At 38.6% G+C, this 256208-nt stretch overlaps 4 protein-coding genes and 1 pseudogene across 21 annotated transcripts; 4 read left to right on the top strand and 1 right to left on the bottom strand.

Annotated features, from left to right (window-relative positions):
- The first annotated feature begins 4558 nt into the window (after positions 1-4558).
- POLR2K (RNA polymerase II, I and III subunit K) lies at positions 4559-12218 on the top strand. The gene is made up of 4 exons (XM_072603404.1): positions 4559-4662; positions 5035-5104; positions 11143-11235; positions 12018-12218. The coding sequence occupies exons 2-4, from the start codon at positions 5044-5046 to the stop codon at positions 12038-12040; spliced, it is 177 nt and encodes a 58-aa protein (XP_072459505.1). The 5' UTR covers positions 4559-4662; positions 5035-5043; the 3' UTR covers positions 12041-12218.
- An 8377-nt stretch (positions 12219-20595) lies between these two features.
- SPAG1 (sperm associated antigen 1) lies at positions 20596-99402 on the top strand. 2 transcript variants are annotated; one of them, XM_072603396.1, is made up of 19 exons: positions 20596-20694; positions 28328-28466; positions 31803-31962; positions 39299-39424; positions 44904-44971; positions 47465-47574; positions 48159-48264; positions 54480-54610; positions 55858-55964; positions 68148-68304; positions 73337-73678; positions 74117-74216; positions 81637-81789; positions 86374-86549; positions 91063-91204; positions 92083-92209; positions 96253-96417; positions 98313-98690; positions 98834-99402. In XM_072603396.1, the coding sequence occupies exons 2-19, from the start codon at positions 28330-28332 to the stop codon at positions 98963-98965; spliced, it is 2817 nt and encodes a 938-aa protein (XP_072459497.1). In that variant the 5' UTR covers positions 20596-20694; positions 28328-28329; the 3' UTR covers positions 98966-99402. The 2 variants fall into 2 exon arrangements, with proteins under 2 accessions (XP_072459497.1, XP_072459496.1); XM_072603395.1 differs by lacking the exon at positions 20596-20694 and adding an exon at positions 20940-21166.
- On the bottom strand, positions 99028-202358 carry RNF19A (ring finger protein 19A, RBR E3 ubiquitin protein ligase). 17 transcript variants are annotated; one of them, XR_011965826.1, is made up of 19 exons: positions 197394-197504; positions 193902-194055; positions 166170-166317; positions 149856-150621; positions 145519-145727; positions 141887-142031; positions 141007-141169; positions 133945-134059; positions 133436-133597; positions 130521-130734; positions 128536-128679; positions 126955-127708; positions 124795-124935; positions 116184-116237; positions 115894-116041; positions 115124-115258; positions 114776-115030; positions 102746-113810; positions 99028-100839 (listed from the first exon to the last, which is right to left on the bottom strand). XR_011965826.1 is itself a non-coding variant. In XM_072603398.1 (11 exons), the coding sequence occupies exons 3-11, from the start codon at positions 150446-150448 to the stop codon at positions 127027-127029; spliced, it is 2427 nt and encodes an 808-aa protein (XP_072459499.1). In that variant the 5' UTR covers positions 150449-150621; positions 193902-194055; positions 197394-197504; the 3' UTR covers positions 125475-127026. The 17 variants fall into 17 exon arrangements, 1 of the variants encoding a protein (XP_072459499.1); XR_011965832.1 differs by having other exon boundaries at positions 115894-116036; XR_011965823.1 differs by lacking the exon at positions 124795-124935 and having other exon boundaries at positions 99028-99861; positions 100549-100839.
- LOC140500663 (thymidine kinase, cytosolic pseudogene) lies at positions 139451-140352 on the top strand (annotated as a pseudogene).
- On the top strand, positions 196993-198774 carry LOC140500662 (uncharacterized). The gene is made up of 2 exons (XM_072603403.1): positions 196993-197503; positions 198069-198774. Exons 1-2 carry the CDS (start codon positions 196993-196995, stop codon positions 198392-198394), a joined length of 837 nt encoding a protein of 278 aa, XP_072459504.1. The 3' UTR covers positions 198395-198774.
- Positions 202359-256208: the final 53850 nt, after the last annotated feature.

The raw sequence follows: 256208 nt of genomic DNA, 5'->3' as shown, positions 1-256208 counted from the left end.
GTTCCTCACCCCCATCGTTATGCCTTCACCCCACACAGTACCTTCCTTTTCTACTCTTTCCCACATGGGATCTCCCATAGCATGTTTTGTCTATTCATTCGTTTGGTACTCACTGTATGATACCTTACTTATCTTTTTGTGTGTATGTGTTTTGTCTCCCCAACAGGAATTTAATGCCTCATATACCCAATACCTAACACAGTTTCTTGTACACCAGAGGTTCTCAATAAGTTTTTGCAGTATGGTATAGATGAGACAGCAATAGATCATGAAAAGGACCCTAATTTGGAGTCACAAGTTCTGGATTCAAGTCCTAATTCTGCCAATTATTAGAACCCATAAGACTTAGAGCAAACCACTACTCTAAGACTCAGGGTTCAGTGGAAAGAGTGCTGGATTTTGAGTTAGTCTGGCTTCAAAATCTGGCTTTGCTACTATCTCCTATTCACCCTTGACTGAATTCATATTTCTGAGCCACAGCTTCCTCAACTACAAAATGAGGGATTTGTACTACATGACCTTAAAGATCCCTCTACATCCTACTTTTTCATCCTCTGGTCCTAAAGGGTGGGGTTGGAACAAATGCTTTCTTAGGTTATTTCCAGATCTAAAACTAAAATCCCCTTTAATCTCAGGATCCTGGGGTGTTTTTTCTCCTTCCTATTAGGGCTATGTGAGGCATCTCCTACCCTTTTGCTATATATAGCCTCTTTCATTTTTCATTCTGGACCTATATTCTCTGGGTTTTCATGCTGCTGTCTCTTCTTGTTTTCATTCTAACTGATGGACCTCTTTTCAGTCTCATTTGTTGGATCTTCATCCAGGTTATGACCACTAACTGTAGGATCTCCCCCAAGGCTCTGTCCTAAGCCCTCTTTTCCCTCTGAACTATTTCACTTGATAATTTCATCAGCTCCCTTAGATTCAATTATCATCTCTACGCAGATGATTCTCAGATTTATCTGTTCAGCCCTATCCTGTCTCCTGGTCTCTTCTCCAATGTCTATTTGATGTCTTAAATTGAATATTCCATAGACTTCTTAAACTTAACATGTCTAAAGCAAACTCATTATCTCTGCTCCTCCCCCAACCAAAAAAAACCCCCCAAACCAAAACAAAAATAAAAACTAACCTATTCCCTCTTCCTAATTTCTCTATTGTTATTGTTTGGTCTATGTCTTCAAAGAGAACCAATGACATCATGGGTGATGTCTTGACTTGAGCTTGAATTGGATTTAAGTGAGGCATTTGGCCTCACTCTCTCTCTCAGATTCATCAAAATCCAGCAGCAAGACGAAAGTCAGGATGACAAGATTGTTTTCCCCAGGTGTGATCAGTGGGCATGCTTCAGCTTCTTGGAGCCACAGGTGTAAGTTGAGTGCCAGATAGACACCAAAGGTGGATAAGCAGCCCTGAAAAAGGTTTTATTATTATTGAAGGCACTAACATCCTCCCAGTCACCCAAGTCTCCTAACCCATGTCTCTTCTTCATTCTCTCCCATAGCCAATCGGTTGTTAAGTTCTATTATGTTGACCTTTGCAACATCTCTCATACATACCCCCTTTTCTCCTGACAGTCCCACCACCCAGAAGCAGGTTTTCATCAACTCATGCCCGAACTATTGCAATAATCTGCTGGTTGGTCTCCTTGCATCAAGTCTTTCTGCACTTCAGTCTATCCTCCACTCAGATGTCAAATTCATCTTTCTGAAGCACAGGTCACCCCTTTATTCATCAACTCTACTGATTTGCTAGTATCTTCAGGATCAAATACCAAAATCTGTTTGGCTTTTAAAGCACTTCTTAATCTGGTCCCTTCCTACCTTTCCAGTCTTTTTACACCTTATTCCGCTCTGAGTACTCTGAGATCTAGTGACAATGGCCTCCTGGCAGTTCTAGGCACATGACACCCCATCCCCTGACTGGGAATATTCATATGGCTCTCCCAAGCCTGGCACTTTCTCTCTCATCTCCACCTCTGAGCTTCAAGTCTCAGCTGAAGCCCCATCTTCTGTCAAAAACAGCTTTTCCCAGTTCTTTTTAATCCTAGCACCTTGCCTCTGAAATAATCTCTAAGATATCCTCTCTATAACTTATTTGTATACAGTTGTGTTCATGGTATCTCCTTCATTAGATTTAGCTCCTGATTTGTTTGTTTGTTTTGGCTTTTCTTTGTAACCCTAGAGCTTAACATAGCACTTGGCACATGGCAGGTGCTTAAAAAACTGGCTCTATCACAGTCCTCAATAATACCTGTCTATGGGGAAACTATTTTATGAATCTGTCTGAAATAAAAACAGATGCTTCAGAGCACCAGAACGTGTGTGAAAGTTCAGGGCTGTTCTTTTTTCAAATTTATCAAGTTCTAAATTAAAACCTTATCAGCAAGACAGAGAAGTTTAATAAGAGCAGTATTGATTTAGATTGAGGGCATAGCAGGAGTAGCCTGCTTGAGTTCTCCTCCCTATCTCCCACCTCCCCAAACTAGAAAAACCAAGCTACTAAGAGTCTTCTTTTTCCTCTTCCCACTCCTATACCTCAAAGTGGAGCCTAGGTAGAGAATGACATCACCTACCTCAAATGCTGAGTTTTCAGAGTGTTGCTAGTACCCTCTACCCAGAATGAATCCTTTTTACTAACAAACACCCTACCTTTTCTTGGCTGCCTAAGTGTAAGCCACAGCCTTCCCTATCTCCCCTTCATATGCTCTCATCCTCATGTACTTCTAACCTACCCCACCTTTTTCAGGGCTGTTCATTTGGTGTCTGCTTGGTACTCAATTCACACCTGTGGCTCCAAGAAGCTGAAGCATGCCCACTGACCACACCTCAGTAAAATCATCTTGGTTGAGGAAAACCAACAGGCCTCAAACCCATTGGGGGGAGGGAGTCAATCCCAAGCATGTGAAGACTTCCCCTGGCAAAATAGGTGGATGACAACAATTTGTTCCAACAGCCATGAAGGTGGCTGAAGCAGGCACTGTGGAGCGCTTCAAGCTTGATGAGGCATTGAAGATGCCAAGGTCATCCACTGCATCCCAGGCCATCACCAATCATCCTGACTTTTGTCTTACCACTGGATTTTGATGAATCCAGGAGAGTGAGGCTGACTGCCTCACTTAAATCCAATTCAAGCTCAAGTCAAGACATTACCCCATGATGTATTTAGAAAAAAACCACAAAGGACAAATAACCTGTCTTTGTTCTTTCTCTCATTCATCAGATATGTTAGCCCTAGAAGGGGAGTCAGACTATTCCTATTTCCTCATTGCTACTTCCACCCATTGCCTTTGTCTCCTTTCAGCAACCTCTCCTCCTCTTAGGTTCACTCCATTCAAATTTATCACCCAATCTGGACTGGTTCCCAAAACATCTTCTTCCTTTCTCAAAGGATACAGTAGTTGGGTCATAGTATGTTTATCTTTCTCAACTCCTGCCCTTATACTAAGGCACTTCAACATACACATACTATCCTCTCAAACATCTTAAACTCCCAATTCCTCAATCCCTTCAGTTTCCATGACCTACTCCTCCCCTCTACCCCAGCTGCACAGAGAGATGATCACATCCTTGGTCTTGCCCTCCCCTTCAAGTGCTCTACTTCCAAAATCGTAAACTCCTCTCATTCCATCTCTCTTTATACCTTCCTTTCATCTCTCTGTATGTTCCAAAGCTATCTCCTCTGCTCTAAACTTATTTTCCTCCCTTCCCAATCTGAACCCTAGAATTAACCACGTTTACTCTATTCCATCGGCCCCTTCTGTTTCCACTCATGCCCTACTAACAAAGCTAAAAGAGGTCAGCGATTGGGTCTACTACAAATTATTACATGATCTCATTTCAAAAAAGCATGACAATCCTTTTAGTCCTGCCTAATTGTCGCTCTATCCATTGCCCACAGAAGCTATTCCAAGCCTTCTCTCCTCTCAGTGTATAGGGGCTTCAATAAATGTCTGCTGATGAGGTGAATCAGCCAAGTGGTCTGCTGTTACTACGATGACTTGTGTCCCTTGTCCTAGCACGGAGCACTGGACCTGGAGTTACTGTGACTTGAGTTCAAACACTGTCTCACACACTTGCTCTTCCTTCGCGGTTTCCGAGAGGACCCAAGACATCAAGAGACTTGGGGTGAACTGGATCGAAGTGAGGCAGAGTCGCACGAAGTTGTCAGCCTCACTTTATCTTCCTGAGTCAGAGAAAAGTCAAGAAGACGGCCATTGTCCCCGGATGCAGCGGGTGACTGTGGCTTTCTCCCTGCCGACCAAGCTCTAGGCGCTCCGCCCGCTTCCGCCGCCTTCTCGGGCTTCCCAGCAGAGGGGAGGGTTCTCATCTGTCTTCACAAGCTTGGGGGAGACATCCCCCTAACTCATCAACGGGTTTGAGACCTGACCATCTGCAGGAAAGAACTTACGGGCTAAGAACAACCCAGAAGCCTCCAACTCCGCCCCTCAAGCGAAGGACCGCCGACAGTTTGAACTCAGTCCCGCCCATCCCCTTTCCAGCCCTCGCCCCGCCTTCTTCTGATACCAGCCAATCAGTTACCCCCGTCCACGCACGAGCCGGAAGGGGCGGGGTTGTTTGAGGGCGCCTCCACGCGTCATTAGGAAGCGCCGGAAGTAGGTCTCGGCGCTGTGATATCGGGGACCGGATTGCGGTGTGTGAGGTACGCAGGCCTGAGGGTTGAGAGCGTTTTAGATCGAGTTTAAGAACTCGAGATGGGGACCCCGGGGCCTGGAAGCGGGGCAGGTGGCGGGATACCGGGGTCGGTCAGGAGGGCGCCCTTTCTCCGGCGGACCCCGGGGTTGTCGCCCTTGTGTGCCCGAGATGGGTCGCTGCCCTGGGCAGTGTCCGCCCGGACGAGAAGGTAGGATTGGGGAAAACCGCCTTCTGCGGACCTGAGCCGGCCTCATGAATGTCGGATCGGGGCTGTCATTCCCGTGATGCTCGTGGTTTGGGGGTGAGGAGGAACGCGGGCCCTTGCGTCAGTTTGGGGGCCTCTTGGATTGGAGAAAACGTTCCCGTCTGTGGTTTTCAGGGACTGAAGATGGATACCCAGAAGGATGTGCAGCCGCCAAAGCAGCAGCCGATGATATATATCTGTGGAGGTGAGAGTCGCTGTTGAGAAAGAATACCCCGTTTAAGTGGTTCGAAAACACATTCACCTTCCTCGTTGTGTAAAGTCAGTTGTGAGGGACAGATTACCCTTCCAGAATATGGGGCTTCACAGATACATCGCCTGTAATCAAAACCAAACTTCTTACAGATCTGTCAACAACTAATGATAATAGGTGACATTTATATAGTGCTTACTGTGTGCCTGATACGTAGAATGCACATCGTAGTAACATTTATTTAGCACCTACTGTATGCCGGGCACTGTGCTAAATGCTTTACTTATATTATCACATTTGATACTCACCGCAGTCCCGACAGATGCAGTTATTATCTCTATTTTACAAATGAGGAAACTGAGGCAAACGAGTTAAGTCATTTGCCTAGAATTGCACCGCCAGTGAGTGTCTGAAGCTGGATCTGAACTCAGATCTTCCTGACTCCCGACCCAGTATTTTAACCACAACTAGCAAAAAAGGATTGTCTTGTGTTTATTTATTCTCTCAGTTCTCAGCCAGCTTTACTAAATTGTTTTAAAGGCAGAAAAATATGGCAGCAGGGAGGATCAAGGGAACAAAATAAATTGTAAATTGCATAGTTAACTTATGAATTTTAGAATTATAGTATCTTTGCACATAACTAGTATTTTAGCACATAACATAACTTTGCACATAAGAAGGCTTAAAAAAATACTATTAATAACAGCTTTAAGTTTTATGAAGTGCATTTCAACAAATACTATTTTATAAATGAGGAACCTGAGACTTCCAAGTGTGAAGTGAGACAAGAGTCCAGGGTCTCATAGTATGTAACAGTGCTGGGATTTGACTTCCAAATCTTCTGACTCCAAAACCTTGTTATTTCACCCACAACAAAGTAGGAGTGGTTAAAAGTACCTACCTTACTCTTACAGAAAATAGTATGTCCCCTCTCTGAGGCAGCTAGTTGTTGCAGCCCTCCCTCACTCAAAACAAAGTCCAGTGCAAGTCATGTCATCATTTCTCTGATGGCATGGTCTTCTTTGGCAGCAAAGGACTAACACACACACATGTCCCCTGTCTGTAATAGTACCTGAGGATACTGTGGCTTGTTGGGAACTTGGTAGAGGACAGAGTTGAAAAAGGAGAGACAAGGCTAAATATGAAGCTATTTCAGTAATCCAGGCAAGACCTGGTAAGGATTTGAACCAGAGTGGAGATCGTACGAGTAGAGAAAAGGGAACCAATATTAAACATGTGGAGGTAGAAACAAGATTTGGTAACTAATGGGATGTGTGGGGTAAGGGAAAGTAGGGGATTAAGGATAATGGAGAGTTTTTGAACTTGGCTGAGTGAAAGGGTAAAAATAGAGAAGTTAAGAAGAGAGATCTTTTGTTTTGTTTTTTATAGGGTTAGGGTTAGGAAAGGAGGAGATGCATTCGATTTTGGATGTTTTATTTTCCCTTGGAGTAACATTTTGGCATCTTGAACTGCCTGTGGGACAACCCATTTGGAAATGTCTAATGGGCACTTAATTGGTATTTGACTGGAGCTCAGAAGAAAGACTAGGACTGAATATAGCTCCGGCAGTCATCTGCATAGAAATGATAATTGAATCCATGGGAGCTGATCAGGTCACCAAGTGAGAGAATATAGACCGAAGAGAGGGCCCAGGAGAGAGCCTTGGGGTACACTTTTAGGGAGTAGGATGTGGACAGTGAAACAGCAAAGGAGACAGATGAACTGTCAGATAAGAGAAGCAAGTGAGAGCAGTGTCACAAAAACCCAAAGAAGACAGTTTATAGGAGGATCCAGCAGTTAATGTAGTAAGTGCCTGACATGTAGAACTTATTAAAAGCATGGTGATTGATGGAGGAAAGAGTATTCAGTGGTGTCAGATGTTGCAATAGAGGTCAAGAAGGATGAGGATGGTAAAAACCCATCAGGTTTATCAATTAAGAGATAATTGGTATCTTTGGAGAGAACAATTCCAGTTGTGAGGAAATCAGAAAGCCAGATTACAAAGGGGTTGAAAGGAGAGAAGAGAATAAGTTGAGACAATGGGATAGACAGTCTTGCCTAGGATTTTCCATCAGCAGGTATTCATTAAACATGTACAGCATTCCAGGTACTTGTCTAGGTGCTGGGCATACAGGTACAAAGAATGAAACAATCTCCACAGTAAGCTTGTATGCTAATGGAGAAGACAAGTGCATATATTAGTCAGGTAGGTACAGTGGATAAAGCACTGGGCCTCAGTCTGGAAGACCTGAATTCAGATCTTGCCTCAGACTCTTACTAGCTGTGTGATTCCAGGCAAGTCACTTGATCTGTCTTCCTCTGTTTCCTACTGTATGATGGGGATAATAATCATACCTACCTCACAGGATTGTTACAAGGATAAAATGAAGTATTTGTAAAATGCTTAGCACAGTTCCTATCACAGAGTTAGTACTTAATAAATGCTTGCTTCATCCTTTTCTTTCCATTAAAAATATATGCAGTACAAATAAGAAGTTCATAAATACATATACACAAAGTAATTAAATACAAGAAAGTTTGGGGGGGAGGATACTAGGAGTTGAGGGAGATCAGGAAAGACTTCACATGGAAGATGGTAAATCAACTGTATCTTAAAGAAACAAGTAAGATGGAAGTGAATTCCAGACATGGGGCCAGTGACCTGTCCAAACGCATAGAGATGGGAAATGAAGTATTGTATTTGAGAAACTGAAAAAAGGCCTCCTTTGGCTGGATTGCAGAATTTGAGATGAGGAATAAGGTCAAATTAGTCTGAAAAGCTATGTTGGAGTCAGGTTGTATAGGGTTTTAAAAGCTAAACAGTTTACATTTTATTCTAGAGCCAGTAGGAAGTCACTAGAGTTGGTTGAGTTGGGGAGTCACATAGATCTGTGTTTAAGGAAAATCACCTTGGTGTCAGCAGTGGGTAAAGTGGATTGGAGTATGTAGAAACTTGAATCATGAAACCCAGTTAGAAGGCCATTTCAGAAATCAGGGTGAGAAGTGGTGATTGTCTCAACTGCAGTAGGGAGAAGGGATTGCATGTGAGAGAGGTTGTGAAGGTGGAAACTGTAAGGTCTGGCAAATGATTGAATGTATGAGGTGAGAGAAAATCGAGGAGCAAAGGCAGTTGCCTACATTATGAATCTGAGACACTGGAAGAATAGTTGTGTCTTTGACAGAGTAGGTAAGTTTGGAAGAGGAGAAGGTTTTGGGGTGCGGTGGGGAAGGTAATGAGTTCAGTTTTAGACATGCTGAGTTTAACATATGTCTGAGAGAGCCATTTTCTTAAAGCTTAAGTCTGACTGTGTCACTGCCCAATTCAGTAAATTCCAAGGGTCAGTCAGTAAACATTTATTAAGTGCCTACTCTGTGTCAGAGGCTGTGCAATGCACTGGAGATACAAAGAAATGCAAAAAACAATTCCTGCTCTCATGGAGCTTACCTTCTAATGGTGGAAGCAACATGCAAACAACTGTATAAACATGATAAATTGGAGACAATCCATAGAGGAAGGCACTAGGATTAAGGGAATTTGGGAAAGGATTCCTGTAGGAAGTGAGATTGTAGTTGGGATTTGAAGGAAGCCAGTAAATGGAGAGGAAGAAGAGAATTACAGACATGGAGGACAGCCAGTAAAAATATTTGGAGTATCATATGATTGGAACAGTAAGAAGGTCAGTGTCATTGGATTGCAGAGTATTGGGGGAGGGGGAGGATTGGATAGTATAAAATATGAGAAGCTGGTGAGGTGAGGGGCAGGGTTATGAAGGTCTTTGAATACCAGACAGAGAATTTTATATTTGATCCTGGGAAGTGATGGGGAACCACTTGAATTTATTGAATGGGGAATGGCCTGGTCACACATTGGCTTAAGGAAGATCACTTTGAGGCATAAGTGGAGAATGGACTGGAGTGTGGAGACACTTGGGTTACCGAGACCAACCAGTAGGCTACTGCCATAGGCCAGATGTGAAGCCTTGAGGTTCTAAACCATAGTCATGACAGTGTTAGAAGACAGATGTCAACAGGCCTTGACCACGGATTGGACATGGGAAGTGAGAGAGTGAAGAAAGGATGATACTTAGATTGTGAGCCTGATTAGATGGTGGTACTCTCAACATTGTCATAGGGAAATTAGGAAGAGAAGAAAGTTTGATAGGAAAGAGAATGAAATAAGTTTTGTATATACTGAATTTAAAATGTCTACAGGACATTTTGTTCTGGATGTCCAATGAGCATTTGGAGATGGGAGTCAGGTTAGTGCCTGAGAAGTAGATTGAGAGGTGATAATTGAATTCATTGGAGCTGATGAGATCACCAAGTGAAATAGTATAGGAGGGAGGAAAGAGAGAAAAATAGATCCCCTCTAGGGCACCCGTGATTAGCAGGCATGACTTGGATAAAGATCCAGCAAAGGCAACCAAGAAGGAGCCAGTAATGTACTGAAAACCTAGAAGGAAGAGAATATTGAGGAGAAGAGGATGAGTGACAAAGGCAAACACTCAAAAGAGACTAAGGATGAAGATTGAGAAAAGGCCAGTAAATTTCGCAATTAAGAAGAGATCATTGGTAACTTTGCAAAGACCTTTTGTAGATGGATAATGAAGTCGCAAGCCAGGCAGTACAGAGCCCAGAAGAGAATGAGACCACTACAATCCAATATAAGCAACTCTGTTTAGCATTTAAAGCCCTTTGCAAGCTGGCCCCAATTTACCTTTCCATCCTTAGGTATTACTCCCCATCTTGTTCTCTAAGGTTCAGCCACACTGGCCTTTTCTTACTCAGGATACTCCTCTCTCATCTCTGTTCCATTGTACTTTTGTTCCTCATGCGTAGAGTGCATTATTGCCTCCTCACCTCCACCTCATAGCATCTCTTGTTCCCTTCAAAACTCAGCTCCTCAATCCTTTACTAATCCCACTCTTCACATTCTATAACTCACCTTTCCCTGTCTCCCATACCTTGAATTTGTACTGTATAAAATGTGAACATGTTATTTCTCTCAATAGAATGTTTGGTACCTTGAGGGCCAAAACTTTTTTTTTTTTAAATCTTTCAGGCCTAGTACATTGCCTGAGCACAGAAGGTCCTTAAGATTCATTGGCTGGAATTGAGTTCCAGCTCTTAAGACCACTGTTCTTTCCTTTAAACTAGTGAAGGAGGAGTTAAGTTTTCTCCCCTGCAAAAAGTACCTACCTGGCTCTAAGGAACAAAATCCTATCACTTGGCTATAACTACTTAGTAATAGACAATAGATGGTGCATAAGCTTAGCACTCAGCAGTATCTTTTGAGTTCATAAATTCATAGATTGAAGATGTACCTTGAAGGGACCTCAAAAGTCATCTTGCTCTCCTCTTTCTTTTTACAGCTAAGGAATCTAAGGCCCAAAGAGATTAAGCCCAAGTTCACCCAGTAAGTGGGAGAGGTATAATTTGAACCCAGAACCTCTCTTTGGATTCAAATTTACTAGTTGTATGACCCTGGGCAAAGGTCACAACTTCTTAGAACAGATCCTTTACCTTATTAAAATGATGTTAATACTAGAATTTTTAGGTTATTGTGAGGGGAAAAAAGCAATTTGTAAACCTTAAAACACTAAATATGAATTTATTATGGATTAGTATGGGTAAAGGGCTGCTCATGTCTATTTGGGCAGTGTGTGATAATGGAAAATACACAGTAGTTGATGTTAAATTTATCTTTTTAATAGTTTAGGCCAGAACTGTCAGACTGTCCATGGTTAGCAGCATTCCCATGTTGCCCTAACTAGATTAAAATGGAATTGGGATAAAAACTCAATAGATAATGTTAACATGTGGTTTTCTAAGTCAGCGATGTAGCCCACAGGGATCCTTATATGTGGTTTTATTGGGCCCCTTTTCTGTTTGAGTTTGACACCACTAGTTTAGGCAACTCACTTAACTTCTCTGGGCTTTTAGTATTTTCATCTGGAAGCAGTTACTGGAAATATTAATATTCCTGGTTGTCAGAGGACTTTAAGTAAAAAAAAAAATGTTTCCATTTTCAGAATGTCACACAGAAAATGAAATAAAATCCAGGGATCCAATCAGATGTAGAGAATGTGGATATAGAATAATGTACAAGAAAAGAACAAAAAGATGTATCCTTTTACCCTTGCTTTCTAAGAGTGATAATAAGAGGTGAGTAAAAAGAGTGTTTTAATTGATATTAAAGAGCATTTACCCACAGAAGGAATGATTTAACTTATGAAAAAATAATTTTCAGAAGGATTAGGATTTATATTGTTCCAATATGAATTATTCAGAATGTATGTCTTAGAATAATCCTAAAATCCATTATGTTAAACTTGTTGTATATTTTCAGTATTCTCAGTATTTTTGTAATTATCAGTTACTTTTGTAGTTATCATTTTGTAATTATCAAACTTGCTTAGTTATGGAAGTTGGAATTTAATTATTTTGTACAAACACAGACATGACATATTTTGCGTCACCCATCCAAATTGAACTGGCTCCTAAGCCTAAGACTTTTACTAAAAGGTCATATTGGTAACCAGGAATAAAGAAAAAAAATTATTACAAAGCTGTTACCTTCATTGTTAATTCATATGTGTGTGAGAGAAGGGTTTAATAATATCATATGCATGTCTTTGATTCTGTAAATGAAAATGGGGACTGAATAAAATTTTGAGTGATTTTTCTTTTAAACCATCTCCAAGATTGTCATAACAAGTGTATGGTATATTATCTCTCTGTGCATTTTAAATAAGCAGTTTTTGACTATCATTAAGTGTTTCGTAGCTGTCTATAACACTACCTATGTAATATTATATCTAGTTCTATCAGAACATAATCTGAGAGTGCAGTGACTGGAATAAATTTTCATCATTTTTCCTTTGTCCTTAACACAGTTTTAATACAGTGGTGGTTTTTGATGCCCGGTGAAATCCTAAGAATTCAGAATAAAAACTTCACTTTCTTCTGAATTTCCCACAACCATTTCAAATTGTATAGCTTTTGGGTTACATGTTTTTCTTTTACAGATAACACTGTAATAATACTCTTCCATTCTATAGTTATAAATTATTTTTAAAATAAAATTTTCAAATGTAGTGTCAAAATAGTTTGCTTGTGTTCTTGTATTATTGCTTTTAAGAAAGTTATAAATGGATAGCCATCACTGAAAAAAGTGTACAAAACAAGGAAGAAAATCTTACATAAAATCTATACCACAAGATAATAGAATAAATGAACAAAAACAAAAACTCCTTTTGTGGCCCCTTCTAAGATCTCTGTGAAATTTTACTGCCTCTTTCTTTCATATTTTCTTTCTCTTTAAAATATAATTTTAGGTATGACTACTTTTAAAACCTTATAATGTACACATGAGGGAGGAACAAACTTGCCTAGTTATTTTCTTTTTATAAAATCAACTACATGTAAAAGAGAAAGGAATTTTCTTCAACAGCTTTGTGCAGTCATAATTACGTATGTAATTTAAATGCATTGTTGACTTTGTGCAATGAACCATGGTAGGTGCTGAGATTACATAGATTAAAAAAATTCATAGTTCCCTGCCCTCAGTGAGTTTACAGTCCGATGTAAATTGACATATACACAAATGCTATAATATACATCAAAATGTGATAAATGCCCCACCGCGATTTCGTCATTGTGGACCCCTCCTTCCCCAGATGGAGATTGCAGTCTTTTTACACCTTAAGAAATTGCCTTATTGAGTTGCCACAACTGAAAAAGTAATGACTGAAAATTTAGCCAAGGCCTCTGACAGACTCAGTCCATTGCTTGGCCCCTGCTCAAAGTCATTTCAGATTGATGTAGGCACAGGTGCTGCTAACTCCTGTGTTCAACTGATGTGGCATAATCGTAGAGCCTGGGTTTCCAGCCACAGCCCAGTGAAGGTTGTAGGGCATAGGAGAGGTCAAACAGGGATGAGAGTAGAGAGGGAATAATCCTTTTGGAAAAAATTTTGAAAAAAATAAGTTTATTAAAAGCTTAATATAGGTTCAACTAAATTTGTTTAATAATTACATTTAAGTTAATTTCAGTGCATAAAGTATCATGACAATTTCAGTCTCTTAAGTCCTCATCAGAATTCTTTGTCCATTCTCATTGTTGTGTATTACTATTCTTCTGTTTTTGTTTTTTTCTCCTTTGCATTACTTCATAAAGGTCTGTTCAGATTTCTTTGTATTCTGCCTATTCATCTTAATTATCTTCACTCCTCTTTCCCCTCCTCCAAATCCACCCATTTCCTTAGCTTTCTTAGTTCTGTCAAACATAGTGTTGTACTTCCGATCACCCAGGTTTACAAACCATAAAGTGGTGCTTGACTATTCACCCTAGGTCTTACTCATTTTTCATATCTGTTCCTTATAACACCTAGCATTGTACCATGTACACAAAAGACCCTCCATAAATGCTTATTTAGCAATTATATAAAAGACACAAAGAATTTGCTATGGCAACAAAAACACCATCAGAAGACTTGCTGTTTTGTGTCTCTTCCCCAGTCAGTATTTTGAAACTTAGCAGTTTCAAGACAATGTGAAAGGCAGAACATTATAAGATTAGGTATAACCAATCAATGAAGAGAGAGGCACATGTGTTAAGCCCTTAGTAAGGTATAGATGGAATAGTAACGTAAGCCATCTACCCCTAGTTGCCAGGTGGGGAAGTGTTTTAAAATGTAAAACATAGATATTGAAGTTTGAGAATGTAAGCATAGAAAGCACAGTATGTTGTAACATCCTTGAAATATTTCCATTGTTTAATCCACTGCCATTTAAACCTTTAAAAATATAAAGCTATGGCATGTAGAACTGGAGTAGAATTCAAAGAGATCTGATAGTTCCCCTTTTTTAAACAAGTAAAATCTCCTGAGTTAATGTCTTTAACTTAGTCTGAGTTTTTGTTTTGTTTTTTACAATGTGGTTCAGTTAAATGCCATATTACTCTATTGCAGGCCCTTTCCTTGGGCTGTAAGTAGAATCTGCCCTGAATGATGATCTGAGTCTCCCCAAAAATGTATTCCCCTCCCTCACCATTTAAACAAAACAAAACATGAGAACCCCCATGGAAGAGGAACAGCCCTTTATGTTTTAATTTATCTAAGATATTTTTTTTAAAATACTTTAACAAAATTGTTCTTTTGTGTGTATGAAGTATCTTGTATGTGTGTCCCATGAAATTCTAGTTTTTAGGTACTGTTATAGAGTAATTCAAGAGAATTGCTTTTCATTGTTACACCCGTCAAGTGAAAACTGCACTTGTAAGCCAGATAACACAGATGAGTAAGATTAGGTGCAAGATCTAAAGAAGAGTGCCACTGGAGAGGGCAAGTCATCATATTCAAGAGGTTATGCAGCAATGAAACGTATGGCCTTGAATGCCTCACATATATAACCGTATGGGCAGTAAACAAGGTAAATTAGAGAGCTTTGCACAAGGAGGCAAATTTGACTTCATAAGTGTCACTGAAATTTAGTAGGATGTGACTAACCCTTGACTAGAATCTGGCTATTACAAGCATTTACTTTCTTCAAATTGTATAGAGAACTACGAGGTGAGGAAACTATTAATGCAGAGTAGAACCTTCTCTGCCATCTCCAGTCTTAAAAGAGTTGCCTAGAACACTGAGAGGGAAGGGAACAAGCATTTATTAAGCACCTACTATGTGCGTGGGACTGTGCTAAGCACTTTTCAGAGCTTATCTCATTTTATCCTCACAAACTGGGTAGAGTGGGGAGAGGGCAGAGGGTGGCTATTATGATCTCCATTTTACAGTTGAGGAAACTGAGGCAGACAGATTAAATGAGTTATGTATCTGAAGCTGGATTTGAATTCAGGTCTGACTCCACACCCAGTGTTCTATCCACTGTGCCACCTAGTTGCCTCAGGTTACCTAGTTGCCTCAGGTTAAGTGACTTGTGAGAGGCACTATTTGAACCCAGAGCTTCCTGACTTTAAGGCTAGTTTTCTATCTGTTACACCATGCTGCCTCTTTGTATTCAAGGAATGTGTATATAAAAAAGTAATAAATGCATACTGAATTTTAGGAATACACTAGAATGTATTAGTAAAGGAAACCATTAGAAAGGGAAGTTGTGATCATTAAGAGCTTCAAGAATAGTTAACCTCAATAATTAACCTCATTAACTCTTAACAGGGTTACCAGATAGGTAGCAGTGAAATACTATAGATGTTGTATATCTCGATTTCAGCAAAGAATTTGACAAAATTCCCATCACAAGAGGCATTGGACAGATTTATTGTTTAGTCATTTTTGAGTAGTGTCCAACTCTTCATGACCCCATTTAGGGTTTTTTTGTGGGGGTTTTTTGGCAAAGATGCTGGAGTAGTTTACTATTTCCTTCTTCAGCTTATTTTTATAGATGAGGAAACTGAGGCAGGGTGAAGTGACTTCTCCAGAGTCATACAGCTAGTAAGTGTCATAGGTCAGATTTGACTTCAGAAAGAGGAGACTTCCTGACTCCAGGTCTGGCTGTCTGTCTACTATACTACCTAGTTCCTCCATTCAAAAAATTGCTAATAGATTGTGTGTGTGTTCGTCCTTCATTGGAAAGAAGACCATGCCATCAGAGAAATAATGACATGACTTGCACTTGACTTTGTTTTGAGGGAGGGCTGTGCAGGTCACCAACCTTACTTCTCCTCCAGAGCCATCTGAATCCAATGACCAGATATTCATCAGGATGACTAGAAATGACCCAGGATGAGGCAGTTAGGATTAAATGACTTGCCTAAGGTCACACAACTAGTGAGTGTCAAGCGTCTGAGGTAAGATTTGAACTCGGGTCCTCCTGACTCCTGCACTGGTGCTCTATCCATTGCACCACCTAGCTGCCCCTTGATAATGGATAGAATTGACCTCAAAACCTAGAATTCCTCTCTCTGATACATACTCATGGTGTGCCCGTGCCCTTGGGCAAATTATTTAACCTTTCAGTGCTATAGACCAGTGGTGCCAAGCTTAAATAGAGGCAGAGACTACTAAAAGTGTCCAGAGAGCTGCATGTATAAAACCATATATTCATATTATGTTTTATTATAATTTTATTTTGTTTATTCTATATTTTATTAGTTATTTGTATTTTTGTTGTCATGTTTATTTGTTATTCATACAAATATAAATATTTACTTCAATATTCTCCAGTTATACTTTAATCTAGCTGGGGCTGCATTCAAGAGGCTGTCTAGAGTAGACTAAGTTACAAAGGAGGTGCCAATCTGTGTTAGAGGACGTTTCCACACTTAGGAGTTCCCTAATACCCATGGTGTAACAAGGTCAAGATAAAGAGAGTTGAGAGCTAGATAACAGTAGAGTTAGGCAGATTCAGGACTGGTTGAAAGACCAGTTTATAGAGAGTGGGGGAGAGTTACCGTAAAATTGGAGGATAACTGTCCCAATTTTTAAAAAGTAAAAGATTATTGTTTCTTCAAACTTTAGTCCCATGAACTTGATTTTAATTCCTGGAAAATTCTAAAATGTGGTCACTACAGAGGTGATATTAGCCTCACAATTTTTTTGGGGGGGGCCCTGACTATATCATTCGTTGGGTCAGTTACCACAGTTTTGTGTCATCTGCATATTAGATTGAAATCCCTTTATCCAGGTTATTAATAAGCATGACAAGAAGCACAGGAACAAGCACAGATCTCTAGGATATTCTTCTGGAAACCTCCTTAAGTTGACATCTACTCTTTGAGTTCAGTCATTCAACCTCGTTCAAATCTATCCAAACTGTACTCTTGTGTAGGCTGCATCTTTCCCTCTGTTCTGGAAGAATCGCATGAGAGGCTATCAAGTGCTTCACTAAAATCAAGGTCAACTATGTACAGCATTCCCTTGATCTTAATTGACTCAAATGAGTCAATTTTTCCCTGTTATGGGTCCCAGATGACTTCCATCCCTAGCCTTTATTTCTATTTCCTGAGGTTGATCTTTTGAAATTCAGCTTATCACTGTTTCGTGCCCTGCCTCCCGTTAAACCACTCCTATGTCCACTCAATCCAAAGTTATAACAAAAACTATATCTGTTATTCTTTTGTTTGCATTGGGATTGTGCCAACTGGAACGATTTGCTCTACTCTTGTATTGCTTATCAGAGTTGATATATTTATCCTTTTGACCCTACAATCTGAAGTGTACTCTTGATTTCTGTAGCACTCATGTGGACTGATGTTCTAAAACTGATATTGTTTGAGTTTTCAACATAATCGAAAAAATTATTTCTAATAATTTATCAAAAATCAGCATCTTTTTCTCTTAACCGAGACCAACATTAAAGAAACTTATTTACGTATTTATTAGAAATGTGGCATTCCCTCATGAAAGAGTGAGAATTAAGTGAGATGTATATAATGTAAGTATACTACCACACACAGGGCAGGCAAGTCAGCTTCGCTGACAAGCAGCAAGGGACCAAGAGGGAGAGACGGAGCAATATATGCCAGGCACATCAAATCAGCACTACCACCCTGAGCACCATTTCCTCTCAGATCTTGATGAAGACATCCCAGGACCCAAGAGCCTTGGGAACAGCATTGCTTCTACCCTAGTGCCCACAGCTATCATCTTGGGAATCAAACACTGTGGATATGCAGCCTAGCAATTGCATCTGCATGTGCTACAACACTAGCTACCGAAGACCCAGAAAAGTTCTTGTCACCAAAGTCCTTGCACTGTAAAGTGGGTCACTATCAGAAACTGATATATTGTTAGTGAGAATGACATCAAAGTAGAGGCATTGCCATTGGCATTGTTGTTGAACCCTGAAGAATATAGAACTTTTCCATTTGACTTGGCAGCTTAAACTTGCCATATGTTTGTCTCTCTGATTGGAATATGAACTCCTTGAGAGCAGGGACTGTCCTGTTTTTCTATTTGTTTCCCAAGTGTTTTGCACATAGTCAGTTCTTAATAAATGCATACTGAATTTTAAGAATAGGGTTGTATTTAATGATTGTCTGAATCTCTGTTTCCTCAGCTACAAAACGTAATTATACTTTGCTAATTAATAGTGGTGTTGAGAGGAAAACCCTTTGTAAAAATAAAACTCCTTGTACTTAAAGTACTACATGCCTGTAAGTTATTTTTTATTTTATTTATTTTATTCTGAACTTAATAAAACAAGCATTTCCATAACAGAAAAAAGGTGATGTAACATGGCACTACAAATCTATTATATACAACTTGTTATTCCTTTTAAATATATAATAAAGTTATCATGTAACTTTTTCCCCCTTTTTTTCTTCCTTCCCCTCAACCCCCCTGAGATGACTACCTTTAGGCACGAATGTGTCTGGGTGTGTGTGTACATATGTATATAAAACCATTGAAGACAGCTAGATGGTGCAGTGGATAGAGGACCAGTGCAGGAGTTAGGAGGACCTGAGTTCAAATCTCACCTCAGACACTTGACACTCAGTAGCTGTGTGACCTTAGGCAAGTCACTTAACCCCAGTTGCCTCATTTTGGGTCATCTCCAGTCATCCTGATGAATATCTGGTCACTGGATTCAGATGGCTCTGGAGGAGAAGTGAGGTTGGTGACCTGCACAGCCCTCCCTCACTCAAAACAATGTCAAATGCAAGTCATGTCATTATTTCTCTGATGGCATGGTCTTCTTTGGCAATGAAGGATGAACACACATATAAAACCATTCTATACATACTTTATCAGTTCTTTGAATGCAGATAGCACCTTCCTTCATATGACCTTTGTAGTTAATTTGTGTATAATAGTCAAAATGATTTATTCCCTCAAAGTTTTTCTTAAAACTATATTGTTACCGTATACAACATTCTCATGGTTCTGCTCATTTCACTCTTCATTATTTTGTGTAAGTCTATCCATGTTTTTCTAAGATCGTCAAGCTCATCATTTCTTATACTACAGTAGTATTCCATCACAGTCATATATCACCTATTATCAGCCACTCCAATTGTTGTTTTTTATTACAGAAAGATTTTCTGAATGCAAATTGTGATAGTTGAAGAGGGAAATGTGGGAACTGGAGAATTGCCGTCATGTTCCTAGTGTTTGGGGAAAGTTTCCTTCTTAAGGCAGGAAGAAAATATGGCAAATGCGAATAGGCAGGGTAACTTCAAGTAATTTGTTGATTGTTGGAGATGTTGTGCAATTTGGAAGGGAATGAACATAGTCCAGGTAAAAAGATGAAATTTGAAGTTGTACCTATAAATAGCCAAGTTTAATATTCTAAAGTGGAGGGGCAGTGGGAGGCAGAGATTTTAACCTAGTTACTTGATCAGGGACTTGAGAAAGAGCCTTGCAGTGGTTTTACACTTAGGGAATATCAAACCCAATTTGGGGCAATGGAATTTCTGCCATTTTTACCAGCAGTTGAAATAAAAATGTTTGCCCTTTTCAAAGTTCAACAGTAACAGTCCCTTCAGAGTTTGAAAGTATCGCCCCATAAAATAAAATTTACCAAATATTTAAGCACCTACTGTGTGCCAAGCAATGTACTAACCACTTGGGAGTAAATAGGAAATGGACATTGGACACTCTCAGTCCTCACGGAGCTTACTTGCATAGAGAAGGGGACATGGCATATAAGTGATAAGTATAACCCTAAAACAAAGTAGTATCCAAAAGTGAAAGGTTAATGGAGACTCAGGAAAAGATTGTAGATCTAGATCTGGCAGAAATCTCAGAGAACAATCCCATTCTTCTACAGAACTTAAGCAAACAAGAGCAGCCAGATGGAGGGCAAAGGTCATACGCCAGGGGACGGAGTCGTCCAATCTTTTAAGGGTAGAACACTGAAGTCTTTAATTAAAAAAAGAAATTGCAGAGTAGACATTGAAAAGTTAATTGCATTTCAAAACGAGAGTAAACATATTCCCTTTAATTAAAGACCAGCCTAACTTATTTGGTTCTTGTAATAAAAGGGTTTTAATTTTCTGGATTAAATCCCAATGAGTTTCATAAGATTTTGAGGTTAAGTAGCTCCTAGCTAAGTGTGGAGTTGCTCCTTGAACCACGGTCTTCCTAATGTCAGCCCAGCAGTCTTCACTACACCACGCTACCTTTTTGATCTCATACTCTGAAACGAAGAGCCGGTTATTAAATTTATAGTGTGAACATTGACACCTCGGGACTTAGCAAATTCTGATCTATTGTTTTGTTGATTGTTTAGCCCTAAGAAAGTGATGCAGAAAATATTAATACCGCAGATTAACCTTAAAAGCGTGTCGTGCACATTTTTTTCCTTTGGAGACCTGGTTGTTAAACATTTCCTAGGACGCCTAGTGCAGGCAGGCAGGCAGGCAGGCAGGCAGTATGTTTACCCACACCTGGTGTCCGGGGAGAGGAAGAACCTAAAGCCAAGGAGGTGGGGCCCCTCAGCGAAGGGAAAATGGGCCAATCAACGGAGACGAGCAGCGGACCAGCCAATCTGACCGCCACATAGGCCTTGCCCCGCCCCCTTGGAGGACCGGCTGGGCGGACTCCTCTATCCCAGCACGAGCAAAGCATCTTCCAGCTCCCTCGGTCTCGCGTCTTCCCCGCAGGGCGGGTGCCACGGAGCGAGGTTAGTGCTTGTGCCCATCCCTTCTGTCTGGCTGCCGGGGCCTCTCGGCGTCCTCCTCTCCGGTGTCCGCCGCGCGATGTCGGTCCCTCCGGCCGGCGTGGGGCGGGCCTGAGATCCGCCCCCTTCCCCAGGACACCCCGTAGGTGGGCCGTTAACCGAAGCCGGGCCGGGGGCAAAGGGAGGAGGGAGCAAGGCTTGAAGCGGGAGGGAAGGCCCAGAGGCCCGCCCCTCCCCCGCCCCCCGCTGGGCCCGAGCTGTACATAGCAACAGTTGCTAGGAGAAGGGGACGCGTCTCCTGCCCGTAGGCCGGCGCCGGCCGGCGGTGGGGAGCTGCGGGCAGGTAAGCGCACGCGTTCGTTCGGAGTGGATGACAGACACCGAGGGCTGCGGGGCACCTCCGGCTCAGCTCTGTAAGCATGAAAGGGAAGCAAGGGTTTCAGGCCAGGGAACTGGAGATCCTGCAAGACAGCAGGTAAGCGAAGGCAGAACCTTATCTCTGGAGCAAGGATAAACTTGATTTCCTTGTGCGCGTGTGCGGGCTCCACTAAGGAAGCATGAAAAAAAATTTTTTAATTCAAAATCACATCTTAAAGTCCTATTCAGAATGACATCCGTATAATTACCGAGAAATTTATCCATTCATTCAATGCTTTGCCGTGTAATTAGTTTTATGGAGAGCCTTAACTTATGCAAAGCACTTTTCATTTCTCCGGAAGGTAGAGATCTTTTTTTCCCCCATCATGAGTCCTTTGAAATTCCCTTGGGTCGTTGTATTGATCAGAGTAGCCAAGTCTCTCACAGTTGGTCATTATTACAACAGGGCTGTTACTGTGCACAACAGTCTCCGGATTTTTCTCACTTCACTTTGTTTCAGTTCATATGGGTCTTTCCATGTTTTCCTGAAACCACTCCCCTGGTCATTTCTTATAGCACAATAGTACTTCATCGCAATCATATGCCACAACTTGTTCATTCCCTGGGGCATCCCCTCAATGTCCAATTCTTTGCCACCTCAAAAAGAGCTTCTATAAATATTTTTGTACATATATAGGTACTCTTTGCCTTTGGAACTTTGACCAGGGCCTCTGCTCCCTTGGGACCCACCACAAGCACTCCCAGAATTGTGTGTGGGCAATAGATTTGCTAGTCAGTGCCAGCTGCATCCTGTGCCAGCAAAGGGTCCCCTGTAATCACTTTCTGATCAGTTGTCCAAACTCCTTACCATCTTTGGGCTGATTCTGTTGCTGTTGCTGAGGCCTCCAGTGCCTGCTGCTGGTGCTGGTTCCCACTCCAGGGTCACAGACCTCTCTTGTCTCCCTTTTAAGTTTTCTTAGGCTGGAAAAATGTCTAACCCTGACTTTTTATTGGCCTACTACTCCAAAATTTGATTCTAGGAATTATTTTAAAGTTGTTTGGAGTGGAATGTTGAGAGAGTTCAGCTGGGTTGCGGCATCCAGTCTGCCATCTTGGCTCCACCTCTCACCACTTTTCTTTTTTTTAAAGAAAGTACCTACTTTCAAGGAGCTCATGTGTTGGGAGGGGAGAATAAAAGAAAATAAAGAAGCAATGCAAAATTTATCTGTAGGTAAATATATCTTCACATTTGATGTTTCAAATTTTTTCATTTAAAACAATTATTGCTGTCAAGAGCCAGCCATTAATAATGTGCTGCTGCTGTATTCTCTCACCATTTAAAAATTTAAATTTGTACAAACTTCATTTTATTCTAGTAAGCCTTAAAGGATAATAACTAACATTAACATTATTATAACATTATATCCTAACATTTTTGTAACATTATATCCTAGAGAGCAATCCAGGCACACAATCTTGCTTGCAAATACTAACTTTAGAAAGTATATGTGTATTATATGTTAAAAATGGTTTTCTTGAAAGTTATACTTTCAGACTTTTCTTGATGAGTCAGGGGAAAATGAGGAATATAACATGAAAAACAATCGACCTTCTTTTCTTAAAAATAGAATGTGGATATTATTAGCAGAGATTCTTTGCTACCACAGTGATGCTACGTGGAGAGAGGCATTTATTTTTATTTGATCAATATGCATTTACTGTAAGCTGTATGCATGCTGTTTGATTGAGGGCCTTCACCACATAGACTCTCTACAGCCCATTGTGAGGGCTACAAAGAGGAACTCTCAATGGTCTATTTCCCCAAAGGAGTCAGTCAGTAAGCATTTATTAATTACCTAATATGTCCCAGGCATGGCGCTAAGCTCTGGGGATATGCAGAAGACAGTTACTGATCTCAAAAAACTCAGTCTAATGAAAGAGAAAAAAGGAAAACAGCTACGCATATACAAGATAGCATACGGGGCAAATTAGAGATCATCTCCGGGGAAAGGCACTAGAATTAAGGGTGATTAGGAAAAACTTCCTGTAGAAAGTGGAATTTTACCTGGAACTTGAAGGAAGCCAGAAGGCAGAGAGGAGGAGGAGGACGGAGAGCATACTAAGCATGGGGTCCGGCTAGAAAAAATGCCTAGAGTTGGGCAAAGAAGTGACAGCAAGGAGTACAGTGTCTCAAAGAGTACAGGAGAGGGGAGAGGGTAAGAGGACTGGGGGTTAGGTTCTGAATGGGTTTGAACTCCAAACAGAGAAGTTTGTATTTGATCCCAAAGGTGATAGGGAGCCTCTGGAGTGTGTTGAGTAGGGGAGTGACATGATTGGACCTGTACTTTAGGAAAATCATTTTAATGGCTGAATGGAGGATGGACTGGAGTGGGGAGAGACTTGAAGCAGGGATACCAACTAACAAGCTGTTAAAATAGTCCAGGTGTGAGATGATGAGGGCCTATACCTGATAATGGCAGTATCAAAGGAAGTAAACATTTATGTAGCATTTATAATATGTCAGGCCCTGTGCCAAGCATTTTATAAATATTGTCTCCTTTGATTCTCACAACCCTGTGAAGTAGATGTTGTTATCCTCATTTTATGGTTGAGAAAACTGAAGCAAACAGAGATTAAGAGACTAGTCCAAAGTTCTCTTACAGCTAGTAAATGTCTGAGGCTGGATATGAACTCAGGGCTTTCTGACTCCAGGCCCATCACTCTATCCACTGCAGCTGCCTCTCAGAAAAGAGAAGGGCCTACTTTGGAGAGATGTTACAAAGGTAAAATCAACAGAATTATCAATAGATTGGATATTGGGGCAGGGCAGAGTGAGACAGAGTGAGGAGTTAAAGATAACATTTTGGTTACGAGCCTAGGTGACTGGGAAGGTGATGGTATCTTGGACAGTAATAGGGAAGTTAGGAAGAGAGGAGGATTTAGAGGGAAAAGATTGTATTCAATTATGGACACAGTGAGTGTATGATGTCTAAGGAACATACAATTCAAAATGCCTCACAGGCTTTGGTAGTGGACTCAATCAGCACAGTTTCAGTTTTCTTCAGTTTTGTTCAGTTGCTTCCCTCCCTTCCCTTTCAATCTGTTGATAATTCTATTAATTTTACCTTTGTAACATCTCTCACATATAGACCCTTCTCTGAGAGGCAGCTAAGGTGGTACAGTGGATAAAGTGATGGACCTGGAATAGAAGTTCTTCACATTGGTCCCTTTACATTTTGAATGTTGAAATGATCAGGAAGGCAAATCAAGAGATTGTATACCATTTGGCTTCTTTATTTCTTCATAGTAACCTGGATAGGATATCTCCTATTATTGAGATAGATACTGGATAGATAGAACACTGGACCTGGAGTCAAAAAGACCCGAGTTCAAATCCAGCCACAGACACTAGCTGTGTGAGAACCCTGGGCAATAGAACCCTGCATAGAAGTGAAGGCAGTAGATAGTGGGAGTGATCCAAGACTGATGCTTAGCAGGGCAAGATCACAGATATGACAAAGGGTCAAAGAAAGGGCAAGAGAAAAGGACAGTAGAGAGTTTAATTGGTTCACCAAAGGATCAAGATGGGTAAGGGAGGAGAGTGTAACTAGTGTTAAAGTGATGGCCTGGGAAAGAACTGAGGGGTCAAGGGATTGGAGTTCATGGATGGATAAAGAACAGGGTTTGAAGGCAAGGAAAAAATGGAATGAAAATATATTGTGGTCAGGTAGGGTAATTTCAGAGTCCATGAACATGGAGGTAGTATATTTGTGGCAAGATCAAGGGTATGACCCTTTATGAGTGGTTGAGGTGGGGTAGAGGAGTAACTTATGAGAGATGAATGCATTGATGAACTGGGATTTTATGATGCTTGAGGAAATGTAAATATGGATGTTTAAGTCCCCTGATATGAGAGCAGGAGTTGAGTAAGAGAGAAAAACAAGTGGCCCAATCATATCCCCTTCTCAATCCCACTACCTTCCGCCTTATCACTTTGCCTTATCATCATGGCACCTCTGTCAAGGGGGGCTGGCAGCTTGCTTAGCCAATGAGACTGCTTGGATTTGTGCTGTCCTCTACACCAATGCCTGCCTTTCTGCTTTCCTCCTCAGTTACTCTCTCCATCTCCAACCATTTAAAGAAAATTACAGATGAAAGTACACTTACTTATGGTTCTGGCAGAACTATGCAAATTTTATTTTGCTTCCCTTCCTTACCCCCTCCCCCACTTCCTTCAACAAAGAAAATGAACTTCTGACTATGAATCATGGAAAACTAATGCTTAACAGGAACACAAAAGATGCAAAGATAGCACTTAGACACTTCCAACTGATCCAAGTGGCCAGGTCTAGATAAACTACAGATATACTGGAAGTATATATACTGATAGAATCTGTGGTTGTGATTGTTATTCAGTTATCAATGATCTTTGAAAAATCACGGATGGAAAATGGAAAACTTGCCACAGGACTGCAGATAGGCAATTTTTCCCCAATTTTCAAAGAAACAAAGAAAGTGAATTTTTGAATCTATAGATTAGTGAATTTAGCTCCAACTTCTGGAAAAATTCTAGAATATAACTATTAAAAGAATGGTTTGTGGGCACTTAGAAACTGAAACAAGGATTCCTATAAGCCAGCATTTTTTTAAAGAACAAATCATATCAGATTAACCTCTTTTCCTTTTCTGACAGGCTTATTAGCTAGGTAGATGCCAGGAATGCTAAAGACACATTCTACTCAAATTTCAACAAGGCATTTGGAAAAAGTCCTCATGATATATTGATATGCAAGGCAGAGTGATATGGGTAGAATCCTGTTACAGTTAGAGGGATTCATAAGTGGTTGAATGACCAGATCCAAGAAGTGATGCTTAATGGATTGATGTCAACTTGGAAGCAAGCCACTGCCGGAATGTTGTAGGTCTCTGTCCTTTGCTAATGTTTTTCAATCCTTTTTATTGATGACTTAAATGAAAGTATAGGTAGCATACTTATCAAAGAAACATGAAGTTAGAAGGGAGAGCTGACATATTGGATGACTAAATCAGAATACAAAAAGATCTCAACATAGTGGGCCAGCATATCTAATAAAATTAAAAAGTAGTTATGATAACTATAAAGTTCTATACTGGGGTTCAAAAAATCAAATTCCCGGGTACCAGATTGGAGAAGCATGGCTGGACCATAATTGGTCTAAAAACAACCTAGGCATTTTAGTGTATTGTAAGCTCAGTATGCCTCAATAGCATGCCAAAAATCTAATGTAATCCTGGATTGTCTAAAGAGGGAAGGGGAGAGAGGAAGGGAATAAGTATGTATATACTGCCTACTACTCTGTGCCAGGCACTGTGCTAAGTGCTTTTTTACAAATATTGCCTCATTCCTCACAACAACCCTGCAAGGTAGGTGCTATTTTGTCCTCATTTTGCAATTGAGGAAACTGAGGAACGCAGAAGTTAAGTGACTTGCCCCCGGGTCACATAGCTATTAAGTGTCTGAAAGCAGATTTGATCTCAGGGCTCCCTAACTTTGGGCCCAGTGTGCCAGCAGAAGGAGGAAGTCAGGTTTACTGATGACTCTTTTATCCTCTGTCCTAATCAGATTGCACCTTTAGTACTGTGTTTGATTATGGCAAGATATCAGCCAATCTGGAGAGGTGGGTAAGCTGAATGTTAGGGGGATAGAGGCCATGTCACATGATGATTGAAGGAATGGGAGTATATTTTAACTTAGAAAAGAGAACATGATAGCTATTTTGCAGTATTTTGTGGATTGTCATGTGGAAGAGGGTTTGAACTTGTTCTTAAAAGGCAAAAGTAGTAGCAGTGGATGAAATTTGCAGAGAAAATAAAAGGCTCCATTTTAGGTAAACCTCAACAGTTAGAGTAGTTTAAAAGTAAAATGGGGCATAGCAGGTGCTAGTCAGTTTCTGACCATGGTAGGACTGCAAAGCAGATGATGGCTGGTTTAACACTGCGCAGGTTTTGAATTGAGCTAGTTTTCTTCTGAGATTCTTCCAAGTCTAAGATTCTATGATTCAGCAGAAGGAAAAGTTATAGGATCTATCTTGTCACATCCCTTGCTTGAATAATATATCTGTGGCATTTTTCTGACATACCAAACAAAATCACCTTGTCCAAAACTAAAATGAAGTTAGCCTGGCATGATATATTTTTATTGAATTCCTGCTAGATCATAGTGATCCTTGCTTCCTTTAAGTCCTGACAAAATATTCGTTAAATAATCTCCTTTATAATTTTGCTGGAGATTAGACAGTCAGTAAGCCTGTTTGAAATGCCTACTATGTGCTAGGTTTTGTGCTGAGCCCTGGGGATATAAAGAAAGGCACAAGGCAGTCCTCTGCTCTCAAAGATTTACTATGTAATGGAGGAGACAGCATGAAAACAAAGTTAGAGTTAAGATCACTAAGAAATTCAACAAACATTTTAATAAAACTGTAGTATTTTAGAGCTACAAGGCACTTTGTGATCATTTACTTCCGTATCCACTTTTCTGATCATGAACCTGAAACACAGAGTGTCTATTTCTGGAAGATCGAGGCTATCTGAAACAAGTGACCTCAATTTGCTATTTCAGAATGTCCTTATCTTTGCCTATCCTACCTTCTTCTCTCTTATTTTAGAACCTCTTTCCCTAAGTTTTCATCCTAATACTTTTTTTTTTCTCTCAGTACTGTCTGCTTTGGCAATCATCCCCATGCCTGGCTTCTGCTATTATTTCAAAGCATGATACCGGAATCTATATCTTTAGCCTCAATTCTTTCCTAAGATCCAGACCTGCATTTCAAATTGTCTGCTGGATATCTCCACCTGGATGTTTATGTGGACCTATAAGCAAAGCATTTCACAGTGTCATAGGATATTATGTTGGGAGGATCATAGGATCATAGATTTAGAACTGGGAGGGAACTTAGAAGATCTAACCCAATTCCCTAATTTTACAGATGAAGAAACTGGGGCCTGGGAAGAGGAAGCATCTTACTTATGGTCACACAATTGTTAAGTATCAGAGCTGGATTTAAAACCAGATCCTTTTACTTCAAGCCAAGGCCACAAAGCTATGGAAGAAACCCAAGTCTTCTGACTTCTATCACTAATAAAGGATTTTTAGCTTGATTTGTTGTGTAAGATGTCAAGTCCAATCACTGACAAAGAATTTTTAGCTTAATTTGATGTGTAAAATGTTAAGTCCAATATGAATGCTAACCTATATTTTAAGAGAATCATGACAGTTTTTCTCTATTATTAAATATTACAGCTATGACTGATCAAACAGCTTCACTTTGGAGCTTTGGAACAACGAAAACATTTCAAATCCCCATTGAACATCTGGACTTCAAATTTGTTGAAAATTGTTCAGATGTTAAGCATTTGGAAAAGATTCTTGTCATCCTCAGGTAAATATTTAAAATTTTTTAATTCTTTAGAAACAATATGCTAATTAACTTAGTTAATTCTTTTTAAATTTACTTTGTGTAACATTTAAATGACATTGGTTTAAGTTGTAAAAATCTTAGCATGTTGGAAAACTTTCAGTTGTTTTGTTTAGGTTGTTTTCATACACATCTTAACTCTGAGCAGTGAGCTTATCGCTAGAAGTATGTATCCTTACAATTCTGTTGAAAGTTCTCATTACCTATTAACAACTTTAGTTAGACCAGCTTGAACTTGCTACATTTTTCTGAGCAAATGGGAAAATAGTGTATAGTCTTTCCCAGTAACTGGACATTATGAGAATTTAGCCAATCTACTCTGCAGAGATTCCCTTATAGACAAATGTCCTTTATATCACTCATTCCAAGGGAAAACAAAATAGCCAACTGATTATGATGGAGGCGAGTGGGACTGAATGGAGCAAGTTAGAAAATGACCTATATGCTATTTTGGAAGTGAGGGGACCAGGGCCAGAAGGAGAAGGCAAGACTCATATAGATCCAAGATAGTCATTCTCAAACTGGTAACAGATACTATCTGGGATTTCCTGGGGAGATTGAAGGGTGTCTAGAGACTAGAACTAAAGGCCTGTTTTCTTTCTTTACTAGGTCAACATTATGTTGACTGTTATGTTCCATCTACCATTATCACTTTGTCATTTGCCCATTCTTATCTTTTAGCTCCTCCTTGCCATCTCTTTCTCTCTACCATGGCGTCTACTTCCCCAAAGTTATAACCTTAAGTTTATCAGAGAGGTTGAATGATGGATCAGGGAGAGAGGAGAAACGAACTGTTCAGGTCATTTAGTGGCAGAACTACCCTCTCCCACATCTAGTCTCTCTAGACTTTCTAGGCTTATTGTAATGACCTTAGTTTACAAAGACCTTCTGGGGACCATTTTCAGTCCTGTTCTATATCTTGCCACTGGACCCGGAAGAGAGACTGAGGCTGCTGACTTTGCACAGCTCTGCCTCACTTCAATCCATTTTACTTGTGAGTCATGATATCACCTTCCTGATGTCACCAATCCTCTTTGAGAACAAAAGACAAATAAAAACCTTAAGTTTGGAAACCTGATTGTTTCCAAAATGAACAGCATGACACTTTATTGGTAGCACGAGACTATTTTAATTCTTTTAATTTATTTCTGTTGAAGAGGTGATACAAGTAATGAGAACACCGTGGAATAAAAACATTCAGAAATCATAGTTAACTAAAAATGACTAGTAGTGGTTAGGGGCAGGTGTTCATTATCTCTCTGACCTTTACCCTCATGTGGGCATCGCCACTTTGTTCCCAATTTCTCCTTTCAGGGACTTTCTAGTCATCCACTTCTGTGCATGGATAAATACAAGGTTCTTTAAATCTTCAGAGAAAGAAATAAGGAAGAGGATATTTGCCTGCAACCAGTGCCTCAGATAGTGCTGATTCTGACAAATTTACAAAACTTCCTCCTACCTAAAGTTACTGTCTCATCCTATGTTCCACAGGAAAACTGCTCTCTTCCTATATACTATGATCCTATTATGATATCCTATACTATTACAGTTCTGATTAATTTATTAACTAATTTATTCTTCTCTGCCTTTGTTGTTTGTTGTTCAGTCCTTTATCAGTCATGTCCAACTCTATGTAACCCCTTTGGGGTTTTCTTGACAAAGATACTGGAGTGGGTTTACTATTTCTTCTCTAGTTAATTTTACAGATGAGGAAACTGAGGCAAACAGGGTTAAGTGACTTGCACAGGGCCTCACAAGCTAGTAAGTGTCTGAGGACAAATTTGAACACATGAAAATGAGTCTTCCTGACACCAGGCCCAGTACATCATTTACTGTGCCACCTAGATGCCTTTCAAGAGCTATAATATATATCAATAAAATCTTTTTTGTTCAGCTTCCAGCTCGTATGCCCAGCAATTAGGCAGAGAGTCTATCTCTCTCTCGTGTATCTGGCCACGCATACATAGCCTTCCTGTCTTCTGCATTTAATCTCTGCAGGGAAAACATTAACATAATGAACAATATTTTCGAGAATCCATTTAAAAAAACCAACATATGCCAAATAAAGAAAGTGAATGCATTCTTGAAATGTACTAGAATTTAAGAATACATCAACTAACCTCTGTCAATTGACAGTGCAATTTTTAATCTAGAAGACAAAGAAATGAAAATTTTTATTTCAAAGTAAAATTATAGTATCCCTTAGTAATGCCTTTTATTTAAGGTTCTTTTGCACAGATAGGAGAAATTATAGTAAATTATAGTAAAATTATGTTTTAAAATTTGTGTGTCAATTGTTGTATCTGGTCCTTGGGGTGTTAAGTAAATGAAGATTGGGAATATAGACTTAGCATGAGAGCCATAGCAAGGTAAGGATAATGAGGAGCATCACCAGTTTCATTCTCAGCAAATAGAAACATTTCTACCAATCTTTCATCATACTCAGTGTGGCTTCCACTTAGTGTACACCTCCAGTCTTTTCCTCCTTCTTGGTAAGGGTAAGCCTTAGGGGCGGCAGCCTAGCTCAGCAGCTTTTCAGTGCAGATCTTCTACCATCTTCTCTCGCTTGCTTGGTTGTGTCTCGGAGGGCCTTAACCTTCTCCCTCTCAGCTCAACCTCCTCTTTCTGTGACATTTCAGCTCTTCTTTCTACTTTAGGGTAAGGGAAAAGAAAGTTAGCCCTTTCCAGGACAGGTACAGCCCCTATTTCCTTGGATCAGAATACACTTATTATTTCAATCTTTTCCTACAGTTTTTTTATTTTTCCCCTAATTTCTTGAATAAGAGGGTACTACATAAAAATTTTTGTAAATATTCTAAGATTATTGTATTAAGTTGTATCCTTGTTTTATATTTATTCTTTTTTCATAGTACCCAGAAAGATGAACTTTTAAAAAATGATCAGATGGCCTAGTTTTTCTGAGGAAGGAGTATGCTACTATTCCCCTATGTGTGAGCTTCTTTTTGTCCGCTCCTTCTTGGATTATACTGGATTATAGAATTTACATTTCTATGTCGGTATTCTAACTCTGCCCATGTCCAGTATTTGCAATCCCATCTATAAGCTGCAGATCTTGCTATTCATTAAATGAAGATTATGTATGTTATGATGATCATATTTTTCTAAACCAAATAAAGGAATACATGTTCTGATGAAGCCTCACTAAAGATGTCCTTCCCTTCCCTACCCCTTGAAATCATTACCGTTCCAGAAAATCCAGGTTTTATGCTCACTGTATACATGGTGTACATAGTCTTGTCTGTTCACTTTTTAATGCATGTAACTGCTATATCTTTTAAGGTCTGGTGAGGAAGGATTTTACCCTGAACTTATAGAATGTTGTGAAAAACGTATTCAAAGCCTATGTCCTGAAAGTAGAATCTTACGAAAAGAAAAACCTGCAGCAACAGCATCTAGTTTTACACGAGAAGAATGGGAAAAAATTGATGGCGATATAAAGGTATATATGTAACATCAGTTTTTGATAAATTGTATATAAAATGTTTGGCTAGATTGTGAGTCCACAAAGTTAACAGTATTCTTTCTTGTATTTATCAGTGTCCTGAAGGTGAGTGATATTTGATGCAACTGAATGTTAATGGCCTAAAATTCTAGGGATGTAAATTATCAGATGAATAACATAGGGGGACTGATGTTCCATCACTCATTCATACACATAATAAGATCACACTGGTAAGAGGATGTAAGGGAGGGTATGATCAAGTAGTTGAATGTTTACAGAAGAGGAAAAGTAGTCTTTGGAAAGGTTAGTTCCAGCCAACTCTGTGTAGCAAGAGCCCCTTCATCCGTCTCTCTGGCCTTACTGGAGAAGAGTTTGTGGTATACAATGTGGGTTGTCTATCACACCACACTGGGAGCAGAGTGCAGTCCAGGGTAGGCCACAAGTGCACAGAGGGTACCTGAGCAGGCCTTGGGGAGACTGAACCTCTCACACCTGTGATGGTTTCCAGACTTTATGACCACAAAACACTGAGGACAAATTGGAAGGTCAGTGGAAAAAGCCTGTGAGACAAGTGCAGTAGAGTTGAGTGTTCAGTCCCCAGCCCCAGGGCGGCAGAAGGGGGAGGGGGCAGAAGAACCTGAGGTAGCCACAGCAGCAGCAAGGGCAGCTACAGCCACTGTTTCTGGAGCTCTTGCCCCACAGATTGTGGGGGGGATTGAGTGACTGACAGTATACCCCTTACCCCCCACTGAAAGCAGAGAAATACCTTGACAAAGAGCTCAAAAGTGAAGTAAATGGCTGGGGAAGTGAGCAGAAACTGGGAAAAAGAATCAGACTGTAGAATCTTACTTTGGTGACAAGGAAGACCAAAGCATGCAAACAGAGGAAAACAAAGTCAAAGCTCCTCCATCCAAAGTCTCCAAGAAAAATATGAATTGGCCTCAAGTTATGGAAGAGCTCAAAAAGGATTTTGAAAATCAAGTAAGAGAAGTAGAGCAAAAATTGGGAAGAGGAATGAGAGTGATGCAAGAAAATCATGAAAAGCAAGTCAACTGCTTGCTAAAGGAGACCCCAAAAAAATGCTGAAGAAAATAACACTTTAAAAGAATGCCTTAAAAAGGAGAATTGGCCAGATGGAGGAGATCCAAAAGTTCACTGAAGAAAATAATTCCTTAAAGAGTAGAATGGAGCAGATGGAAGCTAATGACTTTATGAAAAATCAAGAAATTATAAAACAAAACCAAAGGAATGAAAAAAATAGCAGACAATGTGAAATATCTTGTTGGAAAAACAACTGAGCTGGAAAATAGATCCAAGAGAGACAATTTAAAAATTACGGGACTACCTGAAAGCCATGATCAAATGAAAGAGCCTAGACATCATCTTTCATGAAATTAGCAAGGAAAACTGCCCTGAGATTCTAGAACTAGCGGGTAAAATAAATATTGAAAGAATCCAACAATCGCTTCCTGAAAGAGATCCCAAAAGAAAAACCCCTAGGAATATTGTAGCCAAATTCCAGAGTTCCCAGGTCAAAAAGAAAATATTGCAAGCAGCCAGAAGGAAACAATTCGAGTGTTGTGGAAATACAATCAGTTTAACAGAAGATCTAGCTGCTTCCACATTAAGGAATCTAAGGGCTTGGAATATGATATTCCAGAAGTCAAAGGAGCTAGGATTAAAACCAAGAACCACCTACCCAGCAAAACTGAGTATGATACTTCAGGGGAAAAAATGGTCATTCAATGAAATAGAGGATTTTCAAGCATTCTTGATGAAAAGATCAGAGCTGAAGAGAAAAATTGATTTTCAAACACAAGGATCAAGAAAAGCATGAAAAGATAAACAGGAAAGAGAAGTCATAAGGGACTTACTAAAGTTGAACTGTTTACATTCCTACATGGAAAGAGAATATTTGTAACTCTTGAGACTTTTCTCAGTATTTGGGTAGTTGGAGGGATTATATACATATATATATAGACAGAGGGTATGGAGTGAGTTGAATAGGAAGGGATGATGTCTAAAAAAATAAAATTAAGGGGTGAGAGAGGAATATTGTGTGCATTTGTCCTCCATTGCTGAAGAAGACCATGCCATCAGAGAAATGATGACATGACTTGCACTTGACTTTGTTTTGAGTGAGGGAGGGCTTTGTAGGTCACCAGCCTCACTTCTCCTCCAGAGCCATCTGAATCCAGTAACCACATATTCATCAGGATGCCTGGAGATGACCCAAGATGAGGCAGTTGGGGTTAAGTGATTTGCCCAAGGTCACACAGCTAGTGAGTGTCAAGGGTCTGAGGTGAGATTTGAACTCAGATCCTTCTGACTCCTGCACTGGTGCTGTATCCACTGCACCACCTAGCTGCTCCTAGAGAGGAATATATTGGAAGGAGAAAGGGAGAAATGAAATGGGGCAAATTATCTCTCATAAAGGAGGCAAGAAAAACTTTTTCAGTGGGGGAGAAAACAGGGAAGGTGAGAGTTTCAGAAAAAGTGAAGCTTACTGTCATCACATTTGGCTTAAGGAGGGAATAACATGCACACTCAATTTGGAATGAAAATCTGTATTACACTACAGGAAAGTAGGGACTAAGGGGATAAACACAGGGGGATGATGGAAGGGAGGGAAAATGGGAGGAGGGAGTAATTAGAAGTAAATTCTTTTGGGGAGGGACAAGGTCAAAAGAGAGAATAGAATAAATGGGGGGGCAGGATAGGATGGAGGGTAATATAGTTACCCTCTTTTACAACATAACTTTTATGGAAGTCTTTTGCATAACTACACATGTATAACCTATATTGAATTGCTTGCCTTCTCAGTGGGGATGGGTGAGGAGGAAGGGAGGGAGAGAAATTGGAACTCAAAGTTTTATAAATGAATGTTAAAAATTGTTTTTACATGCAACTGGGAAATAAGAAATACAGATAATGGTGTATAGAAATCTATCTTGTCCTACAAGAAAATAGAGGAGATAGAGATAAGGGAAGGGAGGGCTGTAATAGAAGGGACGGCAGATTGGGGGAAGGGGTAGTGAGAATGCACAGTGTCTTGGGAGGGGGGAGAGTAGGGGGAGAAATTTGGAACTCAAAATCTTATGGTAATGAATGTTGAAAACTAAAAATAAATAAATTTTTTAAAAAAGAAATTGAGGGGAATCAGGGAGAATTCTTGTATTTGGATCATAGGTCCCTGGAGTTCTTCATTTGAAACTCTGGTACTCCCACTTCAAGTTTCCAGCTTCTGATTGGTCAGGTTTCAAGGTCAAGATCTAGACTTCTGCCAGATCCCTTTGCTGTATTTTTGTCGAGTTGTGTTCTTATAGTCATCCTGAAAAGGCATGGCGCTCTTGATCAGTCCTTTCAGATGGTGAGCTTTGCCTATTTGTTGACAGCTCATGCCTTACTTGTGTAATAAGTACCCTTTTGGGGCAACATCAGTCAGTCAGTTGAGCAAACTCCATGACAAAGTAAACCCTGACTAATCCAGAAGGGGAGGGAGGAGATGCCTCCATAGGACTGTGCCATTGGCTAAATTGAGCACTGAAATGTTACAAGCACAGCAGTAGCAGAATTAATGTAGTAGTGATTGAGTATATGGCAAATCCATTTATTTTCATCTGTTCAGTATTTTGATATGCTTTGGTATTCATGCAAATACAGTAACTTCTATAGTGAAAGCTGTTTGATTAGGGAGTGAAATGAAGAACTTGGACCAGGAGTTTTTTTCCATTAAATTTATTTTTCAGTCATCAAGCATTTACTTTTTTCTCCTTCCTATCACCTCTCTTTGAAGAAAAAAAGTCAAAACTTTTGTAATATATGTGCATAGTTAAGTAAAATAGTTCTCATATTGGCCATTTGGATCAAGGTTTGCATTCTGACTGTATGACCTTGACAATTCATTTTATCTCACTTGGTCTCAGTTTTCTCTTCACTAAAATGCTACAGGGCTGTGCTAATTAATATTTAGACCCGTTTCAGTCATATATCTATATGAGCCTACACCAGACTCAATCTTTAGTTGAAGGAAGTACCAAATGAACCTTGGATTTCTTGTCATTCTTCTTTTAAACAAGACATAATGAACCCTGGTATAAGGGTTCCACACTTAACCCAAATTTGGCTCATATGTTCAATAGATACATTGTATCACATTGTAGACAGAATAGAGCCTTTATGTTACTCTGCCCCCAATTTAATTTCCTTCTTTCATTTCTAATTATTGGTTCTCATTTGAAACTAGGGTTTGCAGGAAAGGATATTAAATTGCTCTTTGACAATTTGGGTACTATTAAAAATACAACCATTGCATCTTGCCTTATCTGAATCTATCCTTTTAAAAACTTCTAAAATGATGTGACTGTTAAGATAAGAATGGAATAGCAGGTGTAGGAAGCAAAAATGTAGCTTATTGTAAGAGCTTGTTGTGGATAAGGGAGGACAAAGTGTATCAAGTTGTTCTTTATAACTTGTTGCATTCTAGTTGGTCAGTATCTTCCCTCTTCCCTGTCTTTTTTTCTGAAAAAAGGTCTTTTACTAGTGGCAAAGATGAAAAAAGTAGAGTCTCACAGAACTTTCAGGTTTAATTTAATTTTCTCAACAAGTTGCAAGAGTTACTGGTCTCATCATTTACAATGTGGGTAAAGTATTTAATTTTCTTTAAGCTAGTAAGATATGCAGTGATATCTTGTTGATTCCTAACAGTAAAATCAACTAGGTGGCTGAAAAGAATTAATGGCTGTCCCAGAAGAACAGTGTTTCTACTCACCAGCAGACATGAACAGTCCCCCAAGATAGATGAGTAGGCTATCATTAGTTCTCCTACTTAATAGATTTAAAAGTAAGACAGAAATAATGTATAGAGAACTGAGTCAAATCTATAAGAATATGTCATTCCCCAATTGATAAATGGTTAAAGGATATGAACAGGCAGTTTTTAGAGTAAGAAATTAAAGCTATCTATAGTCGTATGAAAAAATCTTCTAAATCCTTATTAGAGAAATGCAAATTAAAATAACTTTGAGGTATCACATCATACCTGTCAGATGGACTAACATGACAAAACAGGAGAAGATCTGGGAAATTTGGAACACATTCACTGATGGTGGAGTTGTGAACTGATCCAACCATTCAGAAGAACAACTTGGAATTATACCCAAAGGGCTATAAAACTGTGATCCAAACCTTTGATCTAACAATACCGCAACTGGTCCGTATCCTAAAGAGTTCATTAAAAAAAGGGAAAAGCACCTAAATGTACAAAAATAGTTATAGCAGCTCTTTTTGTGGTGACAAAAAATTGGAAATGGAGGGGATGCCCATTAATTTGGGAATGGCTGAAGAAGTTGTGATATATGAATATAATGGAATACTATTGTTTCATAAAAAATGATGAATGAGCAGGCGGACTTCAGAAAAACCTGGAAAGACTTGCATGAGCTGGTGCTGAGTGAAGTGAGCAGAACCAGGAGAACACTGTACACAGTAACAGCAACATTGTGTGATGACTGACTGTTAGACTGAGCTAAGACAGTTCCAAAAGACTCACAATGGAAAATGCTATCCACCTCCAGAGAAAGAGCTATGGAGTCTGAATGCAGACGAAAGCTTGCTATTTGCTCTTTCTTTTGTTGTTTTTTATTTATTCTTTCTCATGGATTTTCCCTTTTTGTTCTGAGTCCTCTTTCACAACATGACTAATGTAGAAATGTGTTTAATAAGATCATACATGTATAGCCTACATCAGATGGCATGCCTCCTTGGGAAGGGGGGAGGGAGGAAATTTAGAACTCAAAATCTTATAATTGTTGAAAACTAAAAATAAATTAATTTTAAAAAGACAGAGATAATGATGTCATCTTTCTGTATCCCCTTAAGACTCACACATCATAATTTTATGAGGTAGGAAGTATATCATTATGCCTATTTTAGAGATGGGTAGTCTCAGAGAGGTAAATTATGTGATTTCACTCATGGTTATACAGCCAATAGGTATCAGAGACAAGGTCTGAACATGTGTCCTGACTCTGAGGACACCAGAAAGCTAGGAAAGTCCATTTTTGAAGATAAATTTGATTCAATTCAAATGATTGCTTTCATATTCTCATGTTCTCCTTTATTCAGTTTATTTTCCAACAGGTTATTTTTCTTGGATTAATTTTTGTTGTTGCTGTTTTGATAGTGGTACAAAGTTTTATTTTTGTGAAACTGAATCCATCTATCTTGTCTACAATACGTCCTATTTATTTAGTAGAATACAATTGAGCTAAAAATATTGTTCCAACTTTCTTCTAACTTTTTAGTAGTTTTTTATATTGAGTCTGTGATCCAACTGGAATTTATTATGATATATAATGTGAGGTGAGAATTGAGTTGTTTTGTTTTGTTTTTTACCATACTGTAATTCAGTTTCCCCAATGTTTGTTAATAAATCCCATCTCCAGTTTTATTTTCCATAGTTTATCAAGCACTACTATTTTGTATATATTTGTTTCTTTTTTGTGATAAATATATTTTATGAGAGGGAGTATCATATAATGTATAGAATTTTTGAACTCAGAGGCAGGAAGTTCAGTATTACATCCTGTGTTTGACATTTCCTAGCTATGACTGCCATGGCCAAGTCACTGATCCTCTCTGAAACTCAAGAAACACTCAATCACTCTGTAAACCCTAGATAGACTGGACTAAATTCCTACACCTACAAAATCATAGGTCAACAGATTAATATTCTTCTGTTTCCCCCCAGTAACAACTTTAATCATAACTGCTTTATAATTAATATATTTTAAAACCCATCAAAGCCCAACCACCTTCTTCAGCATCCTTCCCTTCATTAATTCTTGCCTCTTTGATTTTCCATCTATATTTTTGTTGTGCTTTTATCCAGTGTTATATCTCTAAAGGAGCATATTAATATCATAGGTATTTTGATTAATATTTTACATTACTTTAGAGATTATTGTCATTTCAAGTCAACAAGCATTTATTTAAGACCTCCAATGTGCCAAGTACTGTGCTAAGCACTGGATCATTAGTCTTTACTGAATAAATTCATGAACACTTAATTTGCCATCACTTATTTGTATCTGCCCATTTATTACAAAGGCACACTTTCATCTAGGTAAATTAAAGGCCACATATTTAATTTTTTTGGTATCTTTATAAATATAGTTTCTTTTTTAATAATATCTTCTTGGTTTTAATTTGATAGTAAAGAACAATGCGATGATTGTTAATCCCTGAATATTTGAGTTAATTATATGTTATTTTAGTCCAGTTGGTTCAATACTTTAAGCTCTATTGTCCTGTAATGTTTTTTCTTTCTTAGAGTTGGGTATCGGAAATAAAAAAGGAAGATTCTAAGATGCATTTTCATGAAATTGACACATTTCAGGAGTCGGAAGGCCACCTACCTCCAGTTCGTGGTACAAATGGCTCTCTTAATACTGGCAAGGTATTTGGATTTCTTTTGAAATAAGTTTTCAAATAGCTTTGGCCAGAGGTTCTTGGAGGAAGGGGGTCTTGGAGGTGGTTACCTATAGGTGACTTTTTTCAGTTTTCCATTTCCTATTACCTTCTTCCAGTTGACATCCTGTCACTGAGAAGTGAAAAGGACAAAGTTTCTCTTCTATAAATGAAATCCCTGAGATCACAGTTTTTTCTACTTTTTCTTTTCCAGCCTACTACTTCTTCTACCTTGATAACCATGATCTAGTGATGTGTGCAGATTTCCCTAGAGAGCGTGTAGGGGTGTCATCATACAACCATATACAGTTGGGGGAAATTACAGGGACAGTCTCCTGCTATTTGGTTTGGTTCAGACTTAAAACATTAAATAATTTCCTCTAAGGCATTTCTATTCCCCTTCAATTCAACAAACACTCATTAAAGTTCCTACTGTATGCAAAGCTCTTTGATCAATTCTAAGAATATGAAAATGAAACAGTCCTTGTCCTCAAGTTAGTTGTTTCATTTAATCAGTGAATATTCATTAGGCACCTGCTGTGTGCCAGCCTCTGTGCTAGGCTCTGGGAGACCAATACAAAGGATAAAATAATCCTTACTCTCAAGGAGCTTAATTTCTAGTGGGGGAGACAACAAATACATATGTCAGTATGTGCAGCACACATTTATATACACAAAGTAGCTGATAGCGTGGAGGGATGAAGGTCGCTGTTACTTGGGGGAGGGCCTCAGGAAAGAGGTCATGCACAAAATGGCGCCTGAGCTGCCTCTTTAAGGAAAGAAGGGTCCTTAGGTCAGGATAAGTTTGATTGATGTGCTTTTACAACACAGTCATTTCCTCTGTTTTCCTCTCCTTCCATCTAGTAAATTTTCTTCCCTTATAACAGAGGAAAAACGATTTAGCAAAGCCAACCAACATAGTGCTGGCAACTGACAGTTGTATGGCGCCAAATTCTTCATTTTTGTCTCATGGGGCAAGAACATTCCACTCAATTTGTAGCATTCCTTCAGATTGTCCCTTGCCTCCCCAACTTGTACTTGAAGGTTGTGAGTCAGTGAATAGACATTTATTTAGCACCTACTATGTGCCAGGCACTCTGCTGGTTGCTGGGGATATAACGAAAGTCTTGGTACAGGACTGAGTTCCCTAAGTCAGAGACCTCCCCCTGGTTTATAACAATTATCCATTATACTTCCAAAATTATATATTGAATTCATATTCACATTAAGGCTAGTCCTTAAGCTGGGCCATGGCCATTGGCCCAGTAATCCCAAACAATTCTGGAGTACAGGGTTCCCTATTTATAAAACAACAACAACATTCAAATTCTCTCTAGCTTATCCGTGGAAAGGACTTGGTGGGAAAAGCTACAGAAGTAATCAATGCCCAAAGGACCGGCTCCTTGTCTTGTCTAATTCTTCATCTGCTGCCTTGAACTTTTTGTATGTAAATTCAGTCACTCGAACCCATGGACCCTTACACATTCATATTTGTCTAGCCATTTCTCAATTAATGGTAATCTATTTTGTTTCTGGATTTTTGTTATCCAAAAAAGTTTTGCTATGAAAGTTTAGTATATATGGGGTTTTACTACCTTTGAACTCCTTGAGGTATATCAAATCAATTAATAAACATTAAGCACCTACTATGTGCCAGGGACTGTGTGTTTCAGAAGGGTTGAATAAATTCATAGATCCACTAACACGTTAGTGTGCCTGTCTTCTTTCAGTCATTGAGAGGTAATGACCTAGAGTCAGAAAGACCTGGGTTCAAATCCTGTCTCAGACAGGATTAGTTTTGTCACCCTGGGCAAATCATCTAATCTTTTAATGTCTCAATTTCCTCATCTGTAAAACTGGACAATTGACATTTTTGTCCTCTAAGGTCCCTTCTGATTCTAAATCTATCATCCTATGACTATTTCTATTTTTGCCAATTTGTTGGGTGTGAGATAAAACTTTGGAGTTGTTTGTCTTTCTCTTAGTTGTAATTACTCAAAGCATTTTGGCCTGATCATTCACACTGGAAAGACCAAGTGGATGATAAATGTCTGTTGCCTGGATTAAAACCTACATTTGAATGGGCAACACATAGAACTTTTCCATCAGAATGTATATCTAGGACAGACAGACAGGAGAAGTCAGGTCTAGAGATAAGTAGGAGGAAGAGAACATCCTGGATTAAACTGTGAAGTAATTTTGGGGATCCTTTATTGATTCCAAGCTTCCCATGAAAGCAAACACCCATCTTTTTTTCTCTATATATTCTAGAAATGAGGCCTTTATCCCCGAGCTTAGCTGTAAAAATTTTTTCCCAATTTACTACATCCCTCCGGATTTTGGTTGCATTGGGTTTGGTTGTGCAAAAACTTCTCAGTTTAATGTAATCAAAGTTATCCATTTTGCATTTCATAATGCATTCTATCTCTCCTTTAGTAAAGAATTCTTCCCTTCTCCATAGATCTGATAAATACACTATTCCTTGCTTCTCCAGTTTATTCATGGTATCAATCTTTATACCTAAATCATGTACCCATTTGGACTTTATTCTTGAAACACCCATCTTTTTAATGCCAGTTTTCTACCTGTGTTGCTGTATGTCAGTAAGATATGAAATACAGCAGTCTCTGAGTAATTAAAAATGAATAACATACACAGGATAATGCTGCAGGCTGCAAGATACAACTAATTAGGAACTCCAAAGAAGAGGAGTAAAGGATACCATCAAGGAATTATATGATAGGAAGATAAAAAATGAACCAGTTATGTGGTGAGGCCAAGGCATGACAAATGAATATCCAGAGCACTCCATTGGGGTCCTCTTCATGGCAGGAGAAAGGAAGGGCCCCAGCATGTAGACTAGGCTTCCTATGGCAAACATGGACCAGCATTGCTCAGGATGCGCCGCATGGATGGATTGCTATTTGAATCTTTGGAGGGAACTTCCAAATCAATAAAATCATGGATCCATTTGAGTATTTGAATTCTTTTATTAGACTACTCTTTCACATAGAGTTTCATAATGTGAAATTCTTTTAAAAATGTTTGTTCTTATCCTCTTACCATTTATTTATTGGGAAAGCTTGAGATTTTTCTAATAGATATAATCCTAACTTTGGGGCTGTCTGCCCAGACAGAGTTGTTATGGAGATAACCGGTAGTAGTAGACTCCGGCCCATAATTCACCTGTTTAGTGACATCTTTTTAAACTTGACTCTAGAGACTTCTGGAAACAAGGAAGCCAGAAGAGAAAAGACTGTCTATTTTTCACCATGTGGGAGGAAATTATGTTGGCATGGTCTATCTGCATGTGATTTCTGAAAGAATGGTGGCCCAATTTGTAGCATGATTGTGTGTGGTAAAGCACAGGGCACCCCACCTAGAAAGGGTGTGTTGAACAACCTCCAGCTCATAAAGCATGAATACCATACAGGAGGCTGGTCCTGCCTGGGTTTCATTTGCATTTGCCTCTAAGGTTTACCTCTGTGAGGTCTAGGCCAATATGTACAGGACAATATGTATATAAAATGAAATCTCTACTTCTAGACTTTCCTATTTATGAGAAAGCTTGAACTCTCTTCAGGGCATGATATTAACACCCCTCCTTTGCTCATAAACCTTTCATAAGGGGTCAGTGTCCACTCTTCCCTCTTGGGGTTCAGCTTGAACTGTAGCAAAGGTATATCTCCTTCCTCTCAAAAAATCTTTTCCCAAATCTTTGTTCTTAATGACTACTCTCATGTATCGCACCAGACAAGGATTTGCTGGCTTATTGGAACATAATTGCACAGAAGAACTCTGGTCTTTTTATTTGTATCCAGGAATCCGCAGTCTGGCTCTCTTCCATCTTTTTTTCCTTTATCCAAACAGGGAGCATGGTGGGGTTGAGAGTAAATGTTGCATCACTTCTTAGTGCCCCTGGCCTGCCTCAGCCTTCCAGTCATGGAGAAGGGGGGCAGGGGAGCCAACACATAGAAATCTGATGTGAATCAACCCTGCCTGTGGCACTTCTCCCATGGGCCTATGGCTCTTATGATGGTCAGCTTAGTTTTTCTGTTTTCTCCTTCCTCTCTTCCTCTCTCTGTATCCCTCTCTCTCTCCCTTTCTCCTCCCTCTCTTTGTACCTCTCCCCCTCCCTCTCTCTCTCTTCCTCTCCATGAGGCTGCAGTCCTCCAAGTTTACACCTCCTATTGATGCTCCATGGGGCTCCCCTGCTCTTCTGTACATGCCACCTTCCCCTTGTTCTTCTATAGCTGATATCCCTCTCCCTTTCCGGCCTCACCTCATACACAATTTACATTCAGAGTAGGGTATCTTAGGAGTCTCCAAGCTTTCTTTAATGAACGATTCTGCTGTGTTGCAGTTGTGGGCAAACTGAAGTTTTGCTAGAGCATGTCTATTAAAGGGCAGAGGAAACTCTACCCCTATTAAAGATAACAAAGTAAATATTGTCAACATTCTTAAATACCTACACAGAGTAAAGTTTTCCTTACCTTGAGAGTGGTTATTTATAAGGCTATCATATGGATTTATTTTTTCATGTAATGGGTACCACTGAACACTAGAGGGTACTGTGGGCCTCAGCCAATCAATGTGTCTTTTCATTCATCAGGCTCTTAAGGCAGTTGGTTGTCAGTCCCTCCTTGTGTGGGTGGTGCCAGGTTCTATGGTGTCTAGGGGTGTGGTTGCATCTACCAATCAAACCACTCAGTTTGGGCCCCTACCTGGCTACTCCTGTTTCATTGCTTTGAGCTTTGTCTCACTGACTAACTTTTACTAAGGTAATTATTTTACAAAAATGTTTGAACAGTTGGTAACAAATTAATATTAAATCCCAGTCTGCCATGCAAATCCCAGACTGCCACATACCCTGGGGGGGCAAAAATCTGGAAATTCAGTTCCTTGACCCAGCTTCCAACCAGAGCTGAACAAAAGGTTTTTTGTTTTTTAAAAACTGGTTGATTCCAGGGACTGCTCTGATGAATGCCAGAATGGAATAGCACCTGATCTTTCTCCCAGAGGCCACATGTACTGGTACAATGTGGGGAGGAAGTTGAATTGATTTTATATACCCCAAGATTTCCCACCAATTCCCCACCAGCCCAGCAGCAGTCTTTCAGTTGAGCATTAGTTACAAGAATCCAACCCTGTCCCTTTATTGCTGGAACAAAGTAAAGTTTGTTGGGCTTTACCTCAGCAAGATATCAGATTCCTACTGTAAGCAAATAACATGGAGGGAATGAGTTAGCAGATCTGTGGTCTATCCCCATCCGCCCGAGTCTGCTCTTAGAGACATGTGCCCTTATATCACTAGAACTCCCCAAGTCCATCGCCTGGAGAGAATGTAGCTCCCTTGCCTGAAAAAATAATCATGTTTACTCTAACCTAGGGTCTCACATCTTAATCAAAATAAGACCCTTAGAAAAAAAAGAAATATTTTGTAAAACTTGGCTTTATTCTTCCCTCAGGAGAAAGATGATAAATCTAAATCCTCTCAGAAGAAGAAAGTACCAAGAGATTATGCCGAGTGGGATAAGTAAGCCTTTATTTATATTGTAATATCTGTTTCCTTAGCTGTGTGTATTTGTTTCTGAAAAATAATGAATTGCTGTAAAAAATTCTTCAAATGATTTCTTAAATATCTAATCAAGTCCAAATTGATTTAGCCCTTAAGATGTCCCCAGCACTGTACTAAGTCTTGGTAATACCATTGATAAAAAAAAAAAAAAAAAGGCAGTACCTACCCTGTATGAGCTTATGATCACAAAAGGATACAGAACGGGGTGTGGGAGGGGAAGGGACACCAGGAGGTACCAGGCCAGGGGCATCTTGTTCCGTGGTGTGCAAACCAGACAGAGCAGCAGGTGCAAACTGGAGAGAACTGAGTCCAGTGTCTGCCTTCTATAAAGGAGAGCATAGGCAGGAGTTTGGCTCTTCGCCCTCTGTTTAGAGAGGAGGGACTGCAATAGCTTTAGTTTGTGTCCAAGGCTGTTTAATAATCCTAATAATGACAACTGAAGTTTGTATACCCCTGATGTTTTATAAAGGGACTGGCATCCATAATAACATTTGATCCTCATAACCATTTTGTGAGGCCAAACTACATTTGCAGTATCTTGTGAGGTAGTACCACATTTATCATCCCAACTGTACAGGTGAGGAAACTGAGGCTCATAGAAATCAGATGTCTAGGGTCACCCAGATAGTCTGTGTCAGAACCTTTAAACTTGGGTCTTTTCCTGCTTCTGGGTCCAGCACGGTTCTTGTTACATATGCCACACTGCCTTTAACACACAAAGCAAAGAACACTGGAAATTTGGAATCTGTATGGCTAATTCTTGGTGCAATTTATTCTGTGGATTTTTTACTAAATGTAAAGCTTCAATAAATTGCATTCCCCTCCTCAAGTCCTGCTTCTAATACATACCAGTTTTGTGACCCTAGGCGAATCACTTAGCCTCTCAGTGTTCTGGGCATCCCTCTAAGACTATAAAAGAGATTGTAGAGAAAGTCCCAGCCTGCACTGATAGAAGCAGTTCCTTGTCTGGAACTTGCCACACTAGGCAGCTGTGTGGTGCAGTAGACTGAGTGCTAGGCCTGGAACCAGGAATAGCTGAACCCAAATCCAGCCTCAGAAACTTACTAGCTGTGTGACCCTGGGCCAATCTCTTAATCTCTGCCTCAGTTTTCTCATTTCACCTACCTCCCAGGGTTGTTGTGAGAATCAAAGGATAACATTTTATAAAGTACGTAGTATACTGCCTGACACGTAGTAGGTACCTTATGTTGCTGTTATTATCACCATTATTATCATAACATTATATTATCATCATTATATTATTATATCAGTGAACTCATGGGTCCAATTCTTATCCACTACTACATTCTGTTACCATTTTGTTTAGTCATTCAGTTGTGTCTGATTCTTTATGACCCCATTTAGAGTTTTCTTGGCAGAGATACTGTAGTGGTTTGCCATTTCCTTCTCCAGCTCATTTTATGGATGAGGAAACTGAGGCAAACATGGCTAAGTGACTTGTTCAGGGTCACACAGCTATTAAGTGTTATTACCATTAGACCAAGCAATAATATCTTTCTTATCCAACAAGGCATAATGCCTGAGACTTGAAAGATGTTTCTTGATTTTAATCTATAATCTATATTATATATAATATATATGGTGTAGGATTTGATTATTTTAGGAGTTCCCATTAGATTGGAAATTTGTTAAGACTGTAGCAAGGATAATTTGTAACATAAGCCTATATTGAGAAACAGTGTGGTGTTGTGAAAAGAAGGTGGGAAAGACCTGGGTTCAGATTCTGGCTCTGAAACTTATTAGCTACGTGACCCTGGACAAAGTCACTTGTTTAACTCTTGTGGCCTCTCTAAAATAGGAATCTGAAGTAACTATCTGTAGGTACTAGCTATTCATAAAGCAGTGATAATGGTCCAACAAGATCATCAACCAGCAAGTATGCATTGAGTGCCTACTGTGTGCCAGACACTGTGCTAAGTGAGTGCCAGGTGTACGAAGGACAGCAGTGAAATAGGTCCTGATTTCAGAGAGCTTCCACTCTATACAACATGTACTAAGGTTAAGAACCTTGTGCTGATTTGCATATACCTCTGTACAGAAGACACACGTAGTGATGGCAGGAGGTGGAGAGGAGAAAGCTGGAGATGAGAAAGGGCCTCGTAGAGCAGGTGGCATTTGAGCCAGTCTTTGAGGAGAAGGGATGGTAAGGAGGGAGTACATTTCAAGCATGTGGACAACCTCTGGAAAGGCACAGGGAAGGAAAGTGGAGTGTCATTTGTATAAAGCATCGTGTAAACCCTAAACCAATATACAAAGACCACATTTATTTAGTTTAATGCCATATTTAAATATGTATTTGTTGTTTCAGTGGGTTCTCAGAGGCACACTGAAGGAAACATAAATAGAGCAATAATTAAACACTCCTTTGTTGTTTTGAAGTCTTCCACATGTTCCATTGTAAAAGTCATTTTGTTTTTTCTTTCATTTAAGATTTGATGTTGAAAAAGAATGTTCAAAGATTGATGAAGATTATAAAGAAAATACTACACCAAATATCCGCTCACATTCACTTAAAATTGAAAAGAAAATTGATACAATAGGTAATTGCAACCTGTTAATTTAGTAAGTTTTGAAATTTCTGTTGTATTATGTTGACCTTTGATAATAAAGTGGATGGCATCTTTAAGGGCTGAAAAATGCAATTTTAAAAATTGTTTGAAGGTTTGTAAATTTCCCCCTCTTCCCCCCCAGCTACTTTTCCCATCCCATTCAAACCTTATCTTGTCACTGACACCATTAAAAATGATTTATTATATTGGGGTTGTATGACTTCGAATAAGTCCAGTTTTTCTCACCATCTATCCAATTGTTTATCCTGCTTCTAAAATTCTTTCTTCTCCAAAGTTTATTCCTTTGTTTGCCATTCCAATACAAAACAAGTTTGAGGCATGATATAACAGTTCCTTAGTTCACCTTAGGAGTCAACTAAAATTAATGTTACTTAACAACAACCAGAAAAGCCCTCAGAATGAATTCAGCACAAGACACTCAGAATGATAGAACTATTTTTGAAAGAAAGCTGTGACTGTAAAAGTTTTAGTTCCTATTTTTAGAATTAAATTCTCTTAGTTTTGTTATTAAGTTTTTAGCCCTTTTTATATGCAGCCAAGATGTTCTTTTCTAGGTCTGAGTGACAAAGAAAAAGATTTCTTAGCTACTCGTGAAAAGGAAAAAGGTAATGAGGCTTTCAGTTCAGGTGACTATGAAGAGGCTGTGACATATTATACTAGGTAAGCTGGTTTTTGGTTTTTCTTTTTCGAAGTGGGATATATTTTTACATTCATACAGCTCACTGATAGTGAACATAAGATCCCATTCTTTGGGAGTGTGTTGACTTTAATAGAAAATTTGGTTTTGTTTACAATGTCTCTCACATATAATTCAAAATTATATGAGATGTCAGAATGGATGCAATTAAAGAGATCACTTTGGTGATTTTCTGCATAATGAAAGGCACCTAAATAGAATAATGGATATAATGTTGGATTTAGGAAGATCTGAAATAAAATCCTACCACAGAAACTTAGTAGCTGTGTGACCCTTGACAAGTTACTTAACCACTCGATGCCTTAGTTTTCTCACTGCAAAATGGGGATAATAATAGTTCCTACCTCATAGGGTTGTTGTGAGGATCTTGTGAGACAATGTAAGTAAGGCACTTTGCAAATCATCAGTTTAGTTATTTTTCAGTCATGTCCAACTCATCCTGTGACCCCATGTAGGATTTTCTTGGTAAAGATATTGGAGTGATTTGTCATTTTCTTCTCCAACTCACTTGACAGATGAGGAAACTGAGGCAAACAGGGAGTAGTAACTTGCCCAAGGTCACACAGCTGGTGTCTGAGGTCAGATTTGAACTCAGGATAATGTCTTCCTAACTCCAGGCCTGCACTCTACCCACTGTGCCCCTTAGCTGCCCACAAACCATCAGAGTGCTATATAAATGTTAATGACTTTTACAACTAGTAGTGACAATGGGTAAATTGGGTAAGAGGAGGATATGAAGGTATTTGCCAATGTCAAAGATGTCTTTCAAAATGTTCTAGCTTTGATAGTGAGATTCTGCATGTACACTTTTCTATATATGACATTAACCATAAGTCAAGAATTCCTTCCTACTATATCTACCTTGGAGAATGGTGGTACCACTAATGGAGTTAGGGAACCTGTTGTGTGTGTTGGTGACAGGATCCAGTGAAAGTGAGGATGCTTCAGATTTGGCATCTGTTGAATTTGAGCTGATGATCTGAAGCATCAAAGTGGAGACAGCTTTGTGGTAGTTGGAGATAAAGTTGGAAATAAAGATTTGAACGTCCTTGGCATAAAAGTGACTTTGAAGCTAAAAGGAAAGCTCACTGAAGAAAAGAATACTGTCTATGATAACATGGAAAGTAGAAACTATTCATTTTTCTGGAACACCCATAGTTACATTGTAGAGAGGAGAGATCAGAGGAAAACCAGAAGAATTCTAGTGTATGGAAGCCAAAATCAGAAATAGTGTCTCAGATTCAGATTTCTGGGTGGTAACTTAACATGTAGGAATTAAGTGAGGGATAGCATACTTTTAATCAATCAGTGGACAAGACTTTATTAAGCAGCTGCTACATGCCAGGCCCTGTGTTAGATATTAGTGGGGAAAGAGAGGTAAAAAGAAAAAAAATCAGCCTCTGACTCCCAAGGAGCTTATTAAAGGACACAACATACAGATACATATACATTTATATATACATATACATACGCACACATAAATTGTTCTCATCTGCCCATTCCACCAGGGGAAGTCTTCACATGCTTGGGATAGACACCCCCCTAACTCACCAATGGGTTTGAGACCTCTTGGTTATTCTCAACCTTGTTTGGCCCATCTGCCAAAACGGTTTTCCAGGGTGTGGCCATTGCACATGCTGCAGCTTCTTGGAGCCACAGGTGAGAGATGGGTGGAACAGGTGAACACCAAAGATGGAAAGAGCCCTGAAAAGGGCTTGGCAGCCATCACATCATAGGTACTGGGCCTCCCTGAACACACCCTACACTTGGATAAGTTCACTTACCTTGATAGTGTACTTTCCAGGAATATATACATTGACAATGAGGTTGATGCATGCATTGCCAGAGCTGGCTCAGTGTTTGGGAGGCTCCGAAGAAAAGTTTGGGAGAGAAGAGGTATTAGACAGACTACCAAATTGAGGTGTTCAGAGCCATTGTATTGACCTCATTGTTGTATGCCTGTGAAACATGGACAGTCCACCAGCACCATGGCAGGAGACTGAATCGCTTCCATTTGAACTGTCTTAGGAAGATTCTGAGGATCATCTGGCAGGATAAAGTACCAGACACTGAAGTCCTTGCTTGAGCTGAACTGCCAAGTATTCAAACTATGTTTCAGAGAGTGCAACTTCAATGGGCTGGCCACGTTGTTCAAATGCAAAATATATGCTTGCCAAAAAGACTATTTTATGGAGAACTCACACAGGGCAAGTATTCACATGGTGGTCAGAAGAAGCAATACAAGGACATTCTCAAGGTCTCTCTCAAGAACTTTGGATTTGATTACGGGACATGGGAGACACAGTCACAGGACCACTCAGCATGGCATACCCACATCAGAAAAGGTGCTGTGCTCTTTGAGCAAAAAAGAATTGAAACAGCACAAAGTAAATGCAGGATGTACAGATTTGGAGGAACCACCCCACATGTTCACATGGACTATTTATGCCCGACCTGTAGTAGAGCATTCCAAGCCCAGTCTGATCAGCCAGTCAGACACATTGAAACTTCACTTTATCAAGGTGATGTCACTTTGGTCCTCTTCAAAGATGAAGGACAACAAGTAATACACACATATAAATGTGTGCATATAAATATAAAATGCTATAAAGTAAATACTGGTAAAAATATAATCTCCTGGAGTTATATGTCTCTAATTAAGAAGGCTTAAAGTTTAAACTGAAAAGGAAAGGAGAAGGAGAAAGTTACTCACAAAATATGCCAAGCTAGATACCGTAGAGAGAAGCAAGTAGGAAGAGGAATGACAGTAATTTAATACTGGTCACTTACATGAGAAAATATGTAACAAGAGAGCCAGCCATGAGACCCAAGGCCTCAGATGACTACACACAAAAGTATGAATAAAGAGGGTAAACTAGAGATAATAAAAGTAGGCACATTTAGTCCTCTAGTTATCACTGAGACTTAGGAATTTAGGACTGGAAAGAGCAAACCATAGTCAGGAATAGTGTAGATACAAGGAGGTAATAGAGTGGTGTACCATATTAATAAGATGTATTCATGAAGAAATATGAAAACTAAAGGGTGATCCCATGGGTCATGGAGAAGAGGAGAGAGGCCTGGATTCTAACTGCCAGGGGTACAACAGGGAAATGTTCTTACTTTAATTCTTCTAAGCAGTGCTGATGCTGTGCCTCTCCCCAGTTTTCATTTAGCCATTACCGAACAACTCCTGAGTAAATGGATCTTTTTTTGGATAGGTTCACATAGAATTTGGGAGATCCTTTGCTCCAGCTCCATTAGACATACAAAGTAACAAACCTGAGAAGTTGAGACACTAAGGTTGTGGCAAAATTGAGAACAGAATCTAATTTAGTTTTTTTTACCTTTTTGGGACGGAGAAGAGGAAATATTTTATTTTTTCTGATATATAAGAAACAAACTATGTTTCTGATGAGTCTTTTCTAAACTATTTGAAGCTAACTCTTGAGTAGCCTAACTTTGCAGTGAACAAACATCGGTTTTCTAAGTGAACCTCATGATGTTACTGATCCATGAAAGTAAGAATATTATATCATTTGTAGAATTTTCATGTCTTGTTCTATCAGTTAATGTGATATTAATGCAGCAAAAATTTACTATGTTGGTGCATAGAATTATATGTGGGATTAGTTCTAGAATCATAGGTCTAGAGTTAGAAGGGACCTCAGAAACAATCTAGACCACCTCTCATTTTACAGATGAGAAAACTGAGACCCGGGGGTTAAGTAGTTTTCTTAAGATCACACAAGTAGTCAGCATAGCAAGCAGAATCAGAACCCAAGTCCTCTGCCTCAGGGGTCATCTTTGTCTGCTGACTTGGTTTAAGTCCTTTAAGTTCCAACTCAAATCCCATCTTCTACAGCAGATGTATCACTGCCCACATCATTTCTGAGTGTGGCCTGAACCAAATTAAAATGTAATTGGGAGACATTTTTCAAAATAAGTTAAAATGTAGAAGAAACATAGATGGTTTTCAGCATCGATATGTGGCTTCAGGGATCCTTAGTTATGGCATAGTGGCCTTCTTACTATTTGAGTTTAACTCCACTGTTCTAAGGATATCTTTCCCAAGTCTTCTTAATTCCATTGTCTTACCTCTCTTAATTATTCACTATTTATTCCATATGTAGCTTTCTTATTGTACATATTTATTTACTTGTGTTCACGCCCCCATTAGATTGTAAGCTTCTTGAGGACGGGTACTGTCTTCTGCCTCTTTTTGTAGCCCCAGCACTTAGCATGGTGCCGGTGCTTAATAAATGTTTATTGACTGACTAACATTATACCATACTGCCTCTAGTTTAGTTAATTAAAACCTTGGGCTGGTAGTAAAGATTAGGAGTGATCTTAGCATTCCCAACTCCCATTTGGCAGTGATTGTCTTTGGTAACATGGAAGAATGGACCATGATTTAAAAAAAAAATTTAAAGATGCGTATTCCAGTTGCCCTTTTTCAGTTCAGATATTTCACCACTAGTTTTGTCTTCTTATCTGTGTGCCTTCATTCTCATTAATGTAGGTAATCCCTCCTCCAATGCAGATTGCAACCCATCCATGCCTTTTCATCCTGTTAGATTCTTATTCATGATCTTCTATAAACTCTGTAGAAAATCTGCATAATAAACAAGACTCAGAATGAATGGATGGAAACACATTTATTGAGCACTTACTATATGCCAAGAAGAGTGCTAGGTAGTAGAGACACAACCAGGAAACTGAGGGAGTTCCTACCCTTAATAGAGGTGGAGAGTGTCACATTTTAATAAGCAGAAACAACACACATTGGAGAGTTCAGTTTACAAGGTGGATGGAAAAGCCTTAGGGTCCTTGGGGTTCAATAGCATAAGATATAATTGTTTTTGGAGATCATGAACCTTACAAAGCATATTGTATTGAACCAACCTTTGCAGATGGCTTCAGTTATCCAGCTCTGCTCCTGCAGATGGTGATTGTCACAGCTTCTGGTCAGGCAAGCAGGGTGTGGCTATATAACTACCACCGTGGACATAAAAATACCACTGTCTCGATGGTCATTATCTAGGTAGTCAGCAATGACCTGATCTCTTCAATGGTCCTACACATCTCTTCCAGCCAGTGCTTCTTGGCAGCTGCTACTCAGAGCCTCTCTGCTCTTAGCTAGGCTGGTCCTTAGTTACCAGATTGATTCTGTTGCTGGAGCCATTGTACTTCAAACCTTCCAGCTTGGTAGGACTTTGGCAGAGCTGATGGAAGATCAGGCAGGGTCTTTGTGGAGGTCCTTGACTATTGTAGCAATAACATTTCTGAATTCCTTCTCTTTTAAAAGATATATTTGAACAAAATGTGTCAGTGGCCACCACAAGCAGCATCTCTTTTCAGGTTTGGATCTTCTCATCTTGTTGTAGCTGTACAATGCTTTTATACTTACTTTAGTAATCTGAACTTATTTTCACCTTTTATTACTTTTCTATTTCTGCCTGTAATTCTCCTCCTCTGAGTTTATAGCTAACTTGAATCTCTTATTATCCTTATCCTTCCTATACACATGTATAATTTGTTCCAGAACATCATACAACTTTTCTTGAACAGCAGCCAGATTTGTGGGGCCCTTTTGTTTCTTAGTTGTTGTTTCTGCTGAATCTTTCCCACTCATACCCTGCAGTTCATAAAATTTTCATTCTTAGAATTCATTTTCTTAATCCTGTTGGCTTCTCTCCTCTGTCCCTATGGGTCTTAAATTCAGTTGATCTTGTGATCATTACTTCAAAGATTTACAGCCACTTCCAGATTATTTTCTATTAGCTAAAAAGTGAAAATAAGATTATTTGTTCTAGCTGATTCTTTTACCTTCTGTACTAGAAAATTGTTCTCATAGTAATCCAAAATCTGTTTGGCATTTGTGGTCTACTGAATAGATTTTCAGTTAGCCATCTTGGGTAGGTAAAGTAGTCGTCTTTCACCTCTATATTCTGGGCTAAGCTTTAGTGCTCAAATATATTTTAAAACTTTTATTGAAAATGTACTTGCACAAGAGTGTTTTTGCTTGTATTGATTTTTCATTTTATCAGTTTTTATCTATTTAGGCTGCTTTACAGTTTTATCTGAGTTAATATATACACATATATACATATACATGTACCTTTGATGTCTAACAATTTGAAGTTTTTTGGTAAATAGATTGTCTTTCCTATTCCAGGAGCATATCGGTATCTCCCACAGTGGCTGCATATAACAATAGAGCTCAAGCAGAAATCAAACTAAAGAACTGGAATAATGCTCTTCAGGATTGTGAAAAAGTGTTAGAATTGGAACCTGGAAACTTAAAGGGTAAAACAAGTCTTGAAAATTAATTTCAATAGAGTCTATTTGTTTGTAATGTCTAATTATGAGTTATCTCCTTCAGGTAAATATCTTTAATTAGAAAAAGAGTCAAATTTGACGTCAGAGAATGTTGATTCAAACCCTGGCCCAACTCTCTATGTGACCTGAGCTAAGTCATATACAGTCTTTTAGCCTGCGTTTCATTATGTATAAAATGAAGGAATTCATATGGTCATAGATTCAGAGTTACAAAAGACCTTAGAGGCCAGGGTCAAGTCTAGCTCCTTCCTCATTTTGTAGATGAAGGAACTAAGGCCCAGAGTATTTAAATGACTTGCCTAGTATTGCAGCTAGTATGTCTGAAGAAATTTTTGAACCCAGGTTCCTGACTCCAAGTCCCTTGCTGTACGCACGACTCCACACTGCTTCCTGGGGTTAGACTAAGTGACTTATAACAAAGACATTTACCAGTTCTGCTAAAGTCATGACACATTAAGTTATTGAGCTAATAATTCTTTATAGACCGTTTGGTACAATGGAAGATATGATGGACTTGGAATCAGGAGACCTATTTTCACATCTTGCTTTAGACACATGACTGTGGGCAAGTTATTTCATCTCAGAGTGTGTTACCTCATCTGTACAATGGAGAAAATGTTGCTTATACTGCTTATCTTCCAAAGCTGATGTGAAGAAAGCTCTTTTCCAGCCTTAGAGTGGTACGGAAATGTGAATGTTATTACTATGACATGAACTCTCTCTTGGGTCTACTAGAGTCAATAGTATATCATTAAATATGTGGAGTTTTAAACCAGTGATGCTAGCAATATCTCTAATATTAAGTACAGTTTATAAAAGTGCCCACCCCTCAATACAGCTGATTTTTGCACTCATATAATCTAAAGAATTCTTTCCTGCTGTTGTCTCAAAAATACCTTTCACCGATTACTTTGGAACATGCAGTGCATGGTACCATACACTGAGAGAGATACTAACAGGAAATAAGCTAAAATTGGAACTTGGATGTTCTAAAATGTTCCTGCCCTTGCTTTTTGTTACAATTGAAAGTTTAAAAAACAAATTTAAGACTGAAAAAATGGTTCTGGTTTAGTGTGTATACACACCTTAGTAATTATGTAATTAACAGTTTTGCACTACTTGCATTCTTCCTTCAATTGCAAAATGAGCCACGACCATTCTACAGTCTTAAGGAAACAATAAGTGTTGAAGAAAATATTTTTGCAAATTTGCAGCTTTTATGCGACGTGCTACTGCATATAAACATCAAAACAAGTACCATGAAGCAATAGAGGATTTGAAGAAAGTGCTAAATATTGAACCAGATAATGTTATAGCAAAGGTAAGGGAAATGATTTCCTACTTGCTTCTCCAATTTGTGTTCCTAAATTGCATTGAAATGTCACAAAACTAATGGATAACATCCTTAGCAAATAAACGTAGACTGAGGGCTAGATTCTCTATTTGAAAGGTATCACAGGTAGGGCAGAATATAAATATCTTTTCAGAAATAGAATAAAAATACATGCTTATGTTTTTTAAATGCTGCACATATATATGCATAATAAACGTATGCACGTACACATGAACTATTAATGTGTCAGCAAAGGACACATGGCTGGAGTTGCTTTTCAAGTGATGCTAATAGCTTCTTGCATGACATTTATGGAGGAAAGAATACTGTATTTGCAGTCAGAAGATTTGGCTTCAGATTCTCTCTCTCCCACACCTTGGATGACCTAAGGCAAATCACTTCACCTCTCTGGGCGTATTTCCTTCATCTGTAAAATGAGGTGGTGAGACTAATAATAGCTAATAATAACTAACATTTATCTAGCACTTACTGTGTGCTGGACACTATAAGTACTTTAGGATAGTTATCTTATTTGATCCTCACAACAGGGATGCAGGTGATATTATTATTATTATCACCTCCATTTTACAGATGAAGAAACTGAGGCAAACAAAGGTGAAGTGACTTGTCCAGAGTCACACAGTTAGGAAGTGTCTGAGGCCAAATTTGAACTCAGATATTTTGACTCCAGGTTCAGCACTATCCACTGAGCCCCCTAGTTTCCCTAGATCTATTATCCTGTGATCCTATGGTCTGTGTTCTTTTACATGACCTGTGAATTAACATTCAAGAGAGTTACTTAAGTCACCAAGTAGTTAAGTGACTTGCCAGGGTCTCACAGTTAGTCTGTGTCAGAGGTATGAGATAGACTTACATCTTCCTGACTTTAAATTCACCTGCCCCTCTCCACTGCATGTACTGTCTCCTTGCTGAGAGCTCCCTATGCCAACATAAACATAGATCCAGTCCAAAGTCAATATGTATGTGTGTCTTCTTTGCCTAAAACAATAGTCAATTCAGACCATTAGCAAGCAAGTGCACTCAGGTGGCATATTCTTTGAGACAACCTATCAGTTCAAGAGATACAACTAGATTCAGCCTTTGATGTGTTCCATGGGTGATCTAAGCACAGGAATTCCTCATTATTTGAAAGGATTTTTAGTTATTCCTAGAGGCCCCAGTTAGGATATGAGAGAAATATGCCTTTTCTGTCCTCAGTTTCCCAATTAGGCCTTATAGATTAGGACTAGAGGAGAGACAAATTAAATCTCCAGAGTTGCTTAAATTTCAGGGTGCTGGACCTGGAGTCAGGAAGACCTCAAATACAATCTCAGACTGTTACTAGCTGTTTGACCTTAAGAAAGTCACTTAACTTTTATCTACCTCAGTTTCCTCACCTGAAAATGGGGATAATAGTAACACCTATCTCTCAGGGTTGTTTTGAAGATTAAATGAGGTAATATTTTTAAGGTGCTTAGCAGCAGGTGATTAACAAATGCTTGTTCCCTTCCTTCCCTTCCAACAAAGTTTTGTGCAATGAAAACTAAGTGGACCAAAACCTTCCTGGCAGAAAGGGCTTGGCAGAAAGGGTATGGTTTATGATAACTCTGGGAAATGGGTACCTAGTTCAAAGTAGCACAAGCATGGCCAGATTAAGCGATGCCAGAGGATGATGCATTTCTACAGGAACTAGAGAAACTTAAAGAACCTGGTTGAAATGGGTTCATTTCATCAAACAGAAATTCATCAAGCAGATGTCCAGTGTTTTCTTGACAGTCATATGTGTGTGTATATATGTATGTGTATATAGCCATATATGTGCATATGTGTATACACACATATTTTAGGTGGGAATGAGGTGAGATAGGAAGAAAAAATAACCTTGCTTTCTGGGCTTAACTTTGTTTCTGAGCCTCTCCCCCTTCCCACTCAATTGAATGGGAAACTAAAAGAATCTCTGAGTCAAGAAAATTGGGGGCCTTGAGCCCAGAGAGCCTGTAGCAGCTTGTTAAAAAGGCAGCCTCTAGACTGATGGCTGCTGGGTTCAGTTGAACAGTCAGCAATTCATCAGGTGGTCACTAGGAACATCAGTCCTAAATCAGACTGAGGGTTCTGAGAGTGAACAGGAAGTCAAGGTTAAAGAGCAGAAGAATAGTGTTTGTAGCCCCTTCCGCTGCTCTCCAGTACAAAGGCTGCTATAAGGGACATGGCTTATACCAAGCCAACTGGTGGTGAATGCCCTGATGGTGGAGCACCCGGGAAGTAACTCCTTGTACTCGAGGCACCTAGAGGCCAGGGACTGGGGCTCTCTGGGAAATCTGATCTTCAGAAGTCCACTGACTTCTGATTGGGACACTTCCCCTCCGGTGTTGGGGTGTGCGAGATTGCTCCAGACTTCAGAACACATCTGCACATGCAGAGTGCAGCAACTGGGGCTTTGCAGGAGCCAAGGGAGGCCTGTTTGGTCGGTCTGTCTGAGGACACCAACCAATGTGCTGTCCATGCCAGACATGTCTCAGTCATGCCAAAAGACATTCAGCCAGCACACTACATATGTGGAGCGCGGATGCTTACAACTCCGCTATAGGGGGAAACATTCTTCATTCTCAAAACAGAAAAAAAATCTTACTGTTATTGGTAGTTTTGAGTATTAGATATTTTTTTCCAATGGAGTCAAAAGGCACATAAGTATATGATTTTGAATGGAAAAATAGGGGATAAAAATCAGGTATTCATAATTTTTTTCTGTTTTCATTTGTATATGAATTTTGAATATAAATGCAATGACATAAAACATTAATGCAGCCAAAAGTATTTCAATGAATAAGTTTCAACCATCCAACTTTATAATAATTATAGATAAATCTGTTATATTTTTGGATATACCAGCATTTGGACTTTTCAAAATAAGTAAATTTCTTATTTATGGCAACTAAATAATGTTTATAGTATCTTTAGTATGCAGTACATTCTGTCCATTCACTATACTTCTCTGAGTTGCCCTATGTGTACATATGTGTTTTTAATGTTTGTCTTCTGTGCTATTCCTATAAGTTTGCTATTAAAATACATTAAACTTAAAAGAATAAAAAATATAGATATGAGCCTTCTGGCAATACTTAGCTGGGGCTCTTCTCTGTTCCAAAGAGCTGAATGTCTGGAGTAAGGAATCACTATTTGAAGAGAAAATACCCATTAAAGCCAAGGCTAATAGAACTGACAGATTTTCCATATGGAAAGAAAAGCTGTTAAGGTTCCCCCCTCCTCCCTCTAGTCTGATAATTCACTCAGTAAACATTTAATAAGCACCTATTATGTGCCAGACACTGTACTCAGTGCTGGGGATTAAAAAAAAAAAAAAGGAGACAAAAGACAGTCCTGCCCTCAGGAGCTCACAGTCTAACATGCAAACAAATGAATGCAAAACAAGCTATATACAGAATAAATTGGACATAATTCAGAGAGCAAAGGCATTAGGATTAAGAGAGGTTGGAAAAGTCTTTCTTTAGAAGACAGAGTTTTAACTGGGACATAAAGGAAGCCAGTAAGCAGAGATGAGGAGAGAAGGCATTTCAGGCATGGGGAACAGCCAATGAAAATGCCTGGAGGTGGTCGATGAAATGTCTCATTCATGGAACAGCCAGGAGGTCGGTTTCACTGGATGGAAGAGAATATGTGGGAATAAGGAGTGAGAAGACTGAAAAGATAGGAGGGCACCAGATTATGAAGGGCTTCGAATCCCATACCAGAGCATTTTGTATTTGATCTTAGAGGGTGTAGGGAGCCCTGGAATTTATTGGGTGGTGGGGTTGGGGTGTGGGGGTGTTATATGGTCAGATTGATGAGTTAAGACAATCAATGGTGGCTGAATGGAGGATGGACTGGAGTGGAGAAAGACTTGAGGCAGGAAGACTGCCGATAGCTACTGTGGTAATAAAGGCATGAGGTGATGGTTTTGCACCAGGAGGGGGTATATTGGAGGGATGTTGCAAAGGTGGAATTGACACTTGGCAACAGATTGGAGATGGGGCCGGGTGAAAGAGAGTGAGAAATCTCATATGACTCCTAGGCTGTGAGACTGGGGGACTGAGAGAACAGGGTTGTCCTCTACAGGGTAAGAGAAGGTAGGAGCTGAGGGGGAAAGGTAATGAATTGTGCTTTGTACATGTTTTTTACTTAAATGTCTCCTGGACATCATTATGAAATGTCTGAAAGGCTGTTGGAGATGTGAGATTGAAGGTCAGTGGAAAGATTGGGGCAGTATAGGTAGATTTGAGAGCTGTCAGCATAGAGTCTGAGGCATGAAGGCTTTGCCTTTCAAAAAAATGCTTTCAAGCTAAAAGAAAGGACACTCCTGTCTAATGAGGAAGAAGTAGCACTTCAGCTGCAAGCAGTGGTATTAGAAGCAGAGCAGAAGAGAGGCCTTGCTGTATGCTACTTCCAGAGTAAGAGTTGTGCAACCAGGAGTTTACTAGAAAAGTCTTGTTTTGGGTAATTGCAAGTACCCTGAAAGAGGTTTCAGGGAAGGAAATGGAAAGCGGCTCATGACAATAGTGAGTGAACTCACTATATGTGTATGTGTGTGTGTGTGTGTGTGTATACATATATGAATATGTATACACATACACACACAGTATTGTGAGATTCTTGATAACTTAATTGAATTGTGCTGAAATAGCAGCAACAGTAACAATAACAATGAATATTTTGATGTTGCTTTAAGGTTTGTAAAGCACTTTACAAATATTATCTCATTTAATCCTCACAACAGCCCTGGGAGACAGTTGCTATGTTTACCCTTCTTTTACAGTTGAGAAAACTGAGCCAGACAGAAGTTAGGTGACTTGCCCAGGGTCATCCAGCTAAGTTTCTGAAGCTGAATTTGAATTCAGGTCTTTCTGACTCCAAGTCCAGTGCTCTATCCACTTTGCCACTTAACTTCCATATAAATCATATTATAACATCAGCTTTCTGAAAATGATGTCAGAGAAAACTGTTTTGGCAGAATTGGTAAAAGTGTCAGGTGAGTACAAGGAATGGCCTTGGTTTGACTTGGAACCAGGAGAGTTAGACCTGCTAAGCAGATATTAGCTGGGGATCCTCCCAGCATCATCAACGCAGTTAGAAGTCAGAATGTTCCAACACTGCAGTTTGTTTCTTTATAGTTTAATTCATCAGAAAACTCGGTTGAAAAACCCAGCCACACTCTGAAGGAATGAAGATGGCTCCTAGGAGCCACACACAGAGTTCTAAATGGAGCCCTAAGCCCATCAGCCTGGACTTCTGCATTGAGATCCCGATTCAATTTGTAGAAGAGCAACAAGACCTCTCTTATGTTCCTGCTTCTAGTACTATTGCCTGTGATTTGATGAGCACACTGGGGCAAATCTCTGCATTAAAGAGGGTCAAAAAAAGTGATGTTCCCTTGGAAAATGACCTTTGTAAAGTTGGGTTTGGCCTTCAGATGTACTTAGGCTAGTACAGAAGTTTTTCAGGAAAACTCACAGCATTTTACTGAAGGGACCTCTCATGTCTTAATGAAAATAGATATTGAGTTTGTGAACAGACACAGAAATGATTCCTGATTATTGCAGAAGGATAATATTGACTTTGTTTCCTGTGGTGGTTCAGTCTTTTAAAGAGAAGCTGATGTGACTTTGGAGTCATCGATGGAAGAAACCACATGGCCCAGATAGAGCAAAGGCAGGCCGATTCTGTGATGAAAACAAAAGGGCTTACTGCCTGCATTGTCTAATTATGTGGCATCACATTACAGCATTGCCTTGTCTCCTAACTGTCTGAATGAGGGTCTATTTGTTACCAGCATTATTATCCCCACCTTCATTACAGTGGGGCTGATGGGCTATACCTCTAGGCTGGAAAGTGAGCCACTTTGAGGAAGTGAGCTTCCTTTCAGTCCTGGTGGCATGTGGTATCACAATAATGAAAGGGGAAGGAGAAAGGAATAAGCAGTTATAAAATTTCTGCTTCATGTCAGGGACAGTGTTAAGTGCTTTAGAAATATTATCTTATCTAATCAAAACAACCCTGCAAGTTAGATGCTGTTCTTCTTATCCCCATTTTATAGTTGAGAAAACTGAGCCAACACAGGTTAAGTGACTTGCCCAGGATCAGACAACTAGTGAACATCCAAGGCCAGAACAGGTCTTCTGCTGCTTCTCATAGCTATCTCAATAACATGAGGTCCAGGTTACTATGAAGAAATAAATGAGCCCAATGTCACACAATTTCTTGAGTTGTCTTACTGATCATTTCAACCTTCAAAAGGTAAAGAGACCAACATGAGGAGCTTATATTTCAGATCTGATTCTCACCAACAAGGAGGGAGCTTCAGTAGAAATGATGGGAATCTTAGAATTCTTGATAGAAAAGGAAATGGAAAGATACGCATAGTCTGACATTCATCCTATATTTGAATAGAGTAGATTTCAGAGTATCCACAGAAACAGCAGGTAAAACCCCATGGACTGAAATTCTACAGGCATGTCAGCCTAGGAGGGAAAGAGAGGCAGAGACAGAAACAGAGACAGAGAGAAAGAGAGATATTTGGACACACCAGAAGCTCATTAGACCAACTTAGATTGTAAAAAAGACTTAGAGAATATGTCATTCCCTGACATATACCAGAGAATATGGAAGCAAGAGTAAATTTTAGATTTATCAATCTAAAAACATGTCTGTAAGAGTGGTCAATGAGTTGAGGTGGCAAGGAAAATTTAACAACCACACCTATAGGATTTTTGTTTATTCATCTTTTGCTATAATGGTAGAAAAGAGGAGGATCAAATGAAGGATGGGACTGCTACTTAGGGGTAGACAGGGTGATGGTCATTGTTAACAAGGGAGGCAGAACTGTTCACTTGTTACATCACTTCCCATTTTCTCCACAGATAGAATGGTCATTGGCCTGGAAAGGCTAGAGTAGAAATAATTTATGAGGAGTTGATGCTAAAGATAAATAGGGAGATGGTAAGAGAGCAGCTAACTGTCCTTGGGGAATTCCCATCAAGTGGCATGGGTGTGATTGCTGAGACACTGTGAGTGATTTGGGAAAGCTCATGCAGGATGGGATGGATAGCACATGATTAGAGAAGGGCAAATATTTTCCTAATTTTCACAAAAGGGAAGAGTGTGAAATCTGTACATGCCAGCAAGCTTGACTTTGATCCCTTGCAAAATTGTAGAACATATTATGAAGGAATAATTAGTGAAAAACTAGGAACTGAAGCCGTGGTTGAAAAAAGGAAGCATGATTCCACTGAAAAGAAGGTAGCTAGAGAGTGCAGTGGATAGAGCGCTGGACTTGAGTCAAGGAGGCCTGTTTCAGTTTTAACCTCAAACACTCACTGGCTGTGTGACCCCATGCAAGACACAACCTCTGTCTGCCTCAGTTTTCTCATCTTCAAAATGGAGATAACAATTGCACCTATTTCCCAGGATTGCTGTAAGGATAAAATGAGGTAGTATTTGTAAAGAGTTTTCCAAAAACTCTGAAACCCTAGATAAATGTCTGTTGTTATTATTATTGTTTTGTCAGAGTGATCTTACTTCATTTTTTGACCACATTGCTGGATTCTTAGATCAAGGAAATCCTATAGTTTACCTAAAGTTTAGTTAATTATTTCTCAAGAATAATAACAAAAGCTGGCATTTTTGTAGTTGAGTATCTGTGGTTTACAAAATATGCATAATACATTATCATTATGTAGTATACATTATCCTATTTGATTGCCACAGTAACCCTGTGAGGGAAGTACTACAGGTATAATTTTCATTTTACAAATGAGGAAGCTGAGGATCAGAGACTTTGGATGACTTGTCTAGGGTCACACAGCTGGTAAACAGCTGATGCAGAATTTGGATCCAGCTGTTCTTGACTCCAAGTACACCCTCCATCCACTATTCCATCTCTCCAGCTTTTCCATAAGAAAAGCATGTTAGACTTTACCAAATACATTACTAAAAAAAACCAACTAGTTTTCTTACAGGTACAGCATTTTCCCCATGTGTACTTAGTGGAATTGTATGGGTTCAGAACCTCTTAAATGACCAAATCCATTAATGGTCTGATGTCATCTTGAAATAAGACCTCCAGTGAAGTGACTCAGGGGTACAGCTATGAGGGGAGGAAGGACAGTACAACTAGTTCCAGCTCTGCTCTGTTCCGTCTTGGGCAACCACATGTGGAATATTGTCCTCAATACTAGATCTACGTTTTAGGGAGGACTTTGATCATCTGGGCAGCGTCTGCAAAACAGTCAGGATAATAAGGGGGACGTAGGAAGAATGGTTGAAGGAGCTGGAAGTGTTTAGCCTAGATACTACTTAGAAGGGACAGGATAGCTTTCTTTAAGTATTTGAATGACTTTCTGGAAGAAGGAAGACTTATTCTGCTTAGTCCCAGAGGACAAAATTAAAAGCAATAGGTGGAATTTGCAGAGACCAATTTTGGTTCAATGCAAAAGGAAAATTCGTGATGATTGTAGTGATCTCAAAGGAGAATGGACCATGATGGAGAGTGTGGATTTCCGCTCAGTGGACATCTTCAGAGCAAATGCTAAATGACAGCTTGTCAGGCTGAGAATAGGCTAGTTATCCCATATAAGACAGGCTAGTTTAAAAGGCAGTGAAATCATCCTCAAGACTGACTTAGCTCAAGGGACTAAAAGCCTAGGTAGGCTGTTGACATCACTTCCTATAATCACTTAAAGACAAAACAGCCACAAGGAACTCCAGGAACAAGCTGCTGCTTGGCTGGCAGGCCAATTCTGGGCAATTCTGAGGGAGGGGAGCTTGGTTCAGTTGACCAGGAGTGCCCTCAAAGCATATCCTTGTTGAATATCACTCTCCTGCTATGGAGAAGCAGATCTCCTTTCGCTAACTATTGAATGACTTCTGAATATATAATTTCATTCCTAAATTAGAAAGGTATTAGTCTTAATGAAGCCCAAGTCAGAACAGGTGTAGAGGGGTTTCTCATTCCATTAGACTGCAAACTCCTTTTGGGCAGGGGCTGTGTTTTTAAAAGCCTCTTTATGTATCTCCAGCCCTTAGCACAGTGCCTGAGGGCACATAGTAGTTGCTTAATAAATGTTCATTCATTGATTGATACAGAAGACCTATGAGATTCCTTCTCTGAGATTCTGTGATTCTGTGAAGTTAACTCTCATTCTCACAAAGTAAAAGGAACTTCATACATAAAGAATGTTACATTGAGAGAAACTTGGTAGTCACTGTAGTGGCAGAAAGAGTGGGGCTTTGTATTTTCTCTTTCTTGACATAGGTAATACCGTTTTAGAACAAACCTCCGTTTTAATGTAAATGGGTGAATCATGCCTAACCCCTATATTTTGCCTTTCTTTACCCAAGTTCTTATGCAAAAAAATCCTAAAGAAGAGGCCATCCTATCTCATACCCCCAAGACCAATGATAGACTGGCATAGTAGATGGAAGGGCACAAGTGTTTATTAAGTGCCTACTATGTGCTAGGCACTGTGCTAAGTGCTTCACAAGTATTATTTCATTGATCTTCACAACAACAATGGGAGGTAGGGGCTATTATTTTCCCCATTTGAGGAAACTGAGGCAGACAATTTAAGCACCCTGGGTTGCAGAGCTAAGAAGTATGAAAGAGATTAAATTTTTCTTAATAATTATTAAACTTCTTTTTTTGTGCTCTTCCCTCATATTCTGGTTACCCTCCACCCAAGTTTCCTAGATGCTCAGTTGCACTGTAGCCTACTTAATCTGCCAAAGAACCCAATGCCTGCAAATTACCCATTTTCTTAATCCCCAATCAAAACTCCTAGTGATATTCTGAATGGAGCACTGGACTTTGAGTTAAGAAAAGATGGGTTCCAATCCCATTCCAACCTGAGACACTTATTAGCTGTGTGATTCTGGGCAAGTCACTTACTTTCTCTGTACCTTAGTTTTCATCTGTAAAATGAGAAGATTGGACATGTGGCATCTGAAGTCTCTTGTAACTTCAAATATAGAATCCTATGATCCTTCAGTGTAGTTAATTATAAGGAAAACTAAATGGACCAAAGCTGAAGAGACCTAGTTTCTAGTCCTGGCTTTAACACTGGCTGTGGTTCCATGTACAAGTAAGCTGATCTCCCTGGGTCTGTTTCCTTGTTTGAGTGAGGTAGAACTAGATGATTATCTACTCAAGTTGCTATAATTCTGTACTCCTAGGATTTTTGGGGGGAAGACAGGAAGTCTGGTATCAGGAAACTGTCCCTTGTCCAGCTCTGTCCTTGGTCCTGCTCCCTGTCAGTACTTAGCATAGTAGTCCCTGGCCACAGAGTAAGCTCCTAATAAATGTCTGTTGACTGACTAATTGTCCCATTCAATATTTACTTCAGCTACTTAAAATAGAAGAAAATCACAAATTTTTAGATTATATAGAGGCTGGAAGGAAAGTAATAAATTGGATGTGGCAGAATCAGAAATTAAAATCTTAATGGGCTATAACAATGAATCCAAACTAATAATATGAAAAATGTAAAGTTTGACACTTAGGTTAAAAATTAAGCTATAATAGTACAAGATGATGAAAACCTATCAGAACAAGCAGTTGAAATAAAAATGCCTCCCAGTAGTTTTGAATAGTTTTAAGCTCCACATGAGTAAAAAAATGACGCAGTTGCTAAAAGGGCTAATAAAATATTATTGTTGTTCAGTCATGCCCAATTTTTCATGCCCCCATGGACCATAGCACACCAATACTGTCCATGGGGTTTCTTTGGCAAAGATACTGGAGTGGTTTGCCATTTACTTCTCCAGTAAATTAAGGCAAACAAAGGTTAAGTGACTTGCCCAGGATCACATAGCTAGTAAGTGTCTGAGGCTGGATATGAGTTCAGGTCTTCTTGACTCCAGGCCTAGCACTCTATATCCACTGAGCCATCTAGCTTAAAAGAGTAGACTATATTAAGAGAAGTAGAGGAATACCCCCACACAATATCATTAATTTGAGTTAGAAAAATTTTATATTAAGATGTTAGGTAAAACACCATTAAAGAGGATGGTAAGCAGATGATCCCCATAGGAGGTAACTCTATTTGGGTTTATTAATAGCAAACTCATTTTTACAGACCACTTGATTGGTTGAATAGCTAGAAATTTTACATCAAGATTCTGTGAAGTTATATTTATAACGTATTAATGATGTTCTTATAGTAAGAGAACATGGTGTGGTATGTAGCTAACCAGTCTTGGAATCAGAAAGACCTGGGTTCAGGTTCCGCCTCTTAGACATACTGACTACATGATCATCAACAAAGCACTTAATCTCTCAGTTCCCACCACCACCACCAGGTTATTCTCAGAGACTATGGGTTGCCAAAGGCAAAATTGGGGAGGAGGGGTATTTCCTCACTGGGAAATCCTTATGCCAATGAAATCAGACCCCCCCTAAACCATTAGCATTATTGTAAAGTTGGTTCCAGCCATACTATGCACATGTTCATGTACACTGTCCAGAGTACCTGTGCTTTGCACAGAGCATATAACATCTGGAACATGGGATTCAGTTCCAGGTGCCAATTCTAAACGAAACATTGATGGAGTGGATAGAGTCTAGAGGAGGGTTATGGGCATGGCTTAGCATCTGGTAATTATGTTGGACAAAGAGTGAGGAAGCTTAAGTATTTTTAACTTGTAAAAAAAGACTTAAAGGAATATGATGGCTGTTTTTCAATACTTGGAGGGCTGTCATGTGGAGCAGGAAGTAGCTTTGAATCTTTGTGCCCTTGTTCTCTTTTCTTTTTTTCACATTCATTCTTTGTTGCTCCATAGGTCATAATCAGGACCCAATGGGCAGAAGTTAAAGAGAGGCAAACTTTTGGCTCAAAATAACTTTCTTGCAGTTTAAACTGTACCTAAGTAGGATAGCCTTCTCTGTCAAGGAGTGAGCTCCTTGACATTAAAAGTATTTAAATAAAAACTGGCTGGCTGATCACTTGGCAAAGATGTCAAGGAAAGGATTGATGCTTCATGGAGGGCTTTGGAGTTGATGATACTGTAAGATTCTCTGATACTACTTCCTGGGCTTAATGGGATTCTCTTTATTGACATTTAAAACTTGAAAATGCTTTTTTTATCACTGTAAAACATTTTCCTAACATGAAGATCACATTACAGAAAATCTTGTCAGAAGTTGAAAAAGACCTGAACAAGTCTCAACTTGAATCTGCTCCCAAAACCAAAGGGAAGAGAATGGTTATAAAGGAAATAGAGGATTCAGAGGATGAAGACGGAAAAAGAAGTGGAGAACATGAAAATGGCAGTGGAGATAAGAGTAAAATATCATTTCTTCAATTGTTCTATGAGGAAAAATACCATTTAAAGAATTTAGGCTGGCTAGATTTTTCAGTGTGTAGGGAAAAAGGCACAGGTGTCCCCATGTTTTCAGCCATACTTTTTGTTCTGAAAATTACTTTTCAGGTCACTCTCCAAGTTATTACTTTTTTAAAACTTTTTTCCAATTCTTCCAAACCTCCCCACTTTTGTTCTTCTTTCAATTACTTGCTTTCATTCCTGAACATCAGATCTTTTAAATGAAACTGAGTGGACCATTTTAACATCATAATTTGCAAGTAAAACAAAAATTCCAGTTTTAAATGAGTGTTTTATGTACATTTGCTCAGTGGCAAATAGAGGAATTGACTAGAAAATGAAAAAAATTGTGTGGATAGCCTCATATATATTCTTAAACTGGGTGAATCAATGAAGATATAGTATTTTTTGCCTCTTTAAAAAGTTTTGCTTTCAAAAATAAAAGATCTCAAAGAGAAGCAATGTGGAGAAAGTTCTATTTCCAAAAACATAAATTAGGGATCCCAAAGAGAGGCAGTGAAAGAAAAATAACCTTGACTTGAATGTAGAGGAGCATAGAATCCCAGATACAGAGCTGTCAGGGAGAATTTAAATGACTTACCCAAGGTTATACAGCAAGTAAGAAGCAGTCCATCTCCCTGGACTCTGAAAGCTGTGCTGCTTCCACTGTACGCCAATGAACTGGGTTCAAAACCTGGATCTGACGCATATGTGACCCTGATCCAGTGGGCCTCAGGAACATGAGGGTAATACTACTAAACAAGGCTGTGATGGGGAAAGTCTTGGTAAATCTTAAATCACTATATAGGGATGAGATTGGAGGTTGCATAGAGTGAGGGGGCCAGTATCTTCTCACATTTGGGACCTCACTCTATGCAGCCTCCATTCTCATCCCTTATCCCTGCCCATGCTGAGTTTGGTCTTTCATTTCTCAGTTCCACTCATCTTTCATCTCCCAGCAGCTTAAACCCTCCTGGTACATACTGGAACAGTAGTTACACACACATCTCTTCCTCCTCAGTCAGCCTGGGCTGTCTGAAGATGAGAAAGAACTTCCCACCCTCCAGCTGGTGTCTTTTCTAATTCTGAGAGTGTCCCTTAAGCTCTGAGAATTCCCCTTGTTAGTGACATGGACTCTCATGGCATGTAGCAGTTTTTGGTCATTTCTGCATGAGTCAAAAGAAATGAAAAGATGTTGATTCTAGAGAACTTGATACACGCTGGATGAAATCAAGCTGAGGGGCAGATACATCTGAAAGACTAGAAGCTTTCCATTCCTGTAGCAGTGTTTAGGAGCACTAGGGTGCTGGGGGGAACCTGTGGGTCAGTCAAGCCCCTGCTGCGTGGTGAGCAGTGTGCTAGGGGCTGAGGGTATAAAACCAAAAAGGAAACAGCGCTTTCCTTCCCTTCAGCTGCTTAACAATTAAGTATGAAATTTGGTCCTTCTCGGATAAATGGGGGGAGGGGGAATCACCTTGGATTTTCTTTGACATCCACATTTGTTTTTGCACACCCAATTTTGAGATTGGTTGGTTGTGGAAGGTTGACCCTTTCAGTTAGTACTGCTCTGGGTGCTGGCATTCATCCCTCACTGTGTTTGTTGTTTGTTTACTTCCAGATCTCTTCCTAAGCCTGCTAGAGTCTTTCCACATCTTAGGTTTCTCTTTTGTGATGGCAGCTCATAAACTAGGTCATTTATGATCCCTCTTTAGGAAGAGAGGGTATTAAAACTTGCCTCCAGGGCTTTACACTGAATCTTAAGAAAGTGTAATTCTCTTGAGAAGGTTAAAACATTTTTCCTTTAGCTTCAACAGGGCCACATGAATGGAGCTTTACTCATAATTTCTAAATTTTTATAAGACCAAAATCAGAAACTTACAGACTTGTTAGAAATAGAACAATTAAGTAACAACACAGAACAGTATTTCATCAAATGCCGGGATGAGTAAATAGCATACAGGGAAGCGAAAAATCAGCATGGGCTTGGAGTGGTCAGGGGAGGTCTTCTTCAAGAGGGGCCTAGGATTTGGACAGGTGAAGGGGCAAGGGAAAGGCATTCTAGGTTAGGGGAGAAAGAAGAGCAAAGATCTAGAAAAGGGGCCAGTGAGAAGGCTGAGCAGGTGGGTGTGGAGGTTAGATAGGGAGGGAGGGAGGTTGCTTGGCAGATTAGTTTGAACTTTATCCTGAAACTGCTGGAGAGTCATCAGGTAGGGCCTTCCTAAACAAGAGGATGACATCAAGGAATTGGCATTTTATTTGGCTTGGGTGTGTAGCATATATCAGAGAGGGAAGGGACTGGAGGCCAAAAGACCAGTTGGGAGGCCATCACTGTACATGAAGAGACTAGGGTGGTAGAATAGAAAAGAAGACATGAAGGCTGGGTTTCCACTAGTACTAATTGTGCCTTCACCTACCCTGACTCTATTAGTTTTGGTGGATACATGGGTAGAAAAGGCCAGGTTAAATATACTAGAGCTGCCTTATATTTAAGGCCCCTTTTAAGAAGGGAGACCAAATCATACACTTCTTATATTTGATTGGACCTCAGTACCAGGTACATGGGAGGTGCTTAATAAGTGCTTCTTGATTGATTGACCATAAAGGAAACATTATTTGGTGATGTATTTTTAAATTGAGTGACTAAGTGACTTTTCACTGGTTTCTCAAGAGAATAAGTCCTAATCACAAAATAAAACCCAATTCAGGATGCTAAATGTTTCCTTATTACCCTTATTCTTTCGATCCTACCTTCTATATATTGGTTTCACTGCCCCAAAACCACAATGAATAATATTTCTAGTCAAAATTACAAATTATGTCTTTGCTTGGAAGCAAACCAATCATCACATAAGCCAGGTGTGACATTACCTTGAAGTTTTGAAGTTGGGTTGTTGTTCAGTCACTTTTCAGCTGTGGCCAACTCTTGATGGCCCCATTTGGGGTTTTATTTCTGTTTTTTGGCAAAGATACTAGAGTGGTTTTCCATTTCCTTCTCTATCTCATTTGACAGATGAGGAAACTGAGGCAAACTAGGTTAAGTGACTTCTGCAGGGTCACACAGCTAGCAAGGGTGTGAGGTCAGATTTGAACTCAGAAAGAGGAGTCTTCCTTCAGATCCATTGCTCTGTCTGCTCTATCTACTCTACTATGCCACCCACCTGATTTTAGTTAAGGCCTAATAATTAAATTTTAAATCTATTTAGAGATTTTTTTCATATAGTCATAGATTATGGTTACTATCACTAACTTATTTAGCATTTCTCAAATATTTCCTTCAAAACATTTCTTCAGCTAGGTTGATGGCAAGTTGAGAAATCTTTTCTAGACCTGAATACTTTTCTATGAGGAGAAGAATTGTCGATTTAGAGCTTACGTGACTGCTTAATCATTCCCTTTATTCTATAGAGGAGGAGACGAGGGAAAGTGAAGCGCCCAAGCAGTAACTGCAGAACTAGGACGGGAAAACAGCTTTTCTGATTCCCAATATGGCCTTCTGTTATACTCTCATGCCTCCAGGCAGGTCATGAAACAGGGGGATAGGATTTGGCCAAATGTGCAAGAGAAGGGCATTTTCTAACCTAAGGCGGAACAATAATATAACAACTATTGACTATAGATTGATCACATGTTTTAAAATTTGAAAACACATATTTGAAAAACTAGACCCTCTAATACTTTAAAAAATATATTTATTGATTGACCGGGAAATATGTTTGACATGATTACACATATGTGACCTATATCAGATTGCTTAGGGAAGTGTGCGGGGAGGGAGGGAAGGATGGAATTTGGAATTCAAACTTAAAAAAAAACCCCTGTTAGAAATTGTTTTTATATGTAATGGGGGGAGTTGTTAAAATATTATTTTTTTAAAAGAAAGAAAACATTTTTGATTTAAGGTGCTTACTGCTACAGTTTTTGTATCAGTATACACTGATGTAAAATATTGTATATACTCAATTTAAAAATAAGATGATGCTAAACTCACAAAAGATCAGCATGCTTAAAAAGTGATTAGTACATGTTATATCTTAATCACAATATGAGGAAAATGCAAATATGAAGAACGAATTGAAAAGAATATCCATAGAAGCACAAAGCCTAACCTAGAGCCATTTAAAGTGAAATCCAGTGTAGTTCAGTGGTTAGAGTGCTAGACTGCGACAGGATGATCCACATTCCCTGGGTCATCATGAGTCATTCCTTGAACCTCAGATGAGTCTGAGATTTATCAATTGAGGCTGGATTTAATCTGTATCAGTAGAGGGCATTCCCACTACTGACACATCAAAAAGCCTAGAAGTATTGGTACATGTTTTAAATATTTGACGCTTGAAAATTTCAGTGAGCTACTGTGTGCTTTTTTTCAACGAAATCATTTTAAAAAAACTCACTAACCAAAATTCACCCTCATTTTATTTTCATCTTTTACAAATGACCCTGGTCTATAATGGAGGAAACAAATAGAGAACATGTGTATAATTTTGATATTATCTAAAAGTTCTCCTTGTCATTAATAGCATTTTACTGTTAAAGCTGAGTCACATTAATTCATGAATTATTGAAAGGAAAAATAATATTATTGTTGCATATATTGTTTAAGCAGTAACTTGACAGGTAGTTAGTTGATAGTAAAGAACTGAACCCTCGTGACTGATTCCCGTCCTCATTCGTTCAGTTTTCCTGTGTTTAAAGAGTTAACGTCCCAGGACACAAACCTACAACCCTGGAGGCCCTGAGGAGAAACGGGGGTGGAGCGGGGTGCGGAGAGAAGGCGCCCCGGCGTGTGTGGCACCTCTTAGGCAGTGCAGGCTCGCGCTTCCTAGGCGTCTGTCTGGCATCTTCAGGCACATGGTTGCGGTCCCAGTTTCCCTCAAACACCGGCTGCCCCGTGGCCTGAGGGCCGGTCTCTGGCTGGGACACCCCCCTGTCGTGTTCGCAGTAGTTTCTTCTGCTGATGCAAACTCTAACCTCCTTCATCCACTTCCTTATAGAAACCGGGGTGTCTGTGGGAGGAGAGCAGAGAAGCGACCAGCCTGAGATGGGAAATGTGCAGAAGAAGTTCCCTGGCAAAGCCAATGGGAAGAAGCGCCGTGGGGGCGCCGCGGAGGGGCACCACTCGAAGGCTGCCCGCGAACCCGGAGGGGAAGTCAATGGCCATCTCGGGAGGGTCGAACCTGCGGGTGGCAGCGCTGCGGCCAGGGAGGTCTCCGGCCCCGGCTCGGCCCCCGCCGCCGCGGACCTGAGAAGCCAAGGAAATGAGCTGTTCCGGAGCGGGCAGTTCGGGGAGGCCGTGCTGAAATACTCCCAGGCGGTGGAAGGACTCCGGGCTTCAGGTGAGCGGGGCGGGGTCTGACTTGTTACGCGGGCTGCCCAACTTCGCGACCAGCAAACCTACAACTGCTGCTAAGTTGGTTTGCAGCCATCCCGGTGTGGAAAATCGAAGCCCAAGCCCTTGGGGTGACAGGAACTTGCCGCCTGTAAATTCCTTTGTAATGAAGAATGATGGCATGATCTGGTTTAAGAGTGATGACTGGCAAGGAATAGGAAGTTCTTTGAATCGCTGCTTTGAAGGAGTGCTGCGTGTGCTGGTTTACATTGTGTGACCACCGATTTTATGGTGGCTGTACAGGGAATAAAGGGTAGTCCCTGGAAACTTTGCGGCATCAGCAAGAAGTGGTGCTGCAGTGCAACCCACAAGCTACAGGAGCCTTTTAATTCTAAAGGAAAAGGTTTTGATCATTAATTTAAACTATATTTATGTGTGATTTTAGGAAGTGAAAATGCTGATGAACTAAGTGTCTTATACTCAAATAGAGCAGCATGTTACCTAAAGGAAGGCAACTGCAGTGGCTGCGTTGAAGATTGTAACAGGTAAATTACACACTTTGGGATTTGGAGGAGATTGTTTGATTTCTACAATTTGAATGCATAGTCATTGCTTTTTGTTTTGTGTTGTTCCATTTCTTGATAAGGATCTAATTTGGCTAGGCATGTAGCCTACTTGGTAAGTAACAAGGTAGCACCCAAAGTTTTTGAGCAGGTGGAACAGAAGGGTGGTTTAGTAAAAATTAATTTGCAGGCAATACAAAGGATGAATTGAATATGGAAGACTCTGGTGACCCAAATACCCAAAGAAGCGGTTATTACTTAGTTGAGATTTGATTTTTGTGAGGCGGTTGGGGTAAAGTGACTTGCCCAGGGTCACATAGCTAGTAAATGTCAAGTGTCTGAGGCTGAATTTGAATTCTTGACTCCAGTGCCGATACTCTATCAGGCACCATGCTAGGCTACACTACACTGGCTGCCCCTTATAGTCAAGCTTTGAAATCAGCGTAGGTGTATACAGCTAATCTTGTATCTACTGTTTTTTCCTAGATTGCTCACTATTAGAGACTCCTTCCTAGTCTCCCTGTCTTAAGACTGTTCCCCCTTCAGTCTGTCCTGAACACTTCCTGCACATTAACCTTCCCAAAGCATCATTTTGATCAGGTGCTGTAATGAAATGCTATTAAACCCTTAGGCCTGGTTTAGCCCTGGTTTAGCCCTGGTGCTACTGCTGCTTATCCCCCATGCTACCATTTATTCTGTCCGGCCGAAATTTTGTATCTGCAAAATTAGGAAGTTGTACTAGATCAGGGTGGGAAACCTCCAGCCTCGAGGCTACATGGGGCCCTCTAGGTCCCCAAATGAGGCCCTTTCAGTTAAGCCCTTTCAAGCTGAACCCCTCTACTACGGTATCTTTACATTTCCCTTCTATTCCCTTCTAAACCCCGTGATTCTAGAATTCTGTCACTCACTCACTCAAAAACTCATGTGATACAGTCAGCTTTTTATTCTAGCTGTTGGTATACATGTTATCGCGTCTTTAGATTGTAAAGTTCTGGAGGTCAGTCATATCATTTAAACTTTATGCTGGCAGTATGGCTTGTATGTATCTACAAAAGTAGATACAAAAATAAATATTTGCTGAATGCATGATGATAATGTGACTTAAATACCTAAATATAGTACAGTACCAAGTTATATCCTGGAAAGGAGGCTATTTCCCTGAATAACAGATATTGAGTTTTCTTTTACCATTGAACTCTGGATGAAGAGGGAACTTTTTGAGTGCGTTAGGGCAATAGACATCTGTCAGACCTTAAATACTTTACTTTACTTCTATAAGATGAATGGTTTACTCCTTTTTCTCATGGGTAGGATTAGTTCCATTAAGTGGGTCATCAAACTCTTTCCTCAAAATATACTTCATAATATTTGTAACTCAATTATACAGACTTTTAGGTCTTTAATTTTGCCATGATCACATTTTTAAATTTATAGTTTCAAAAAATTTATTACCAAATAAATGATGGATTTCTGGTTGACCCATAAACTTCATTTTTTTTTTTACACAAAGTTCTTAAGAAAAATGAACAATTAGCATTTGTCTCAGTGGAGCAGACAAACAATACAATACCTCTTCTAGAGATTATGTGCACTTTGAGCTTTGTAGGACACAAAGCCTTATGTGAGGGAAGGCCAAGAGCCTTCAGTCTCTCAAGCAGTATATCTGTTACTGTATAATCCAAGTACTTATAGGACGTTATTGCTTTCCTTATTATTGCATTTTCCTAGTAAGGGCATTGATCTTGATCTCTGTGGCTAGACCTGAGTCAGTCAGGACTTCTGTCAAACAATGAATTTCCTTCTTTTACCTGGTGTTGAGGTTCTGTTATTTACCAGTGAGCACTGTTTGATGATAGTGAGGTGCCTAGAGGACATGAAAGATCTAACTACAAAAGTTGGTGGAGTGTGAGAATTCTTGAATGGTTATCAGTTTAGGAGGAGATAATCTACTATCATGGAAAGTGACATTGGTTCAGGCAAGGAGGATCCTTAGAAAGAAGCTCTGTCTGAAGGACCCGGGAACTAGCTCAGTTGATTAGAGTATAATGTCGAAAGGTCACGTTTGTGTATTTTATAATCCATTCTTTCCAAATGCTTTTTGATAATGGCAACTGTTAGCCCCAAGCTAGGAAACCAGGCTAGGATGACCCAGCGTTTATTCTGGAGGGTCAAGTATGTGTCTTGGTTTGACTTCATCTTATGTGTAGCTTGAATATTTTGGGGTTGAAGGTTTGTATTTTTTGGCAAATGGAACTGGAACACCACATCATCATTATCATAGATAATGTTTATAAAGTGTTTATTATGTGCTAGGCACTGTGCTAAGCATTTTACAATTATTATATCATTTAATTGTTACAACAACCCTGGGACATAGGTGCAGTCATTATCCCCATTTTACAGATAAGGAAATTTAAATAAATATGGGGGTAAGTGACTTGCCCAGGGTCATACAGCTTGTAAGTGTCTTAGGCTGGATTTGAACTCAGGTCTCCCTGATTTCACTTTTATCAAATACCAAGTATACGTTGTGCTTGTTGTAGCAAACACCAGGGAATAAATAATTGGCCCTCCTTTTGACACTGGAGTCATAGAGAAGAGATAGAAGTACTCAAATGAATTATTTTTTTCTCTTTGAATATTCCTCTTAAGTTTATGTAATGGTCTCCATAGTAAGAGATATATTTAAACAAGAATTCCTTCCCTTACCTTCTCCTTCCTTCCTTTTTCTTTATAACAGAGATACTTCCATCTCCCTGAGAGATGTTCCATATAGAGAGATATCTAGAGTGAAGTCTTGGAGCCAGGGGAAGATATATTACATATTCAGTTCTTTGGAATTCTGGGGCATGTTTCTTCTTGTCCACATTTGGTGCAAGGAACAAGAAAACTTTATATACTTATATGTAGTGAATATCAGGGTTTAATTTTTTTCAATGAACACAATCTACCATATATGCTTCCCACTGGGGGGGAAAAGGAAAAAAAACCAAAACCCTTGTAACAAGTATGCGCAGTCTAGCCAAACAAATTCCTGAATTGGTCATGTAAAAAAAAATGCCTCATTTTGTACCTTGAGTCCTTTGTCAGGAGAAGGGTAGCGTGTTTCATCATGAGTTCTCTGGAATCATGGTTGAGTTGATTAGAATTCTTAAGTCTTTCCAAGTTGTTTTTATGTTATTGTTATTGTGTACATTGTTCACCTGGCTCTGCTTACTTCATTCTACATCAGTTCACACAAGTCTAACCAAGTTTCTTTGAAACGATCATTTGTATTACCTATTACCTCTAGGAGCAAATACAAAATGTTCCATTTGGCATTCAAAGCCCTTCACAACCTAGCCCCCTCCTACTTTCCTGTCTTCTTATACTTTACTCCCTGACACATATTCCTTGATCCAGTGACGCTGGTCTCCTGGCAGTTCCATGAACAAGACATTCCACCTCTCAACCCTGGGCATTTTCTCAGGTTCCCCCATACCTGGAATGCTCTCCTTCCTCTGTTCTGACTACTGACCTCCCTGGCTTCCTTTAAGTCCCAAGTAAAATCCTACTTTCTGCAGGAAATGTTCCTTAATCCTTCTTAATTCTAGTGTTTTTCCTCTTTTAATTAGTTTTTTGTATATTATTTGTATATGTTATAATATTTATATATTATTTTGTATATAGCTTGCTTTGTATAAATTTGTTTACCTGTTGTCTCCCCTGTTAGACTGTAAGTTCTCTAAGGGCAGGGGCTGTTTTTTGCTGTTTTGTATCCTCAGCCCCTTAGTGCATCACCTGGTACATAATAGGTACTTGAATGTTTATTGAATTGATCCAGGACAATAGTATTCCATTATATTCATATACCATAATTTGTTCAGCCATTCCTTAATTGAAGGATGCCCCCTTATTTTCCAATTCTTTTCCACCACAAAAAAGCTGCTATAAATACTTCTGTACTTAAGGTCCTTTTCCTCTTTTGATCTCTTTGAGTTGTAGACCTAGTAATTGTATTACTGGGTCAAAGAGTGCAGATCTCAGCAACTTTTGGGTTGTAGTTCCAAGTTACTTATTAGAATAGCTAAATTAGTTCATAACTCCAGCCACAAGTATATTAACGTAACTGTTTTTTCTCAGCCCTTCCAGAATTTGTCATTTTTTTGGTCAACTCTGCCAATCTGATGATTGTGAGGTGGAACTTCAGATTTGCTTGGATTTGTATTTCCCAATCTCCCTTAATTCTAGTGCCCTCCTTCTGTTGATTAGCTTCCCTTTATATCACCCTATCGCAGGTCTGTGTCACTTCTGTCCTGGACCATTGTGCTAGTTTCCTGACTTGTCTCGCTGCCTCTAGTCTCTTCCCTTCTCCAACCTGTCCTTTATGAAGTTGCCATAATAATCTAAAGCAGAGGTCTGGCCATGTCAGTTTCCTTCTTAAAAACCCATAGAAGCTCCCAACTGGCCATAGTTTATAATGTCTCTAAGGCATTTAAGACCTTCCACAGTCTTTTCCCAATCTTCCTTTCCTTTTTAATTCTTTCTCTCCTATTACCCTTCTTCACATATCCTGTGAACCAGCCAAACTGGATTATTGGCTGCTACACAGTCTCTTCCTGCTGACTCTCATCTTCCTATATCTGTACCTGGAATTCATTGCCAGCTCATTCTTGCTACTGCAATCTTCTTCCTGTTCCCTAGTTGATAAATGGTTAAAGGACAGGAACAGGCAGTTTTCAGATGAAGAAATCAAAGCTATCTATAGTCACAGGAAGAAGTGTTCTAAATAGCTTTTGATTAGAAAAATGCAAATTAAAACAACTCTGAGGTACAACCTCATACTTATGAGATGGGCTAATACCACAAAAAGGAAAATGATGGATATTGGAGAGGATATGGGAAAATTGGGACACTAAGACACTGTTGGGGGAGTTGTGAGACCCATTCTGGAGAGCAATTTGAAACTATGGGCAACCAAACTGTAAATACCCTTTGACTCCACCATACCACTACTAGGTCTGTATCCTAAAGAGATCGTGAAAGGGGAGAAAGGACCTACATGTACAAAAATATTTATATCAGCTCTTTTTGTGGTAACAAGAAATTGGAAATTGAGGAGATGCCCATCATTTGGGGAATGGCTGAATAAGTTGTGGTAAATGAATGTAACAGAATATTCTTGTGCAATAAAAAATAGTACGCAGGCAGATTTAAGAAAAACCTGAAAGACCTGTATGAATTGATGCAAAGTGAAATGAGCAGAACCAGGAAAACATTGTAAGGAACAGCAGCATTGTGTGGTGACCATCTATGAATGACTTAGCTCTTCTCAGCAATACAGTAATCCAACACAGTTACAAAGACTTATGATGGAAAATGCTATCCACATCTGGAGAAAGAACTGATGGAGTCTGAATGCAGATCAAAGCATACTATTTTTCACTTATTTTTTTCTTGTTTTTTTTTTTCCATTTGGTTTGTTCCTTCTTTCACAACTGTCACTATTATGGAAATATGTTTTACATGATTGTACATATATAACCTATATCAAATTGCTTACCATCTCAGGAAAGGAGTGAGGGGTGGAAAGAAGGGAAAAATTAGGAACTCTAAATCTTGTAAAATGAATGCTAAAAAGTGTCTTGACATATAATTGGAAAAAAATAAAATACTATTTTTAAAAAAAGAAATCTTCCTTCAAGGTCCAATGTAGGTGCCAGTTCTGTGAATCATTCTCTGATTCCTTCCCCAACTCCATTCCCACTGGTGAAAGGGTCTTTTCCTCTGCAAATTATCCTAAAGGTTTTTGAATCTGTCCTTTGCCCATGTCATTCTCCATCTTACATTATTTCTGTACAAATCATCTCCAAGTAGACTGTAAGCCTCTAGAATGGTCATTGGTTTAGGAGGAAATAATCTGCTGTCTTGGGAAGAAACATTAGTTCAGGCAGGGAGGGTCCTTAGAAAGAAGTTCTGTCTGAAGGGCCAAGGATCTAGCCCAGCTGATTAGGGGATAATGTCAAAAGGATAGGTTTGTGTATTCTATAATCCACTCTTTCCATATGTTTTTTGATAATGGTGGCCATTAGCCCCAAGCTAGGAAACTAGGCTAGGATGCCCCAGTGTTTATTGTGGAGGATCAGGTATGTGTCTTGGTTTGATTTCATCTTGTGTGTAGTCTGGATATTTTGGGGTCAAAGGTATGTCTTTTTTTGGCAAATGGGTGACACTGGAACCTTGGAAATCTATGGCAGCCTACCACATCATCATCATCACAGATAATATTTATAAAGTGCTTACTACGTGTCAGGCACTATGCTAAGCACTTCACAGTTATTACATCATTTAATTGTCACAACAACCCTGGGATATAGGTGCACTCATTATCCCCATTTTATAAATAAGGAAACTAAAGAAAACTTGTCCAAGATCACCCAGCCACCCCACAAATACCTCCTCCCTAAGCTCGATGGTGTTCAGTGTCCACCATCAGTCACTCTTTTCACCTTCTTTCTCCAGTTGCCTCTTCTTACTCCCTCCATTGACCGGAAGCTTTCGTAAAGCTGTGATGGACTACTCACTTTGTACCAGGCACTGTGCGTATGCTATGTGCGGGGATACATTAACAAAAATTGAAAGTCTTTTTCCCCAAGAACCTTGCAGTCTTTTCTCCACCATGATTTGGAAGCATATTTTTACCTAATCTGGAACAGTCTTCTTCATGACCACTTTTCGGTCCTGACTCTAAACTTCCCAGAATCCCCTCCTGCCACTCTAGCGAGCCTTTTCCAGCCCTGATATTTGTTCAGTTTGTGGGTTTGTTTCTTTTTACTTGTTAACATGTTGCTTTGTAATTTTTATGACTGTCCTAGTCTTCCTTATGATGGAGCATTTGTTTTGCAACTCTTTAATCCAGTTGTGTCTTATTCTGTGTTGTAGCACTTGTCCACATAGTAGACTTGCAAACTCCATGAAAGCTCAAGTCTGTATCTCTCTCATATGCAGTACAATGCCCTGCTACAGGGCCTTGGAATTCTTGGCATGAGCTGTTTGTTTCCTTCTTGCCCCCATTGAAGGCTGACTGTAGACACAACTGATTTCCAAGACGGGGGCACAGTGCCAGACGGAGGCATTTAGTTGAAGAGACGATGTGAAACAATGAAAGAATAAATGAAATGGCAAAGTATGCAGTTTTGAATTGGCTTCCAAATAATATCTTTGTAAATTCCGTTTTGTGTTTAGCTATTAATGTCCTGTTCTGACTTAATTCTTCTGCTATGCCATTGGGCCATTAAGAGGAAATTGCAGACGTGTCCTTTTTGAGGACATATGATTCTTACATTGAGTAATCACTCGGAATTCCATTTTCAAAATTAAAAATATTTTAACTTAGATCTTGTAATTTTTCCTTTTCATTTAGGGCCCTGGAACTTCAACCATTTTCTATAAAACCTCTCTTGAGACGAGCAGTAGCATATGAAACTATGGAACAGTATCGAAAAGCATATGTAGATTATAAAACTGTACTGCAGATAGACAACAGAATACAGGCAGCAAACGACAGCATTAACAGGTAAGTTAATTTTTGTTTAATCTAATTGCTTTTAATTGATTTTCCAAATTGGATATCAAAGAATTTTAGATTTAACAGTTTTTCAAGGAAAGTAAAATAACTTTATGATTGCTGAGAGTAGTTGAAATCACACAGATATTACTATTACTATTCCAGCTTCTTTTTTCTGCATTAATAAAAATCAAAGTCTCTGCCTGGGACTTGATTACTGACTTTTTTTTTGTCTCTTTTAATTTGCTTTCCTCTTCTGCCATCTTCAGTGATCCTGTATTTCACAATCCATTTCAAAAGTCGTCTCCACTGATGCGTCTTTCTTTTTTGGTGGGGAGGGGACAACAGAGGATATATCTCTTTCCTGATTAATCCTGTATGGATATGATCGTGAATACCTTTAATATTCCTGTGCTTTCTCATCTGTGTCAGTATTTTTCCTCTTTAATGTCTAAAACTCTCACAAATCTTCCCACCACCACATGATAACAGTTATACTCTTAGTCAAGTTAATAAGCATTTATTAAATGCCTACTGTGTCCCACAAAACAAGGCAAAAATATTGTCCCTGCCTCAAGGAACTCAAAGTATTATGGGAAAGACAACATGCAAACAATTATGAATATACAAGATATACATGAGGGGTAAATTAGAGATTATTTCAGAGAGGAGGAACTAGCAGTAAGAAGGGCTAGGAAAGCCATCTTGCAGAACATTTGACCTGAGCCCTGAAGGAAGCCAGGGAAGCTAAGAGGAGCAGATAAGGAGAAGGACAGTGCCGGCAGTGGGGACGGCCAGTCACAAAGAAGTCGAGAGATAGAGGATCCCATGTAAGGAATAGCAAGAAGGCCAGTGTTGCTGGGTCACATGATAGATTGAGGAAAGTTAAGGGTAAGGAGACTGGAAAGGCAGGTAGAAAGGGGACCAAGTTATGAAGTGCTTTAAAAGCTAGGGGGTATTAGCATCCAGTCAGATGAAAAAATACATGATGACAGAGACCTGTTGGGAATTCAGTAACACTTTAAAATTAACTTTCATTTTAGTAATCACAATAGCATCTTTATATGTATGAAAAAATAGTAAATTTATTCTGTGTACACCAAGTATGTTTGCTCATTTAATATCAATCCATCAAATAGTAAACATTTATTAAGGACTTACTGTGTGCCAGGCACTATGCTGAGCACTGTTATTGAGTCATACTGCATATTCAGTTGTAACTAAATAAAAATCAAATTGACCCTGCTTGGTATGTGTATGTGGACCCCTTACAATAATTCCTTGGCCTGCAAGTTGGGAATAACTGACTTAAATTATATGACATGGTTAAGACAGTGAGAATAATCAAATAAGCCTTGATCACATCAACCTCTCTAGGTATTCCTGGGAATGGATTCATATCTCTAGTCAAAACACTGAATCTTCAGCTTTATTTGCCATGGCAATAGAAAAGGTATTCATGATTTGCTACTGTACTCCACATTTACTCTAACGTATACATATTTCTCTTCAAAGTTTAATGTATTTATGTCCACATGATTCTGAGTTTGATCGATTCGTGGCTTGTAAAAAAGACACTTATCTGGGATTAGTAGTGGTTCCTAATGGTGAAACAGTAAAGAATGCTAAAATTTATTTAGTAACACATCTGTGTTCCTGAGGGAAAATGGACTGTGCATTTTTTTTTTGTTTTTTAATGTGGGGATTTGACTAGGCCTTATAAAATTGTATGGAATGAAAATGATAATCTGATCATTTTGTGATATTTCAAATTCCATATTTGAGGGATAGTGTCTGGACCTGTGATTTTACCCACATAGGGAACTCCTAGTATGCAAACTCTCTACCTGCGTACATCAACAACTCCTTCATAAATTATGATCTTAGAGCACTAAGATGTGATTTGTCCATGGTCACACAAATCATATGTGCCAAAGGCAAGACCTGAGCTCACATGTTCGTGTTTCCAATACCAGCTTCATACCCAGGCTACCACAATTTCCTGACCTTATTTAGAAAAGTGTCTATTATGTGCTGTATTATATACTTTGGAGTATACATGAGAAGTCTTATGACTAATCCCTGCTAACAAGGAGTTTACAAGTTAATGGAGCAGATATTTTTAAAGTATTTAATAATTTATTTAATAATAATGAGGAACCAAAATATGGTCTATGGGGGAAGAGATTATTTTGGGTTGGAGTTGTTGTTGGAAAAGGTTTCATAGAGGAGAGGCTCTTAAAGGATGGCCAGGAATTGTGTAGTCAGAGAGGAGCATAGAAGGACTTCTAGGTGAGGGGAGCATAAGTAAAAACATAGAGTGGGGAATGAGTACTAGATGTTTGAGAGACAGGCTGGAGACCATGTTAAGTCATAGGAAGTAAGGTCATATCAGTAAGATAAGGTCAACTCATGAATGTCTGAATGCTATGATACTAAGCTTAGACCTTATTCTGTTGTAGGCTGGTGGAAAGAACACTGACCTGGGAGCCTAGAGACCTGATTCTAGGCCTTGCTCTGTTGCTCACTTTGCAGGGGGATCTTAGGCTTTCCAGGGCCTAGATCCTTCATCTGATAAGAGAGAAGGATAGACCTGAATGATCTTCCAGGTCTACTCATTTTCCAGTAGAGGGTACTTTTATGAGAGGTTAGTGGCCACGACCACACCTGATACTTGCTTCTCCAAAGTTTTTATTGAAGGAGGGACCCATTGCCAGTTATGACATTCTATTCTCCTTTCTGTTCTGGGTCTTCAGCTATGCCTAATTGCTAATGAGCCTCAGATCTGGGGTAAATAAAAAATAGCTTTTCCTTATAAAAAGTGGTTAGGGGACTCATTTATTTAGCTTTTTTAGGTTAAAAAGTATTTTCTTTACAGCTCTAGGAGGTGGGTAGGTAGCCCTCTTTTAGAGAAGAGGAAGTTGAATCTTAGAGATAGTTAGTGACAGAGATTGCAGATGTGGTTAATAAGAGTCAGAGCTGGGATTAAAATGGAGTTGACCAGATCCTAGGCTAATATTCACTCTTTCCAACATAGCACACTACCAAGTTTTGAAGCAGGAAGTGGACATGAGAAAAGTGGCGTTTTGGATTTTGTCAGGTAGTGAAGGGCAGGATGGATTGGGGGGGGGGGGGATATGCAGAGTCAACTTTCAGTATTTCTACATTTTTTCCGGTATTTATTTATATTGATGGGGGCCCCCTGTTTAAAAAAATTTCCTTTTTACTTACTGTTTAGGAAGTCTTGAAGGCTTTATTTTCTTTGTGGCTATATAATTTTTGTAATCCTGTTAGAGGACTTGTCTGTCCAGTTTGTCTATATATAAAGATGGAAGTGTATACGCCCAGTTACAGATTAAATTATTTTTTAATTTCAATAACTAGTAATTTCACAATTGTTTGCTTTTTTGCTATAATAAATTTCAGTAATGAAAAACTGAACATCAGTAACTTTATTTTAAAAAAAATACATGCTCATTTTATTTTTATCCTCTTTTAACCATATTCCTCTCTTCCTCTCTAGGCATCTCTTTATGTTTTTAGATTTCCCTGCATATAGCTATTTACTCCCTGGCAACACAGCACCTTTTTTCAGCTGCTTCTTCCTTCTTCTCTGCTGGTAATTCATTTTTTTGCTTGCAAATTCTTTCTCTAAAACTCCTTTTCCATCTGCAATTTGAGATGGTTTTTCATTTGTTTTCCACACTGATGTATATGTGTAAACACAAGTAAATATAAGAGCTTTGATATAGAGACTGACATGAAGCTGTGACAATCTGAAGTAAATCAAGGGAATCCCACTAATTCTCAATAAATTATGTTAGTGTCAGGTGGGCAGCAGCTATTGTTACTAAAATATGATTAGAAACGCAGTATTCTAACATGGGGTACCATTTTGTTTTGTAATCTTAAATGGGAGGTCTACCAATTTATTTTAGATAAGCCCAAAAAATCATAATTTTTAAAAGCATGTTCATGTTTTTCTTACAGTCACTACTGAATGGCAAATGTAAAGTGTGGTATGGAATAGTTGGTTGTAATATGTCATTCTGTATTCTGTGTGCCTTGTAAATGTATAATAAGATAGCTGAAATAATTTTGGAGATTAAAAATACGAGGGAAGAATATCATTAACTATCAAAATGTTTTAAGAAGAAGTGAATATTATGTAACATTTATCTCTCATAAGTTTTATTATTTTAAACCACTCACCATAAGATCTAAGATCTACAACTGTTGGTGCCAATTGGGTTATTTTTAAGAATAGAACTTGGCTAATTTATATAATAATTAAGTATTGACGGAAACCTTCATCCAGGTCTGCTAAATGCCAGTGTTATAATTCGCCTCTTAAAAAGTAAGCTTTTAAATGTGTCTGTGGCCAAATCAGTAACATACTGTAGTGTTGTGTACATAGATGGCAACAGTGGCTGAAAATAGCTTGGATTTATGTGTTTTGCCCAAAGGAACAGGTCGAATGGCATCATAAGCTTACAAAACATTTGTCAGTTTTACTGTGGGGTAAAAGTGTTATGTGATATTAAAGAAGCAAATTATATGGTCAGTGGAAACAGCTTTTTTTTTCTTTTTTAGAATAACAAGAACTTTAATAGATCAAGATGGCCCAGCTTGGAGGGAAAAACTATCACCAATTCCAGCTGTTCCCTTTTCAGTGCAGTTACATAGATTAGATGGAGGAAGTTCTGCAGTGCAGACAACACAAAACGGAACTACTGAGTCCCGACACCATCAAAAGTCAAGTGTCCCAGGTATGTAAGTCATGGGGCATCTTAGGACTTCACCCATCTCTTGGTACAAAGCCTTATTCTAGGACAAAGCCAAAACAGCACCTTTCATTGAAATACTGTTCTTTGTTATATTCGTGGTGTTACATAAATCCAAAATCAGCCCTTGTATGAGAGGCAGCTAGAGGAGTGGAAGGTTTTTTTAATATGCATGTCATGGTATTTATATTTGTATGATCATTTAATTATCATCCTTCAAATCACTCACTTAGGGGGCTGAACAGTGATGATCATTGATGTTGGGCGAAATATTTTTGATATTCATAAAAATAACAACTGGCATGTGTAGGGTGTTTTTAGGTATGCAGAGCACTTTATATCTGTTACCTCATTTGATATATACAACAACTCTGTGGAAACTAAGCCTGCAAAAGCTTGAATGCCTACTTGGGGACACTCAGCTAAAAGGTAGCTAAGATGAGATTCAAACCTGAGACCTCCCTGACCTGAGTCCCATGCTCCATCACCTCTGCCACCTAGCAACCCATTTTTGGAGTTACCTGCAGGGCCAATTTCCTGATCCCTACATGGTGGCAGAGTTTTGAGTCCCTTCACCATCCTAGTCATCTTCCTGTGTGTGTCCTTGAGCTTGGCGTTGTCCCTTCCAAATTTGGGCACCCAGAATTAGACATAATCCTCCAGGTGTGTCCTAACCAGAGCACAGCACAGCAGAAGTATTCTCATCCTTAATGTTGCTTTCTTTTATTGCAGCCCAAGTTTACATGAGTACTTTTGACTCCCACATCATGTTATTGACTCATTGAGTTTTTTCATCCATTAGATCTCCTGGGTTCTTTTCAGCATGAATCACTTCTTCTCCATGGCCACTTTTGTCTCCCACGTCCCTTATCCTGACCTTGTACAGCTGATTTTTGGAACTCAAGGGTAGAACATTACATCCAAGGGGTGCATTGGATTTTATCATGTTAGCATCCAGTTAGCTATTCCAGATTCTCTTGATCTTTTTGGATCCCAGGACTGTAACTCTGTTAGTTATCATCCCCCCCATCTTTGTGCTATTTGTGAATTTAATAAGCTTGACTTCTATGCTTTCATATCTGTGAACCCTGTTAAAAGCTTGAAGAGGACAGGGCCAGGGACTGAATCTCAGGGTCTTCTAGATTCATGTTGATATGTTAATTACCACTTGATGGGTTTGGTTAGTGAACTAGTTCCAAAACCACCTTACTGTGGGCTCAGTCCAATCTTGTTTGTTTGTTTTGACCTTTGTATACCTAAAGCTCAGCTCAGTGTCTGGTACTTAAATAAATGCTGGTTGAACTGAATCGCTCTACTTTGTCAACAAGTATATCAAAATGCAAAGAATAGAAGGAAAGAAAAAAGAGGGCCATTATAAAAGTTCTTAAAATACCCAGAACAGAAGGAAGTTCAGAAGGAAGCGAAGATAAGGACAGTTTTGAAAGCAATATGTGAAATTTATCAAATATATTTTTAAGAAATAAGCAGTGTAAAATGGAGATTTGTGGTTTGATATAGAATCCCCTTTTTTGTGTTCTGTTTTGTGTGAAAGTGCTCTTTTTTGGTGTTTAAGTTCAGAACAGTATTTTTAAAATAACTACTAACATATCATGAAAGATTGTCTTGCTGAAATGCAAATATATTTTTGTCTGTGGCATTCCCCTGATTTTCTAGTCTAATAACCCTTTCAAAAACAGAAATGAGGTTAACGTGGCATGGTGTATTCTTATGGGATCCACATTGGCTGTTTGTGGTCACCTTCTCCCTTTCTATGCAAACCTTCCTTTTGATAATCTCTTCTATGATTTACTAGGAGTAAACATTACCCTCATTCGTCTGTAGTCTGAAGTATCTACATACCTCTTCCCTTTTTTGGAAATTAAGGCAGTATTTTCCTCTCTCCAGTTATGTTTCCCACTGTGGTTCCTTAGACCACTAAACCATAATGGTTCACAACTCCTTATCTGTATGTGCTTTCTGTGTGCTGGGATGGAGTTCATCTTGTATTTATTTAGTGCAGCTGAGTGTCATCTTACTTTCCCTATTGGAGTTCAGTTATGTTCTTATTACCATCATTATCATTATTGTGTTCTCAGTCTAAATATAAATCTTTGGTAGAGAATCCTGGAAAAAAGTCAAAGTTACAAGGCATATAAAAATACTTGACAGCCACGAGGTTTTTAGTATGATTATCCAGCTTGGTCTTATCAAACTTGATGTACCAAATTTGGTTCCCGGTGACTCTTGGATGTTTCCAAATCAAGGGATAAAGATTTGCTGCTATCAAAGACAGACAAAAGAATGCCTACTATTTGCCAGGCACTGTTCTAATATTTTACAAATATTTTCTCATTTGATCTTAGGTGCTATTATTATTCCGTTTTACAGATGAGGAAACTAAGGCAAACAGAGGTTAAGTGAAATGACATGTACGGGATCAGAGCAAGTTGACCAACTTGGTTGGAATGTGAAATGAGTCTGGATATATGGATTAGAGCCTTATCTGCCAAACAAAGTCATTCGTATTTTATCCTAGTGACAATAGGAAGCAGCAGACAGTTGGAAATGCTCAAGTGGAGCTCAGGAGAGAGAAAACATGGATAAGTAGAATTGGGAGTCCTCTGCCAGAAGTTATTAAACCTATGGGAGTTGATGAGATCTTCAAACAAGAAGGCCCAACACAAGAGGCCCTTGCATAGGAATAGAACGTAGATGATCTAGCAGAGAATTGAAGAGTAGTCAGAGCAGGAGAGGGCAGTGTCAGAAAAATCCCAGGAAAAGAGAGTGTTCAGGCAGAGAAAGGGGTGGTCAGTATCAGGTGTTAACAGAGGAGTCAAAGAAGGTCAGGACTAATAAAAGGCCGTTGGATAGATTACTCAAATGTTCATTTACTACCTTGGAAAGCAGAATTTCATTCAAGTGGCAGGATGGGAAACTGGATTGCTAGGGCTTTAAAAGTGAGTATATAGGTGATCTTCCCTAGGAGTTTGCTTATGAAAAGAAGCTTGAGATGATGGCCATTATCTAGTGAAAGATATTTTTTTGTTGTTGGAAGACACCTGGGCCTAGTAGAAGGAGCCAGTAGATAAAGTAAGGTTTGAGATGAGGAGAGAGAGAGGGAAGGGAAAAAAGGGAAGAATGAGAGAGGGGGAAGAGAGAGAGAGAGGAGACATTGCTAGTGCTCAGTGAATGATCTCAGTAAAGTGTGAGGGTGAGAGGTCTGGTGCTTGAAGAGCATTTTGAAATGTATTGAACCAGGGACCCTTTGTACTAGAAGAAAAGGAAATGGATGCCTGCATCAGAAATGTCTGAACTGCTATTTCTAGAAGGATAGGGACTGAACCTATGATACCACTGGTGTGGAGAACTCCTCCTTACTAAGGAAACCCTACCTATGCAGATCCCCATCTTCTCTTTAACTTAGTGTCTTATGGAGCAGCTTAGAGCACTGAGGTTTAAAGTGACCTGTCTGGGGTCACATAGCATGTATGTGTCAGAAGAGGGACTTGACCCCAGGTCTGCCTGGCACTGAGGCCAGCTGTCTCCACACTGTACTGCCCTTCATTTCTAGTAGCTATGCCAAATACATAGGAGAAAGTTGAAATTATTGTTCTTTTTTAAAATCTGGGTTTTCTTTAGCACATTATAAGTTTATGGGATCTTGATGAATTCTTATTTTTAAACCTTTTTTAATTTTAATAATTAAAATTTTTATTTTAATTTTTAATTAAATTAATTAATAATGAATAATTTTAATAATTATTTTAATAATTTTGATTATGATTTTAATAATTTTGATTGTAGGTATGATAGATGTGATTTTTAAAAAATATTTCTAGTAATGAGTAGTGAATGTTCTTCTTAATACAGTTGTGACCTTCCGTTCTTTGGCCCTAGGAAGCAAATTACTATTTTATTTATAGCTACCATTTTAAATTCTGTGACAGGTTCTGAAAAAAAGAGTACATTGTGCATGAAAGGTAATGTAATTGTCCTAAACTTGAGTAGTTTAGGTTGTAGGTACAATCTGTGAATAACATTTAAAATTAAACTTATTAAAATTTCCAAGTCCTCAAGAACTTGATTGAGGCTCTGTATTTAAGCATCATCTTGACACTGCTTGACCTCAGGGCATTCGCGTTAATGACCATGTCTGGTGTAGCACTGACCTTTCCCAGACCTCTTAATATTCTCTCTACCTCTGTCATCCTGTGGTGACTTAAACTTCTCTAAATTCTCAGTGGAGAAAAATTAAGTTGTACACACACACACCGAATGAATTTTAAAGTCCACCCTGGTACTTAATTTTAAGAACTTGTGGTAATCTTCACTGCGCAATTACTGTACTTTATCATATCTAGTATTTTTTTCCCATGTAACATTGACTGACACTCACATGAAGAGAGCAGCAGCCTTTGGGTTAACTAGAACCAGGTTTGGAAATGTTAGGCCCTTAGAGCTACCTGTATGAAAAGATTCCCTTTTTTCTCCCACATAGGTGAAAAACGTGCAGAAATGTTTGCAGCCCTTAAGGAAGAAGGAAATGAATTTGTGAAGAAAGGGAAATATAAAGAAGCTGTTGACAAATACAGTGAATGTTTGGAGATAAATCACAGTGAATGTGTCATATACACAAACAGGTAAATTTGGATCTGGCCCATATTCTCTAATGGGATTTTTTACTGGGTTAGTGCTAATAGCGGATCCCTGTAGAAGAAGTTGTCATTATTGTTTTTCATGACTTGGGGTTTAATAACATGTTCATTTGTTTCATTCCTGTCTAACTCTTCATGACCCCATTTGAGGTTTTCTTGGCAAAGATACTGGAGCAATTTGCCATTTCCTTCTCTAGCTCATTTTACAGATGAGGAAACTGAGGTAAACTGGGTTAAGTATCTTGCCCAGGGTCACACTGCTAATAAGTGTGTGAGGCCAGATTTGAACTCCAGTATTCCTGATGCCAGGCCTGGCACTCTATCCACTGCACCATCTAACTGCCTCTGTTTAATAATATAAATTGTTCTAACTCAGTGTTTCTCCTTTGGGAGTTACAAAGCTTCTGGGAGTTTGTTCACAAAAATCATTACTACTCCTGTTAGTAATTCTTCTATGATAATTCTTCACACTTCTTTAGTTCTGTTCACTCTAGATGAGGGTCCTAAATGAGACAGAGCATAATCATTGAGTTTTCTAAGAAGCAAGGTAGTCACAGCAAGTAAAACTGTCATAGAGTGACAGGGAAAATTTCTTTGCTTCCCCAAGCTTTTTCAAAGGAGTTCTTCAGATGGTAGCCATTCACTGTGTTTCTGTTTTCTTTTTCATCCATGAAGAACCACTTGGCCTCATTCTTCAATGACGATGAAAAAGTCAGGTTTCTTACGCTGTACCAGCAGCTCCCACACAGAAGCCTCAGGTCACCGACTTCTGGCTTCTCTTTAGCATTCCTGGTTGTGAAGTATGAAGATAACTGAGAGTCACTGCCTTCTATGATGCTATGTTCCCTACCTTATTATACTAGGGCTCTTTGTTACTTGAAGTTATGCCAGTTTGAAGAGGCAAAACAGGACTGTGATGGAGCTCTTGAGATAGAAGAGGCTAATGTTAAAGCTCTCTATAGGAGAGGTCTTGCTCACAAAGGACTAAAGGTAAGAAAAGGGGGAAAGAAAATATGAACTAAGAGACAGTGTGGCATGGTGGAAAGAGTCAGAGGACCTGAGTTAGAATCCTCACCCTGCTCTTTGCTGCTCTCTTTGTGATCTTTGGAAAGTGGTTGAATTTCCCCCAGCTTTAGCTTCTTCTATAACATGTGAAAGTCAGATGAGATGACATCTGAAGTCCCTTCTAGCTCCAAATTTATGATCCCATGCATGTTCAAACAGAATTATTTCTAAGCAAATCAAGTGGTTTCCATTAACAAAAACATGGGAAAGATGAAATAACAGTTTCTAACAGAGGAAAAAAAGAAATTATCAGTTGACCAACAAGCTTTTATTAAGTGTCTACTCTATGCTATACACTGGGGATATAAAAGAAGGAGAGAAAGAAGGAAGGAGAAGGGTAGGAGGGAGAAAGGAGAGCTTTCCTTCTATTTAGAAGGTAAACATGTACATATGGAGGTACACAAAAATATTTATACAAAATAAATATGAAGTCATTTGACAGCAGAGAAAATACCAGTAGCATAGAGAATCAGGGAAAGCTTAAAGCCTTGAAGGCAGCTAAGGCCTCTGAGACCTTGGAATGAGGAGGGACTGCATGCCAGGCGTGGGGGACAGCCAGTTCAAAGACGTGGGGAGGGAAATGGAGAGTCATGTAGAAGCGACATATAGCCTTGACTGGCCATAGAGTTCACAGAGGGCAGTAACATACAATCAGGTTGGCAGAGTCCACTTAGGCCAAATCGTAAAGAGCTCTGATTACCAGACGTAGGAGATTATATTTAATCCCAGAGGTGAAAAGAGTCTGTGGCAGTTTACCATGAATTATAAAACCAGAGACTTTGAGTTGACTTCTGCCTCCATATTAACTAGTTTGGGGACCTTGGACAAGGCAGTTTGACATCTCTGTGCTTCATCTGCAAAATGGCAGATTTGGATTTAATGATCAGTGCCTTCTAACTCTAATATCCTAGGATTTTATACATAGATTTTAGTTTATTCTGAATTAATTCCTATCATACTTAAAGTAAACACAACTCACAAGGGTCAGCAAACTGCCACTGAGGACCATCTACATGACTGAGTAACATCCATAGGTGCCACTAACATGACATGAGACCCAGAAACAGAGATCATAGAGGAGGAAGAAGAGATTGCAAAATGTCTCTCTTTGGTAGAGAAAGTAATGTGAGCACATCCAAGGCTCTAAGTGGAATGGCCAACCTCGCCAGGCATGAGTTGCTATTTGATGCTGGAAAGGTGAGCTGATAAGTTTGTAGCCCATCTTTAAGTGTCATTTAGTTTAAAGGAAAGATGGATTTTTGTTTTAGATTACACTTTTTTTCTTTGCATTCTCTGTATGTGGAAGCTGCAATATTAAAATGTATCTACCTAAAAATAGAAAACTCTTATGTAAGAAACAAAAACGCGAACATATTGGAAGTTTTAAGCCTTGATAATAGTTGTATTTCAAGATTATTAAAATTGACAGTGTTTTCAGAAATCATATTTGCAGAAATTATATGAATTCTTTGAAACTGTGACAATTCAAATCTTCAGTTTCCCACAGAAAGTCTGTGTTTAATGGAGTTTTTCAGCAGTGTTGCTGTCAGTGTCCTGGCTCTTGTCCCTTTTTTTAAAAACAAATTTCTGCCTGAAGGTGCCACTAACTATATGTATTTGTTTATTTTAAATGATTTGGCATCACAGAACTATTTGGAACAAATATATTCATGAGGCCTGGCTTAGGTTTCAGTTAAAACTTCAGTTTCCTTCATGTTTCTTCTAAAAATTGCCCCTCACCCTTCTTTAAGAATCCTCCACTATGGCCCTGGCCACTGATTTGTATAGATAAAAGTCTGACTTTGGCTCAAGCTCTCAACTGTTGTTTCTGTCCAGGGCAGATAATAATCTGAATTTAGAGACTCCAAGATAATAGGGAAGGTACAACTAAGTTTTTGCTTTCATTGTGAGAATCAAGCATAGGTTTTGGTAAGCACAATAGTCAAAATGTCCTTGGGAGGATTATAGTAATAGAAGTAAACCACCCAAGGAGGGAAATTTGCAGCTAGGGCTCACAGGAGGTTGGGCTCTCCCCAAAGCTCAGATCTGGTGTACTTCTTAAAGGAAGGCATTGAAAGGGCCGGGGGAGGGTACGGTTACCAGTGAACAGTGGGAAAAGGAAATAATCTCTGCTCTTGTTTCTGCTCCAACCTTTAACCCCATACATGGTCACCATCAGGAAAATGCCTCCTCACTAAGATGAATCAGTGTTCAGGTATAAGATGCCTTTTAAACATAGAGGCAGCGTGTCTTAGTGGATAGAGAGATGGCTTTGGAGTCAGGAAAGTCTGGGTTAAAGTTTGTGTCTGACACATACTAGCTCTGTGACTGATACACAGGCAGGGATCATTGCCCCAAAGTGATTCTCTAAGTTTCTTTGTTGACTGTTGAGTTGATGCCTGTATCTGACCTGTGTCCATGGAGCCAGTTTCCGCAGCTACAGTTCCCAGGACTGGAAAAAAATCACAGATACAGACAAAAAAATCACTTCCATAGTAATTTTAAATGCTAAGTGAAGATTTACCAGTATGGGTGGAAAGGAGAAAGGGAGGGGGTAGTTTTAAAAAAAGAGGCACTTGACTTAGCTGTTCTGTTACCAGAAAATAATATGAATTGCATGTTTGGTTTCCCCAGGGAAGGCCATTGCTTGAGGGTACTTGAAGAACAGAAATTTAGTATGAATGACTATAAATTGGTGTCTTGTCAGTCTTTTCTTAATTTTTTGAGTTGTGTGACCATAATGGGTTTTTCATGTTTGACTTCTTATATTCTGTTTAATTTATGAGCTAGAGTGTAACAGTAGTATCTAGGCTACATGAATTTAACTTCAGTAGCTTCAAGGTCAGCATCTTTTTAGAATTCAAATTCATTTTCTCATAATGGACATAAATGTGTAAATATCTTGAGTGCTCTGTAACTTTGGTGTTGGGATTTAGTGGTAGATGATTGACCACCTTGATATTTAATTTCCCAAATGGACTACCTTGTCTCATCCCGTAGACTTAATAATTTTTCTGGTCCAAGAGCTTTGGGCCAGTTCCTCAGAAGTAGGAGGTACATGAATGTCTGCCTTTTTTGTTTAAGCAAGATAAAAGACCATCCAAACAATGACATTACAAAATCATTATTGCTGTTATAGCTTTTATATCTACAGTGTTCCAAAAGTCTTAAGCTTAAAACTGTAATAAGACTTTGGGAACTCGTGTGTGTGTGTGTGTGTGTGTGTGTGTGTGTGTGTGTGTGTGTGTGTGTGCATGTTTTACAAATGTACTTTCTGAAAACAGTATCATTTTAAAAGATCTTAAAATAGATCTTAAATATACATTTACATATTTATGTCCATTAAGAGAAGTACATTTGAATTCTAAAAAGATGCTGAATCTGAAGTTATTGAAGTTAAATTCATGTAACTCAGGCAGCATTGTTACATTATAGCCCATAAATTCAGCACCAGCTAGGATTTAAGAAGTCAAATCAGAAAAATGTGTGTGTGTGTGTGTGTATGTATATACATATATATATACGCATATACACATACACACATGTATAGTGTTATACATATAAAAAATACAGAATGTGAAAAAGCCATATGAAAATACCTTGCATTTGTATCATGTTTTTTTAAAAAAAAGCATATTTCTATGAAATTGCCTGCAAATAGTACCATTGCTTTTATACATCTTTATGAGCTCTGAGACATTTTATGAATCAAATCTGTTTGTATTATAAACACACATAATTCACTACCAGGTTATGCTATGTAATACTTTGGCCTCACACACCTGAATTTACACGTCCTTTGAAGTGGAAGATTTACAACCCTGGGATCTGGGATGGGATCAGGTCTCTAAACCTCTGCTTAAGTGTATCAAATTGAATACTACACACAGTCTCCTAACCCATGCCAGTTTTTACATGATTTGTAAGAATTATTTCTTCTTCTCTTCCTCCCCTGCTTTGACTTTCAGAATTACCAGGAAAGTTTTAATGATTTCAACAAAGTTCTCCTAATAGACCCAAATGTTTCTGAAGCAAAGAAAGAGCTAAAAGAGATAACCATGTTTCTTAGTAACAAGGATGACACTACACTGCACAGTCAAGAAAAGGAAAGAAGAAAAATAAAAATTGAAGAGGTATCATAATCATCAAAATAACTTTTTGCTATAAAGTATTATTTGGGGCAGGGGTAGGGGAAGGGAGTGGGCAGGGGGAGCGTGGAGGCCCACATAGCCCTCCGGATGGTCCTGGAAGCTGACTTGGGATACATGAAGGCCACCTCAGACGTCTGTGAAGCTTAGCTCTGAGCTCCTTGGGTCCTCATCCTGATACCTGAAGTTCTGGGGCTGCCACAAAACAAGACCAACTTTCTTTACTTCAGCTAACCTAAAATTCTGTTGCTGCAGCTTAATCCTTTCTAGTCTTGATTTGTCCTTAGGGAAGCATGTGACAGGAACAGTGGTCTTTATAGAAATGAGAAGAACAGGGAGGAGGTTCCCTCAGCTTCCCCACCTCTGTACCCATAACAGCCTCCCACCAGCTACCTGGAAAGCTGTAGGAGCCTCCAACACGGCTTCCTGCCTTAACTTCCTGCCCCACCTTTATCTGGTTCTGTCTCTTCTCTATTCAGACATCGTCAGGGGCACCTGACCGAAGGTCATGCTTTAGGGCCTGATGTTCTCAGTCCTCATAGGTGGGCACCCCCAGCCTTTCCAGAGCTTTTCTCACATTACCCCCTTTCATGCCCTCTTCACCCCAGCCAAACCTGGCAGCTCTACCCCAAAAAAGAGACCCTTTGCTCTTTCACCTTCGTGTTCTTTCCCTGTCTTCACATACTAACTTCCATTCTTTTCTTGAAGGCCCAGTTCAAACCCTGTCTCCTCCGTGAAACTTTCTTTGATCTTCCCTGCCTCCCACCCCACCGACGGTATGGGGAACAGCCTTTCTTCACAGACTTCATATAGCACTTTGTCTTATTCCCGTGCAAAGAGCTTATAATGTACGTCGTAGCTATCTGTGTTTGTGCTTATCCTCCTCATAGGTTGTAGGCTCCATGAGGGCAGGAGCAGTCTTCATCTCTCTTTCCAGTGCCTAGTACACTGTTCTGCACAGTTAGGTACCTAATATGTGATTTGTCCTTTGTTCTCAAAGAGGACCATGACATCAGGAAGGTGATGCCATGACTTGCAAGTGAATTGGATTTAAGTAAGGCAGGGCTGTGCAAAGTCGCGAGCCTCACTTTCTCCTACGGAACCATCTGGGTCCAGTGACTAGATATAGATCAGGATGACTGGAGATGGTTCCTAGATACCTAATAACTGTCTCTTGAATGAATTAACCAAAGGAACACTTCTGAAAATCATCAGATTACTCTTCTGATTTATTTTCCAGGAAAAGGAAGGGTGAGAACTTCTTGACTATGATTACTTTTCTCTAAAGTACTTCAATAGTATCTATCTATCTATCTATGCATATATGTATGTGTAGACATATATACACATACATATATATGTACATGTTGTACATACACACACCATCCCTCTATCAAATCTTACCTGTCATGTCTAGAGTAATAAAGTAAAAGAAGCAATTGTCCTACTTGTCATTAATTTAGTTGTGTTCCTAAAGTATCATAAAAGTCAACTTTAATAGAACATATTATATTTTAAATGTTCTAAGAAGGGAGTTCATTGATTGAAGGACCTTTTTGTAAAGTAAACGTGGGGAGCAGTAGACATAGTTGTAGACTGGGAGTTCTGAGACCCAAGCTCTCGTCTGTCCCAGCTCTGCTGCTGCCTGCCCACAGGAATGCCAGCAAAGTGCTGCAACACCGATAGCTTCAACTAGTCTCTCTAAGGTCCTTCTACTACTAAAATACATTGGTTCCGATTTTTTATTTTTGTAAATTCATATTTCTATAAAGTATATTTAATTTAAACACTAGTTTGGGAAAGACCAGTTGAGCTAATAGGTATGACTGTTAACCTATCATGTTGCTTAGTATCAAAATTAAATTCTTTCCATCATGAAGGTGGTGGAGAGCAGTGAGGAACAGCCTGAAGGTGGTTCTCCAGAGAATGTCTCCGTTACCTGCCATGATTTGGAGAAAGAGCCAGCAAGCAGCAGGCCTCTAGCAATGGGCTTGGAAAAACTGCACATCTCAAAACCTGCCAGTGCCTATGAATTTGGGCAGATTCTAAATGCCATAAACATGAGGAAGGACGAAGAAGCCTGTGCAAAGCTCTTAGCCATCACAGACCCACAAGATTTGCCAGCCATGCTGAGTAACAAGCTGGAAGGGGACACTTTCCTCCTCCTCATCCAGTCTCTGAAGAATCACCTTCTTGAAAATGACCCAGCATTGGTCTTTCAGCATCTTTTATATCTAAGTAAAGCAGAGAGATTCATGGTAAGCTGCTGCCAGATATCTTAGTCTTTATGCAGATGGATGGGTTTCAAAAGAGAGAGTTCATATTTGCGGATCCATGCTGCTTTGATCTTTAAAATACTAGTTGACTGTGCTGTTGTCATGTAAATATCTTTATCTTTCAGATGATGTTGACGCTGCTTAGCCAACGACAAAAAGAACAGACCCAACAGCTGTTGGAGGCCCTTTCAGACAAATCAGACTATTCATTTACTTCAGAGGACATAGAGAACTTGAAAAAGCAATATGAGCTTTAAGCCAAGATTTATTTTTTTTTCAAATTTCTCCTTCCTTGAGTGGGTCCTGGGAATGGTTGTGGGCTGGGGCTATAAACTGCCTGGTTGGACAGGTAAAGTTGAGCTTTCAGAGGTGCCCTGTTTGGACTATTGAAGATCTGTGAATGATTGTGTACGCACATACTGTAATCTGCTGCTCGCCTTCTACCTGTATATGTTGTCTTTCCTAGAGACTTAACATCTTTTTATTTAATTAGTTGACTTGATATTGATTCACTTTGAGTATATTTAAGTACATTCACCTTTTATAGTTTCTATCTTTCCTTTCAGTCATTCCTTTGGCAAAAGAGTTGAGCTAAATTTGCATTCTTTTCTACTCTGAAAATGGGACCTTTTAAAGTGTAATAGAAATATATTTACTTAGTTGATTTTTAAAATTTAATTCCATGAAAATCTGACTACTGTGTTGTCTTCATTTCTTGCCACGAAATACACAAAACCTATTGTTATACTGCTAATGCAAAGATGAAATGGACACAGTTAAAGAAGTACAGGGTATCCCAAAGTCCTAGTGCAGCTTAAGCTTTAATAAGCACTAACACTTTGGGGACATCTTGTACTTTGGCACTGTGAAGATATGTGGTTGTGATGGCCCATGTTGATGTAGATGAAATGTGAATTCAGGCTTTTCAGGTTTTGTTCATTTACTGTTTCTCAAAGCCATTATGGGAAGCGATAATTTGCCTTTCTCCGAGGGGTCTGTTGTCTACCATTGCACATGATTTTTTCCCCAGTAGTGTTTGTTGCATACAGTAATTTCAGCTGTCATAGTAAATAGTTTCTTATTTATATCTGGTAGTAATCAGTCTTAATTAAAATATTGATATTATGGAGAAGTCTTGCAGGGTGCTGTGTGCCTATGAAAACAGAAACAAAAGAGTCACTTTGCAAAAACCAGCTGCTCTTACTCTTTTCTTTGAATTGTCTCAATCAAATGTTTGCATATTTTTAACCAGATTTTACTATTATTCACTTAAATTCCCCTTTTCTTTTTGTCTATAAATCTGACCACATTTACTTCCTCACTGTGAAGTTGAAAGTAAAGACTTTGGGTCTTATTGGTACTGAAAGTTTCTCTCAGTTGTACCTTAGGATTAAAGGGATGGTATTTCATATAACCTGGGAAGCCAACTCTAGTGTACCTAGTGTAACTGGTGCTGGGAGAACCTGAACTCAATTTATTCAGGAAATAAGATTCTTAGTGCTGCATTTTATATATCTATCTATTTATCTATATCTATCTATCTGTATACACATACATACATACACACACATACACATATACATATAAATACACATGCATATGGGACAGAGGGTATATATGTATGTGTGTGTGTGTGTGTGTGTGTGTGTGTGTGTGTGTGTCTTCTGTCCCATATCCTTCGTTTGGTGTGTGCTTTTTTCATTTGTCTAATTAGGATAGATGGTAATAAATAGTGGGCTTCAAAAAAGTGATGTTTCTCTACTTGTGGGTCTTCCCGGAACCAATGCAGGCTGTAACCCTATTCAACTTAGACTGTCTGATTGGCTGAAAAATCCATTACCTGTTGGCCAGCCTTCAAATGATGATCCGCTTTCTCCAAATGTAGGTTAACTGGTCCTTGGCAAGTACACAGTGAAACCCATACGTTGCCATTTTGTACCAAAGTTGCCCCCAGCTTGGTAGAATGTGCTGGAGACTTCACTCCTTTGGTATAATCCTTGTGATTCCAGAATCCTCTTCCACACCATGGAAAAGGACTATCCATGATAGAGTTATATTCAAATATGGTTTGGCTCTTTTTGAAAAGGTTGTCACTATGTCCACATATGTATTTTCTAGTATTTTTTAAAAACTGAAATGATAAAAAAAAGTTTATAGAAAAAATATTATACTGACTTTTTAACTGTTTTAATGTAGTCACTGTTCTCAGCTATAGTTTTACTTAAGAATTGCATAATTTGAAAATGTATTATGAGAAGCATTCTACCTCTAGCTTTTAAAAAAGAACATTTCCTTTGAAATATAAAGTAAAACAGTCAATTATTGACTTATTTATAGAACTCATTTATTAAAATGGGACCATAGCCCACTCAAATTTTGATTAATTTACTATTTTCTTTATTTAGTAACTTAGAAAAATTTATTTGAGATATTGTAATCAGAGAGCTATGCAATGAAAGAAAAAGAAAAATGTATATAAACTGTACCAAAGAACCTGCCTTCTTTAGGGACTGTCAGTTGTGTCTGCTGCTTTCAAAGTTTCAAAACTGTATTTCTTATGAAATGATGGTTGAAGATGATACAACATAAAATATAAAAACAATTGTAAAAAGCACCCAAGATACTTTGTTCTGGTTAGCTTTTTAATTTTGAAATCTGATGAACAATTCACTTGAATTTGGCTGCTCTGTATCCTCATTTCCTTATCCTAGTGCAGATTTTGCAGTTTGTTTGGTCAGGCATCCAGATTTTACAAGTTGGTAGAGAGCCCAAACAGAACTATGGCATGCATAATAATAAAAAGCTTTATCTGAGTTTCTCTTGATGCATATTAGTGGTATGAAGGTTTGACCTGGTTCTTCTTGAAAGACTTGTTTCTGTCTGTTCCTCAAAGAATATGATCCTTCTGACAGTGGTTTGCAACTTGAGTTCCTTCCTATGCTATCCCACACCAATCAGATTATTGTAACATGTTTTCTACAGCACGTTTCCTTATTATTCAATTCAACCAATGTCTATTAAGCAAGTGCCTACTTTCGGTCAAGCACAGTAGAAGAGTGGGGTTTTCTGGTTAATTAAATATTTTGGCTAATTCAGTTTACCTTATGGTATGTATGTATAGACTTAAAAACTTTCAAATAATGATAATAAAATTTATTTATGCTACTGAACATAGTTTAGTCTTTGGTGGTCAGGAAGTACCTTAGGATCTCTCAGTCATGAAAATCATTGCAGAAATTGCAAATTCTTCATTAAGAATGCCTACCTATAAAATAGTTTTCTATGCAGAGAATTGAGAACTAAGTTTCAGAATTTTAAAAGGAAGCTTAGACCCAATTTCAAAATTCTTTAGCCTAAAAATCTAATTGTGGTAATTCCCAAACATTTTTAAAAATTCAGCTTCAAATAAATTATTTGAGCTAACTAAATTCCTTAGTTACAGAAAGCTTTGTTGTCTATAGGCCACATGAGATAAGTAGTGCCAATATGGTCATCCCCATTTATGATGAGGAAAATTATTCTGAGAGATGAAGGAACCTACTCAGTCATATTGATACTAAGTGGCAAACCCCGAATTATGAATGTTAGTACTTTCCTGTTTCTAAAATAACTTTTGAAGTTTCATAAGTGAATGAAAGGAACTAAGTGAATAATCTTCAAAAATTCCTGCCTTAATTTTTAAGCATGTAATTTTTTTTAAATTTGAGATTCATTTTATCTTTATACCTTATCTATATTCTTGTTGCAATTATCTGCCAACTTCCAAGTCCCTCTCCTTTGTCAGTTCAGTTCTTGGCTCATGGTCCTCCTCTCTAGCCCAAACCTCTTCTGTAACCTTAGTGACTTTCATGTTAATGACCTTCACCAAAGACTATCAACTTAGATTCTCCCTCTCAAATCACAATCTTCTGTTTTTCTACCTGGAGTTGGAATTAGAGTGCACTCCCAGGGAGCATCCAGAAAATGGGACTATAGAGACCACCCCATGGAGCTAAACCGAGTTGCCCAGGCCATTTCCAGGGAAAACGTGCACTTACCTCTGAAAAGACTTGGTGCTTTGGTATTATGTGGCAAAACCTGGGTAGTCCTTTGATGATCTGTCTCTCCTTTCCCCAGGTGGGATGCTGTGTTAGTTAGAATGGAGAGGTAGCTTCCAATTCTCTCTCTTTTGCCCTACTGATTGAGACTTCCAATGAGGGATGGAGAAAAGATGACCCTTTACCACAGTCAGGGACCACTCCCACATGGGAGGTTAAAGTCTGGAGTCTCAACCAGGTGAGGGTTGGGTCTGGGCTTTTGGCTTCCTCTTCTGCCTTGTGCTTTCTTTCCTGTGTAGACAGCCAAACATTATTTTTGAGATGGATGTGTCCAGTCATGGAGTTCTAGAATTCCAGGGTCCAAATGGCAAAAGGAATTTCTTCATTGGGAAAAATGAGCACAAGCAGGAATCTGGCCCCAATCCTTAGCCTGGAATGGCAGAAGAAATGGACCTGGAGTAGATCAGACCTTACAGAGCTAAAGTGACATGTGGAATGCCTATTCATTTGGTAGTCCCACAAACTACTTCATGTTCCGATTGGTATGACTCAACTTCCTGGCAGATGTAGTTTTAAGTTACTGATTGCTTAAATCTTGTCAATGTGTGTTATGAGTCTTTTGGGTCCTTTAGCTTTTCTTTTGTGCGTAGGAAATAAATACTAGTCCCATCCTGGTGGATAGTTTACGCTAAAATATCTTCCCACTTCCCCCACCCCTCTGGGGAGCAACAACTAAAAGAAAACTTCAATTTTCTGCTAGGGTGCCATCAGCAAGTGTGGGAAAGGGGAGCCTAACTCCTCACATTAGAGGCCAGGCTACCCCAGAACTAAAACTCTGTCCAACCACATTTGTGGGTCCAGAGCAGATGGGCCCCTTAATGGAAAGGGAGGGGGGTTCAATGTCTTAACCCTTTGGTCCCCAAAGCAGCTTTTTATGTTATATACCCTTCCCACTACCTGCTTTTTCCTAATCCAGTTCTTCACCTTTCCTGGCCCTTTCTGGTTCCTCAGTCCTTTCCTGGTTTCTCAGGGAGAGCCCCCCTATTTTGGCTTCACTTTCCTCTTTACAATTTTGACCTTGTCATTCACTGGCTCAGCTTTCCTTCACCCTTCTAGCATTTCCTCCATGTCTTTTTGATGTTCAGATCCTACTGATCCTCAGCCCTATATCTTCTCTGCTCCTAATCCCAAACTGCTGGAGAAGATCATATAAGCTGCTGACTTGAGTCTACAACAAATTCATTTTATCTAACCTAATGGTGCCCTGTTGCTTTTAATTTATCTCTCATCAAGCTAATGCAAGTTTTCTTCTCAATTTTACAACTCTACATCAGCTTCCCTCAGCAGACCTTGCTTCTTAGAAAACTGAGACTATCTATGATGAACTTTCATCACCCCTTCTCCATAATTCAAGGCCTGTCTACATCATCACCCATTCTTTTGGTTTTCTGTGGTTTCAGAAGATGATGTGGTCCTTGTTCTTGTGGAATGATCCCATCCTTTCTGGGAGCTTCGCTTCTTGAATCATGAATTCATTTCAGTGTCTCTATTTGCTGGATCCTTTCCTAATAACTAGAAGCATGTTCAGGTCTTTCCCCAGTATAAGATTTTTGAGGGCAGGGACTTTTATTTTGTCTTTTTATCTCTTAGCACCCAGCACAGTGCCTGGCACATGTTGTTGACATGTTAGTCATTTAACTGTGTTGGTCTCTTCATGTCTCCATGGACCATACTACATCAAGACTGATCATGGGGTTTTCTTGGCAAAGATACTGGAGTTGTTTGCCATTTCTTTTTCCAGTGGAGTATGGAAAACAGAGGTTAAGTGACTTGCCCAGGGTCACACAGTAAGTTTCTGAGGCCAGATTTGAACTTAAGTCTTCCTGACTCCAGGCTCAGCAGTCTATCCACTGAGCCTCCTAGCTACCTCCACCTGGCATATAGTAAATGCTAAATAAGTGCTTGTTGAATTATGTTAGCCCTGCAAACCTTTCAAGTTATCATCCTATGTCTACCTTTTCACTGTTGGCCTCCAAATGTAACAGTATACAGAACCAGCATTGAGGCCTCATCTGTCCCATTAAGACTGGCACTAGCTCTGGACCCTAGCATAGACAGCAGGTTCAGTCCTAGAGGGAACTTGGCCTCTAGAGAAAGGGGGTGAAGTCCCTTCTTATGCTCTATGGTTCTTTATATCCTCCTAACTTCCATCCCAGAGCCCTGAGGAAAATCACTATAGATTAGAATTAGCTCATTCCAAAGTCTCCCCAAAATGAGGGAGCTAAAAGGTCTTCAGTGTACAATATCAGGTATAGGACAGCTATTTCCTCTACATACACAAAAATTACTTAATGAACAACTGGTAGACTTAAGCAGCAGGAGCTTATAACTACTGTTATATTCTCCCAGGCAATTGATACTTGAGACATCAAAACATGAAGCATTTTGTGATTACCATATAAGCATTTCACCTTCACCTCAGAAATAGCTCTGAAATAGCTCCTTCCATGTCCTTATCTTCAGCAAGCCAGGCCAGAGACATTGAAGTTGGTCTCCTCTTGTCATCTACTCCAAAAAGACTTCTGGTTATAAAGAACACCCCGATTGGGGGGTGGGAGAGGGCAGTGCGTGGGCCAGGAGCTCCAGGCCTCTCAGACTTGCAAGGCTGCAAATTTGCATCTGAAGATCACTGTTTGCTCACTTACTGTGTGCTCAGGAAAAAAATCCAAAGCAATAGAGGCAGCTTAGGATTTTGAGATCCACTCTCAAGCTCTGGTAGGCCAGCATATGTGCTGCTACCATTTGCCATATCTGCCACCCCTCACAAAAAGTCCAAAGGATTGAAGAGTTCTCACATGCTAGACAGACAGAAAGAGGGACATTTGGCAATGCTCTCCTTTCCTTTGAGTTCACTTGGTGGGCAGCTCTTTCTGGCTTAGTGGCTAAATCTCTCTTAGGCAGTTACTTCCTCTCCCATGCCCTAGTCACAGTGACCAAAAGATCTTGTGTTTTCCCAGGCATCAAGTCCTTCAACCCCAAGGTAGTAGTAACATAGTTGCCTGGAGGCAGCCAGTGTATCAGATCGCTGCTCTACCTAATGGCCGCTCTTACACCTGGAAAGAGTAGTTTACACTTACTGCCTCTGGGTCTTCACACATTTGCTACTCAGCCTCTTGGCTTCTGACTCTACCACTCTACAGCAAGTGCCTTTTCAGCTGACTAATGGCATCTCAACTGCTAAATATGACCTTTCTGCATTTCTCACCTTTGACCTCTGCAGTTTTTAAAATTGCTGACTACCCCCTCTCCTCCTGTATATTCTCTCTGTTCTGTAGCATAGCTCTCTGTTCTCCTGTGCCTCCATTTCTAGTTCATTATCCTATCCCCACCCCCAAGCACAAGTGTCTCCTCAGGTTTTGTTCTAGTTCCTGTTCTCTTCTCCTTGGAGAATTCATTCATTCCAATTCAATGACAGCCAAGCCTCCACTTTGGTGGGGGGTAATGTTCCTAGAAAAGGACATAAAAGTAAAAAATATGAATGCTGACATATTAAACCTGTGGGAAATAAAGGGCTAAGTTCCCTGTCCACCAAAAACTGTAATCTTTCACCAGAGATTGCTCAAAGTATACTTCTCTGCATACAATTCTTTATGACAAAACAGTAATTCTGATAATATGCATTTTCCTAACACTGTAAACATGAAATAATGCAGGGGAGAGGAAAGACAGCACAGAGTTAGATGGGGAAGATCCAGGCAACAATTTCATAAGAACTTGTTAAAAAGGGAAAAGGGCAACCTGCCATCTCTAATCTCCCTTTCTGCTCAGTGGTTGAACTCTCCTCTAATGAAAAGCACATGGCTCAGGGTGAGTTCCAGGTGCCAGGTTCAAGCTCAGAACTCCTGCTGGGGTGGCTCGGTCCAGCCCTGTGCACTGTAGGCCAGGCTGCTCCTTCCAGGAAGCCCAGTTTGGGCATTGGAGGAAATAGGACATTCCCTTAGCAGCAGGAGCACTGACCAGTGACTTCATCACACAGTTGAGAGGTTACTATGGCACTCTCTAGAGTGGATTCACAAACATTGTCATTTCATTAACACCAAGCTTACAGCCAAAAGTGGCCTCAGAAGTTCCAGTACAAAGTTTATCTAACACCTTTATTTTCTCACTCAACCACATCGCTGACTTTGCACACTTGGGCTTGAAGTCCAAAGGATTTGCACTACGCCTGGGGGAATAATTACAACACAAACCTTGAGTATTAAAGGTCAACAATGAAGATATGCCACAGATGGGCAGGGAGCTCTACAACTGCAGATAAACAAGATCCGTGAAGTGCCTGCTCCACAGACTTACAAGCAAAGTGCCTCTCATTTTTTTTCTCTACTATGCATAGCCTTGAATATGTGTGGTTGCCAACTTGAAAGTGAAAATGAGATTATTAATAAAATGATGTGAATGTTTGCAGTTGTGAAAGTTAAATACATTCAGATGTTGAGGGATTACTGAATCACCTCTGGGCAGATTAAGTCCCAAATCTACATATTCATCCATAATTTCTCCCTTGAACTCCACCAGATGACCCACCTTAGGGAGGGTAATATTGGTGTCATTTTGAGTTCAGAAAGTGAACTCATCTTTTCCCCTAAATCCTTCTCTCTTCAAAAGTTCTCTATTTCTGTCACTGGCCCCAACATTATCCTCCTAATTACCTAGGTTTAAAACTTAGGAATTACCTTTGTCTTCCCTTTCTCACTTTTTACAGCCAATCTACTGGTTGTTAAAACCTGGTGACTATTTTCCATATCTCTGCCATTGGTCTCCATCTCCCTCCTGATACTACCACTCTCCTCATTGGAGCCCTCATTATCTCTTGCCAAGGTCATTGTGATACCATCCTAGCTGTGGGTTATCCTTGCCTCCAGTCCTTTTTCTTGAATCCATCTTCCACAAAACTGTCAAAAATTTCCTGACCCTGTACAAAAGCTTTTATTGGCTCCCACATTGCTTTTGGGCCAAAATACAGTCTCCTGGACTGGGCACAAAGTAGGTGCTTAATCAATTCTTGTTGACTTTCCATTCCCCATCCTCCTGCCCCTCTCTTCCCTAGCTTGGCATTTGTGGTACCCCAGGCTCTGGCTCCAGTCTGTCCCTTTAGCCTTCACATTATTTCCACTCACTCTTATTCCATGTTCCTAGAGCACAAAATGCTATCTCCAGAACCAGCATGTTTGTGTAGGGCATTCCCATCCCTGAAATGTACCCCATTTTCCAGAATTTGCCCCTTCCTCCAAAGCTCAGCCCAGACAGCACCTCTTCTGCAAAGCCTTTCCTGATTCTCCCTTGGCTGAAACTGTTCTCTCTTCTCTCTCTTTGCTGAATCACTTTGTCTCTCCCTTCCTTCCACTGCTGCCTACCTTTTATTATGCTTTTTGAAAAAAAAAAAAAATGTTACATTTTCTCCTCCCCATCTCCTCACAAGCTTATCAATATCTATGATCTTGGAGGTTGCAGTAAATTGACCATGAACTGGGTCTAGACTTGAGGAGGAGAAGATTAGGCTAAGTTGTTTCTAACATTTGCTCCTGGTGCGTCTCAGACTCCCATGATCTCATCCCTGTGCAGGGGTGAGAGGTTGGCAGAAAGCGGCCAGTATGGGCTTTGCACCAGGCTGATACAAAGGAAATGGAGCTGCTGAGTCTCAGAAGAGCTCTCCTTGGACCAGGATTGGGAGTGTGTCCTGAGAACTAGGGTGATATAAAAGAGAAGAAGGATGGGACCATGGAAAAAGCCCTAGACTGGGAGGCAGAACAATTGGGTTCTAGTCCCAGCACCCTACCTATTTCCTGGCAGTGTGGACAAGGTACTTTTCTAGAGACCTCAGTTCTCTTTTCTATACAATGACAGGGGTTGAGGGAGGTTGGACTAGATGTCGAAGGTGGAATTCTTCTACCTCTAAAGGCTGAGAGTTGCAGCCATTTATGAAGTCAATCTATATGGAATAGTATGTCATACAAGGTGGGATCATAAATTTAGAGCTGGAAAACACCTTAGAGGTCGTTATCTCTAATACCCACTTCCAATCACATTTTGTAGATGAAGATGATGAGACTCTAAATGACACAACCAGTAAATGTTTTGTTGTTCAGTCATTTTATTCCTGTCCAACTCATCATGACCCTATTTGGGGTTTTCTTGGCAGAGATACTGGAGTAGTTTGCCATTTCCTTGTCCAGTTCATTTTACAGATGAGGGAACTGAGGCAAACAGGGTTAAGTGACTTGCCCAAGGTCACACAGCTAGTAAGTGTCAAGGGCCGGATTTGAACTCAGTTCTTCCTGACTCCAGGCTTGGAGCTCTATCCACTGAACCACCTTGCTGGCAAAACTGACTCCAAGTCCACTGCTCTATCCAATATTTCTGTAGTGCCTCCTAATCATTGGGTAGAAGTCAGGTGACATGAATTCTAGTCTCAGAGCTGCCACTTGCCATTTCTGGTTGAACTGTTTAAATAATCTTTGGGCAAAGGCAGCTTAGGGGTAGTAGAAAGAGTGGTGAACCTGGAATTTTAAAAGATTTGGGTTCAAATGCTATCTCTGATGCCATCTGTGTGTCACAGCTTCTGAGGATCTCAGTTTCACAATCTGTATAACAGAGATTATAGCACTTGTGGTTACTAACCTCCCAGGTGATGGTGAGATTCAAATGAGGTAATGAATAGAAAAGTAGTCTGCAAACTTTAAATTGCATAAGTGTCCACTATTTTGCCTAACTCACAGGATTATTAAAAAAATATATTCTGTAAACTTGCCATCCTTATTTCTGTGAAGGTCTATTATTATTATTGATATAAAATTCCTAAGGAAATTTTTACTTGAAAATTCTATTCAAACTATTTTATTTTCAATCTAAGGACCTAACTTCCTTAAAACTGGATTATGTTTTCTTGGAATATGTAAGCTCAGTTGGAATGATCACTCATTCAGACCATGCCAGGATTTTCAATGAACTCGAAAGAACTTTCAGTTTCTTTCAGAAACTCTACAGAAGTTTAGAGATAAGAGGTTGGAAGTTTTCTCCCATTACATTTATTATATGATACAGCTGTAGCAAAGCTTTCAGGAGTAGTCTTCACCAAACTTTAGTGAAGGCATTGTTTGTGATGCATTGAAAGCCTCAAAGCAGAATGTACCAGGGCAGGTATAGGAGTGATAAAGTGACTAGTGCATTGGACCTGGAGTCAGATGACTTATCTTCCTGAGTTCAAATCTGGCTTCATACACTTACTAGCTGTGTGACCCTGGGCAAGTCACTTAATCCTTTTTGCCTCTGTTTCCTCAACTGTAAAATGAGCTAGAGGAAGGAAATGGCAAACCACTCTAGAAACTCTGCCAAGAAAATCCCAAATAGGGGTACAAAGAGTTGAACAGGACTGACAACTAAAACAACCCCTACTACATCTAAAAGCAAAAGAGAAAAAGTAGGAAGTCTGACAAAGGCATGGGGTCCAGATAATCAATGCAAAACTGCAAGTCAAAAGTAAAGCTATAACTAGGGTGGGGAAGCTGGGAGCTTTGTCCCAGGGCCCTGAAATTTAGAAAATCACTTCGAAATGCATTTAGGTGGCCACATCCCAGGCAAGCCCATCTTACCCAAGCCGCATCCCCTGGGTAGCTTCCTCACCTGCTGCGTACTACCCCCAAATTTTTGCCAGTCTAGCAACATAAAATAAGCAGCACAGAAACCTTATAGGCTCTCTCAGAGTAGAGCAGCTACACTGTAAGTGAAAATTCTTCCCCCTGGCATGATCCAAGGTTTTGGCACTGACCAAAAGAGGAATACGAAATGGAACAAAATACCAAGTTGTACATACTTATTTTGTCTATAGTTTCGTGTGTACATATTATTTCTCCCCATAGAATGTAGAGTCCTTGAGCTAATACACAGAATGATAAACACATTTTTGGATATGACCAATAGGAGGCAGTGTGGGGTAGTAGATAGAGAACTGGATTTAGAATTGGCAGATCTGAAATCAACTCCTGACGGCTACTTACTACCTTCGGTATGAACTTGGGCAAATCATTTAACCTCTCTGGGTTTCAGTCTCCTCAACAGTAAAATTAGAACCTTGAACTAATGACCTTTATGGTCTCTTATAGCTCTAAAATTATGATCCCATGAAGAATATAAAGAAATAGAAAGCAAAACACCTATAAAGTGATTCAGAGTAGGAAAAAAAGCAGTAGTAAAAGAATACACACTGCAAGAAGCAGAAAAACTAATGGTAATGGATAATGTTAGCGTAACAGATAACATTGGCAACAAAATGGATAATGTTAGTAACATAATAGAAAACTGGCAACATAATGGATAATTGTTGGTTAAGAATGGATAACGTTGGTAACACAATGGATAATGTTAGTAACATAAATGGATAATGCAAATAATGCTTCATTAATATGCAGAGTTTTTCATTTCTTTTATCAATTAGTAAGTAACAAAGATACAGCTGAATGGACAGATGCTATATTTTCAGATGTTATCATTAAAATAATGACAAGAATTAGAGACTCTCAGGAAATATTCCATTTAACTTAACATACAGTTTGGGGTTTTGTGTCATTTAAAAAAATGATACAAAAATAAAGATTTGTAGTGATGCACCTCATGGTTGTGGTTGTTTGTCCTTGGTCCTCAAAGAGGACCATGACATCAGGAAGGTGATGCCATGACTTGCAAGTGAATTGGATTTAAGTGAGGGAGGGCTGTGCAGAGTCAGCAGCCTCACTCTCTCCTCCAGAGTTCTGGGAGTCCAGGGACAAGACTTAGGTCAGGATGACTGTGGAGATGGCCCCATAGACCTTATGGTGAAAAGTCTTGAATAGTAGGAAGAAGAGTCTGGATTAAGACAGGCTGAGTCATGAAGATCTGGGTTCCAAGTCTGCTTCTGACACACATTGGCTATATGACCTTGGGCAAATCACTTAGGAGTAGATTGTAATCACATCCTTTTAGGAAGAGGCAAATCCTCTTCATACCCTGAGGCCATGGTTTTTGGTGGAGGGAGTTTCCTTACCAGCAGTTCCCCCTAACAAACAGTGAAATCACAGGTTTGGTTTAAAACAAATAATCAACAAAACAAAACAAAAGAAACAAACAAAAGCTCCTAGAGGAATCGTGGAAGCAGCTCTGGTCTGGGAGGGTTCCCCAAATCCTGGCTTTCCCTGAGTTTAAGAATACTAATCTTCCCCTTTGAAAATACTCAGAAAGAGAGGCTCCTGTCCTCCTTGTATACACAGGAGACCGTGACATCTGGCCTCCCAATACTGTCAGAAATTGCCTGCTCTCCCTTTTCCCTAGATGTCTTCTGACTGGGAATTAAGCAGACAACCTTGCTTCTCAGTTATAAACAGGAACATTCTGAATTTACAACTGTTTATTCTAATGCTTAATGGATGTGAGATCCAACAGCTTCAAAGGAGGGAAATCTCGCTCTGATTATGACTTTGCCAATAACAAACCACTTTCCTAATAGCCCAAGTCTGTAGATAACTAGGTGGTACAGCAAATAGAGCCAACAACATCTGAGTTCTAATCCTCTTTTGAACTTTACTAACTGTGTAACCCTAGGCAAGTAACTTAACCATTCTCAACCTCAGTTTCCTGATCTGTAAAATGGAGATGATAATAGAACTTCCATCCCAGGCTGTGAGGATCAAGTGAGATAATTTGTAAAGCTCTTGGAAAACAAAGTGCTATCATATAAATTCTAGCTATTCTGAAGTTTAAATTTTATCATATCCCATTCTCAAAGAATTTGTTTTTAAGCTTGAAGGATCTTGCTTATCAATTAATAAATGTGTGTTACAAAGGCATCGACAGTGAATAAGCAATGCATGTCAGCCAATAAATTCAATTCATCATTTATTAAGCATTAGCAAGTACAAGGCACTATCTCCAAGGTGTTTGGGATGCAAAGGATGAAAAAAGACATTGTCCTTGCCCTCGGTGGGGCTTACAATTTAGTAGGAGATGAACTATGTTAATGAAAACACAGTGAGTAAGACATGGGAGAGACAAAACAGATTAGGAAAGAGATCTCCTCTAGCTGGGGAAGGGGAGGGGGCAGTCAGAGAAATACAAATGCTTACAGAGAAGCCTTTTCTATAGGAGGTTATATGAGAAGTTGACACTTGATCTGAACTTGGGCAGATGGGAGTCTTTTGATGGTGAAGGCAGTCTGTGTTCGAGATGGGGTTGGTTTATGCAGATACATGGAGGTTCATGAGTGCTAGGTGAGACTGGGGAACACCAGGTAATGGGGGCTTGAACTAGGGTTATAGCAGTGTGAGGGATAAGGAAGAGACAGATGCAAGAAATATCACTGAGGTAGGACTGATGGAAATTTGAAAATGACTGGATGTGGGGAGTAAGGCATGTCTTTCTTAAATGCTTCCTATCAATGACACTGTGATGGGGATAAGATAACATAGGTCCTACTTCAGGGCCACCTGGCTTGCGGGCTTGTGAGTTTAGAAAATGAAAGGGCTCTAAGAAACTCACTTGGAAGCATACATATATTGGTGGAGGGTCCTGCTCATTACGAATCCCAATGTATATGAATTTATAGCCTTGAATAGCTATTGGGATATTTATTAGCAAAGTAGAATGCATCACCAAATATACATATATACCCACTTCAGCTACTCTTCTGCTTGCAAAAAGTGTTTACTTGCTGTAAATGAGATAATTTAGCTTGTAGAGTTGAATTGCATGAGAAATTGAAGGAAGTTAAGGAGTTTAGTAGCAAGGAAGACAACTTGTTACAGCTGGCTTTTTAAAAATTTTTTATGAATTAACACCACCCAAATTTAGCTCCTCTGTCTTAGTCATCAGAGAGAATTTCATTTTGCTCTTAGAAAAGGACATGGAGGTCCTTTAAAAATCCTAAAACCTTAAGCAAAAAATACCATACTTACCCAACTGGAAAAGTCATCCCATGGTATACCTCCAATAAGTTACTGTAGTCTCCGGGATAATGGATGAAGCTTTCTGGTGCCATCTCCTGGTAATGAGTCATGTTACAAATGCAAAAAAATTGCTCCACAGGTTGAGAAGCATCGACAAAATACCCCGAATGAGATACTATTTATTTCTAATGTTTAATTTATTTCTAACGTGTTGAAATAGCACATTTCCCCCATTCCACCTTAATTATTTTTTTTGATCCTCAGAGCTTCTCTTAACTCCAGTACAAGGATTGGTGATGTTGGTAAATTAAACAGATCTGAAATGTCTATAACTTCCCTCCCCTCACCCCAAAAAGGTACTTGGGGTTTCTGGAGATTAGACCAGTTCCTTCTCTCATGGAAGGAAGTTCATCTACCTTCAGAAAGTTGGTGCTTAATAAATACACAATAAATAATCATCTAATAGTGATTGTCACTCATTATTGAGAGTATCAGAATAGTACAGTGGATAGCATGAAATCCAAAGTCCCAGTTTTAAATTCCAACTTTGCTGGCTTGCTTCTTGTGACTTTCTCAATATCTCAGCTTCCTCATCTGTAAAAGGAGGGGGTTAGACTAATTCTTCTTCCATGGTCCCTTCTGAATCTGATTTTATTATGTATTTTGTGTGTGAGATATTGTGGGGTATATTTCATATATTGATATATACATACACACATATGTGTATATATACATACATATAAAAGCTTTTCACATACACACACACACATATAAGTTCCACTGACAATTTCTATATGGTCTAGTTGAAAAGATGAGTGACAGAAAAAGAAACAAATTGATAACAAAATAAGGATAATAAAATATAATACAAAATATTGTATCTTATTATTCTGAATCAATACAAGCTAAAGGGACTGAGTGAGAGTGAATGGAGCCTAGGAAAAGTTAATCACGCAAGCCTTGACGGATGGGGTGTCTGAGCTGGGTCTAGAAGGAGGTGGGAGGCACAGGTCAATGGATAGGAGGAACCACAAGTTCCTTTTTATTAGTAGACACTTACCCATGAGCTCTCCTCTGTGGTTCCCTTTTGGAGCACAATGGAAGCTAGGAGTAGGGCTTTCAAAATACTATTTGAGTTGATTTTCTTTTTTCCATTTAGTGTTTTATTGGTGACAAAACCCAAAGTACCCGTGAGTCCAAAGCTGTAAAGCACATCTGGTCCTGGTGCTGATTAGCAGGCTGGGTGACCTGTCTTAACTTCAGTTTCCCCACTTGTACAATAGGATTAAGTAAACTTTGTAGGTAGGACACATCCCTAGAATGAGAGAAATCTGATAGAATTAAAAGGGTGGGTAAGAGGGCAATTTCCAGATTCACTCAATTTTAATCCTGGATCAAAAATCTGTACCTCAAATAATGGAGTAAGATTTCCTCCTCCTTTTCCTCTTCCCATCCCATTTCCACCTGTGCCCTGCAAATCCCTCCAAGAAGTTGCTCCAGATGGTTTGTGGAAAAATCACACATCATTTAAAAGTTCTTCTGCCTGGTCACAGGTTGATGATAAAATAGAAAGCATTTTCTTTCTCAAAATATAGATAAACAACATGTGTTCAGCAAGTGCTGGTCAATTTTAGGTCTAAAGATACTATTTTTCTGTTCCAGCCCTAATCCTAAACTACCACGTATAGGGTGTTGAATCACATATATGGGTTATGATTTTTTTTATTTTTTGTGCTGGTGGGAAATTAATCATCTTCAGAACCCTGGGGCAAATCACCTACCCTAAGTATTCTAGGCAACTTTCTCCAGAGAAAGAGAAAACCTGCATTAGTTTCCTCCTCCAAGAGTTTTCTGTATAAATGAAATCACAAGTATAGTTCCCATCCCTTTCAGGATCTTACTATATTAGAAAGAAAAAAAGGTTTCCCTTTAGAAAGGATGGAGTTTTAAGTAATTTTTAATGAGATTGAGGACTTTTAAGCTACAATCCAAAAAAGAGAAAGTTTTGGTATATTAGGAAAAAATCTTACCCCCACTTCCCAGGACTCTGTTTATTTTTAAGACTAAAAAACAACTCTAAGAAAAATACCTGTTGCTAAGATCAAAGGGGAAGAAATAAGGACTAATAGTGAAATGAATGAGAACCTGCTGATAATGCCTCTACAATTATCCTGTTACCTTCTGTTACTGGGACCTGCTTAGGGTGGTCGGGCTGGCAAATCTTGACTATTGCAACCTGCCTGGGGATTGCTCAGTCTTGGGTGTCCGATTCTTTAGAATCTTTGTGGGTTCTTTCCTTCTGTTCTATGCTCCCACTGAGGCTGTACTGCAGAGTAGAAAGCCAGATCAGGCAAAAGATTTGGATGTACACTTACTTAGCATGGTACATGTTGGGGAGGGGACAGGTGGTGCAGTGCTAGACTCAGAAAGAGGAAAAACTGAGATCAAATTCTGCCTCAGATACATACATTTTTGACCCTGGACCCTCTCAGTCTCAGTATACTCATTTATAAAATCATCACCTGTAAAAAATAAAAAAAAAAAATAAAGCTATTGAGCTAGCATCTGTATAACATTTATTTATTTTCTTTTTTTCTTTTTGAGACAATCAAGGTTAAGTGAGTTGCCTAGGGTTACAGAGCTAGTGCATGACTCAGGTCAAATATGAATTCAGATCCTCCTAACTCCAGGGCCAGTGCTCTATCCACTCTACCACCTAGCTGCACCCATCTGTATAAACATTTGCTAAGTGCTTCATATATTTGAACTCATTTGATCCACACAACTATGTGAGGTAGGTGCCACTATTATTACCACTTTACTGATAATAAACCTGAGACACAGAGTTTAAGGACTTACCCAGAGTCACACAATTAGTGTCTGAGCACAGATTTGAACTCAGATGTCCCTAACTCTAAGTCACCTCATTATATCTATCTACTCTACTACCTGGTTGCTTACAAAATGAGGACAATATTAACACCTACTTCAAAGGGTTGTTTTGAGGATCAATTGAAATGACATATGTGAGATATTTTACAAACCTTAAAGAGCTAAGAAGTTTAAAATGCTAGCTATTATGATCAACTAAATTCCCTGCAACTTTCCTAAAGGCAGTTGGGGGAAAAGTTCAAAAACCAAACCAAAATGCTGAGATTCTCAAATGCCCCCAAATGTAATCCACAAATGAATATTTCTTTCAGCATTTCTCTTGTTTTTTTTTTTTTGTTTGTTTTTTTTAATAATCATGGCCATTTAACACCAGTACCAGGAAAAACTGGCTTCACATTCTGTCTCCAGCACACATCCCACTAGATAACCTTGGTAAGTCGTTAATCATTCCATGTCTCAGTCAAGTCTCTTAAGATTAGAGATTTGTAAATGCAGAAGAAATCTCCACACTGGGAACTCCCTGCTGTGGTGAAGTAACAGGCTTATTAATTAATTAATTGAGGCTGATAGCCATTCTTCAATTGATAAATGGTCAAAGGATATGAATAGGCAGTTTTCAGACAAAGAAATCAAAGTTATCAATAGTCATCTGAAAAAAATGCTCTAAAATTACTGTTGACTAGAGAAGTGCAAATTAAAACAACTCTGAAGTATCATCTCACCCCTAGCAAATTGGCTAACATGACAGTAAAGGAAAATGACAAATGGGGATACAGGAAAACTGGAACACTAATGCACTGTTGGTGAAGTTATGAACAAATTTGGAACTATGCTCAAAGGGCTATAAAACTGTGCATACCCTTTGACCCAGCAATACCACTGCTAAGTCTGTATCCCAAAGAGATAAAGGAAAAATGAAAAGAACCTATGTGTACAAAAATATTTCTTATTGTGGTGGCAAAAAATTGGAAATTGAGATCCCAGCCATTAATTGGGTTATGGCTAAACAAGTTGTGGTATACAGTTTTGATGGAATACTATTGTGCTATAAGAAGTGATAAGCAGGATTGTTTTAAAAAAAACCAAACCTTGAGTCTTATATAAACGGATGCAAAGTGAAATGAGCAGAACGCAGACAGTAACAGCAGCATTGTAAAGATGATCAACTGTGAAAGACTTAGCTACTCTAATCAAGACAAGGACTCAAGGCAATTCCAAAGCACCCATGATGAAAAATGCCACCCCACTCCAGAGGGAACTGATGAACTCTTAAGAATGAAGCATACTTTTTTCACTTTGTCTTTATTTTCTTTTGCAACATGGCTAATATAGAGATGTTTTCCATGATTTTACATGTATAATTTATGTCATATTGCTTGCCTTCTTATGGGGAGGGAAAGAACTTGGAATTCAAAATTTTAAAAAAATGAATGACACTGTGAAATATTTAATGAAACAAAAATATATCTAAAAATAAAAGAGGAAATTGAGTTCTCTTTCCCTGAAAGATCATAGAGCATGGAATTTTGATTTGTATATATATATATATAATTAAATGTATAAGCTACCAGGTTCTGACATAGTTTCATTTCAGTGGCTGGCATACTATTTGATCTGGAGCGAGATCTTTAGTCAAAAACTCTTAGGTCCTGTTAGGTTATAGCTTCACAAACGCCAAGAAAACAAACGATTCTTTTGTTCTGAGTTTTCCTAACTTACCAATAGTTACTTCCTTTCTTTCAAAATCCTCCAGCCTGAGCTGGCGAAACAGCCGATACAGAAATATTTGGGAAGAATGAAAATCTATGTTAGCACCAGGTTTTTTATTGTTTTCCTATACAAACCAGGGCAGGTCCTAGTGATGAATGAAATATGAATATAATAATTTACTTCACAGTTGTGGGGGAGGGATGAATGGGAGCTCTCCAAGTACTGAAAAAAGTCTGCATTCAGTTAGAGAGCAATTAGGAAAGGGAATTCCCAAAGAAAAGAACCCTGTCCCATTGCTTGGGGCTAATGTTACCCTGAGAGCAAAGGAATTATAGAAACACTGCAATGTCCTTCTAGAATATTCCCTTAAGTGCTCCTCTCTGCCCATTTATGGGCAGTCTGACGCAGACAAATTAACCAAGCAGGTCCTTCCTCTTTTTAAAAGAGTGAGCTTTCACATTCTTTAGCGAGTATTGACCCAAAAGTAGAGGTTTCCTATATTGGCAGGTTCATTCTCACTAGTGGTTTATCCTAAGATAAAGTAGGCCAGTTAGTTTTGCATATAAATGCTGCTTCTGACCTTGAGTAATGAGTCAGGCACAAGCCTAGGAGCCCAGTAAGCCCCCAATACCAGTCTTCCAAGTTTAATGACAAGGGCAACTCCAATGCCTTTTTTTTTCTGATAATTTTACCATACCTGGTTCCTTCTGTTGACAAAAAACAAAAACCAAAACCCTTTGTGCCACAATTCAGTTAGATAATGCTTAAAAGCACCTCCTGAGTCATACTTTATAAGTTTAAGAAGCAAATCCTCAAATAATTTACTTGATTTTTTAAATTCAGGAAGTCAATTACCAAAACAAAAAATAAAAAGGAAAAAACCCCCCACAAGTTCCATGGATAGTCCTGGATTTGGAGGCAGAAAACCAGATTTGAACCTGGCTCTGCCACTTAATTTGGGTGGTCTTGGGTAATTCACTTAGCCTCTCTCCGCCTCATCTTCCTCATCTGCAAAATGATATTGAGTCAGATGGCCAGTAAAGTCCTTTCCAACTCTAAATCTATGATCCTATGTGGGTCTGTTCTTTCAATGTAGGAGTTATTTTTCTTTGATCTAAAATACTTTTTTTTTTTTTTAAAGAACCGAACAGGGGAAAAAAACCCATAAGAACACTGGCCTATTCTACTCAAGACACTCCCTGGGCACTCTCTTCCCTCATACCAAAAACACCAGAAGTAACTCCGGATTAAGAAGTTAAAGACAGTGAAAAACTACTTGAAATAATAACTTTGTCAAAGTTTCAGGTTACAAAACAAACCCACATAAATCATCTGCATTTCTACATATTACTAACAAAGCCCAACAGCAAAGATAGAAAGAGAAATCCCATTTAAAGCTACAGTAGACACTAAAATATCTGAGAGTCTACCTACCAAAACAAACCTAGGGACTATGTGAACACAATTACAAAACACTTCACACAAATAAAGTCAGATCTAAATAAGTGGAAAAACACCAGTTGCTTGCAGTTAGAGCTAATAAATAAAAATGACAATTCTACCTAAATTAATGTGCCACACCAATTAAAATACAGCTAGAAAAAATATCAAAATTCATCTGAAAGAACAAAAGGTCCAGAATATCAAGGGAACTAATGAAAAGAAATGCTAGGGAAGGTGGACTAGCCCTACCAGATCTCAAATTGTATTATAAAACAGTAGTCATTAAAACCATTTGGTACTAGCTGAGAAACAGAAGGGTAGACCAGTGGAATAGGTTAGGTACTCAAGACAGTAATCACTGAATATAGCAATCTACTGCTTGATAAACCCAAGGACTCCAGTTTCTGGGATAAGAACTCACTGTTTGACAAAAATTGCTGGGAAAATTGGATAACAGTGCGGTGGAAACTGGGCATAGACCAATGCCTGACACTGTACACAAGAATAAAGTCCAAATGGATACATGGTCTGGGAATAAAGACTGACACTATAAACAAGTTAGGGGAGCAAGGAATAGTGTATTTGTCAGATTTATGGAGAATGGAGAAATTTTTGACTAAACAAGAGACAGAAAGCATTATGAAGTGCAAAATGGATAATTTTGATTACATTAAATTGAAGATTTTGCACAAACAAACCCAACACAACCGAGACTTACTGTCTGCGATAAAGGCCTCTTGTCTAAAATATAGAGAAAACTGAATCAAATGTATAAGAATACAAGTCATTCACCAATTGATAAATGGTCAAAGGATACGAACAGCCAGTTTTCAGAGGAAGAAATTAAAGCTATCTATAGTCATATGAACAAATGCTCTAAATCACTATTGATTAGAGAGATACAAATCAAAACAGCTCTGAGGCACCACATCACACCTATCAGATTGTCAAACATGACAAAACAGGAAGATGATAAATGTTGGAGATGTGGGAGATTTGAAACACTAATTCACTGTTGGTGGAGCTGTGAGCTGATCCAGCCATTCTGGAGAGCAATTTGGAACTATGCCCAAAGGGCTACAAAAATGTGCATACCCTTTGACCCAGCAATATTGCTTCTAGGACTGTATCCCAAAGAGATCATAAAAATGGGAAAGGGTCCCACATGTACAAAAATATTCATAGCAACTGTCTCTGTGGTGGCCAAAAACTGGAAATCAAGGGGATGTCCATCAATTAGGGGAATAGCTGAACAAGTTGTGGTATATGAATGTAATGGAATACTATTGTGCTATGAGAAACGATGAACAGGAAGACTTGAGAGACCTGGAAGGACTTACATGAACTGATGCTGAGTGAAAGGAGCAGAACCAGGCAAACTTTGTACATAGCAACAATTACAGTGTGTGAGGAATTTTTCTGGTAGATTTAGTCCTTCATAGCAAAGCAAGGTCCTAAAAAATTCCCAATGGACTTTTGAGGCAAAACATCTTCCACACTCAGAGAAAGAACTATGGAATTGGATCGCAGGATGAAGCAGACCATCTACTGTTGTTGTTTTATGGTTTCTCCCATTCATTTTAATTCTCCTACTCAACATGACTAAGGTGAAAATGTATTTAACAGGAACACTATGTATTGAACCTATATAAGACGGCATGGTATCTCGAGGAGGAAGTGGGGAGGGAGGGGACATGAAGGGGGGGATGGAGAGTGAGGGAAGAGAAAAAAATCTAAGATATATGGAAGCGATTGTAGAACACTGAAAACAAAATAATTAAAAAAGCTGAAGGAGACCTTATTTAGTCCAACCTACACATCTTACAGATGAAGGAACTGAGGCCTGGGGATCACCTGAAAATTGCTCATTATGGGTGAAATAGGTTTGAAAATACCAAAGTTTTTGTTGTTGTTGTTTTTTGGTTTAGACCTGTGATGTGATCAACGTGGGGAAATCCTAGTGTGGAAACTCCCTTGACCCACTATAGCAGGACTACAGTGAGGTTAACAATACTTCAAAGGGCCAAGCAAATTTCCATGTATTTGGTCCTTCTAGTGTTAAGTGACTTGCTCATGGCTACAGCCTGTATGTGTTGGACTTGAGCTTAGGGCTTTTTGATTCCAAGCTTGGTTCCACTGACCTAGGTTTGCCTCTCATCATTGTTAGCATTTAGAAGGAAGGAAATATATAAATTTCCACTAAGGTCGGTCTGCTGATTGAATTTATTTGGTGCAATCAGCACCATATACACTTTCCAAATCCTTTCAAGTAAACTCACACATGTGTGATGGCAAACATCTTACAACTGTGTATTTGCGTGTGTGGAATTACAGCAGCCTAGTATGAGTATGGGAAAAGAGCAGTGAGAATGGACTTGAAGGACTTGGGTTTGGAACCCTGGTCTCCGTGTTACCTGGGTAAAGTCATTTTAATGTCCATTGTCCTCAGTTTCCTCATCTGAAAAATGAGGTCACTGAGCTAAATGATTCTAAGGTCTTGTCTTTTCTATCACCAAATATAAGATCCTGGGATCTTAGTTTAATCAATAGATAATGAATGCAATATGTCAACATTTCACTGGCTAATTGCAAAATAATCTTGTGCAAAAAGTCATGCCAAAATATAGGATCCAAAATGAAGTTATCTAGTTGAAAAAAATAAAATCTTTTTGTTTAGAGGGAAAAATAATACCTACACCATCCTTGAGAGGCAAGTACTATTATACATTCACAAGTTATAATGGAGTGTTTTCTCCCAATAAGAGTAATACAAAACCTTGTTAAAATACCTTTGTTGTTTTTCCACTGCACCTTTTAAATAACTCACTTTAAGACATGATACTTTGAAGTGACCTGACAGTATATTCAGAAAACCATCATCATCACATCACAACTGGCCTCATTTGTCCTTCATCCCTTTGCTTTCCAAGTCAATCAATTTTAAAAGTTTTCTATTGTAGTCCTCAGGATTGTGGGGAACAGAAAGCAATAAGGCATGGTTTTTGTCCTCAAGGAAGGTATAGCAAATATGCTAATTAATGGCTTGGGTTAGTAATACGTTATTTTGAAGGGGCTCAAGTCCTTGGTTCTACCTCATTCCCTCTGACAAGGACACAGCATCAATGACTTTTAAGGAGCAGGACTTATCATTAGGTAAAACAGCACAAGGGATGTTTCACACTTGCCTGACAAATTCTTCCCATTTAAGATTGAAAGACTATGCAGCTTTGTGACAATTTTATAAAATGCTACAAGTCTAATTTTTCATGACAAAATAAAAGCTGATATTGACCAGTTATATCATTGTATGTACAAAAATTTTATTCAATTCTTGGCCTACCCAGGAGAAAGAGGTCCAAGAAACTTATGACAAGCCAGCTTTGGCTTGCAGGAGGTTTATTAACTGTGAATCTTCAAGGTAGGCTCAAATATTAAGACAAATTAAAATTAAACAAAAATACCAGGAAGAAGATGTAAGTAAAGGCCAGATCTAAGAATAAATGTTGAATAGGTGGGATAAAGTCCAGGAAAGACGCAAAAAATGAAGATTATTAGTAGATTTGATAGGTTCTCAGAGACAAGGATGATGATGTCCCTGAACGTTCATATTCCTTTCTCAAGAGCCATCATGTTGTAATACAAAGAGCACAGGCTCTATTAGTAAGAAGTCCTGGGTTCAAATTCTGCCTTAAGAGACTAACTAACGGTGTGACCTCACCTGGGCAAGTCCCTTGAATCCTAAGAACCTCCGTTTTCTCATCAGTAAAATGGAGTTTGTACTACTAATCACAAAAGACTGTGAGAAAATTGTTTTGTAAAGCTTTTAATTTATGTGCTATTTCACAAAAGTTGTTACATACAGAATGCTTTTATGTAACAGATCTAAGGGGCCTATTTATAGTATTAACTTTAAGGAAAACTACAAAGTGAGAAAACAGCATGAGCAATGTATATAACATACTAGAGAAAAAATTAAAAAGGTAACTAAAAGGAAGACAAGCACTTAAAGTCACAGGCATATACACGCCAATACTAAGATATCCTTTAAGATTTGCTTCAGAAAAATCTACCACAGGCTGGGATAGATTGAGATGGGATGGGACAAGTATACTTAGAAGGAGAAAAAAAGCAGCAATCAAATTATGGGCAGGAATATAGCTAAGGCTCATGAACATTATGAAGGTATAGTATACTACAAAAGAAGTTAAAATTTTGACAGCTTAAGTTGGAATTTGAATCAGACGTTTGACAGAAAAGGCTGGGAATCTAACAAAATTGGTTTGCTGAGAATGATTTGGAAAATTGCTGAAATACAGGTCACATCCTACTACTTTGTCTTTCCAAGAAATTCAATACACATATGTATTTCCAAGTCCCAGCAGATGGCACAACTGAAATCACAATATACTGGAGAGTGTAAGTGAGGTGGCATCTAATGACTGCAACAACCTCAACCAGAAGCAAAAAAAAACAAACAAAAACCTCAGGGGTAAACAGTATCTGGTATTAGTTAATTTTCAGTCAGTAACATTTACTTAGCAACTACCACTGGCAAAGCACATGTCACTTTATAGACACAGAGAAGTTGGAAGGGATCCAAGAAGGCCAAGTGATTATTTGTTCTTTTGGGTTGCAGTTGCCAACATTTAATAGAGTGCTGACGTTCTGTTAAAAGAAATTCTTAAGTTCATGTTTCAGTGTCTTTGAGACAAAAAGTTGACAGTTTTGTGTTATTCGGCAAGAAAGAATGCTAGGAGCATATAGAGGGCCCAGTGGATAGAGCACTGATCCTGAAGTCAGGAGGACCTGAATTCAAATCCTACCTGACACTTATTAGCTGTGTGACCCTGGGCAAGTCACTTCACCCAGATTGCTGAAAATTTTAAAAAAAAGAAAGGAAAGAATGCTAGACAGTTTGGCAAATTATTCCCCTGTCCCTACTATCCCATGACATCTGACCTCACATTTTAGTGAGTTCAGAGGAAAGAGACATAGTATCTCAGAAAGGACAAATATGGCCAAGAGGGAACTAACATTCAAACTAAGGAGACAGCAGGAAAGCACAATTCACGGCCTGTGATGAAGCCAAGTCACCTAGTCCAGAAGAACTTCACTCTAGCATACTAACAATCGTCAGAGGCAGTTGGTGAGCCACTGTCAGGGACTTTTTAGAGGCTGTGGAGAATAAGAGAAGCACTGCAGGATTAGAGAAAGATAATGGTCTCAAAAGGTGAGGGAAAAAAAGTGTCATCAAGAACAGGTCATGCCATACTAACCTTACATTACTGATGGATTAAACTAGTAGACTGAGGAAATGCTGTTTAGTTTACCTGTATTTTAACAATGCATTTGATAGGACTTTTCATGCTATTCTTGTGAAAACTATGTAAGGCAAGATGACAGTACATTGTGCATCTGGAACTAGTTGAATGACTGGATCCCAAAATAACTATTTGGGGTTTGATGTCAAGCTGGAAGAAGACTTCCAGTGCAGTGTCCCAATCTGTACTTGGGCCTGTGATGTTTAACAGCTTAATTGCATCTTGTGTATCTTGTATTCTTTTGGCTAATTATCTGCTGAGATCAGATTATAATTTGGGCTCAGAATTAGAACTATCTTGATGGCTGGCAATCTTTATGAAAACTCCTACATAGTAAATGAATATTGTCATTCTTATAAAAGAAGTTTATGCACAAATCAAAAGGCAATAAAATATTAGTACTTATATTTATTTCAGGTATGCAGTTTACACGCATATTATTGAGCAAAATTGGATCGCAAACAAATATACAAATATCATAACAAGCATTATCAAATAACATAACTGGCACTAGTGTTATAAGCATATTAATGGAACTGGTAAGGAAGAATCATGGAAAAGGATTGCAGCCCATGGCATTTTTGTTTTTAACCAAACTAAAACTCTCGGTAGCACCATAATGGCAATACTTACAAGAAACATAGAAGAGAACATTTTTACTGTTTTTTCAGAATCACTTGCTTTGCATTTTAGTGAATTAGGCAGGAAAGTTAACAGTGCATGCATTTTGGCCAGTCACCTTCTTTTGTAAAGCAAAAGTTAAAAGGAATTAAGCTGGCCATACTGAGAATCTGCCTTTTATACCTGTGCAAGCACTGCACTGTGCTTTAATTCAATAATTGGAGATGGGATGTGTGTTGCAAACTGCTGTTATGTAAAAGCTGTCCACTAAAGCCTAGGGAGTCTTTGGTAGGCTAATACTTTTTCATCATCAGCAGCAATAAGAATTATGTGTTTCCCTATCTACCACAGTCATTTTAGGTTCTGTAGTTTTTCTTTAAATTCAAGGTAGCCAAAGAGGATGTTCTGGAAAACAACACAGCAAAATCCTCAAACAACCAGGCACTTAAAACCCAGTCTACTCCAAAGGCACCAAGAATCAGTGGGGCACATTCTTCCCCTTAATGCAAAATGTAACTGTTTCTTTAAAATGCTTATAAACCAATGGAGTCTTACTTTACATTTTGTATATATCTTATCATTATTTGTTGCTGTTTGTCTACTTAAGTTACCATTATACCTTTCTAGTAAGGTGATATAAACACTATACAAAATATACCACGTACCATGTTTCTCTATTTCAAAGTTGTGCAAAAATTGCCATAACATTGCTCAAAGTGTACAAGTATCCAAACAGTAGTAAATGGGCTGCATTAAGCTCTGTATAGTGACGTTGCATATGATTTATCCCACAAGGGAAAAAAAAATTTGTGCCCAGTTATGAGTAGAAATGTTATAAAGGACATCAGCTATTGTAGAATAATCTGCAAGGATCCTGGGAGACTCATGTTTCTTTTAAACAATATCCCTTAGTGGTTTTCAATAAATTGCCACTACCCATTTATCAGAAAGTCTCAAGTTTTCATGAGAATGTTGTAGAACTACATTAGTATTTTATATACCCATTATAAATTAAGCCAAATTTCTATCTGAATACACAAGTATGTACTTTAAAGCAAAGTTTTGTGGCAAACACACAAAACATTAGCTTTCATCTTATGGTTTATTGTCCTGTTGTAATGCACTTTTAAAGCTTCATTTCACTTCACAAAGTTTGATAACTAAGATCCACATGAAGCATTTTGCCTTGTTACATATAAAATCTAACTGCATTATTATGAAACCTGGCTTCTGCTGGTAACTTGAAACTTACAGTAGTCACAGGTAGTTCAACCAGCTCCAGATAGGGCTGTTCAGTGGTAAATATCTTGCAGCATTTACAGGCCTAAATTTCAGTTTGAATTGTAGCATTTAATTCCATAACCTGTTGTGAATCATTGTTATTTGTTTCCTTTAGTCCCCCACCAAAACAGAGATCTACACTGGCCATCGTCACACTGCTCCCACACTCTTCAGCAATATAACTCAACGGTGGCACTTCCGCAGGGGTGGTCAGCACAGGAATGCCATTTGGATGGGGAGAGTTTTCCAGGCGGTCGTTCTCTACCTCAGGAAGAATGCTAACAGTAGCAAAGCGTGTATGATAATCATTGGAGCCATGACTACAAGAAGTCTTCATGCTTTCCAAGTCAGAGCAACTGAATTCAGAAAAATGACTCGAGTGGGAGTCAGCCACAGATGGAATGCTGTCACTGAGAGATGGCGAGTCAAACTCACTGGAGTTCGTGCTCTGCTGCTCTAATAGCTGTGCATCCATGTCCTCTCTGGTCTCATTTATCTTCATGCTACTCTTTTTCCTCAGTTTACCTTTAGGTTTTTTGCTCACTGTTTCTTTGGACCACTTGGTGGCACTGGATTTACCTTCTGGCACACCACTGGATGAACCACCAGCATGACCACGGCCAAGAGCACTACTGCCATCCTCCACGCTACTGCTTCCACTGTTGTGTCGGAATTTGGCTGGTTTTGATTCAATATCGACTTGTACCTCCATACTATTGCCTTCTCTGAAACATAAAATTCATGATGTATATAAGCATCTGATTTAAAGTTAAGAGGAATTAACTTTAACAAATTAGCTGTAAAAATTTGATGATAATGGTCAAAAATAACTTCAAAATGGTACAAGAAATGCTAAAATTCCATTCAGAAACAGCTAAACGAAAATGAGTTTCTTTTCCACTTTTATTACTTTCATTTGGCTGGTGCCAAAGGTCTATTTCTTTGGGGGGAAGGGGGGGGTTAAAAACTTTTTTCAAAAGTATTATAAAAACTATTCGCTTTAAATAAGGCCTCTTCTCTTCCAATGCCTTGTTCAGTCATTTTTCAGTTGTGTACGACTCTTTGTGACCCCATTTAGGGTTTCCTTGGCAAAGACACTAGAGTGGTTTGACATTTTCTTCACCAACTCATTTTACAGATGAGGAAACTGAGGGAAACAAGGTTAAATGACTAGCCCACAGCTAAAAGGGTCTGAGGCCAGATTTGAACTCAGGAAGATGAGTATTCCTGATTTCAGGTCCAGTACTCTGTCTACTGCCCCACCTAGGTGTCCAAACCCTACTTTCCTTCTAAACAACAGTACCAAGACTGGAGAACATCAGCTTCTATGCTACAACCACAACTGTCTTAACAAAAAAAAAAAACGCTTTGTTCCCTATACTCCTTTTATAATTTTTTTTGTTTTGACAATTTTATTGTATAATTTCATATTATTTCCATTTCAAAGTGAGAAACTTGCTGATTAGAATCACTATCATTTGACTTAGTTCTCTTAAAATTAATCTCATCTAAAAAATTTATTCTTCTTAATTTTAACTAAATTTTTCCTTACTTGTCCAGTGGGATGTAGGAATTTAGGATGGATCCTGCCATTGCTTTGGTACTGGCATTATCACTAACTGTTCCCAAGCTGACTGTGCCAGATTCTCCACTTAGACTGTACCGTTCTTTCTGTACATCCGCTTGTACTTCCAACCTTGGGGAGGTGGGAAAAAAATATAAATAAGAAAAATTCAAAGTTATATGTAATGCCAGAATAACGTGTTAAGAATAAGAAACTCTTTTGTGGAAAAAAAAATATTTAGCCCTGTAAATGAGAATGGTTACTATAGAAACAACTACAAAATTAGTTTCCAAAGTTCTGGCTTAAAAGGGTAAATCTTACTTGATTGCTTAAGTCAACTGAAACACAAGAATACTGTACTATCAGTTTAGACTGAACAGTGATAATGAGCTAAATGCTGAGCAGGATACTCACATAGCAACAGAAAATAAATCTTGAAAGAATTTTAACTTACTCTATTCTTATTTTCAGACTCTAGATCTTGTAATCTTTCTATTTCAAAGTAAATCCACTTAGAATCAAGTTTGAATAACAACATTTTGCAGAAACAGTGAGTCAAAATATCCTATGCTAAAAGTGATCAAATGAATTACATGAATTTTACAAATGAGACGTAAAGATCCAAATGATGTATACTGTAGCAAAAAATATTTGTTTTAAGATCAAGAACTCTGATAAGACTTATGTAGCATAGAAACTCTAATTTATTCTGTATTACCTTTTAACACATAATACTTCTACTTAAAAAGATAAATCTACATATGATCATGGCTCATAAATAATGGCAAGCCACAAGTAATGTAGAATCAAAGATAAGAAAAGGTAAGATAGTAAGCTAGAAAATTTTTCTTACTCTTTTTATTTCAAACACTGGATAAATGTTTACTCTCAATTACTGAGAATGAAGACACAACAAAAAAAGTTAAGTTCAGTGTCAGGTAATTCAATAGTAATTTAAAATATAAAATTTTAATTATTAAATAAAACACCTATGACAAATTCTGTTCTGAGAAACTGACGGTGTAGTGTTTTATTTTGAGTTTCCAATATTTAGAACACAAAAATAATATTACTCTTTTCTGATCTATAAAAGGGTCAGATTACAATCTTGATTAATTTTTTTCAACTCGAACTATTTTTTAAAAACTTTGACAAAGAGAAAAACATGAAGTCTACTCTCATCACATTCCACTAAAGGAATGAATAAAATGCACACTCATTTTGGTATGAAAACCTATCTTACAATACAGGAAAGTGGGGGATAAGGGGATAAGCAGGGTGGGGGGGATGATAGAAGGGAGGGCATGGGGAGGAGAGTGCAATTTGAGGTCGACACTCATGGGGAGGGACAGGATCAAAAGAGAATAGAAGTAATGGGGGACAGGATAGGATGGAGGGAAATATAGTTAGTCCTATACAACACAACTATTATGGAAGTCATTTGCAAAACTACACAGATTTGGCCTATATTGAATTGCTTGCCTTCCAAAGGGAAGGGGTGGAGAAGGAGGGAGGTAAAGAAGTTGGAACTCAAAGTGTTAGGATCAACTGTCGAGTAATGTTCTTGCCACTAGGAAATAAGAAATACAGGTAAAGGGGTATAGAAAGCTATCTGGCCCTACAGGACAGAAGAGAAGATGGAGACAAGGGCAGAGAGGGATGATAGAAGAGAGAGCAGATTGGTCATAGGGGCAATTAGAATGCTTGGTGTTTGGGGGGGGAGGGGATAAAAGGGGAGAAAATCTGTAACCCAAAATTTTGTGAAAATGAATGTTAAAAGTTAAATAAATAAATTTAATTAAAAAAAAAAACAAACTTTGACAAATTAAGTCTATGGGAATCATGCTATTAGCAAATTATAAGCTATAGAGTAGTTCAATTTGATGAGATAATTTTCATTGATAATGCCTTAGGCTCTAATGATTCCATAACCAGCTCACTATGGTTGTCACAGTGTACAGAACATTTCTTACCGGTTAAAACAGTTGACCATCGCACTTCCTGATAGACTCCCTGTTATACTAGCTCCGGCGAGTGCCATAGTGCTGGCTGTTTCACTTAAGTTGTCTCGAATGGCTCCTATTCGATCCATGTGGCTTCCACTAGCACTCAAACTACCAGTCAGTCCACCAACACTGCCTTCCCCTATGCTAGGGTTGTGGCGTGCTTCTGCTACTGAAGTTGCATCTAAATAAAAAACATTTTCAAAAAACTGAAATGAGTTTGATTATAACTGTTGAAAATTTCAAGGTAAAAATGAAATTCCAAGGTAAGATGGATGGAGGCAGAAAAAATGCTTGTATGAACAGCACAACTAATGAATACTGACTGAACATATAATCAAGAAAATGCCACAAGATAGGATCTAAGTCTCTCAAAAAACTTGACTGGCTTTGACCTAAACATCATAATTCTTTCAATTTAGTTCTGAAGGGTTCATGTCTACATGAAACACTTATATACTTGGTAAGATAACATAAGGTGGAAAGTTCATTAATTTGCTTAGGTAAAGAAGGAATGATAAAGTTTTTTTTAAAAGAGCTAATTTCTATCATTTTACTTTTCTTTAATTCTCTTATCAAGCTTTTAAACCTCCCTGGAAGGCTCTCATTACTGTTCCATTCTTTCTTCTGGAAGGGCATGTCTATAGTTGTTAGACTCGTAGTGTTGTATTTTCTTTCTGCAAGAGATTTCTCCTTTATTTACTTTATCCCACTGCATCAATTCATCATAAAAGACTCTATTTTGTGTATTTCCAATGGCTTTTCTGTTAAGTTTCCCCTGTGGAAATTTCTTACCCCTTTTTTATTATTGTTCTTTTAATGTATTTGGCCAATTTATTACTATTTAGAAGTGATGCAGGCAAAGGAGGCCATGGGCATAACCACTAGTGCCAGGAGACTACAGAGACATAGTTGACAGAATTTAGGAAATTACTGGATGTGGAGTGGTGGAAGAAGAAAGACTGAAAGATGACAGACATTTAAAGCCTGGATAACTTGGAGAATGGTGGTGCTATTAACCGCAACAGAAAAATCAGAAGTGCGAAATTTTATGGGGCAGGTTAGTTTGATTTTGAAAATATACTGAGCTGAAGGTAATAGCAGGAGATCCAAGTATAGATTATCACTCTCAGTTATGAAAAGTATTCATATAAAAAAGTACAAGATTTCAATGAGGGACTAGACGGACCTCAAGTGCAAGGGAATACTCTACCAAGGTAACCGATTTGATTGTGACAAGAGAAGGTATAGATGAGAAATTAAGAGCAAAGGACAGGGCTTTAGTAAAATACTGCCATAGAAGAAAGCGAAGAAAAAGCACTCAAGGAGAGCCAAGAAAAAGCTCAGAGGAGTAGAAATAGACCTGTAAGTGGAAAAAAAGAGAAATATCACAAAAACCAAAGGATGAGATACGATCAAAGAAGGGGTAAAGGTGTTAAATGTGTTAAATGCTGCAGAAATATCAGGGATAATGAGGTCTGAAGAGAGACCAGCAATACAGATGGGAAATAATTGACAATGAAGAAAAGAAAAAGCTGTTGGGATCCTATTTTGATTCTATTTTTCTGATGAAGTATGAAGAGAAATTAGTTGCCCCTGAGGAATTCAGGTCATCCGCCCAATATTAACTACATTCCTGAGCCTAAAAGAAGTAGCAGATATGACTGTTGAGCCAATGACTGTGCAGAACAGAAGTACCAAAGGAGACGGGCTGTCCCTTAAATACTGTGCTCAAAAACAACAACAACAAAATTCAGAACAAGAATAGCATCCTCAAGCTATAGGCCAATGATGTGACTTCAATTCTAGGAATAATTTGAGAACATATTATTAAAAAGATGGCTTAGAGAACACCTAGAAAAGGAAGAGCTAATTACAAAAGTCAACATGGTTCCATTAAGGACAGGTCATACCACACTAACCTTGCTTCTTTTTAACACTGTAACGTTGCCACTCAATTGGAAGATAAGGAAAATACACTGGATAAATGTTTCTCACATCGCTCTTTGAAAAAGATGAAGAAATGTGGAAGCAATGATTAGGTGGGTTTGAAGGTGGCTTGAATGGATAGACCTATCCAATAGTCATTACTGGTTTTATGCTATTTAATATTTTTATTAATGACTTGAATAAATAACAGAGAGTATGCTTATAAAAGGTGCAGATAATACAAATCTGGGAGAAACAATTCCCACACTGGACAATGACAGTCAGGATTCAGAAAAATCTTGAAAGGATAGAACACTGGACTAAATCTAATAAGATGAAATTTAATGGGATGAATGTAAAATCTTACCCATGAGTTTAAAAAAATCAACTTTAGAAGTACAATGTGGGGAAAGGCATAGCTAGTTATCAGCAGATATGAAAAAGATCTGTTGAGTTTTAATGAACTACAAGTTCAATATGACAGTGTAAGATCTAATCAAATATAAGCTGCTTAAGGGAAGAAGCTGTTGTGCTTTGTCTTTTTATCCCTGCACTTGGCACACACTTGGTGCTTAATGATGGCTTGCTGAATTGAATATGGAAGCCTAGAAAACTGATGTAAACTTGGACTACACTGCACGCCTCTTTACCTTAGAAAACAGGCCTGCATTCAAGCTAGTCCAAATAAATACAAAGGGCAGTAGGATTCTATCACTTATGATTACAGAGTCATTGATTTAGAGGTGAAAGAGATCTTGAGCTTATTTTGTTCAATCTTCCAGGTTTTACAGATGAGAAAGTCAGTGCTAAAAGGTTAAGTGCCTTGTCTTTAGTCAAATGGGAGACTAAATGGCAAAGCGAGGATTCAAACCCACATCTTCAGATTCTGGATCATATTTGATCACTTTCATGCTTTTACTCTCAGGTAATATGCTTCCTTTGGTTAAAAGGCTTACCTACTGCTATATTTGTTCCACCAATATTTATATCATTTTCATCATCAAATTCGATCCTGACTCCCTTTCCATTGCCTGCTGACACTCCACAACCTCCACTTCGACAGAGAGATATTGGAACGACTCCATAAACATAAGCCAACATAATAGGAACACCAATGCCTTAAAAAAAAGAGAATTTAAATTAAATGTCATTATGAACCAAAAAGTAAAACACTGAAAAAATGAGAGTTGGAAAGCATTTTTAAGGGATGATGAGTACAAAATAAAAGTGCCAGAGTTCAAACTTGGATATGTATACAAAAATAACTTGTGCCATTAAAATTTTAATAATCTGTACTAGAATTAAGTTCCAGTCTCTACACTAAGTATTAAAAAATAATATTCCTTAATACATAAATTATTGTTAATTTTTATACAAAAGGCATATTTTTTATCATTTTCAAATGGAACCTTTGATATTTAACATCAACTTCAAAATTCTCTGAAGGTGTTCAGTATTTGCTTACCTACAGTTACTGCAGCTACGACCGGAGATACTATTACAGACAATGTCACACCACCTGCTATGGCCAAATTCCGTTTGTGTTTTGAAATATCCTTGCCTTCATATCGATTATGAATCTTGAGTAGAAAGAAGGAGAAATGGTTGGAGAAGAGATACACGACATAATCAGTTTAGATGGAATAGATCTAGACTTGCTAAAAAGTTAAAATATTTCCTCATTTTTACAATTAAAAAAAGACTGTCTCTAATACAAGGTAAATCTAAGCTCTCTTGGCATTTTCACAAATATTTACTTTATCCCTAATTAATATTGTACAAAAATTTATATAAGTAACTTAACGTGGGTTATTTAGCTATACTAGTCTGTGCTCCTTGCCTCTACTTCCTTATCACCTTTTCACTTTCAGCTCCTTTCAAACTGCCATCTCTATCACTATGATAACAGTCATGTAATTTGGTCCTAAGTATTTAATTTGAAAAAAATTAATGAAATCTCTAATAAAAAGTGAGCCATACAACTATTTGTTGAGAGGGTAGCATAATTTTTATACTCAGTAAATTAGAAAAACTAAGTTTTTTCAACATGGTTATACACTAGATGTTTAAATATAATATTGGAAAACTTCCAAAGTAAACTGTATGGGTTTCATCCTATTTTAGGATTCTTAACTAGTACACAGATACTTAGGGAATGTTTGCCAAAAAAGCCTTTATTTCTTTATTAATCTTCAGAAAATGTTCTAGCAGCCATGTCTTGATTACTGGACAGCCACTTTCCCCTCTACTCCCTTTATGTGAAGGAAAATAATGACATCTTACTCTGGATCCTGGCCCAAGTTCATAGCTCAGCTAGTTGGAATAGGAACAGAGAAAAGAAAGGCTACAGTACAGCTCCTGGATGGCAAAGACTAGATTTGTGTGAGTTTGTAACAGATCTAGCATAGCACCATCCACAGAGAATCACTGGATGAGAATGAGTCCTCTCTTGCTCCAAAACTTACTTGGTTACACTTATGATACTTTCAATTGAAGACTATGTGGCAGAAAAATAGACAGCAGACATATTTAAAGCAATACAATCTCTATAGAACCTCACTTCTACTCTAACCTTCTATCAATCTTTAAGTAGTATCTTTGGTTTATCTTTTGGTCAATAACCTACAGGTTGTCAAAATATGCAGGTGGATAAGGGTAGCATCACACCCTCTCAGTGGGCTAACCTGGGAAGCATAGTCTGTGTACTTTGTTGGCAGGTGGGTTCAGGAGACAGTCTTATATTTTATCTTAGCCTGCTAGCCAGTAAGCATTGTAGAAAAACAAAACTGGAATAGCATTACTGTATGTGCGCAAAAAATTTATCTACACCTCATAAATAAGTGTAACAATGATGTCTTGGTGAATGAAGGTAAATCATGTTTTGATGTGTTATAATCTGCATAATTATAACACAGCCATGCATATGAAGTGTAAAGGATTTGATCAGGGAAGGGAATGAGAGGGAGTGGACTGGGATCTTGAAAGGTCAAAGAATACCATTAAATTCTAAATATTTCTCAACTCTATGTTTCAGTATTTTGAAAGATTTGGGATTCTGTCAGTATGGGCATACCCTTCACCAATGCAGAGAACAAAACTCTTCATTGCCTTAGGGGATAGGAATTTTTTATTGCTGTAGTCAAATTCATTACCTACTAGCTAATCCTTGGATTGGGAAGGATAACAAAAACAGTTACTGAGGATTAGAACCCCAAATAAGTCAAAAGAAGATCTCCTAGTTGCTCTTCAAATCACTAGGCCTAAATGATCTACATTCTAGGGTAATAAAATAATTCTGTATGTGATTAGAAACCACTGTCAATGATCTTTGAAAAAAATGACAGAATGGGAAAGGTACTCCAGGATATGGACAAATATTCCCATTTTCAAACCAAGGATAAGGATGAATTCTTTGAACTATAGGCCAATGAACTTCTATTTAGACCAAAACATACTCAAATCTTCTTAACAATGCATAATGAACAGAACTCTGGGCTTGGAGATGGGAAGACTCAAGACTGAATTCTGCCTCTGATACATTTAGGTAACATCACTTAATTTGATCCTCAGTTTTCTCATTTGAACAAAATGCGGATAATGATACCTGCTGTGCCCACCTGACAAGGCTGTTGCCAGAATAAAATGCAATAATGTATATAAAGTGCTGTGTAAATCTTAAAGCACTACATGTGTTGATTATTATCATTTACTATCCATTAAAAACATTTTCCTGATACACACCTCAATTTATCAATCTGTCATCCTCTTCTCCCTTTGATGCCAAACTCTTTGCAATATTAGGTCATGATCTTTACCTCTACTTCCTCACCACTTTTTCATTCTCAATCCCTTTCAACATGGCTGTCATCCCCATCACTATGTTACAGTCATTTCCAAAGCAACTGATGACCTCGTTACCAAATCAAACAGCCTTTTTCTTCTGTCCTCATTCTCCTTGACCTCTCTACAACTTATAGCATTGAGAACTATTCACTCCTTAAGATGCTCCTTCATCATCAGAGTTTCTCTTTCCTTGTCCTACTGACATCTCAGACTACTGAAATCATTCCTTTCCTTCAAGGCTCAACTGCAATGTCACCTCTTAGCTTTAAGTAAAAGTGATCCTTCAATCCCTTCTCAAATGTCTCACAACTTCTGCTTACACTTCTCCTCTGCACATATTTCATTCTTCTCTGTATCATAGGTTTTTTGAAGATTTGCCTTCTGCTCATTCTCTTCTCCAATAGTCTGTAAGATCCTTGAGTCACACTTTATATGTCAGACACGTAACTGAGTGCTGAACTTAACATGAAATGAAATTCTGGGTAGAATTCTAAATTGGGTTACATCTAAGGAATGGTTTATGAACACTTAGAAAGGCATTCAGTACTCACTATGCACACCCTAGTTTTATCAAGAACAAATCAGGATCGACTTATCATTTCTGATTTTGACTGGAAGAAAGTCACTTTGGCAAAGCATCATACAAAAATCTTTTAAGATATTCTTTTGGACAAGTTAGAAAAAAGTAAGCCAGAAGGCAGTACAATTAAGGTGGATTTTGAACTGGAAAAACAATAACTCTGAGACTAATAATTAATGCAGTGCTTGGAAGGTTAGTACTTTGTTCAACATTCTTATAGAAAAACCAGGACTGAAGGCATAATGGTCATGAAGTACATGATTATGATACAAATTTATGCATGATATCAACTGAAGCAGGGAAAGGATCCAAACTAAACAAAAACAAAAAAACAACCCAACAGCCTAAAATAATGGGCCCAATCTAACAACACTAAATTTAACACCTCTACTTTGGTTAAAAAAATGTAATAATAATTTATTTGAAAAAGACTAAAAAACCCTATTAAGTCAACAATATTACAAGTACTCTTAACAGTCAAGCATCATAAAGAACAAGGGAAATCACAGTCCCTTAAACTTGTAAACAACCCAAAGTTGAGAGGAACATGTTAGATGAGAGAATAAGGACCTAAAAAAAGGATTAATAGGCTAGAAAGGTGGGTTGAATCTAAGAAAATGAAAATTAATAGGGATAAGTATAAAGTCCTACATGGGATTAAAAAACCATAACTGAGAACAATTCAAATATTATGTAGGCATTACTTTAAAAATATAGCTATGTCTTGGTAAAACAATAACTGGGATATCGTATTTCGTTCCTTGCGCAGTATTTCAGGAAAGGCATTGAGAAAGCAATAAGAATAGTAAGGGATTAACATCATGCCATACAAAAATTCAAATGCAGCATTTTGTCTAGAGAAAAGAAAATTTATGAGGGCCACAATCATTGTTTTCAAGTATCTGAAGGGCTGTTATAAGCAAGAGAAATTAGATTTACTCTGCTTGGCTCCAAAGGGCAGAACTAGAAAAAAAAAAACCCTCCTAGTAAACAGAGCTGTCAAAAATGGAACTGTCTGTTTTGGGAAATAGCATGGTTTCCATCATTAGAGGATTGTATGTAAAGGCTAAGTGACTATTGGTTTGGTATGTTGTAAATGGGAGTCCTGCTTGGGTACGGATCTCATCAGATGACCTCTGAGGTCACACCCAATTCTAAGATTTTATGACTAAGCTGGTCCTCAGACAAGCATAATTCTAATTCTTCTGTCACACAATAGCCCTTCAAATACCGGAAGAGAGCTATCATGTGCCCCACGAATGTCCACATTTTGTCTAGTCTACACAGCCCCAATTTCTTTAACCAGTTTGAAATGGGGATGGACTACAGGTCCTTTTGCCATCCTTCTTTACTGCTCGCCAATTTACTGTCAATGTACTGAGTAATGTTCCAGATATAGTCTAAGCAGTACAGAGCACTGTGGTACCTCCTTATTCCTCGAAACTATGTTTCTTAATGCAGATGGAGAGATTAATATATTAGGGTTTTTGGTTGCCATATCATACTGATGACTCACATTTGAGTTTTCATTGTACTAAAATCCCTACATCTTTTTCAGACGCACTGTCATCTAACTGTGCTCCACCAATTCTGTAATAGCTTACATCTAACACTTTAGGCCAAAATAGCCATTTAAAAAATTAAACTGTTTTAGATTTTATAAGCTTTTTTTATTTTATAATTTTATAAGATTCAATTTTAAAAGTCTTAAAATTCACCTGAGAAAAAAACTAATTATCACTTTTATATGCTAATACTTGTGATAAAAAGACCATATGGAATATAGTCTCCCACCGGGACGTTCTCCTGGACTCCATCATCATTTCTAGAAACTCATCTTTCTGCAAAATCACATTAACTCTAAAACTTACACCTCCTCAGTATCCCTCTTCCCCAAGGAGCCTTCCTCCTTCCCTCTGGCTAGAGAAGGAGGACATCAGACAGCTCCTTCCAGAGTCTCCATTTAAGGAGGGTCCCAAGGCAGCCACATCATTTCCCACCTGACTGCAGAACTTCCTTATCTCTCCTATCCTAGGCTTCTTTTTAAGTGATGGATTCTGTCACTAGACCGTGAGCTCCTTAAGAAAGGGACTGTCATTTGCCTTTCTTTGTATCCGTAGTGCTTAGCACAATTCCTGACTCACAGTAGGTGCTTAATAAATAAATGTTCATTGAATGACTGACTAGAAGAATAAAGCATTTGTATTATACTTGCATATCTGCTATGCTCCCCTGTAGAACAGAAGCTCCTGAAGGCCAGACTGCTTTTTTTTTCTTTTTGTATCTTGAGAACTCAGCATGGAGTCTTGCACATAATAGGATTGCTGATTTTGATTGGAAGGAACATTACAGGTCTTCAAATCCAACTCCCTCATTTTCCATAGATGAGAACGCTAGGGCCCAGGAAGGTTAAATGACTTACCCAGAGTTACACAGCTAGCAAGCAAATGAGACAGGAGTCAAATCCAGCTCTTTCTGACACCAAGTCCAGTGAGCCAACTATGTGCTTAATAACTATTTGCTTAGTTGAATTTAAAGCCCTGGACATTGGATTCTGGAAGTGAAATAGTAACAGATACATTTTTTTCTGGCTGTTGTCTGCTGAGGTGATGTTTTAGGTATTAACCTGAATAAATAAACTCACTCAGAATTGCTATTACCCAACATGGCTTTTTGTTTTTTTAAGGGTAGAATTGTGATGAAGTTTAAAGATTGTGCATCTTACAGCTGAGCTGACCAAGTAACTCCAATTCTCTGCTTGCTCTGGACTCAAGATGAGCTACCTGTTGACCATGCTGTCAGGTTCCCTTAGCAAGATCTGGGGAAAGATCCAGATGATCTTGGGGCTCATGCTCTCCAGAAAAACCACAGAGCTCATGTGCAGAGTCCAGAGATTTCAGATTGCCTAGTATAAGTAAGTGCCTTCTGATCAAGTATGCCAAAGCTACTCAATATGGCAAAAGTTTCCCCACACATGACTGGAATGCTATAGAAGCACTCCCAGCCTGCTTGCTTCAGGATGTGGGCTATGACTGTCACTGGCATTGATGAGGGACAGTTTTTTCTGGATATTGTAGCATTCAGTGAGACCATAGCAAATGCTGGGAAGACTGTGAATGGAGCTGCACTGGAAGGGACCTTTCAGAGGAAGGCATTTGGGAATATCCTGAACTTGGTGCCACTGGGCAGAAAATGTAGTGAAATTGACACCAGTGTGCATGGAGTGCTTCCGGGAAGCTGCTTATACCAAGTTGGGGCTGAGAAAGAGGTTGATGTGTGTGGTGGTGCAGACAAATAATATCACTCTGTGTGTCCACTTAACTATTTCAAGAAGTTCTCAGTACAACGTAGAGGGCTGGAAAACACAGACAACTGCCCCAAGTGGGAAGTTTGGGGGACACCTGAAGCTTTGTTGCTCAACAGATTCTACAGTGCAGTTGAAACAACTGAAGCAGTAGGGTTGTTCCTGGAAGAGTGAGAGAGAGAGAGAGAGAGAGAGAGAGAGAGAGAGTGTGTGTGTGTGTGTGTGTCTGTGTGTGTGTGTGTGTATGTCTGTGTGTGTGTATCTGCAGAAGTCACCTGAACCTCCCTGCTTTCTACCCACCCCAAAACCATACCCGTTGCTTCTATACACACCATGTTTCTATCTTTCCCATATCCCTCAGAAGACGGAAGACCAAAAGAGACCTTACAAAGGGTGAAATTGGAAAGAGGCAATGCTTCATAACTTGGAAGAAACCTTCTGAACTATACTTGACAACTTATTTCTATCTTTCCCCTGCTTGCCATCCTACCCACTCGGTGACCCCACAAATTCTGCTCAGCCTATATAAACACTGTCAGTAAAATCCTTCCAAAAAAATAAAAAAAAAGATTGCATTCTGGCTTTTTCAAATATTGCAATTTGTCTTAGCATGAAAACTTACTAGTTTTCATTTTTCTCCTGAAGAATGACTATAAGACTTTTGAAATTGATAATCTTATGGCTAAGTAACATTTTATCCTGAAGAAAAAAACCTACATACTACCAATTTACAGATGATGTATTTCAAAGACAAACTAAAAACAAGAGTCACACATCAGATAAGGAATTGTGCATTTTACCTTACGTCCAACATACACCGGGATTCCAATAATCATTGCAGGAATAGCAATGCCAGCTATTAATGCAATGCCTACAGGAGCACCAACAAGTGTTCCCAGCTGCCACAGTATTTTCTTCTTACGGCTCCAAGGTTTCTTTCCCCAAAAAGTACATCCTGATGGGCTAATGAAAATAAGTGAACAATAAATCAACATTACTTTGAAAACCCAAGAGTAATTATTAGACAAGATTACAGCATTGACTAGCAGACAGGTTATGGAGTTTTTCCCTTAAAGTTTTGTTATTTTTTTATACAACCAAAAGATTTTCTAAAACAAAAAAGTAATTTGTAGGGCACAAAGGGAATTGGGATTGGTCCTTAGCACTCAACCATCTAAGAAACTTCGTTATTACTCAAGAAGTTAAGTATTCGTCTTAATAGTCACATATGAGATGTATACACATTTCACCCTCCTCTTTGTGGCCAGTCATAATTTATATACAAGAAATTTTAAAAGGACTTTTAACACCCTATACAGTCAGAGCATAAGGCCTTCTTTGTGATACAATAAAACATCCTTATTGATAATTTTCAATCTTAAAGGCTGGGCAGAGACCCTGGAAGGTTACGTGACTGTGGTGACACACTAGTTAGTGTCCTAAGATAGATATGAACCCATGTCTCCCAGGCTAGCACTCTGCAATGTTACATCTCGTTACAAAGAAAACACTCTTCCTAGAAATTTTGCTGGTTATTAACCTTACTAGAAAAATTTGGCTGTTGAATTAGGGTAAAATTAATTACTTTAAGCATGTTTCAAAATCTAAATTTTAAAACTTAGAAAAAACTTTAATGCCATTTTGCTTTCAAATTATATATAAGTATCACCTTAAACTTACCTTAAATAATGTAAATCTGAGATCTCTTTCATACACAGCCAACAAAACTCACAACCACAGACAGCACAAGTCATGTGATTGCAACTTCCATCATTCATCTTTATTATGTATGCAGCACATCGGGGACATGGTTTTATGTCATCAGCTTGTTAAGAAAAAAAGAAACTTTTACTTGTATGCAAAATATACCAAATTATATCAATAAACAGTCATTCCCAATAAAATTTCTAATAGGAGCTTGATGATTAATAACTGAAATTGAAATGAGGATACTCATATACCTAAATCTTTCCACTGATGCACTATCCAATACATTTTTTTAATTTAGAAAGTATTTTTTCCTCCTTGCTAAAAGACAAAGCTATTTCAAACCACATGCATTTCTCAAAAAACAAGTATGATAAAAGATGACAAATAACATAAGAGCAAAGAGAATAGGAAAGAGGAAATGAAGAGAAGTCCTAGGGACAGTTATAGAGAAGGTGAGGTTTCATATTAAGAACTTACTTCAATAATTAACTTTGCTGATTGATGTGGGTACTCCCCCAACGCAGCCCATAAACTATGGACTTGGTATATCATCTTTAGAATGAGTAGAAAAAGTCTTTATTCCATAGCCAATCTGATGACAAACTTTTAGCCTTCAGATCATAGGGTATCACTATACAGTATTCTTAAAGTCTTTCCAGAGTTGATTCTTTGCTTAGCAAACTTTGGAGAACTCAGGGTCACCTTTCACAGCACAATATCAGAGTTGTTTTAAGAATAAGCTAACTGAAAAAAATATCTTTTGTGAGTTTCTCTAATAAAGGTTTCATTTCCTTAGATAGAGAACAGTCAAATTTATAAGAAAAAGAATCATTCCCCAATTGATAGAGGACCAAAGGATATGAGTAGGTAGCTTTCAGAAGAAAAAAATCCAAGATATCAATAAGCATAATAAAAAAACGCTAATAGAAAAATGCCAACGAAAACAGCTTTGAAGTATCATGTCACACCTAACAGGGTAGCTAAGATGACAAAAAAGGAAAATGACAAATGCTGGAGGAACTATGGGAAAAGATCTACAATAATGTACTGTAATAATAATGATGATGATGTAATGTGCCCAATCATTCTGGAGCTATATCCTAAAATATATTAAACTGTGCATACCTTTTAATGCACCAATTCTACTACTAGGATAGGAGAGATCAAAGAAAGAGAAAAAGGTCTCAAATGCACTAAGGTATTTATAGCAGCTCTTTTTGTAGTGACAAAGAACTGGAAACTGAGGAGATGCCCATCAACTAGGGTATGGCTGAATAAATTATAATATACAAATGTGACGGAATACTCTTGTGTTGTAAGAAGTGACCACAAAGGATGAATCAGGTTTTGATACTCTACACTTTCTCAACTTGCCCTTAGTTGCCTCTCCCCTCAGAGTGGAAGGCTAGAAGGCAGAGTCCTAAACTCCTTTTATCAAAGTCTTTCTTCATAAAGAGCTCCCAACCTTCTTGGTATTTCATTCCCTTTCAGCTGTCCTGTTTGGGAACAGTATACGCTCTGGCTGGGTACTGACTGGTAGCTTTCAGCTTCTTTTTTATGCTGTCTTTGTTGGTGGTTGTAAGATCTTTGGAAAGGACTATGTCTTTTTCTTACTTACAGCCCCAGAAGCTGACACAGATTAGGAACTTTATAAATGTTTACTGAATTGAACTGGTTTCAGAAAAATCTGGGAAGACTTCTGTGAATTGTTGCAAAGTGAACAGAACCAGGAGAACAATTTATACAGAAACAAAGAATTAAGAACTCTGATAAGCCACAACCCCAAATGGCTCACGATGAAACATGCCGTCCACCTCTAGGTAAAGAGCTAATGCACTCAAAAGGGCAGAATTAGTGGCCTGAAGGGAAAAGAGGAGGTTTACAACATATACTGTTGGAGCTGTGATATCACAAAAAAGGAAAGGAATTACTGTGTAGCAGTGAAGACTCAGTTAAGATAAATATTAAAAACTGGTATATCCAGTCAGCAGAGCTGTGTGACTTTCTCCACTGGAATTCAGCAACAGAAAACAGAAGCCAAGAAGGTCGATAAATGGTAGAAAGTAATCTAGGATTGAGCTTTAATGGGGGATAAGGAGCAGTAGAATAAGGAGGCAAAGAATTTGAGGGTAGAGGAATAAAGTTCAACTGGCTAACTGTAGTATCAAGATTATGAAGGGAAGGAAGGTCAGGGCAGTACTAGGATGGCAGGGATGGGTAAAATGACAGAAGGTCATAAAGGATGAAGATGATGTTTAGGAGGGATAAGGCACAAGAGAGAATGGCAGTCATGCCATGCACAGGAATTTCAGAGTTCTAAATGACATCTGTCAGTGGTGATGATATCAAAGTTAGGAAAATCCCTGTGTGTGGCAGTTAAGCTGCAGGTCATGGCAGCTGAAGAAGCTGAGGAACTGGGAAGCCAGAGTGTTGGAAGGAATGCTGACATGTATACATAAGTCCCTAAATATAAGAAATAAGGGTGGAGAAGAAAACTGAACCATGTACTAAAAAATGGCTAGCAAAGGTGGTAGTGGCTTGTCTTGTCATACACTAATAGCTTGATTTGGACTCAACAAGACTCTCAAAATTAAATCAGCATATACTTGAAGACACCTTGAATCCAAGGCAAAGGTAGGTATAAGAAATGATAGTAAAAGATGTTAATAAATATGGCTGAGAAGTAAAGAATGAGAGGGATTAATTAGGTTTGTAACCTCAGGTCTGTGTATGAAGACTAATCTCTTTAAGGGAGATGGGATACTGGACATGTTGAGGACCAAATGTAATTACAAAAAAAAAAAATTGATTATATTTTGGGAGACATGAGCCTCTTAGGAAGACCTGAAGGATAAACATTAAAATGGGCCAGATAATCTGAATTGGGGATTCTATGATTTATGAAAATGTTTTTCCTACTGGACATGGAGGATAAATACATTATTCATGTACGAACCCTCAAAGAATTTCAAACCTATGACTTGAAAGTGTGGACTTGGATTTTTAAAAACCTAAAGTATACTTAAATATTCTTGAGTGGAGATGGGACAATTGCAAATTTGAAAAATACACACACCCACACCCACACCAACACAAACACATACCATTTGTAATTAATGAAATAAAATATTTCAAAAGTTAGGTAAAGTATCTTTTTCCGGTACAATTTAGGCCTTTTAAAAAAAACATAATTAACATTCTTCTGTGAAAAAAGATAGTAATTGCACCTAATGATTTCATGGTCAGAATTCACCTCTCAATTAAATGTTTTTGTTAAGCCAGACCAAAAGACAAAACACAGCACGAGTACTACTTTATGATCACTCTTAGTTACTGAGTATAAAAATGGTCATGGTACTTGTTTTGTTTCTTAAAAAATCGTTCATTCTTTTAATTTTTTTCAATCATTACTTTTAAATAATGAAAATATTTCCTCACATAAAATTTTCTCAAGTATTTTCAGGACAGAAATTCTATGCCATATCACAACAATCTGAACACTGGAAGAGGAACTGGGAATCCAAAGCTGTTGACTGTACTGCTGTTTGTTGAAAGCAATTATGTGTCTCCCAAACATTTTAAAGATAACTGGGCATAAATACCTGCTGCTCCAGACTCTTGGCTATAACTAATGGAAGAAGAACGTATTGTTCTCAGACGGAGGCTCTGGGCTCTCTCCTGTCGGGCAGCATCACAGGTCTGGTTTGGGTGCCAAATTTGTTTACAATGGTAGCAGAACTCTGTTCCACAGCCTTCACGTCCACAAGTTAATTTTGGACAGCTGGCACAGCCAAACGCTATCACAGCATATCTTGAAGAATCAAGATGAGAAGATGGGAATTAAATAGATACATTAATACAAGAGAAATTCAAAATACTAAAGAAATTATTTAATCATAATTTTACCTTTGCAACAATTTTCATTTTAAGCAAATTGTCCACAAACAAATGTTTAAGTTAAATGATTATTTTATTAAGAGAGATAAATGAATGAATGCTATCTACGTTCATACTTTAAAGCCCCAAGAACACAGATTTAGATCTGGAAAAGAACCCTTTTCAGAGATCAGTTCCAGGGATGGGGAACGTGGCCTTGAGGTTGCAGTTCTCTGAATGGCCCATTCTCTGCTGTAAAAGGATGAGAAAACTAAGTTTCAGAGAGATTAAGTGACTTGTTCAAGGCCACAAAACTGGTAAGCAGAAGAGCCAACTTACAGAATCCATATCATCTGACTCTAAAAATCAAGGCTCTTTCCACTATGGCATGCTTCCCAAAGTCCACCTTCCCCCCAACTCTACTTCCTATCCCCTTTCTTATGAGGCCAGAGTAAACCTGGCTCCCCTCACCCCCAATATCCATTCTAAAGATGAACAGATAGTAGTAAGAATTTATCTGTGATTATCAATTTGTAAATACGGAACATTAGGTTTAAGAAGCTGTATTGAACAAGTGAACCTGAACAAAAAGCTCAGTGCTTTCTAAAACTTTACCTTATCTGTTAAAAGAAGATCCATTCCATAACTTATTTTCAAGAAAATGCCACAGAGATCCTTATAATCACATATGCTTACTTTATTTCTACAGTTGAATCTCATAAGTGTCAATGGGATTCTCTCTTAATACGTTATGATAGGTGGCACAGTGGATAGAATACCAGGCCTCAAATCAGAAAAACTCATCTTCTCGAGTTAAAATATGGCCTCAGACATTTACTAGATGTGACCCTGGTCAAGTTACTTAACCCTGCTTGCCTCAGTTTCCTCATCTCTAAAAAGAGCTGGAGAAGGAAATGGCAAACCACTCAAGTACATTTGCCAAGAAAACCACAAATGGAATCATGAATGTTTGGACACAAATGAAATGACTGAAAAAAATAACAAAAAAAATTTGTTATCAGGAATATATGTTTTAGATGATTACATATACAAATTTATATGGCTAGTTACCCCACTTAAAAGACTCCAACTTCAATTAACACCTAGTTGCTATCAAGTGCTAAACTATTTTTTTCTTAATAGATAACAAAAAAAAAAAAAAGATTATGCCATGTTTCCCCTTTCCATCTTTGTTCAAAAGCCCAAACAACCTGAGAACTGACTTATGGAATTAAATTTTCAGCTTTCTAATTATCTTTCTATGACTGCTAGAATAGATCATTTATGAAAAGTAAGTGATAGTCTTTCTCTTCCATTTAAAAAAGGCAGGGCAGACAGTAACCATGTCAGTAGAAATCACCTTTATATTGTCTGTTAGTTCTGAAAAACAAAAATAAAAAGTCCTAGAAACAAATGTTTATTTTAACTGGTCAGGTAGCTGTCATTTGTTTTAGATAATTGCACGTATATAACCTATATTTGACTGTTTACCATCTCAGGGAGAGGGATGGGAAGGAGAAGGATAGAATTTAGAACTCGAAACTTTATGCTCTGTATAATGGTTGAAGCAGTTCACCAATGTAATGTTCCAGTTTTCCTACACCCTCACTAACATGTCATTTTCCTTTTCTGTCATATTGGCAAATCTATAGGTGTGAGATGGTACTTGAGAGTTGTTTAAATTTGCATTTCACTAATCAACAGAAATTTTAGAGACCTTTTTTATGTGACTATTGATAGCTTTGCTTACTTTGTCTGTAAACTTCCTGTTCATATCCTTTGACCATTTAGCAATTAGGGAATGACTTGTATTCTTATAAATTCAACTCAGTCTCTCAGTTTCAGAGAAACAATGTAAAAATGTTTTTACGGTTATGATTAGTGTGTATTTCCCTCCATCCTGTTTCTTCCCATTTATTCTTCTTTCTCTCCTTTTTCAACCTGTCCCTCCTCAAAAGTGTTTTGCTTTTAACCACTGTCTCCTCCAATGTGTCTATCAGTCACTCCCCTTCTCTTAATCTCTCTCCCTTTCTTTCTTATCTTCCCATACGGTAAGATAGACTTCTACACCCAAGTGAAGTGCGTATGTTATTCCCTTTTTGAGCCAATTCTGATGAGAGTTAAGGTTCAAGCATTGTTTGCTACCCTCCATTCCCTTCCCCCTTGTAAAAACTCTCACACCTTTTATATGAATTAATTTACCCCATTCTACCTCTCATTTCCCCCTTCTCCCAGAGCATCCATTTTTCTCACCCCTTAATTTTATTTTTTAGATATCATCCCATTATAGTCAATTCACACTCCTGCCTTCTGTGTATACAGCTTCTAATTGCTCTAATGATGATAAAGTTCTTTGGAGTTATAAGTATCATCTTCCCATGTAGGAATGTAAACAGCTTAATCTTACTGAATCTCTTATGATGTCTTTGCTGTTTACCTTTTTATGCTTCTCTTTGAGTCTTCTGTTTGAATGCCAACATTTCTACTCTGCTCTGCTGTTTCATCAGGAATGCCTCAAAGTCGTTTTTCTTAAACAACCATTTTCCCCTGAAGGAGTATACTCAATTCTTCTGGGTAGGTGACTCTTGGCTGTAATCCTATTTCCTTTGCCCTCCAGAATACCTTGTTCTAAGCCCTCTGCTCCTTTAATATAGAAGATTCTAAATCTTGTATTATCCTGACTGTGGCTTCATGCTATTTGTATTGTTTCTTTCTGAATGCTTGGAATATTTTCTCCTTGGCTTGGGTGCTCTGCTATAATGTGCCTGGGAGTTTTCCTTTTGGGATATCTTTCAGGAAGTGACTGGTGGATTCTTTCCACTATACCCTCTCACATTCTAGAATATCAGGGTCATTTTCCTTTAGTTTCCTGAAATATGATGTCTGGGCTCTTTTCGATCATGGCTTCCAGGCCCAGTTCAATAATTCCTAAATCATCTTGTCTGAATCTATTTTCCAGGTCAGTTGCTTTTCCAATAAGATATGTCACATTTTCTTTTTTTTTTTATTCTTTTGATTTTGTTTCTTGATGTCTCACAGAATCACTAGCTTCCACTTGCACTAATTTTTAATTTTCTAATTCTAATTTTTAAGGAATTCTTTTCTTCAGCGAGCTTTTGCACATTCTTTTCCATTTGGCCAATTCTACTTTTTAAGAAGTTCTTTTCTTCAATGAATGTTTGTAAATCTTTTTCCATAAAGCTGTAAGAGTTCTTGTCTTCAGGGGATTTTCGTTCTTCTTTTACCATGCTGCCTATTCTGTTCTTTAAGGTGTTGTTTTCTTCAATATTTCTTGTGCCTCCTTTATACCAAGCTGTTGACTCTTTTTCATTATTATCTTGCATCATTTGCATTTATTTTCCCAATTTTTCCCCTACTTTACTTCTAAAAAGTAGGCCACATTAGCTATCACTAGGGTAAATGTATTCTTAATGTATTCCTCCCAGTGGAGAAGATAATGAAAAACTAAGAAAGGGCACAATCACATTTTGTTCCTCTGTAATTCCATATATATGTATATTTGATTTTTTTTTTCTGGATTGGCATTTTTCAATGTAATAACCACAAATCATCTGACTTAGCATGAATATATGAAACATACATTTAAACGCTTTGCAAGCTTCAGAGCCCTATATAAATGCTAGCTTGCTATTTTCATTATTAGCCATGTCTACAGCTGACATTACCTAGCTACAAATAACAGCAAGTCATGAATCTCTGTAATGCTCCCTCCCCTCATCATTGCAACAACATTAAATCACCACAACCAAAACACACTGTAGTATCACATGGTCAATTTAACAGTGACAAAATTTCTCTATTAAAACCCAAGAGGTTATTCTCACGGGATGAATCCATGTGGTAAGTTAATTCTATGATGTGCATAGTTATTTATATCTTTTGTTTCTCATTAGAATGTGAGTTTCTTGAGTTTTTGCATTTTTAAAAATATCCCCAGCCTTTACCACAGTCTCATTTAAGCAATTAATAAATTTTTATTTTGACTGCTAGAAATATTTTATATATATGCTAACACAAAAAAATCCCAATAGCATATTCTTACCCACAGTCTGGAGCTGGGCACCACCTACAGTCAGGGTCTGCAACAAGCCACCGTCTAAGCATAAATTCTTCATATTTTTCCATCAAGATATGATCACTTAATATCAAGCGAATATCATGGGGATTAAATCGTTCGGTGCATTCTGGGCATCTGATATTAACTCTACTCTCAGAGATTTCAATTCTCAGATATTGTCGTAAGCAATCCACACAAGATCGATGATGACAGGTCATTATATCAGGAAATCTTTCCTTAGAATGCCGCAAAAGGCACAAAGGACATTCCATAAATTCTCCATTTTGTTTGCTACTGATAGCTGTTCCATTGTCAGAGGAGGTATATGTGGAAAAAACTGTGTTTTTATCAGTACACATTTCAGAATGTATACTTTCAATACTTGCAATTCCATCTACCCCGCCATTGAGATCCCTTGATTTACGTTTGGTGTCCTTTTTCTTCCTAAACAGAAATGACCTAAATGACCTCTTTTTGGGTGTCTTTTTTACCGAAGGCAAACTCACAGATGAGGCAGAAGACTGAAGGTCCCGATCTGACCCCATTTGCCGATGCAAACTCATGTCTAGAATACTCATTACAACTGAATCAGGGTCAGTGTTCACACACAACCCTCATCATATTTAGTAATAAGTCATTGTTTTTGCATCTCTGCATTAAGATTTGGCCATGGTGTGAGATAATCCTTAGTTCTTGATGAAGAACCTTCAAAAACAGTTTTAATTTCCAAGTGATTGTTCTTACAAATGTTCTGTGGAGAAAAAAATAAGAATTAGCTTAATTCTACTGAAAGTTAGTCACTATGAAAAAGCAAAAACAATTAAGGACATTAAACTCTATATTTAAGTCCTGGCTTGCTTAAAAAAAAAAAATCAATCTATAAAAACTCATTCTACACATTATTTTAAAACCAGTTTTTTCAATAACTGGTTAAAAAAAACAGAAAATTAAAGAATGCTAAAACAGCTACTTTTAAAATTACTTAAATTAGAAGAATCTTATTTTATAAGCTATCACATCCTGTGATATTTTAAAACATTCATGACAGAAATCCACTTTTAAAGATTATATCCAACTTGATCAAAATGTCAGCTGAAGGAAGGGGAAAGAGCTCTTAGAGAAGATTAAATTTTCTCTGTACCTATAAAGTTTTCTATACTGTCAATAGGTTCTTATAATTTTGGTTCTATTTTCTAGAATTTGCATTAATTTCTAGAAATATACTTGGTAAATGTTTCCATTACATGTTGTGAAACTAAATGTAAACAGAAGATATTATGCAAATTTTCTTTAAACTTGAAATCCCATGCTACATTACTTATGATCCCTACAATAAAATTATGAGAAAATAAGCAAGGTAGAGGTTATTATTATCCTTGTTTTACAGATAAGGACACTAGAATGACACCAGTAAAAATGGAAATGTGAAGATAACAGCAGACACAATGAAGAGATGAAATGTACAGAACTTCTGAGAAAGCCCAAAGGGTATGAGAGACAGTGCAGTATAGTGATCCAGGGCCTACAGGACTAGCTTTGGAGTTAAGAAGACCTAGGGGGGTTCAAGTCTTGCCTCAGAATCATACTAGTTTTGTCGCCAAAGGCTCCAGGCTACTCTCTAAACCTGTGTTAAACAGAAAATGTAAGGGGAATTTCAATACCTGTAGTTGCACATGTTGATGACACAATCCCGAGGGAACTTGGGATGTTTAAAGTACTCTCTGTTTAAAGCAATATGACTGATATTTATTTAAAATAAATGACTTTGATATGCTAATGGGGGTAGGGAATGAGAGAAAAATAAAATTCCAAAAAATCATAGGGAACTAAAATAAAATAGAATTAAAAATACTAAAGGCTGGAAAGGGTCCTGGAAATCATCTTGTAGAATCTTCCACTATCTTTCCATCCCATTTTATAAATGCTAAGATTCTGAAAGGAAATGACTTAGCCATACCCATATAGCATTATCAGTGGTGAGTCAACTTCACATCTCTCATGCTTTACTATTTTTTAAGTAGTAACAATATTACACAGGTCTACCCATAACCAAAGAAAAATGCTTGCTTGAAACACAGTGGATAGATGTCCAGGCTTGGAGTCAAGAAGACTTGAGTTCAAAGTTGACCTCTCACACTTACCAGCTGTGTGACACTAGGTAAAGTCACTGAACCCTGTTTGCCTCAGTTTCCTCATCTGTAAAAAGAACTGGAGCAGAAAATGACAAACCAATCCTGTATCTTTGCCAAGAAAACCCCAAATGGGGTCACAAAGAATCAAATCAGACACAACTAAAAATGACTGAATACACACATACACACATGAGAATGATTATATGATATGAACAGTTCATTAAGTGACAACATGGTGTGCTAGACAGAATCAGCAAACTTCAGAGTCAAGAAGAACTGGGTTCAAGCTTGGCTTCTGTGACCCAGAGCAAAGCATTTAACCTCTTAGCTCATCCTGGCACTCTAAATCTATCAACTGTAGAGCTGGTGCTGATGTGCTTCAGTGGAGGAAATTGTCACTGGGAACCCACACTCCCACACCAATGAAATCACAGGTCTGGGCTAACACACAAACAGCAACGATAATAGTAGTAGTAGCTACAATTTATATAGTTCTTGAAAGATAGCAAAACATCTACATGCATTATCTCATTTGTACCTCACAAAGACTCTCTGAGGTTGGCCATTTCTATTTCCATTTTACAGGTAAGGAAACTGAATTTGAGAAAAGCTTAGTGACTCTCCTAGGGTCACACAGCAAGGAAGTATCTAAGGCAGGATTTGAGCTCAGTTCTGCCTAACTCTAAGTCTAGTGCTCTATAGACAAAGTTGCTCCCTGTATGGGGGAAAATCTTGTGATCTCTTTGCATCTTATGAAGGCTCTTTCTAAAATCAATTTCCTGAAGTACAAGCTTTTTGAAATCAAAAGTTATGCCACATTTTAGAAATCAATTCAACAAGCTTTAATGAAATACCTACTATGTGCCAGGCACTAATAACAAAGACAAAAAAAGAAATAGTGTCTGCCCTCAACAAGTTTAAATTTTAATAGGGGAAACAACATGTGAATAGAAAATTCTATACAAAAATATATACAAAATAATTTCTAGGACTCTGAGTCACAGGAGAAAAGACTGCCACAGACATTCACAGTAGCAACAGTCATGCTGATATTACTGATCAAGATGTAGAAAGGGGCAGAAGTGAAGAATGGTAAGCACTTATCAAAAAAAAAATAAAAATTGTCCTTCTATTTTAAATTGTCAGCAAATATCCCTGTGGTTTCAAAATAAATTTTGAGTTTAAAGGAGAGGAACAAATATTAGGTCCACTTGTATAAATACAATGTAATCATCACCATCAAAAAAATCATCTTAGAAAAAAATTCTACATAAAAATTATGAAATTCAGAGTTATCCTATGATCTAGTCACCACCAGTTTTTCTAAATTTTGTTTTTATGAACCATACAAACCCTCCACACCCCAGCTAGAAACTGCTTTCCTTACTATTGCCTACACACACCATATGCATTCCTGTATGTGTGTTTGTAAATCTCCACTGTCAAAATTATCTTCCTCCATCTTCTTCAGCTATCCAAAATGAATCCCTCTCCCTTCAAGGCCTAAATATCTCAACTCTCATTTCTCTCATGAAGCATCATTCTTTGATAACCAGCATTGATCTTTCTCTCTTCTGAAATTTGTAACATGTCATACTACAAAACTTTCTAATATATCATATAATGAGGTATATGCTATGTAACCTTTTTTGTATTATATCTCCATATTAAACTGAAAAAGTGTTGAAGACAAGGTCTATGCCCTACTCAAACTTTGGTAATTCCTTAACATCTAGCACTTTGGTCTGTTCAAAGTGTGTTCATATGTACTGAATGGATATCACTTATTTGAAATTTAATCACATACTACTATGTGAAATCTCTCAATTGTTGTGAAGTCATATTCAAAATAATTCCACAAAAGTGTTGCTCTGCTGCCTTCTCCCAGCATAGAAATTAACTCAAAAGCTATATCAGCTGGGAGAAAGCTCTCTTCCAACATCCCAACCCCACCACATCCTGATTCCCAACCTCTCCAAATCTATAAAAATGTATGGGACATTCAAGCATTCCTGATAAAATGACCACAAGCTGAATAGAAAATCTGGCATTCAAACCCAAGACTCAAGAGAAGCATGAAAAGGTAAACAGGAAAGAGAAATAATAAGGGATAAGGTTTAACTATTTACTTCCTATATGGGAGGATGACACTTCTAAAACCTATGAAGGAGTTAATAGAGTTTAGGGGTATAGACATAGAGGGGCATGCATGAGCCTGAGTTAACTATGATGGGATGATACTGTTTAAGGGTTTTTAAGGGGTGCCCTGAACTTGTCTTTTTGAGTTGTCATATTTTCCAGAAACACTGGACCCAGATCATGCAGGAGGGCCCTAAATATGTCAAGGATGAAGCTCCCCCTGAACTGATATAATTTGTTGTTGCATCACAAGCTGTATTCCCTGTGTGTCCTTGGGAGGCAAGACAGACGCTAGCCAGTCTGTGCCAGGTTGGGGTCCTTAGCAGATAAGCAGACCCTCCTATCTTCAGTCTGGCAGTTCCCAAGGGAAACAATTGAGGCTTTTGCCACCACCCTGTTCCTCCCCGTAGGGAGTGGTCTTGTCTTGTCTTTTATCCCCCTTTGCTACACTGTTCCCCCTCCCACGTCACACCCCTTCCTGGTATCCCTCCTCCCTTTGCCCAGCTATCATAAAAATGTAAACTTCTGTAAAGACTGGGAACCCTTTCAGTTCCACATGCATGTTCATTTCTCTTTCAATAAATCTGGTTTTCACATAAGTCTTGTGACAGTGTGCTTGATGGTGACAACATAAAAAAAAGGATTAAGAGAAAGAGATGTACTGGAAGAAGAGGGAAGGTATAATGGGATAAAATTATGTCACGTGAAAGAGCTTTTACAGTGAAAATGAGTACAGGGAGATGTAGGCAAAGCTTGAACCTTATTTTCCTAAGAAATGACTCACAGGAATAACACATAAACATGCAATTGGGTATATAAATCTGTCATCCTACAGAAAAATAGGAGGAGAGAGAAATAAAAGAAGTGAAGGCTTGGGGAAGGTGGTGGTCAGAAGCAAAACAATTTTGAGAAGGAGCAAAGAGAGGAAGAGAGGGACAGAAAAGAAAGAAGGGAAGGAAGGAAGGAAGGAAGGAAGGAAGGAAGGAAGGAAGGAAGGAAGGAAGGGAGAAAGAAAGAAGATAGAGAGAAATACACAGTAATCTTAACTATGAAGTGATGAACTCATCCATAAAACGGAAGTGGATAACTGAGTGGATTAAAACCAAAATCCAACAAGATATTGTTTACAAGAAACCCACCTAAAGCAGAGAGATACACACAGAATAAAGGGAAAAGACTGAAGGAGAAACTACTATGCTTTAGCTAAAGTAAAAAGGCAGAGATAGCAATCATGATCTCAGACAAAGCAAAAGCAAGAAGTAATCTAATTAAAAGAGATAAGCAGAAAAACTATGTTTTGCTAAAAGGTACCAGAGACAATGAGATAATAACAAGAATACTAAACACTACAGCATCCAAATTCTTAAAGGAGAAGTTAAATGAGTTACAAGGGCAAACAGTAAAACTATACTAGTGGGAGACCTCATAGAACTAGAAAAATCTAACTAAAAATATGAGAAAGTAGTTAAATGAATAGAATTTTTTAAAAGTTAGATATGACAAACCTCTGGAGAAAAATGAATGGAATAGGAAGAAATATAACTTTTTCTCAGTCATGGCACCTACACAAAAACTGACTATGTATTAAGGCATATAAGCCAGAAAAGCAGAAACATTAAATGCTTCCTTTTCAGATCATAATACAATAAAAACTAAACTCAAGAACAGGGCATGAAAACAGATTAAAAATCAACTGCAACTAAATAATCTAATCCTAAAGAATGAATGGGTCAAAGAACAAATCAAAGAAACAAATATGACTTAAGAGAATGACGAGACAACATATCAAAATTTATGGGATGCAACCAAAGCAGTACTCAAAGGAAAATTTATCATCTCGAAATACTTACATCAATAAAATAGAGAAATATAAATCAATGAAATACATGATGAACTAAAAAAACCAGAAAAAGAACAATTAAAAATCCCAGCTAAATGCCAAATTGGGAATCTTGAAAATCAAAGGAGATTAACAAAATTCAAAGAAAATCATTGCACTAATAAAAACTAGGAGTTCATTTTATGAAAACTAGAATAGACAAACCACTGGTTTTGATTTTAAAAAAAGGACAAAACGTCAGTATCAAAAATGAAAAGGGTGAATTTACCACCAATGAGGATGAAATTATAGCAATTATTAGTATTTTGCCAATAAACTTAAATACATTACAGTAAATCTAAAAATCCAAAAGTGAAAGACATGAATATTTATAAAAATATAAACTGACCAGATTTACAGAAGAGGAAACAGAATAAATAATCCTATTTTACAAAAATTGAACAAGCCATAAATAAGCTCCTTGAGAAAAAAATCCCCAGGACCACATGGATTTACAAGTGAATTCTACAAAACATTTAAAGAACAATTGCTTCCAATACTATATAAGGTATGTAAAAAAATGGGCAAAGTCCCTCCAAATTCCTTTTACAACACAAATATGGTATTGATATCAAAACCAGAAGGAGCAAAAACAGAGAAAGAAAACTATAGATCAATTTTCCTAAAGGATATTGATGCAAATAGTTTAAATAAAATACTAACAAGGAGATTAAATCCATAAAATAACAAGGATCATACAGCATGACCAGGTGAGAGTCATATCAGGAATCAGGGCTGGTTCAATATTAGCCAAATTATCAGCATAACTGACCATATCAATAAAACCCCCCCAGCATATATCATGTGATTATCTCAATAAATACAGAAAAAGCTTTTGGCAAAATACAATATCCATTCCCGTTAAAAACACTAAAATACCCAGGAATAAACTGAACTTTCCTTAAAGTAAGTAGTATCTATTTAAAACCATTAGCAAGCATTAACTGTAATGGGGACAAGCTAAAAGTCTTCTCAGTAAGGTCAGGGGCGAAGCAAGGATGCCCACCATAACCACTATTATTCACTATTGTACTAGACATGCTAGCTACAGCAATCAAAGAAGACAAAGAAATTAAAACAGGCAATGAGGAAACAAAATTATCACTCTTTGAATATGATATGATGGTAGAATCAGAAAGAATCAACTAAAAACCTAGTTGAAATAATTAACAACTTTAGCAAAGTTGCAGGATATAAAATGATAAATCCACAAAAATCATTAGCATTTCTATACGTTACCAAGAAAGTCCAGCAGTAAGAGATAGAGAAATTTCATTTAAAATAACTAGAAACAATATAAAATACTTGAGAGTCTACCTGCCAAGACAAACTCAGGAACTATATGAACACAATTACAAAACACTTCATACAAATAAAGTCAGACCTCAACTGGAAAAATATTAATTGCTCGTGGGGAGGCTAAGCCAATATAACAAAAGAAAGATAATTCTGCCTAAATTAACTTACTTATTCAGTGTCATACCAAAACTGTATTTTGTAGAACTAGAAAAAATAATGAAAGTCATCTGGAAAAATAAAAGGTCAAGAATATCAAGGGAATCAATGGGGAAAAAAAAAAAGGAAGGAAGTGACCTACTGGTACCAGATCTCAAAGTGTTATGTAAAAGAGTAATCATCAAAACCATCTGGTATTGGCTAAGAAATATAAATGAATGAATATATTAGGTCAATCAATGGAACAGATAAGGTATACAACACATCACAGTAAATGAATTTAATGTTTAGTAAATCCAAAGATCCAAGCTTTGGTGACAAAAACTCACTTTGACAAAAGCTGCTGGTAAAACTGGAAAATGATATGACAGAAACTAGGTATAGACCAACACCTTACACTGTATATCAAGATAAGATTCAAATAGGTACATAGATTCAGACAAATCAAGGGAGCATGGAATAGTTTACCTCTCATATCTATGGAGAAAGGAAGAATTCAGGACCAAAAAAGTGATAGAAAACATTACAAAACATAAAATGAATGATATGGATTATATTAAATTAAAAAGTTTTTGCCAAAACCAAGACAAGATTAGAAGGAATGGAGAAATCTGGTGAAAACTTTTTACAGCAAGTATCTCTGATAAAGGCCTCATTTCTCATATAGAGAACAGAATCGAATTTATGAGAATATATGTCATTCCCCAACTGATAAATGGTCAAAGGATATGACCAGGAAGTTTACAGATAAAGTAATCAAAGCTGTCAAAAGTTACATAAAAAATTATCTAAACCACTACTTAGCGAAATGCAAATTAAAACAACTCTCAGTTACTGCCTCACATCTATCAAATTAGCTAATATGATAGAAAAAGAAAATGATAAATATTGGAGGGGCTGTGGGAAAATTACACCATTCATGGAGTTGTGAACTGATCCAAGCATCAGAGAGAACAATTTAGAACTATGCACAAAGGACTATAAATCTGCATATACCCTTTGTCCCAGAAATACGACTACTAGATCTGTATCCCAAAGAGATCTGAAGGGGGGAAAAAAAGGACCTATACATACAAAAATATTTATAGCAGCTTTTTTTTTGGTAGTGGCAAAGAATAGAAAATCGAGGAGATCATCAACTGGAGAACGGTTGAACAAGTGGTGGTATATGATCATGATGGAATACTACTATGCTGAAACGACAAGCAGGGTGCTTTCAGAAAAAGCATGAACTGATGCAATGATGTGAGAACCAGGAGCACATTGTTCACAGTGAGAGTAATATTGTACAATGATCAACTGTGAATGACTTAGCTGTTTTCTCAGCAATACAATTATCCAAGACAATTCCAAAGGACTCATGATGAAAAATGCTATTCATTTCCAGAGAAAGAACTGATGGAAGTCTGAAGGCAGATAAAAGCATACTAGTTTTCACTTTATTTATTTATTTAGCTCTGTTTTCTTTCACAACATGACCAATGTGGACATATGTTTTGCATGATTACACATCTATAACCCATATTAAATTGTTGCCATTTCAGAAAAGGGGGAGAGAATTTGAAACTCAAAAATTTTTTTAAAAGAATGTTAAAAATTTGTTTTTATGTGTAATTGAAGAGAATAAAAACAAAATGCACTGTACTGAATCCTGGGTGGGAAATTCAAGAAAAAAAATTACAGTGAATCATATGTCTATCTCCGGATGGCATAAGGAGAATAAACCGAGGTCTATGGACATTGGGGATGAGGTCCAGCTATGGGCACACAGAATTAAACCTTCCCACTTACGGAGAGGCTGTATACCAGTGCAAGAAGTCCCTGATTCAGGGGCAGCTAGGTGGCTGTAACGTTATGGGAATTGGAAGATCTTCCCTGTCCCTTAATAGGCCGCCCACTGACCGGCTCTGAGCTTTGGCCCAGCCCACAGCTTGATTCACATGAAGCCCATGGTGAGGGGAGTTTCCTGAACAGGTGGAGCAGAAAGGGTGCCCCAGGAAGAGAGAGTGAGGTGGAGCTGAGAGAGAGGCAGCAGGCAGAGCAGACCATCTAGCCTGGGTAAGAGAGAGGCAATTTGCCTAAGGGAGCCTGTTTGTGGGGAGGCCTGACAAGAAGGAAGGCTTGGGGATGGCAGTCCTTCCTCTACTGGTGATGTGTAGAAACTTCCTTCCCATGGTGGAAGTGGCTTTCTGGTATCTGAACAAATATTTTGGTTTTGTCTTTAAGGAAGAGAATTCATATTTTTTGATGCCTGCATATCCACAGTGGATAGAGCACTGATCCTGGAGTCAGGAGGACCCTAGATCAAATTCCACCTTAGATGCTTACTAGCTATGTGACTCTGGGCAAGTCACTTAACCCTGATTGCCTCAAAAAAAAAAAAAAAAAGTCCTCAATTCAGCCAAGAGGGCCTAAATTTGAGTAAGGTGAAGAAACAGGTGCAAAGTCACATCTCTATCACTCACTATGAAGCTCCAGGTCAGACTGAGGGGTCCCAAGCCAAGGAGTGGCATTTCAGGATAAGAGGTGGTCTTGAGTCCTAGGTTGTAAACTAAGCAAGAAGCAATTCTAGGAGCAAGAAGCAGCTATGTGGCTTGAACTCCTGGGGTAGTAAATCAGCTTCAAGTCCACTCTGAAACCTGCACTGGAATAATTAGGATGTAATCCCAGAGTGAAGGGAAGGATACAGCTTTGTCACTCTAAACCAGCAGTTTTCCAGTTGGCTGACATGATGAGTACAGCAGCAATCTACTGGGACTCCTAATCAGTGGCAAGCCCACAAAAGTGTTGTGCAAATCCAAATGCAGGTCAAGAACCTGCAGAGCAAAGACCAACGGGGATCGCAATCAGATTTTGCCCTGGAAAAAAGCAACACTCAATATCCCAAGAAAACAACAAGAGGATAGGCCCAAACATTCCCTCCAGGAGGTCCTAACAATAAATATGAAATTAGGAATTAAGATGGAAGACGAACATACAAAGGAAAAAAAAGACTCTCACAATAAATAGGGATACTCAAGACATAAACCTAAAAGAAAATTACTCCAAACATGTACAAGCAAAACTTCAGAAACAAATACAACATGGGCATAAATTCAACTAGAATTTCTAAAAGTAATTAAGAGTTAAATTTGCTTAAAAAATAAATGAAATGATAGCACTGGAAGAAAAATTGTACAAGAGACGAGTCACAAAAGAACTGGAAAAGAGATGAACAACTTGGCACAACAGATACACATGCAACAGACTCTCTAAAAATTAAACGGACCAAATAGAAACTAACTATTCCATAAACAACAAGAAATGCCAAAAAATGAAAAGGCTGGAAAGAATAGAAGAAAATATAAGATATTCTGTAGTAAAAATGAATTAGTAAATAAACTGAGGAAAGAAAATTTAATAATCATTAAATTACCTGAAATTACATGACTAAAAGAGTTAAGACATTTCAAAAGTTATAAAATTGCCCAGATCTCTTGGAACCAGAGAGCAAGGTGTAAACAAATGAGAATCCATCAGACTCCTCCTGAAACTCCAAAATAAGAACTCTTAGGAACATTATAACCAAAATCCAGAGTTTGTAGGTCAAAGAAAAAATTAAGTAGCCAAAAACAAAGAATTTAAGTACCCAAAATCCAGTCAGAAACACACACGATTTAATGGAACTTTGAATATGACATCCCAGAAAGCTATAGTATATGGGCTTTCAACCAAAAATAATTTACCTGGCAAAATTATATATAATTCTACAGAGGAAAAATGAACTTTTAGTTACATAAAGTAATTAATAAAAAGTGTCAAACACAAACAGAAATGGATTCCTATGGGCTGCATATTGGCTTAGAAAACCACATTATGTGTGTTATATTGTTAAAATTTTATTTTTTTAATTTTATTTTCTACAGAGTTTATAGACACCTCTAATATTGAGGACTTCGAGCATTCCTGATGAAAAGACCAGATCTGGTTGCAGAGAAAGTGCAAACCTAGGAGTGTATAGAGCATCATGGGTTAAACTGTCTACATTCTAATGTGGGAAGATGATACATGTGTCCCCTCTGAACTCTATCATCATTAAAGGTCATAGAGTCTAATTAGACAAATGAGCTGGGAGTCATTCAATCATGTCTTGATGAGCTTAAAAAGAATAGAAACTGAAGGAACAAGGAATATATTGAGGGGGAAAGTGAAAGTAAAGTTAAGAAAATTCTCTCACGTAAAGGACCCATGCAAGAAGCCTATACAAATAAGGAGGAAGGACAGGAGGAGACAGTGACACTTGAACTTCACTCTCATAACTAGTCAAAGAAAAGAAGAAAAAACACACATACACAGAACTGGGTACAGAAATAAGGTGAGAATAAGAGGGAAAGCAGTGAACAAAAATCTTTACAGCAGCTCTTTTCTCAGTATCAACAAATTCTAAACTGAAGGGTGCCCATCAATCGGAGAATGGCTGAGTAAGTCACAGTATAATAAATGTGATGGAATACCACTGTATTATACGAAATAATGAAGGGAAAGTTTCTTTGAAAGCTAAGGAGACTTTATGACAGATGCAGAGCAAAATGAGCAGAATCAGGAGAATATCAACAATTCTGATCAACATGATCAACATGATTCCGGAGGACTCATGACGAAACATGCTATCCACTTTCTCATACAGAGGGGAAGGATTCAGCACAGAATGAGACTTTCTTTTTCAAACACAGCCAGTTAGAAAATTTGTTTTGCTTGACTATACATGTTTTTAACAGGAGTTTATTTTTCCTTTCATTCTCAATTGGGGCATGGGGTGAGCTGGAGGGAAAGAAGGGGGATTTTTGCTAATGAAAATTAATTTTAAAAAAAAAGGTTAAAAAAAGAAAGCACTGCAATTTTACTGGGCCAGAAAGTTTTCAAATAGTCCCAGAGACTGCTAGCTAAAAACTAGTCTACCTAACCATGAAGAGGCTTATTCCTAGTAGCTGAGATCATGAAATCTTGGGCTAAAGCAATCCATGAAACAAAACCCTTTCTGTTTCAGCAGCGATAACAGGAGCAGAACGGCGGTACAGGGATGGAGGGTACTAAGCACAATTCAGTTTCTAGACTAGCTGCAACATAAACTTTACTAGTACTGGGTTCATCCAGTTCAAACAAGCTTAAAGCCAACAGGTTCACCCCAGTTTAAACCATATCAAATCAGGACTACAACAGGTTCAAACCAGTTCAGTTGAGTTCAAACCTGGGTAAGTACCTAAGTGCCTATGTCTCTAAGTACCTATGCACCTAAGTATCTAATTAACTAATTACTAATGCATCTAATTATATAAATAATTACCTAAGTGGCCATGTCTCTAAGTAGCTATACACCCACTTATCGAATTAACTAATTACCTATGTACCCAAGTAACTGTATAAATAATTACCTAAGTACCTAAATGCCTAATTACCTACTACCTAATGCCTAATTAGGGCTGCTAGTGGATAGAGTGCTGGGTCTGAAGGTAGGAAGATATCTTCCTGAGTTCAAATCTGACCTCAGACACTTACTAGTTGTGTGACCCTGGACAAGTCACTTAACTCTGTTTGCCTCAGTTCCTCATCTGTCAAATATGCTGGAGAAGGAAATGGCAAGCCACTCCATTACCTTTGTCAAGAAAATCCCAAATGGGATCACAAAGACAAATAAGAACAACAAAATGCCTAATTACTTAATACCTAAGTATTACGTTAAGTGTCCATCTCTGTAAGTACCTATGTAGCTAAGTACTTAATTATTGCTGTAACTGTTTTGTTTTTCACTTTGGGAGAGGAACAATGACAGCACAGAGGAATGTCTTGATTTGTACAAGAAGTGAATGCAAGTGAGGCAAAGGTGCACACAGTTGTCAGCCTCACTCTTCCAGAGGCATCAGAGACCAGGGGCAAGACAAAAGTCAAGATGACTAATGATGACCTGGGATGTAGTAGATGACCAAACTCTCTGATGTCCGACCAAGCTCTAAGTGCTCTATGGTACCTTCCTGGATGTTGAAACAAAGTGTTCTCATCCAGCCATTCCACCTGGGCAAGTCTTCACATTCTTGGGGTAGACATCTCCCTAACTCAAAACCCAGTTGGTTAGCCTCAACCTGGTTTAGTCCTTCTGCCCAGATGGTGTACCTCAGTGTGGCTGCTATCAATGCTACAGCTTCTTGGAGCCACAGGTGAGTTGAATGCCAGGAAGACATGAAAGGTGGATGAGCAGCCCTGATACCAGAGGTATTAGTTCTTCTTGAACACCCCACATACCCCAGTAACTAATTAAATGATTACTTAAGTACCAAGATGCTCTTAATATTAAATCACTTTGAAGTAAAGATGGGCATGGGAGTACAGTTAAAAAAAAAAGTTGTAAAATATGTTTCTGGATCAAAAACCAAGGGACCAAAGGTTTTAGATTCCTCAGAAGCCTCACACTTTTGTATGATGAAAATAAGAAACAGGAAATTACTAAATACAGGTGAGCACCAAACATGACAAAAAAAAATGTACATCTAAAGTGACAAGAAATAAAGTTATTAATGTCAGAATCAGTTTTTAATATACCATCATCATCATCACTAGCATTCATTTTATACTTTCAGCTTTACAAATTGCTTTACATGACTATTCCATATGATCTTCACAATGACACAATGAGGAAAATGCTATTACTATTTTTTTTTTTTTTACAGATGAGGAAACTTAAGTGTCTAAGGAAGGATTCAAATTCAGGGCTTCCTGACTTCCAAGTCCAGCATTCTATCACGTACATCATCTGTATCACCAGCTATGTATATATACACTGTCAACTTGTTTAGACAAAAAGTAAAAATAATAAATTGAAAAGATAAAGTTGACATGACACAGAGTGAAATTAGACTAGCTTCAATGAAGCTATTACTGTTGAACAGTGGGAAATGGGTAAAGAAAAAGACATTGATCAGACTACCAGGTATATAGTAAATTCTTAATAAAGGCTTGTTGATAAACTATCACCATTTCTCACAGTATTTTTAACTGATAAAGCAACTGCTAAAAGGAGGAGGTCAGAGTTCAAAAAAGGTCTCAGCATCTCTTCACTAAGAGGGGAAGCATGGCAACAATGTTTTCGAATGGAAACTCATCTGCAAAATTGTACCGATCCTCTAGCATTTAAGTAGTCAAGGGATATAAACAGCTAGTTTGCAAAAGAAATGCACACAATAAACAACAACATGAAATAATACCCCAAATCACTAATAAAAGAAATGCAAAGTAGAACAGCTGAGCTTTTACCACATGGTCATCATACAGGCAAAGATGACAAAAGATAAAAACAGTCAATATTGGAAAGGCTATTGGAATCATACTATGTTGTTGCTGGAGCTCTGAACTGGTCCAACTGTTGTGGAAAACAATTTGTAATAATAAATAATAAAGGTACCCACTCATTACGTGACACCACTACTGGGCAAAGTCAGATAAGTGGTAAGGTCCCATATATTAAAAAAAAACCCACTTATATCAGCACTTTTTTGTGGTAGCAAAGAAATGGAAACCAAGAGGCTGTGCAAATGATTAAGGAATTATTGAAGAAATCGTGGTATATGAATGAAATGGAATATTCCTGTGATTTAAGAAATCCCAAATATGAAGAATTCAAAGTGACCTGGGAAGATCTGTATGAACTGATACAGCATGAATTGTGGAGAACCAAGAAAACAATTTACACAATGACTACAATAATGTAAATAAAAAATTGGAAGATGTCACAACTCTGATAAATACAAAGACCAATTCTGAATTCAGAAGACTGATGGTGAGTGAAATACTTCTACTCTCCTATTAGAGGAGAGGAGGTGTAAAATGAAGAGCATAGAAAGGGAAAACAAATTTACAAAAGCCCAAAATTAGACCTAATTAAGCCAAATCATCTCAAGACTTTGAGGAATAAAACTAAGAGATCCAGCAGAGGAAAAATGGAAGAAATGTGTCAGCATTTCTATACTATTTTCATGACTGAGTACAGAAGAACTTCCACATTTGTACCCTAACACCTCATCGCCCAATATACCATATGAGGAAATGGAAATGGCACAAAAAAATGAGACAGGAAGAAAAACTGAACCATACCAAGTACACACAGAAGAAATTTATGCTGGAAGTGAGAATTCTGAAAGCACTGATTACATTTTTCAGGATTTGAAAGAGGGGAAGATAGACATCAGATGACAGGGGGGAATCACAAAATGCAATATAACTGCAAGAGGGATATAGAAGACATCAATAATGATACATGCCTACCTTCTCATCCCTATAAAATCTTTATGAGGATGATCTCTACACACACACACACACACACACACACACACACACACACACACACACACAGCTCTGATGAAAATATGAAAAAAGAAGACAGGCTTTCAAAAAATAAATGCTATATAGTAGGTGACATCTTCACAGTTATACAACTAACTAAAAGGTACAAATAATATCTCCACTGTGTTTAACATTCAATGGCAATTTTTTTAAAATAGCATTTAATTCAATAGAATAAAATGCAGATTATTTAAAGGCTCTCCTCCAAAGTGTCTCCCATATGTTAATGTCAAACAAGAATCCTTGAAAGATGAAACAAATAAGTATATTTAACAATCCTCTGATTATTAAAAAGAGGCATAAAACAGGGAGACATATGCTCACCAAAGGTGTTTGTCACTGTCATGGAGGATGTCCAGCACAGAGTCCAAATGGAAAGGAATTCCCTATGGATGATGAGGTCCTCCAGATGCTCCTGTTTGCAGGTGACATTGTGCTGATTACATCAAGCCCGGGAACACTGCTGAGCCTCCTAAATGAGATTCACAATCACTCAAGAGTTCAGCCTAACTATCCACACAGGAAAAAGCAAGTGGATGGAGGAGATTTATTGTTCAAACTAACAAATACAGTCGAATAAAGAGACCACAGAACTGGTCTATCAGGACCTATATCTTGGATAGACATCACACAAGGCCAATGAGCTAGGCCCAAAACTGAAGAGGTGGAAACTCATGGATTAGACTGCCTTTGGGAAACTGTACAGTGCTTTTAACAAACTTAAGCTTCTGCCTGAAACAAAAACCTATCTCTTAACACCAATAATTTAGCAGTTATGCTGTGACTATGAGTCATAGAATACCCTCAGCTTCTGAAAAATCAAAATTTCTGGTCACTCAAAGAGCAATGAAGAAATATACTCTGAGAATAGGTAAGCTGCACTATTATTTCCAATAAATAATAGCACATAATACAAGTTCACAGAGATATATGACTGGAAAAGGGAATGGACTGGTTATGTTGTGAAGGGAAGTATAACAACACCTGTGTGCTGCACTAGTTTCCTACATAATGTCAAGAGATCAAGAACAAAGCCTCCAGCGTGTTAGGTGGACTTCCTCTGGAGGATTTATAGGACATGAGCAAGAATCATGTATAGCAGGAATGGATTGTGATCTGTAGCACTGGAGGAAGTGCCTACAGTGATGAGATCACAGATGAATTATAGGACTGAAATAGACAGTTTAAGAAGCCAGGGAAAGCATAATAAATTTAGAAATATTCCAAAAAATGGTTAATACTAAAGCTTTATGTAGTAAGGTACAAGCTTTAGTTACCTGGAAAACTAGCCTGTATGGTATGCCTCATTATTTAACATACATAGCTTAAGTTTCTCAAAAAAAGAATTTTTACGTATTAATAGCATTCTATGTTGCCTCCCTTGGATCACTTTGTGGCTTCTTTCCAAATCCCAAATCTATGTGTTCTCTGCCCTCAGTTACAATCCTAAATCTCTGCCATCAAGGTAGGTTGTGAGCTGTATCACTGACGGGAACTCCTCAGTGGATAAGATCTTAGATTCATCTGAGTAGTTCAACACCTCAACATGCCTACAACTCAACTCATAAACTGTCCTAACTTTCTCTATTTCTGTGCATGATGTAATTCCCAGTGACCCAGACTTGAAACTTTATGCTCTGTCTCCCTCATTACCTGAATTTCAATTACTTGCTAAATTCTATCAATTAATTATATTTTTACACTCTCTCCTATCAAACTTCTTCCTCTCAACTCATGCTGCCACAACTATAGCTCAAGCATTCTCAACTCAATCTTTTGTCTACTTAACTATAATGGCCTTCTAATTGGCCTCATTATTGCCCATTTCTCTTCTCTTCAAATCATCTTTCACAAAACTGTCAAAATAATTTTCCTAAACTACAGGTCTAATCATATTACTCTCCTACTCAAAAACCTTCAGTTATTTCCAATTGCCTATGGGGGGGAAAAGCCTTTGTTCTGCTATGGTAAGACTTCTATAATATAACTCCAACCTTACAGTCTTATCTCTAAAAGTCAGTGTAGAGCAGAAAATAGGGAGGGCAGTTAGGAAGATTTGGGCTCAAGTCATTCTTCTGACCCATACTGGCTTGAGTGACTTGCCACTTTAAAATCACAGTGTCCCAGGCAACTCCTTTAAGGCTATAGATTGCAGAGCAAGTAGAATATACTATCTCACTGGGAGTTACTTACACAAAGTTATCCAACTATGAAATCACAGGTCTAAATAAAAACTAAGACAAAAACACAAAAATGTACAAGGTACAGTGCCAGGCATCAAGAATACAACACATAGACAATCAAATATGAGGTAATTTGACAAGAAAGAAGTCATTTACATAAACAGAGGTGGTAGCAAAAAAGACTGTGCAGGAGGTATATAAAGAAACTAAGAATTATCGTAAGTGAATATGAAATGGAGTATATTTATGTACATCCAAATCCTGCCTCCGCTGCTGTATGATCACAGGTAAATTACTTCACTTGACTAGGATCAGTTTCCTCATCTGTAAAATGAAAGGATAGCAACAGGTAACCTCTAATGAATCTTCCAGATCTAAAAATTCTATGTATGAGGTACATAACAATAAAATTCTATGTGAGGTTTAAGAAGCAAGGTTGTTCTTACCAAAGGGAGAATCAAAGAAAGTTTCATGGAAAAAGTGGTATCTGAATTCATCTAAAGAATGGACAATTTAATTTAGTCAACTAAATTTGTACTACATGCCAGGCAATGTGCTAAGAAACACTGGGCTATACAACCAAGAGGCAGCCAGGCTCAGTTAATGCAAAACAATTGAAAGACTGAGAAAGGGGGTTTAAGATGAAAGCCAGTTTGTTACCTACAGAGCAGGAATTCCAGAGAATACAGTGAAGGGGATAGGTAGCTTGGGGGTGGGCTGGGCTGGAGAAATAAGGGTGCAGTGGGGAATGGGGTTTGGACAATGGTAACCAGTGGTTCAGAATTATGGGGATGGGGTGAGTATGACAGGGTGCACCAAATATGTTAATCATTGAAGAATGAGCTCAGGTGGGTTATGGAATCTGTTCTCAAGTGGACTTATACCTCAGGCAGCTGTGTGTGGCTGGAAAACGGGTGGTGGTGAAGGACAGTTCCTAGAGACTGATGAAAGGAAGGGCACAGGAGAGGCAGACCCTGTAAAGTTGTAGGTGACCAGAAAGAATGCCTTCCTGGAGTGTGACAGAAGAACTTGGGCAAGACAGGGGAAATTTCAAGTGTATAAAGAAAAACAGGACATTCCACATACAGTTTCTGAACAAAGGAACACAGGACCCACAGGCAAAACCACGAAGACATGAAAGAAAAATACAGGGTGTATTTAGAGAATAAGAATTGGTCCAATCTGGTAAAGTACGTAACTATAGTAATATAAAATAAGGTTAGAAAAGCTGGGTGAAGGAAGGCTGGAAATGAGATTGCTTTGTGCGTTTGAGCTGGCTCCTGTATGGGGAATGCTCTCCACTTCACACCTCCACTCTCTGGTTTTCCTGGCTTCCTTCAAGTCTCTGTTCAAATTCCACCATCTGCAAGAGGCCTTTCTCGATCTTCTTCTCCACTGTTGCTGTTTTCCCTCTCAGATTACCCCTAATACACTATGCTGTATTTTGTATGTATGTAGCTGTATATTTCATGTTATCTCCACCATTAGAATATGAGCACTTTGAGAGTAGGGACTGTTTAATTTGCCTTACTTTGTATCCCTGGAGATCTTATCAGTGCCTGGCAAATAAGGATTAATAAATAAAATACCTACTGATTGACAGACAAGGTAAAGAAATGTGAACTCCTTATAAAGAAAAGAGCACAATAAAAAGTTAAGGACTAAAAGCGGGCAAAAAAGAAAAAAAAAAGGACTCTAAGAGCACCAGAGGAAAGAGAGAATATTAAAAGCTAGAGGAGAGGTAGAGGGTCATCATCCAGAAAGAATATACTGATGATACAAAATCTCTGTGAAATTCGACAAGGCAAAAGGAATAGTTTCTAAAACTGAATCCCAGACTGAATAGACACACAAAGGTTTAAGGACCACATGTGAACTAAGAATCCTTGGCACCTTGGCATACATACAGATGGAAAAAAAGAGACTCAAAACAGCAGAAAGAGATAGAGCAGGATGTAATAATGCTAATGTCTCAGAACAAATCAGAAGGCTGGTCAAGAGCTGAGAAAAGCTTTTAGCAGAGACAAATAAGAAGCTAATGAAATATTCTAGGTAAGAGGTGAGGAGGGGCTTGAACTAGGGTAGTGTACACATGAGTAATGGAGAAGGGGGATATCCAAAGAATGTTATAGAGTTAGAAATAACAAGACTTGACAACTATTAGATACGTGAGGTGAATGAGAGAAAGGACTGAGGATGACGATAAAAGTTGTGGACCTAAGTAACTGGAAAGATGACTGCCCTTGATAGAAGTTTGGAAGAAGTGTGATTTGGGGCAGGGAGGGAAGATGTAGAAATAATGGGTTTCTATTTTGGATATAGTAAGGTTGAGATGCCAATGGGATATACATTAAGAATGTCTAACAAGCAGCTTATGATGAAGAACCAGACTTCTGGAGAGATCAGGGCTCAATATCTAGATTTAGGAGCTTTCTGCATAGAGATGGTGACTGAACTTGGAGGGTAATGAAAAAATTTAATAGGAAAAAAGAAAAGGGCTGAGGATAGAGCCTTGGGGTATATCCACAATTCATGGGTATGATGTGGACAATGAATGAGTAAAGGTCTGACAGGTAAAAGAACTAGGAGGTGTATGTTTGTGCGTGTGCATGTGCATGAAAGAAACAGGCAGGTAGAGAGTAACCAGAAAGTGGTCAACAAGGAGGAGAAGAGAAGGAAATAATAACATCACCTAACATTTATATTCTGCTTACTATGTGCCAGACACTGTACTAAGCATTTTACAATTACTTATCTCATGCGATCCCCACAACAACCCAGAGGTAGGTGCTATTATCACCCCCACTTGACAGAGTAAGAAGAGGCCATCCAATTTGATGATTAAGAAATCACTGGTATTTTAGAGAGTTAGAAAGTTTCAGCTTTCTTCAGCTTAGAAGAGAGGAGCGATGGATGTAGATGGTTTTTTAAGGAGTTTGACTCAGAAGGAGAGAAAAAGGATGATACCTGGAAGGCATAGCTTATCTAGGAAGTTTTTTTTTTTAGGCTAGAAAAGACTTAAACATGCATACTGGCAGTAAAAAGGAAGAAAGAAAGGAAAGGGAAGGGAATAAGAATTTAATTTAGTAACTTATACACCAGGCACTGTGCTAAACTGCTTTTTTACAAATATCTCATTTGTGTCACAACATTCCTGTGAGGTAGGTGCTATTATTATCCCCGTTTTAGAGCTGAGGAAACTGAGGCAGAGGTTAAGAGACTTGCCCAAGGTCACAATAGTTAGCAGTGCCTGATACCCAATTTGAATTTCGATATTTCCTGACTCCAGGCCCAGGGCTCTAACCACTGTGTGAAATGACAATCAGCTGTATGAAATGATAAAAGGGGCAGTTTTTAGAGAAACCTGAAAAGACTTGCATAATTGATGAAGGGTGAAGTGAAAAGAACCAGGAGAATAATTTATACAATAGGGACATTTTAAAGACACATTTAACTTTGAAAAATTTAAGCTCTGACAAATCACAAAGACACATACTACCCACCTCCTGGTAGAGAAATGGACTCAAGAAGTAGAAAAAAATCAAACCCTGCACAGAGTCAATGTAGGAATTTGTTTTGCTTGACATATTTGTTATGCAAAGGTTTAATTTTTCTTTTTCAATGGAAAGGGGGCTTGGGAGAGAAAACAAATGCTTGTTAACTGGGAGGTGGGGGGAGAGAGAAAAAAATAAGTCAATGAAACATTATCCTCTTCCTCAGCTAATATCACTTAGAAGAGGAACCATTTCTATCACACCAATATAGGAAGTTAATACACACAAGCTTAACATAAATTTAGCACATACAATATAAAAAATACCAATATACATAAAGTTCAGATAACCAATTGGAACATAAAAGAAATTTAATCATAAACCTGGGTTTTCTTCAAAATGTTGCTGGTTATCTATGTATTCTAACAACTTCGAAATAATTTTACTTTTCTCAGTCTGGACATTTATCCTGAATTGCAGTGGAATTGGAAGGTAAATGTGGTTTCAATCAGTTTGAGGCTTTGATACTTTTAAAATGGTATGTTCAACTGAGTATGACAGCCAGATTTTGAATTTAAATTATAAATAGTATCCCTTTCAACTAACAGCCAATTTTTTTTTTTTATATTCAATAACATCCCAATTTGCAGTCTGGCCAAAAATTATCACATATAGACGAAAGTTGAGAATACCTTTACTTATATCATAATCATAGGGATTTTAAAGTCTTCAATACACTGGCTAGCAACCCTTCCCCTTCTGGCCCTGAGGCTGGGCAAAGTGCTAGTCCTGCTGGCAAGTCTATGCCAGATGCAGGTACAATGGGAGGGGGAAAAAAAAGAGTTTAAAAAGAAGTATCAGGAGAGGCAAAAGAAAACAAATACACTCATTTATGTGGCAGCCCAGAACTGCTTCAAGTGCCACAGGCTTCTATGCCCAAAGATATCGGGATATATCTATATCTATATCTATCTATCTATATAGATAGATCTAGATCTAGATCTATAGATCTACACAGATCTATAAATCTATATCTATATATATCTATACATATCTGCCCTGTCCCCACAAATACCTTTCCATTTAAATCATAAGAAGTGAACAATCAATAATCTTTCCTCTATTCGTATGTTTATAAGAGGTAAAGGACATATAAGGTAAAAGTAACATGATAACAGTGGGAAAAAAACAGCATAAAAAGAGAACTCAGTTGGCTACCTTGGTTCTAACACCTAATAGCAGTTATATCATTTACCAAGAGAAGGTCAAAATGGATACATGACCTAGACATAAATGGAGATATCATAAGTAAATTAGAAGAACATGGAATATATTACCTATCAGATTTATGGATAGGAAAACAGTTCATGAATAAATAAGAACACTGTGGGATGTAAAATGGATAATTTTGATCACATTAAATCAAAAAGATTTGCACAAAAAAACCCCAATGTAGTCAAAATTAGAAGGAAAGCAGAAAATTTTGGGGAAAAAATGTACAGACAGCTTCTTGGATAAGGGCCTCATATCTCAAATATATAGTCAAAAACTACAAGAACATGAGTCACTCCCCAAATGATAAATGGTCAAAAGATATGAAGGCAGTTTTTAGAAGAAATCAAAACTATCTAGTCACATGAAAAAAGTCCTATATCATAAATGATTAGAGAAATGCAAATTAAAACAACTCATTACCAACAGACTGGCTAAAATGAAAGACGAGGGAACTGACAAATGTTGGAGGGGATGTGGAATAACTGCAACAAATACAATTGGTTTGAAACTGTGAACCGATTCACCCATTTTGGAGAGCAATCTGGAATTATGCCCGAAGAGTTATAAAATTGTGTCTGCCCTTTGACCAGTACTATTAATATTAAGTCTGTTTCCCAAGGTGATGAGGGAAAAAGGAAAAGAACATAAAAGTTCTAAAATATTTATAGCAGTTTTCTTTATAGTAATAAAGAAGTGGATATTGAGGGGATGCCCATCCACTGGGGAATGGCTAAATAAGTTGTGGTATGTGATTGTGAAGGAATACTACTGTGCTGTAAGTAATGACAAACAGGTTGATTTTAGAAAAAGCATGGAAAGACTTGAATGAAATAATGAAGAGTGAAATGAGCAGAGCTGAGAGAAGGTTGTTACAATAAAAGCAACACTGTTCAACATGAATACTGAAATCAACTACAAAGGACTTATGAAGAAAGATGTTTTCGATCTCCAGAGAAAGAACTGATACACGGAAGTAGGTATGTAGGATTTCACATATGTATCTGTGTCAAAGTTAGCTTTCTGTAGTTGGGGGTTAGGAGGGAGGGAGAGACAGAGCTCAGAACTCAAAAGGCAAGCAAAAATAAAAAACAAAACCACACCATTAATGGGGTAGACAGAAAGTCTACCAATAAAGGTACTCAGTATTCCACATGGGACAATGGTAGCAAAGAGGGGCAGAAATGACACCCAAGATTGGTACCATCACAGACATCAATACAAAGTGAATTTAGAAATATTAGCTTAGGAAAATAAATATGACCTCGCATCATAATACCTAATGGAATGAGATCTGAAGAGCAGTGACTGATGCCAGCTCAAGGGAGTAGGGAGGTCCTTTTGTAAAATGCCCCAGGGCTCTGATACTTTAACCTATTCTTCTTTAACACACTTATCAGTGACTTGGATAAAGCAAACATAGCATATTTTATCAATTTTGCAGATGACAAGATCTCAAAAATCTCATCAGGCTATCAAAATAAAATGTAAAGTCCTCCATTTAGGATTAAACACTGAACTAAGTCCCTAGAACTGCAAAGAGTTTATGCTTGAGGTCCAAAATTTAGCCTCATACCAAAGTTTACTTTCGTGGTAATCCCCTCCCCTCAATTCCTCCATAACATTTTTAAAAAGAGGAGCTAAAATTCCTTGTGGCAGCTAGATGGCTGGGTAATAGAGGGCTAGCCCTGAATCTGGAAGTGCTGAGTTCAATTTGACCTCAGACACTTACTAGCCATATGACCCTGGACAAGTCATTTACCCTCTGCCTCTATATCCTCATCTCTAAAATGGGCATAACCTTACAGGGTTGTTTTGAGGATCAAACGAAATGACAGCTGCACAATGCCTGCCCAACACATAGGAGGTATTTAATAAATGATTATTCCCTTCCTGCATTCTTCCAACCCAATTCCCTGATCCCTAGTAGTTGAGAGGTCACTATAAAACAACCTTGATTAGGACCTTCAGAACAAACTTCAGCAGTAAATATTAAGGTGTCCCAAAGAGTAAGTTTCCAGGAACATCAATCACATCTGTCAATCAATTCTAGCACATCAAAGTCAGTTATGCTCAAATCAGCAGTGATGGTCTATTTACAAAGCTAAGTTGAGCAAAAAGGTCCTGCATCCTTTGTTCTCTCAGATTCTTTTTCTCCTTTATTTCAACCTCTGATGTCATGCTTTACTCCTAATACATGGTCATTTGGGGTTAAGAAAACATTTATATTGTGTCAAAACAGAATTAAAACTTTCTGTGGTCTAATACATACAATATACAAAAGTTTATGGATTAAACAAGATAGACAATTTAAAGCTCAAAAACGTGATGCTACAGATCTGCAGAAAGGTTGTTTATTAAGTGTATTCTTGTCGAGAAACACTGAATGTCAATAACCAGGTAAAGCAAGGAATTTCAAAAGGCAAAGTGGAAACAAAGGTAAGAACTTTGATAAAGGCTCACTGTTTTTAAATTTTACTGATGTTAATCTAAGAATTGAATTTCAAACAGATTAAACATATACACAAGCACAGAAGGATTCACAACAGGGATTGTCTCTCTCCTAAATAACTAACATGGAGTACCACAGCAGAAAACATGCTACCTGTTCTATAATGTCATGATTCAGTTGTGTGATGTATAATCCTATAGAAAACCTTTAGATAAAATGACTAGGAATGGAATACACTTAAGAGGAACTGATAAGAACATATTGCATGGAACTGTGAAAATCTGAGGAACTGGATACCTCAAGATGGTAACGTGAATTCAGTCATGAGTAAGACCAGATAACCTTGCATCTCCTTCAAACCATGGCAAACAAAAGAGAAATAAAAAATAAAGATGGGAAAAGGAAAGAAACCCTTGCAAGAAAAACTTATGGAACAAAGCTAAACACACTCAAGAAATGAGTAACCAAAGAAAAGGCCCCAATACAATGAATACTAGGCACTTTAAAAATTTGTGTTGAAACCTTCAGAAGGAAAGAACAAGACTGCAACAAAAATTACACTTATAGAAAAGAGGGAGACATATCACAAGAGCCTCCAAAGAGGTTCAGAACCATTACAAGAAATAAAGGAATACCTTTTAATGCATGGGTCAATGACTTTAGTAATCTACTATTTGAAGACTCCAGCTTCTAGGATAAGAACTTACTATTTGACAAAAACTGCTAGGAAAACTAGAAAATAATATGGCAGAAACTGGGCATAGACCAATATCTTACACCATATACCAAAGTAAAATCCAAATGGGTACATGATTCAGATCTAAAAGCTGACACTCCAGCAAACTGGGAGAGCAAGGGAATAGTTTACCTGTCAGATTTATGAAGAGTGGAAGAATTTATGACCAAACAAGAGATAGAGAACATAATGAAATGCAAAATGGATAATTTTAATTACATTAAACTGAAAAGTTTCTGTACAAACAATGCCAATGCAACCAAGATTAGGAAGGAAACAAGAAAATGGGAAAGAATTTTTATAACCAGTTGTCTCTGATAAAGGCCTCATTTCTAAAACACATAGTGAGGTGTGGGCAGTCAAGATGCCAAAGTAAAAGCAGGGACTTGCTAGAGCTCTCCCCCCAAAACTAGCCAAATATCTGTAAAAACCAACTCTAAGCAAATTCTGGAGATGCAGAACCCACAGAATGATGGAGTGAAGCAAATCTCTAGTCTAAGACAAGCTAGAAGGTCAACGGCTACTGCACTAGGCTGGGAGCAGAGCACAGTCCAGGGGCCATGCCTGAGTAGGCCTCAGAGGGACTGAATCACTGGCACTGACAGTTTCCAGACTTCTTAACCCCAAAACACTGAGGACAACTTGGAAGGTCAGCAGAAAAAACCTGTCAGACCTGTGTGAGAGTAGAGTGGTCTGGTCCCAGTCCCAGGGCAGTGGAGCCTGGGGCGGCGGTGGCAGCAGCAGCAGCAGGGGCAGAGACTATTACTATTTATGGAGACCTAGGCCCACAGATTTTGGGGGAATCAAGCAGATAACAGTACACCCCCCCCCCCCCAACAGTACACCAGAGAACTACCTTGACAAAGAGCTCAAAAGTCAAATAATTGACTGGGGAAAATGAGCAAAAACCAGAAAGAGTCAGACTACAGAATCTTACTTTGGTGACAAGGAAGACCAAAATATGCAAACAGAAGACAACAAAGTCAAAGCTCCTCCACAGAAAAATATGCAATGGTCTCAAGACATGGAAGGGCTCAAAAAGGATTGTGAAAATCAAGTAAGAGCAGGGAAAAACTGGGAAGAGAAATGAGAGTGAGGCAAGAAAATCATGAATAACGAGTCAACTACTTCCTAAAGGGGATCCAAAAAAATGCTGAAGAAAAATAACACCTTAAAAATGGACTAAGCCAAATGGCAAAAGAGATTCAAAAAATCAATGAGGAGAAGAAGCCCTTAAAAAGCAGAATTGGCCAAATGGAAAAGGAGGTCCAAAAGCTCACTGAAGAAAAGAATTTCTTAAGGATTAGAATGGAGCAGATGGAAGCTAATGACTTTATGAAAAATCAAGAAATTAGAAAACAAAAAACAAAAGAATAAAAAATAGCAGACAATGTGAAATATCTCAGTGGAAAAACAACTGACCTGGAAAACAGATCCAGGAGAGACAATTTAAAAATTACTGGACTACCTGAAAGCCATGATCAAAAAAAGAGCCTAGACATCATCTTTCATGAAAGTATCAAGGAAAACTGCCCTGATACTCTAGAACCAGAGGGTAAAATAAATATTGAAAGAATCCACCAATCACCCCCTGAAAGAGACCTCAAAAGGAAAACTCCTAGGAATATTGTGGCCAAATTCCAGAGTTCCCAAGTCAAGGAGAAAATACGGCAAGCAGCCAGAAAGAAACAATTTGAGTATTGTGGAAATATGATCAGCATAACACAAGCTCTAGCATCTTCTACATTAAGGAATCAGAGGGCTTGGAATACAATATTCCAGAGATCAAAGAAGCTAGAAATCACCTACCCAGAAAAACTGAGTATAATAAATACTTCAGGGGGAAAAATGAACATTCAATGAAATAGAGGACTTTCAAGCATTCTTGATGAAAAGAGCTGAATAGAAAATTTGACTTTCAAATACAAGAATCAAGAGAATCATGAAAAGGTAAATAGGAAACAGAAGTCATAAGGGACTTACTAAATTTGACCTGTTTACATTCCTACATGGAAAGATAATATTTCTAACTCTCGAAACTTTGCTCAGTATTAGGGTAGTTGGAGGGATTATATATATAGACAGAGGGCACAGGGTGAGCTGAATATGAAGGGATGATATCTAAAAAAATAAAATTGGTGTGAGAGAGGAATATACTGGGAAGAGGAAGGGAGAAATACAATGGGGTAAATTATCTCTCACATAAAAGTGGCAAGAAAAAGCTTTTTTAATGGAGGGGGGAAGGAGGGAGGTGTGAGGGAAAGAGTGAACCTTACTCTCACAGGATTTGGCATAAGGATGGAATAACATGCACGCTCAATATGGTATGAAAATCTATCTTACACTACAGGAAAGCAGTGGGGAAGGGGATAAGCAGGTGGGTGGAGGGGATGATAGAAGGGAGGGCAAATGGAAGGAGGAGGGTAATTAGAAGTAAACACTTTTCAAGAGGGACAAGGTCTAAAGAGAGAATAGAATAAATGGGGGGCAGGATAAGATGAAGGGAAATAGAGTTAGTCTTTCCGAACATGACTGATATGGAAGTGTTTTGCAATACTACACATGTATAACCTATATCAAATTGCTTGCCTTCTCAATGGGGTGGGTGGGGAGGGAGGAAGGGAGAGAAGTTGGAACTCAAAGATTTAAAAATGAATGTCAGAAATTGTTTTTACAAGCAACTGGGAAATAAGATATATAGTCAATGGGGTATAGCAATCTAGCTTGCCCTACAAGAAAATAGAGGGGAAGGGGAAAAAGAGAAGGGAGGGGTATGACAGAAGGGAGGGCAGATTAGGGGAAAAGGGAATCAGAATGCACACTGTCTTGGTGTGAGCAGAGAGGAGAGAGGGGGAGAAAATTTGGACATCAAAATCTTGTGGAAGTGAATGTTGAAAATTAAAACTAAATTAATTAATAAAAATAAAATTAAAAAACATATAGCAAACTATGTCAAATTTATAAGACTATAAGTCAGTCTGATCAAAGGATATGAACAAGCATTTTTCAGAGAAATAAATTAAGGATTATCTATAGTCATGAAAAAAATGCTCTAACCACTACACTGATTAGAGAAATGCAAATCAAAACTCAGGAACCACCATCACACCTATCAAGGCTGGCTAACATGACAAAACAGGAAAACTATAAATGCCTAAGAAGATGTGAGAAAACTGGAACACTAATGCATTGCTGGTGGAGTTGTGAACTGAGTCAACCATTTTTGGAGAGCAATTTGGAACTATGCCCCAAGTGCTATAAATATGTGCATACCCTTTGACCCAGGAATACCACTTTTAGGGCTGTAAACCAAACAGATCATACAAAGGGAAAAAAGACCCGCATGTACAAAAATATTTATAGCAACTCTTCTTGTGGTGGCAAAGAATTGGAAATTGAGGGGATGCCCATCAACTGGGGAATGACTGAACAAGCTGTGGTATATGAATGTAATGGAATACTACTGAGCTATAAGAAATGATGAGCAGGTAGACATCAGAAAAACCTTGAAAGATTTCTATGAACTGACGGTGAGTGAGGGGAGCAGGAGAACCATGTACACATTTACAGCCACATTGTGTGATGACTAACTTTGACAGACTTGGCTCTTCTCAGGAATGCAAAGTTCTAAGACAACTCCAAAAGGTTCACAATGGAAAACGCTGTCCACATTCAGAGAAAGAATTCCATAGTGTGAATGCAGACTGAAGCATACTATTTGCTCTCTCTCTTTTTGTTTTGTTTCTTCTTGCTTGTGGTTCATTCCATTGGTTATAGTTCTTCTTTACAACATGACTAATGTGGAAATATGTTTAATATGAATGTACATGTAAAGCCTATATCAGTTTGCATGCCATCTTGTGGACAGAAGAGGGAAAGGAGGGGGGGAATTTAAAACTCAAAAGTTTGTGGAACTGAATGTTGTAAACTAAAAATAAATAAATTTAGAAAAAATATGTAAGAACTAAAAAAACTCCAATAAATTTTAAAGATTAAAATTAAATATTATATAGTGTATTTATCAGATCTATGGAGAAGGGAAGAATTCTTTACTAAAGGAGAGATATAATGCATTATGAAATGCAAAATGGATAACTTTGATTACATTAAACTGAGAAGTTTTTGCACAACCAAACCCAATGCAACCAAAATCCGGAGGGATGTAGTAAATTGGGAAAAAATTTTTACAGCTAAGCTCGGGGACAAAGGCCTCATTTCTAGAATATATAGAGAACTGACCCAAATGTATAATCATACAAGTCATTCCCCAATTGATAAATGGTCAAAGGATATGAACAGGCAATTTTCAGAGGAAGAAATTAAAGCTATCTATAATCATATGAAAAAATGCTCTAAATCACTATTGGTTAGAGAGATGCAAATCAAAACAACTCTGAGGTACCACATCACACCTATAAGATTGGCAAACATGACAGAACAAGAAAATGATAAATGCTGGAGAGGATGTGGGAGAGTTGAAACACTAATTCATTGTTGGTGGAGCTGTGAGCGCATCCAACCATTCTGGAGAGCAATTTGGAACTATGCCCAAAGGGCTACAAAAATGTGCATACCCTTTGACCCAGCAATATCGCTACTAGGACTATATCCCCAAGAGATCATAAAAATGGGAAAGGGTCCCACATGTACAAAAATATTTATAGCAGCACTCTATGTAGTTGCCAAAAACTGGAAGTCAGGGGGATGTCCATCAATTGGGGAATGGCTGAATAAATTATGGTATATGAATGTAATGGAGTACTATTGTGCCATAAGAAATGATGAACAAGAAGACTTCAGAGAGACCTGGAAGGACTTATATGACCTGATGCTGAGTGAAAGGAGCAGAACCAGGAGAACTTTATGCACAGCAACAACCACAGTGTGTGAGAGTTTTTTCTGGTAGACTTAGATTTTTGTAATAACACAAGAACTTCTGAAAAAAAAAAAAATCCCAATGGTGGACCCCAAGGCAAAATACCTTCCACACTCAGAGAGAGAAATATGGAAGTCACTCACATAATGTAGCAGATCATGTTTGTGTATGTGTATCTGTTTGTGTATCATGTTCTGATTTGTTATACGGATTCTTTCATTTATCTTAGTCTGACTACATAGCATGACTATAGTGAAAATATACTCAATAGGAAAGTATATGTAGAATCTATACAGAATTGTATGCAGTCGTGGGGAGGGAGGGAGGTAGTGGGGGGTGGGTGGGGAGGGATAAAATCGCAATTGTATGGCAGTGATTGTTAAACATTAAAAAAATAAAAAATAAAAAAAAAATAAAAAAAAAATTAAATATTATATTTGATGCACCCAAATTTTAAAAAGCAAATTTAAAAACACTTGGAAACCAAAAAAAGTTCAGATTATATAATTTTGCGTTATAATTATATGCATTATAATTTTATAATTTTGGGGAACCTCTGTTCCTAAGTAGTACAAATAAACAAAAATGGGCTGTTACCAATCTCATTCCTCATTTTAAGCCTGCAAAAGCTCCCCCCTTTTGCCTTGTGAACAAAGGGTATTTTTAACTATTAGAAATACTTTAAAAATGGTTGGGCTTTCTGTAACTGCAGAGAAAAACCTAACGGAACATTAAAAAAGCCCATGAGGTCATACAGAGTTGGACATGTATGAACAACAGCAAATGTGTGACACAAATGACATAAACAAAGCAGTCCCTGCTCATATAGAGCTTACAGTCAAACTAGGGAAATGAGACATACATAAGAATATAATATACATGTATTGTGTATACACGCATTTGGAATGAATGTAAAAAGAAAGATAAAGCAGTTAGAAAAGGAGGACGCTAACATTTGAAGGTATTAGGAAGAAAGTCTTCATAAAGAAGGAGATGTTTGAGTTGCATTTTGAAGGTACAGAACAATTCTATGAGACAGAGAGGTGAGGAGGGAGTACATTCTAAGCAATACAGGGCAAACAAACAGGAACAGAGGTATGAAAAGAGGACCAGTTTGGTTGGACTACAGAGTGCAGGAGAAGCAGTAAGAATATATAATGATGCTGGAAAGACAGGCTGGAGCACAATTGTAAAAGGTTTTAAAAGCTAAAATGAGGAATTTGTATTTTATTCCAGAAGCAATGTGAAAGCAGTGGTGTTGATTCAGTAGTAGAGTAATATGTTTAGATCTGTGCTTAAGGAAAATAACTGGCAAGAGCGTGTAAGACAGACTGGAGTAGAGACTTGAGGAAAGAACTAGTTACTATTATAATTATATCCTCCACTACAGTACTCCCCTCAGATGTTTAACCCTAAACTCTCACATAAGGTCTAACAAGGTCCTGAAAACTAGAAAGACTACCAATAAAAAGACTGGAAACTAATTGAGGACCAGGCTAAGTTCAGAGACTTATCAAGAGGTTAGCCACAAGAGATTTATTCTTTTTCTCCCCAGACAGCAAACTCATCAAAGCAGATCACTAAGCAAAGATGACTTGTAATCTGCTAAGTGAAGAGTACTATAATGAGGAATCTTGAGTCCCTGAAGAACTGAAGTCCGTGCACACACACACACACACACACACACACACACACACACACACACACACACAGAACATAAGGTGAGTTGAATAAGAAGAGATGATATCTATAAAAAAAATAAAATTAAGAGGTGAGAGGAAAATACTGGGAGGAGAAAGGGGGAAATGGAATGGGGCAGACTATCACTTATAAAAGAGATAAAAATCTTGTTCAATGGAGGAGGTGAGGGGGAAAAGTGAAACTTACTCCTTCACATATAGCTTAAGGAGGGAATTACATGCTCACTCAATTTGGTATGAAAATCTACCATTCACTACAGGAAAGTAGGGGAGAAGAGGACAAGTGGGGTGAGGGGGATGATAGAAGGGAGGGCAAATGGAAGAGAGTAACTAGAAGTAAACACTCTGGGGAGGGACAAGGTCAAATGAGAGAACAGAATAAAGGGGGACAGAGTAGGATGGGGGGAAATATAGCTAGTCTTACACAACATGACTATTATGGAAGTCTTTTGCAAAATGACACATATTTAGTCTGTATTAAATTGCTTGTCTTCTCAGTGGGGATGGGTGGGGAGGGAGGAAGGGAGAGAAGTTGCAATTCAAAGTATTACAAACAAATGTTGAGAATTGTTATTGCATATAACTGGGAAATAAGAAATACAGGTAATGGGGTATAGAAATCTATCTTGCCCGACAAGAAAAGAGACAAGATGGGGATAAGGGAAGGGTGGGGTGTGACAGAAGGGATGGCAAATTGAGGGAAGGGGTAATCAGAATGCAAGCTGTTATGGAGTGGGAGAGGGGAGAAATGGGGAGAAAAATTGGAACTCAAAATTTTGTGGAAATAAATGCTGTAATCTAAAAATAAATAAATAAAAAAATGTTTTTAAAATGTTAAAAAAAAAAGTACTTTATGAACCTTAAAGCACTATAAAATGTGCTTTCTGGGGATCTTAGAGGCCTAACACAATAAATACTTCAACCATTTCTGAAATGGAAAAATCTTACTTTTTCTATCCAATTAGAGTTCCACTATCCAAGAAGGGGTAGATTTTTAGGTCTGTTGAATCCAAATCACTTACTTGATATATTTAAATTATTCCATAACCTAGTTTCTATCAGCAACACAATAAGCTTCAAAATTAGCAGTTCCTCCAGAAACAAGAAAAAGTTATCTCACAGTCATAAAACTGAAGATCTCTAAAGAAGAGAAACTGGATGAAGGAGGAAAAAGTAAACTACTAGAGACAGAAATTCAATTTTACTAGAAAATATAAGGGTACCCCTTTATGCAGAATAGCAGTATCTTACATACAAGTTAACTTCAACTAATTGCTTCCAGGCCTAGAGCCAATGATGCTATAAAAACCTAAATTGAGTACAAATTAATGGAAAGTATGATTTATAGAATTTAAAAACATCAATATTGATTTCAGTTCTAAATATTAACTTATAGTAGTAAAAGTGTAAGAAGTAACTCCAGTACTGATTCCTTAATGCTTTGTAAATACAAAGGGCAGCTTTTAGAGAGAATACTATCAAAATGTCCAAAAGAAGGCAACAAGGACAGCAAGGTGACTTGAAAGCATGCCATCTGAGGATGTTTAGACTGTTATAAAAAAAGACTAAACATTTGTCCCTCCGTGTGTGTGTGTGTGTGTGTGTGTGTGTGTGTGTGTGTGTGTGTGTCCTGATAGCAGTTTTTAACGATCTGAAAGGCTATCATGTAGAGGAAATGGAAAGGGCACAATGAAAGCAATAGGTAGAAAGAAATTAAAGAGGCAATTTGCACACCATATATGGAAAAGAAAAACTTTCAATTAATCTGATCCAAAGTGGAAATTCCCTGCCTTACACAGTAGTGAATTCCCTATCATTCTCAGTTTTCAAGCAGAGGCCCAATGATCATGGCAGACAGGCTGTAAAAGGGATTCCTATGCAAGTGAAGGCTAATTTCGGTTTAATTTCTAAGGCACTCTCTCCTTTGATGGCTCATTATCCATGTCTCTATGCATTGCTATATCCTAGGGCTGTCCTCTACCCTTTCCTCTCTATATTCTTTCTCTTGGTGATATCATCAACTCCTATGGATTCAATTACCATCTGGGTCTATGCAGATGACTATTAAATGGACATAACCAATCCTTATCTCATGCATCCCTGTCTGCTAGATATCACTACTTGAATGTCTTATATGCATTTCCAATTCAACATATCCAAAATAGAACTTCAAGTCTTCTACCCCAAACCCACTCCTCTTCTGATCTTCCCCAACATTCCCTAAGGCACTACCAACCTTACAGCTACCAATATTTACAACCTTGAAGTTTGCCTTCATCCTTCACTCTCCCTCACTAACTACCCCTACAATTAATCAGTTAATTCTACCTAAATCCAGTTAATTCTACCTCCAAAATTATCTATACATCCCCTTTCAAAAGCTTCGTACTTCAGATTTTCATCATGCTTTACAATAACCTAATTGGTTTCCCTGACTTCAATCTCTTCTTTTGTCCAATCCACCCTCCAACCAACATCTTACAAACTGACCTTTCTAAAGCATGGGTAGCAATGTTATTACTCTACTCAAGAAGTTTCAAGTGGTTCTTTATCGCTGCTAGGATAAAATACAAATTTCTACAGTGTTTTAAACCCTTCACAAATCAATTCCAACCTCTTTCTAGAAGACTCCCCCCTCTGACCCACTCTACATTCCATTAAAACTGGCCTACTTAAATGTTCTCAGCTTATGTTTCATTGCCCTGGCAATTGCTCTGGTCTCCCTTTCCTTCTGCTTATCTAAATCCTAACCAACCTTCAATACTCAGGTCAAATCTCCCTTCCTCCAAAAAAACAAAACAAACAAATAAAAAGCTTCCCTTAAATGCTGAAGCTCACTAGGATTCTTTCCTTTCTCTGAACTCTTAAAGCACCTTCATTCACCTGGCACTTATATTCTAACTGTACTACATGAAAGGTTCACAAAGGCAGAGATCATGTCTTAAACCTCTCCCTAAGTTCAGGGCTTAGCATGGTCCTTTGCAGAGAGCAGGTGAACTATAAAAAGTCTGTAAAGGATCAATAAACAGCTATGTTAAGCACATACCATGTGCCAGGCATTGTGCTAGGTACCAAGGATACTAGGACAGAAATGAGGATGATTAAGAGAGTAATGTTAAAGACTAGTTATGAGTATCCAACTTTCAATTTAATAGCCCTAGCTTTTTTCAGTGTTAACACAATGGTCTTCCTTTGGTCTAATTCCTTCTAAAAAGACTAAAAATTAATTTGATACTCTCACAAATTATAGGCCCATAGATTTGGAGTTGTAAATGATCTTAAGAGTCAGTCAGTCAATACACACTTATGAAGAACCTACTATGTGCCAAGAACTTTGCTAAGCACTAGGGATACAAAGAAAATTAAGACATTTCCTGCCCTGGAGGAACACACAGTCCGATTTGAGAGATAAGCAGCAAAAAGCTAGGTACAGATTATATAAAGGATCAAGTAGAAACAGTCAATAGAGGAAAGGAATTAGAATTAAGGGAGCTTCCTGACAGGATTTTAGCTGGGACTTGAAGGAAGTCAGGCAATCTAGGAGGTGGAAATAAGGAGGGGGAGTATTCCAAGCATGAGGAACAGTCAGTGAAAATGCTTGGAGTCAGGAGACGTTGAATTGTCTTGGAGGCAAACCAACAGGCTACTGCCAATAGTCCAAGCATGAGATGATGAAGGCATGAACCTCAGGGTAGTTTTACTACTAGAGGAGAGAAGGAGGAATATACAAGAAATGTTATTAAGGTACAACTGGCAGTCTTTGGCAACAGACTGGATATGGGGGGGAGGGGACAGGGTGAGAATGAGGAGTCAACCTATATGGCAAGCATAAATGATTGGGAGGATAATGATACCCTCGATAGTAATAGGGAAATTAGAAGGAGGGGATAGTTTTGGGGAAAATAATGAGTTCAGTTTTGGATATAGTGAGTTTAAGAAGTCTAGAGAATATCCAGTTCAAGATGTCTAACAGGTACTTAGAGATGTAAGACTAGAGGTCAGCAGAGGTTAGGGTGGATAAAGTTAAACAACCATTAACACAGAGAAGACAGTTGAATCCAAGAGTGCTGATGAGATCACTAAGCAATACAGAGGGAGAATAAAAAAGGGGCCAAGGCAGAGAGCCCTGTGGGACCCCCAGGGTTAGAGGACATGACCTGAATAAAGATCTAGCAAAGGAAAATGAGTTGAAGCTATTAAGACAGGTAAGGGATGAACCTCAATGGAAAACCTAGAGAGAAAAGAATGTCAGAAAGGGAGTAAGTGACAGTACCAAAGCTGCAGAGGTCAAGGATGAAGAGACTGAAGAAAATGCCATTATATCTGAAATAAGCAGTTTCAGTTGAACAATAAGGTAGGAAGTCAGGATGCAGAGAGTTAAGAAGAGTGAGGAAAAAAAGAAGGGTGAAAAGCCACTACTGTAGATGCCTTCTCAAAAAGTTTAGAGGGAAGAGGGCATGTGGGACAATAGCTAACAGGGATGGATGGATTAAATTATGGTTTTTTAAGAATGAGGGAAAACATGGGCATGTGTGTAGATAGTAGGGAAGCATCCAGGAGATAAGGAGAGTCTGAAGATGAGGGGGGGTGGCGGGGGAGGAATGTGTAGATGGGCCCATCTGCTGCTGGAGATGAGAGACAGTCACTAAATACAATCTCATTTTACAGATGAGGAAACTGAGAGTGTGAAAAAAATTTCAGTGACTTGCCCAAGATCACACAGCTAATGTGATCTGAACTTGGGTGTTCATGACTCCAAGGATACCACTCTATTTATGGCACCAAGTCTAAAAAATTAAAAAAAAAAAATTTTTTTTAAGATGTCTAGGATCAAAATCTGGCCTCACATATACAGTAAAACCTTTTTCTATAATAGAGAAAAAATATCCCCTACCCAAAAATTTGTTTTTAGTATATCACTACATCTGAAAGGCTTGGTGTCTTCAAGGATTAAAAATGATGAACCCTATATTATTCAGACTATCCAAACACCAACAACACCCTAACCTTTCCCCAAGTATGTTATTATATTTTTTATCTTTTCACATTAATTTTGCTGAAATTATTTTTTATATCAAATAGTTTTCACATAACCAAAATTAGTTAAAATTTAAAAGTATATGTTTTGTTAGAAAGTATGTGTGTGTATTTGTTAGAGAAAATACATAAATAAACCAGGTGTTTTAGTTTTTTGAAGTGGTCATCATCTTCCAAGCACAGTATGGGAAAAATAATCCTCAAATTCATGTTAGCTTACTGAAAGCTCTCCTCTTAGAATCTTCTAGTTTACTTTGATATATATCATTATCAAGCTATGCTTAACTGATTAGACTGTCCTAGACTAAGGACTCTCATTTCCACCTAAAAAATTATTTCTAACTAGGCTAACATTTTACTTTTTCCTATTTTCTCCCAGTCCTTCCTCCATACCCTGTCACATATTGGTTCTAGAGCCTCATTTTCCCCAAGCTTCAATTCCCATTCATATTTATTTAAAAGAAAATAAACAAAAAGCCTTCTGGGGCCCAATGGGATTTTATATGAATACATTTTTTGTTAAAAAAATATACTATAATCAAGGTAAAGTAATTCCACTGATCTTTTTTAATTCCAGGAACTTAAAAAAATACAAAAGTCCAAACTAATACTTTCCTGAACCCTTCTGTGAGGATTTTACTTCCAAAATACTAAGAGTAAGTACAAATATATACTTTAGATATTAAGATAGTAGCAGCAAGGCCACAGGGAAAGAGACAGCAAGAAAATTAATATTACTAGTGTATATAATTTTTACTTCCCAGTCTTGCTTATCCTGGGGGGTACTTCCTCTAGTAGTCCTAGTAGAATGCTAAGATTCAAAAGGAAGATTTTTGTTTCTGATAACATAAACATAATTTGGATCCCATGATCAACACACAAGGATAAACTCTTTTAGTTTATTTTTTGGTATGGTTCCAGAAATTTCAGCAAACTTTATCAGTCCAGTTTGAAGATTACTCTGGCATTTAGCATAATGTACAAACAATAAAAAGGCCTATTTTTTAATAATAAATTTTTAAAAAAAAATACTAATAGCTAGCATTTTATTTATTTATTACATTTTGATATGAAAAGGAATGTATAAGGGAATAAGTATTCATGAATTTCTATGTGCTGGTACAGAGTCAGTGAAAATAACTCAACTGATGAAAAATCATTGTGAAGACTGAGTCTTGTAACCCTGTGAATTAGGTGTTATAATCCTCATTTTATAGTTGAGGAAACTGAGGTTGACAGACATTAAGTGACTTACCCAGGGTCCTAAGTGTCTGAGGCTATATTTGAACTCAGGTCTTCCTGACTCTAGGTCTAGTTATATCTACTCTAAATAAACTATGGGTTAATCTCAAAGAGCAGAAGATGTGTCATGTATATACTATACTGTATGTAATACAATACGATGAATCATGTATCACTTCACCACCTAGTTGCTTAGGTATACCTGCTCATCTAGTTCCAATATCAACAGAATTCTTTCAAATGGTACCCTCAGTTTAAAAGGGAGACACATATTTTCATTCATGTCAGTACCACACACCTTTAAACAGTACTTTATTTGACAGCAAGAAAGGCAGGTAGAAAATGGATTGGTTTTAATTTTCTTCCCACTTAAGGTTCTGAATTTTAAGGTTTCAGATGAAAAAACCCACAAGCTACTTACCATAAATCCTTCAACTAAAAAGATCAAGCTAGATCAGGAATTCTTTAACTAGGGTTTATGGACAAATTTCAGGGGGTCCATGACCCTGGTTCGGTAAAACTATTATCTTTAGGGCAGAGCCAAGATGGTGGAGTAGAAAGACACACATATGCTAGCTCTGAACCCACAGCCCATAAAATATCTGTAAAAAAGAACTCCCAACAAATTCTGGAGCAGCAGAAGCCACAGAACAATGGAGCAGAGGAGATTTCTGTTCCAGAGAGTCCCGAAAACCTCTCGCAAAAGGTCCGTCGAGCCCCGGACCCGGAGCTGAGCCCAGCCCAGCCCTGCCTTGACTGCGCAGCACCGAGAGGAGCAGATCCGAGCAGGCTTCAGGGACAGAATCTCCAGCAGCCATGTGGGTCCCTCCACCCACTGGCCCCAAAGGTTGGTGAGAGGGTCTTCTCGGCTTGCCGAGAGGGGAGTGGGGTGCCCCCATAACTCAGGCCCCCTCGGGGGGCAGCAGCAGAGGCGGGAGCAGACCAGGGCTCCCCAAGCAGACAGGAGCCCGGATCCATTGTTGAAGGTCTCCACATAAACCCCCTGAGGGAACTGAGCCCCGTGAGGCGGCCCTGCCTCCACCTGAGCACCTGAACTTAATCTCACACTGAATAGCAGCCCCGCCCCAGCCCAAAACCCTGAGGCTGGGAAGCAGCATTTTAATCTCAGACCCCAAGTGCTGGCTGGGAGGATCTGGAGGCAAAGTGGGTGTGAAGAGAATACTCAGAAGTCAAGTCACTGGCTGGGAAAATGCCCAAAAAAGGGAAAAAAAAAATAAGACTATAGAAGGTTACTTTCTTGGTGAACAGGTATTTCCTCCCTTCCTTTCTGATGAGGAAGAACAATGCTTACCATCAGGGAAAGACACAGAAGTCAAGGCTTCTGTATCCCAGCCCACTCAATGGGCTCAGGCCATGGAAGAGCTCAAAAAGGATTTTGAAAATCAAGTAAGAGAGGTGGAGGAAAAACTGGGAAGAGGAATAAGAGAGATGCAAGTAAAGCATGAAAAGCAGGTCAGCACCCTGCTAAACGAGACCCAAAAAAAAATGCTGAAGAAAATAACACCTTGAAAAATAGGCTAACTCAACTGGCAAAAGAGGTTCAAAAAGCCAATGAGGAGAAGAATGCTTTCAAAAGCAGAATTAGCCAAATGGAAAAGGAGGTTCAAAAGCTCACTGAAGAAAATAGTTCTTTCAAAATTAGAATGGAACAGATGGAGGCCAATGACTTAATGAGAAACCAAGGAATCACAAAACAAAACCAAAAGAATGAAAAAATGGAAGATAATGTGAAATATCTCATTGGAAAAACAACTGACCTGGAAAATAGATCCAGGAGAGACAATTTAAAAATTATGGGACTACCTGAAAGCCATGATCAAAAAAAGAGCCTAGGCATCATCTTTCATGAAATTATCAAGGAAAACTGCCCTGAGATTCTAGAACCAGAGGGCAAAATAAGTATTCAAGGAATCCACAGATCATCGCCTGAAAGAGATTCAAAAAGAGAAACTCCTAGGAACATTGTGGCCAAATTCCAGAGTTCCCTGGTCAAGGAGAAAATACTGCAAGCAGGTAGAAAGAAACAATTCAAGTATTGTGGAAATACAATCAGGATAACACAAGATCTAGCAGTTTCTACATTAAGGGATCGAAGGGTGTGGAATATGATATTCCAGAAGTTAAAGGAACTAGGACTAAAACCAAGAATCACCTACCCAGCAAAACTGAGTATAATACTTCAGGGGAAAAATTGGTCTTTCAATGAAATAGGACTTTCAAGCATTCTTGATGAAAAGACCAGAGCTGAAAAGAAAATTTGACTTTCAAACACAAGAATGAAGAGAAGCATGAAAAGGTAAACAGCAAAGAGCAGTCATAAGGGACTTACTAAAGTTGAACTGTTTACATTCCTACATGGAAAGACAATATTTGTAACTCTCTAAACTTTTCAGTTATCTGGGTACTGGGTGGGATTACACACACACACACGCACATGCACACACACATAGAGACAGAGTGTACAGAGTGAATTGAAGAGGAGGGGATCATATCTGAAAAAAATGAAATCAAGCAGTGAGAGAGAAATATATTGGGAGGAGAAAGGGAGAAATGGAATGGGGCAAATTATCTCTCATCAAAGAGGCAAGCAAAAGACTTTTTAGAGGAGAGAAAAAGAGGGGAGGTGAGAGAAAAAGAGGGGAGGTGAGAGAAAAATATGAAGTTTGCTCTCATCACATTCCACTAAAGAAAGGAATAAAATGCACACTCATTTTGGTATGAAAACCTATCTTACAATACAGGAAAGTGGGGGAGAAGGGGATAAGCAGGGTGGGGGGGATGATGGAAGGGAGGGCATGGGGAAGAGGGAGCAATTTGAGGTCAACACTCATGGGGAAGGACAGGATCAAAAGAGAGAATAGAAGTAATGGGGGACAGGATAGGATGGAGGGAAATATAGTTAGTCTTATACAACACGACTATTATGGAAGTCATTTGCAAAACTACACAGATATGGCCTATATTGAATTGCTTGCCTTCCCAAAGGGAATGGGTGGGGAGGGAGGGATGAAGAGAAGTTGAAACTCAAAGTTTTAGGAACAACTGTCGAGTACTGTTCTTGCTACTAGGGAACAAGAAATACAGGTAATGGGGTACAGAAAGTTATCTGGCCCTACAGGACTAAAGAGAAGATAGGGACAAAGGAAGGGAGGGATGATAGAAGAGAGGGCAGATTGGTGATAGGAGTAATTAGAATGCTTGGTGTTTGGGGATGGGGGGGAGGGGACAAAAGGGGAGAAAATTTGGAATCCAAAATTTTGTGAAAATGAATGTTAAAAGTTAAATAAAAAATAAAGAAAAAAATATTATCTTTGTTTTCACTAATCTCCAATTAAAATTTAGCAGTTCCTTCTAATATGAACATAGGCAACAAACATTCTGAGAAGAGAGCCATACGTTTCATCAGACTGCCGAAAAAAAAAAAATGGTTAAGATGTCTGGGCTAAATGGTTGAAAACCAATGCCCAGACCGACTATATATGCCCTCCTGAATTCCTAAGGCAAACTGTAATTAGTTCTTATGTGCAATTTAAGTAACACTGCATAATGTTTGGCCTTATTTGGCTTTTCTCATATTTTTATAATACATCTTAAAATAAAATTAATTACAATGGAAGTCCTTTGGCATTGCTACTTTTCCCTGTTTGAAAATGTGTCAGACTCAAGTCAAAACACATTTATTATGTACTTATTACATGTATGCCAAGTACTGTGCTGACGAGTACTGCTGCTGTTGTAGTCTTGCCATTAAGCAACTTCCATTCTAAAGGGAGAAGACAACATGCAGAAAGAGACTGAAAAGAAGAAGGGGAAGGTATTCATCCACAGAAGGTAATGGGGGAATGGTGACAAGCTCTAGATAATGAAAAATAGCTGGTCTGGGCCCTCCCTCAAAATAGAGGTCTGTGGAAAACTAACCAATGGGAGATGAGGGCCACAGGAACAAGAGGAGGCAGCTGAGGCATGGTGGTGAAGTTCCAAAGAATGAAAAGAAGCATCAAAACAGGTTAACTGTATGTAATATGATATGATGACTCATGTATTACTTCACCCCCCCCAGCTGCCCAGGTGTACCTGCTCATCAAGCACCACTTTGGTATCTGAAGGGACATCCCTCAGGAAGACAGAGGCATCATATAACTTAATGATGTCATATGCAGATGGAGAGATTCCATGTTGAACAAATACAAGACAGTATTTATCTAGAAGCCTAATGCCATAGGTTTCTCCTACTGTTCTTCCCTAATTTTTCTTCCCTCTCTTTTATACCCTACCCCCAACATGTGTCTTCCCTATGGCTTATCTCCATCAGACTGCCTCTTCTGCTCAAGCAGTCAGCTGGACTACTCCTGACATTACACCAGGGCTATTTATAATCTAGGGATCTTGGGAACAAGGGAGGGCCTAAAAACAATAATTTGGCGTAATGTACATACTACCTTTCAGGCCCAAAAGCTGATCTGGAGACTTGGATTATTCTAGTTCCAGCTCTGTTGCTAAGTGTGTAGGTGGCTATGGATAAATTGCTTAATCTCTCTGAGTCTCAGCTTTCTATCTATTAAATCAAAGTGCTAAGACAACACTGTCTAAGGTTTCTTTGAGATTTAACATTCCATGATTCTCTTAATGAGAATTTCTGAGCCACTTTTTGCTTCAAAATAAATCAAAATGCAAATACAGTAAACACTCAAGTTATGTTACCCAAAGTCTCCCATATAAACTTCTCCAAATACATACAACAGTTATAATTAACTACTATTTCACTGAATATTTTTTAAAGCAAGACTAACTGTTACCAGCACTAAGGTTTCTAGAACCCTTTCAAGGCCAATGTCATAGAATACTGTTGCCATCAAGAGAACAAACTGATTATCCCTTAGTTATCTAAGCTATGAAGAAAGCAAACCCAAATACTAATATAGTGTACTTGAAAAGCCACAAATTTTTCATACTTTAAATGTAGAAAATATAAATATGGAAGTTAAACAAACAACAAAAAAAGTGAAATAACCAAGTTGACAGGCATTCAAAATATCTCATTACCTTTTCTGGTTGAAGTCTACCACCATCTGGAATAGATGTATTTAGCAAAGCAATATCATCCCTCTGTCTTCAACTGTGCAGGTGTAGTTACACATGTGTATTGTTTGGATCTTATGCATCTTCTTTCCGCTAACAAAGAAGTGACATCTTAAAACTGAAAATATAAATATAATGAAGGTAAAATTAGCTTCTGACAGAGGAAAAAGCCGTCACCAAACCATCAGCTTAATTAAGTATGGAAAATTTAGCTGTTGTAGAGAAGGGTTTATCAGTAATCAGATTAACATTTTGCTGAACAGGAGTCAAACCAAAGCTTCTAAGCACTGAAGTGTTCCATATATGAGAGTATTCTCTTTTTATTAAAGTGTTTCTGCTTGACCTGGTAGCTTGGAAGACTCAGTGCATTATGTTGCTGAAGATACTTTCAGAAATGATTAGTTTACTCTACTTATACTCAGAAGTGGCCTAATTTTGCCTCCAGACCATAAAGATATGAAAGCATATGATTTGTCTGGAGGAAACCAGGGTATATTTGACAAATGAAAAGGCCCTTGTGAGTGGCTTCAGAGATATATAAAAAATATATATTCCAAGAGTCACTCAACTATGTTTCTAATAGCTTGCAGAAAGAAGTGGAATTCTTTTATACATCCATTACTAATACCTGTAGCTAACATAACTAACACTATGTACAAAACACTGCACTAGGTTTTGGGGAAGTTTATTTGGGAAAATAAATGACATGTTATTCTATAAATCACAGCACAGAGATACTAAGAAAATTTAAGCTACATGAATGAAACTGTTCAAATAGTCTACCAATTTTATGGAAGACACAGAAACATGAACCAACATTCAATTTTTGAACTCAATGTTTTTTGAGCAAAAAAAAGCAAAACATGATGATTAGAAGCAACAATGGTATTCAGTGTTAAGCCTAAATCTTCAAGATCAAAGAATGAACTACCAGAAATATTAAAATAATATGATACAAGCCCTAAGAACGTTTCCTTTAAATGTTCTATTCTAAATCCATCCAACAATTCTATAATACAAACATTCGACTCTTTAAATTTAAATCACATAAAAAAGAGAAGGCCACAGGGGGTTGGGCTTGTCAACAACAAATATGACTATATGATCCAACCAAGTACACTGAAATTTTATGAACTACTTTTCATATTGTTTATTAAGTAACTTATAAAAAACAAGACCTTTATTAAGACTTATTTCATATGCTGTGGGGAAAATAATATAATCCTGTTCAGTAAGATGAAAAAATACTCAAAACAAGTGATTTGCTAAGCTCACATTCAACACCAAACTCAAGAAACAAACTTCAACACAAGATATTTCAATGCATGGTAAAGCAAAAAAAATACCACTTCTATTCTAATAGCCAATTTATGCAACCAAAAATAAAACAGATAATTAATTTGCCTGTTTCAGCTCTGATTATTTCTAAGTCTTAAAAAAAAAAAGTCACAAAGTAAAGTTAATATGGCTAAGGTCTAGTATGAAATTCAGAAATATTGATGAGACAGTAACATCAATTTCCAAATGTAAAGATTTTTAGCCAGGGTGATTTTTAAAAACAAAGCATATTTTCATAATTCTTATGAATGGTCTCTATGAAGACTTTAAAATTTAAATATTTCATCCATATCATAAATCCAAACAGCAACTATGGGTTAATCCCAATAAGAAGAAGATATATCATGAAGGTATTGAGTCCAGAGAGCCCTCTATTCTGGATGAGTTGAGGAGGACAGAACACAGTTTAAATGGGGGTAGACTAATCTAATAAAAGATAAGCAAAAAAGAAAATAAGCTGTCGTCTAAATATTTCGGTTTAATCACCAAAAGAATTCTTATAATCTTCTGCGGCGTTTCTCTTGAAGGACTTGGGGTTTTTTATTCTTGCTTTTTAAAGTAAGCTTTCCAATTCCATATTAACAAAAAATAAGATATCCTAAAAAATGTTCACTTTCTAAAAAGGAGCTATTCATGGATTGTTTTCTATGAAAAGAGCTTTTGAAAATGAGTTCAGCAGAAGACAATCTTCCCCTTTCTAAGCAGGTAGGTATGTATGTCTTTAAACTTTAATTCAACTCAGACTCCTCAGTATTGAATAACAAAATTTCATACAGAAAAAGGAATGACTAGCTTCCTAACGATGTTTATTTCAAAGTTACCAGCTAGGCATGAAAGTCTTTTCCCGGTGAACTCACCATCATAGCGTTGTTTACACTTTTTGCAAGAAAGACAAGGCCCAGTCTGCGATCCTAATAAGTGAATGGAAAAGTTGGGAAGGAAACTTCCAGAGTGCCCTTGTTCACAAAACTGAGACATGCAGACAGACACCAGGACAACTGTATATCTACAGGAACGCCTGGAGACAAAAACTTGGTAACGTTCCCACGGAAACACGTCAAGGGCAGGGCCCTGTCCAGTCAATTTAGACACCAGAAAAGACAGCAAGGTTAGATCGGATGGATGGCTGCGCCTCTCTTGGCATACTGAGATCTGCAACTCGTATTCCCAGTCAAAACCTTACGTGTGCTAACTGTGGGAGCCCTCTCCTCACAACCACTGGAAGAACAGAGGAGAAGGTCCGAGTAAGTGGGAGCAGCCGAATCAGGCGACTTTCCTACAGATCTCCGCCTCTGCACCCCTTCTCCCACACACAGAGAGCCTCTGCTGCTGCCTCTGCCTATGGACCGACCCCGTCCGGGATTACTGAGCGGGCCTGCTCTTCCCCTTCACGGAGCTAGGAAACCAAAGCTACGTTAGGGCAGCTGGCAGGAGAAACGAGAACGGCCAAGCCAGAGGCGTCAAGGCCGTGGGCCCCAGGCTGGGGAGCCCGGAGGAGGGGCAGGAACTCGGGGACCCCCGTGGAACCCTCCGGGGCCGCCGGCGTCTCCCGCAGTGCTCTCCTCTTGGGGGCACATTCCCATTCTGACCCCCGCCTGCCTTCTTCGGGGGGCCTCCTAGCTGGGGGTGGGGAGGGGGAGAAGGGTGGACCCGGCTCTCGGAATTTACGACAAGACCCGGAAAACGGTCCCGTTAGAGCCGATTTCACCCACCAGGAATGCGCTCCGCCCCCGCCGCCTCCCCGCGGCGGCCGCCGCTCAGGTCTCCCCTCCCTCAGGAGGTTGGGGGAAGTGCTTCCAGGGGAGACGCTGCCCCCCTTCCCGTCACAATACTGCCGGGGGTGACCCCCGGGGAAAACACGAGCCGGACTGCCGGGGCGGTTCCCCTCCTCCCCAGTTCGGCAGGGCGTCGGCTCGGCCCGGGGAAAGCCGACCCAGAAAAACCAAAGCAAACACAAAACCCAAGGCCGGCCGGGCACTCCCCGGCCTCTCCCTCCCCGAGGGCTCCCGGCTCCTTGGGCGTCCCGGAGAGGGGAACAGCCGCGGCCTCAGCCCCTGAGAGGGAGCCGCAACGCCAGAGACGCCCTTCTCTTCCCGACCCTTCCCGGAGGCCCGATACCTTCAAGTCAAGCGCGGAGGAGGCGGCGGCGGGGGCCGGGGGACCGCTGTCTGCTGGCGGCCAGGCCCATCTCCCCGCAGCGGCGGCGGCGGCGGCGGCGGCAGGAGGAAGTACGGGGGGAGGGGTTCTGCGGGCGGAGGCGCCTCTCAGATGGGGCAGGGGGGTGGGTACGGAGGAGGGGTCCAGGCGGCCCGTTTCCCGGACTCCTCCTCCTCGGCCCGCTCTCGGCGGCTCCTCCCGACAACTGCCATTCTCCCACCTCCTCCTCCCCGCCTCCGCCCCGCGTGCCCCGTAGTGCGTCACGGCGGCGCCACGCCCCCTCGGCTCGGTTCCTCGGAGCTTCGAGAACGCGGCGGTCGCTCGGGGCGCACCTCTCGGGCTCTCCCTTCCCCAGTCTCCGCCCCCCCCCCCCCCCCCCCCGTCCAGAGATACCGTTAGCGCCGTTAACGCTCCCCCGTCCCCGCCGTGGATCTCGGGGCTCCGCCTCTGCTCTATCCCCCGCCTCCTCCCTCGTCCCTTCCCCACTATCGGCCTCGAGACCGTGGACGCCTTCCGAAGCCTCGCCCCACCTGGCGGCGCCGGCCTCCGCAGCCTCGCAGTCTCCGGGTGCCGCAGGTCGGCCGCGGCCGGAGAACTTTTGAACCGGCTCTAGCTTCTCTTGATCTTTCTTTCCAGACCGCGTTCATTCCCCTCGAACGCCGCTGGTTCCCGGGCTCAGGCCCTCCAGACCTGCCGCTGCGGGGCAGGTGCTCGGGGCAGCTGCAGCCTTGGCCCGCCGGCTGTCTGGAGCCGGGCCGCCGGGTCGGACTTCTCACCAAGGGGAGTCCCGCCGAGCCACTCCCCCTCTTAGTCCGCGGGCTGCGGCCCAAGGAGATGCTGGTCTACCTGGGCCAGGAGAGAAGCCGGACCGGGCAGTGCCCGCGGAGCCCGAGCGGAGGGTCCCGGAGCAGTCCTGGGAAGCCTCTGCATCCCTCGCCAGAATAATGCTTTTAAGTGCGTAGGGACGGCAACAGAAATCAGTCTATTGAAATACACTTACCATATATATTTTTTAAGGTTCATCGATTCCGGGTTGAGTCTCTGCTTTAGTAAAATCCATCCTACGTGGCCTTTTAAGTCGTTTTCATTCCATTTTGCATCTTTTACCTCTATTTCAATTTTATTTCCTCATCTCAATGCCTGTCGTCCGAAATTACCTCCAGTTTATCCTCACTATATCTTGTTTATATATAAATGTTTGTATCTCGTCTTCCCCCTTTAGGGGAGCTTCTTGAGACGGTGGCCGTCTTCACTTTCTTCTTATCCCCGGTGCTTAATAAAACGCTTCTTGACTTCCTTTGCTTGAAGCCGTTGGGGGCGGGGTGGGGGTGGGGAGTTCGTTTTCAATGCATAATTCTGTTGGTCGGAGTCCTAGCTCTAGAGTCAAAACACCTGAGTTCAAATGCCAAGTTCGGCGATCATCCACCCGTTGTGACCTTGGGCAGTCCCTAAACCCAAGTCTTGGGTTTCCTCATCTTAAAATGAAGGGATTGGACCACAGACTGGATCGTTTCTAACGTTCCTCCCACCCTCCATTAGATTTCTTTGTTCAAGACAAAGAAAAATAAAAGTCCCAGCTCCCAAGGAGTTTATACTGCCAAATACAGTATCTACGCATGAAAATGAATGTAAAATGATACAAAGTAACTAAAAGACTGTCAGTAACTGGGAGTATCCAGAAGGTCTTTGTGTAGGAAGTTTTACTAGCTAAATGATGCAGTCCTATCCTTACCCTATTCTCTCTACATCCTCCAGATGTAAGCTTTTATTCATTTAGTCTTTCTCCAGAAGTAGAGGTATGACAAACAGATCAATAAATAGATAATAGAAAAGGGCCAAGGAGTGATTTTTGTTTTGAATATCGAACATTATGCCCCAGACCAATATTTAGAGTGGCAATAAATATTTCTAAATAATTCTAGTCCTTTACCCTTCTTGGACACTGGGGGGAAAAAGTCCCCAGCCTCAAGGCACAGTGAGGGCCTTTCTATCCCTTCCCCATACATACATACATACATACACGTCCAGGTATATGAAATCCTAGTCTTAATTTCACATTTATATGTGCATTATGTATTATATATGCAAAATTAAGAACAAGGAGATAACAGATTTTAGAGCTGGAAAGGACTTAGAGACCATCAAACCCAAGCTCTCTTATTTTATGGATGAGAAAACACAGTGACTTGCATAGGGTTTCACAGCTAATAAATGTTGAAAGGCAGAAGTTGAACTCGGGCCTTCCTGTTTCTTCAGTCTAACCACAGAACCACTTTAACTGCCTCCAAACCATAAAGGGTCATCTGACTAGTACTTTGTGCAGTCCTTGCTTTTAAATGCTTACTGACTTGACTCAACTCCTTTAATTTATGGATGAGAACTGAGTCGGAGAAACTGTAGACATCAGAGGCTGGGATTTGAATTTGGTGCAGTAGCTTTCAATCTGGCACTCTGAAGATCAGAATATTTGCCACTAATTTAAAGCAATTTATTGCTTTTCTGACTTTGTGGTTTCTGTTTCTGCCTGGCATTTTCATCGTCATAAAGTCATGTCACCTTCTTCTTGACCCCATTTGGGGTTTTCTTGACAAATACTAGAGTGGTTTGCCACTTCCTTCTCCAACTCATTTTATAGATGAGGAAATTGAGGCAAACAGGGTTAAGTGACTTACCCAGGGTCACGCAACTAGTGTTTGAGATCAGATTTGAGCTCAGATCTTCCTAACTCCAGATCTGATACTCTATCCACTGTGCCACCTAACTGCCAATAATTGCTTTTATATAGCACTTTAAGGCTTGCAAAGAACCTTACAATTATTACTTCATTTTACCTTCACTACCATCCTGGAATGTAGCTGCCATTATTGCTCCCATTTTACATATGAGGAAACTGAATTAAAAGAATAAAGCTGTTGAGGGAGATTTTTAATGTTGTAGATTTAAAGCTGAAAGGGACCTCAGAAGCCAGTTAGTCCTACCCCACTCATTTTAAAGATGAGTAAACAGGTCCAGAGAAGCTAAAGTGATTTTCCCAAGGCCATATCAGAAGATATGACCCTAAGCCCTCTAACTTTAAGGCCAATGTTTTCTCCACTATACTACCATTATTAAGAACTTCTTAAACATCTCTGATAATTCTTAAAATTAAGTGTATTGCCTACTTCTACATATAGGAAGATCTCAAGTTATTGGCTATATTAACTTTCTTGTAAAATTAAAGGAATAGTATTGGAGAATTATTGATATTTTCTGATTAATTACATTAAAATATAGAAAAATACTATGAAAACTATTAATTATAAACTTCCAGATGACTTTTTTTCTCTACTTCCCAGAGCACTAAAGAACTTTTCTGCTCTTACTAGGGGTTCATTCTACAACATAATTTTATGCCCTCACAAGTTAATTCCCAAAACTTGTCAGAAACTTTCCATATAACCATAGCTTTGGCACCACTAGTGAAAACTTTAGACAGGTATAGAGATATTATATTACTTCTTAAAAGATACTGAGATCAACTCAACTGAAATCAGCAGGTACCTGAGTTGATAACAGTTCCTCTAAAGCTAAAATTAAAACAAATACACACACATGAATTAGAAAAGGAAAAATATCATTTCATACTTATAGGATGACTGATTTTGCAACACTATGATTTTTTTCTTTTATATTCAGTATTTTATTCCCCTACCCCATTACATATGAAAATTTTAACATTCGTTTTTAAATTTTTCAGGTCTAAATTCTCTTCCTCCCCAAACCCTCATTTACAAAGCAAGCAATTTGATATAGGTCATTCACGCATAAGCATACAAAATATATTTCCACATTAATCATATTGTAAAAAAAAAAAAAACCGACCAAAAAAACTAACAAAAATAATGAAAGTTTTCAAGGAAGTATACTTTGATCTGTATTCAGACAACATCAGTTCTGGTGATTGATAGCGTTTTTCAGAACTGTTTTAGATCATTGTATTACTGAGAGTGGCTAGGCAACATTCTGATGGTTCTACTCATTTCACTTTGCATAAGTTCATATAAGTCTTTCCAAGTTTTTTCTGAAATGATCCTGCTCATCATTTCTTTCTTTTTGTTTGTTTGTTTTTTAAATTAATTTTATTTATTTTCAATATCCTACAATCATTACCATATAACTTAGATTATTATTTTTCCTCCCTCCCTCCTCCCTCCCTGAGATAGCATACTATTTTGTATAGGTCCTACACATACTTTCCTATTAAATACATTTTCACTATAGTCACGCTGTGTTGAAGAATTAAAATGAGTGGGAGAAGTCATCTAACAAACCAAAATGCAATATACCCACACCCACACCCACATACACACACACACACACACACACACACACACACACACACACACACACACACACACACAAAATGATCTGCTACATTTACATTCTGCAACTGAATTCCATAGTTCTTTCTCTGGATGTGGAAGGCATTTTGCCTTAGAAGATCATTGGGAATTTTTTTAAGTCCTTGCATTGCAATGAAGTTCCAAGTCTACCAGAAAAAACTCTCGCACACTGTGGTTATTGCTGTGCACAAGATTCTCTTGGTTCTCCTCCTTTTGCTCAGCATCAGTTCATATAAGTCTTTCCAGACCTCTCTGAAGTCTTTCTGTTCATCGTTTCTTAGAGCACAATAGTATTCCATTACATTCATATACCATAATTTATTCAATCATTCCCCAATTGATGGGCATCCCCTTGATTTTCAGTTCTTGACCACCACAAAGAGTGCTGCTATAAATATTTTTGTACATGTGGGACCCTTTCCCATTTTTACGATCTCTTGGGGATACAGTCCTAGAAGCGATATTGCTGGGTCAAAGGGTATGCACATTTTTGTAACCCTTTAGGCATTGTTCCAAATTGCTCTCCAGAATGGCTGGATCAGCTCACAGCTCCACCAACAGCAACACTATGATTTTTAAAAATCTTTTTAAAATTATAAATTCAGCAGGAAAACAATTTGTGGTCAGTTTTAAAGGAAATGAACAATCCTCCCTCCCTCTCCTTCCGCCTTGTTATAATGTGAATGAGATCATATTTCCTTAAGCCCTAGATAAGGGAAATTTGACTTTCATTGCTCAGATCTCTTTGCAATCATTCTGTAAGTATGAGATGCCCTTTTACGTTCACAATATTGTACTGGTACTGAGTAAAATATAAAAGAAGTATAAGATGTTATCCCAGTCTCTCAGGCGTTTGTGATGTAGTTCAGAAGTCACTAAAGATAGGATGGATAGAATATTGGACTTGGGGATGAGGAAGACTAGTTTCAAAACTCTATCTCCAATCATTATTGTCTGTGGTAACTTGATAAACTCATTTAATGTTGTCGGAAACAAGCAAGTTCGGTTTCCACAGTTTTGAGTGGTCGGGATTGTAACCTAGTACGGTTAGGTAAAGGTCAGAAACTTCTTTGAAAACTTGAGGAGCTGTTTGAGGGAAAGCCTATCAGAGAGGAGAACATAAAGTCACATGGCCAGAGGATGGTGGTGGGCTAAGTCCAAAATCCGGAACACTATAAGAAGCTTCCATTATTCTAAATGTGTTATAGTCTTCCAGTAGCCACGTTGGAAACTACCCATTCATTCAAGGGAATGAATATGGAAGGCCCTCCCTCCTCTGAACTCTATTTTAATAAATTTTCCTTGATACCTTTCTGTGTGTCAAGTGTGTCTCTAACAATGTTCTTAAGGCTATTTTCTCATTTACAAAATGAGGACAGTATAACATTCAAATGAGAAGATATAAGTAAACCACTTTGCAAACTTTAAAGCACTAGGTAGATGGCAATTTGTACTGTCATATACACATGACAAAAAGCTGAAATGTAAATGATTAAGTCACCAAGTGAATGCTGTGGAAGTTCCAAGGAGGAGATCCACAAGTCAGGGAAAGTTTCATGGGGAAGCTGGGATTTGGATGGATCCTAAAAGATGGGTGAGATTTAGAGAGGTAGAGTGCATTCTTGACAAGGTCGATAGCATGAGCAAAAATTTTTAGAACTATGAATGAACATGATATTGAGGGGAGACAGGGAAGATATTCATCTGCTGGAACAGAAGTTTTGTTAGGCGATAGTGAGAAATTTAGTAGACTAGCTCTTGTTAGAGCCTTAAATGCCACAATTTGGCTTTTCTTCTATGTCTGTTCATTACACAAATATGTAGTTAGGAACTATGCTAGATGCTGGGGATGATAAGACAGAAATGAAACAATCTATACTCTATTAGATGGGAATCAATGTGTACTTAGAAAATTAAATCCAAAACACATTCAAAGTAATTTCCAAGGGCACTAATAATAAATTGAGGAATCAGAAAGGTGACTTAGACTGAACTTGGAAGTTAATCTAGGGATTCTTCAAGATAAAAGTGAAGAGGAAAAGAGTGCTTTTTGGGCACTTGTGCAAAGGTATGGAGATAGGATACAGGATGTCATGTACAAGAAAATGCAAGTAGGCATATTTGGCTACAACATGGAACAACGCATGATGAGCTCCAAAGGGAAGTTGAGGGTCTTAGTGTGAAAGGTTTTAAATGCTAGACAGCAGAGTTTGTATGTGAAACCAGGGACAATTTGGCAGCTACGATGGATTGTCAAGGAAAGAAACTGGTAGGAGGATGACCTGTTAGGAGGCCTATTCAGAAGTCCAGGTAACAGGTGATAAGGGCCTGAATTAGAGTGGTAGCTGTGTAAGGTAGAAGAGAGGAGATGGATGTGATTTGTAGTAATTGTAACATTTCCTTCAGGCTACTTCTCCAATTCAGCACTTATACTTAGGAGTCTGGATCTCCGAGGGGTGACTACTCCCAGGTTCTAGGTACTTTATGGTCTGTATTAATAAAACTATACCTCTTGAAGCACCTACCAACGAACTTTTCTTTAATTCTTAGCTAATAAATACAATTAACTCAAAACAAAGGCATTTACTATGACTGTGTACTAGTACTATTTAAGGCATTTCCCCCATAAACTTGGAGGCATAGTCACCTATGTTATTTGCCATTTCATGAAACCTTTGGCACAGGTTGTTTTATCATGCTTTAAAAGCAAAAGAAAAATTAAATTCAGATGCCAGTTGCCAGTTTTACAATTCAACTTCCTTGAGCCTCAATTTCTCATCTGTAAAATGGTTATAATACTTGTATCTACTTCAAAGGATTGTTCTAAAGATGAAATGAGTTAATTTATGCAAAACTTAGAAGGCTATAGAGATACTTTTTATATTGCACACATGGAAAAGTACACATTTAAATTTGTATGAAACGATAGCTTTTTTTGATAACTTTATTTCTATAAGAAACAAATAGTTTATAGAGTGAATTTTAAATACCAGTTTTAATATTGTTCACTGAAATGCTGCAGGAATAAACCCCTGTTAGACTGTCTTCCATAATGAAAGTTTTCTAGAAATAGCATAGCACTACAGTGTCAAAGATATACCCCATGTGTGAACATCTGCTGAGAGAAAAATCCCTAGAGAACCTAACCTAGCTTAGTGGCCCAATGGTTAGAGAGTTGGACGTAGAGTTAGGAAGATCAGAGTTCAAATGTGACCTCAGATACTTGTTAGTTGAGCAAGTCACTTAACCTCTGTCCATCTGTTTCCTTGTGTATAAAATGGGGAAAATAAAAGTACCTCCCTTCCCAGGTTGTTGACGATATAATGAGATAATGTCTATAAAGTGCTTTGCAAAGTTTAAAGCCCTGTGAATTATTGTTACAGCTCCAAATGTATGATCACATCATTTTTATTCTCTCCTTTTTATTTTATGATATATACAACTGTTGTAGCATCAATCACTAGGGTGAAACAGAGAAGCCATGAAATATTTAAGCAGAAAGAAGAATGTAGAGAAGAAAAATGCCACTCAGAACATATAAACTCTGCAACAACAGTACGTGTTTTCAAAAGAAAACATCTTTCCCTCTTCTTTATTTTGATTACCGCTTTAGCCCCATCCATACCATTCAGAAAATTCATCTACAATTACCAAAAGTAATTCCATTTCTGGGATGGTTCCAATTTTTAAAAAATCCCATCTACTTTTGCCAGGGGAATCCCATTATAAATGTCTTTAGGGAAGAAATGTTTAAACAGTTACTTCCCAGAAAATGTGGCCAGGTCTCAAACCAGTATGCTGAAGGTCTTCATATTTTTTTTTTTTAAACGGGCAGAAAATGACATTAAATACTATGGGCACAACAATAGGTACATTCAGTATTAGAATAGAGAATTTACAACCCTATGTGGACTTGGGGGAAGTCCAGATTTGATAGTTACAGAAAAGCATCACCTGCTTGGAAAAAAAAAAACAGTGTGCTAAGCCAACAAGCTTATCAATGATCAAAGAGAACAAGATGTTAAAATAGCTGGATAATTGTGTAAGGGGAAAAAAAAACACATCAGGAATCTCATCTATAAGGCAGCTAGGTGGTACAGGAGATAGAACACAGGTTGGAGTGAGAAAGAACTAAGTTTAAATCTAACCTGAAACTCTTACTAGTTGTGTGAACCCTGGGTAAATCACTTAATCTCAGCTTCTCTGTGTGTAAAATAGGGATAATAAATAGCATCTACTTCCCAGGGTGGTTGTGAAGATAAAATAATATTCTAAAGTACTTTGTAAATATAAAGTGCCATATAAAATACTGTTATTATTAGAATAATAGAATTTTGTTTCTGGAAGGAGACTCAGAAATCATCTGAGGTTCAGAAAGTTTTAAATGGATGATCCAGAGTCATACATTAAGCCAAGTAGTTAAGCAATAACTAGAAGATGTCTCCTAGAATCTAAAACTCCTATACAATTCCATTTGACATATTTTTATTTTAAATTATTAGATTCCTATTCTGAAATTAAAAAAAAAATTTTTTAGTTTTCAAGTGACAAGAAGACTAGGAAAATTCCAGTGCTTACCAAGGTGCTTCGATCACATGGTCACACAGATCTTATGGAATTAAAACAGTAAACATCAATATTATAGTTTTCACTAGACAGAGGAATCCACTGTGCCTACAGCCAGGACAGTGAGGATTCATAAAAATAATTTTTAGTTTCTGATCTATCGACCCTGTTTAGACCTTCAGTGAAATCATGTAGTACCAAGCATTTTGGGACTCAAAGTATGTGTACCTGAACCAGCATACTTTGAATAAAAGGAAACTGCAACACAATCAAATTCAAAAATTTAGGTGTCTTAAGTAGATAATCAATCATGAATAGATGATTCTTGTACCTTCTCCACATTGTACTGGATTACATGCCTTGCAGGAAAAGGAATGTGGCATTTTTGTTCTCTAAAATTAGTATTAAATTATCTTGTAATTTATGATGACATTTTAGGAAATCTAGGCAGTTTCTTTCAGTTCTATTTTGACCTGCTTATACAATAAGAAGGTATTGTCTTTAATGCAGTCTTTAATGGATCTTTTCATACTTTTTCTCCAGTATCTTCCTCTGAGGAACCTAAATATTCTTAGTTGTTTTGAATGCAGCTCCCCTTTTGCACCCTCTACCAAAAGATTTGAAGCATTTGGATGAAGCCTCATGACTGGGATAGAAATGCAGTTTGTTTTGATCCATTGATCGATCCATTGTAGCTTGATCATGGGTGCTGTCACCTCAACTGGTGGTAGAACAGCCTGAGGTCAATAATGAGAGGTATGTTTGGTTAGACTAGTCATTGCTAAAATTTCCATGGAATTGATGGTTATTCTCCCCCTCTTCCTGAGCTTAACTGTGCCTTAATGTTTTTACATTTCTGTTCATATAGTATTAAAATACAACATAAAAGTATGATCAACCATCTCAATTTCTGATTTGTATATGTCTCATTATTTGGAATAGTATGTATGAGAGGAGGGTAGCAGCTAGCTTATTATTCACAGAGAAGGAAACAGAAAATAGACTCTCGGTTGGAAATTTGAAAGATCTTCCCCAGTGGGGGCTTTGGAGCTAAATGAAAGAGAATCTTATTTATATTACATAACTTCCCCATAGCAGGAGAAAGATTAAGTGAATCTGCACCTGTTACCTTAGGCAAAACTTGAACCAAGAGAAAGCAGTTTTAAGTGGTAGGGAGGTTTGATGATTAGGAGTAGGAAGAAGTTTCCTTGCAAGTAGCGGCCCTCAGGCAAATTTTCCTTCTGTTATCTACTCCCACAGCAAAGTCAAAGAAATTCTCCTCTGGTACCGGCAAAATAAAGGCATCAATTTAGGGAAAGTCACCCTCATAGGAGAAATCTGAAGGGAGGATTTGAGAAAGGATTGGCTCTGTTCCCACAAGAGTGGGGGCCAAAGAGAAGATTTTCTTCTTTAGCTAAGCACCTCCAATCCCAGACCCTGCTATATGTGTATAATAAAACTCATGAATAATTGAAAAAGAACATTTGGAGAACTAGAACAAAATGCTCTCTTTTTATAGGAGAATTGGTTGTTGTTTAGTCATTTTTTTCAGATCACAATTCTGTGATCTCATTTGGAGTTTTCTTGACAAAAATACTAGAGTTGTTTACCATTGTCTTCTCCATTGTCTTCCAGTTGAGGAACAGAGGGAAACAACTTCTCCACTGTCACACAGCTAAGAAGTGTTTGAGGCCAGATTTGAAATTAGGAAGATGAGTCTTCTGGACTCCAGACCCAGTGCACCACACCATCTAGCTGCCCCGTAGGGGAGTTTAGATGGTGTGGTGCCCCCTTCCCTCCTCCTCCCCCCCTCAACCCCCCTGCTTATGTATTCTACTAGTGCGGATGAAATATTTTGCACTTGGCCTAAATTGAAAATCTGATCACTTAATTATTATAAGAATATGGCTATAGCATAGTTCAACTCATGTCTAAATCCATTGCTTTTCCTTTAAAAATTATATACAGTAAAAACTTGATGGAATGGAAAATTATCTCATAGATGTTTTCTTATCTTCCATGATTATAAAAGGATGGTAAAACCTCTTGTCTATAAAGCAATGGAAAGAATATTGACTCTGAAGTCCAAGGATTTGTCTTCCAAATCTATCTCTGACATTTGCTTCCTGTATGACTTTGAGTTATTTAACTCTAGGCCTCAGTTTCCTCATCTTTAAAATGAAAGTGGCTGAACCGGATGGCCGCTGAGGTCTCTTCCAGCTCTATGCCTATGATCTTTATCCCACAAACTTGTTCCTTCCCCATCAGTAGGATACCCAACTGCTCAACCACTACAATCTAAATTTTCCAGAATATGCCTTTAAGGATCAATTAAAAGAACTGAAGGTGTTTAGCCTGGGAAACAGGAAACTTAGGGGAAATAGGATTGCTGTCTTCAAATATCTGAAGGGTTGTTCTGTGGAAGAGAGCCTTCACCAGTTCTGTTTAGTTGCAGAGACTAGAACCTTGATAGGATGAGTAGTGGATGCTTAATAATTATTTGCTGTATGAAATGGAATAGAATTGAAATTTTGCATAGAGAAGTGATTTTGGTATGTGAAGTAAACAAGTATAAGAACTGGAGCTATCACATAATGAAATGTGCTTCAAAAGGAAATGAGTTCACTGTCTTTGGAGATAAAAAGCCTGTTGGTTCACAGTTTACTGGGGATTTTCTCGAGGGAAATTCCTACTTCAGGTACAGGTTGGACTTGTTGATCTCCAAAGTTCTTTATAACTCTAGGATTCTATATTTATTAATTTAACTATATAAATTAATTGTTAATTAATTTAAAAGTGGGCCATTAGTCCAATATGAATTGCTTCCATAGTCACCCACTTTAACACTGGTCTCTGGTGTACACTTATTTTATTTTATTTTTTTTTACTAATGTAGTGATTTGGCTCTCCCAAAGTGAGACTGGTTATATCTTTCCCTTTGGGGTTCTAGATACCCCCAAAAGACTATGGGTGTCTTTTTCTAAGCTATTGGCTTGAAATTCTTTTCTGGTCTATTCTACCTACTCTTAAGTCCAGAGATTAACTACCCAATATCATATAACCAGTTAACAACAATTAGCTTTTACAAAGGGACATTCACTTTAAAGATATAGCAATAGCAATACAACACATTTCTCCTCAGAACTGCAGGGCACACTATCCCCTATATCACTTTAGTTTCTGGGCAGAGAGGACTTAAATTTAACTAGTTTTCTACATAATATTTGCCCCACCAAGTTCACTTCCAAATATGGGAGAGCTGCTTGGATGAGTCTGTGTCTCAATGCTGCTGGACTGTATCCTAAACATTATTCCTCAGGGCATAAATGAGGGACTGGCTGGCCACTAAACCTGACATAGATTATGCTTGTAGACCTCCTGGTAGTGCTCTCTCTCTCTTCTCACTCTCTCTCTCTCTCTCTCTCTCTCTCTCTTTTTCAGTCTCTCCTTATTTCCCCTACCCCCACTCTCTTTTGAAGATTACAAGTTGTAGCTATCTCCAGTCTCTTTCATTTAAAAATAAGAAGATAGGCACAACAGTGACAGAAGCAATAGGAGAACCCTGTATTCTTTTGCTTCATGCCAGTCCTGAGTGAAAGAAGCACTGAGGACCTCCCCACCCCCATAACCAGAGACCTTCAGCAGCTCATCCTTCTCCAAAATCAGTGAGTCTGGAAAGAGCCTTCATCAAGAGACTATCCTTACTAACTGGTACCTTTTGAATCTACCTCAGTTTTATCTACACAGCCATTCAAAAAAGGCTCATTTTTATCATGTAGCTAGCAGACTGGAGCCAGCTATTATATGTTTGTCTCGTTCAAAGTGGAGAGCAAGGCTCTTTACTTTATATATCACCCTTCCACTCCTATACTGTACACATAAATTTCCACCTCTGCATTCCTCTCTAGGCTTCATGCCTGACTCTCCAGGACTTCTTTCTCTACTATGCCACAAAAATCTGCTCACGCTGGAAGATCACTCTGCCCCTATACCTCCTTCTTTTAATTGGTCACCCTGAAATCTCCATTTTATGTAAAATGTCCAGGCCAGTTATGTTCACTCCTTCCTTCCTTGCAAGGGTCTCCATTCCTGACTCTCTGTGCTTCTTTCTCTATCATATCTCTACTTGGGTACCTTCTCTCCCCCCTACCCACCACCCCTCCACATGCTTTTCTAATTAATTTTATTGTCTTTCTCTATCAGAATGTAACTTCCTTATATGACCAACAAGATGGAGGACCAGACATCTTTACATCTTCTTATACCTGGCCAAAATAGGAATCACTTGCAAGAAATAAACCTATTTCAGCTGTCTCCATGGTCTAGTAGAACAAGAATCAAATGAGGTAACAATTTAATGAACTAATAGTGAAGAAGGCTAATTCTTAACCTCTAACTTGCACCCTCAGTTCCCTCAACCCCATGGGCAGAGCTACATAGATGGGCCTACCTGCTTGTCACAGATCACGACTCTATCCCTCCCTATTTCCATTGCTAGAGAAAATGAAAAGGCAGAAACTTGATCTGCCTGAGAGGCAGTGTGGTGTCACTCTGTGCTGTAGTTGAGCTCAATCACAAAACTGAGGAACAGAGGGACCTGGGGCAGAACATGTGTGTATGGCTGGGCAGTGCTCCACTAAGCCTGAGGGAAAGAGCCCAGCACTGAGCTGGAGCCGGTTCTGTCCAGACTGTCTGACCACTGTCAGATAAGGCTAAACAAGGCAGTGGGCAGAATTACTTTGGAGTCAGGGGCTAGAATCATTTGTCACTCTGGCTATATCTATATACATACAGCTCCATCCTTGCCTCAGGAAAACTTGCTTTCTTCACATTGAACCAAAATCATTTCTCTATGCAAATTTCAATTCTATTACATTTCATATAAAAAATATTTATTAAGCATCCACTACTCACCCCACCCTGGTTCTGTTCTCTGCAACGAAACAGAACCGATTAAGTCCCTCTTCCACAGAACAGTCCTTCAAATATTTGAAGACAGCAATCTTGTTCCTGACTGGCCTTCATCATTGGATCATAAGCTAGGGATTAGAAGAAGTAGGGAGAGGCAGTGTGAAGCAATAAATACATAGCCTGGTTTTGGAGTCAGAAAGACCCAGATTCAAGTCTAGCTTCTGGAATATACAATCTATAAGTAACAGATGAGATGCTGAGCTACATTATTAGTGCATGCACTGATGAAATTACACATGTAGACCAAAAAAAAAAAAAAAGCAAAATAATTAATTGCTGGAAAAGAAGGTCCAACATTCTGGAGGTGGATTTATTGTGAAAACAGAATTTATCTCCTGCATAGCAAAAATAATTGGCAGAGTAGAAAAAATTGAATTCATAGTGGCAAATGTCACTGAACAAACAAAAGAGACAATAACTTACTGGGAGTGGAAATATACAGAAGTGAAAGACGATCTGGGAGAAGAGAAACAAAAGGCAATAACTTAAAAAGAAAATGTGATATTCATACAAGCAAAACATACTAATTTTGAAGACAGGATGTGTAAAGACAAGTTAAAGATTATAGGTCTCCCAGAAAAATATGACAGGTCAAAAACCCTGAAATCCGTAATCAAGAAGTAATATGAGAAACTGCCTAGAACTTCGAAAGACAGAAAACAAAATGCTGTTTGAAAGAATCCATAGATTGTTTCTAGAGGAATGTAAGCTTCTCAAGGGCAGGGACAGTCTTTTATTTTGTTTTATATTCCCAGTACTTAACTGAGAGTACAGAGTAAGAGCTTAATAAACGCTTGTTTACTTGCTTGATACATCATCATGCTTCACAGCTTCTTCCATGTTAGGGATAAAGGTTAAACTTCCAGCTTGTGCCAATATCCAAAACTGGATCACTCCAAACTTCTGTTTTCTGTCTTCTTTCTTCTGGGATGAAGAACATTGCTAGAAAATATCAGAGAATTGTACTGACCTATCCCAATACAAGTACATCCTTTCTATTTCCAAACAGACCCTCATTGCTACTCAGAATTTCAATTATTAATCTCTTGATCATTCCTTTGTATATTCCCTACAATGAGTATTCCAAGTCTTTCCAGTTCTTTTCAAGCCCCCATTCCTACTCTAGGTCTTCTCACTCTCAGTGAATGACCTTGACTCCTACTTTATTGAGATCAAGGTTATTGGATGTCAGCTTCCTTACTTTCCTTCCCATCTATCTCAATATAGTTTTCTTTTCACCAAATTCCTCTTCTTTTGACACATCCATTCAATTCAATTCAATCAGCATGGGGCTAGACACTGCTCTGGGGCTAGGGATAAAAAGACAAGATTTTCCTCTTCATTTCCAAAGCTAACCTCTATCTTTTAGCCCTTGACCCAGTCACTTCCCCCTTATTCTGTATTCTTTTTAAAAAAATGTTATTTGAAACATAAATTCGGAGCCTGGTTGCAAACACAAAGCTACGTTTTGACATTCTCTCTTAAAAAAGAAATCCTGAGTAAATCTTTAATATAATTTTGGTTTGGGGTACTTGCTCTAGGCTGTGGTTTGTTTAAATCCAATATTGGCAGAGCTTCTGTGGGCTGACATCTTATTTCTTTCCTATTAAAATTCTTATTCTGTCCCAAAGTAATCATCATAGGAGCCAATGCATTTGACATCTCTGGGTATGGTTTAAGCTTCTAGAGTAGGTAAGCCAGCATTTCTTCCGCTTGCATGTTTTATTTGGACTTTTTCTTTTTTCTTTTGGACTGTTTTCCAGACACTTTGCAATGAAACAGCCCCATACATCCAGCCTTGTATTGTCCATCTTTACACTTGGCCTGGTTAAGTTATATGAAAAATAAGTTATTTTTTTTTATCATTGAGTCCACTGAATTTGTACTGATTGGGTGAAGTGTTGAGATTTTTGTGTATATTATTCTTGTGTTTTCTTGTTCTGTCTAGCACTTTTTGCATGTTATTTGCAGTACCAGTTCTCCATCAGCCTTCTCCAATATGTCAGTGTCAATCATTATCTTATGGTGGTCATAATCTCTGCAAAATCTTAAACAGATTTTATATAATCTCTTAGTAGCTTCATTTGAGAGAGAATATGTGCTCCAATACCTCCTTGAGGGAAAGCATCTGGTTTCTCTTTTTTAAGCAACCAAAATGGACTTAAGGCCAAACAAATTCAGAAAGATGACAATAGTATCACCAATTGATCTGCTTTTTATCCCAGCCTTAGATCCATCTAAAGAGTCGGGATGTCTGAGCAAGTGAGGCTTGATGTTTTCTCTGCCTTAGTGCTACAACCTGAAGTTATTCAATTGCAGAGAAGCTACAGATATGGCCAATGTGATGGAATCTGTGCAGTGGAGAGGGTCAGAGCCAGTTCTCCAGGGTGATGAGATAATTTAGAATGTCCTTCATGTTAGTGGTGGTGGCTTCCTTGTTTTTCAGCTACAATATCTGAGTCAGGGCAGGAAAAAGATAACCTTAACTTTGGCATGTTAAACATTCTTTTGAGGCAATGAGCAAGTTCCCACAAAAAAGTTTCTACCTTATGCTGAACTACTTGCTGCCACCTATAGTGGCAACTTGTGCTGTGTGATTAGAAACAAGAAACTCATAAATGGTTCTAATTACAAGGTGTATGAAATAATATACAGACTATGTAAGCTGTATTATTATTCTGGGAACCTATAGGAGGACATATGCCTATCTGTGCTGCTTATTTCTAGGCCAGGGGAAATGAAGCTACACATATACAAAAAGTGGACTCTCCAGACGTAGACTGACCACTGATAGATAAGGCTAAACAAGGGAGTTGGCAGAATTACTTTGGAGTCAGGGGCTATGATCATAGATAGTCATTTGTCACTCTAGCTATGCTTAGGTACCTATCTCTCTCTTCCTCTCTGTAAAACGAGCTGGAGAAGGAAATGGTAATGTATTTCTGCCAAGAAAATCCCACATGGGGTTATGAAGAGTTGGACACAACTGAAAAGGACTGAACAACAACAAAAATCTCCATCCCTCCTCTCAGCAAAATGGGGCCTGTTTCTGACTGGTCTGCATCATTAGGGTATTAGCTGGGGGGGTTAGAGGAGATAGGGAGAGGCAGTGTGATGCAATAAATAGGCAGCCTGGCTTTGGGATCAGAAAGACGCCAAATATAACCCGTGGATTCAAGTATAACCCCTGGAATAAATCAGCAGTGTGGCTCTGAGCAAGTCACTTCTTCATTTCTCAGTAATCCGGGCAACTTTCTAAGACTTTAAATCAGGGATCCTTATCCTTTTTGTGTCCATAAATCTTTTTGGCACTCTAGAAAACCCTACGAACCCCTTTACAGAGTGTTTTAAAATGCATTAAATAAAATACATAGGATTACAAAGGTTACCAATTATATTGAAATACAGTTATCAAAATATTTTTTTTTAATTAATGGACCGCAGGTTCAGAGGCCCTGCTATAAGTTACAAATGTGACCCTGAGCTACGTTAGTTCCTACACGGAAGAAATCACAAGTCTAGACCAAAAAAAAAAAAAAAAAGGCAAAAAAGTTCATTGCTGGAGAACAAAGTCCAACATTCTGGAGGAGATTCACAACTCCCCACTCCTTACACACATGGTTTTTTGAATTGTTGCTATTTTTCTGAGTTTGCAAGATTTTTTCTTCTTAAATGTTAAATCCCCTGCCTTGGTGCCTCCAGGAACAATTTTTACATAGAGCTCACGTCTGAGACCTCTCTCAAAAAAATCCAATAGCAGACATTTACTAGTTGCGTGTCCCTGAACAAGTTATTTAACCCTGTTTGCTTCAGTTTCCTCATTTGTAAAATGAGGTGGAAAAGGAGATGCTAAAAGACTATATTGTTGTAGGTCATCTAAATCAGAAACTCTCATTTAAAATAATAGAGCTATTAAAATAATAACACTTAGAACTAGAGGGTAATTTGAAGGTCTTCTAATCCAATGTGACACAATGGGTAAAGCAGAGGCCCTGGAGTCAGGAAGACCTGAGTTCAAATCTGCTCTCAGACACTAGGTGTGTGACCCTGGGCAAGGCACTTAACCCCATTTACCTTAGTTCTTCATCTATACAATGAGCTAGAGAAAGAAATGGCAAACCACTTTGCTGTTTGTGTCTTTGCCAAAAAAAAAAAAAAACAAACAAAAATAGGGTCATGAAGACTAGGGAATGGTTAAAACAATCCAACAACAACAAAATGTAATGAAGAGATGGACATTCAGGACCTTATGTTTAGCGCTTCATGCACTGGGGTGTTATACATCAATGAGATGCACCAGCAAGTAATTGCTAATGTGCATATACATATATGCACATATATGTATGTACATACATGTATATGTACATATATATATAGATATAGAGATATACATGTGTATTTACTAGGAAGCAGTATCACTGTATTTACATTTACCTGAAGTTACCAAAATCCTAAAAAGCAAGTCTATGTTTAAGAGTAAGGTTACAGCAGCCACAAACTGACATTATGAAATGAATTGCAGCAGTCCTAGTTTATTTAGCAGCCTCTACCACATCTTCACATTAATCAGCTGGTCACCAAGGCAACTTTGGTTCCCACATGAATGTAGCCTTCTTTCCCATTATCCATACTGCACACTCCTACTATCTTCACTTGATTCCCACCTACATCTACTCATTCTATGCACACCGACTCCTATTCCATCTACTATTCTTTTTATCATCTCTGCACTTATCCCCATTACTGTACCCTATCCAATGCCCACTCCCTTATGAACAAAATGAGCTTTATCTTAACCCCATTCTTTACCTCTTCTCTTTATCTCTTTGCTATAAGTGAAGACTGAATTTCCCCTGAAAAATACCAAATCCCCTGCTGGCAAGTGGGCTTCTTATACTATGGTGATGATGATTTACCCAGGGTTGGGGAACCTGTGGCCTCGAGGCCACATGTAGCCTCTGGGTCCTCAAGTGTGGCCCTTTGACTGAATCCAAACTTCACATAAAAGGATTTGCTCTGGAAGTTTGAATTTAGTCAAAGGGCCACACTTGAGGACCTAAAGGTCCACATGTGGCCTCGAGGCTGATCCCCACCCCTGAATTTTACTTACTTATTTCTCCCTTAAATAAATTGAAAGGACAAATTTTGTTGTTATTCAGTCATTTTGAATTCAAAAAGATTAGTCTTCCAGACTCCAGGCCTGCTATTGTGCTACCTAGTTGCCCAAGGTCTAAGGCTTTAAACCAAATTGCTCTTCTGTATGTACTATATTTTTATTTTTCTCATATTTATCTCTGCATGTCTTACCTATCCCTACTAGAATGTAAGCTCCTTGAGGGTAGGATCAGTTTCTCTTTGGACCCCTAGCCTCATGTGTAGTGTCTGGCACATAGTAGGTGACTAACAAATGTTTGTGGAATTAATTTGAATTAAGGCCTTTCCCAAGGAGTCCTCACTTTCTTCTGCATTTGTTGCCCAGTGCTGTTTCTAGACTACTGACTTTCCATCCTTTATTCTTTACTGCTGAGATCCATGACACCTCTATGACCCTCTTACATCATTCCTTTGGTTGTTTGTTACTCCTCCTCCTCCTCACCAGATCCCAGAACTCATTTCCACTTTCATATTGACCTTTTGACATACAGCTCATGTTTTTCTGCTCTGTTTCAGTACCTAGAATCCTCAGATGGAACTTCACCATACCTGTTGATGACCCAACAATACCCAGAATTTCATTGTTGTTCACCAGCTTTGATTCCCTCAGGCATGTACGATCTACATGTACATTTTTTACATCAGCCACCTATGACTATGTATGAACATTCCTGGGACCTTATCATCATAGTCCTGCTCTGAGATCGCTAATGTGAAGATCTTGTGATCTCTTCACTTCCAGATTCTGCAGACCCTTCTCACTGTTACTTGCTTTTGAAAGGTGGTTTTACAGCTTTTCTGACCATCTGCTGAAGCTGTGGCTTCTTGCTTGGGGGAACTCATTACTTTCTTTTGAGGCTACCCTGAGCCAACATTTGCAGTTGTTCAGTCTTGTCTAACATTTCATGACCCCATGGGTTTATCCATAGGGTTTTCTTGGCAAAGATACTAGAGTGGTTTGCCATTTTTTCCTCCAATGTGTCCCCATTTTACAGAGGAGGAACTGAGGCAAATAGGGGTTAAGAGACTTGCCCAGGGTCATACAGCTAGTAAGAGTATGAAGCTGGATTTAAACTCAGACCTTCCCAGCTCCATGCCCAGTGTTCTATACCACCCAAAGGCCCTAAGTCAACGTACCTCAGGGCCATACTTTTAAATCAAGTTCACCAGGCTTCTACCACACTTGGCTGATATACCAAGTGGTTGTTAAGATCTTAATTCTGTGTCCTGCAACATCCCCTTTCTCCCTTGCAGAAAGTTTCCAAGTGCTCACTCTTTTCTGGGTGAGGGTGAATTTCTTTCACTTCTTACTCACCCCAGCGTACAGGCTGTATATCCTAGTTCACAGTCTATACCAGAGCTGGGGAACCTGAGGCCTCAAGGTCACATGTGGATCTCTTGGTCCTCACGTGTGGACCTTTGACTGAATCCAGACTTCACAGAACAAATCCCTTTAATAAAAGGATTTTTTCTGTAAAACTTATTATCAGTCAAAAGGTACAGGTGAGGACCAAGAGAGCCACATGTGACCTTGAGGTCGCAGGTTCCCTACCCCTGGACCTTCCTTTGAATCCTCCTTAGGATAGTGATGAATGCATGTATGGCTTTCCATTTACCTTTCAATTCCCATCATGCTCCTGACAGCTTGCAACTGGGCCATGCAAATTACCTTAAATCTTCCCTGGTGAAAGAGGGTTGGAAATGGTGACGGCTGCTCAGCATTCACACCACCACAGTAAAACAAAACAAAACAAAACAAAACAAAAAACCACCTCACCTTTTAAAAATCTTCCCTGAGTAAAAAACTTATAGTTTCAGTACATTATAACAGGTATGCAGGTATAGTTCATGGGTGCACATCAAAGCATTAATTTGCTTGAAATATAGTCACACGAAATTATCAATTTCCTTATCTGTAAAATGAGGGGGTTGGATTCAATGACTTCTAAGGTCCTTTCCAGTTCTAAATCTATGGCCCCATGAACTACAAAGGCTACAGACAAGTTCGTGGTATTTAACACCCAATATTAGTATTTCAGTCAGTATAATAGAAATATAGATGACATGCATAGATTTAATACAGAGAATTATATAGTCATTATATAGTAGACCAAATACACAGGTCACAAGCAAATATAGCACGTAGCATCACATAGTAGTATTGCATACAATTGGCTAAATATAGAGGTCATATGCAGTATATCACACCATTTTCTGGAATTTCAAACAAATTACATATATGTACTTCACTAGTGGGAACTATCTGGTGTTACATCTAATTTATTCACCCATTACCCATGGAACATGATGTTACCCTGGGTCCTGATCAAAAGGCCTAGCACTTCTGCAATGAACCATTGGTTCTGTACCCTCAGTTTCCTTAGGCCCAGTGGTCTGCAGTCAGTTTCAAATCTTGGTTTGTAGACAGGCCAGGGCTGATTGCTATCTTTAGCCTCTAATGAGCTCTGCACATGGCCACTGTTTCCTTGGGAGCTCCATAGAAAGACTATTAAATTGAATTTAGCCTCCCCACCCCCAGTCTGGATAGACATCTCCCTCTAATTGGGGAATTCTTAAATAGCTTTACAAAACCCAAATGGGTACTACTATGCACTCTCCTTATCATCTGAATTGTGATTCAGATCCTCTCCATATGGGCTGCCATGTGGAACCAACTCTCCATCTTCCACTGATGAACAGACCTTTCTTGGAGTGTACTTCCTCTATTTTACTCTATTTTCACTCCTGTTCTCCTGATTTATTCACCTGAGGGCAATAGCTGGTTGCCATATGTGGTTTTCATAGTGTCAGTTGCTTCTGACTGCTCTTGCTTCAGGAGTCCAGATCTTTTCTTCTAGCCTGTTCTGTGTTGACTTCTGACCTGCTGACTCACATTTCCCTCTTTAGACTTCTCTTGAATTTGGTGACTCAGAGTCTTTCTCCTTTCTCAGAGCCTGATCTCCCAGTTCCCCAAGAGCAACTTTGACTCACATGGATCCTGCTTAGTCTGGCCACATCAACATCTGGTAACAATCAGTTCCCTTTCCCACTGTGAACACCATAAAGCTGAAAAAGAATGGAGCTATCAAGACTTTCTTGCTATGGATCTCTACTGTCCTGACCTGGGCCCTAGCCATTATAGCCTTTCAGTTAGCCCTTCAAATCCTAGTCTCCTGCAAGTTTGAAAAACTATAATCCACACTTTTATTTTCCCTGTGCTAAGCACTGTTTTTCTCCCACTTATAATCAGTATCATACTTAATTATTCTCTAAAATCCTTCATAAGACAGTTAGGTGGCACAGTACATAGAGTGCCAGTCCTGGAGTCAGGAATCCTCATCTACCTGAGTTCAAATCTGGCCTCAGACCCTTACTTAAACTGTGTGACCCAGGGCAAGTCACTTAACCAGTTTACCTCCATTTCCTCATCTGTAAAACGAACTGGAGAAGGAAATGGCAGACCACTTCAGCATCTTTGCCAAGAAAACCCCAAACGGGGTCAGACAAATTAAGTCAGACACAATTGAAAATGACTAACATCAACAATGAATTTCCTTCATGTGTGTTAGTTTAATAACCTCAACTATGCTGGAAGTTCTATGAAGGCAAGGAATGTGTTATCTGTTGTACTCCACACAGTGTCTATCACCATGCTGATCAAATGATATATCTCACATAATCTGATTAATACTCAATAAATAATCCCATCAGTTTCCTCTTTGTTGTGGTGAATAGGCCATTATAAAATGTCTTCACCTCCCTTTCTAGTGGCAATAGGAGAAAAGGGATGGATAATGCGTTGAGATCTTCTACGGCCTCCTAAGAGCTATAGACTTATGTGTTCTCAGCACTTCTCTCCTATTCCAAATTTTGGATGATGGTTCAGTCAGCTGCAGCTTGCTCCTCTCAGGCCCTCCCCCATCTCTTTTCTCTCCTATTCCCCTCCTATTCCAGCTGTCTTTGTTGTTTACAGGAAGTGATTAGTTGCTGCTGTAGTCAACTCCAAGTGCGGATCTTAGACATGAAAAGTGACTGCCTTGGACACCTCACAGGCCAAGGCTTTTACCATCTGGTGTTTGCTTTGTTGTTTTCCAAAGGTGATCAATTTTGACTTGACAGATGTCTACCTCTATGTCTGTACTGGAGTATTGTCTATGTGCTGCTCCTGTTCCTACATCAAAATACATGGATGAACCGAACACCAGCAATAGCCCAGATTAAAAACAAATCTATTGAAGCACTATTGGTATATGTCTAGAAAAGTGCATGGCAGGTGCTCTGTGAATAATGTCACTGAATGATTCCACAAAACCATAACTTTAGATGAACGCAAGTCAAGAAAGTAAGCACTTATTAAGCACTTTATGCATGCCAGGAACTTTGCTAGGTCTATCAATACAAATAGAAGCAGAAAGAAAGAAAGCTCCTGCCCCCATTCTGAGGGCTGGAAGATAACACATGAAAAGGAACTGACAAGGGTGGGATATGGAGATGAAGTTCCGCAATGGGAGGCATAGGAGACAACATCCTGGGGAGTCAAGTGAGAAACGTGGAGAGGAAAGAACACCTGGTGGGCCTGGGCCTCCTTTTCAAAATGGAGATTCTGGGAGGAACCAGCCAATCAGAAGGAGAGGCCACAGGGATGGAGGGTAGCCTAGGAGGGTAGTGGTATGGTAGACAAAATCCTGCGGAGAGACAGGAGCGAAGTACAGCCTGGAGAGGAAGGAACACAATTACTAATTCTACAGGATGAATGTTATAAATGGGAAATAAATTCCTTAGGTCAGGAGGGGAAGTTGGTACGCACCTGGGCAGAAAGCTGAGGGCAGACCTGAGGAACAGGACTGAAGGGAAGGTGGGAGTTAAATACCCAATGAAGCCAGGGATGGCAGCTCTGAGAACTCTGACTTAGGGATGGAAGGGGGTCCCTTCCATAGGTTCTTGGAAAGAGACAAAGTCGGGGATATTTGTGGAGACTAGGGGGAAATAAAGTATCTGAGGTTTGGGAAGGTAGGAGAGACCTGAGGCAGGGGCACATGCAGGTCTGAATTAGAATAGAGAGTGGCAAGCATTGTGCTGATCTCTAGCTGATCTCTTGACTTACAGTATGAAAGGTGCTCAGTCCAGACAATTTTACGGTTGGCTCTCTTTGTACCCCTCTATGGGGACAATTTCGGTTTATAATATGCTTTACTGTAAGATAATTATATGAAACTTACCACTGTAATGTCAAAGTTATATTAATAAGAACCTACATGTATCTATTTCAGTCTTTGTAGATGTCTATTTGTAGTACAAACCTTTATCTTGTAGCAAGATTGTGAATGATGAGGTGAAATACCCTGTACGTGTAGGATAGTAGTTGTATTGTAATCTGTAGGTGTTGCTTTGTTTCTTTTTTTTAAGTCAAAGAAAAAGAAAGTTTATTAAAGATTCACCATACTGGGTTGCCTCTTAAGGAGCCTAAGCATTTGTAATGCTTGTATTAACAAGTGGGCCAGATAGAATCTCAGCTGGATTGAATCTGCACGCCTTCATGGAGGCAAGATGGAACTTAAATACAGAAAAAGACTGAGGGAAAAATCCAGGTATTGCCAAGCAGTTTGGGGTCCCGGGGATGATCTTGATAGATCAAACCCAGGGAGGATCCTGATGGGAGTGGCTGGTAATAGGGTCTAAGGGAGGAATATTCAAAGAATGCTAAATAGTCTGGACAACAGGATTCTGATAAAATGAGGAGTATCTGGGCTGGGAGAAATGAAAAGGAAATCCAAGGGGCTCTCCCTAAGGCCAGATTTTTGGGGGCCCTTCAGACAAATGGGACAAAAGCCTTTTTGATTCAAGGGGAAAAGATATTGGTTTGGGCTTGTACCTCATCATTCCAGCATCAAACAGATGGTATCCAAATTCTTTTGTGATAAGGAGCGAAGGTCTCAGCTTCTAAACTGCTTCCTGCTGGCAAGGGACATAGAGCTATCCTTGCCTCTCCGGGTCAGCAGACTTCAGAACCTGGGCGGTGCCAGGTCCAGTGGGCTGGAGACCTTCGATTCAGTCGGAGTAGATAGTAGATAGCTTGGGCTGTCATCTGGAAGTTGATAGCTTGCACTCTTCAGCCTTGATTTTTGCCCAGGGCCTGGAGAGAGAGGTGGAGAAAGTGGAAGTGCTGCCAAGCCCCAGGCTTCCCCATTTTTCTGAGTCTTGAGAAGACTGGAGGACAGGGTACTGAGGGGTGGCTCCACCACTTTTCCAGCCTTGGGAACAAGCCTTCCTCCAATGTCCCTTCTGGTCGTATGGGTGCAGTCCCATTGGAGTTGGTTCCTGGGGCTCCCTTGGGGGGGGGGGTTCCCTGGAGGGGCACTCCTTGGACCAGTGACCCTCCTTGTGGCATCAAAAGCAGGTTTCCCCACTGCCCAAGTAGCCAGCCTTCCTCCAAGGGAGTGTTCCGGAGGGGTGCTCCCTGGCTGTTTTCCTGGCCATGGTGATGTGGATAGAAACAGTGCCCTTTCAGTCTCGGCAGAAGAACTTGAGATTAGCAGTTCTTCCAGATCAGGGAACCATATGTTGAGGTCTGGGGTGCTGGGTGACCCCAAAATACCGACATACCCCTGCTCGAATGAATTCAACACAAGCCTTCTTAAAGTCAAAGAAAAACAAAGTTTATTAAAGATTCGCCATACTGGGTTGACTCTTAAAGAACCTAAGCATTTGTAATGCTGGTATTAACAAGCAGGTCAGATAGAATCTCATCTACACAAAGTCTGAGCTGCATTGAATCTGAGCCTGTGGGTCTTGCTTTGGAGGTCAAAGTTAGAAGGCTAAAGAGTATTTATTTGCCTCTCTCCTCCTTTCAGGGCATGGGAGGAATTGAATTCTTCCAGATCCCATCTGCCACCACTTATGGGCAGAGTGCAGGTAGCACCTTCCTTTCTGTTATCTACCCCTCTTTCTTAAACTCCCTCCTTTTGGGTGAGGGGCAGAGATTTTTTGCCTAAAACACCATTCTCTCTTCCTCTCAGGACCATCCTTAGGATTAGGACACTTAGCTGTACCCATACTATAACAAAAGGATAATTTCTCTAGAGGAGAAAGAAAAATCCCAGATTCAGTTTGAAGTCCTGGCTATGGGAAGTTTATAGAATTATTGATAAAATAAAATAATAACTTGTCATGCCCCTACCTTGCACCTAGCTGCCAAGGTGAAAAAGAAACTTCAGTTAAATTCTATGTAGCCAAAGAACCAAAGGCTTCCCCATTTGAACTCTTTGGAGGTGATAAAAATACGCACAGGAAATACACATTTCTAGGTCAACCACAAATTTATGTGGAGGAGCTTAGGACATAACAAGGAACAGAATCACAAATGGATGCCTGATCATGACCAAGCAGGTTTGAGCTGAGTTGGATAGAGAAAAACACTGTTGATTTTTCTCAGTTCTCCAGGAGGGGAACAATTCAGTTCATACACTTTCCCCAAAAAGGTCATTTCCTCCTTAATCAGACGTTCAAGCCACAAAGGACAAGCTTCTGTGAGCAGGGGCAGTTTCTATTTTTCTGATCTCCCGACACTATTTTTAATTGTGTTCCTCAGGGGACAGGGAGGGGGAATGTGTTGGCTACCTCTACTACTTCTGTTGCTCAACTATCTGGACACCTTGGTTCTTTCTACGTTGACTCTCTGTACTCCTGACCAATTCAAGTTTCTCACAGGTTTGTGTAATACCTCACAATACAGTCCAAATCATGTGGTATTTCTTCCATCTTTTCCCAGGCTAAGCAAAGGGATTATAAGCCCATAGTTTTCAGCAAAGGTTTAAAACACTTTTCCTACCCTTGGCGTAATTAATTTGGACCCCTCCTTCAACACCTTTTAAAGCATTAATTCCATAGAGATTACAGTCTAGAAATATGGCAAGATATTGTATCATTTCTATCAAACCTTACTGATTTAGAAACCTTGAGGGAAGAAATTATTCAGGACGGTCAAGTTTTCTGAATGGTTGCGTAGATGCTACTGTAAGCACTGACATTTAAAAACATTTTTCAAAACTGTTTTGGATGTAACCCTTTCTGTAATAAATTGCAAGCTTCCATTCATCAGGATTCACTGTTAAGGGAACCATGGACCTTTTAAGATGGTGGAGTGGGTGGGACACCCATAATTCCATCAAAAACAGACTGACCCCATTTGGGGTTTTCTTGACAGAAATACTAGAGTGGTTTGACACTTCCTTCTCCAGCACATTTTACAGATGAGGAAACTGAGGCAAACAGGGGCAAGTGACTTGCTTAAGCTCACACAGCTAGTGAGTATCTGAAGTCAGATTTGTACTCAGATCTTTCTGATTCCAGGCCTGGCTTTTTCTACTGTGCCACCTCGATGCAATGAGATTATAAATATTAACTAGTTAGTACTCTAAGTGTGAGACATTGGCCAATGACTAATGAGTGCTCACTACCAGAGGACCCAAGTAGATCTGCAAGGACTCTGGTCTACACAGGAGGACCTGCTGTACAGGTTCTTAGATCTGCTTTTCTAAAAGGAAAGCAACTTTTGACGGGTCAACAATCTACTTTAATCAAACACATATATCATTCACTTAGTTCAGGGAAAAAATCAGCACCCTGAACTTCAGAGAAAATACAAACAGAAATTACAAGCAGAAAGACCAACAGACAGGGCTTCCAGCTGTCTGACCATAGACAATACATACATCATTACCAGAGAGAGAAGCACTAACACCTGGGTTTTCAAAGCCAGGGGACTTCTCAAAATGACTGCCTAGAGTCTCATCTGGTACATGAACCTTCTTTCAAAATAAATAAACCCCAAAGCAAAACCTCATCTCAGAGTATATATACTCTTTTCAGGGCTGGAGGGCATGACCCTCATGACCCTGTGCCTCATTAGAAATTAACAAAACGTGTCTGAGGCCCATGAATGGGTGGGGAAGATCTTTGACTCTTCCCTGCATCCACCAATAACCTTACACCAAGTCATCCCAATCTTGACATTTTTACCATATAGTTATCCCTTCTACGTTGAGGGGTTAGAGTGTGGTGCCCCTGGGATCTGAAAATCTGTGTAAAAGGTTTTGGCCCTCCTTATCAGAGAAGTCTAAATTTTTTCTTTCTCTTTTATGGAATGTTTACAGTACCTTATTGTAAAATTTGGGTTAAATATTTCTCTGTGTCATCTGCTGGCCTTCCATGTCATCTGTGGGTTCTGTCATCTTGGACTGTGGTGAAAAAGAATACCATAAACATAATCATAGTTCATGTGCCAGGATTGGTTGAAAAAGATGAGGATATAGAAAAATTCTATTAAGACCTTCCAAATGAAATCAGCATATACTTTAATGTCTGTTGACTTCAATGCCAAGGGAAGGAAAGTAAAAAAAAAAGTATATGTGTGTGTGTATATATATATATGTATATACATATTTACATACACACATGCATACATACACGCACATACACACACATACATACACACACAGACACAGACACACAGATACACACACACACACACACACACACATATATATGATTCAGAAATAAGAAATGAGAGGGCTGATAACTTGTAGATCAAGCAGAAATATCATGGCTATATATCATGAATACCTTTTTTTAAAGAGTAGCACAAGATCTCATTAGAACTGGAACTGACCTTAGAAGTCATCTTAGAGTCAAAGTCCCTCATTTTACAGATGAAACAACTGAGGCCCAGAGAGTGAAAGTGATTTTCCTAAGTTCACATTGGTAGTTAGTGGTAGAGTTGGGCCCTGAATCCAGGTCCTCTGAATCCAAATCCATTATTCTTTTCACTGTACCACACTCCTATTAGTAGTCACTCTATGTAGTGATCACTAAATAACAACACAAAAAATGAAATTGATTATTTTATAATCCATAGAAAATGACTAGTTATTGTTATGAGAGTGATTTCTGAACTGAGTACAGTCTGGCCACTGCTTTATTAGAGCAAATATTAAAATAAATGATAGAAAATTTTTAAAATTACCACATAAGAAATAATTAAAATCAAAATTTATGATATATAATTTAGACAACTTCAACTTGGCTTTAGGAAATGGATAAAAGAACAGACATTGACACAGATTATGTTTTTTTTTTTTTTTTACTCTCAGGAAGTTGAATCAATGTAAATCAATTACCATAAGGCAAAGACCCAAAGAGCTTGGAAACCACTTCATCCAGTAAACACTTGATTTTCTTGCCAAATAGAGAGATATGATGGTCATATTTTACTCTAGGGTTTAGTTTCCTTATCTGTAAAAAGAATACTACATAACCTTTAAGTTTCCTTTCAGTTCTAAATCCATGGTCCAAGTCTGTGGTGATTTTCCTGAGGGACAACTGCACGCTAATTATGTGGAAGGAAATGTAATTCCTGCCTAGCTGAGAGGTGTCTCTCAACTACATAGGGAGGAGACATTTCAGAGAAGGAGTATGTCAACTGGACACAACTGACCTCTAACCTATGGAGACAATCAAAGCAGGCTAGAGGCAGGAGAGTCAGAAATCAAAAAGAATTTTAATTTTAAAGTGAGGGAAACAGCTTGCAAGCAAGGATGCGTGTGCTGGAGCCCCATTCCTAGTGGAAGAGACCCAAGGCAGTGGGGGAGATCTTAATATTTATAACTATGGCTATGTAGTGAGCTGTAGCCCCGACAATGAGGGGTAACAGCAGCAGTGTGAAGAGTTTGATTCATAGAAGGGCTTCATGATCAGAAACAATTCTGGGATTTTGCTTGGGTTGAGATGATCCAGATGGTGAGTACAAAGGATTGTTGTTATGTCAAGCTCAAGGCAGCCTGCTTGCTAGGCCTTAGCTCTGGAAAACAGGGTATCTCCTAATATCTTGACAAGTTCAAGAGAGGTGTTTTAGAGCAGAGGTCAGCCAACTACAGCCTATAGGATAATCTGCCCTCTGCCCACTTTTGTATGACCAGAAACCTAAAAATGGTTTGCTGTTGTTCACTTGAGTCTGACTCTTTGTGACCCCATGTGGTGTTTTCATGGCAAAGGTACTGGAGCATTTTGCCATTTCCTTCTCTAGCTCATTTTTGTATATTTTAAAATAAGTCTTATTACAATCTTTACCTCTATTTAAAAAATTTTTAATTTAATATATTTAAAATTTAAATAAACCTTTATTTAAGATGCAAAAACCATTCTTAGTTCACAGGTCATACAAAAGCAGGCAAAAGGGGCAGCTAGAGGGCACAGTGAATAGAGCACTGGCCCTGGAGTCAGGAGGGATTTGAGTTCAAATCCAGCCTCAGACACTTGACACTTACTAGCTGTGTGACCTTGGACTACTCATTTAACCCCAATTGCCTTGCTTCCCCCCTCCAAAAACAAAAAAGAAACAAAAGCAGACAAAGGACCAAATTTGGCAGACCCCTGCTCTAGAATACCTCTCTTGAACCCCTGGGTTGTGGGCTGGATTAGGCCCATGGACTTAATTTGCCAACTATTATTTTAGAGAGGCAAGCTTGAACTTTTGCATAGTAGACTAGAGATCTCTTTGGAATGGTAGACACCTGGGGAAGCTGACCCCTAACATGTCCCTTGATTCCCAGCACTCACAATCCTCGCCACTACTAAAAACGGACTACTTTGATGATGTCACTCTTTCTCTAGTTGACCTGTCATTTTTTTTATCACTTCCAAGTCAAAGAGTTCACTTTCTGAGGTATCCTCTATTATCAACCCTAATCTGTATAACTTCTCTAATTTTTGTTTACTGCTTACTTTGATAAAGAAATTTACTAGCTATTGATGAAGGGGCAGTTAAGTGGTACAGGGCATAGAGCATTGGGCTTGGAATCAGGAAAAATCATCTTCATGAGTTCAAACCTGGCCACTAGCTCTGTGACCTTGGGTAAGTCACTTAATCCTGTTTGCCTCATGACCTCATAAAATAAGCTGGAGAAGGGAATGGCAAACTACTCCAGTACCTTTACTAAAAAAACCTAAAAAAATCAAAAGGGGTCATGAAGAGTCTGGCATGACTAAACAACAAAAGTTATTTGTGATGGTCTTTTGTATAAGTATTGTTTGGGGAGAGGGAACTCATTGAGAAAAAGTTAACTGCTACCTTCCCTTTGAGAGTGATCAGAGAAGGTGGCTTTTATTCTGAACCCTTATTTTTTACCCTTATACAATATATATTTGCTGTATGCTAGATAGCTATAATTTAGATATAATCCATCCTGATCTGTTTCTTGGAGATAAGAATGTGAAGAGGAAGTCTTATAGCCATGGCGATAGGGCCTGGATTATTCCTAACCCTTCCCTCTTCAGTCTCCAAGCTTATAACCCTTCCATTAAAAAGGTGGAAATTGCAAACTCCTTTGGAGACAGATGAGTTAGATCTCAGATCAGATATCTACCCATGCCACATATGGGTCAACTGTATGTCTCTATTTGACAGAGGCCACACACACATATACTACATAAGAATATAAACTCATTTATAAAGTGTGACAGAGGATTATGGTAGAAGGATATGAACATTATCACTTCATAAACAATGAGAAACAATAAAGTGAAAAACAATTTCATAGACAGTTTGATGACAGATCCATTTTACTCAAAGCATGCTATGAACTTTCAAGGAGGAGATTAGAAAGCACAACAAAATAGAATTTTTTGAAAATCAAAATCTATCAAACTTTTTATAAAAACTTCTTTTTTTAACATTAGAAGGATCAGGCATATTGACTGATGAAAAAAATTATTACAGTTTTATTTTGGAATAAAAATTTTCATCCTGTCTCTATTTTCTTTGCCTTGTGAATTGTTTAAAATGTATTTTGCATCTACTGACACAGCATGGTCTTTCTAGGTATTCTTGAATTCTGTTCCTTCTTAATGATCATAGAGCCACAAAATCTGTAGGCTAACATAACTGACCCCAATGTACTGTACAAGGAATATTAGAAAGGGCACTAAATAGAATAAAAGGAGAAGAGCATCTGAACTAGATTAAGTATACAGAGGAAAAGTCTGCGTCAGAGAAACACAATTTTCAAGAACGCTGAAGGGAGGACTCAAGTTATCTGAAAGTGAAGCAGTTAACAGACATTTTGGGGAAAAAACCCCACAACATTATTACCAAATAAAAGTAACCAAGAAAATATCAATAACTATTGATTTCTATACCTACTTTCCCTTTCCTATGTCTACAAAATATTTTTTTTGAGAATAATCAATGCATAAGTGAAGGGCATCTGTAACGTTAAGGGAATTTGAAGATCTTCCCTGCCCCCTAATAGACCATGTGACCTGCTTTGAGCTTTGGCCCAGCTCACAGCCTGAGTCACATGGAGCCCATGGTGGGAGGAGCTGGGAGAGAGTGAAGCAGAGCTGGGAGAGAGGTAGGCAGGGCTGAGGCAGAGCAGCTAGCATGAGCGAGAGAGGGAGTAATTTTGCTTAGGGGAACTTGCTTGTGGAGAGGCCTAAAGCAGAGGGAAGGTTTGGGGATAAACATGCTCCCTATATTAGTGATCTGTACAAACTTTTGTTGTTACTGTAGTGGAATTGACTTTCTGGTATCTGAATAAATATCTTGATTTTGTTTTCAAGGGAAAGAGTTTATATTTTGCTAATTTACCCTGGAAATACACATGCATATCCATAGTAGCTGCTATGGGGATTGCATTGGCATTACAGCATCTTTGGTGAAGGTGTGAGAAGGGAATAGAGTGACTTTTGCGAAGGACATTCTACAGTAGACCACAACTTCACAAATGTACAATTGACTGAAAGGTGATGATACTTGCAAGATTCCCTCATACTCATTGTTTGTTGATTATAAAAATGTTTTTTGATTCTGTTCAACAAAATCTTGTCTGAAAGGCTTTCTTCTGCTATAGTAACTCCCAGGTGTTTATTAAAAGCACACAAATTCTTTGAAATATGTAACAACAGAGATTATTTTGTTTGCTGATTCTTTGGTTTTAGATACCAAGTGAGTTACAAAAATAAATAATTAGCACCAAAGGATGTCACAGATTCTAAATGGAAGAGCAACTCCTTATGGTTAATGAGGTCCCCCAGATTCTCCCATTTGTAAATGACAGTTTACTGATTGCATCAACGCTCAGAACACTATAGAACTTCCTAAATGAAATTTATAATCACTCAAAAAAGTTTAGCTTATCTAGTCACATAAGAAGAAATTAATGGATAAAGAATTCCTGTTCTCCACACTATGATATGTAGTTATATAGGCAACCTATAGAAGTTGTCCATTGTTGCATATATCATGGGCTATAGTTGAACAATGAACTGGGCCCAAAATGGAATAGCAGAAGGGGAGAAGGTTTATTGATTGTCTTTTGGACATTGTGCAGTACTTTTAATTACCTCAAATTTCTTCACAAAATAAAGACTCACTTTTTGAACACTAATATACTTCTTTTTAAGTGAAGAAGTACTCCAGCCTCCAAATAACAAAAGCCATGGGCCACCAAAAGGGTAATAGAGAAAAACACATGGGCTGAACTTGCTGCAATATTTTACAATGAAATAAGCAAGAAAAGAGGGACCAAAAATAGCATCAGAGAGATGCATGACTGGAAAAAAAAAAAGAGGCATGTTGGTTATTTATTGAGATTTGTAGGGTAGGTCAGAAAGAATTGGAGGTGACTGAACAACAACAGTCTGTTGGAGGCAGCCAGGTGGTACAGACTATAGAGTACAGGGCCTGCATTCAAATCTGACCTCAGACACTTACTAGCTATGTGCTTCTGGGCAAGTTACTTACTCCTGTTTGCCTCAGTTCCTCATCAGTAAATTGGGGACACACTGGAGAGGAAATGGCATACCTCTCTAGTATCTTTACCCAGAAAACCCCATGGACAGTACGGTCCACAGGATCACAAAGAGTCAGACACAATTGAATAACAATTCCCTGAAAAAATCCTCCTTTTGCACACCCAGCTTGTCATCCAGCCTTTCCTGAAGACCTCCAGTTAAGACAATCCTGAGACATCCCTAACTACTAGTTGGGTTTTATTTTTCCTGACATCCAGCCTAAATTTTCCTTTTTGTGACTTCTATCCATTCTTCCTAGTTTTGCCTTCAGGGGACAAACAGAACAAATCTAATATCTTTTCCACAGGACACCTTTTCCAGTGCTTGAAAAGAAGGATCACATCCTGCTTAGACTTCTCTTTTTTAGGCTAAATATCTCTATAGCCTTCAAATAAATCATCGAAGGTATGAACCCAAATCCTTCACCCTCAAGGGCAGTACCTCAGTGGAGAACTGAGGGGTAGACGGGAGGTACTGAAAAGAGCAAGACTGGATGTCTTGCACTCTGCACATTGATGAGATCATAGATTCATCAAAGTATAGAAGGCTCTCCTTACCATCTAACTTGAAGCTTCTAACCTTCTGTGAGCTTACAGACTAGCTAATTAAATCTGTTTACATTATACATAAAATGATAGTAAACAGGCTATGAGGAAAGCCTTGAAGATCTCTCCTATGAGCAAAACACATAAACTTTGAAGTCTGTTTTGGTTGCCTGGAATTTTGTGTTTTTTTTTAAATTTCCTTGGTTTTGGATCCTCAGATTTGCTCGATAGTTGAGGTAAGGTATTTCTGTACATGCTTTGCCCTATGTATTTTTGCTTATCCTTCATAAACTCTTTGCAGTGCAATTTTATATCATTTTATTCATTCCTCAGTGTATTACAGTCCTGGAAAAAACTAAGTTTTGATGAAATCAAAACACTTGGTAGAATATCTTTTTGTTAAGCATAGCTGAGAGGTTTTTTAAAATGTAACAGTGACCTCATGAATGATGAAAAATCAGTCAAAATACTCTATTAAAATGACACAAAGAGGGTTTCTTTCCTGACTAGAAGGTAGTCACGAAGTAGATGTGGACAGGACAATATTGTCTAAAATTACTATTTACTGCCAAATTTTCTTCCCTTCAATGAATCATGAAATGATTGCAAAGATATACACAGTAGAGAAGTTTATTATTATTGACATGTCAAAAAATGCCTAAAGACACTATAGAAAACTTTCTCTTGACTAGCTAAGACTAATGCAAATTAATGACTGAGGAGGAAGCAAGACTTTGCATCAGTAACTACTGGGCATTTATTATTTACTGGGAAGAAAACCAAAGAATACTAGGTGACATTTATGCCTTAAAATTTGCAAAGTGTTTTATGTGATTTCATTTAAAGTACCATTCTTCTCATTTTACAAATGAGGAAAACGAAGTTCAGAGTAGTAACTTGTCTATGGTCACATAACTAGCTAATGGTAGAGGTGGAATTTGAATTTAGGTCTTCCTGATTCCAAGTACAATACCCTTTCCCCAGTCCCTTCCCTCAGAGAATTCACAGTCTGGCTGAGGAGACCAGAAATATAAATATCAGTAATTTAAAAGAACCATGATTTCATCTTGGATATTTTCTCCAGGACATCGAAGCACAATCCCTCCAGGTCTTAATACATGAATCAAGGATGGTTCTTCAAGACCTTTTCTGGTTGTTAAAAAAAAAAGTAAAAAACAAATCAAACCCTCAAGGACAGTCTCCCAATGATAAACATCCCAACCTCAGGGCACTGACATGTAGTCTGTCATAGGGGCAGACCTTTGAAAAAACTAGAAGGCATAATGGAAGCACAGTGAATACAGTGCTGGATGTATAGTCAGAAAGATCTGAATTCAAATTCTGTTTCACACACTTAATTGTGTGCCCTGTACAAATCACTGAATTTCTCTCAACATGAGTTTCCTAATTTTTGAAATGGGGATAATATTTTAGAGGCTTATTGTGAGGATAAAATTAGATTCTTTGCTTTTGGGATTTCCTCTAAGTAAATTGCTTTGTAAATCTTAAAGCATGAAACAGAGGACTTCATAATGAAATAAAGGACTTTCAAGCTTTCTTGATGAAAAGACCAGAGTTAAGTAGAAAATTTGACATTCAAACACAATACTCAAAAAAAAAAAGCATAAAAGGATAAATGTGAAAGAGTATCATAAGAACTTAATAAAGTTAAGCTATGTATATTCCTATATGGGAATATGATACATGAGACTCCTAAGAATTTTGTCATTATTAGGGAAACACCTTCTTTTTCTTCTTCTTCTCCTCCTCCTCCTCTTCCTCTTCCTCCTCCTCCTCCTCCTCCTCCTCCTCCTCCTCCTCCTTCTTCTTCTTCTTCTTCTTCTTTTTCTTCTGCCTCCTCCATCTCCTCCTCCTCCATCTTTTCCTTCTTTTTATTTTCCTTCTTCTTCCTTTTCTTCTCCTCTTCCTCCATCTCCTTCTCCTCCTGATTCTTCTCTTCTCGGTTATGATAACTGTGTATTCCCTCCATCCTTTCTTCCATTTATCTTTGTCTCTCTTTTTATCCTGTCTCTCCTCAAACATCTGTTTTGCTTCTGACCATTTTATCCCTTCACCTGCCTTTTTTAATCACCTTCACATTCTCTTTTCCCCTTCCTCTCCTACTTCCTTGTAGGATAAGATAGATTTCCATACCCAGCTGAATATGTGTATATCTATCTATCTATCTATCTATCTATCTATCTATCTATCTATCTATCTATCTATCTATCTATCTATCTATCTATCTGTCTGTCTGTCTGTCTGTCTGTCTGTCTGTCTGTCTGTCTGTCTGTCTATCTATCTATCTATCTATCTATCTATCTATCTATCTATATCTATATCTATATATATTCTTCCCTCTTTGGACTAATTCCAATACAAGTGAAATTCAAACATTGGCCCTCCATTTTCCCCTCCACTATATAAGCTCTTCCTTGTGTGTCTCCTTTATGTGAGATAATTTCCCCCATTCTTCCTCTCCCTTCCCATTTCTCCAAGTGCATCCATCTTTCTCATCCCTTCATTTTTAAAAATCATCTCAATATAATCAACATGCCATCTGTTTATGTAGACTCCTTCTAACTGCCCTAATAATGACAAAGTTCTTAGGAGTTGCATGTATCATATTCCCATATAGGAATATGCACAGTTGAACTTTATTAAGCTTCTTATGATACTCTTTCATATTTATCTTTTTGTGCTTTTTTTGGAGTCATGTTTGAATGTCAAATTTTCTGTTTAGCTCTGGTCTTTTCATCAAGAAAACTTGAAATTCCTCTTTTCATTAAATATTTATTTTTCCCCTGAAAGATTATACTTTTGGTTGTGATTCTAGCTCCTTTGCCTTCTGAAATGTCATGATACAAATACTGCACTCTAATGTGGAAGCTGCTAAATCTTCTGTGACCCTGATTGTATGTGACTCCATGATATTTAAATGGTTTCTTTCTGGTTACTTGCAATATTTTCTCCTTGACCTGGGAGCTCTGAAATTTGACTATAATATTTCTGGGAGTTTTCATTTTGGGATCTCTTTCAAGAGGGGATTGGTGGATTCTTTCAATTTTTATTTTACCCTCTGGTTCTAAGATATGAGGACAGTTTTACTTTTATAACTTCTTAAAATATGATGTCTAGGATCTCTTTTTTATCATGGTGTTCAGGTAATTCATTCATTCTTAAATTATCTCTCCCCAATCTATTTTCCAGGACAGTTGTTCTTCTGATGAGATATTTCACATTTTCCTCTATTTTTTCATTCTTTTGGCTTTGTTTTATTGTTTTTTGATTGTCACTTGTCAAATTTGATTTTTTTAAGGAATGATTTTCTTTAGTGAGCTTTTGTAGTTCTTTTTCCATTTAGCCAATTCTTCTACTGCTGCTGCTACTACTTAATCTTGTGTGATTGCATGTGGATCCATGATATTTTAATGGTTTCTTTCTGGTTATTTGCAATATTTTCTGCTTGACTTGGGAGCTCTTGAGGTGAGTCAGTTTAGGTACTTACAAGTGTGGGACTAACCTCAGTGTCATGGACAGTAAAAGAGACAGAGGAGACAGGAGCCATGGATTCTAATCCCAGCCCTGCACACTTACTAGCCATTTGACCTTAGGCAAGTTCCCTGATTTCTCTTAACCTCAGGTTCTTTTTCCTTTAAATGGGCAATACTAATTCCTGTCCAGCCTGTTACCCAGGATTGTTGTGGAAAGCAAATAGTAATATGTATAAAGTACTTTGTAAGTTATAACTAATGATAATAATAATAATAATAATAATAATAATTTACATTTACATGATGCTATACAATCCTTCCTTATTATTCCCCTCTTACAAATGACAAACCTGAGGCTCTGAGAATTTGAGTAAGAAAGCTGTCCATTCAGTATATAACCATTGAGTAGCAGAATTATTGTTTGGATGCAGGTCTCCTGAGTCTAATTCCAATACTTCTTCCACTACCATGAGGAATATTATTACTAACGATGATAGTTTTGGGGGTTATAGCCACCAACAAAGGTTACTCTTAGAACCTTGGGTAGAGGCCATTCCTCAGTGGGACACTAGCCTGTACATGTGAGTCTGAACTGAGAGTATTATATACACATATGCAGAATATGTGCAAAATAAATACAAAATAATTTTTTGAATGGGGTAGCACTATCATCTGGAGGGCCAGGCAAGCCTGATATAGGAGGAAGCATTTGAAATGAGTTTTGCAGGAAGATAGGGGTTCTATGAAATAGAGGGGACAGCTAGGCTAGGTGATACCAGTGCCAAACTGAAGTAAGGAAGACTCACCTTCCTGAGTTCAAATCTGGCCTCAGACACTTACTAGCTATGTGACCCTGGGCAAGTCACTTCAACCTGTTTGCCTTAGTTCCTCATGTGTAAAATGAGCTGAAGAAAGAAATGGCAACCGCTCCAGTATCTTTACCAAGAAAATCCCAAGTAGGATTACAAAGGATCAGACATGACTGAAAACAACTGAACAGCAACAACATGAGGTAGAAGGAGTGGATTCTAGACATGGAGATCAACCTATGCAAAGCCATGGAGACAGGAAATGGAATGCCATGTGTGAGAAATAAAGTGCCCTGGAAAGATGTAAGCAGGGACAAAACATGAACAATGAAAGTGGATCAGGGAGGGCTTCCTAGAGGAGGTGGTATCTGTGCTGATCCTTGAAGGCAGATAAGGATTCTGAAAAGCATAGATGAAGAGGGAGTACATCTGAGGTGAGAAATAGCTTGTGCAAATGCCTGGATAGAGTTTAGTCTGGATAGCAAGAGTTGTCTGATTTAGCAGGAACATAAAATATATAAAAGTGGGTGGAGGATTGAGAAATAAATCTGAAGGTAGATTGCAGCCAAATTGTAGAGAGTCTTAAATTCTCGGTCAAATAGTTTTTAGTGTTTTAAAAATTATATTCCAGAGGCAAAAGGGAACTAGAAAAGGAAGAAGTCAGTGTAGGCTCATTGCTGGGTAAGCTTGACCAAGTTAGTTCATCTAGGCTAATTCATCATAAACAGACTTTCCGCAAATTAATCTGCTGGATCAGTGGCATTCCATCAGTCCAGAGAATGGAAAGATCTCAGGCCTGAGGTTGAAATTCCAGGTTTGCTAGTTGCTAATGGGGTGACTTTGGACATACATTTCCATTCCTTTGGGCTCAGTTCTTCCTCCGTGGAATGATGGTGTTAGACCAGGTGGTCTTTAAGGTCCCTTCTAACTCTCAATCTGTCAGCTGAAGGGTCGGAAGAAACTGGAATAGCCTACCTTGGTATGGTTTGTCCCTTTCACTGAATTAGGCAAATAAATTGCTGCAGTTAGCAAATACAGATCAAAAACATGAGTCAGAAGTCTCTTCTAGGCTTCCTAAAGAAATCTCTTCCTATTATACCCTAAAGAGCTTCTTTCTGTGAGGTAGGATGCGGCCCTGAAGGCAGCCTGTTTTGTAAGACAGATAACAGTCAAGGTTCCCTGCTCTGAATTGAGAAATCCCTGAGGGTGGAGGTCTGAATAGAGTGTGTATTGGGCTAGGAGCCCTAAAAACAGGGGTGTATTGATAAATGTTTAACTCTGGGTTCCTTAAAAATATATATATATATATATATATATATATATATATGTGTGTGTGTGTGTGTGTGTGTGTGTGTGTGTGTGTACACACACATACATATACAGTGTGTGTATACAGAAATGTATATACACATAAAGTATATAAACTTACATATACTTTAATAGGTACTTAAATATTAATACAACATTAATTAATATATTATTAATATAACAAACATATATACTTTATACTTAAATACTTATGTATACATATGCATATGTGTAGTATATATGTGTGTGTGTTGTAAAGGTATATATTCATATACATTTATTTATATATGTATATGATATATGTTTAATTTGTATTATTAACATTTTCCTCATCGTTATTAAAAGTCTAGACAATCAACAAAAAGCAAGCCCTGATTGTAACATTTGCTCATGCCAGAGGTATAAATATTCATGCTGGAAACGGAACAGTCTTCCGGTAGCTTCAAAACACCCACACCAGAAAGGTCCTTTGTCTCTCCAATTAGATTATAAACTGCTTGAAGGCAGGGACTGCCTTTTGCTCCTTTTTTTATTCCACAGCACTCAGTACAGGGCCTGGTTCAGAGCAAGTGCTTAACAAATATTTATTGGATGCACTCCACTTTGCTGCTGGAGGCCGTGGAAGCTGGTGCCAATTGTTTCAGACACCTTTTTTTACTTCTTCTTTCCGGGCTACAAAGGTTCTGCTAGTCTTGGGGGCAGCCTGGATTCTAAGAAGTGTGGTCTCGCCATTGCTGGAATACTATACTGTGGGATAGTTTTGCAGCTAACAATTCCCATGTGGAAGACCTGCAGGACAGTAGGCAGCTTTGCCATTTCTAAGTTTCAGGTGGTAGTTTGTTCTGTTTTATGAACTGAAACAAAATCATCAGACATATCTCTTTAAAGTGACTGAAGATAATTAACAGGGCCAAAGGGAAAGAACCTTCCTGGGGGGAAAGGGCATAGTCTGAATCATGAACATGCTTTCTGGGAATGAACCAGGATAAATAAATCTAAAGGTCTCAGTAGAAGGTGTAAATAAATTAGTTTATAGTCATACAGCTGAGTTGTACCAAAATAGGGTGTGTTTAAGAGCAAGAGAGATTTAATTTAAAGAAGATATGATCAGGTTCCATCTAATTTTTTTGTCATTTTGGGGGGGAAGGAAGACCCCAAATTTTATATCCAAGGCTTGGTTTAGCCTGTCTGGGAAGATTGTTTTGTCAGGGTGTGGCTACTGCACATTCTACAGCTTCTTGGTACAACAGGTAAGACGAGTGAAAGATCCACACCAAAGGTGGTTGAGCATTCCTGAGAAGGGCTCAGCAGCCCTTCACACCAGAGGTGTTAGTCTTCCTTGAACACCCCATGTACCCCTCAACCAGGTTGAAGGGAACTGACAGCCCTCAAACCTGTCAGTGAGTGAGGAAGATTTCTGCCCCAAGCATGTGAAGACTTCCCTGCTGGAACAGGCATATGAGGACACTTAATTCCAATGGCCATGAAAGCAGCTGAAGCAGGTGCTGTGGACCTTGGTCAGACATTGAAGATGCCAAGGTCATCCACTGGGCCATCTCCAGTCCTCTTGACTTTTGTTTTGTCATTGGACTCTGATGACTCTGGAAGAGAATGAGGATGACCACTTTATGCAACTGCCTCCCTTAAATCCAATTCACATGCAAGTCAAGACATCATCCTGTGATTTCAATCCTTTTGATCCAGTGATTTTAAGAAGGCAAAATCCTTGTTTGGCTTACCCTAGAACAAAGGATCATTAACCTTTTTTTTGTGTCACAGATTGCTTTGGCAGGTGTTTTAATAGATCTGGTTTTAAAATGCACAAAATAAAATATATAGGATTACAGAGGAAATCTACAGTTATCAAAAAAAAATTTTTTTTAAGTTTCCAGAACCTAGGTTAAGAACCCTTGCCTAGAGGAATGAAGCATTTCAAGTGTAAACCAGTGAGTAGTAGAGAACCTGTGTTTGATGGACAAAAGAAATGCTTCCTTTTGGCCCTGAATTGTACAATTTAGCCAACCACCTATTCAGTCTTTGAGTAGGGTGAGCTCTGATTGGAATGACATTTGCCCATTTAAAAACTGATGTTGAGAATGCCACAGAATGTGAAGACAGGCCTGAACTGACAACTAGGTCATAAGCCACAAAGGCACATATAACATACAACTAGCATTTTTCAGATGGTAATGAGGGCATAGACTTCTTTGTGAATTTGTCTGGAAGGGAAGTAGTCCTTTCAATATTCCAGTGTGCCCTTTTGTTGTTACTGGCACTGATTCAGTGCCATTTAGCTCTGCCTGAGGTGAATCTACCTATAAACTATTCTGTTTCCTTATTCTTCTTTCTTTTCTTCCTGTGGACCTATAAATTCCAAATCTTCCTCATTATCAGTTGATGTTTTGATGGTTGTGCCTCCAGTCTTAAATGAAAACCAGGACAAAAGAAAGTAAAGATTAATCCCACAGATACAGAATACAAAAATAGGCATATCAGAAGAGTCCAGTAACTTGTCTTAACGTCAGCTGTGTATGAACTTGGACCTATTATTCTTTCTATGTTCCAGTTTCCACATATGTCAAGTGGGAATAATAAAACCTATTTATTTGATTTTTACAATGTAAGAAAATTACTAGGAAATACTTTAGACTTCTTGGAAGAAAAATAGTTAAAAAAATATTATTATTGAACTAAGAATTAAAATGAGGAAGCAGTAGGCTTTATGTAGCAAGGTGTGGTTTACAGACCATTTCTCCAAAAACAAACCCATGAAGGTATTAACTAAAATAACAATAATAAAAATGATACCTTGATACTTCAATAAATCTATGATCTTATCATAGAGCTTCTAGATCACAACTTGTTCATACCTTCCTACTCTGTGTGATTCTTGTCCATATTTTTCTGTCGATTCTTCACAGTGAATGCACTGAATGTATAGGAAACTTTCCTCTTGGTGTGTTCATGTTTCAAGGGTACCTAGGGAGCTCTCAAGCTGACCATCTATTTCTTCATTACTTTTGCCTTATGACCTACCCACCTCTTTTCCGATCACATTTTAAAAATGATATTCCTTATACTACTACTTGAATCTTGGGCATCAGTAGAAAGGGGGAAGTTAGGTAGTGCAGTGATACAGCACCGAACCCAACCCACTTGAGTTCAAATCTGTCCTCAGACACTTACTAGATATATGACCCTGGGCAAGTCACTTAACCCTGTTTGTCTCAGTCTCCTCATTTCTAAAATGAGCTGGAGAAAGAAATGGCAAACCCACTTCATTATCTTTGCCAAGAAAACCCCAGATGAGATCATGAAGAGTTAGTTAGACACAAGTGAAAAACAAATGAGCCACAAATACCAATGGAAATAAATGTGGTGTGGTGTACTGGGAGGCAATGTTGTGTAGTAAGCCTTGGAGAATGGAAGACCTGGTTCCAAATTCTATCTTAGATAGCATTTGTATGAGGATAGGTCACTTCACTTCTCATGATCTCAATTTCCTCATCTATAAAATAAGGATAATAATATGAGTAGTTTCCACCTTGCAGAGTTGTTGTGAGACTCAAATGAGATGATAAATACAAGATATTTTACTTACCTTAAAGCACTTTTTAATATCAGTTGTTATTATTATTTGTACCCGCCAGGCATTTTGGCATTCCCTTTTGGGCCATTAGCAATTTTAATATCTCTAAAGTTAAAATCCACAGCCATTCAGAATCACCAGGATGACATTGGTACTGGAATGATGAGACTTTGCTCAAAAGAAGCATCTTAGTCACTTAAAGCACTGCATGGCTTCCAAATTTATCTACTTTCTTGCCCCTCTGGGCCATTGTCCATTGTCCAGACTTTTATGTTCCCACTGCTCTTGACTAGAGATTGGAGGAGAGGATGAGACTGATGACTTTGTGCAACTCTACCTCACTTCAATTCATGCACAAATCAATACATGGCTCCATGATGTCATTGGTCCTCTTTGAAATCAAAGGACAAAAACAATAACATAACTTTTTTGCCCCTATTTGATTCTAGAGATAACTCTAAATGCCTCTGCAGCGCATGTCCCAATTATGCTTAATGATCTATGACTGGAAGGACTAGTCACTCAGTTGCATGTTATAGTCTAGACAATAGACATATTGTATCTGGTTTGTTTTTTTTCTTATTTGAATTGTCAGGCCAATCTCCTTGGAATAATTATGGACCTTGCTGAGGAAGCCTTTCAGTGTTCTGGACCTTGATAGAATCAATATTATTCATGAGCCAGAGAGCATCTAGTGGATCTTACCCTATTTAAAGAATCCGTCTTCAGTTTGGGCTTTGGCAAAGACATCCTTCATGATCATGGTAGACATATTCATAGGCATATATCTCCTTGTTTTATGTCTCACTGGACGTTATTAATCAAAGAACCAATGAAAAGATTTATCTCTGAGTTTGAATTTGTCAAGAAATCTATAATATTAACATACCCAAGAGAGACTCTTTGTTGGTGGAATGCCTTCCAGGCTCTGTTTTGTTCTTTTGTCACTTTTTGTTGTTGTTAACTGACAGAAAATAAACAGTGAGATTTTGTTTTATCTATACTTTTCAGTCAATTGTGTGACTACAAAGATGTGGTTTGCTATAGAGAATTATTTATGAAAGTTTGTCTGGTCCCTTCTCATATTTTGATTAAAGATATCTTCAATATGTAAAATTTGATAAAGATTAGGAATTAGGTACATGGGCTGGAACTGTCAATGCTTGCTTGATTGCCCTTTGGAGCTACATATATCCTAGTGAACTCTAGAGAGAGTTCAGCTCCAGACTGCCAGTTTGGAGGCCCTGAGGTCTGGATTTCAAGTGTACCCTGCTGTATCAGGCTGACCCCTATCCCAACTTCACTTTTCTTTCTTTCAAGCTGCTTTGCAGCTGAACATCTACTCTGTCTCTCTCTTCCCCTCATCTTCCCGGTACTGGAAACTATCAATCTGAAAAAAAAGATTACTAAAGTAGTGAAAACTAGAACCTTTAATCGAGGCCAGGTAATTACAATTTGGGGCACCACGTGGCCCCAAAGTACTATAGAGTTTAAGAGGGGCAGAGGGGGCAGGGTTAAATTCATTTCAACAAGAAGGGAGTCTCTTGGGAGGCACAGCTTTGAGAAGCTGTTACAAGTTGTTTTGTAAAAAAACCAAAAGTCCATAGAGAAGGCTAGGGAGTGGTAACATCTGGTCCAAATGTTTTGCACCTTTTTTTTTTTCTTTTTTAACTGGTTTCTATAATCCCCTTTTAACTGATTTTGATTGCCCTCAGTCAATTCATAACTCTGGGCTCACCCAAGGTCAGCTCCTAGTTGAATTCAACAAAACACAATAAAATCAATATTTCTGTTGCTACTGGAAAGAAGGATGAAAACAAGCATATATTAAACATCCACCAAGTGCCAGATACTGTGCTAAGTACTTTAAACTCTTATCTCATTTGATCCTCACAACAACCCTGATAGGTAGGCAATATTACTATCCCCAGTTTATTGCACTGGAAACCAAGGCACAGGTTAAGTAACTTGCTCAGGGTCACACAGCTAGTAAGTGTCTGAGGCTTCTTTTCAGCTCAGGTCTTCCTGACTTTGGGCCCTGAGCTCTGCCCATGTACCACCTAGGTGCATGACAGCTTAGCAACCTACAATTCCACTTAGCATTTTTATAATTTTCCAAACCAAAGCAGCCACTGCACTGACATACATGTATTCTCTCTTTATTAGTATACAAACTCATTGAAGACAGGGACCATCTTTGCTTTTGTTTTTGCATTTACAATGCTTGGCATAGTGTTTGGCACATGGCAAATGCCTAGTAAATGCCTTGTTTTAATGCATGTAATCTATATTTCTCTACCCTGCCTCCTTTTTAGTATCTTTCCCTTCCCTTCGTATCTTGTAAAGTGACCCCTTAACACTCAAAGTTGCTTTACCTCCAGCATGAATTTTCTCAATATATACTTTGTCTTCCTAAGTACCATTTCTACTTTGAAAAACTATTAGGAAACTGAGATATAATAGTGAAGTGTGGTAATTCTCTTGTCACTGATACCAAAAATTAATTAGAGAAATGTGGACAAACTCATTCCATTTCCACATATATTTATTGATCTCTTGGGTATCTCTCTTGCCCATTTTCCAGCTAGGTGGGTGGTCCACAGGATGGAGTGTTGGGCCTAGAGTTAGTATTGTACTTAATTATACTCCAAATTCCTTCATAAGGCAGCTACATGGCACAGTAGATAGAGTGCTAGGCCTGGAGTCAGGTATCTTAGCTACCTGAGTTCAAATCTGGCCTCAGACACTTACTAGCTGTGTGACCTAGGGCAAGTCAATTTGACCTCTGTTTGTCTCAGTTTTTTCAACTGTAAAATGAGAATAATAGCAGCACTTACCTTGTTATAGCACAGTGCCTAGCATGTAACAGGTCTATATAAATGCCCATTATTCCCTTTCCCCTCCTTCCTACCCCCTGAAACCATGCCTAAAAATGTAGGCATTATTCCACTTGCATAATCCACCAAAAGCACAGTACAGTGACGAGTATTGAACTCGTATGAGTCACAGGACACAGGACCTGAATTCAAACCCCACCTCTGCTGTTTATTAGCTGTCCCTGTCATCTCTAGATCTAAGGTCCCAGGTCTTCCTACCAAGAGGTAGAAGATATACTTTATCATCAATCCTTGTGCAATCATGGTTGCTCATTGCATTTTTCAGAATTATGCAACCTTTCAATTTTGCTTCTCTTTATGTTCTCATAGTCATTGTATAAATGATAATTTGCTGTTTGCTGTTTTGCACTAGTTCCTACAAGTGTAATAGATGCCATTTCACAGAGTATGCACAAATACTTTTTTGCCTGATTCTCTAGTCAACCACTGGGGAGCTCTGGGGCTGTTTAGGGCCATAATATGATTCCTTGAAAAAGGTCCCTCATTTTCTACCCCTCCCTTCCCCCCACTTCTATCCTATTACAACAGCAAAGGAGCAAGGCACTATATTTGTTCAGAAAAGAGGCAGCTTATAGCTGGTGGTCTCTCAGCCAGCTCTCCTGGTAGCCATTGTAGTGAGGAGTGAGGAAGGATAGTACTTTTCTATATACCAGTATTATCTGCATAGGGAGTGAGTTTGTTATCTGGGAGTGCTTTTGACCTTTTTGTGTTTGTATTCACTGTTTGTAGGTTGAGTATTCCATGCTGGACATGTCCAGAGCTGGCAGCAAACTTGTGAGTTCTAAAAAGTCCAAAGGCCTGAGAGATGGCAGCTGTGGTATCCCTGGAATGATAATGGTTAACAGCAGGGGAAGCTTCTGCCTTGTAGAGGTTGATTACCAGAAAGAAAATCAAACTTGGCTGCTTGATTGAGTGGTGCAGAGTTAAACTCAATATGTCCAAAGTGGAACTTGTTGTTCAGGAGAACAAACTTCAAAATCTGAAGTAGTTTTAGAAAGAAATTTATTAGGTCATTTAGTAGAAAAAAGTAAGTAAGAAGGGAGGTGGGGCTCTCTCCCTTCCAGGCTCTGAAAGGTTTACATTATATAGAATTTAGACAAGAATATTCCAACATGAACTACAAATACACAGTTAAGTAATTTTGCCAAGAGGGCAACTTGAAAGCAAGGTAGGTTGAGATAGAAATGAGTAATTGTGAACATTCAACAATATTTGGGCAAAGCCAAAACACTAAGGGAACCCAAAACATAAGCTTAGATGAACCCAAAACAAGACCCAAGTGTGGGGACCCAAAACAAGAATGTTTGGTGATGATTCAAGATGTAGGGGAACCCAAAATTCCTTGTGGCTATCTCTAACATCTTGGAGAGTTACAGTTAGGGTTACATTCTAGGTGCAAACAATGTCTATTCACATAAAGTTAGGTTCAAACAACATATAAATCAATGATAAATAATAATCTACAACCCCCTCTTTTGGGCTCAAGTCCAATGTTCTCATACTAGCAAAAGCATAATTACAGAAGCAGAAAACTGGGTTGTGATTTGAAAGGGAGTTCATTAGAATAACCTGAATCAATGGAAGCATCTGACTCATTAACCATCCTATCTAAAGCTTGATCTAATTCATTTAAGGAGGAATAGGTGCTAGTCCTCCTTGAATACCCCATACACTTCTCTTTCCCCATTAATGAATCATTATCAGAAATTTACCATGAACCTGAAAATGATATCCTCATGCCTAACAATATTTATGAGAGCAGTCAGATAGAATTCAACTCAGTATTCCCTCTGTCCTAGGAGAGCAGAATGACAAACCTACTTTTCCTACTGGCAGAAATTTAAATCTCCCTTGGAGAAGAGGCTAGTGATATCTATTCTGTCACCATGTATATTTGATCCTGGAGGCAACAGGGAACCACTGGAGTTTATTGAATAGGGGAGTGGCATGGTCAGATTTGCTTTTAGGAAGATCACTTTGATAACAGAGTGGAAGAAGGACTAGAGTGAGGAGAGATTTGAGGCAGGAATTCCAACTAGAAGACTCTTGTAGTAGTATGGGCCTGAGGTGATGAGGGTCTTCCTACACCTGGGTGACAACGGTGTGTGGAGAGAGGAAAGGGGGTGTATATGAGAAATGTTATGAAGTAAATATAATTTGATAACTGTTCATAATATTTAATATCATTTTTGGACTTTAATAAGGGCCAGAGTCTGAATTAATCACTCAGAAGAAGAGCCTGGACTTAACATTCTCTTTGTTCTCTGAAGTAAACTTAGAGAATACCCCTTTTTATGTCAACAAGGCCAGATGGGATTAACTTAGAATATTTTATGAGATCTTTAACCCAAGACACTATCTTGAATAATGGGACTCTTTTTTTATCTTATGGAAAAATATTATGTTGTAACATATTAGTGATAAAGAAAAGGCAGATGTTCTCAGTTGTAATTTCAATCAACACCTTGTCCACTCTCTTATCTTATTGTATTTACAACATATCCAATTAAGAAATTCCTTTCTCATGTTATAGTTAATCACTCACAGGGATCATAAATCTGAAGGACACAGACAACCTTGGATTGTCCTAAACAGATTTAAGCCTGGTCATTCTTGTATTAGTCAGTCAGAAGTTTTTCTGGCTCCATGATCATGTAACCACTACCTTTAAGGGAATAAACAATATGCATTTAGCCTGTTTACCTTTTTTAACCAAACTTTCAGGCTGACACTGTACATGAATTGGGGGAGGAGGGGAGAGAGAGAATGTAAAGAGAAAAAGAAGAAGACAGGGAAAGGGGGAGGGGAGGGAGGAAGAAAAAGGGAAGGGAAGCAAGGAAGAGGGAGGAGAGGGGGAGACAGAGACAAAGAGAAGGAGAGAGACAGAGACAGAGATAGAGAGACAGAGACAGAGAGACAGAGAGAGGAATGAAGGATAACACTTAGGATGTGAGCTTGGGTGACTCCAAGGATGGGGGTGCCATCAATAGTAATAGGAAAGTTTTGAGTGGGTGGGGGTACCGAACTGTTTTGGAGATGCTGAGTTTAAGATGTTTACAAGACATATAATAAAGTTTGCAGTAATATCAAGGGTATGTCATATCAAAGAGTATATGATAGTTTAGTGATTTTTAAAATATAACTCTAAGTTGTTTTCTAATTCATAGGCTTACCAGCAATGCATTAGTGTAAAGTGATCTTTCCTTGATGAAATAATACTGGCTCTTAGTTAATACCACTTCCCTTTCTAAATAAACCATCCTTTCAATAATATGTTCTAAAATGTTTCCAGGAATCAGACTCAAGCTCACAGGCAGACTGGCTCCAGGATTCATTTTCTTTCTTTTTCTGGAGACTGGGAACTTCTCCCATCCCATGACACTGATCTAGTTTTTTAGGGTTTTCCTAAGCTCGTTGGTAGCAGTTCTTCAATAACATCTACCCATCTTTCAGCACTCTGGGATGTGGTTCATTTAAGTCTGTTAACTTGAACTCATTGAAGGTAGCTATATACTCTCTTATTATCAACTCAAATCAGTTTAATTCAGCTAGCATGTATCAATAACCTACTATGTGCCAGGTACTATGCTAGGCATGGGTGATATACAAACAAAAATGAAACGAACCCTGCCCTCACGGAACTTAATTTCCATTGGGGGAAAAACAACCAGTACACAGATAAATATATTCAGAATATATGACGAATGAATACAAAGTGATTTTGTGTGTGTAGAGAGGAAAGCACTAACACCTTGGGTGGACTAGGGGGAATTAGGAAAGGCTTCCTATAAAGTATGGCAGTTGAGTTGGGTTTTGAAGGAAGATGGAGAGTCAGCCTAGTGGAGAAAAGGAAGGAGAGAATATTCCAGGCATGGGGGATGGCAAATGTGATGGGATGTAAACAGAACATGGAATATCATGTATGGGGAACAGCAAGTATGCCAATTTGCCTGAAATATAAAGTGTATAAGGAAGATTCTAATGTTATAATGTTGTTGTTCTGGAAAGATAGGCTGATGCCATAAACTATAGAAGCCAGAGGACTTTGAAGTTTATCCTAGAGGCAATAGGGAATCATTGAAGTTTCTTGAGCATAAAAGTTCTCTTTAGGAGCACTTTAGGAAAATAAATTTGGCCTCTGTATGGAAGATAAATTAGAGAAAAGAGAAACTGAAGCTAGAGAGGCTAATTATAAGACTATTGGAACAGTCCAAGTGAGTAGTGAGGAAAGGCTTAAACTAGGGTGGTGATTGTGACTGGAGAGAAAACAATGAGTATGAGGGGTATTATGGAGATAAAACTGAGAAGACTTGGCAGCACTTGGGTATGGAGGCTTGGGGAGAGTAAAGTGTTGGATATGATTAGCAGGAGGGAGTTTGGAGGGGGTGATAATGATTTCTGTTTTGGATATGTTACATTTGAGATTCTTAGAAGACATATCCAGCAGGAAGTTGGAGATACAGGACTAGAACTCAGTAGAGGGAAAAGGAGATATGTAGCTTTGAGAGCATTTGCATAGAGATGATAAGTGAACACATGGGAGCTGATAAAATGAGACAGAGGGAGAAAAAGAGAGAGAAGGAGAGAGAATTAGAGAAAGACAGAGAAAAAAGAGAGAGAAAATAGGGAGAAACAGAGTAGAAAGAAAAGAGGATTCAGGAGAGAACTTCGGAGTATATATACAGGCAAAGGAAGAGAAGTGGTCAGACAAGTATGAAGAAAATGGGGGAGAATAACAAAATTTCAAGGATAGTGTCCAGGAGGAGGTATAAGAGGGAGATAGCAATAACTTCAAAAGCTGCAGTGAGGCCTAGAAGGATGAGGACTGACAAAAGGCTGCTGGATTTAGTACTTAAGAGATCCTTAGTAACCTTGGAGAGAGCCCTTTCCCTTAAGTGAAGGGGTTAGAACCAGATTGTAAAGAGTTAAGACCTGAGTGGAAAGTGAAGGAGGTAGAAGCAATGAATATAAATGGCTTATTCTGGGAGTTTGACTGTAAAAGGATGGTAACATGTACTATAACTGCTTGTGGAAGTAGTAACAGCAAATGGAAAAAAAAATTATTTCACTTACTGATATATTTTGCTTCTATATCCCATTCATTTCCAGATGTATCCCTCTCTTCTCCTTGAGAATCATCCTTTGTAACAAAGAAAAAAAGTATGAAAGAAACCAAGTAAAAAGCTCATCAGCAAAATCAAGCAACAGAAAAACAAAATCTAATAGCACATCCCAAGTTCCACTCCAGCTGTCCCTTACTTCTGCCAAGAGGGTGGGGAGGTTCATTTTCTCTTCCATTCACTGAGGCAGAACTTGCTCTTTATAATTATGGGGTTCAGTTTTTATTGTTGTTGATGTTTTATTTACATTGTTATTGTCATTGGGCATATATTTTTTCCTAATTCTGTTTACTTCACTTTACATCAATTCATATAAATCTTCTCATATTTCTCTGTATTCTTTATAATCAATATTTCTTGTGGCACAGTAATATTTTTCTGTGTTCATGTAGTACAGTTTGTTTAAGCTGTTCCCCAGCTGATGGTCCTCTACTTTGTTTCCAGTTCTTTGCTACCACAAAAAAATGCTAGTAGAATATGGGATTTTATATAGAATATTTGACCTCCTTGGGGTCTATGCCTAGCAATGGGAATCCCTGGGTCAAAGGAAATGGACGTTTTAGCTACTTTCTTAACTTAGTTTCCTATTGCCTTCTAAAATGGCTGGACCAATTCTGAATAAAGGCTTTGTGAGGACGAGGGAGATTTGGGCATATTTATAGGCAACAGGAAAGGAGTTAATGAATTGCAAGACTGAAGACTACAGAGAGAGGGGATTGTTGACAGAGGTCTCCTTTAAGAGCTAAAACTGATCCTTTAAAAACTGACATAATTGACTCTTATTTTGATCAGTATTTGTTGTTCTTGCTATATGATGTCTCAGCACATACTGTAGGGAACAACTTCTAGCAAACTTCCCTTTCAATAGTTTCCTTCTTCCTAATAATTGTTTGACCGGGACTTAAGATAGTTCAAGGGAGTTGTACCCCTCTCTCTTTATCCTAGCTGATGAACAAATGGTTATTGACTGATTGATTAAAAAACATGTATTGTTTTTTTTTTTTTTTTGTCGTAGTGTAAATGGCTTTGCTAACAAGGGCTCATTCTTTCTTCTCAAACAAGATAAGCATCTTCTTTTGTAGCTTTCCCCCAGAAAGTCCTCTATCTTCTCTGGTGTAATGTTAATGAGATTTAACCATTAATAGGCCTGACCTGGTGCCCCTTAAGGGAAGCTTGAATAGGGGAGGCTTGTTTTGTAGGAAGCCCCACACCTTTTGTTAATTGTTAATGAGGCACTGGGTCATGATGCCCTCTGGCTCTGAACAGTGTCTATATGCCCTGAGGTGAGGTATTGCTCTGGGGGCTTACTTTTTGGAAGAAGGTTTGTGTGCCAGATGAGAGTCTGGGCAGCCATTAAGGAGCCCACCCCTCCCCCCCCACTCCCCTTTGAAAACCCAGATGTTGGTGCTTGTCTCTCTCTGGTAACTATGTATATACATAATGATCACTTGGATCTGTCTGTTGATCTGTGATGTACATATTGCTTATAGTCAGACATTTGGAAGCCCTGTCTGTTGGTCTTTATTTCTCTGCTGGAATTTTCTCTGTTGGTATATGTGATTAAAGAAGATTGCTGACCCCTCAAAAGCTGCTTTCCTTTTAGAAAATCAGATCTAAGAACCTGTGCTAGTGGGCCATCCTGAATGTGTCAGGGTGCTTGCTGCTACATCTGGTCAAACCACTCTGCAAGAAGCACATCTTTTCTTTCCCTACTCTCTCTACCCTTTGGAAAACCAAATATATGTAAATGTTACCTGCTTAATTATTAAACATACATTTCCGTCAGCTGCTGGTGGAGTATGAATGTGAATGAATAAACTGCAATTTCTCATCTGTTTCCTGTACTGGTTATTGGTTGGCTGGTAGGATCCTATAAGAACATTCTAGTATACAGGGTGAGCAAAGAGGTAAACCCTTGGAAGAAACTGGAAAGGATGGGATGGCGCACAGGTAGAGGGTCTGGCCTTATTTTTCTTGGATTTTGACTTGTGATTAACTCTTTATATTAGAGATTTCAAATTCCAAAGATCATGGTTCCTTTAATGTCCCAGTGGCTGGTCTCTAGGCCACTCAATCCTAATCACCCTTCTTTAGACATACTCTCAGGTAGCTAACTTGTACACATAGAAGTATAAACAAAGTTAAGCCCAAGTCATAGGAGGAAAAACAAGTGAGAGGAATTTGGAGAGGCCTCAAGTTCTGGTGCTTCAGGTGAGCTTTGAAAGAAGACACAGCTTGGTGGTATAGTATATAGGGCACTGACCATAGAAAGATCAGAATTTCAATCTGGCCTCAAGAACTGTGACCCAGGGCAAGTCATTAAATCTTCATCTGCTAGTTTCCTTATCAGTAAAATGGGGATAAAATAATAGCAGCTATCTCTTTTGTTAGGAAGGCCCTTGGGACCTGTTTTTTCATTATCTTTGGGCTGCTCTATAAATATCTCCTTTGTTACAGTCCAAAAGGGACTTACTTTTTATAGACACCAGGCCTTCTGTTATCTCTTTTGTCCCTTGTCTTTTTCTCTGGTCCTATTTGCTCTATTCTGAAATGGTGTTAGATTCTTGTTCTGATATTGTAGGGATACCTTGTGTCTTGCTTCTCTAAATCACCAAGTTTCCTCTTTTAAAGGTAATCCTTAATGCTCAAGTAATTCCATAGTTTTTAATTTTTTCCGTGCAGCAGACACAGCAGAGAGCTCTGAGTTCGTCTCTGTAAAGTGCTGGATGATTGCATTGAAAAGGTGCTGAGGCTCTCAAGCATAGACTAGCTTCATTGAACGTCTTTTCTAAACTAGTCTAAAACACTGTCCCTCCTCCATCAACACTTCCAACTGTTCTCCAAGAATTTCCTCAGTACTAAGGTAACATGCTCAAAGAGGACCTGAATGAACAGATAAAGAAGAATCAGAAGTGTTTTTGAATTTTCTGCTCAAGCTTTCTTTTTCTTAGATTTTTTTCTACACTATCCTGCATTTCCTTGATCCTACCAGTTGAAATTGATTTTTTCCCCTTTCACATTTTCCTTGAATGCTTTGGATTCTTCCTCTGCCTCTATCTTATCATACCCTAGTTTGTGTTCACATCTTATCTCCTGCAGTTGAAAGTAGGCTTTCAGAGGGCAGGAACTGAAGCTGTTTTTATCTTTGTTTTGACAGCACCTAGCATGGAACCTTCTTCATTGACCAGGAAAATCCTTGAACTGGGGCATCTTCCACGGAGATGGATATGAACCCTGACTCCTTGAGAGGGGCCTGAGTCTATCATACAGTAATGGATGTTTGTTAAATTTGAATTTGCTCATTAAGGATGATCTTATTCACTACTTTGCTACTCTTCTAATGCTTTTTTCCCCCTGGGTCTGGCTATATGTAGCTCTGGTTTAAGATGTCTGCCAAGATCAATGGTATCATTTCTGTCCTGAAAACTTTGTTTATGAATTTTATGATAGCTGTTGACCTGAAAACTTGGTTAAAGAAAGGCAACAGGCTAATGCATACATTTTATGATTTAATTAATTAATCAATTCCCTATTAAAGACAACGGTAACATAATGCATTATGGAGCCAGAAATGTTCTGGCTACCCAGTGCAGAAATCTTCTGGCTTATATACATTTTGCCGTGAGAAAGGAACTCTCCTAGTTGAACAAATCATAAATTTAGTAAGACAAGACAATTAACAAAGTAATGTTGGTCAGGCCTTGGGATTCCAGCTGGGTAAGCATATGTCTCGGTGATAAGGAAAGAAACCCCACCACTAGTAAGTGGTAGGCTTCCTCCCTTAAACAGATAATTGACATAGGAAAGGGTAAACAATGTTCAATAGAAATTATGATCTAAGATGTCTATATTTTCTTTATCATTAATACGCCATAACATAGTATATGTCTATAGATCAAAGGAAAGTCCCATTATTCATAACATAGTATGTGTCTATAGATAATAAGATTCATCAAAGGAAAGTCTCATTATTCATCAAAGGAAAGTCCTATTATTCAAGATATAGTGTCTTAGGTTAAAGGTCTCCTTAAGGAGTGTAGAGTCGGCCTTGGCTGGCTTTTGCCGACATAGGAAGAGACACTCTCTGAGTTTACTTCAGAGAGAACAAAGAGATTATTCTAAAATTTTATATTAAACATTATCATAGCCAATATTTAATTTTTTTTTAACACAGTTGAATGAACCCTTCTAAGAAATGGTAAATTGGTAAGTTCTTATGTTAATATTAAACAGTGCACCATTTTTTTTTTTAACAAATGCTGTAACTTACCTTTTTCTCCTTAATTTTACTCCAACACTGTAGAAATTGAAGGGCTTATGTAGACCTGAGTATCATTTTGTGTTTCTTAGGTTCCTTCTTTCCCGTGCATGTTCGTTCTCTCTCTAGCACTCTCTCTCTCTCTCTCTCTCTCTCTCTCTCTCTCTCTCTCTCTCTCTCTCTCTCTCTCTCTCTCTCTCTCTCACAAGTTTAATACTAGAAACCACCTCATATGACCAGAGACAGGCTGGCCTCTATAAAAGCTGAAATTTCAGGGAAATATTCCAATGCCATATATTATATAGCCAGCCACACCGTGTAACCTTTAATAGAAGTGAATCCTTCTTCTCTCCACTCCTCCCCCACCTTTTTTGGTTCCTTTTTTGGTTTTGTTCTTTTGTATTGATATTTTTTTCTTTACAATGCTATTACTTTCTAATGACACCCACCTCTCCCTCTTCCCAGTAGAAGCTCTCTTGTAATAAAGAAGTGTAATTACGCAGAACAACCCAACACCTCTGTACCTGCCAAGAGCTGAGGAGGTATGTTTCACTGTGTATTTTCTACAATTAAGATTGGTCGCAAAACTTTAATGTCTTTCATTGGAGTTTTCCTTTACATTATGTTGGTGACTATGTAGCTTGTTCTCTTGGTTTTGGTTTCTTTGCTGTGCATTGTCAAAGAGAAATTCTGAGAGACAAAGTTCCAGGTATGATAAGTTGTTTTATTAGCAATGCCGGCAAATCACCAATAAACTGAAGTTATTGATCTCTCTCCAAAATCAGACATCAAGTAAAAATTACAGGGTCCTTTAAATCCAGGTCTCTTTCTTCTGAGACCTGTAAATCAATGTGATTTCCCCTGACAAGTGAAAGGCAAACTTGATTGGTAGGCATTTAATGGGTAGGTGAGTTGAGTTCCCAACTCTTCTCTATTATCTGATAATGTTTAATATAAAATTTTGGAATAATCTCTTTGTTCTCTCTGAAACAAACTCAGAGAATGCCTCTTCCTATGTCAGCAAAAGCCAGCCAAAGCTGACTCTGCATTCCTTGGAGACCTTTAACCTATGACATATCTTGAATAATGGGTCTTTCCTTTGTATCTTATTATCTATAGACACATACTATGTTATGACATATCTTGAATAATGGTAAAGAAAATATAGACATCTTAGGTCATAATTTCTATTGAACATTGTTTGCCCTTTCCTGCATCAGTTATCTGTTTGGGGCAGGAAGCCTGCCACTTACTAGTGGTGGGATTTCCTTACCACCTGGGACATACGTTTACCCAGCTTGGAATCTCAAGACTTGACTGACATTGCTTTGTTAATTGTCCTGTCTTACTGAATTTATGATTTGTTCAACTAGGAGAGTTCCTTTCTCACGGCAAAATGTATATAAGCCAGAAGATTTCTGCACTGGGTAGCCAGAACATTTCTGGCTCCATAATGCATTATGTAACTGTTTTCTTTATGGGGAATTGATCAATTAATTAATTAAATCATAAAATGTATGCATTTAGCCATGTTGCCTTTTCTTAACGAAGTTTTCAGGTCAACATATCTAATCAGTGGGGTTTGGAGAAGGCAGAGAAAAGACAGCTAAGGAAAGTGGCCTGGTAATGAGATTCAGTTGTCTCTAGCAATCTGGGCGAGGAAAATTGCCTCAATCAGGATCTCCCTGGTTTAGTTTCCTCTTTGTAGACCAGGTTACCCGCAACTTTAATAAGTAAACAAGTAGTGCGGATTCTGTGTTTATGGGGTAAACAGAGAGGCCTAGCCCAGGCCTTGATGTGATCACATTCATTACCTAGAACGTCTCTCTAAAATGTGGTGGTTTTGAAAAGGGAATATTACATTTTAATATTAATAATCAAATGATATCATTAGAATTAATTTTCCTGAACAGTTCATACAAGTCTTTCCAAGTATCTTAGGATCTTTCCTACTTACCTTTTTTTTTTTTTAAACATCGCAATATTAGGGGCAGCTAGGTGCCTAGAATCAGAAAAACCCAAGTTCAAATCTAGTTTCAGACACCAGTTCTATGATTCTGGGCAAGTCACTTAACCTTGTTTGCCTCAGTTTCCTCATTTGTAAAATGAACTGGAGAAGGAAATGGCAAAACCATTCTTGTATCTTTGCCAAGAAAACCCCCAAAGGGGTTTCTGACTCATAAAGAGTCAGACATGACTGAAAATAACTAAACAACAACATTCTACTACGTTTATATACTACAACTTATTTAGCCATTCTTCAGTTGATGGGCACCTACTTCATCTCCAGAGTTTTGTTAGCACAAAATTCTTACTATATAGTACTTTTTCTGTTGACAAAGAACTGGAAACAAAATAGATGTCATTTAATTAATTGTGGTGCATGAATGTTAGGGAATATTAATGGCTGTAAAAAAACAATGAATGTGATGAACACCGAAAAACATGAGAAGATATATGAACAGATGCAAAGTAAAGCAGAACCAAGAAAACTATACATAATTGATGGGGTACAGTCTCTGGGAACCCCCTTGAATTCTCCTTGAATCTTCCCACTTAATCTGGTTTTTCATACCCAAATCTGTTACCCTTAACCTAGCCTGGTCTTCATTGTCTGTTGCCTCTGGATTGTCTCTCCCTGTTTTCTATCCTAACCCTTCATTGTCTGATACCTCCCCAATTGCCTCCAGCTATCTCTCACCTTTGATCAGTCACCCCAGTCCTATCAAGACTACTTGGCCACCCCTAGATCTTTCTAACAGTCTTTCTGTATATAAGCTCTCTCTTCCCTCAATGGAGTTGCTCAGATTCAATCTAGCTCAGATTCCAACTGGCC

This window comes from Notamacropus eugenii, chromosome 4 (assembly GCF_028372415.1).
Source record: "Notamacropus eugenii isolate mMacEug1 chromosome 4, mMacEug1.pri_v2, whole genome shotgun sequence".
Taxonomy (NCBI): domain Eukaryota; kingdom Metazoa; phylum Chordata; class Mammalia; order Diprotodontia; family Macropodidae; genus Notamacropus; species Notamacropus eugenii.
Note: the sequence above shows the minus strand (reverse complement) of the source record. Positions and strands in the feature narration are given on the sequence as shown.

What these genes read in the sequence shown, in the direction of transcription:
- SPAG1 (XM_072603396.1), top strand. Translation starts at nt 28,330, where the DNA reads ATGACTGATCAAACAGCTTCACTTTGGAGCTTTGGAACAACGAAAACA. An exon ending in AAATGGCAGTGGAGATAAGA is followed by an intron (nt 68,305 to 73,336) that starts GTAAAATATCAT and finishes ACTTCCTTATAG; the next exon opens with AAACCGGGGTGTCTGTGGGA. An exon ending in TGCGTTGAAGATTGTAACAG is followed by an intron (nt 74,217 to 81,636) that starts GTAAATTACACA and finishes CTTTTCATTTAG; the next exon opens with GGCCCTGGAACTTCAACCAT.
- POLR2K (XM_072603404.1), top strand. Translation starts at nt 5,044, where the DNA reads ATGGATACCCAGAAGGATGTGCAGCCGCCAAAGCAGCAGCCGATGATA. An exon ending in GATGATATATATCTGTGGAG is followed by an intron (nt 5,105 to 11,142) that starts GTGAGAGTCGCT and finishes TTCCATTTTCAG; the next exon opens with AATGTCACACAGAAAATGAA. An exon ending in CAAGAAAAGAACAAAAAGAT is followed by an intron (nt 11,236 to 12,017) that starts GTATCCTTTTAC and finishes GTTTTAATACAG; the next exon opens with TGGTGGTTTTTGATGCCCGG.
- LOC140500662 (XM_072603403.1), top strand. Translation starts at nt 196,993, where the DNA reads ATGCGCTCCGCCCCCGCCGCCTCCCCGCGGCGGCCGCCGCTCAGGTCT. An exon ending in GGCGGCGGCGGCAGGAGGAA is followed by an intron (nt 197,504 to 198,068) that starts GTACGGGGGGAG and finishes CTTTCTTTCCAG; the next exon opens with ACCGCGTTCATTCCCCTCGA.
- RNF19A (XM_072603398.1), bottom strand. Translation starts at nt 150,448, where the DNA reads ATGAGTATTCTAGACATGAGTTTGCATCGGCAAATGGGGTCAGATCGG. An exon ending in TGCCCAGCTCCAGACTGTGG is followed by an intron (nt 145,728 to 149,855) that starts GTAAGAATATGC and finishes TGATTCTTCAAG; the next exon opens with ATATGCTGTGATAGCGTTTG. An exon ending in TGGAACAAATATAGCAGTAG is followed by an intron (nt 130,735 to 133,435) that starts GTAAGCCTTTTA and finishes TTTTTTATTTAG; the next exon opens with ATGCAACTTCAGTAGCAGAA.